This window comes from Mytilus edulis, chromosome 12 (genome assembly GCF_963676685.1).
Source record: "Mytilus edulis chromosome 12, xbMytEdul2.2, whole genome shotgun sequence".
Classification (NCBI taxonomy): domain Eukaryota; kingdom Metazoa; phylum Mollusca; class Bivalvia; order Mytilida; family Mytilidae; genus Mytilus; species Mytilus edulis.
This window is the reverse complement of record NC_092355.1, coordinates 45,825,546-46,060,390: the sequence shown is the minus strand read 5'-3', so window position 1 is coordinate 46,060,390 and position 234,845 is coordinate 45,825,546. Positions and strand designations below refer to the sequence as shown.

The 234,845-nt window shown below is 32.8% G+C and overlaps 6 protein-coding genes across 11 annotated transcripts; 3 read left to right on the top strand and 3 right to left on the bottom strand.

The window, feature by feature from the left end:
- Positions 1 to 4,541: 4,541 nt before the first annotated feature.
- LOC139498620 (prolyl 4-hydroxylase subunit alpha-1-like) lies at positions 4,542 to 59,879 on the bottom strand. The gene is made up of 13 exons (XM_071287097.1): positions 59,628 to 59,879; positions 56,478 to 56,644; positions 47,518 to 47,855; positions 36,580 to 36,631; positions 29,041 to 29,198; positions 26,618 to 26,782; positions 23,706 to 23,776; positions 22,122 to 22,236; positions 19,228 to 19,278; positions 18,851 to 18,937; positions 11,537 to 11,605; positions 6,023 to 6,119; positions 4,542 to 4,712 (listed from the first exon to the last, which is right to left on the bottom strand). The coding sequence occupies exons 1-13, from the start codon at positions 59,876 to 59,878 to the stop codon at positions 4,636 to 4,638; spliced, it is 1,698 nt and encodes a 565-aa protein (XP_071143198.1). The 5' UTR covers position 59,879; the 3' UTR covers positions 4,542 to 4,635.
- Positions 59,880 to 73,479: 13,600 nt separating this feature from the next.
- Positions 73,480 to 116,995, bottom strand: LOC139498619 (prolyl 4-hydroxylase subunit alpha-1-like). 2 transcript variants are annotated; one of them, XR_011657977.1, is made up of 13 exons: positions 115,826 to 116,995; positions 109,965 to 110,131; positions 105,574 to 105,911; positions 103,618 to 103,669; positions 101,326 to 101,474; positions 95,692 to 95,856; positions 94,114 to 94,184; positions 91,706 to 91,820; positions 84,297 to 84,347; positions 82,985 to 83,076; positions 78,118 to 78,186; positions 75,689 to 75,785; positions 73,480 to 73,657 (listed from the first exon to the last, which is right to left on the bottom strand). XR_011657977.1 is itself a non-coding variant. In XM_071287096.1 (13 exons), the coding sequence occupies exons 1-13, from the start codon at positions 116,023 to 116,025 to the stop codon at positions 73,578 to 73,580; spliced, it is 1,641 nt and encodes a 546-aa protein (XP_071143197.1). In that variant the 5' UTR covers positions 116,026 to 116,995; the 3' UTR covers positions 73,480 to 73,577. The 2 variants fall into 2 exon arrangements, 1 of the variants encoding a protein (XP_071143197.1); XM_071287096.1 differs by having other exon boundaries at positions 82,990 to 83,076.
- A 1,929-nt stretch (positions 116,996 to 118,924) lies between these two features.
- Positions 118,925 to 162,532, top strand: LOC139498618 (KICSTOR subunit 2-like). Its single transcript, XM_071287095.1, has 11 exons — positions 118,925 to 119,010; positions 120,742 to 120,847; positions 121,549 to 121,746; positions 132,519 to 132,670; positions 134,020 to 134,157; positions 134,726 to 134,864; positions 137,518 to 137,613; positions 140,583 to 140,677; positions 148,948 to 149,116; positions 154,396 to 154,482; positions 162,233 to 162,532. Exons 2-11 carry the CDS (start codon positions 120,755 to 120,757, stop codon positions 162,407 to 162,409), a joined length of 1,344 nt encoding a protein of 447 aa, XP_071143196.1. The 5' UTR covers positions 118,925 to 119,010; positions 120,742 to 120,754; the 3' UTR covers positions 162,410 to 162,532.
- Positions 162,533 to 181,028: 18,496 nt separating this feature from the next.
- On the bottom strand, positions 181,029 to 207,108 carry LOC139498617 (E3 ubiquitin-protein ligase RNF19A-like). 4 transcript variants are annotated; one of them, XM_071287090.1, is made up of 10 exons: positions 206,963 to 207,108; positions 199,310 to 199,961; positions 198,037 to 198,233; positions 197,389 to 197,533; positions 192,160 to 192,322; positions 190,249 to 190,357; positions 188,688 to 188,840; positions 187,197 to 187,425; positions 186,138 to 186,182; positions 181,029 to 185,408 (listed from the first exon to the last, which is right to left on the bottom strand). In XM_071287090.1, exons 2-10 carry the CDS (start codon positions 199,915 to 199,917, stop codon positions 184,712 to 184,714), a joined length of 2,346 nt encoding a protein of 781 aa, XP_071143191.1. In that variant the 5' UTR covers positions 199,918 to 199,961; positions 206,963 to 207,108; the 3' UTR covers positions 181,029 to 184,711. The 4 variants fall into 4 exon arrangements, with proteins under 4 accessions (XP_071143191.1, XP_071143195.1, XP_071143192.1 ...); XM_071287094.1 differs by having other exon boundaries at positions 197,389 to 197,530; XM_071287091.1 differs by having other exon boundaries at positions 206,975 to 207,081.
- Positions 207,109 to 212,284: 5,176 nt separating this feature from the next.
- Positions 212,285 to 224,365, top strand: LOC139498594 (uncharacterized). 2 transcript variants are annotated; one of them, XM_071287054.1, is made up of 2 exons: positions 212,285 to 212,547; positions 222,457 to 224,365. In XM_071287054.1, exons 1-2 carry the CDS (start codon positions 212,490 to 212,492, stop codon positions 223,065 to 223,067), a joined length of 669 nt encoding a protein of 222 aa, XP_071143155.1. In that variant the 5' UTR covers positions 212,285 to 212,489; the 3' UTR covers positions 223,068 to 224,365. The 2 variants fall into 2 exon arrangements, with proteins under 2 accessions (XP_071143155.1, XP_071143154.1); XM_071287053.1 differs by lacking the exon at positions 212,285 to 212,547 and adding an exon at positions 214,573 to 214,733.
- A 1,852-nt stretch (positions 224,366 to 226,217) lies between these two features.
- LOC139498593 (glutathione S-transferase A-like) lies at positions 226,218 to 234,076 on the top strand. The gene is made up of 6 exons (XM_071287052.1): positions 226,218 to 226,460; positions 227,086 to 227,151; positions 227,746 to 227,826; positions 231,235 to 231,315; positions 232,713 to 232,781; positions 233,643 to 234,076. Exons 1-6 carry the CDS (start codon positions 226,299 to 226,301, stop codon positions 233,868 to 233,870), a joined length of 687 nt encoding a protein of 228 aa, XP_071143153.1. The 5' UTR covers positions 226,218 to 226,298; the 3' UTR covers positions 233,871 to 234,076.
- Positions 234,077 to 234,845: the final 769 nt, after the last annotated feature.

The following is a 234,845-nucleotide window of genomic DNA, read 5'->3' as shown; positions in this document are numbered from 1 at the left end:
GATACTAAAATATAAAACAAATTAATTCGGAAAACTAAAGGCCTAATGTATAACCAAACAGTCTATTAAAAACAAATATGCCAAAAATGAACAAAAGACAAACCCTGAACTACATATGTACAGGCTCTTGATTTGGGACAGGCACATATCTATCGTTTAAGGCTCTTGATTTGGGACAGGCACATAAAGAATGTGGCAGGGCTGTCGGGGGCAAACATGTTTGAAAGCACTCAACCCATCCCTGTACAGTGTCGTAACAGTACAACATAAGAACAAACTATCTCATAGATCGAAAACAAACTGACAACGACATGGCTAAAAATGAAAAAAGATAAACAGACAAATAATAGTACACATGACACAACATAGAAAACAAAAGGCTAAGCAACACGAACCCTACCAAAAACTGGGGGTGATCTCAGGTGCAACGGAAGGGTAAACAAATCCTGCTCCACGTGTGGCACCCGTCGTTTTGTCCATGTTATTACAAACTCGCTAAATAGTATTATTCGATAGGTCACATTCATGAAAAGGGAATGGGATTGTAGTTACGAACATTGTAGTAAAAGAACATACCTGATATCATCTGTGATACGGTTATTCTATACATCGGAAAAGCAAAAAGACACTTATTTCAGATCTGAGAGTACTTACAGCTAGTTCAAAGCCATTTACATCTCATCCCTTATTTTATTGATTTTGTATTAACTTTGTGCCATAGATTCGTTCATTGTATGTTTACTTGTTTGTTCTTTAGAATATGTCTTTTGATTGAGTTTATTTCATTTGATATTTTATACTGTATCTTTCTATGATGTGATGTTACACTATTGTTTCAGTGAAAGGTGAATGTCGGTGCCTATTTATTGGCACCTGGTGTTCAGAGGTTGTCGTTTGTTGATGTGGTTTATAAGTGTTTCTCGTTTTTCCTTTTTTTAAATTTTATATAGATTAAACTGTTGGTATTCCTGTTTACATAGTTTTACGCTGGTCATTTTTGAGACCCTTTATATCTTACTGTTCGGTGTGAGCCAAGGCTCCGTGTTGTAGACCATACCTTGACATATAAAGGTTTACTTTTTAAAAACTGTGACTTGCACGGAGAGTTGTTTCATTGGCACTCATACCACATCTTCTGATATCTATTAACTAGAGGATCTGTAGTGCTTGTGTCGCTCAGCTAGGTCCAAGTCCATCTTCAACAATGCACATTATGCAGGGCAATACGAACATTTGATTTTGGATGCTTACTAATTAATATCTTAGTCTAAGCTACATGGTTTAGTTATATTTTTTATGGGCTTGAACTAGCTTTTAGTAACTATATATGAGTACTATTTAGATCTGTCTTTTGTGTATTTATTGTTTTTGTTATTTTGTTTGTGTTTTGTATCGATTTGACGAGTTAAACACTTTTGGTCTTATTGGCACTCATCATGCTCATACCATATCTTCTTATATCTATGAATATCGTTTTAGATATATACCTTTGTATATTATTGTATAATGTCTATGTTCTTCTCTGTATCTTTGTAAATGTTTCTACAGGGGTTTATCAGAATAAAGTATAAAAACTTGATTCTTGTTGAGACTGCTTTCACGATCAAAATCACGCGTTGCCTGATCATTTATGGAAAATTTTGATTAAAAATCAACAAAACCCTTTTTTCAGAGAAAACGCTACTTACATTTGACTAACTATGCCATCTCACAAAAAGTTTTTATTAGCACGTATTATTGAATGCGGCCTTTGTGTTTCCACAACATTTGTTTTCTTGTTTGGTATAAAGTAATGTATTGCCTTTTGTGTTTTAAGTTTTTGGATCGTATACCAGATCTTTCACTATCCAATCGCACTTCCTGACAACCGTTGTACATTCCCTCATGATATTTTTTCCCCCATAATCCGAACGGCAACAATAACAATATAACACTTTATAGAAGCGCTTTACTTAATATACCATCATCATGTACGCCTAAATTTTAAGTTTCATGCTTAAGCTTTTGTTTACTATCAACATAATTAGTCTGTGTCATTTTGGTCTTTTGTGGATAGTTGTCTCATTGGCAATCATACCACATCTTCTTTTTTATAAGCAAATTAGTTATATTTATCTTATGTTTATTCTGCCCCTGTGGAACCTTAAAACAATAAAATGCAAACTTAAAACGGGAAAAAGCTGACAAAAAATCTTTGGATTCTTTTTTTAATTCAGTAATGAAGATAGTTGATATACGTATTCAACATTTTAAAGAACATTTTACTATAAACAATAACCACAATAAACCTATTTCTCGTATCAAACATAAACTAAAAGAACTAGCCAAGGAATTTGTTTTTGTCCCGGCAGATAAAGCTGCTAATAATATTATTATTGTTTGACGTAAATTTTACATTGAGGTTCTGAAAAAGGAAATCACCAATTCACCAACATTTCAACTGACTCCATTTTCAGAAAACGAAATCAGTAACAAACATAAACTTTTAGCCACCGCTTTACAAGCAGAGCCAAATACAATGAAAGTCCCAACTATGTATTGGCTTCCGAAGCTACACAAAACCCCTTACAAATATAGATTTATTTCGTCTTCAAGCCATTGTTCAACTACTAAATTGTCTATTCTTCTTACCAGCACACTTGGTACAATTAAAAACCTGATAATAAATTGTTCAAATAAGGCCTTCGAAAATAGTGGAATAAATTACTTTTGGAGTGTCAAGAACTCGTTGGAAGTACTTGATAAATTGCATGCTTATATTGGTGATTTTGAATCTGTTCAAAGTTTTGATTTTTCTACCCTGTATACCACATTGCCTCACATTCTCATTAGGAAAAAATTCACACACCTAATTAAATGGTCATTCAAAAAATCAGAATGTGAATATATATGTTCAAACTCTTTTAGGTCATTTTTTAGTAGCAATAAACAAAAAAACTATGTTAATTGGACATGCTTTGATACTATATATGCCCTTGAATTTTTACTAGATAACATTTTTGTTCGCTTTGGAAATTCCGTATATCGTCAGATTATCGGAATTCCAATGGGGACTAACTGTGCACCACTTATTGCGGACCTGTTTTTGTATTGTTATGAGTTACAATTTATGACAAATATAAGCAAAGACCCATCGAAACAACATCTGATAAACAAATTTAATAATACTTTTAGATATTTGGATGATATTTTGGCTGTCAATAATGACGACTTCAGTATGTATATTAAAGAAATTTATCCTGTTGAACTTACTTTAAATAAAGCTAATACTAACAATGACCACTGCCCTTTTCTCGATCTTGATATCTATATCACTAATGGAAAGCTGAATACTAAAATTTATGATAAAAGGGATGATTATTCATTTCCTATCGTTAATTATCCGTTTTTAGATGGTGACGTTCCCTTGTCACCATCTTATGGTGTTTATATATCTCAACTTAACACATTGTGTATGTAACAATGTTTTAGATTTTAACGAGAGAAATTTATGTATTACTGAAAATTATTACACCAGGGTTTTCGATATCACAAACTAGTCAAAACATTTACTAAATTTTATCATCGGTATAAAGACATCATTCGTAAATATAGCTCAACATGCAGACTTCTAATACGTTCAGGTATTTCACATCCAATTTTTTATGGTAATATTCTTTATAAAGCACAGAGGTGTCAGTATTCACCTCAGAAACTTACAAAACCTTTGAATAGACTTATTAAGAAGGGATATAATTACGATACTGTTGTCAAGTCATTAAAGATTGCATATTTTGGCGTTAATATTGAGTCACTGATAAGGTCTTTGCATCGGAACTAAACACATTTATTCTAAAAACAGTTGTTACGGGTTATGTTCTTCTCATATATGTTATGATGGTATGATACTAAACCCCTAACGGGACGGATTGTGCCTGATGTTCATATGATGAAATCATAATCTTTCAGTCAGTTTAATTGAAGTCTGGAGCTGGCATGTCAGTTAACTGCTAGTAGTCTGTTGTTATTTATGTATTATTGTCATTTTGTTTATTTTCTTTGGTTACATCTTCTGACATCAGACTCGGATTTCTCTTGAACTGAATTTTAATGTGCGTATTGTTATGCGTTTACTTTACTACATTGGTTAGAGGTATAGGGGGAGGGTTGAGATCTCACAAACATGTTTAACCCCGCCGCATTTTTGCGCCTGTCCCAAGTCAGGAGCCTCTGGCCTTTGTTAGTCTTGTATTATTTTAATTTTAGTTTCTTGTGTACAATTTGGAAATTAGTATGGCGTTCATTATCACTGGACTAGTATATATTTGTTTAGGGGCCAGCTGAAGGACGCCTCCGGGTGCGGGAATTTCTCGCTACATTGAAGACCTGTTGGTGACCCTCTGCTGTTGTTTTTTATTTGGTCGGGTTGTTGTCTCTTTGACACATTCCCCATTTCCATTCTCAATTTTATATTGAATAAATTTGGCAGTATGCGGGTTTTTTTTATGTCATTCAATACAAAATTCATCCTGAAGGATTAAAAGTATGCTTCAAAACTTATAGTCAAAAGCTAATTTTATTTGTACGTAGAATTAAAAACCAAAAACAGATTCAAATAAAAGTAATAATCATTATAATTATTTAATACTTGAACAGTTATATAGTCGCATTGTATTGTAACCTGCAAGGACGTCTGAACATCTGGCCTTCCTCGCGAATCCATTTATTACTAACTGAAATTTAAAATAAAGTTCTTGAGTTAAAACATTTAAAACAGAAGAGCACAGACAGTGAATTAAATGTATACGGGAGCGAACACAGTGAAGTACTTGTACACGGGAGCGAACATAGTATAGAAAATGTACACGGGAGCGAACATAGTATAGAACATGTACACGGGAGCGAACATAGTATAGAACATGTACACGGGAGCGAACATAGTATAGAACATGTACACGGGAGCGAACATAGTATAGAGCATGTACACGGGAGCGAACATAGTATAGAACATGTACACGGGAGCGAATATAGTATAGTACATTTACACGGGAGCGAATATAGTATAGACCATTACACGGGAGCGAACATAGTATAGAACATGTACACGGGAGCGAACATAGTATAGAACATGTACACGGGAGCGAAAACAGTAAAGTACATATACACGGTAGCAAATACAGTGAGGAACATGTTCAAATGAGCGAATATAGTAAAGTACATGAACATGGGAGCGAATATAGTGATGTACATATATAAAGTAGCAAACACAGTAAAGAACATGGACACGGTAGAAAAACAGTGATTTACATGTACACAGCAGAGAATACAGTTATCATAAGTACATGTACACGGGAGCAAACATAGTGAGGAAAAACATGTACACGGGAGCAAACATAGTGAAGAAAAACATGTACACGGGAGCAAACATAGTGAAGAAAAACATTACACGGGAGCAAAAATAGTGAAGAAACACATGTACACGGTAGCAAACATAGTGAAAAAAACCATGCACACGGGAGCAAACATAGTGAAGAAAAACATGTACACGGGAGCAAACATAGTGAAGAAAAACATGTACACGGGAGCAAACATAGTGAAGAAACACATGTACACGGGAGCAAACATAGTGAAAAAAAACATGCACACGTGAACAAACATAGTGAAGAAAAACATGTACACGAGAGCAAACATAGTGAAGAAAAACATGCACACGGGAGCAAACACAGTATAGTACTTGAACACGAGTGGCGAACACACTTGAAGTTATCATACACGGAAGCGAACAGAGCGTAGTAATTGTGCACTAGAGCGAACACCGCGAAATACACGACACGGGAGCGAACAGAGCGTAGTTATTGGACACTAGAGCGAACACAGCAAAATACACGACACGGGAGTGAACACAATGAATTACTTGTACACGGTAGCGAACAGGGATAAGTATTTGTGCATGGGAACGAAACCGTGCATTAGTTATTAAATGTTACACTATACTAGTCGTGAACTATATTTATAGAATAAAAATGCCTTCTATCATACATACTCCATTTAGATCCAAGTAATACTGGGCATCCTCCGTGCTCTAATCGTGGGTCTATATCTCCATTTGGAAGAAGATTATACCAAAATGCAGCAGCTCCCTTGATGAAAATACATAAGTTTTATATAGTTTTACCTTCTTTTTTTTTTTAAATCTTTGCAGGGTATATAATTTAATAAGAAATTAGAAGTAATAATAAAAAGTAATATGTTGAGCTTAAACGGTCCGGGCCCCCTATTTTTTACGACCAATTTAATTAACTCTTTGTAAAGATTAAAATAACAAAATATACGGTACTTCTGACAAAAACTTCGAATAGGCCCGAGAAGTCTTTTAAGCACCTTTTTTTACACTTATTAAGAAACCCTTTAGTATAAACGACAACAAATAAATGTATTCAGTGATTGTTGATTATAAATCTTTGGCAACTTTATTGTTTTCGTGCCGAAGTTAATAGTCCGGCCGATCGGTGAAAATATTGCTCAAATAATGAGGAAAGCACCAATTTTTGCATGATGGTACATTTTTGTGTACTGAGTAATATTAGCTATGTACCACCCTCAAAATTCAATATGGCAGCTTATTTCAAGATGGCTGCCGTCCGTTCTAAAATATTTTCCAGTATTGCACAAACCACAGTGGATTTGATGCTGGAAGCACAAAAATCAACATATTTCAAATATTTTTGTACTTAGCAAGATTTTGTTTTGATCTATCTATGAAATACAAAATGGTGGCTATTTTCAAAATGGCCGCGTTGGGTCGCAATATTTTGCCATTTGAGATATTAAACTGTGAATTGAGAATCATTTAAACACACATCAGTGAAATGGCAGGAATTGAGGACAACAAGGACAAGAACATTGTAGCAGAAACTGAATCACTTGGGGATATGGAGAAACCAACAGCTGGAGACGCTTTTATAGAGGGCATCTCAGAAATGACTATTAAACAATTGTACTAAGAATTTTTAGCAGATAGAAATCATAATGCTAAAAAAACCAGCTGAGATTTACCGCAATATAAAACAGAGCGAAGCGTGAATTGATAAAATATGTGTTGGTCTCATTACGTTACAAGCTATACAGAAAGAGGCAATGAATATTAATAATGAACAGATGAGAGAAATATCTAAGCAACTTCAGCAGTCTGAAGACAGGATAGACCACAAGGCTAGTACTAATTGCTTGGCAGAATTGGTGGTAAGACCAATAAGATATTCAATGTTGTGGTGAGACGAATGGACAAGCTGACAACAACTGAGGAAGGAGACACAGTTCAATTTAAAATTCATTTGATCAGCAGGGTACCTTCCAACAACTGGCATCTGTTGTGAATGAATTACTGGACATTTGAAATAAAGAAGTTAAAATTCCGGCAAAGGACACATCATTTAAGCCAAAATTTAACCTTAGCCAGTAAAACACAAGTTTACCAAAAGTACACAACACAATCCATGCCTTGGGTCTTTCCCCAATTGTACTTCGCATGAACCATCAACCGCGCAAACTCTGTTGAAGGTGTCTCCACCTGAAAACAAAAGTCCTATGTCAGGGCCTTTGGCCCTGCATGAGACAGTTAAAATTATTCAACAACAATCTCCATTTAAGAACATAATATAAACTTCTAGTACTAATCAAGGATACCAGCAAAAGGCTTATGTGTCTTCCTCGCACACTTACCATCTACTATGAGTCAATAATATTTGGTTCATAGCAGCACACCATTACAGAAACAATTAGCTGCAAGTGGATTCTATCAAGTTTCTCCAAAGCTGAATGCAGTGCCTACTTACGGTATCATCTTCGTCGAGTCAATGTCAAATCCCACATTTATCACTCCAATTATGACATTCTCGTCAGCTACTGAAGCTCTAACAGGCTTCCCATAACAGCAAGCTAACTCCACTGACCTATCCAGGAAAGGTCATAGGAAACCAAAATAGTGTGGCAACACCTCTTCTTCATCAAACTCCTCTGTGGAGAGAGAATATACCCGATGGCAAGAACATCTTGGTGCAAGGGACCGAAGCCGAAGCCCACAGCTCCCAAAAATGCAAAAACTCAATTGAAAAGGATCTTTGACTTGGGTGGCGTTCATTTACCAATTTGAACTAATTGCCGGTAGATGACAATGGGAAAACAGGGAAAATGTGTGTAGGCCCCAGATTGCCAGGCCGATGTTGGCTTTTAGTACGCTCGCAAGGTAAACACAGATGATGATTCCAAGGCTTTACAAAAAACATGCATTTCGAGTAGCGCTTCAGCAAGAAAGACGATAAAACCAGATTGGAACCGAAGCATTCCGTCGAGGATGTACAGACAAAGATTCTTCAAGGCATGTAATAGAGAGGAACTCAGAAACATTCAACAAGGCGTTAAAACAATTGAAACCCTCAATAGAAAACCAGATGGCGATATATGGATCAAAAAGTGTCAATTATGACCATCGACAAGTCTACTTTGCTGATGGCGCAGTATCACTGACCGATAAAGGAAATATGAGAAGTCCTTTGGGCAATGAGGTGCATATTAACCTCACCCAAATTGTCACAAAACTAGCTGATGTTATGCTTTCAACTAATCAGCATAACCGTGGATTGGCCGATCAATATAACCTCGGTTGTTCTTCTAATCAAATAATCATTGAAGATAACCTGATCAATATACGCGTGGAAGATCTCCTGAGCAATACAATCGCGGTAGATCGCCAAATAGAAATACATTCAAGCTTAATGCCTATCGATCAGCAACACCCCCACTAAGCTATATATCATATAGTCCCTAAAGATTAACCCTAAACGGTAAGCATCTCCATGGACAAACTCCAAAAAATCCCGGTTATTTCAGACAACGGTTACCTTCACCAGATACGGAGCAAATCAAAGTGCAACCCCAACAATCGAGTATTTAAACAGCAAAGGGTCGGGCCAGTAGGTCAACGCACGATTCCAAAGTCTATTGGCCATGAAACATCACCTCATTACAAAATCGAACAGAGGTCCACGGCCTCGTCCGATATTGTCATCAGACGAACCATTTGAAAGAGCTTAGCAGTACGAGGTACTATACATGACCAGAATATGAACATGATTGTGGACACTGCTGCAATAATAACATTAGTAAATAAGAAATTGATTCCGGCAGAAAATGGAGATTTGGAGAACGTAACGCTATGTGGTTTGGGTTAACAGCTTGTTACTGGGAAGATTATAAAGAACGACTCTCCACATTAAAAGAGTAAACATACAATGGGACGTGTGCAAAGAGCCGTTAACAGACGACGTTATACTTAGGTTAGATATTTTAGACACACTGAGCGCAGTGATAAACCTGAGTACTCCCACAATTACCATCAACAATAAAGTGATAAATGCGGCATTTGTTAACAGTGGAAACGAGATTTCAGTTCAACAAGTTTGCATAAAACGAACTATCACAGTTCCGCCAAACTCAAAAATGACTGTTACCATTAAAACTAATAAAAGTGCTGACCAGGAGTGCATTTTAGGACCATGCTCGCTGAATAGTTGCGAAATGGTTTCGCACGTAGTTGGAAAAGGAAATAGTTGCCCCTTAACCATTTTAAATGATGGCAATCGTCTAATCCGCCTAAAGAAAGGTACACCTATTAATTGCATAGAATAATTTGACGATGTAGTGGGTACGGCAGATGAAAACGCGATAAAAGAGGGACGAAAGATACCAGAGGTACAGTCAAACTCATAAATCGAAAATAAACTGACAACGCCATGGCTAAAAATGAAAAAGACAAACAGATAAGTGACGTAAGACGTGGCATTGAAGAGACATGAGACAAGGTGCCCTCGGCACTGCCTCAAAGTTCAGATGAGTTACCTTCTTCTCCACCACATTTAACCGACCTATATCAAAGTTCAATCGACTCGTTTCAACCTATTTCATTCTAACCATTAAAACTGAAAGCGTTTAAAGAACAATTACAATAACATGTGACATATTGATTCACATTTTGAATTTCACTATTTGTTTTTGTATATACAGCCATATTTGAAAATGTATGTGTTATAGAAATAACCTTTTTTTTTTTATATTTTAAAATTAAATGATAACAAATTCAAGAACATGAAGTCCATTTTTAAAGAATCATTACTTTAATTTACCCGAAATTATATAGAATACCTTTAGGACAATCTTGATATTTATACCTTTTTTTCGCCATCTTGAAAATGGCAGCCATATTGGATTTTTCAGAGTGGGTCTATAGCTGAAATCAAAGGGTATATAACCAAAAACTACTATGCAAAGTTTCATAGCTGAAATCAAAGGGTATATAACCAAAAACTACTATGCAAATTTTCATTCTTTCCTCATCAAGTGAGCAATTCTGCTCTATATCTGCACCAATCGGCCGGACTATAATCAATGGTTATCTTGATAAGAAAAAATCATCACAATCTCGTTGATGATAAGGCGAAGTCGTGTAAAACTAGTGAGATGATATAGCGGTGGTTTTTTTTATATATATATTTATCCATTTCAAAACATTTTTTACCAAATACATTGAAAAAATTCTCATTATAGGCAAATATTTTCTTTCTTCCACGTTTACTAACTCTCCACTTAATTACGATGTCCCCTTTGCACTGCGATTGCTAGATTTTTATAGAGATTTTTCTTATATGACGCTTTTACCAGAATAGAAGCAAATATTTATCACATTATTTAAAATCATTTCTCAATTGTCATGCAATGACTGATACTCTGTTATGCATTATTTTCGCGTTTTAAAAAAATTCGACAAAACAACTTCGAAATAAACCGTGTCCCTCAATGTTTTCTATTTAGCTGACACATCATTGTTTGGTTTGATTATAAAGAAATCACACTCGAAAATGAGAATACTTATTCATGTGATATGATTAACTTAAAGGTTATTCCTATCCTTTCGATTGTACAATGTACTTAGTGCTAGTATTTTAAACAAACACATAACGTTCTGCTACCGATTAACTCGTAATTCAAAACGATGCGGGATTTTTTTTTTAAATTGAATAGTCAACTATCATGGAAACTATAAACCATATACCAACAATGGTTGCTTACCTAAACTCCCTTTTCAAATCACCCTTCTTAAACGTTAAATCTTGACACACATTAGGCCCTTTATAGCTTACTGTTCGGTGTGAGCCAAAGCTCCGTGTTGAGACCGTACTTTGACCTAAAACGGGTTTTCTTTTACAAATTGTGACCTGGATGGAGAGTTGTCTCATTTGCACTCATACCCCATCTTCTTATATCTATGAAATGCGTTGCCTTTTATATACTTCGTACAAGAGAAAATATCGGAATATTTTACATGCTTATATTTTTTTTCTCAATTATAAAGATCTAGACCGAATGTGGTATGTATTCAGTTTCCGTCAATGTTTCAATTCAAACATATAATTTACTGTGTCTGTTTCAGAAGCATTCTTTGTGTAGTTCTGGCTGTGCGAAATATTTTTCTTGCTACAATATATAAGGTATGAAATGGTACTTTTTCAACAGGGATTCTTGTGTTTAGTTCCGGAAAAATGGTAGCTCCTCCTTCTCTTACGTCATCCATCTGAAAGTTAAAAAACGTTTAGGTAAAGCTGGCAATCATCACAGGTAAAGCTTTTGAAAAAGATACAAGCGACACCAAAATCAGTTGCAAATAGACGTTTAATTGTTTAACGCATTAAGGAGTGTTCCAATTGTTTCAGGGTACAACTTCTTAAAGTGTCAACCAATTTACGTGTATGACTCTTTAAAGAGTCAGCCAATTGTTTTATGGTATATCTTTTCAATGAGTTAGCGAATTGTTCAAGAGTATCCTTAATCGTTTAATGAATATTTTCAACTCCACTCCTCGACGTAGACGCAGTCATGATTACCGTCATTATATTTCACCTACTCTACATGATGTCTCTATTAATGACTTGCTGTCATTTATACAAAAGCCGTTAGGTATTCATCACATTCGCACGAAATTTTATTCATTACCTCTTTCAAAACTTCATTCTCTAATCAATTTAAGTTTGGAAACCATTGTTACAAATCCTCATTCAAACCAATACAAACGTATAGCTATCATTTCGGATATAACAAGTCACAAACCTTTCAAACCAGTTGGCAAAGGAAAGTTTAAGAACAGCTTTTTTCTCTTTTTTCATCTTTTTTTTTCATCAAATTTTGCTACCGGATATGGCTCAAATGAAAGGGTATGACTGGGGGAAGGCCCCACTGAAACGATTGTTTGGGAGTTAGGCCCATTTGGGAATAGCTGTGGTTCATAGTTGCTGTTAAGAAAAAAAATACGTATACAACCTACATTATTTCGGTAAGACTCGCCAGCACCGTACTGCAAAGTTCGCCACCGGACATGTCTCAAAGGAAAGGGTATAATTGGGGGAAGGCCCCACTGAATTGATTTTATGGGATTTAAGCCCATTTGGGTATTGCTGTGGTTCATAGTTGCTGTTAAGAAAAAAAAATACGTATACAACCTACAATATTTCGGTAAGACTCACCAGATCCGTACGGCCACCGTATATGGCTCAAATGAAAGCCATAACTAACGGAAAACCCCACTGAATTGATTATATGGGAGTTACGCCCATTTGGGAGTTGCTGTGGTTCATAGTTGCTGTTAAGAAAAAAACCGTATACTACCTTCATTATTTTGGTAAGACTCGCTAGCTCCTTATGGCAAAGTTTATCACCGGACATGGCTCAAATGAAAGGGTATAACTGGGGGAAGGCTCCATTAAAATGTTTTTTGGGAGTTAAGCCCATTTGGGAATTGCTGTGGTTCATAGTTGCTGTTAATAAAAAAAATACGTATACAACCTTTATTATTTCGGTAAGACTCACCAGCTCCGTACGGCAAAGTTTGCCGCCGGACATGGCTCAAATGAAAAGGTATAACCGGGGAAAGGCCCCACTGAAATGATTTTTTTGGAGTTAGGCCCATTTGGGAATTGCTGTGGTTCATGGTTGCTGTTAAGAAAAAAAATTACGTATACAACCTACAATATTTCGGAAAGACTCGCCATCTCCGTACGGCAAAGTTCGCTACCGGACACGGCTCAAATGAAAGGGTTTAACTGGGGAAAGGCTCCACTAAAATGTTTTTTGGGAGTTAGGCCCATTTGGGAATTGCTGTGGTTCATAGTTGCTGTTAAGAAAAAAAAATACGTATACAACGTACATTATTTCGGTAGGACTCACCAGCACCGTACTGCAAAGTTCGCCGCCGGACATAGCTCAAATGAAAGGGTAGAACTTGGGAACGGTCTCAATGAAATGATTTTTTGGGAGTTATGGCCATTTGGGAATCGCTGTGGTTCATAGTTGCTGTTAAGAAAAAAAAATACGTATACAACCTACAATATTTCGGTAAGACTCGCCATCTCCGTACGGCAAAGTTCGCTACCGGACACGGCTCAAATGAAAGGGTATAACTGGGGAAAGGCTCCACTAAAATGTTTTTTGGAGTTAGGCCCATTTGGGAATTGCTGTGGTTCATAGTTGCTGTTAAGAAAAAAAAAAATACGTATACAACGTACATTATTTCGGTAGGACTCACCAGCACCGTACTGCAAAGTTCGCCGCCGGACATAGCTCAAATGAAAGGGTAGAACTTGGGAACGGTCTCAATGAAATGATTTTTTGGGAGTTATGGCCATTTGGGAATCGCTGTGGTTCATAGTTGCTGTTAAGAAAAAAAAATACGTATACAACCTACAATATTTCGGTAAGACTCGCCACCTCCGTACGGCAAAGTTCGCTACCGGACACGGCTCAAATGAAAGGGTATAACTGGGGAAAGGCCCCACTGAAATGATATTTTGGAAGTTAGGCCCATTTGGGAATTGCTTTGGTTCATAGTTGCTGTTAAGAAAATAAAATACGTATACAACCTACTTTATTTCGGTTAGACTCACCAGCTCCGTACGGCAAAGTTCGCCGCTGGACATGGTTCAAATGAAATGGTATAACTGGGAAAAGGCCCCACTGAAATGATTTTTTGGGAATTTGGCCCATTCGGGAATTGCTGTGGTTCATAGTTGCTGTTAAGAAAAATTAATACGTATACAACCTACATTGTTTCGAAAAGATTCGCCAGCTCCGTACGGCAAAGTTCGCCACCGGACACGGCTCAAATGAAAGAACATAACTGAGAGAAGGCCCCACTGAAATGACTTTTTGGGAGTTATGGCCTATTTTGGAATTGTTGTGGTTCATAGTTGCTGTTAAGAAAAAAAAATACGTATACAACCAACATTATTTCGGTAAGACTCGCCAGCTCCGTACGGCAAAGTTCGCCACCGGACACGGCTCAAATGAAAGGTTATAACTGGGAAAAGGCCCCACTGAAATGATTTTTTGGGAGTTAGGCCCATTTGGGAATTGCTGTGGTTCATAGTTGCTGTTAAGAAAAAAAATACGTATACAAACTAGATTATTTCGATAAGACTCACCAGCACCGTACTGTAAAGTTCGCCACCGTATATGGCTCAAATGAAAGTGCATAACTAGGGGAAGGCCCCACTGAATTGATTTAATGAGAGTTAGGCCCATTTGGGAATTGCTGTGGTTCATAGTTGCAGTTAAGAAAAAAAATACACATACAACCAATATTATTTCGGTAAGACTCGCCAGCTTCTTACGGCAAAGTTCGCCACCGAACATGGCTCAAATGAAAGGCATAACTACGGGAAGGCTTGACTGAAATGATTTTATGGGAGTTAGGCCCATTTGGGAATTGCTGTGGTTCATAGTTGCTGTTAAGAAAAAACATACGTATACAACCTACATTATTTCGGTAAGACTCACCAGCTCCATACGGCAAAGTTCGCCGCCGGACATGGCTCAAATGAAAGGGTATAACTTGAGAATGGTCTCAATGAAATGATTTTTTGGGAGTTAGGGCCATTTGGGAATTGCCGTGGTTCATAGTTGCTGTTAAGAAAAAAAAATACGTATATAACCTTTATTATTTCGGTGAAACTCGCCAGTTCCGTACAGCAAAGTTCGACAACGGACATGGCTCAAATGAAAGGATATAACTGGGGGAAGGCCCAACTGAAATGATTTTTTGGGAGTAAAGCCCATTTGGTAATTGCTGTGGTTCATAGTTGCTGTTAAGAAAAAAAAGGTATACAACCTACATTATTTCGGTAAGACTCGCGAGTTCCGTACGGCAAAGTTCGCCACCGAACATAGCTCAAATGAAAGGATATAACTAGGAAAACTCCCCACTGAAATGATTTTTTTGGGAGTTAGGCCCATTTGGGAATAGCTGTGGTTTATAGTTGAGGTTAAGAAAACAAAATACGTATACAACCTACATTATTTCGATACGACTCGCTAGCTCCGTATGGCAAAGTTCGCCACCGACGATGGCTCAAATGAAAGGGTGTATCTAGGGGAAAGCCACACTGAAATAAGTTTGTGGGAGTTAGGCCCATTTGGGCATTGCTGTGGTTCATAGTTGCTGTTGAGAAAAAAAATAATACGTATATAACCTACATTATTTTGATAAGACTCGGCAGCTCTATACGGCAAAGTTCGCCCCCAGTCATGGCTCAAATGAAAGGGTATAACTAGGGGAAGACCCCACAAAAATGAATTTTTGGGAGTAAGGACCATTTGAGAGTTGCTTTGGTTCATAGTTGCTGTTAAGAAAAAAGAATACGTATACAACCTACATTATTTCGGTAATACTCGTCAGCTCCATACGGCAAAGTTTGCTACCGAACATGGTTCAAATAAAAGGGTATAAACTGGGGGGAAGGCCTAACTGAAATAATTATTTGGGGGTTAGGCGCATTTTGGGAATTGCTGGGGTTCATAGTTGCTGTTAAAATAGGTATATAACCTACATTATTTCGGTAAGACTCGCCAGCTTCGTACGGCAAAGTTCGCCACCGGACATGGCTTAAGTGAAAGGGTATAACTGGGGTAAGGTCCCACTGAAATGATTTTTTTTGGGAGTAAGGCCCATTTGGGAATTGTTGTGTTTTATAGTTGCTGTTGAGAAATAAAAATACGTATATAACCTACATTATTTCGGTAAAACTCGCCAGCTCTGTACGGCAAAGTTCGCCACCGGACATGGCTCAAATGAAAGGGTATAACTGGGGAAGGCCCCACTGGAATGATTTTTGGGAGTTAGGCCCATTTGATAATTGCTGTGGTTCATAGTTGCTGTTAAAGAAAAAAATACGTATACATATAAAAAAGAAGATGTGGTATGATTGCCAATGAGACAACTATCCACAAAAGACCAAAATGACACAGACATTAACAACTATAGGTCACCGTACGGCCTTCAACAATGAGCAAAGCCCATACCGCATAGTCAGCTATAAAAGGTCCCGATAAGACAATGTAAAACAATTCAAACGAGAAAACTAACGGCCTTATTTACGTAAAAAAATGAACGAAAAACAAATATGTAATACATAAACAAACGACAACCACTGAATATACAGACTCCTGACTTGGGACAGGCACATACATAAATAGTGTGGCGGGGTTACACAACCTACATTATTTCGGAAACACTCGCCAGCTCCTTACGGCAAAGTTCGTCCTGCGAAATGTGTTATCCAAAGGTCCAAAATCCATCAATTGGAAATATAACTTCAAAATACTGGTGGATTCAATCGAAGATTATGCCAGGCAATGGGCTAAACGTGAGAAAGAAGACGTAGATACTCTTTCCAAATGGATTAAGGATATGAATCAGAATTAAGAAACTAAATGGGTCTATCAATACGTCAATCTTTAAAGACCCAAATGTTGCAAAACACTTGTCCTACCTCCATGACAAATATTTTGTTGTTCCCGCAGATAAAGCGCAAAACAACATAGTTTTTGTGTGTAAATCTCATTACATAAACTGCTTGATAAATGAATTACGTATCGACAATTCACTTGGAAACCCTAACGACACTTACCAAAGAGTAATCCTGGATTATCCTGGATAATCATAGATCTGTTCAATGTTCCTTTGGAATTTCAACCACAGATGAAGAACTGGATCTTCCATCTCTGTATTGGATAACTAAACTACATAAAAGTCCTTACACACAACGGTATATTGCCGGGCCTTCCAAGTTGGGAGGAATAAATCCTACCTTGTTAAGAATCACTCTGATTCAAACAAAACATTTTCTGAAACTGACATTATCAAAATGCTTGATTCTTGATTGACAACATATTGGTATGTTTGGAGGACTTGTTTTTCAACAGACTGTTGGTATTCCAATGGGAACAAATTATACCCCTCTTCTTGCCGACTTGTTTCTTTATCATTATGAGGCTGAATACATACTTCTTAGGAAGGAAGATAAGAAGTTAGCAATATCCTTTAACTTTACTTTTCGCTATACAGATGATGTTCTCTCACTAAATAATTAAAATTTGGTAAATATGTTGAATGTATCTATCCCATCGAACTAGATATAAAGGACGTAACTGATACAGTTGTCTGCTTCATATCTTGAACTACATCTAAAAATTGTCAATGAGGGTCGGTTGAAAACAAAGCTTTACGACGAAAGAGATGATTTCAGCTTCACAATTGTAAACTTTCCATCTCTATGTAGCAACATTCCAGTAGTACCTGCATACGGAGTATATATCTCCCAATTAATACGATATTCCCGGGCTAATTCCTATCATGATTTCCTCAAAAGAGCTACTTACAAGGAAACTATTAAACCAAGAGTTCCAAATGGTGAAGTTGAAATCATCTCATCGTAAATTTTAAGGACGCAATCACGAGTTGGTTAACCGTTATGGAATAACCGTTTCACAGATGATATCGTATATTTCCTTGTTTGTGACATTGATAATGTACTTCCGTATATTAGTTTTTATTCCTGACGCTTTCTAGAATAAAGATACGCGGAATTTTTACGCTGTACGTCTGATTTTTATTTAAAAACCCAAACTATTTCATTTGAAACAATTGTATGAACCATTTATATAGATACAGTCTCAAAATATAAATTGTATTTGTACAGAGATTGAAACAGGATGATTTGCAAAGTCCAGCGCTCTAATAGTTCATTAGCCTTGTTCAAATGATCTTATAATATGAAACTGTGTATCTAATAGTATAGAACAAAAATTAACGGGACGATTGCATAATAACTCATATTCCTGACTTGGTTTAGGCATTTTCCGACAAATATCAAACATCTTCCTTGTATAAAAGTTTGTTATAGTTTTATTTCAGTGCACTCAGTCAATACAAAAAACTTGATACAATCAACACAAATGTACAAAGTTGAACATGTGGTTTACTCCTCCGTTTCCAAAAAAAAACCCGGTTGTTATCTATTCGTTTGATGTGTTTGGGCTTTTGATTTTGCCATTTGATTACGGATTTCCGTTTTGGATTCTCCTAGGGGTTCGGTATATTTGTAATTTTACCTTTTATAACTTATAACTTAAAAACTTAAAAAAGTAAAACTGTACAACCCATCAATCTACTAAATGATTGATTTGTTCGATTTTACTGTGCAGCGGCAAATATGCTCACCACTTATTGTTTTCTTAATTTTGTAGTCTATGTCGCTCTGTTTTAATTGCATGTATTCGTTAACATTGTGGATGAGATAATCGAACAATGTTCTCTAAGACTAAACATTATTAAGTACACCTCTAACGAATTTAGTTTAAAGACGCCAAAGCCAATCTGAGAAAAGCTCATGTTTGGGCAATGCCAAATGATTGTTGAAAGTGTATTCACAATTTTATTCTGTGAAATCCTGAATTAACAGAGAGTTGATAAATGCTATGTGCTACTTACATAAAATATCCATGTTGCAATTCTATCTCCGGATCCTCTAACAATTTCAAGATCTTCGTCCTGCGGTGGACCCCATATGGGATTGTACTGAAACGTTTACGAGTTTCCATACTTAAATTATACATTAATCGCTTTACACGTTGACATTCAATTCTCAGTTATTCTTTTAATTGTGTATTCATAAATCCAGATATGGCTGAGCTCCATAGTTAATTAATGCACCAGACCTAAGAAAATAGTTTATGTTGTCTCAAGGAGTAAATATCATTGTCATAAAAAAATTAATTGTTCTACAAATACTAGAAAGACGCGTACGACACTCTCAGTCGTAAAAGTTACATTGGAACAGTAATTTCATGTTCTTTTGAATAACTCACCAAATTGTCTCTGTGCACATTGAAGAATCCACCTATTCCATAGTTGACAACCTGAGATAAATAATAGTTTTATGTGGACCGTAATTAACAGTACATATCGAGATGACTACCAAACTGTATTATATATTTAAAAGTATATGACAGTACAGAGGGAGGACCGATTTTCCCTGAACTTAAAGGCTATTTCCAAGTCTTTCGATCTTAACTTACATTTACAGTATAAAAGTCAAATGTACAAGCTTGTATCAAGAAGCCGGCTTAATCTACTTATCTAGAAACGACATTTAAACCTAAAATCCTAGATTTTGATAACCCCAAAAAGATAGATTTTGTTCACCAAAACAAAAATTCCGTTTGATGTAGATCATTTAACATTCATCATTAAGTTTTGGTTCGTGACATCTGTAAACTCATTTTTATTCGTGATATAACAACCTTTGAGGGTTGGTCACAGCAATATCTGAATATCTAAAGTAGGCCACACCAATTTAATTTCTTGTTCTACGGATTTTTGGACTCCAAAATTTGGGGCGAGCGAGCGATTTGAAAATTTTAATAAAAAATATTTAATTTGCAAATTTTTGAGGCGAAGCTTGAAAAGTAAAGGCGAGCGATTATATATTTTTTTTTTGTAAACATAAAATAGTAGGTTTTGACAATATTAAAGCTTGATTTATCACTTGTACTTTGACATTTCTTTAATTTCTGAAGTATTTTTTCCCTGTTCACCAAGAAATAATTAAATCTGGGTTATGTATGTGTGACCGACAATGAGACAATACTCCTTCCAAGTCATAATCAGTTTGGGGACAACCCCTTAATGTTATAAATATCCCTTTTACATGTTTTATGAGGGATCAATATAAGTTATAATATATTTGTTTGTACAAAAGGCTCATATTTTCTCAAAGAACTATATATCTATCTGGTATTAAATGGTCAAAACATGTCTAAGAATTTTGTAATATTCCTGGACTTTAAAACCATGTTAACACATTTACTTTAACAGTTTAATATTATTCAAAATAAGTGGACCTCTTTTAGAAAAGTTGTTTAAAATATGATGTAAGTCTCCTCTTTTTGAGTACAACATTCTAAGTTTAAAAGGTTTTGTATAGAAGAACTATACAAATCCTTGGTATTTCTATTTTCTTTTCTACATCAGTAAAATGACCCTTTGTCTGAGGGAGGGTTGTTCTCAACCTGACAATGATAAACACAGGTCAAAGTACGGCCTTTTACACAGGGCTTTGATACAGACCAAACAGCAGGCTATAAAGGACCCCAAAATTATTAGCGTACACAATTCGAAGAGGAAAACCAACGATCTAATTTATATATCATGTATATCCAAACGGGAAAATACCAATGAACAACATCAACAAACGATAACTGCTAAACGACAGGCCCCTGAATCAATCAGGACAGGTGCATAAACTTGCAGCGGCTAAGGATAGTTTTGTTTCGCCAGCATACAATATAATTGCAGTTGAAGGCAAATCCTTCAGAAGTTCTTTGTACTTTATTCTAAAAACGAACATTTTTTAATAGAGAATATAAGTAAGGGGGAAAGTAACCAATTTTTTGCTCTTTTTATAATATTTACACAAAAAAAAAACGGTGCGGGAAATGGACATGATTACATTTCCGGATGCGGGAAGCGGAAATATAAAAAAAATAATAAAATTCTGTTTTGAAAAAAATAGGTGCGGGCGGGTCCGTCGAACAAGGAATCAAATTGGTGTGGCCTTATGTATTAATATAATTGTAGTCTTATTCATATTTCTATGAAAATTTTAACAGTTAAAAATGCGTTTTGTTGCATTAACATCATGGTACATACTATCAACACTTACTTTTATGTTACTTTTGTGAATAAATATGATTCTCTTAATCCACACTATATTATCATCTTGATTTACGGACTAATTATTGTTTGTCTTGAAACTTATGTTTAACTACATGTATTCTAGTAACTCTTTTTTCAAAAAAGTATGCATCACGTTCGGAAGTGAGGAAATAAATAAATTGCTGTCCTAGAAACGAAAATAAATGTAGAAAGTTATATTTACAAGACTTTTAAAAGACAAACGATTAATCACCATTATGAGACATTCATGATATCAAAGATTTTTCACTCATGAGATGTTGCACATCAAAGTTTACATACGTATAAAATGTTACAAGAAAACGGATTTAAAAACAAATGAATTAAAACAAATAGAAATTGAAGACTCTAAATCATTGAGACTTGTAGTGTCTAAGTTATGTTCCTTTATTTTGGGGATCTTCTGAAGTATTTATTTCGGTAAAGGTTTTCCGTCAAAATATGGAAAATTTGCCGAATTATGTAAAAAAAGATTCCATTTACTTTTCTGTATCATTTACAATTGCTATAAAACGTTCTAACGTTCTAATCTGAAACGTTATCTCAATATGGGGAATTTAGACTTTGTTGATATACATGTACATATTTAAGTTGTCGTTTTAGTGATCAACAATTACATGAGTCATTAAAGCAATATTTGATGTCTGGTAGACTGATAGAGAGATTCTTCAATTCAATTTGAAATGTCCGGAATCTTCTTGGAGAATTATATGTCTTATGAGGTCGTAACTTTCTGTTATTATTTTAAGGTTGCAACTGTTGTCCATTATTTACTATTACAATTTCCGAGATTATTTCGTCAAAAGTGCCAAAATCAAGGGGACCGTGAACCTCAAATTTGTGAATGGATGTCAGGGGTAACAATTATGACGACTTCAATTCCCTACGACCTACGTATTTCTAGTGCTGATGACTACGTATTTCTAGTGCTGATGTTTCGTATCAATATATGTTGATGATTTCTAAAATACAACCTTATTATCTGTCTTATTTGATTAAAACTCACCTGATATGGTTCGGAACTGCTTAATAAAGATCTCTCTGTTGTGTCTAACCCTGTTAGAAGTTGAATGCGGTGATCAACTCTTCTTGTAGTTGAATCTGTCGACCAAACCCATCCACTAATAATTCGTAATCAAGTGCGCAGTGTTAAATTAAATATATTTGGTTAGTAGAAGAACTTGAGTATAACTGTAATCTTTTACATTTTCCTCATGCATTAAATTATATTTATTTAATATGATGCACCTGTCTGAAGCCAAAATATTAGTTGTATTAAGCAAATTAAAAGCACGAACAACGTAACAAAAAGCTGTTAATCTAGATAAAAGTATATTCTATTGTTTCTTTGTTTTTATAATGCTCCATTATGTGAACTTTACAGACAGATAATATTATGCTTTGTACATGTCTTATAAGTCCGTATTTTTGTTTTTAATTAGGATACAGATAGACGGTTCATAATACACTACACTTTTTGTCTTGCTTGTAAATGAAGGACACATTTTCTCTTATTCTTTATAATCATTATTAAGTAAATTTTGGCCATTCTTAAAATCATAGAGTCCCATAGTGTGCAAAGAATTATACCTTATAGAATACATTTCCACAAGTTTCAAAACGTCACCAATTCGTTGTCGCGCCGCCAATCTATCATTTTATATTTGTTTTAATCAAGATTTTGGTCAAACCTTTATGGACTCTTATGTAAATTGTAAGATAACTTATCAATCAAATTTTAGAAAATGTATTGTTCACTTCTATGTTTTACAAATATATTGACTTTTGTTTTAGTTATATTAAAATAGCAGTTAAATGTTCCCTGCAATATCCACATAACATTGAATCAGTATACAGTCGATTGAAAATAATAATAAATCAGAGGGTTCCTTATGCTTTTTATAACTGATCACATTTTCCCTGTTTGGCACCAATTCACAACACGATGTAGTTTTAATGCAACCCAGATCTGTTTTGAATTTTAAAAAATTTGATTTGTTGACAAAAGGTAATTGTTCACAAATTAAAAGAGGGGCGAAAGATACCAGAGGGACAGTCAAACTCATAAATAGGAAATAAACTGGCTAACAAATAAAAAGACAAACAGACAAATAATAGTACACAAAACACAACGTAGAAAATTAAAGACTAAGCAATACGAACTCCACCAAAAACTGGTTGTGATCTCAGATGCTCCGGAATGGTTAGCAGACCCTGCTCCACATGTGGCACACGTCGTGTTCATGTTATCACATGCCCGGTAAGCAGTATAATTTGGTAAGTCACATTCTTGAAAAGGGGAAGGGGATTGTAGTTTCGTCACAAGGAACATATTTGATATCATCTGTGAAACGGTTACTCCATAACGGCCAACTTACTTGTGATGGCGTCTTTTAAATTTACAAAGGGATGATTTCAACTTCACCATTTGGGGTTACACATGATAATTAGAAACGTTGATAAATGTTACATTTGGGTTGATTTGTTCTCGCTCTTGCTAGTGTATCATATACCTTTAATTGCAAAACTATAATAAACAGTTGTTAAGTTATTAAACTTGCAGACATGTATACCACTTAGGAATACTTACTTGTAGCTCAGACGAATGTCGTCTGAATTATCTAGTCTTTTCCCATATTGTTGCAATCCAGAACGTTCAAACTAAAATTACATTTGTATAGAATAGTGAACTTGTTTTATCAAACCGAGTTCTCTGTACTTGTTAAAAAGGACAATTTTTTTTATTATAAACAAGCAATTATTTCTTGAGACTTTATTGATGGAAATCAGAGGAAAGACAATGTCATACGCAAGTTTTAAGAAAAAAGAAAAAAAATAATAAAGTTCTTAATTTACAAAGGGAAATTGATTCATTAGAAGCAAATTTTAAGGAAGAACTAATAAATCAATTTAAAGATAAAAAACAAGAACTGGGAGATATAAGGAAAGAAAAGACGAAGGGTAAATTAATACGTCCAAGGATAAAATGGATTGAAGAAGGAGAAAAGCCAACTAAATATTTTTGTGGTCGTGAGTTAAAAAAATTTACTAGTAAAATAATACCAAAAGTCAAAACAGAGTATGGAAGAATCATAACAAAGCAATATGATATTTTAAAAGAAACAAAAGTATTTTATGAAACACTATATAAAAATAGGGATTGTAGTTTAAATGGCTGTAAAATTGAGCAGTAAGAAAATGATTTAAAAAAATTTCATTTTGAAAAATTGACAGAGGATGAAAAAAAATATTTAGAAGGGGAGATAACTATAGCTATGGCAGGTTTAACATTACATAAAATGAAAAATAATAAATCTTCTGGATCTGACGTTTTTTCGTCTTAGTTTTTCAAATTTTTTTGGAAAGATTGAAAATATTTTATTGTAGAATCTCTAAATTATGGATTTCACATTGGATCATTATCAGTCACTCAAAAACAAGGCATTATCACATGTTTGCCAAAGGATAACAAGCCACGGCATTTTCTGAAGAACTGGCGCCCCATTTCATTATTAAATACATTTTATGAAATTGGGTCAGGGATGATCGCAAATAGATTTAAAAAAAGTTTTAGATAAACTTATCAATTTAGATCAAACTGGCTTTATAAGTGGGCGTTATATGGGAGATAATATCCGACTCATATATGATATTTTGCAGTATACTGAATAAAAAGATATACCTGGTTTATTACTTTGATAGACTTTGAGAAATCTTTTGATACAGTAACCTGCGATTTTCTTTTAGCAGTTCTGACTTTTTCAGTTTAAGGAATTCAATAATCAATTGGATAAAAGTACTATAAAATAATATTAGCTCTGCAGTCATTCAGGGTGGAAATTTATCAGAGTTCTTTGGTATTGGAAGAAGCTGTAGTCAGGGGGATTCACTATCACCGTACCTTTTCATATTATGTGCAGAGATTTCGGCAATAAAAGTTAGAGGTTATACGAAAATACAGGGTAAAGAAATTTCTCAAGTTGAACATAAGCTATTTCAGTTTGCAGATGACACCTTACTGATTTATTTGAGCTAGATTGGTATGCGAAACTATCTGGACTAAGGATAAACTTTACAAAAACTCAAGTAGTATGGATTGGAAGTAAAAAATACAGTAGAGAAATGTTATGCCAGAACAGAAATTTATCACGGGGGTCAACTTCTTTTAGGCTGTTAGGGATAAACTTTGATATTGATCTTGGTAAAATTTTAAACTTAAATTATACTGATAGATATCTTCAGATAAAAACTTTGATTAATACATGGTCTAAAAGAAACTTAACAGTTATTGGTAAAATATCTGTGGTTAAAACTCTTATTATTCCTATACTAAATCATCTCTTTTAACATTACCAAAACCCAAATGCTGAGATGATTAATGATGCTATTTATTATTTTTTGTGGATTTCACCAGTTCATTGAGTTAAAAAAGAAGTGTTACACATGGATTATACGAATGGTGGTTTAAAGATGATAAATATTCATCCATTTGTAATAGCTTTAAAATGTACATGGATAAGAAAATTGTTTGGTTCTAACTTTAAATGGCTAAATATTTTATTTACAAATATAGATAAAGAAAAATTGTTCATACTAGGAAATAGTTACACAACAAAACTATTTCAATTTTCATTTTTTTGTAAAATGAACTAACAAATACTAACACATATATATTTACATGATCTATTGTTAACATTAACGAGGCCGAGATAAGGTACCGGTATTCGATTTTTTTCATTACTAACAAATGTACAGATTTCAATAAAAAATAAAAATAAAAAAAAAGGACAATTTGTATTGAATAGAATAGTATATTTTAATTTTCTAAATTACAGGTATACGGATTTGAGAGAAAAAAAAATGTATGTCGTAATAACGACATTGTTTTATATAAAAAAAGAAGATGTTATATGATTGCCAATGAGACAGCTCTTCACAGGAGGCCTTATGACACAGAAGTTAACATAGGTCACCATACGGCCTATATTTTTGCTGTATATTAACATAATTTAAAGGAAACAATCGATGATTTTAAATAGGGGTTGTCAAAATAATTTTTTTTTTAAATTTAGTTGAAATGCATCCTTCCCAATATATTACAGTTTCACGTTTGGGAAAAAACATGCTCAGTAATTGTATCATATGTTTATAACATGCAGATGGCGTTGCTATACTGTTTTTGCATAATGCATCAGATTTAAGTTCCCATTCATTATTTATATATGCCTACAATTTATTAATCCCGCATAGCAAAAAAAAAGAGGTCTACTTTGGAAAAGTCATACTGCCGTTCGAAAGGAGAATACGTTGATCATATTTCTATAACTTAGTGACCCTTATGCTGATCATTTATAAGAATTACAGCCCTTGAATGATGATATTCAACTTGTTTTCCCTTTATGTCTGACACTATCGGAATAAGAAATTGTATTGTATCAATCTAAGCCAGTTGAAGCGATACAAGCACCTCGAACTCTCTAGTTATATTTAGCTAGCTCTTACCGTTTTAGAGGCTTCTCTCTTTAACAAAATAATTTCGTGTTCATAAATAACGTCATGGAAAACAAATATTTTAGGATCTTTATTCATTTCTTCTGCTTTGGCTTTGAAATAAGGTATCCTTGTGTTGCTATAATAACAATGCAAATGCGATGATTCTTGAGTAGACTGCAAAGAAAATAAATGCATTAAACTTCCCATAGCTATTATTTCTTTTTTGTTATGCACTAGACTCGGAATAACAATACAATAGTTGGAGAGTTGTCGCCGTCAATTGGATTTGCTGGAATATCCGTAAATATCTGTTACAGTATTGTTATTCCTTAAATCCATCGGAGTAGAACGGACTATTTTTCTGCATTGTTAAACCGTGAAATAACAGTTTGTTGTTCGATCACTCATTGCATATTTTTTCTGTATTTCAAATCTTGAATATCAAATATTATGTGGTCATTTTTTTTTTATAAATTTCCTGTTTACAAAACTTTGAATTTTTCGAAAAACTAAGGATTTTCTTATTCCAGGAAAAGATTATCTTAGCCGTCTTTGGCACAACTTTTTGGAATTTTGGATCATCAATGCTCTTCAACTTCGTACTTGTTTGGCTTGATAAATATTTTGATATGAGCGTCACTGATGAGTCCTATGAAGACGAAACGCGCGTCTGGCGTACTTAATTATAATCCTGGTACCTTTGATAACTATTTACACCACTGGGTCGATGCCACTGCTGGTAGACGTTTCGTCCCCGAGGGTATCACCAGCCCAGTAGTCAGCACTTCGGTGTTGACAAGAATATCAATTATGTGGTCATTTTTATAAATTTCCTATTTACAAAACTTTGAATTTTTCGAAAAACTAAGGATTTTCTTATTCCAGGAATAGATAACCTTAGCCGTATTTGGCACAACGTTTTGGAATTATGGATCCTTAATGCTCTTCAACTTCGTATTTGTTTGACTTGATAAATATTTTGATATGAGCGTCACCGATGAGTCTTATTTAGACGAAACGCGCGTCTGGCTTACTAAATTATAATCCTGGTACCTTTGATAACTATTGGATCAGTCATTGTTTTTATTACATTGACCATGAACTTTTAAATGGAAATAATGAAAAAAAAATATAATGGAATTATATCCTTTTCTGCGCATTCCCAATTCTCTTAACACAACGTCATCGTCAGAGTCTTGACATTATCCATCGTTGAAATCGTCCGTCAATTCGTTATTAGTAATGGTCCTTTCATGACGAATTTTTACAAAATGTTTGCGTATTTCGGATTAATAACGGGACTGTTTCGGAACGGTTTCGTCAAAGACGGTTCGCATTCGGGATGCAATCTCGACTCAATTGGCAAAACAACAGCAATGACAAATCTCTCCAGATCATGCCCATTCCACAGTACACCGTCCAGAAAACACAGAAGATTGTTACGATTTTGATCCGATATAGCAGTATCTGTCACGACATAATCACGATTGTAATCAGATTAGACAAAATCGAACGAATTTCCCGAATGTAACGGGACACACCTAACTGTTGGGAGTACTTTTCTGACATCTTTGATCTGATAGAAACTGTTACGAATGTATACTACAGCGTTCAGGCAATAAAAGAACATTCCAGACCATTGAGAATAGTAATCTTACATTTTTACTTTCCGTGTCTTAGCGCTGTCTGATCTCAAACGGGATTAATAATTGGCACTGTATGAACCCCCCCCCCCCCCCCCCCCCCATTATTAAACACGATTTTCATAACCACAGTATACACTGGTGTGCGACATAGCCTCTTGAGAGCCTCTAGTTTTAGTTTTATTATTACAAATTACAATGCAAATTTGGATGACATCTCCTTTTGCAGAATTTGCATTTAATTTTGCTAATGTTCTACCCTTCATTTTTTTTCTCACGACAACATACATTAAAAAAAAATCCATATCTCGTTATTTTTTTTTTTTCAGAAAAGATAAATATACAGCAAACAAGGACGTGTTTTTTTGTTGTTTTTTTTTTTTTACAAAATCATGAAAATTCAATAAAACTGGAATAGTTTTAAAAAATTGCCCAAAAAAATTGGACCATTTTTATGTAAAGAAGATACTTCAAATGTTTAACAAAAATAAGCTTCTGTTCATCTTTATACAAAACTTGTGTGTATGCCTGTCCACAGGACAGAGTTTTCGAAGACTCCGAATTCGTTTATAAAATGTTTAAAATGTCAAACCCAATTATTTGTTAATGTAGTGTACGTATGTGTCTGTCTTATATGATAGTATTAACAAACCAAAGCTTTCAAAATTATAAAGGATTAGAAAAAATTGCATACTAGTTGCATTTGTTTTTTATCGACGTCGCTTTCAATGTCAATAATTATATTAGTCTTTTAGACATGATAGCCCTTGTAAAAATTACTTTTCTAACCTTCTTCTGTTTCCCTCTACATAACTGTTTTTCATGATTATCTATTTCGCGTTTGTGGAGCGGCCAATCTCTGACAGATACAACCTCATCTGAATTTTCTACGTTATCTGTTGACTCCTTTACGTACAGTTGGTAATCCTCCTTAACAGATAACGGTCCTACAACAAACATACAAATGAAGGCAACAGTAGTATACCGGTGTTCAAACTTCATAAATCGGTAGAGAGAAAACAAATCCGGATACAAGATAAAACCTAGGAAGACAGATCAACCATACTAGGAAAACAAAGGAACAACAGGAACACTGAACTGTAACAAAAAGAAAAACCAACATACACAGGAACGAACTATCTGATTACAACTGACATATTCCTAACTTGGAACAGAACATCTTAAGTACACAATGGTGGGTTGAATCTGGTTTAATGGCTAGCCAAACCTTCCACTTTATGACAATGTAAAAAAATATATCGCTAAAATGACAACACGTAATATAATACTAATAGTCGACCCAACATGCAAATCCCAGAACAACGAAAAAATTTCCATCAACGAAAAACACCACATGATATAAAAAAAACAGTGACGCGCTTACGTAACTAGCATGCAATCTAGAACTTTATACAATTATTTTCACAAAACTCGTCTGAATAATTTTATGGCAATGATGTATTGAAAGGCAATTTTAAAATTATTTGGATTAAACGAATAGACATAACAGACTATTCAACCAAAACCATTATAGAAACATAACAAAAAAATATACATGAATGTCGGATGTACTCGGTTTTAACAGTCATATTCGAGAATATGTCACGTTCTGTACTTAGCAGACAGACGACATACAATTTAAGACGTGATAAAAGGTCATTAGTTAGTTTAGACACCGACTCATCGTATAGATCAGCCACTTCGTCGTGATGTCCATAAAATTTACGGTGTGTCATTTCTAATCTTTCCTCATCAGAACTCTGTTGGAGCAAACTCCTGTATAGGAAGTCAGTAAAGTGTGAACATACACGAGCAAAACGTATAAATTGAGATATGTTAAAACCATACGAAGCATCAGAGGAGAGGGTATGTTACCACAGAGAAATGGGGAATTGATAATTGGGAAGTTGAAATCATCCCGTTTGTCATAGATTTCAGTGTGAAGTCGTCCATCTGTGTCAATATTGAGGAAAAGATCAAGGTATGAAGCACTCCTTCTTGTATCAGTAGTATCCTTAATTTCAAGTTCACTGGGTTAAATGAGAAGCAAGTACAGACTGAAATACGGGTTATTCAGTGATATGACATCATCAATATATCTGAAAGTGAGATAAACGAATGTTGCAAGGTGCTTTTGCTTTTGGTCTTTTAGAACTTTTGAATACGAGTACAAAATCAAGTCGACCGGAAGGGTGCAAAATTAGTACCCATTGGTACAAATATATTGTCTATTAAAAAATTGAACATTTTGATAATGTCATCTTCACTGTATTTTCTGATAGCATCAGTGTGGTTCTTCACAAAATAAGAATTATTTTAATCCATAAACAAGAAATTGATATCTATGATTCCCATTTTTATGGTAAAAGCTCTTTGTTGATGTTGAAGTGGATTTTCTCAACTAATCAGAGAGAGTCATTAAACACAGTGTAGATACTATTCTGTACGCTATCCGGAAGTCGCGATTTTCGAAGCGAGGATTTCAAACTGGCTAACAGAACGGTTTTGTTTTGGTGCTTTTTCTCATCATTTGTTTACTCCTATATCTATAAAGTGCTTTGCACATCTTAAATGTATGTATAGCATCATAAATATGAGTAACTGTAACAAAAACATGCAGTAGAATATAAAATATACGTGTGCATCACACCAACTTCATAGAAAAAAGTGAAATCGATTGACAATTTTGCTCTCGTAGTACAAAGCAAATTATCTTTTATTGCAAATATTTACACCAGTTTACAGTTAAATATATACTGTTTCAATATTCCTATCGTATTAAAGTAGAATGTTCGTATTTCAAATAAAAAATATGCTTTCCTTGAGGATCCCAAAATAAATTACTGTACGATCAGTCTAAAACTGACTGTATTCTAGTAGCGATTTCAGATTTTTTGTCTGTATGACCAGTCGTGATTTTGAAGAAAAAAACAACAACAAATGGAAGTTTTTAACGACATTGACTGACAAACAACGGCAATTTGAAGGTGTATACGTGTCTATGTGAAATTATGATTGTGTCCCTTGAACTATAACGTGTAATTTCTTTCATCAGACAATACAAATATATTTCTGATGATTTTTGTAGACGGCAAAATAATCATATTTTTGTTCCATCAGTCTTACTTATAATCAAATGCCTAAAAAGCAATACATGATTTGCTTGTGGACTTTGTACTAGTGTGTCGTTGCAGTTATCTGTTTAACTATTACATTTTTAAAGACTATTTACACCGTCTGCCGTTGACCAATTGGTGATAACATACATCAAGCCTGTCTCTTTTAAAATGACAAAAAATAGATAGAGAAAACTTTGTTTAAAAACTTTAGGTATTGAGGAAAGAATTCACGAAATTATACCCCGCCACTTCTATAGTCCATGTTTTGGAATAAAATAAACCACCAGAAAAACTAAATTATAGGTGCACAGGGGCATCATTTAATAACGAATACGAGGAAGTTTTATTAATACTAGTATATGGTAAGTTTTTGAAAGTTGCGTATAGTAAACGGGTACCACCCAATAAGGTAGTGGAAAAGTCCTTATCATGGAAATAAAAAACTGATGATTTTTCGAAAAACCAAATAAGAGGTACACAATTGAATTAAATGATAAGGAATCTGAAAAAGATTCATTAAGTTATGACACTTGTCTGAAGGAAGTTGTGAATATAAAATAGGTACGCCCAATATAAGGTTATGACAAAGTCCGTATTTAAGATATAGAAACATCAAAAATTCGAAATAGAAGCTCCATAATACATTAATTGATTAAAAATGGAGCAATTTTAGAAAAGTTTAACAATTGGTTTTGAGGGTCACGGTTGGAAATACCTGATGGGTGCCCCCATATAATGCAATGTTCAAGTCCGTATCTTATATAAAGAAACCCCATAAAAGATTTTTAATAAAATTCGAAAAACATTCCTTTTTTTTAATAAATAAGGCCGTTAATTTTCTCGTTTGAATTGTTTTACATTGTCATTTCGGGGGCTTTTATAGCTGACTTTGTGGTATTGGCTTTGCTTATTGTTGAAGGCCATGCGGTGAACTATATTTGTTAATGTCTGTGTCATTTTGATTTCTTGTGGACGGTTGTCTTATTGGCAATCATACCGCTTCTTCTTTTTTATATTATAATTTATGATACGGAATCCGAGAAAAAAATAAATTAACAGTTGTACCAGTGAAGGATTCAAGAAAATTGGGATCCGGCGGTTTGAAACTCTTTTTTAACTTTCAATGCATTTGTATGGGAACATATATTTAGAATCCTCTTTTCTCCTGGATTGGACCCCCTCTCCATTTAAAAATGTCTGGAAACCCCAATGTATATTAAGTGGTTTATGAGGAGATGCGCTTGCAAAACCGGCGAAACATGTTGTACCGGTCCAACGGACGAACGGAAAGACGGACTTCATTATCACTATAAACCATCGCTTTACAAAGTGGTGTACAATTGAGTGTGAAAGAGACAGATCTACATCCAAAACAAAGTGAAGGAACTGTGATCAATTATAGGCTACAGTACGGCCTCGAATGTTTGTAAATACATGCATTTTTATATAACAATTAAATCTGTGTGTTTGTACAATTTTAAGTATAACGGAGGACATTTCTGAAACTTATATAAACAAACAAACCTTCTTCTTATTTTAGCAACATTCAAACATCCTTATACTTAATGTAGTAAGTCGAGTACACCCTATCAAGCTAAAACATGTTTGAAAAGTTTACAGGATGTGAATTTATTAAAATACATTTGTGTTATTTAGAAAAATGCCATCTTCTAATGTATCGTAAATAACTTTGAAATCACTACTAGAATACAGTGAAATAAAGACTGATCATACAGTTTCAAAATATACAAGCGAGACTGATCGTACAGTGCGAAATTCGAACAAGTGTAATTTTCTTATTTCTGGCTTCAAAGATCTGGCTGAAACTTTTACCACCACTTTAAATATACTTTATTTAGTAAATTAAGTCTGGATTTTACGTTAATTTGTACAGTAAGGGTGTAAAAAGATTGTTTTTAGGTTCACCGACTGATTTTCCTTAGTGATGCACTTGAAAATCTCTTGATTAAGGCAAAGATACGAATAATGAATGTGCTAAATTTAATTATAAACCATTTGTGAATATCGATGTCAGCTGAATTAATCATTAAGCAATGTACAGATGAACATCTTACCGTTTAATATAGTATATCTGATAAATTTAAAATGTGATCCAAAAGGTTCTCGCTTCGAAAATCGCGACTTCCGGAAAGCGTACAGAATAGTATCTACACTGTGATTAAAAGTTTCAGTCCCTTCAATGATTTGTGAATGGTACTGATGGGAAATGCATATTCCTATCGAATGAAAGCTAAACTAGTGTAAAATAAATAATGAAATTTTGTTATAATGAAAATCAAGCGAATTGAAATGAAAAAAAAGTAAGGGAAGCTTTCTCACATTTGTCTTGGCACATAAAAAATAACCAAACGTTTCTCGTCATATTTCTATTCTTATTCTTAATTCTATTTACAAAACAATATCCCGAACATAAAATGCAAGAACCTGTACAAAGAGCAATAACTCTTATAAGAACTTACTGACCATGGCATTCTTTATTCTAACAAAAGTGCATTATTTTTCAAAATTTTAAAGAGGGTTCTTGTTGTTATCTGTTGTTTTTTCTTCGATGACTTTTGTGACACATCTATGAATATTCTGGATTTTGGATGAGAAAAGCATTGTCCTACAATGTACTTGTATTTGTAATCTTCTTTATTTACATTTTATGTGTGTTCGAGTACACTTTTATAAGTGATTATGATCAGGGCACCTAAAGAAAAGAATGCGTCAATGAATTTAAGAAAGATTTTGTGTAGTAGGTCGTTGTATAATATTAAAAGAATGAAAAAATCCGTGTTGGCTTTGAAAATTCTAATAATTTATTTTAAAATTCTAATAATTTATTTCAAAATTCTAATAATTTATTTCAAAATTCTAATTCTATTGAAGATTTGAATTTAGAAAAAAATTAGTAAAATAGTAAATAGTAAAAAGTAAAATAGTAAAAATAGTAGAATAGTAAAAAGTAGTTGGAGCCTGCTCGACAGTCAACCAAATGACAATAATTTAAAAAAAAAACCGTATAGTTATGTTCCCACACTGTGAAATTAAGTTCTCATTGAAAATTCTCATATCAATATTCTAGCCAACATTATGCCTCAAGTGCCAATACAAAATTGCTCAAAGCGATCAAAATTTCGTAAATGCGTACTAAATTATAATCCTGGTATTTTTGATAACTATTGTTTGCCGACAAGCGACCGTAACGTAAAAAAAGAAACATTTAGTATTATGTGTTTGTAAAGAATGAGCACAATTTGTAATAATAATGATACAAACATTGAAGTGAAAGTTAAGTCTAAGAACTATATATTGATTATTACTTAAAAGGTTAACATCATAATAAAAGTTGAATAAATATAACCATTTGCAATATTTGGGTCAAAACTCTTTATCTTATTTCAATTTATCCCTGTTTGATAACTTGGTGCATTGTTTTTGAATTCCTGGTCGTTAAAATATAAATTTCCGGTATAATGGTTTACTCGTATGCATTACAAATCTGTCCCATAACCAATAGTAAAAACAAGGAGTCTTTCTCCGCTTCTGTATTTTGTATTAAATGTTGGAGACTGTCATCCGAATGACAGAAAAAAATAAAAATCGTATAGTTACGTTGCCAAACTGTGAACTTAAGTTCTCATTGAAAATGTTTAAATGATTTTGTGCGTGGAAGTCACGGTAAACCTTGCGATCACAGTTAACGCCGTCAGTTTAAATACATTTTACGCCAGAGAGTGCAAGAAATGTCTATACAAGTTAAATATATGTTTTTCTTATCTATAATTTCTAAACAGAAAATATCAGACATATAGATGGAAGATCTCTATGAAATGATACATGTATCGTGGATATTTTGAGATCTTTTATTCTACTGCAAACTAGTGTCAAATAATCTTAACAGTTTTTTGTCAGCATTTGTCATCTTAAGTTAAACCATTGTGGTGACGTCAGCCTATTCATTAACCGTGGATTCTTTTTCTAGAATCAACGCTTCCTAAATCTTTCACTGAAATGGGCTCAACATATGAGATTCTTTTGTTTCCTTTGTGTGCCTAATTTCATTAAGTTTGAATTGACTAATTAACTGATTTCTGTTCACTAATGGAATTGTTTTAAAAACTTACCTTCCATTTTTGTGATTTCTATAGGCTTTCCCTGAGATTCGAACCCGTTCATAAATTCTGATACGTGTTACTGACATCAACATATCGACTAAACCTCTGGGCTAACAATCGGTTACGATTTAAAAGTCTATTTTATTTATATAAATGAATGTACGAAATACATCAATACAAAAGACACACAGGGCTTCTACCTTTATATATACATAATAGGCAAACGAATAGTATGAATTGGTAGCCACGAGGTTTCATGGTTAAGAAAAATGAGTTTAAGGTATGGAATTGTATTTTTAGGTTCGAATCCCTGTATTATCTTTGTTGTCCCTATTCTCTACTTTTCAAGTTTTTGTTCATTTTTGTATGTTATTGTGAATAATTTGTGTAAATAAAGCGAGTTTGGTCGTTTATTTTTGGATCATTGTTCATGTTGTTGGCTATTCCACATGTTTAAAACAAAACTAATTACATTCTTATGATTTGTCAACTTTTGTTTTATAAATTTATATAATATGATTTCATCTGTTTTACTACACAATTTTATTCCTATGCTAGAAAATCGTGATGTTCCTAAAATTAGAATGTTCGTTGTCGGGTTGTATTCCCTTTGACACATTCTCCATTTCCATTTTCAATTTTAATAGAAATAAGTTCGAATATCTCTTATTTTGTAAAGAACAGACAATATTCAGATGCCTGATAGTATGAAGATCTTTAAGGACAGACGTGTTGTGTTATAATATATTTTTATTTTTGTTTTAACCATTTAATTGTGATATTCAATTTATTGTAATGAATTGTTTGACACGATAACATGGTTATTTAAACTCACTTACAATACCTTCTCATTAAGAATAGGCGTTAATTTTTAAAAGACATTAACACAATAGTTTAAGTTATAGATGCAATGGATAAGCGTTGATTCATGAAAAACAAACCATTCGCCCTCCGGGCTCATGGTTTCTTTTTCAAGAATCAACGATTATCCATTGTATCTATATCACTGAACTTTGATGTGTTAACACAGCAATCACTTAAACAATTTTCAATACTTCTGTTTAATCATAAAATAGTCTGAATATTACCTTCTTCCTTGAATTCCTCAAGTAACTTGGCAGCATTTCTGGTAAAAGATGCCTGAAATGATATATTCAAAAGGTTTAAATTTTCACCACGAATTACTTAATTGTCATTTCAACAGAAATGCATGAAATCCCAGCACTCATGTGAATATGAGGTTAACAGATGTAAATGAATATTATTCCATATTGGAGTAATTATTAAAATTGTTTATGTGATATTAACTTTTGAAATACTTTTTTTCTTTTTTACCCCTGCGCACAACAAGGCGACGCGGATAATGTTTCACTAGCCTTCTAAATATGTCTGTACGTAATTTTAAAGACACTTTCGGTAACCACAAGTTGCAAGATATTGAAACCTAACATTACAAAGAAGTTTTCAGGAGTTTGATATTTGTTCTTAGATCGGATTTTGATAGAAATGAAGTGGAATGCTACATTAGGCTATAGACCATTATCCCTTCTATTCATTTTTGTTTGATCTTAATCAAGGCAGCTTTAACGTTCATGTCATATTAACGTGTTTCCGTCCTGCTATGCATGCAAAATCTTCTACCGGATGTCAACAACAACTAATCCACTATCGTCCTCATCATTTTAATAATTCCACAGTCAAATTGAAACATCAAGCCTGAAGAAATAGGGATATTTTCCTTAAAATTATTTTATAAAATGAAATCAGTAAAACAAGTAATGCAACTGAATTTTAATGTGCGTATTGTTATGCGTTTACTTTTCTACATTGGTTAGAGGTATAGGGGGAGGGTTGAGATCTCACAAACATGTTTAACCCCGCCGCATTTTTGCGCCTGTCCCAAGTCAGGAGCCTCTGGCCTTTGTTAGTCTTGTATTATTTTAATTTTAGTTTCTTGTGTACAATTTGGAAATTATTATGGCGTTCATTATCACTGGTCTAGTATATATTTGTTTAGGAGCCAGCTGAAGGACGCCTCCGGGTGCTGGAATTTCTCGCTACATTGAAGACCTGTTGGTGACCCTCTGCTGTTGTTTTTTATTTGGTTGGGTTGTTGTCTCTTGTACACATTCCCCATTTCCATTCTCAATTTTAATCAATTAATATATCAGGAATATTTAAATAAATATATGTAAACTGGTCCGAGTACACAGTTATCGTCCCTTGATTTTTGTTGTCCAGAAATATAGTCCCTAGTGTGGATAGTGTATTACTTGCCAATCTTTTTTATACCCCTTCCAAATTTATTTCTTCATGTTTTTTGCCTCAAATAGCAAGCAGGGGGATAAAATTACATTGGGAAACAAATTGATTCATGAATTTTAAAGTAAAGTAGTGATTTGGTCCAGCTGAAAAAGGTTAAAAATAAGTATTTCGGAAGCTGTCAAAAGATTTCAAGACCCCCTGAACATAAAATTGTCCAAAAAGTAGTACATACCACTGTAAAAATATTATTGAGAAAGCGTAGATGGGATTTTTTTTATTTCCATTCATATTCTAAAAGAAATGAACTACGAAATAACTGTGTACTCGGACCAACTAATGTAAGTGAACTTCAAATAACAGCATTATTTTTATATACAAATATATTATCGTTATTTATAAAAGGAATGTTTCAGTAATGGTATTCATAGAATTGTATATAAGTGACACTCTGAACAAACATTAACAAACTTGAAAATCTACGGCATCTAAAATTATATATTGATAACTGTTTCCCAAGTACGTGTGGTATTAAAATCAAATAAACTACGGATATTCTCATGACATAAACGCCCTTAATCTGAGCTCACAATGGTGACCTAATTCAGTAGAGTGCCAATCGGTCTCACTTGGAGAAAAATACTGCTTGGTCAGTGCTGTACAGTAATTGTAACAAAGATTGCACATGTACGTTTTGTTACTTCAGGATAGAAATCCAAATTTGGAAGAAGTGAATATAATAAAAGAAGAACATGTTTAGTGGATATGATAAATTGACTATTACGAATCACACTTAAACATTCCGGAAATAAGATGCAGAGGTGATGTGAAGTTATTCTGGTACTGTAGTCATTTGAAGAATACAATGTATTTGTAATAAAAAGCATTGCTTCAAATCTCTTTGTATTCAATTAAAATGTGTCAATAGTTAAAATAAATGTAGCGTCGTGATTTTGTCAGGCTACAAAAATCGAAATTTTCACGATTAACATAATAGGTTACACAGTTTCACTGTTGACAAGCGGATGATGGTAACTGAAGTTACCACGATCCCAATATGGCGGAGGGAAATCCCCGTAAGATCTTTCCCTCTTAATTTCTTTGTTTTTACATAAATGTGGCTAACATTACTCAGCCGTCGTTTGGTTATTAATATTTTCAATGAGTCTGTATATTAACCTTAAACAGTTGTACGTTACTTAGAAAATAGAAAGTGAAAAAAGTACGTTGATGATGGTAACTGTTCATGTTATTTTTGAAAGATCGCGGTAACTGATTTCTGGAATGGTGATAACTTGCCAAAAGGTTGTATAAAACGACAAACTAAGTACAATTTAGCCGTGATATATGGCCCCCTCACCCTTAAATTAAATTACGTTACGTATTTCATCCTATATTATATAGATAGATCAATTCATTAACCAATCATTTGGAATAAGCTTTCATCCCTTTGTAAAAAAGTTCCTTTTTGCTATTTGGAAGCTCCCAGATTCAGAAAGAGGGACGAAAGATACCAGAGGGACAGTCAAACTCATAAATCGAAAATAAACTGACAACACCATGGCTAAAAATGAAAAGGACAAACAATAGTAAACATAACACAACATATATAGAAAACTAAAGAATAAACAACACGAACCCCACCAAAAACTAAGGATGATCTCAAGTGCTCCGGAAGGGTAAGCAGATCCTGCTTCACATGTGGCACCCGTCGTGTTGCTTATGAGATAACAAATCCGGTAAATAGTCTAATTTGGTAGGTCACATTTATGAAAGGGAAGGGGATTGAGGTTACAACGTAAGGAACATATCCGATATCATTTGTGAAACGGTTATTTCATAACGGTCAACCAACTCGTGATTGCGTCGGTAAAATTTACGAAGAGATGATTTAAACTTCACCATTTGGAAATCTTGATTTAATAGCTTCCTTGTAAGCAACAACCCTGTATCAAGAAAATCATTATAGGGAATGCAAGCACGGGAATATTGTATCAATTAAGATATATGTGATATAGATACAATGGATAAGCGTTGATTCTTGAAAAAGAAACCATGAGCCCGCAGGGCGAATGGTTTGTTTTTCATTAATCAATGCTTATCCATTGTATCTATTACTTAAACTATTGTGATAATGTCTTTTCAAAATTAAAGCCTATTCTTAATTAGAAGGTATTGTAAGTGAGTTTAAATAACCATGTTATCGTGACAAACGATCAGTCAGGAGTCTACTTCGTCACAATTATCTCCCCATTACGCCAGTTCATTTTCACAATCGTAGAAATGGAAGCCATTGTAGGGATGACGCGCTACCAATATTGCTCTTGGAAACCGATAAATTTATCCACATTGCACCATTACGATCCTTATATGTTAGTTGTATTTTAAAAGACGAATGTATCAACTAGCTAATGAGCATCAGTTAATAATCTTGTCTGCATTGATTCAACTTAAAACTATTGTCTGATCGGTTGTCAGGTGGAATTTTCGAACATTCATAAACATTTAAAAAAATTCTAATTAAATATTTCGTGGAACACTAGATTTTTTTAGTCAAAAAATTAGAATTTTTCGAAGATATGCATTTTCATCATCCAACTTGAAAGACTGTCGTCAAGTACTTTCAGTAAAAAAAAATAGCTATTCGAACACACCTTCTCTGATTTTGTGACTCATTAGATAGGTATTTCACTTGACCCATATATTTTATCTTTAAATCACCACAATTATTTGTACACTTTAATTTAAACTATAATTGTACTGCTCCTCTGGGCGTCTTGATTGACAAATAAAAATTGTTGTTGTTGTTGTTGTTCTTTTAGTACTGAGATTCTTTTGTGTTATAAAGTCAACCTGTAGCTTTAATATATAAAAATGATAGAATCTGAAGCGAGACGATGTATGAAATAGTCTTACTTTGTACGATATCAAGACAAAATACTCAACTCAAACACGCCCTAACATAAAAAGGTGTATTCGATTTTCTTTTTTTGTTACCCATTTTTTGGAATTTTTTCTTCAGTCACATAATGAAAGGGCAGACACGAAAATTACTGAACTAATAGATTGATATGTTTTCCGTCCGTGGTTTTTTTTTCATAAAAATCGGAGGTTATGCATTTTCTTCATCCAACTTGAAAGATACCCATGTCGTCGACTTGATATCTAATTGTTCTGCTTAACTATGTACTAGATAAATTGAAAACTTATGCAAATGGTGTTTTTAAAATAAAAAAACCTCGTAATTGAGAAGAAAACTGCAATTTTGTTTGTTTCTATTAACTTTTAAAAATTTGGTCACTATAGTAAACAATACAGTAAACATTTATCGCCTTCTCTAACAAAGAGCTTCGATTCTTTTGTTCTATTTCAACCTGGTTTCCGACTGCGATGCATTACAATAAATTATATATTACAATTAAATGGTTAAAACAATACAAATACATGTTTTACACAATACGTCTGCCCTTTAAGATTTTCATTTATCAGGCATCTGAACATTATATGTTTTGACAAAATGAGACATATTTGATCTTATTTCTAATAAAATTGAGAATGAAAATGGGGAATGTGTCAAAGCCGGGGACAACAACTTGACAAAAAACATATATATAGCATATATATATAAAGCATGTGTCCGTAATTTCTAACAAGAAGTCTTATTTAAGGCACATCACGATTTTCTAGCATAAGGATTTGCGAATAAACAGATAAAATCATACTTTATTGGTTTATAAAACAAAAATGGACACCTATAATGTAAACATTTTCGTTTCAAACATGTGGAATAGCTAACAATGATCCGATAATAAACGACCAAACTCGCTTTTATTAAACAAAATATCCGGATTCGACTCCCAGTGCAGGCATATATAAAATACCAAAATTAATGGTAAGTTTTTAAAATAATTCCATTACTGAACAAATATCAGTAACCTTAATGTAATTAGGCACACAAAGGAAACAAAAGAATATAAAATGGTGAGTCCATTTCAGCGACGGATTAAGGAAGCGTTGATTCTAGAAAAAGAATCCACGGTAAATAAATAGGCTGACGTCACCACAATGGTTTAAATACACCGTATGCATGTGCTGCTGGAATATTTCTACTTAGAAATGGAAAGTTCACAATTGGAAAGCTGAAATCATCTCTTTTGTCGTACAGTTTTGTTTTCAATCGACCCTCATTGTCAATTTCTAGATGTAAGTCAAGATATGAGGCCGACTTAACTGTATCTGTTGTATCCTTTATCTCTAGTTCAATGGGATAACCTTAATGTAATTAGGCACACAAAGGAAACAAAAGAATATAAAATGGTGAGTCCATTTCAGCGACGGATTAAGGAAGCGTTGATTCTAGAAAAAGAATCCACGGTAAATAAATAGGCTGACGTCACCACAATGGTTTAAATACACCGTATGCATGTGCTGCTGGAATATTTCTACTTAGAAATGGAAAGTTCACAATTGGAAAGCTGAAATCATCTCTTTTGTCGTACAGTTTTGTTTTCAATCGACCCTCATTGTCAATTTCTAGATGTAAGTCAAGATATGAGGCCGACTTAACTGTATCTGTTGTATCCTTTATCTCTAGTTCAATGGGATAACCTTAATGTAATTAGGCACACAAAGGAAACAAAAGAATATAAAATGGTGAGTCCATTTCAGCGACGGATTAAGGAAGCGTTGATTCTAGAAAAAGAATCCACGGTAAATAAATAGGCTGACGTCACCACAATGGTTTAAATACACCGTATGCATGTGCTGCTGGAATATTTCTACTTAGAAATGGAAAGTTCGACATAGTCACCAAATTTTGGCAAAAAGAAAGTGCACAATTCGTTCTCATTGGAATGCCGATAGTCTGTTGAAAAGACGTCCTCCGAACGTAACAAATATGTTGTCAATCAAGAAATCAAGCATCTTGATAATGTCAGATTCAGAAAATATTTTGTTAGAATCAGAGTGATCCTTTACAAAGTAGGATTTATCCCTTCCTAAGACAAGATACTTGTATCTTCGTTGGTCATTCATTTTTATGAAACAAAGCAATACCAACTCGTTCAATTTGTCTTTTAGTTTGGAATGTGGAATACTTGTATAAAGTGTAGAAAAGTCAAATGTTTGTACTCTAAAAGATCTTTGGAATTTTTAAATATCTACATTTGATTCACGCCACCTCTAAAATAGGCAGTTTCACAATAACTGAACAGTTTATTCCTAAGTATGTGTAGTTCTGTTCACTTTCTAAAGTCTGGTTTCCTAAGGATATTTTAATATTTTTATAAAGTCGTAAAACTTTGTTCCAACACCTATACATTTAAGTTTATAAAAAAGGTTGAGATTAAAATCTACAAAGCAATGCTTCGAATTATTTTTCACAAATTTTTGAATGATGGTATTAAACACCAACATATGGTCTGTTGTGTGACATCCTTTAGTAAAACCAATTTGCTCACTACTAATTAGAACTAGATTTTAAAATTTTTGTTAACATGTTAAAATTAAATTAAATAACTTGCCTATGTTATCTGCAATGGTTATGTCCCTGTAGTTTGCTGGATCATGTTTAGAGCCAGACTTGTGTAGGGTGATAAAGGCCTGGCCCTTGTCCCATAATGTTGGGTAAATACTACTTGAAAAGAGTGTTTGTATTAGAGGGATTCAATCGGTTTGGCTATATTTTATCATTTCATTCGAAATCATGCTTAATCCACTTGATTTATAATTCTTAAGACCTTTTATTATAACCCACACTATCGGTATAAGGGGCGGATCCATGTTTTTAAAATAAAAACTAAAATACACAATTTGAACAACAACAAAAAGTAGGTGCAAAATGACATATCATCAAGAATCTGGGAAAGTTTTATGAAACTATAATAAGTGGTTTAGGAGGAGTTGCGGATACAATATGGGTATCCCCTATTTTAAGGCAATGGCAAAGTCCATATTTTTCTAATAGAAACCCAAAAAATGATTTTGAACAAAAACAAAATAAGAGGTGCAAAATGTCATCATATGTTTAATAATCTGAGAGAGTTTCATTTTGTTCTGATAAGTGGTAAAGGAGGATATGCGGATACAAAGTTACAACACTGTTTGTGAAATTGTTGCATTAAAGAAAGTTTCATTTTAATAAACATTTTAATTTGGTTGCCAGACACAGTATTGTCTCTTACGCTAGTATTGATCTATACTCCAATATATAGTGGTTTCAATTCAGACGTGTTATTGTGTTTCATTTCATGTTTAGTCATGTTAAACACTGTATGATTGAAAAAAAACACCTTGTGTATTATAAAGTTACCATCATCTCCAAACTATTTTGATTGACAGTTACCACCATCCCATCTTGGAGTTACCATCATCAACGCATTTTTAATGTGTTCGATTTTCTCAGTAACGGAAAACTGTTTAAGGTTAATATTTTACAGACTCGTTGCAAATGTTAATAACCAAATACGGGGATTCCCCTCCGCCATATTGGGATCGTGGTAACTTCAGTTACCATCATCCACTTGTCAACAGTGAGTTTGGTAGTGACCTTAACGATAGATATATATGGGACTGTCACTTTCATATAGGGTCGAGTTTCATATGCAAATTACTGACCCCAAATAAAACACAGTATAACGAATTTACTTAACATGAGGAATTAAGAAGTAGAAAATCTTGATATTCTAATTTTTAACAATAACTTTCTTTTATTGCAAGTAAGAAAGTCGGCAACTGTAATTTATGTTTACGTCTAAAAACACTTACACATTTCAATTATGCATGTTTACAATGTATATTACTCGAAAACAACACCGTTTGTTACGGAACGTAACTGCATGGATATTGAAAATAAACCACGCCCACTGGCCGTGTTTTTATTACAAAACACGCCTTTTGAAAAAATACTAGATATAAGATAATGTATCATATATTTCTCAAACATAACTTTTAACGTTAGAGACCAATACCTCTTTATACTTCATTTAAAGGAATAGCCACAACCATAACTTAGTTTTTTCTAAACTCTTTATGTTATTTTAATGCAGTTGGGATAGGTTCTAACTTGTCAGAACTGCAATATTAATTTGTTGCATAATTTTTACACCCTTTAACTATGAAAAAATACGACTGCCAACGGAAGAATGCTCAAAAACTATTCCAAAGCAAAACACCATGACCAGTTCAATGATAGCACTGTCAGAATCTGTTGTAAAGTAGAACCGTTGTAATTTGATAATACCAGCATTCTGATCGTCATTTGAAACAAGGGTCGTAAGCTGAATTTTCCCCCTGAAATTCATATTTTTCAGAACAATTATCAAATGAAAAAACACGGTCTTTCATATATGTTTTAACTCTGTTCTTCCTGTATGCTTACAGTTTATATTTAACAAACATATTTATATAAATAACGCTTTCAGGTAGAAGTGATATACTTTTTTATTAAAGGAGCTAGTTATATATCCTTCTTAGAAAGACAATTATACAGGTCGAAAAGCTCTTTGTAGTGTGAATTACTAGGTGAATATTTGACTTACACATTGACCCAATCAATTTCTGGATTGTTTTATAACCTAACATTATCGTTCGTATGATATGATAAATAACCATAGTATTTGGTTTGCTAATTATTTCAATTTTTACACACTCGTATATCTACAATAATTCATAGAGTTATATGAAAGAAAAAAACAATATATTAATTGGTAATAACATTAAAAAAAAAGAAACAATACTCAATAAATACACATTAACAGTAAAATGTGCATCACAGAATATTTTCTTTGATATGATTTAAAAAATAATAATAAAAAGAGAAACGATAGATAAATAACCTGTTTTTTTATGTCCTCAATGTTCTTCGGTTTCGTACTTAATTTGGGCTTTTTAGCTTTTTTGATTCGAAAGTTACTTGTAATTCTTTTTCAGACACAATACGCGTCTGGTGTACAAACTTTTAATAGTGATATCTATGATGAGTTTATTCAGGACTAACATAGAGAAGTTGTCATAGGATAAATATCTATATAAAGAAGGAAAGCAAGAAAATAATAACAAACACATAATTAAAATAAACGAAGACAAAAAAGAAGACAAATACATAACATCAGTTACAGTAGTAAAAATGAAAAAGATATTTCAATGAATAAACAAATTGAATTTAAGAATTAAAAAAAAAAATTAAATCAATACATTGAAATAATACATAAAAATCATATTCTTTGCGACAGATAAAAACAACAACAACTGTGACCTTCAAGGTATACCATATACAATGTACTTGCCAATATACATCACGTATTATGTGAGAACCTTGGATAATACCTACGAGGAATGGCATTATTCGACTAACGAAAGCTATATTGTCTTCAGCAAAATATACTGACAGTCTTTTTTTTCGATTTCATAGCACATCTAAACATTTGTATTATAAGGAATGTATCATGGTGTATGCCTTTTTGTGCTTCTTCGTTACATTTGTTGTTTTTACAGTGATTAAGATGATAACACAATGTTGACTGCAGTACCCCTATTTTGGACATTTTTAACTATTGTGTCTGTTTGTTTTGTTCACGCATCGGTGACAATATAATGGAATGTGATACGACTGTCATACAAGTGAGAGGTTTAGCTAGCTATAAAACAAGGTTCAATCCACCATGTTTTACATTTGAAAATGCCTGTACCAAGTCAGGAATATGACAGTTCTTGTCCATTCGTTTTTGATGCGTTTTGTTATTTGATTTTGCCGTGTGATAATGGACTTTCCGAATTGATTTTCCTCTGAGTTCAGTATTTTGGTGATTTTACTTTTTCATTAATTCAAATAGTATCCAACAAGTTTACATCAACTGTTTACCTTTATGGAACATTTCATTTTCTATTTTGGATGATATTTATTTTGCTCAAATTTTAGTTTTCCGTGAAATGATTATGTTCTTTTCATATTTTATGATGGTATGATATTTAGCCCCTTAAGTGAGGGATTGGGCTGGATATTTATACAATGAAGACATAATCTTCTAATCTGTTTAATTGAGGTCTGTAGATGGCATGTCATGAACTGCTAGTTGTCCTTTGTTAATGTATGTGTCATTTTGTTTAGGTTTTTTTGTTACCTTTTCTGACATCGGACCCAGACTTCTTTTAAACTGAGTTGTACTGTGATTATTGCTGTGGTTTTTTTTACATTGGCTAGTTGAGAGTTGATATATCACAAAACATGTTTAACCGCGCCGCATTTTTGCGCCTGTCCTTAGTCACGAGCCTCTAGTCTTGTATGGTTTTTAATTTCAGTTCATTAATATATTTCGGATATTAGTATGACGTCAATTATCTTTATTAAATTAGGCCGTTAGTTTTCTCGTTTGAATTGTTTTACATTGTCTATTCGGGGCTTTTTATAGCTTACTATGCGATATGGGATTTGCTCATTGTTGAAGGCCGTACGGTGATCTATAGTTGTTTATTTCTCTGTCATTTGGTCTCTTTTGGAGTGCTGTCTCATTGGCAATCATGCCACATCTTCTTTTTTATAGTACACATTGTGTTCTGCTCTTTGGTCGGGTTGTTGTCTCTTTGCCACTTTCCCCATTTCCATTCTAAATTTTATAAGACGTGTATGTCTTTTTTCGTCTGCTGGCGTTCGGTCATGGTGTTGTGTGAACTACTACGATTCTCAATTTAAGTTGACCACACCATATTATATATGCATGTATTTATCCAATGCTTTATGAAAGTTTTTTTTATATAATGGTGTTTACCTTATGGTATATTCTTGCTTTGATTTGGATGATGGATATTCGAAATATGTTGCTATCTTCCGTCAAAGTATTTTGAAAAGAATTCAATATTGAGTCGCACCATTGTATTGTCTCATCCAACATTTCTAATGCTTCAGTCTCGATAAGAATTAATTCTAGCAAATCCCAGGGCAACGCTTCTGATTTTTCCTCGTGTATTTCGCCAGTGATAAGTTTATCAATATCCAATACGTAAGTCGTTCGGAGACGCAACAAAGATCGAACAGCTCCCTGTAAATCATATTCTATTGGCCAATCGTCACAGTCTTCTTTAAACTTGTTATAAGCAGAAGCGAAATCTGAAAAAATACATTTGACTTCAATTTCTTACTGCTTACACGAAAATTGATAAGAAGGGATATATGATATGAAGTATGAGTTCCTGACACAAACCTAAAGCAAGGAAACAGCGGTGTTATTATTGTTCTATCTTTCTGAACCTTTTTTCTGCTAAAGCACACTATGTTCGACATTTGAACATTCTTCACTTTAATTATATATATATTTCAAAATATAAAATAACTACTATACAAGAGAAACATGAATCAAAAATTATATTTTCCGGATGACAGGTTTGAATATTGTTCAATTCAATATCGTTGTAATGCACGGAACCTTTATACAATTTTTGCTATTAGTATTACACAATAGTATAAGCCTTCATAAACTAAACATATAGATACCCAATACATTCGAGGATTTCCAATTTTCATTTCTATTAAACAAACGCCAACTTATGGTTTTAGTTTTGTAATAACATTATTGTGCTATAAATAAATTTTTGAACATTGAACGAACTATAATTTAGACGAAGTGTGATATAGAAAATCGACATTAAAAGTACTTCTTTGAAAGTAAGAAACAGAAACAAAAATATTACTAGTATTAGATTCAAACAATATTTAGCTCGAGAAAACAATTACGATAGAAAAAAACTTTCATGTCAGGTATCAGGTTCTAACTGTTAATGCTACCAACGAGTAAAAGATCACGGCTATGAGCAGATTGATTTAAACAATTAAACAGTAAACCTAGTTAAACATCCAAACTTAAAGCATTACTTATCCTTCGCGTGCAAATAGTTAATTTTGGTTGTATTAAAGTAATATAGTTGCCTTAATCTTGGTTATATGAAATGTTTAACAGCTAGGATTAAAGTTTACTCTCTGAACAAATGCATAATCAACCTGCAACAGATGTTTAAAATATTACGTCATATATAACTTTTGTTAATTTGTTGAATGCCTAAATATAGACGTGAACCGTGAATATTTGTATTTTCCCGCGGTTGGTATAGTAAAGCGGGAAAATATTGTATTGTCGTTACGTTTTCATAAATATTCATAAGGCATGACAAAATTGTCCAATCAGAAGTTGAATTTTGTCTTACGATATATTGGTGTTTTTCAAGCGCTTCACTTTCTAGCCGTCGTTCAACATAGTAAGCTGCATAGACGCCGATATTCAACAAACTATACGTGCCGAAGTGCATAATGCTGTACAAAACACCCAAGAAAAGTTATTGGACAATATGACAACCTTACTAGAGTCTCGTTTAGACGGTTTCCAAAGAAGAATTCAGGAAAACCAGAAATCCTTGTCAGACACACAGAGAGCCAAGATAGATGAAAATATGTCCGACACATATAAGTTCCGCAAAAGAGGTAATGAAGAGCAGTACAAACACAACCACAAAGTATTCGTGAAGATGAGGGAGGCCACAACCGAGATGGAAGCAGACAATTGTTAACAACGCGAAACGGAAGATAACTGAAGGTATGGACATTATCAAGAACAGACAAAAGCTAATAAAATTAGCTGATTCGTCAGACGCAGGGTGGCGGGTAGTAGCTGAGTATATTGCTAATCCTTTGGCTGAGAATTCCGAGGACGAAAGAAAAATGTACAAAGCACAGTCACGGGCAGATACCAAGATGAAAAAAGAAAAACTGAAAAAACGTACAGACCAAAGGACAACTCCATACAACAAAACAACGACATCAAATTCTACGGAAAGTCAGTCGATACCTGTTAATGTCAGCAGTGGATTTGGAAGACCTGGGAGATGCTTTTATTGTCACGAGAATGGGCATTGGATAAGGCAGTGTCCAAAAGCCACAACAGAACAAAAGAATAAGATAAGTATAAATAGTACTTACAATTTTAGTCGCATAGAATCGAGCGCACCTCTGTCACGGTTGGTAATCTACACACGCAGAACATTTGGTTCTGCAATAAAAACCGTGAGAGGATTTTCCGGTTGTGCTTGAGTGGAGTAATTGTCACCGCTTCAAAAGGTATGTACATTTCTAAATCTCAATTTTCTTATTCAACTGATCAAAATATTGAAAATCGGAGAATGTCATGCTGTGGTGAATACTTTAACGAAGAGATACATGTATCATTTACTGTTGTACGTAGAGTTGAACTCCTACAAAATCAGTTGTCCCACAAGAAATTGCCTAAAAAAGTGACATTTCAATTTTGAAATGGTTCTATTTACAGACCTACAAGTTCAAATTTAGGTTTTTTTCGGGCAATGGGTATGAATGTTGTTTTTGGCGGCGTGTGTGCTGTCCTGTGTTGATAGACGTCTTAATAATTCCAAAAACAACATTTTTCCGTGAGGCCATGCGTGAGGGGATCGGTTCTGATTGAGGACATCGTGAATGCGTGAGGGGAAGTACAAACATTTTTTTTTTAATCTTTGGCTTTGTGACTTTTATTGACTCAATAAATGTGATCAATGCTGATTAAAAGCACAGATTTATCCTTATACTTTAATAGATGTAAACTGATCACTGATTCAATGAAATCAAACTATTAATTGTTTGTTCAATTTCAGAAAATGCCATTGTTCAAAGGAAAAAGGAAAAGAGGACTGAAATTGACTCTCTACAAAAAGCCATGGAGATACAAGTTATCCCCGCCCTCGAAGCGAACTAAACCCTCTGGGAGTAGTCCTGTCGTCAAATATACGTCACAGAGATCACCACATATATCTAAGAAAATGATATCGCCTATGAAAACTTATTATTTGTTTAAATAAGTCTGGACATTGAGTCTCAAGCACGAGAAAACCGATCCCCGCGAAAATGTGACCGGACGAACAAGTTATATATAATACATAAAAATAGTAAAACGCGAATTTACGATGACCCATAACGTTACAGTACAACATAAGAACGAACTATAAAAATCAGTTGAAAAAAGCTTAATTAAGATTCATGTTATACACATTTACGAAAGGAGTTATCTCCCCTAAAATAGTTTATTCAAAAAAAAAGATGATTCTAAAAACACAAAATTTGATATGTGAATAAATTCTAACTATTGAATTGCAAATATGTCTCCAAATTTGCAGATGTGGGCAAATAATCGGTTTAGTTTTTACTTGTAGCAAGAAAAAAAAATCGTTGACAACATTTTTTGTCTTCATTCTTCGTGAAACATATTATTAAACCTAGGTTCCTACAATTATTTCAAAATCCAATCTCGTAAACTTTTTTAAGCACACTCACATATGTGTTTTGTCATGAACAATGTATCCAAATTTAGGTAAGTTTCAACGACTGATAGCTTGAATATAAAGATAAGATTTGTACCTCCCCTCACGCATTCACGATGTCCTCAATCAGAACCGATTACCTCACGCATGACTTCATGAAAAAATTTAGTTTTTGGAATTATTAAGATGTTTATCAACGGCGGACAGCGCACACGCCGCCAAAAACAACATGCATACCCATTGCCCGAAAAAAAAACTAAATTTGAACTTGTAGGTCTGTAAATAGAACCATTTCAAAATTGAAATGTCACTTTTTTTAGGCAATTTCTTGTGGGACAACTGATTTTGTAGGAGTTCAACTCTACGTACAACAGTAAATGATACATGTATCTCTTCGTTAAAGTATTCACCACAGCATGACACTCTCCGATTTTCAATATTTTGATCAGTTGAATAAGAAAATTGAGATTTAGAAATGTACATACCTTTTGAAGCGGTGACAATTACTCCACTCAAGCACAACCGGAAAATCCTCTCACGGTTTTTATTGCAGAACCAAATGTTCTGCGTGTGTAGATTACCAGCCGTGCTAATGTATGTCAAGGTAACGGTACAGGTGTAGGGTATTTAAAAGAAAAGGTAGACTCGTGGAAAGAGATAGGTGCTACAATTTTCGTTGTTGATATAATAGAAAACGGATATAAAATACCATTTAGCACAGTACCTCGAGAAACAGAATTAGAAAACAATAAAACTGCACTAGACAACTCTTATTTTGTCGCCAATGAGATAGAGAAACTTTTTGAAAAAGGTTGCATACGTCGAGTGAAAAGTAAAAGAGGAACGAAAGATACCAAAGGGGCAGTCAAACTCATAAATCTTAAACAAACTGACAATGCCATGGCTAAAAATGAAAAAAGACAAACAGAAAAACAATAGTACACATGACACAACATAGAAAACTAAAGAATAAACAACACGAACCCCACCAAAAACTAGGGGTGATCTCAGGTGCTCCGGAATGGTAAGTAGATCCTGCTTCACATGTGGCACCCGTCGTGTTGCTTATGTGATTACAAATCCGGTAAATATTCTAATTCGGTAGGTCACATTCATGAAAGGGAAGGGGATTGTAGTTACGACGTAAAGAACATATCCGATATCATTTGTGAAACGGTTATTCCATAACGGTCAACCAACTCGTGATGGCGTCCGTAAAATTTACGAAGGGATGATTTCAACTTCACCATTTGGAACTCTTGATTTAATAGCTTCCTTGTGAGCAGTAAACCTCACGTTGTCAATCCATTAACTGTAGCAAATAATAAAGGCTCAAAATTAAGATTGGTTTTAGATGCGAGGCATTTAAACCCACATATTGTAAAATTCAAACACAAGTATGAAGACGCAACAACTGCCAGACAGTTGTTCGAGAAGGGAAGCTATGTATTTTCCTACGATTTAAAAAGTGCATATCACCACATAAACTTTTTTAGGTTTCAAATGGGCAAATGAATACTATGAGTATAATGTTTTGCCATTCGGGTTATCCTCTACTGGGTATATATTTAGCAAAGTAATGAGAGAGATCGTTAAACATTGGAGAGGTAGAGGCATAAAAATCGTTATGTATTTGGACGATGGCCTAGGTGGAGGTAACAGTTTTGATAGTGCTTTAGAATCAAGTAAAGCAATCAAATCCGATTTAGAAAGGTTTGGATTTGTTTTGGCACATGAGAAATGCAACTGGTTGCCAGTTCAAACGTTAGAATGGTTAGGTTTTTTATGGGACATGTCGGAAGGGGTTTTAAGACTCACAGAGAAACGCATAACTAAATTGAAAGGCATTTGGTTATTTTCATTTACCAGTTTAGAGGTGGTATTAGGCTATTCAGAGTAAAATTTGTGGCCAGTATTGTAGGCCAAATCATATCTATGCAGGCAGTATTAGGTGATCAGGCATGATTAAGAACTAGATATTTATATGAATCTATATTGAATAGAGCAAGTTGGAATGCTAAAGTACTAGTTAGTACCGAAGCACTTAAAGAGTGCACATTTTGGCTACAAAATATATGTAGTTTAAACGAGACAGGATCTCAATTGTGTCAGTTGACATTTAATGAAGATCAAGATTATCACTTGTTCTGTGATGTATCTGGCAAGGGTTTTGGTGGTCATTTGAACGCAGGTTCAAAGGACGAACCGTTGGAAATGTTTGGAAGTTGGTCAGTAAATGAACAAAACAAAAGCTCAACTTGGCGAGAGCTAGTAGCTGTAAAGAGAGTATTACACAATTTTACAAATGTGATAAAGGATAAAATCATTCGGGTATACACAGACAACAAAAACGTAACGCACATACTCAGAGTCGGAAGCCGAAAAGCATCACTACATGAAAATGTGATGCAAATACATGAAATTTGTAAGAATCAATAAATTAAATTAAGTTCTGTTTGGATTCCACGTGAACAAAACACACACGCTGACATGTTAAGTAGACGGTCCGATTGTGATGATTGGGAGGTGCAAGACGAAATATTTACATATCTAGATCACTTGTGGGGTCCGCATAACGCCGATAGGTTTGCACATGACTACAACACCAAGTGTAAGCATTTCAATTCAAAATATTGGTGTCCAGGAACATCAGGTATTGACGCTTTCACAGTTGATTGGAAAGGTAAAAATAATTGGCTTGTACCACCACCAAATTTGATTCATAAAGTGTTAAACAAATTAAAACAAGAAAAATGCAATGCTACTTTAGTTATACCAGAGTGGACCTCTGCACCGTACTGGCCTATGTTAATAGATGAGAAAGGGAACATGAAAGTTTTCATAGTTGCACACATTTTTTTTCAGGGAGAAAACTTGACCAAGGAAGGCCGCGGTCAAAGCGGAATATTTGGACAACAATTTCTGAAATTTAGATTGATTGGTTTACGACTACAATTTTAGATCAAAATATTTATGATTATTCTTTTTTTAACAGGGACAAAATTAGATCGTACAGTAAAGGAGGCCATTAGAAATAGCGGCATCGATGGTGACAGTTATCTTTATGGGCTTTATCCAAAAATGTGCGAACTTTTAATAAACAGCAGAAGTGACAACACAGTCAAATCTTATTTTAATGCTTTTAAAAGATGAGAACGTTTCATATCTCTCCATGGACATGTTGTTTTACCAGCTCAACCAGTGCACGTCACACTTTACCTTACAGACACAACGGTTCCACTTATCATCCGGTGTATAATGCAATATTTGGTATAAAATGGGCACACGAAATCAACAGTTTAAAAGATCCTACCACAAACACTTTTGTTACTTCAATACTTGAATCGTCTGAAAGAGTTGCGCCAAAGAAGACTAACAAGAAAGATCCAGTAACTACAGACGTTTTGATAGAACTTTGTGATAATTTCAAAGATTGTTCTGACCTACTTGTGTTAAGAGATTTGACTATGATGCTACTGTGTTTTGCAGGTTTCCTTAGATACGATGAACTTAGTTCTTTGCGTTTCCTTGACATTGATAAACAAGATTCTTTTCTGATTTTACATATAACTAAGAGCAAAACTGACCAATACAGGCAAAGCAATGAGGTTATAATAGCAAAAGGTTCTACAATCGCATGTCTCTATAATATGTTAGTTAAATACACACGTTTAGCTGGTTTTAGTAGTCATGAGAATACATTTTTATTTCGTCCTATCTACAGGTCAGGAGAGTTGTGTAAATTGATAAATAAGGATAAGAAACTCAGTTACACGGCGGCTAGGGAGTGTCTTCTTAAGAGAATTTGAATTATTCGTCCTGGTTGTAACATAGGTCTTCACTCGTTCAGATCAGGTGGTGCCACAGTGGCTGCTAACGCAGACGTTAGCGACAGGTGTTTGAAAAAACACGGCAGATGGAAATCTGACTCGAGAAAAGATGGTTATATCGTAGACTCCATAGAAAAACGTTTGAAAATTTCTCAAGTTTTAGGTTTATAGTTTCATATTTTGGATCGTGTACCCTTTCTTTGTATATTTCTATCACGTTCGACGGGCTGTCGGCAAATTAATATTTGTGTTTTAGTTATATTTAGTCATGGAGTAGAGGTAATACATAATAAATTCCAACTGATTAAGAATGAAAAAGATAAATATGAGATCATCGCATTGAAATTCCGTAGACCCATTGTCAAAACGTAAAACATACAGCTGTTTTACCAGGAATGAGTTCAGCTAGAGGGTTAAAAACAAATAGTGGAATCTCAAACGATAATCAACTGGAAACTAACGTCGCTCGTGGTTTGTCGATTTCGAATCCTCTACCTCTTATAAATTATTTTGAATTAAAGCAAATCCTTCATAAGATGAAAGTTTACTCGTAAAGATGTCTGATTGTATGGTAAGTGAACGTTTACTCGTAAAGATGTCTGATTGTATGGTAAGTGAACGTTTACTCGTAAAGATGTCTGATTGTATGGTAAGTGAACGTTTACTCGTAAAGATGTCTGATTGTATGGTAAGTCATCAGTCATAGGAAACACTCTCAGATGTACGCATTAAATCCCAAAGTCAGTGGCTGGTCCAGGTCCCGTTGTCATTAACAACACCCCAAATGTTGCTTTTGATATGAGCGTCACTGATGAGTCTTATATAGACGAAACGCGCGTCTGGCGTACTAAATTATAATCCTGGTACCTTTGATAACTATTATGGAATAGCTTACCAGACCACTTCAGGACTGCTAACAGCTTCTCACATTTTAAGAGTCTTGTTCAGTCCTGGAGTGGAACAGAATGTTTTTGCTCTGCCTGTAGATAACTAATGTGTTGCAATATTGATGCTTTTTATGCTGCATTAACAGCTTGCTTTGCAACTGAAATTTTTGTTTTTTAATATTTAAAATTTGAAAGATTTGAAATTTTTACTTTATAAATCATAAATTATTTGAAAAATAATTTTTAACAGAAATTTTTAAAAAAACTAGTGCTTCATATATATGTTTTGGTATTTTGCAAGATACATGTATATGCTATTTGCTTAGAGTTAATTTTTGGTGCTGCTTTTTATTATTTATTGCATACTGCATGCCTTGTTTTATTTGTTATTGCATATGTTTTTATATTCGGTGAATAGCTCATTAGAGCTTATGTTTGTATTGTTTGTCAATATGCCGAATCCAAATAAAGTTTTACTTACTTACTTACTTTGGATGCCTATGTTGATTATTTAAACCTGTCAGTGTTGATTACCATTCCATTCCCTTCTCTAACAATTTTCAAATTCCTTAAAGGAGTTTAGTGGTACAGTTGGAGTAAGATCAGGAGAACGACTTCGTTAAACTACCGCAATTCTAAACCAAATATATATAGAAAATATGGTAAAAAAATGTCCAAATGCAAGCAAAAACATACCTCGTTCCGGTTCAGATATCAAACAACAGTCACAAAATACATTTTCTAACACTAGAGGCCACTTATGAAGATATCTGTGTAAAAGATGCAGGATATTTAAAGGATTTTCTTGATAAGATTCATCTCGGCTGCTGACGTTCACAGTATGCTCAAGTTGTTTGTATAATCTGAAAGAAAAGCGAATGTCCATCGTACTAATTTGTTCGTTGTACATGGTTAAAAAGAAATAAAATCTTGATTTTCTGTCATATTTCGTAGAGACCTTAGCTGTAAATAACATGTTTGACAGTTGTGGTCACTGTGCCGTCATTAACTTACCGCATGGACAATTGATAATTACAAATTGATACCAATCTAATTTTACCTGTATCTCTAGAACCAAAAGTGCCGCAGTTAGCATAAATATGTTAGTGTAAGCTATAATGCACTTGCATTCAATGATTATAAATTGCTCGATGGGATTTCGATATTGTACGTTAGAGGACACAGATATATGGATAGTCAAATTAATGCTGGCTTTTGCAATGTTACTTCTATATTAATTCTGACATTAAACCAAGTACATTTAACCTTAGACTATATATATTTTGGGGCCCTTTATAGCTTGTTGTTCGGTGTGAGCTAAGGCTCCGTGTTGAAGGCCGTACATTGACCTATAATGGTTTACTTTTTTTAAAATTGTTATTTGGATGGAGAGTTGTCTCATTGGCACTCACACCACATCTTACTATATCTATAGCTATTTCATAATAAACCCATCTAATATTATGTAATTTTGAGTTATAAAAATGTGGGAAACGGTTTTAGGATTGTGATTATTACGTGTGTATAGCCATGAAAATAAACAAAATCGAGTCGTATAGAATGAAAGCTTTTTTAGAAATGCACAAGGCAAAATATGTCTTTTAGATCTGATTAACGCTCATTTGTATGCATATTATACACAGTGCACGACGACATCGAATGCCATACGTTTTATCATGAATATTTCTGCTGTACTAAGCAACACACACAACAAAACGCACTACTTCTTTCCATATAGAGTATGTTTACCATTTCTAAATATATATAAATCTAACATTTGTATATTTTCAATTTTGAAAGAAATCTACGGTTTCTCTCGGCAGAGACATGTTGTTTTACATATGTGATTAGTAGTTACACTGGTTTTTTTTTTTTTTTTTTTTTAGGTCAAAACCAATAGTTTGAGATTAGTCTTAATCAAATTGTTCATTAGAAAAACCCCATTAAAAACTGAACTTAAAGTGATTTTTTTTTGTAGTTAAATGTACTTGATTAAAACATACACACGCTTAATGTATAGTTTTGAGAATTTAATCAATAGTTTTCTTTTTTTTCAGTTAAAAATGTTTGTTTTTTTTTCAAAAATAAGACAATAAGGAAAATTTTCATTTTCACAAAAGTAAACTTTTATGACTCCTGATATTTTGAGTCACAATATTAAGTCATTTCAATAACTTTTTAAATGTATAGATACAGAAATGTTTACTACATAGGCATTATTATATATTGTTCGTTCAGTATTTTCATACACCTTCCCAATGAAAACTGGATACTCATATACGCGGATATATATGATGTTATGACTTCTTCTTTAAGCTAAAAAAAAAAAACTGTGTTGTCCATTGATTTTGCAGTTCATTCGTTTTGATTATTTTTTTTATTTTTTTTTTTTATTTAGAATCTTAAAAACAATCAAAACAACTGAAACTCGTCTGGCTTTTAACTTTTGAAATATTAAGAAAATATTTATTACAAATACTGAAAACAGCTAAATATGAAAACTTGTGAGTAGGAAATTTTAGAAAGCATTTCAAACTTTTAGGAGACAATCGTCATTTAAGAGCAATAACTCTTATAAGGACTTGATTGACGATTTCGGCATATTTGTCTTATTTCTTGTCTTGCCGATAATTTTTGCCTCAAAGTTCCTATCTATATTAGATAGTTTTCAAGATAAAATTCAAACACGAGAAAAAAATTAGTAAACTTCATTAAAAGCCAATAACTCCATTATAGAGTCCATTCACGAGTTTTGTAATGCTGACTTACTCGTCAGTTTTGCTATTCAAGTTTGTGTCTGATCATTATGGTTTTCAGGTTAATACTCTAAAATGCTTTTTAGGCTAGTACTCAAAAATGCTTTTCAATTCGCTATTTAAAATGACTATATATGATAAACGGATAACGACGACAACGTACAACTGGGAATAGCTCACACTGTGGATTAAGTATTGGTATTTTCAAATGATAAATTCATTTTGATTATAAGAGGCGTTGTTTTCTTTGCTTTCAAAATCTTTCTGTTTGAACCCGTCGCCCTAAAACTTGTTAATTATTTGTAGTATTAATTATTGGAAAAACAAAAGGACCGGGAGTGGTGTAATTTGTAATCAACATCATTGTCCTATATTTATATAGTTATATTGTAACGTGTATCCGGGCTGTACGTTTTAATATGTGTATCCTCTGATTCGTAACAGTTTTGAAAAACAATGCAAAATTTCCAAAACAGATTGCCGCGCATGATGCCGGATCGTATCCGTAGCTAATCTGGCGTCAAATCCATGAGTGTATGACCTAGGCGTAGACTTTTTTTGTATAGATTAGAACTTGGTTTTCCCGTTTGAATGGTTTTACGCTAGTATATTTTTGGGCTCCATTATAGCTTGCTGTTCGGTTTGAGCTAAGGATCTGTGTTGAAGGTCGTACCTTGGGGTATAATGATTTACTTTTGTAAATTGTTACTTGGATGGAGAGTTGTCTCATTGGCACTCATACCACATCTTCCCATATCTATAGGCGTCCGTAAAAAGTCCGTAGTTACCTTCCTGTGTAAATGATCTGTTACAGTTGCCATACAACTTTGGCTCGTTAATTCAGCCTTTTCCCGACATTTTTTTAAACATCTTGTATCTCGAAAAGTAGCTCCATTACCTGTCAATATTTTTTAGCTTATTTTGTTCCTTAACTAATACTATTTAGAATAATTTTAATCAATTAAAAATTCTCGATTTGTAAACTTTCACCTGAATACATCCTTCAGTTTCAAATGTCTTTTGTCTGTAATTCGTAAACTGAGTCCAAAGGAAATAGGCCTTACTAATTGTTGTTCCACATTACACTTACCTATTTAGGGGTGCTGACATTATGTTATTTCCTGAACAGATACTTTCTTTGTATTCTTTGAAAATTTCAAGTAAACGACCTTCTTTTGTTGCTAATAGTTTGAGTTTATAGACTGATGAAAATACATCACTGTTAACATCCTGTAAACTAAGAATTTGGAAGAAAAGTACCAGTAATCCATTTAATGGAATCATGTTTGATGAACGGGTAAAACAATCACAACTCGTCACACACTGTTGTATGTACAACATCTGCTGAAAAATTTACATTTTCATTGATCTTAATAACATAAAGTACTAAAATGTATTAAAATTACCTTAATAATATGTTTAAGATTATACATTAAAGCAAAATTACTTTCATGAATATGACATTAGCTACGATTACTCTAAGCTTTGAAGCAAAATAAAAATGCTTGCATTCTTTTGTAATAAATAACAAAAACATTGGCTCGTCTGCGGATAAAAACTATGTCTGTTTGAAGTTTGTGGTGTACCAACTGTGTGTTCATGGTGTGTCAATTTTACAATATTACAATTTTTTTTGAATCGTATCTACATATTGTAGATTCGTTTGTTAACAAAAATTTGAATTTTTGAAATACTAAGGCTTTTCTACCTCAGGAATTGATTACCTTATCTGTTTTTGGCATTAGGAATTTTTGGTCCTCAATGCTCTTCAACTTCATACTTTATTTGGCCTTTTAAACATTTTTTTATTCGAGCGTCACTGATGAGTATTTATTAGACGAAATGCGCTTCTGGCGTAAATATAAAATTTTAATCCTGGAATCTAAGATGAGTTTATTTACAACATCGGTACACATGTATCAGTGGGTAATCGGATTTATTAAATCAAAATAGTAAAATACGATAATTTAACTATGGAAATTGGATTAATCCGACTATTCACGAGTAACTATTGGTGCAGTTCTTTCTAACCAACATTTTGTAAACGTTGTGTGGCGTTTGTCATTGTTTTCTAAACGCTACAAAAGTAGAAACAAATACATCGTTTAATCAGTGTTGACTGACCCTGTTTGAACTTTCAATAATGCATGCACATAGTTTGGTAAACAGACTTATTACGAAAGTAAAAACAAATACATTGTTTAATCTGGTTGATGTTGTACTAACAAACGATGAACGGCAAACTATAGACGCATTTTTAGCGAGTGCATAGTTTGTCAAAGTTTATGTAAACTTTGCAAGCGTATGTTAGAAACGAATGATCAAAACATGTGCGCGCTTAGCCGTTTGCATCGTATGTGTTAGAAAGAAATGCACTCTATTTAAGAACCTGTTTCTCTTTTGATGAACGATAATCCACTGCCAGTCCTCCCCGTCCCTTTTACATTTCTACGTCATTAACGTAGTTACTAAACTGATGCAAAATACTTAATTCATTTATGCATCTTTGGATCAAATGTAATAAAAGACTACTTTTTAATAAATTTAATTAAAAAAAAAAAACATTATACATTTAATGAAAAAAAAATACATATTTATGTATATGTTAGCGGCAATAAGTGAAATTAGGCATTAAGCTTAAATCCTAGGCAATAAGCTTACGCCTAGGCATTAAGTTATTGCCTAAAATTTTCAGTCATTAAGCTTATTTCCTGAAATTTGATGATGATTATTCATCCTATTGCCGAACATAATTTTAGGCAATAAATAAACTCTTGAATTTATGCTTAATTGGTGATTTATTCTTGATATAAATTCGTTTCCTAATTATCTTTCTAATATAACATGTATGAATATACATTCATTTGACAGATCTTCAAATTTAGTATACTAAGTTTATTTAAAAGTAATTTTAGCAGTTAAAACAGAATTAACTCAAACCTTTTTCATGTGTTGTGGTATTACAAAATATTTAAAAGATTTTAAAAAAGTGATTGTATGCAATTAAAAAAGGGGAAAGATTCTATAAAGTAATTATAATATTAATACGAAAATTTGTACACATCACTAGTCGAGCTGGTTTGAACAAGGACTTGTATAGTATACAAATCCTTGGTTTGAACTGGTCAAAAGTAAACAAAATTAAGATAGTATTTTTTGCTCACACCAATTTCTGTATTGGATAAGTAAATTTTCTTTGTTAACAATTCGACAACTTGTGATAACAAAATGATTTTAACACAAATTTCGATCTATTTTTCATAGTTAAAAATTATTATTTCATGCGTTTTAATATAGATAACATATTTTATTAGTGATTTTATTTCCGGTCTCTTTGGGAGAGTTATCGCATTGGCAATCATACCACATCTTCTTTTTTATATTTAGGATGAAACTGTGCCCTGTAGTTTTGCATTGGAAAAATTCGATTTTTTCTTTTGCTCATACATGTATTCAAACGTATGTTAATTGCAGTACTAAAATTAATAGTTGAAGTACTCAGTATTTATATGAAAGTTGCACGAGATTTGAATTTGAACTTTTAAGTATGAAACCGTGACAATTCAAATTCAGCGCCCTCAAAGCATATAATAATGATTTTACCGATTATATATTTAATTTGAACTATTTACAATTAGTTTGATCAGTTCTAATGTAAAACATACTAGTTATATTTTTGACTTGTGTTTTGTTTCAAACATTTTAAATGTACAATTTAATTCGACCTGTTGATACTGTTTATAATGCTTTTTTGTTATTTTTTTATTTATATGGATCTTGTCTGTACACCAGCTTTCATTATTTGTAATATCTTCAATTTTCACTTATTCTTACAACATTTGTATAAACTTCAAGATTATAAAAAAAACCCGGTTTTTTTCTAAAGTGAACATTGATTGGTTAAATATTTCTCAGTCATGTCCTGTGTTTGAATTTGTTTGTTAGCTTTTTGGTCATGAATGTGTGTCTCTAATATTTAATTAACTGTGCATTTGTATTCAGATATGGCAGATCAAATTTATTCGTTCATTGTTTAATCATACGTTTTTTGATTGAGTTAAGTCTGCCAATTGATATTTTATCGTATTTTTTTCTTTGTTGTGATGTTATGCTATTGTTTCAGAAAAAGGGAGAAGGTTTGGATCCATTAAAACGTTTAATCCCGCTGCAAATGTTTGCACCTGTCCTAAGTCAGGAATCTGATGTACAGTAGTTGTCGTTTGTTTATGTAATATATACGTGTTTCTCGTTTCTCGTTTTGTTTATATAGATTAGACCGTTGGTTTTCCCGTTTGAATGGTTTTACACTAGTAGTTTTGGGGCCCTTTATAGCTTGTTGTTCGGTGTGAGCCAAGGCTCCGTGTTGAAGGCCGTACTTTAACCTATAATGGTTTACTTTTTAAATTGTTATTTGTATGGAGAGTTGTCTCATTGGCACTCACACCACATCTTCCTATATCTAATTAAAATATCAAACTTGTTTTATTACCTTTAATTCAAAACTAATAGTAATTTTCTAATATTAAATCGGGTTTGATAAAATATTTCAATTTTTTCATTTGTTATTTTCTTTTACGCCAATACTTGGGACAGCGGTTAGGACATCCTAGCTAAGATCATCCACAAATAGCTACGATGTGCATGCTGAGACATGTCGTAAGTCAGTCCTAATTTTATCATAATTTCTGTCCTAAGAACATCTTATAGGACCGATATTAATAGGACAGTTTCGATAAACATGCCCCAGTTCTCATAATGTTATTATGTAGCAAATATATTTTTATTTAAATTAATAAATTTCCTTTATTTACTTGCATTTATATTTTAGGCATTAAGCTTAATGCCTTCCCCCAATTTTTAGAATTTAAGCTTAAATCCTAGGATTTAAGAATAATGCCTAACTTCATTTAGGCAATAGACTAACTGCCTAGGCGTTAGCTTATTGCCTAGGATTTAAGCTTAATGCCTAATTTCACTTATTGCCGCTAACATATATATTAGTAAAAAAAAATTAAAAAATTCTAAAGGTCTTGAACTATTTACGCGAAGTAAAGTTTTTTTTTAATAACGTTGTCAATTTCTCTAACACCTGCTAGTACATGTCCATTCTACCGAGACCTGATCTTAAGATGAAGGTCACACTGGTATTGTGTACATCCACATGTGGTTTTATTTTAAACAAAAAAAGGGAAAAAAGGCTAAAGAATTGAAAAAAAATATAGATGTTTATGTTGGTTACGGTGGATTAGTGGATTTACCTAATCGAGATTGTTAAATTATCGAATTTTCAATTCCGAGCTTCGGCGTGGACTTTCAAATTGATAATGTAACGACCAAGTTACTATGTTAGAATCTGCTTCTCTAATGATTATCAAATAAATTATCAAATATAATAAAAGAAAATATCATTCGAGTGCTTTCCCTTTTTTCTCAAAGTTGTTAATTTCATTAAAGCATGTTAGCACATTTGGATTCATCCAGTGAGCTGATGAAATTGTGACCATTAAACTCGTCCTATCATCGTCTACATGAGATCGACGAACCAACAACTACAGTATTGCTGATTTTGACATTTTCCTCAGTATGACTCTTTTATTTACAGCCATGATTGAAGCTTTCATCCTCTCAACATGTTAGGCTTGTCCAGGCTGCCAATTTTTAGACTACAAGACGTATGGAAGTTACTCAAGCAAGAAATTAAATTAAATATTCATTAAAGGTTTATATTTCAGAAGGAAACTGCATACCTTGTCGTTTTAAACTTTTCGTCAGTTATTTGTTCATTGTTCTAGACCTGATTTTCATGGAACTATTATAGTATGATTATTTTAAAACATGTGAATTCCTGATGATGAGCATTATAATAACAGTTACTGTATATGGGGTTCTTTCAATGTCTATCTGATGAGTATTATGATAACAGTTACTGTATATGGGGTTCTTGTAATGTCTATCTGATGAGTATTATGATAACAGTTACTATATATGGGGTTCTTGCAATGTCTATCTGATGAGTATTATGATAACAGTTACTGTATATGGGGTTCTTGCAATGTCTGTTTGATGAGTATTTTGATAACAGTTACTATATATTGGGTTCTTGCAATGTCTATCTGATGAGTTTTATAATAACAGTTACTGTATATGGGGTTCTTGTAATGTCTACCTGATGAGTATTATGATAACAGTTACTGTATATGGGGTTCTTGCAATGTCTATCTGATGAGTATTATGATAACAGTTACTGTATACGGGGTTCTTGCAATGTCTATCTGACGAGTATTATAATAACAGTTACTGTATATGGGGTTCTTGCAATGTCTACCTGATGAGTATTATAATAACAGTTACTATATATTGGGTTCTTGCAATGTCTATCTGATGAGTATTATGATAACAGTTACTATATATGGGGTTCTTGCAATGTCTATCTGACGAGTATTATAATAACAGTTACTGTATATGGGGTTCTTGCAATGTCTACCTGATGAGTATTATGATAACAGTTACGTACTATATATGGGGTTCTTGCAATGTCTATCTGATGAGTATTATGATAACAGTTATTGTATATGGGGTTCTTGCAATGTCTATCTGATAAGTATTATGATAACAGTTACTGTATATGGGGTTCTTGCAATATCTGTCTGATGAGTATTATGATAACAGTTACTGTATATGGGGTTCTTGCAATGTCTTTCTGATGAGTATTATGATAAATAGAGAATATCATATGGCTTTTTCAATATCACACCCGTCCCCGAGGGTATCACCAGCCCAGTAGTCAACACTTCGGTGTTGACATGAATATCAATAATGTGGTCATTTGTATAAATTTCCAGTTTACAAAAGTTTGAATTTTTCGAAAAACTAAGGATTTTCTTATCCCAGGCATAGATTACCTTAGCCGTATTTGGCACAACTTTTTGGAATTTTGGATCCTCAATGCTCTTCAACTTTGTACTTGTTTGGCTTTATAAATATTTTGATATGAGCGTCACTGAATGAGTCTTATGTAGACGAAACGCGCGTCTGGCGTACTAAATTATAATCCTGGTACCTTTGATAACTATTTACACCACTGGGTCGATGCCACTGCTGGTGGACGTTTCGTCCCCGAGGGTATCACCAGCCCAGTAGTCAACACTTCGGTGTTGACATGAATATCAATAATGTGGTCATTTGTATAAATTTCCTGTTTACAAAAGTTTGAATTTTTCGAAAAACTAAGGATTTTCTTATCCCAGGCATAGATTACCTTAGCCGTATTTGGCACAACTTTTTGGAATTTTGGATCCTCAATGCTCTTCAACTTTGTACTTGTTTGGCTTTATAAATATTTTGATATGAGCGTCACTGATGAGTCTTATGTAGACGAAACGCGCGTCTGGCGTACTAAATTATAATCCTGGTACCTTTGATAACTATTTACACCACTGGGTCGATGCCACTGCTGGTGGACGTTTCGTCCCCGAGGGTATCACCAGCCCAGTAGTCAACACTTCGGTGTTGACATGAATATCAATAATGTGGTCATTTGTATAAATTTCCTGTTTACAAAAGTTTGAATTTTTCGAAAAACTAAGGATTTTCTTATCCCAGGCATAGATTACCTTAGCCGTATTTGGCACAACTTTTTGGAATTTTGGATCCTCAATGCTCTTCAACTTTGTACTTGTTTGGCTTTATAAATATTTTGATATGAGCGTCACTGATGAGTCTTATGTAGACGAAACGCGCGTCTGGCGTACTAAATTATAATCCTGGTACCTTTGATAACTATCAACCCGAGATACCAAAATAATACCAAGAGCTCTGCTCGAGGGATTATATAGGTTGAGGGTTGATACGGTGTGTGATATTGAAAAAGCCATATTAATACACTTTATTATATACATATATCTCAAGTAGATGTTTTTTATGTGATATGACGTCATACAGATAAGGAGGATTGAAATGACGTCATACAGATTATAGGTTTCACATGACGGTATACAGATTAGGGTTTTGATAAAGCCTTTGCAACAGTGACTGCAATCGATGACGTGACGTCATACAGATTAAAGATGTGATAAAGCTTTTGCAACCGTGCTGATATCGATATCATCACTGGTGGCTGATACAACACGCTTGCCATTGATTGTATTACACATACAATTTATCTGTATTTACTGCTAAGTATAAAATAACAGTTACTATATATGGGGTTCTTGCAATGTCTATCTGATGAGTATTATGATAACAGTTACTGTATATGGGGTTCTTGCAATGTCTGTCTGATGAGTATTATGAAAACAGTTACTGTATATGGGGTTCTTGCAATATCTGTCTGATGAGTATTATGATAACAGTTACTGTATATGGGGTTCTTGCAATGTCTATGTTATGAGTATTATGATAATAGTTACTGTATACGGGGTTCTTGCAATGTCTATCTGACGAGTTCTATGATAACAGTTACTATATATGGGGTTCTTGCAATGTCTACCTGATGAGTATTATGATAACAGTTACTGTATATGGGGTTCTTGCAATGTCTATCTGATGAGTATTATGATAAATAGAGAATATCATAGGCTTTTTCAATATCGCACCCGTTTCAACCCGAGACACCAAAATAATACCAAGAGCTCTGCTCGAGCGATTATATTGGTTGAGGGTTGATACGGTGTGTGATATTGAAAAAGCCATATCATATACACTTTATTATATACATATATCTCAAGTAGATGTTTTTTATGTGATATGACGTCATACAGATAAGGAGGATTGAAATGACGTCACACAGATTATAGGTTTCACATGACGTCATACAGATTAGGGTTTTGATAAAGCCTTTGCAACAGTGACTGCAATCGATGACGTGACGTCATACAGATTAAAGATGTGATAAAGCTTTTGCAACCCTGCTGATATCGATATCATCACTGGTGGCTGATACAACACGCTTGCCATTGATTGTATTACACATACAATTTATCTGTATTTACTACTAAGTATTTAATAACAGTTACTATATATGGGGTTCTGGTAATGTCTATCTGATGAGTATTATGATAACAGTTACTGTACATGGGGTTCTTGCAATGTCTGTCTGATGAGTATTGTGATAACAGTTACTGTATATGGGGTTCTTGTAATGTCTATCTGATGAGTATTATGATAACAGTTACTATATATGGGGTTCTTGCAATGTCTATCTGATGAGTATTATGATGACAATTACTGCATATGGGGTTCTTGCAATGTCTGTCTGATGAGTATTTTGATAACAGTTACTGTATATGGGGTTCTTGCAATGTCTATCTTATGAGTATTATGATAACAGTTACTGCATATGGGGTTCTTGCAATGTCTATCTGATGAGTATTATGATAACAGTTACTGCATATGGGGTTCTTGCAATATCTGTCTGATAAGTATTATGATAACAGTTACTGTATATGGGGTTCTTGCAATGTCTATCTTATGAGTATTTTGATAACAGTTACTGCATATGGGGTTCTTGCAATGTCTATCTTATGAGTATTAGGATAACAGTTACTGTATATGGGTTCTTGCAATGTCTATCTGATGAGTTCTATGATAACAGTTACTATATATGGGGTTCTTGCAATGTCTATCTGATGAGTATTATGATAACAGTTACTATATATGGGGTTCTTGCAATGGCTATCTGATGAGTATTATGATGACAATTACTGCATATGGGGTTCTTGCAATGTCTGTCTGATGAGTTTTATAATAACAGTTACTGTATATGGGGTTCTTGTAATGTCTATCTGATGAGTTTCATAATAACAGTTACTGTATATGGGGTTCTTGTAATGTCTATCTGATGAGTTTTATAATAACAGTTACTGTATATGGGGTTCTTGTAATGTCTATCTGATGAGTATTATTATAATAGTTACTGTATACGGGGTTCTTGCAATGTCTATCTGATGAGTATCATGATAATAGGTACTGTATACGGGGTTCTTGCAATGTCTATCTGACGAGTATTATGATAACAGTTACTATATATGGGGTTCTTGTAATGTCTATCTGATGAGTATTATGATAATAGTTACTGTATACGGGGTTCTTGCAATGTCTATCTGATGAGTATTTTGATAACAGTTACTATATATGGGGTTATTGCAATGTCTATCTGATGAGTATTATGATAACTGTTACTGTATATGGGTTCTTGCAATGTCTATCTGATGAGTTCTATAATAACAGTTACTATATAAGGGGTTCTTGCAATGTCTATCTGATGAGTATTATGATAACAGTTACTATATATGGGGTTCTTGCAATGGCTATCTGATGAGTATTATGATGACAATTACTGCATATTGGGTTCTTGCAATGTCTGTCTGATGAGTTTTATAATAACAGTTACTGTATATGGGGTTCTTGTAATGTCTATCTGATGAGTTTCATAATAACAGTTACTGTATATGGGGTTCTTGTAATGTCTATCTGATGAGTTTTATAATAACAGTTACTGTATATGGGGTTCTTGTAATGTCTATCTGATGAGTACTATGATAATAGTTACTGTATACGGGGTTCTTGCAATGTCTATCTGATGAGTATCATGATAATAGTTACTGTATACGGGGTTCTTGCAATGTCTATCTGACGAGTATTATGATAACAGTTACTATATATGGGGTTCTTGTAATGTCTATCTGATGAGTATTATGATAATAGTTACTGTATACGGTGTTCTTGCAATGTCTATCTGATGAGTATTATGATAACAGTTACTATATATGGGGTTATTGCAATGTCTATCTGATGAGTATTATGATAACTGTTACTGTATACGGGGTTCTTGCAATATCTATCTGGTGAGTATTATGATATTAGTTACTGTATATGGGGTTCTTGCAATGTCTATCTGATGAGTTCTATGATAACAGTTACTGTATATGGGGTTCTTGCAATGTCTATCTGATGAGTAGTATGATAACAGTTACTGTATATGAGGTTCTTGCAATATCTGTCTGATGAGTATTATGATAACAGTTACTGATACTAGAAGGACTGCTTCATACCTTGATCTTTTCCTCAATATTGACGTAGATGGACGACTTCACACGAAAATCTATGATAAACGGGACGATTTCAACTTCCCAATTATCAATTTCCCATTTCTCATCAGTAACATACCCTCTGCCCCTTCGTATGGTGTTTACATATCACAATTGATACGTTATTCACTTGCTTGTTCACACTATACGGACTTCATATACAGGAGTGTGCTCCTTACGCAGAAACTGCTCCAACAAAGTTATGAGGAGGACAGATTAAAATTGACACTCCGTAAATTTTATGGACACCATCACGAATTGGTGGATCCATATGATGTCTCTTTAACCAAACTAGCTAAGGACATTTTTACCACATGGTAGATTGTGGTTTGTCATTATGTCGTCTAATCTTTTAATTACCAAACGTGACTTATTCCCGATTGTGAATGTTTTGCTGAATGTGAATTCGCATTACTATAAGACGTGTTTCTGTACTTGTTCATCCCAAATTCATGTATTTAGTTTACATGTTTAATGTTATATATTTGTAATTCTCATCGGATTTTGTCAATTGTGTTGACGTCTTTTTATTATATTTAGGTGTTACGGATAGAAAAATTAATCACCGCCTTTATTAATTATATTAAATTTTGTACGATTATTTACGTTTGAAGTTGGATTCACTGCTGTACAACTTTGTACCTTTTTCACTTTCGATCTTTTATATCTGGGCGTTATGTATTCGGGTTTAGTTTTCTGTAATTAGTTAATACTTCAGTTTCTTTATGTATATCTCTTTCATATTCATTTGATAAAACTTACTGTTTGCAATAGCATGAATTGTTCTATATAATAAGAATGTTCTTATCCCGGGCATAAAAACAATGCCGTATTTGGCGAAACCTTTTCAATTTTTTATCTCCAGTGCTGTAAAACTTTGTACTTTTTTCACTTTCGATCTTTTATATATGGGCGTCACTTGTAATTCCTGTGTGGACAAGGCGCGTTTTTGGCGTATTGAATTTTAAACCTGATGCTTTATGTTATTTATTAATCATGTTTTTCTTTGTCTAATATGTTCTCCTATTTATTTGTATTGTAGTCCTGTAATATTATGTTGTCATTTCAATGTTATATTTAACTTTGCCATTAAAGTGCGAGGTTTGGCATGCCACAAAACCAGGTTCAACCCACCACTTTTATTCCCCTTTAAAAGTGTCCTGTACCAAGTCAGGAAGATGGCCATTGTTATATTATTGTTCGTTTCTGTGTGTGTTGCATTTTAACGTTGAGTCGTTTGTGTTTTCTCTTATTTTTGAGATATTGAGATCAGACGTGGCACGGTACTGAATTTTGGTTTTCTTGTTATATTTGTTATTCTCGTGGTGTTTTGTCCGTTTCTGTGTGTGTTACGTCGTTGTTCTCCTCTTATATTTAATGCGTTTCCCTCGTTTTTAGTTTGTTACCCCGATTTTGTTTTTTGTCCCTGGATTTATGAGTTTTGAACAGCGGTATACTACTGTTGCCTTTATTTACTGTATATGGGGTTCTTGTAATGTCTATCTGATGAGTATTATGATAATAATTACTGTATACGGGGTTCTTGCAATGTCTATCTGATGAGTATTATGATAACAGTTACTATATATGGGGTTCTTGCAATGTCTATCTGACGAGTATTATAATAACAGTTACTGTATATGGGGTTCTTGCAATGTCTGTCTGATGAGTATTATGATAACAGTTACTGTATATGGGGTTCTTGCAATGTCTACCTGATGAGTATTATGATAACAGTTTCTGTATATGGGGTTCTTGCAATGTCTGTCTGATGAGTATTATGATAACAGTTACTGTATACGGGGTTCTTGCAATGTCTACCTGATGAGTATTATGATATTAGTTACTGTATATGGGGTTCTTGCAATGTCTGTCTGATGAGTATTATGATAACAGTTACTGTATATGGGGTTCTTGCAATGTCTATCTGATGAGTATTATGATAAATAGAGAATATCATATGGCTTTTTCAATATCGCACCCGTTTCAAACCGAGACACCAAAATAATACCAAGAGCTCTGCTCGAGGGATTATATTGGTTGAGGGTTGATACGGTGTGTGGTATATGGGGTTCTTGCAGTATATATCTGATTAGTATTATGATAACAGTTACTGTATATGGGGTTCTTACAATGTCTATCTGATGAGTATTATGATAACAGTTACTATATATGGTGTCATTACAATGTTTATCTGTCCTTTTGACAGAGAACATGCAACTTGAACTTATTGCATGGATCAGTGATAAAACAATTCGTGGTTAAATCCATTCCTTAGAATCTATATAAAGCAGCAACCAACTTTATATGTATATATGGCCGTAAGGCAAGATTTATTTGATCTTGACCTTATTTTCGTGGTTCATTAGTTGTTGACTAAAGATATAAATATTTTTTGTATAATATAAGTAGTTTGTCAACTATAATTTACTGGTGGAATGCTTGTTAGTTATACACTGTACATTGTTATCTGCCAGGGACCTTATTTTCATGATTGATTGGTTAAAATGAAATAACAAAAGGGTTGTTCAGTGCTTTTTCTGAGATAATATTTGCAAGATGTCGACTAATTTGCGTAGGGAACGATTGTTAGAAATACATGAACTTATTTTCATGTTTCTTGTTAATGTATGGGATATATGTAGTTTGTTAACTAAAGAAGGAACAACTATTTCAACTTTTCTTTTAGTATGGAATTGGAATTACTTCATGAATGAACGAGTGTTAGAATGTTTACTAGTATTAACGCCACCTATAGAATAGGTAGTTTCAAAATAACTTTAAAGCCCGGCTGTGATTGCTGATAAAATAAATGTTAATAATTAAGAAAGTTGTTTCATGTAGCAACTGTAACGATGTTTGTTGGCAAACTTATATAGTTTAGGTATACAATACAGTAAATGAAGAATCAAGTTTTTCTTCTTAGGAAAATAGAGAAGATCTATGATTATCAAGGATTGCCTCTTTAATAAGTGTCGTTGAAGTATATGCTGAGAGTTCAAGATAATTGTCGATTGTTTATCGCAATTCACACATTCTCTAAACATAACAAAAAGCTCAAACAACGTTATATTGCTAGGTTTTCAGCTGCTACATGAAAGAGTTATTCCAGTGTTGTTTCACTAAAAAGAATGGCAAATGTTGATACAAGTACAAGAAAATGCCTGTTGGTACCAAGTCAGGAATATGACATTTATCAATTTGTTTGGTGTGTTTGAGCTTTTTGTTAAGGGACTTTCCATTTTGAGTTCGGTATTTTTGTGATTTTGATTTTTTAGAATATTTCTCTGGTTCAGATTAATTGATTGACAAACATATTTGTTATGTTTAGAGAATATGTGAATTGCGATAAACAATCGGCATTCCAATGGGAACCAACTGTGATTCCTATCTTCCAATCTTGTTAAAGTATTTTTCTGGAGCTGACTTCACATACGAACTTTAAGTTGAAGCGACAAAAAAAAGGAATTTAATAGTATTCTTTAACTTCACTTTATTCCGCTATATAAACGATATTCTCTCACTAAATAATTCCAACATTTGGTGACTATATTGAATGCGTCTATCCCATTGAACTTGAGATAAAGAGTACAACATCTACAGTTAATTCTGTCTCATATCTTGACTTACATCTAAAACACGACGAGTTCCTTGTATGGAGCAGGATCTGCTTACCCTTCCATAATTCAACACGGTTTTTGATGGGTTTCACGTTGCAGTCTTTATCGTTCAATCTTATGCTGTTTGTCTTTCTGGTTGTTTTCTGGGTGGTTTTTTTTTGTCATTGCATTTTTAGTCAATTTTGGCCTGATATTTCTCTTTTATTATATAAATAGATCTCAAAGTTTATAGAACATGATTTGTATTTCTTTATTCTATATTTTTTAATAACCGTAGATTGTAAAACTAATTAGGATAAAAAGTCGTTAAATGAAAGTTTAAAAAATAGTCTTCTAATGTACTGTTGCATTGAAATGAAGTTTGCATGGACGTCTAAACATTTGCCCTTCTTCGCGAATCCACTTGGTACAAACTGAAAATAGAATTGCATTTGAAAAATTAAACTGATTATTACAAGAAATTTTAATTTTGATAAGACACGCAACACTAATTGTAGGTCCAACATCTTTATATGTTTATTGTGTTTTATTTCTGACATTTATGGGGCGGTGCCTAATTGCCGTTGTTTACTAGTTATCGGAATTTTGATTAAACCGAGTGCTTCAAATGCAATATATACCAACATTTTTATACTTCACTTTTCATTAAATTGTTTCATTATCTAAATTTATTATTAAAAAAGGATTCTTCAAGGGTCACCAGTCATTCACCTTTTAATTGATACCTAGATTAACCCTGTATATTCTCTATAGTTTTGTTTTGAGCAAGTACTACTTTTTAAGATGTATTTTTTTTTTTGACCGGGTGGTGTTACATCTAAGTAGATCTACTTGAGTATTATCCCTTAATAAACTTTATTTACTGCCAAGTCTAATATATATCACGATGTGCTCCGTCGTTTGTATTGCATTTCTACGCGTAAATGTATATTGATTTTTTAATGTAATTTCATGGCTATGTTCGAAATTTACGAAACAGCCGTTTAATCGTATATTTCACAAATGATATCGGATATGTTCCTTACGTCGTAACTACAATCCCCTTCCCTTTCGACAATGAGGGTCGGTTGAAAACAAAACTATACGACAAAAGAGATGATTTCAGCTTTCCAATTGTGAACTTTCCATTTCTAAGTAGAAACATTCCAGCAGCACCTACATACGGGGTATATATCTCCCAAACTGATACGATATTCCCGTGCTTGCATTTCCTATCATGATTTTCTTGATAGAGGGTTGCTGCTCACAGGGAAGCTATTAAACCAAGAGTTCCTAATGGTGAAGTTGAAATCATCCCTTCGTAAATTTTACGGACGCCATCACGAGTTGGTTGACCGTTATAGAATAACCGTTTCACAAATGATATCGGATATGTTCCTTACGTCGTAACTACAATCCCCTTCCCTTTCATGAATGTGACCTACCGAATTAGACTATTTACCGGATTTGTTATCACATAAGCAACACGACGGGTGCCACATGTAGAGCAGGATCTGCTTACCCTTCCGGAGCACCTGAGATCACCCCTAGTTTTTTGGTGGGGTTCGTGTTGTTTATTCTTTAGTTTTCTATGTTGTGTCGTGTGTGCTGTTGTTTGTTTGTCCTTTTCATTTTTAGCCATGGCGTTGTCAGGTTGTTTTAGATTTATGAGTTTGACTGTCCCTTTGGTATCTTTCGTCCCTCTGTTACAAATGTTCGTAATATAGAAAAACTATATTACAGATATTCGTAATATTAATTATTACGCCTTTTTTGTAATATAGGCCTTATATTACACAAAGCTGTAATGTTACTATTTGTTGTAATATTACAAGTTTGAGGAATGATATTACGAATAACAATAATCGCCTGGACTGTTGTTATAAAATTCACAGTTATGGCGTGAGCGTCAGTATGCACAAATCGGTGAGATGAGTGTTTACTCCATATTTAAGACCTCTTTGTGACCTTTTGATGAAGAACAGCAGAAAAGCGCTGCCTTTTTTTGTGTTTCATTTGCTGTGCATTCACTGATTGTTTTTTGTAACAGTAGTCTTTTTAAAACATCAAACACATGAGTCAGAACTTGGTCGTTCAGATGATAATTTTGATACGGACGTATTTCATATTTTTGTTTTATTTTTCATTTATCATTATCTTTTCTCTTACTAGTATGTTTGTTAAGTTTGATAAACTTTTATTTATATATATTAGATAGTTTTTAATTGCTGTATTAGAAGGAATAAAATCAGCAATATTTCAAATAATGAAAGATATAAATGCATTTTGTTCATCCACTTCCAATTATAGTTCAACGAGACAATTTGTATGCAAAATTTTAGCCAAAATCTATGATATAGCCCCTTTACTGTTCCTTGACCGTAAGTGTAATACATGTAACTTCACGTTGACCTTAAGTTGTTAACATCAGACGTTTCATTAAATATACGCATACATAAGCTTACTCCATTTTGATCCTAACAACACAGGACAGCCTCCATGAAGAACACGTTCATCTACCTCTCCATTTGGAAGAATATTATACCAAAAAGCAGCAGATCCCTAAAGAAATGAATTTTTAAAAATGCTGGTATTGATCTGATCTTTTACTTTTCTGAAGCAAAACTATTTTGATTCTTTGGTCTTTCGATCATGTCTGGACGGAGATGCCATTAACCTTGATTTGTAACTTGATACACTACAAGGTGTCTCTTCGTTACCATGTTGGATCTTTAAACATATGCTATCTCACTTGTCAACATATTTTCAATATATAATTTGTCTTACGAACAAAAGTAGACTAATGACATTCTACGACTATTATTTTTAATATTTCCCAGAAACACTCTATCAACAAACCCATTCGTGCTTCTTTTGGTATTCGTATGGATCACCTGGTGTTTTTATGCAATGATTTGTCTCGTCCTTATCGATTTTCAAGATTTAGACATCAGTATTCTACCGTCACCTTAAGTTTTCTTAAAAATTTTCCTTCATCATTAGGCATCACAAAATCAAAGTATGTTTCATATAAACCATTTATGTGTCACCCTTGTACATATTACCTTGCTAAATAACGCTTCGTCGGTGAAATGTCACTCAAACTAACGGAAGTGAAATTAGAGTCAAGCTGGTTATTTTCCAATATTTTTCTATTAGTGGTAGTTGACGTCAAAATACTATGTTTTCCAAACTTTATTTTACATGACCTTTATGGAATAGTTATGCTGCAGATAACCACGGACATTTTTCATATTTTACAACCTGTACTCATTCCTCGATTGTGATATCACCAAATTAGACTTAAAAGTGATATTGTGATAGGCATGAGGGACACAAATGTACAGGTTGTACAGTAGGAACTGACTTTCAAATGATATTGTGATAGCCATGAGGGACACAAAAGTATAGGTAGTACAGTAGGAACTGACTTTCAAGTGATATTGTGATAGCCATGAGGGACACAAAGGTACAGGTAGTACAGTAGGAACTGACTTTCAAGTGATATTGTGATAGCCATGAGGGACACAAAGGTACAGGTAATACAGTAGGAACTGACTTTCAAGTGATATTGCGATAGCCATGAGGGAAACAAAGGTACAGGTAGTACAGTAGGAACTGACTTTCAAGTGATATTGTGATAGCCATGAGGGACACAAATGTACAGGTAGTACAATAGGAACTGAATTTCAAGTGATATTGTGATAGCCATGAGGGACACAAAGGTACAGGTAGTACAATAGGAAATACCTTTCAAGTGATATTGCGATAGCCATGAGGGACACAAAGGTACATGTAGTACAGTAGGAACTGACTTTCAAGTGATATTGCGCTAGCAATGAGTGAAACAAAGGTATAGGTAGTACAATAGGAACTGACTTTCAAGAGATATTGCGCTAGCTATAAGCGACACGAATATACAGATAGTACAGTAGGAACTGATTTTCAAGTGATATTGTCTAGCATAAGGAACTGTCTGTGATTTGAATGCATCGGAGTAAAAACGTAAAATAACAAAAATACAGAACTCCCAAGAAAAATTAAAAACGGAGAGTACCTTACTAAATGGCAAAATCAAAGTTCAAACATATCAAACGAATGGAAATAAATGTGATATTCCTGAATTGGTAAAGGCATTTCAATATATAGAAAATGGTAAATTAAACCTTGTTTTGCAGCTAGCTTAACCTTTGACTTGCATGACAGTCGCATAAAATTCAATTATATTGTTAAAACATTATTGTTTTCGAGTTGTTGCTCATCGATCCAGTGGTTTAAATAGTTATCAAAGGTACCAGGATTATAATTTAGTAGGCCAGACGCGCGTTTCGTCTACATAAGACTCATCAGTGACGCTCATATCAAATATTTATAAGGCCAAACAAGTACAAAGTTGTAGAGCATTGAGGATCCAAAATTCCAAAAAAAGTTGTGCCAAATACGGCTAAGGTATCTCTGTCTGGGATAAGAACATCCTTAGTTTTTCGAAAAATTCAAAGTTTTGTAAACAGGAAATTGATAAATATTACCACATTATTGATATTCATGTCAACACCCATGTGTTGACTACTGGGTTGGTGATACCCTGAGGGAAAAAACGTCCACCAGTACTGGCATCGACCTAGTGGTTTAAATAGTTATCAAAGGTACCAGGATTATAATTTAATACGCCAGAAGCGCGTTTCGTCTACATAAGACTTATCAGTGACGCTCATATAAACTATATATTGACGTCTTTATTGTGTAAGTATACAAGAGGTCATTGATCATTATTGTGTTCGTAGACAAGAGCGCAAAACATCTGTATAATAATCTGAACACAGAACATGTTGATTTAAAAACTGCAAACCGTTGTGAATAAAATAATTATATATAAAAAAAAGTTCAGACGTACCTTTGTTACCGGTATTCTTGTATTGATTCTAGGGAAAACCGTAGCGCCTCCTGCCCTAACGTCATTCAACTAGAAAGACATTAATCAAATAAAGTTAGAGTAACTATAAAGTATAACTATGTATTTTATAGTGGAAGATATTAGCAAGCAAAATCGAGGGAATTGTGCAAATGATGATACAAGCATGAAAATTCCCACAAAGCATCATTATTATATACTTTGTAAGAAATAACTGCTGGCCATTAAAAAAAATATTTTTTTCAAGATGGCCAGGGCCATTTTCTAAAATGGCTGTTGTCTTTAGTTTGAAAATACTGATTTTTCTGGAAAACTTTTCTTTGAACTTCTTTTAGTAAAAACCAATTACCAGGTTTGGTGGCTGCCTTCCTTACATCACATATTTATTAAAAATAAATATTTGACATATCTAGTATTTGCGCATGCGCGAAAATGTAACAAAATGCTTTCATAAACATTTGAACTATTTACTACATATTTATTGTTTTTGGATTTCTAATGATATTATGAATTGGTTTAATAACATTTTTCAAGGTTATGATACACATGTGTTTCACACTTTTGCGCATGTGCAAACTATTTATAGACATCAAGAGCGATTTGTATGCCCTACCAGTCAATTCTCAGGTATTCGATGGTTAAGGCGAAAATGTAGTTAATCTGGAGAAACATCAAGTGTAACTGCAGATCAGCAACTTTTGAAAATGCCTAAGCAAATTCAGTGGAAATGGCCTGATTTGTAAGGAAAATATAAGTGTATCGTCATGTTTGGTAGATTGCACATTGAAATGACTTGTTATAAAACTCTGGGTGATATATTGCGTGATAGGGGATAGACATGTTGTCTTACTGAAGCCAATATTGTAACACCAAGAACGGCAGATTTTTTTTATGTATGTTCAAATGTACCTAGGACTAGACAGGCGCATCAGACAACTGCATGTATTTTGCTGAAAAATTGTTAATTTCAGATTATGAAAGCTAAACTCAGAATATATAATTATGTCATGACTCTGTGATGTTCATTGATTTAAAAGACTGGTGTAAGGAAATAGAGTCATCTCGACCACAGTTTAATTCCTGGCGTTCAATTATAAATTAAGAACTTCTTCTGATTTTGGTATTATGCTCATTTCATGAGTTAGACAGTCCATATAAAGCATGATAGCGTATTGTTTTATGTCTTGATCGTGTAAATTATGCTCGATCGTTACCGACTCATCTCCGAGATATGACTTCCCTTCCCGAACATCACCCACAGGTGGCAATGGAATTTGAATATGATAATTTCACTGTACGTAAGACCAGTAAATTTCTTCCGTGTAACACAATTGATCAGGCACAAAAACAGAATAATGCAAATGTGAAGGGCGATATTGGTGCCATAGGATTAACCGAAGATCCCATTTAGACAAATGGATGGTAGCTGGACCAGGAGTCAGTATACTAGAAGATTGATTTGAAAGATCTAGTGGTTTGGGTCATTCTAAAACAGACGAAATACATAATAAAGACTCTACGAAAACACAAAAAGATTTCTTTAAACAGCTTTAAAGGCTTTGCAAGTATGAACGAGTCTGGAAATTTATTTCTAAAAGAGTCGTCAGATTTGTAAAAAAATACTTAATTTTGAAAATTGTTGATTTGAAAACAGGTAAGATATGTAAATAAACTCCAAGATATTGGTCCAAACAATACGAAGATCTTTTGAAGCAAATGCAAAACGAAGGAAAACCTGCTTTTTATAACCAAATAAAAAAGAACAACTTCCTATTTTGGCCGCAAAATGAAACTGAAACGTCTTTGTCAAAAACAAAGCTAGAGAACATTAAAAGTGATTGCGATATCTTTTCTAGACGTTTCATTTCTTGTCACAGTAGACAGTTTTACTTGGAATATTTCTTTATCCATAGAAACCAAACTGATCCTCCGTCTTTGTCTCAGGATGTCACTTGCAATAGTGGTATTAAATCGCTGCAAATAGGTTTACTTGAAACATTCTGCGATTTGCTGATCCAAATTTGGACGCATTTATCGTTGGTGGGGCAGCAATGGTTAATTCCAGGTCACAAAGTTGGGCAAACATATTTGATGATTACGCAAATGATGTCATACTGCCTTATGTAAAATCTTGCATCGATAAGTATTCAAAATTAGACATTGTATTTGATGTTTACTAAATGAATAATTTAAAGGCTGCGACAAAACAAAGGCAAGGTTCTTGTGCCAGATGGAAAGGTGTTGGTTCTGGTAGAACACCAAGGGTATGGAGTAGTTTTCTCTGTGAAGATGACAACAAAACGAAGTTGTTCAAGTTTTTGCTGACAAAATTGCTTCTTAAGAGACTAATACAAATGTGTATGTTACTCATGGAGAAAATATTCTTTGCAATTTCAATAAAGATACTTGCTATCTATCCCCTTGTAATCATAAAGAAGCAGATACACGAATGTTTGTCCATGTTCGGCATAATTATGAAAAGTGTTGTAAAATGTAATTTTAGGTAGTACTGACACAGATGTAATAGTATCAAGAATTGCAGCAATCGCAAAATTAGGTAGAACAAATTGCGGATAGGTTATGGAAGGAATAACGACTTTTGATGGCTTCCTGCACGCGACATATCAAATGCGTTTGGTCCTTGTGTTGCTTCTTTTCCTTTCGTCCATGCATTTAGTGGATGTGGAACTTTGTCGAATTGTCATAAGAAAGGCAAATCGTCAGCTTGGCTAACAATGGAAGGTTTTCCAGATGTAAAGGATGTTTTTTAGGCTTAAGTGTAGAGCGAGGCACGATGTGAATTGTTTGCCAGGAATCAGCGGCGTTGTGATGCAATTCCGCCTACAAGAGGTTCTTTTCCAGAGCACATCAAAAGAGAAGTATATCAAGGAGGAGTTGCTTGGGCTCATCCTGATTTATGTATTCCACAGGTACGTGTTCCAAGTCATGAACACTGGTTGGATGAAAGAAAGAATCTATGACAGTTGGAAACCAAAATGGACTTCTTTGATTGCCGTTGCATCCTCGTGTCAGAAAATTTTGAAATGCGGAGCCGAAAACCGAGCTGTGTTGGTAAGTGTAGATTCTACCGTTCTGGCCTTCCTTGTACGGGTTGTTGTATAGGCAACTATCAGATAATTATAAAATAAGCAACCTGTCTTTCTAACCAAACTAGGCATTTAAACTTAACAAAGAGTGTTAACACTTGTTAAGTTGATGGAAATTATAAAAATATTTTCTACGTATTTGCCGCCAATTTGGAACCGGAAGTCACTATTTTTCTTCATTTATGTGTTGTTTCGTCGTACTTAGGAACTTTTTTTAACGTTTTATCACAACTTACATTGGATTATACATCCCTTGTGAAGTTGCTTGAAAGTATAAAAATTGAAATTTTTTGACTTTTTTGCCGGAATTTTGAAACCGGAAGTCACCTTTAGTTTCATTAATGTATTGTCTAGTCGTAATTTAGAAACTGTCATTTACTTTTTATTAAATCTAACATTGGATTTTACATATAACACACCTTTTAAAGGATTAACGAATTATTGTCAATTTGTAATGACGCCATTTCCGAAATGTGTGGTGGCCATCTTGAAAAAATGATTTTTTTTCTGGCCAGCAGCGGATTTTTTTTTAGTATCATTTAGTCAACCTTTATACCAAATTTCATGCTTGTATCACGATTTGCACAATTATGTTCATAATATCTCCCACTATTTAAAGACAATTTTATATTTAATCTTTTTTTACTGACCTATCTGTGTAGGTGACACATGACTAGACTTGACGAAGAATAAATTTTCACTGGTGTAAATACTAACTACCAAGCAAAGACCGAAGCTCATAAACTCGGCAATCAATCAAACTTGATCGTTTATGCGGACTATTTTGTACTGTGACGTCACGATATAGACAGTGTTAGTTCCTATTGTAATCGACAGCGTTCAAAGGGACAACAATTTATGGGGTTTACACACAAAGACCCAAAACAGGATAAAGAAATGGATAGACGCTAAAAAATATACGATTCGATTTATTTTATAATTTCAATTACCTTTTCTTTTACTTTTCTTTTCTTCAAGTTTGCATTTTATTAAATTTAGTGTTAAATGTATTATTAATAAGAAAAGAAAAAAAAAAGTCGAAAGTGGAAACGAAAAAATCTACTACAAGACTTATTCAAACTTTAATTGCATTTCCCCCAGGTTAATATTTCGGAAATTTATTATCAATATCTACCAGAAAAGAAATTCAGAGAACTGCTAATTATTTCAAAGGCAAATTCAATTTAAACGTTTTATCAGTTTTATTTTAAAGATATATTAACAGTCTTCAAGTGCTTAAAATTGTTGCTGTTTATTCTGAACTTATCCTCCGGATATAAATGCAGGCTAAAATCGTTAATACTTTTACCTATTTACTTACTATAGCCACTGTTACAATACCATAACTAATGTTAAACGCAGGACTTCAGGAATATCCGGAGAGCCGACAACCTTGCTTCGGAATTTGGTGTAAATACATCTTATCGCTATTTGTCCGCCATTACTGGACGACATCACACAGGTTCCAGTAAATTTTACGGGAACCTGTGTGACGTTATTTAGTGATAATGAAATAAATTCCTATATAAAATTCCTTATTTCCAAGTGCCTAGTAAATGCCTTTTCCCTTCAATCTACTGCAGTTTGTATGTTCTGTTTTGTTTGGGTATTTTTGTTCTATTTAAGCAGATTGTTAATATTATAGCCAATGAAATTCACAATACATTTATACTGAGCCAGCAGATGGAATCAACAACTTTAGCTAAGCAGTTGTTTTGCAAATGGATTGTGAATATATATACTTTACATAGAACATCCATGTAGCGATTCTATCTCCAGATCCTTTAACGAATTTAGCATCAGACTGTACTGGCTGCCGCCATATAGGATTATGCTGAAATCAATAATGATGGAAATGACAATTTGTTTTTTTATTTAAGGAATGACTGTAATATTTTTCTGCCTATGAAGAAATAACATCAAAAATGTAGTGCACACTGAATAACCCGCGTAGTGTGTGTTTTTTTTTTTTGTGTGCACCATATTGTTATTTCGAATAGTCAGAAACAATATTACAGTCATTCCTTATAATTCTAAATTCCATTTTGAACCGGCGTAAATAAAATAAAAACGTTAATGACGCCACGGTCACATGACAAAATTATGTCAATGATATGAAAAATAAACCACTGTCAGCCAATCAGAAGACACGTTACATCTAAAAATAAATTACTTATTAAAGTATAACAATTAAACCTTTGCGTCACAATAGTATCCAACATTGTTAAAATAAATTTAGTCAAAGGCATAAAGGACTAGATTGCAATATTTGGGACTTTTCAATGTAGAATGAAATTAAGAATGGAAGTTGGGAATGTGCCATTCAACAACCCGACCAAACAGCAGAAAACAACCAAAAGCCACCAATGGGATTCAACACAGCAAGAAAATCCCACACCCAGAGACACAAAATGAGACATAAGAAAGAGATGTGTGATAGTTCGGGCAGTTGAACTGTGGATACATTTCCTTGTAGTTGTCTCGAAAAGCAAAAGAACAATGGCGATATATCTTCAAATGAAAAACTTTGGAACAATAGATAATGTGATAGAACGGCGTATTCATGTATTTGTAAGTTACATAGTATACTTAAACGCGCGTCAAAATATTCATGTGAAAAAGTGTCAATGTACACACTAGTGAAGATAAGCGAATTATTTCACTCGATTAGTTACTGAAATATATTTCACTTGATGGCACGATAAAGATGAATTAAACACAATATGAAATAAAAATCAGTTCGTTGTACGTTCATGAATATTCATGGCATGTGACATTTGTTTGCACTTAAAACCCATGCGGTCATCTTTCTGATCATCGACTTTCGCTATAGCCTAGAGAAGAGACACGTGTATTCACGGATGATTTAATGTGAATTTGTAATTGTAATTATGATATTAGTGTTATGTTTGTATTTGATGCATACATGTAATATATAGAATTAAAGGTTATAGCGAGGAGCACACCTACACTATGTCGTTTGTTCTTTGTTAAGGCCATAGAATATAATTGCTTTATATTCGGACGAACGTAGTAAGGGAGAATTTAACTTACTAAATTGTCGAGATGAGGTTTAAAGTATCCACCGATTCCATAGTTTGCAACCTGAAATATAAGTTTAGCGAAAGCTACTTATACAGATAGATACCGGCAATTTACACCTACCTAATTCAGAGAAAAAGAAAACACAAAATGTGTTCAAAACAACTGGAGATCATTCAAATATTAAACTACATATATTTAGGTTCAACTGAATCTGAATTTTACTTTTACAACCATTAAAGAACTCGTTTTACGATATTGCGTACTAAATAAATAATGTTAAGTGTGTCATGCTCACTGAAAGTATTTTGGACTCCTTATGATTTCTCCTCTTGTTATGCAAAACCACAAAACAATTTTACCAACAAGAAAGTTTTGCCTTTGATAAATCTGGATGTAATTTTATCGAATGTAGTCGTTACGATCATTTTTTTCATAAATGCTTTAATGCGAAATGCCAAAAGCAATATTAACGACATACGCTTTTTGCTTGGCAACATTTTTTTCTTTTTTGGAGACTAAAAAGTTGTTTCGTGAAGTGAATGTGTCATTTTCTCACATATCTTAGGTAGACGTATAAGTGACGGTTCCTCCTGACTAAATTATGTTTAATATTCTGAGGAAATGTACTTGCTACTGTTACAGTTATCTCTCCTTGAATTGAGATAAAACATACCAAAAGACCAAACATGTAAAGGTATATTTGCGATTTGCCAAATAAAAGGATCACAAATGTCACAAGTTGGATCTTAATTATTAATAAAATACCAAACACAAGAGTGCACACGCTGAAATGTCTCGCCTTCTTCAATAATCATTGATATTATGTTAATAGTCCTAAATATAAAGCTTTATTACAACTGTCACATTAACTAAACATTAACCAAGAAAACTATACGTTGACCAATGAACCATGAAAACGAGATCAAGGTCAGATGAACCAAGCCAGACAGGCATGTACAGCTAACAATTCTTCCATACAACACATAAAGTTGAACTATTGCTTATAGTTTAAGAAAAACAGACCAAAACACAAACACTTAACACTGAGCAACGAACCGTGAAAATGAGGTCAAGGTCAGATAAAACCTGCGCGACTGACATATAGATCATAAAATATTTCCATACACCAAATATAGTTGACATATTGCATATAGTATTAGAAAAAAAGACCAAAACTCAAAAACTTAACTTTGACCACTGAACCATGAAAATGAGGTCAAGGTCAGATGACACCTGCCAGCTTGGCATGTACACCTTACAATCATTCCATACACCAAATATAGTAGACTTATTGCATACAGTATAACAAAAGCAGACAATAACACAAAAACTTAACTATAACCACTGAACCATGTAAATGAGTTCAAGGTGAGATGACACCTGCCAGTTGGACATGTACACCTTAGAATCGTTCCATACACCAAATATACTAGACCTATTGCTTATAGTATCTGAGATATGGACTTGACCACCAAAACTTAACCTTGTTCACTGATCCATGAAATCAGGTAGAGGTCAAGTGAAAACTGTCTGACGGGCATGAGGACCTTGCAAGGTGCGCACATACCAAATATAGTTATCCTATTACTTATAATAAGAGAGAATTTAACATTACAAACAATCTTAACTTTTTTCAAGTAGTCACTGAACTATGAAGATGAGGTCAAGGACATTGGACATGTGACTGATGGAAACTTCGTAACATGAAGCATCCATATACAAAGTATGAAGCATCCAGGTCTTCTACCTTCTAAAATATAAAGCTTTTAAGAAGTGAGCTAACGCCGCCGCCACCGGATCACTATCCCTATGTCGAGCTTTCTGCAACTAAAGTTGCAGGCTCGACAAAAAAACAATGAACTTGCGAAAAAAGTGATTTACCGCAGACAAGAGGTGCACAGATTTTTGAACACCATATCCGGATTTCGTCAATTAATGTCTCTTCATTGATGTCAGGAATCAAAACGGTATTTTAAAGGTCAAGTCATTTACCTCAATTTAGGATAGACTCTTGAGCATTGAGGAGTCGAAATAGGATGAACGGAACATATAAACCCTAATGCAAATATAATGCAAGCCCAAACGAAAAAATATTAACAGGTCTAATTTGAAAACAACGTTCAAACCTTGTGTTGGATAAAAACAGCAATTTTATACGCGCGCTTGCAAACAAATTTCTTGACAGAGGACTCTTAAGTTCATCGGAAGGTACCTTGTTGATAAATATTCCGTATCAACTTCTCAAATAATACACGATGGTCTTGATGTATAGATTCTGCGTACTGATGTTGTTTATCATCTTAACAACGTGTTTTATAGTTCTTTCATTTGTCTTTGTTCTATTATTAATATTACTTTTACTGTTGAATGGTTTCGTGTGATATCCGTTTCACGTGGCTCGGTACTTATACATCTCGTCAATGTGTTTGTATTGGCTTTCATTTTTTTGTGGTTTGTTTTGTATTTGCGACTTTTTGTATTTCTTTTGTTCTTATAACGTGACTCTGTACTTTAAAAGATCCTGTCAATATGATATTGTTCTATTATATGTCATTATGATATATTTCTATTATGAATTACAATAACGTTGAACCACAAACGTCAAAACCATTCAATCGCGTAGTGGTATTAACTATTTTTGGATTCTTATAAATTCTATATATAACTTTTGGACTAGTTTAAATCTCGGTCTATTTCTTAAATTTATTCTGACATACTTTTGATTTTTTAACCCTGTATGCTAACATTCCCATTAAAATTTTAAAATTGTTTGTACGCATATTGAACGACAAATTTATGTGACGTATAAAATTTTCTGACGTCAGACACTCAAATCAATAAATGTGTTCGTAGATAGTAGATGTTTTTGTGTTCTGTTAAATTTTTCCTTTTAAAATTGTTATACGATGATGACTGATGTACCCATATTTTGACTATTTTATTTATTGTGTCTGTTTATTCAACGCATCAATGTAAAAATATCGGAAATTGAAGAGACTGTCATTAAAGTGAGAGGGTTAGCGCTATAGAACCAGGTTTAATCCACCATTTTCTACATTTGAAAATGCCTGTACCAAGTCAGGAATATGACAGTTCTTGTCCATTCGTTTTTGATGCGTTTTGTTATTTGATTTTGCCATGTGATTATGGACTTTCCCAATTGATCTTCCTCTAAGTTCAGTATTTTTGTGATTTTACTTTTTAATACAGCACAAACAACATTTTTCAAAATACGAAAAAAGTTAAAAAGTATATTTTAACAATACGCATTTGACTAACTGGTCGAACAACAAATGTTCTTAAACCCTGCGATTGCCAAATAAACTGATCACAGATGTTACAAGATGGATCTTAATTATTAATTTAATACCAAACAGAAAACTATAAACTTGCAGAAAAGATGGTATACACATACACAGGTTGCAAAATATTTTATGTATAATTCGTCTTTATATCAATATACTAGTAGCTAGATCAGAGAAAAAACAGGGGACATTCAAAAGAAATCGAATATTAAGTTACAAAGGCAATTAAAACGGACCTTATCTCGAGGTAAACATTGGCTGTAAATATATATCTAGAAGATCGCAAATACATGTATCGAGACGATATTTTCTTAAAATTGTGTAAAACATTTTTGTATCAAAAAAACTTTTATAAAAGTAGTCATCTTTAATTTCTTAATCAGCACAGATAGGCTTTAAATTTATCATATCCACGAAGAGATAATGTTCAGATTAACTGTAAACAGCAGAAATATTCAGCAAAGTCAGATCTACAATTAGGTTTATATGACCAAAATTCACCCCTAAGAAAATAATGCTCTTTATGGACTTTTTACACAATCTGCTTATCATGTTTTATGACTTTAAAAAAGAACATAGGGTAAAATGCAGTTTTTCATTTATTTCTCAATAACTAAAGCATTCACAGTAAATAAGAAAAGAGGTTAAATTATTTATTAGGCCAGAGTCTACATGCTCTGAAATTATCAGCCAAATCGGGTATCTTATTTTCAGGTTTTTATCCCTGAATTGATGTTTTAAAAACTATAGACAGCAAAAAATGTGTACAAAGTAAAATATACAAACGAGTTTAATATATTAATTTAATATAAACCAAAATTGTAAATTGATCCCCGAAGGGCAATTTTTCATAATGTTTCATCTAGTTTGCTTACTCACCGTGTAGAACGCCACTTGCGGGGTGTCGGCTATGTTTGACATGGGGTGGCAATTTTGAAGCGACGAAAAAGTAAGAAGGTAAGTTCAAGCATCAAAATTTCTTATTTCTAGAACTCTCAGTACCATATAATGTATTGCACGGAAGGAACCGCAACATAATCTATTTCCTGAAAGCAGAAGCAGTCGTTTTCAGTGCTCACTTTTCTCAAACACCTCGCCCTAGTTTTCCGTGTTGCAGATTTTGAGGCTTTATATGCAAATTTCGGTATAAAAAACTATTTTACACAGCTACCCTCCGTATCATTTATATAGAATTGTATTCCTCTCATTGACTTATACCAAATACCAGTTTCTTAGTTAAAATTAATTGGTTTTAAAACTGTTATTCATCAAAATATAAAGTGTCGCCCGGGGTGTCAGATTTTGCGTCGCAAGGGGTTTGTCATAAAAAAAGAATACATTTTCTTATAAATCGATCTCTATCTGATACTTCTTAATTCAAACACTCCTACACAAATAGGAACATAAATGTAACAGAAATTCAACCTAGAAAAACACAGGTTAAATCAAATTCTTCAAATTTTATTCAATTCAGGTTCGTTTAGAGATATGTATATAGTCAGAGTAGACCTTCAAAGTATATATGATATGATAGATGTGTAACAGAAAACGGATAGTTCTAGCTGGGCGATTACGAACGAAATAACTGTCTTGAATCATTTTTTTTTTGTAAACCTGTTCCGTTGTATATTGTGTACAAGTCGTTGATTTCTCATTGACAATTGTAGTATCATCGTCTTCAGGATTACTTGAAGTTGTGTTGTCATTCGCTGAAAAAGATGCCGGTGAGTGTTTCATTGGATAGAGTGTTCTAATTCTTTTAGGAGTAATGGATTTTTGCGGCGTGCACGAGTGCTTTTTAGATGAACCTGGTGATGAACTATGATGCATTTTGGCTGGTGGAGGCTTCAGGCATATCTTATATTGAGGACTATTTTGTGATGTTTTGGTTTATTGAGCCATAGCCTTGACTTTTTTTTACCATGATAGTGACTGAAAAGGAAAAGAAATCGTTTACCAGCTTGAAAACTAAATATTTTAAGCCATTTTGTTTTACTATGAATGAAATCAAAAGCACATGTTTTATAAGACCAAAAACAGGCAAAATGAAAAACCCTTATTTTGTCATTGTAAAGTAGATGTGAATGAAATCAAAAACATATATTTTATAAGACCAAAAACAGGCAAAATGAAAAATCCTTGTTTTGTCATGGTAAGGTAGATGTGTTTGAAATAAAATGTATCATATGAAGACTAATTTACTAGCAAATATGTATTTTTTTATGACAAGCCTCTACCCCTTGCGACGCAAAATCTGACACCCCGAGCGACACTTTATATTTTAATGAATAACAGTTTTATAACCAATTAATTTTAACTAAGAAACTGGTATTTGGTAAAAGTCAATGAGAGGAATACAATTCTATATAAATGATACGGGGGGGGGGGGGGGGGGGGGTGGCTGTGTAAAGTAGTTTTTTATACCGAAATTTGCATATAAAGCCTCAAAATCTGCAACACGGAAAACTAGGGCGAGGTGTTTGAGAAAACTGAGCACTGAAAACGACTGCTTCTGCTTTCAGGAAATAGATTATGTTGCGGTTCCTTCCGTGCAATACATTATATGGTACTGAGAGTTCTAGAAATAAGAAATTTTGGTGCTTGAACTTACCTTCTTACTTTTTCGTCGCTTCAAAATTGCCACCCCATGTCAAACATAGCCGACACCCCGCATGTGGCGTTCTACACGGTGTTACTTAAAAAAAACTTTTCTTTAGACACTTCTGAATTTATTTTAGCCAAACTTTAAATCGAATGAGTTTCGGAGTTTAGAAAATCAATAATTAAACAGTCCCGGAGGTATCTTTACTGATCAAACGTATTTCTAAACAACATTAATCATAGATTTTAAAGAAATTATTTGTTATAATGTGTTATTAGAAATATACATGCACAAACCCGATGTTTTCTGTTCAGATATGGAAAAAATAATGTACATAAAAAAATCAATTTTCAGAGAGTATTTCTAGAGTATTCCGCAATGTCACGTTATAATACCCATTCTTCACATCTAAGTTTTCGAGTACAGCAATTTGCTCTTGTCATGTAAACATTCAATACAGAATATTGTCTTTTTATGAATATAACCATTCAAAAGTATGTCTGTGCAGGTTTGAAAATTAATGATCAATATTTATATCAAGATTATCCGTTAAAAGGTTTCCTAATCTTTTATACAATTTTAAGAAAAGGTCGTCTCCATTTTCTGTATATGTGTCTGCGGTTTTCTCGATCTTATTCACATTTAATGTTTACATTGGGATAAGTTCCGTTTGGATATAAAAAGTAACTTGATTTTTAAAGTGTTAATAATTGCTGCAAATCAGTCGATTTCTTTAAAATTATTATTTATTGGTTCGAATACCTATAGATCCTCCATCATCAAAGCCAAAACATGAAAACTAAACAAAAATGCAGGATAAAATAAAAGAATCAGCAACAAGATTTATATAATCAAATAATTCAAAAAGTAGTTCCTGTACAAAACAGAGAAAGCCTTTATCAATATCACTTTAACTGGTTTTTTTTCACTTTTACTTGTCTTAATTTTCTAGTTTATGAAATGTCAAGTGTATAACACGTGACCTTCTAAAAGAGCTAAACTAGTATTTAAGGATATCACTTTTAAATGTTTTATGATCCACTACGAGCCCATTTAATTTGCTCTGCTGTCAATGTTGCAACTCCTGCTTCTTCGAAGTGATGTAAAATCTACGAGAATACTAGAAAACAAATCACTCTTATGTTAAGTAGATAGTCTCAGAAAATAAATATACAGGACAGTTGATAAAGAACAATTATATGTTAAACCAAAGATTGATCTATAATATTTTTCAATCCGATTAAACATTTAATTAATTAAACAATTTCAGGAAAAGTTCAAACGTAGCATGCATTGAAGAGTGGTCTTGATTTATCTTCTCGTAATATAATTTTCTAATGACCATTAATTGACGTGTAGTCTTATGTCGTTAGTTTCCTGTCGTGTTGTCACTTACCCTACACCTTCTTCTTCATAATTAGAATTAAAACTATGATAATCGTAATTATATTATTTAAAAGTTTAAAAAAAAAATAAGCATTCACATTTTGAGAAAATACAAAAATGCAAACCTGGTAGGATTCAGAACTACTCAAAACATTTCTTTCCGTAGTATCCAACTTAGTGATCATCCCAATCCTTTTAGAAATTCTTCTTGAAATTGCATCTTTTTCGAAAACCCAACCTCTGAAATTTAACATATAAATGAGTCAGATTTAGTGTAACATTATTAGGTAAACATTTGTGTATGTGTGGAAATAAAGGCAACAAAGACACGATGAAAGGAATAAAAAGAAAAATATGAAAACATAGAAAGTTCTATTTTTTAAGATCTTATTACTCAAGTCAATCTTTAAAATCTAAATCTGATTTTTAAGACAAAGAAAATTGTAAAGAAATATGTTTAAGTTCTGACTCAATTAAAATATAAAAATGTTTATCCTAGTATACAATAATTCAAAATGATATTTTCAGAGTTAAGACTGCATAGTTTTACGATGAACATGGCCTGGCACTGAGTACTGTAAAACATTTTCCCAAAAGCTATTTTATTTCATTCATTCATACAAAAATTATTATATTCATTTGACTTGACAATATTGTAATGTAGAAGTCTATGATTCGACTGTTCCAACTAATTTTTTTTAAATAGTTATGTGTTGCTTTTGATTATCTGATACGATATTACCCCAATGGAAAAGGGTATACAAATAAAGCAACCATTATCCTTAATTCGAAAACAAAATATTAATTAAACAACGAGCAGTTACCGCTATCTTTGTACTATAAAAAATGGACTCGTTGATCTTTTCTGTTGCCCTTGCCAGTATGACGTCTTATGTCATGTCAAAATTAAAAAATAACACTGTTTGTCATAATGTGATAACAATTAACAAGAATACGACGTTCAGATGAGAAAATTTATTGTTAAATACATCATCAAATGCTAAAGATACTGTGTCATGCAAATAAACAAATGTGCGGAATAACAAGGGATTAACAAGGGATTTATTCAAGACCAGTTTTAACGCTCTATACTAGAACGTTTTTAGTAATTTGCATCTTATAACATCAAATAATATTATCCAGTGGAGTTTAGCATTATCTCAGTGGGTTTCGAGAATATCCTATGAATTTATAAATATAAAGTAACATATTGTTATATGTATGTAAAAATTCTGTTTGGTAATTAACTGAAATTGATTATATGATGGATGACGTATTTTAAAAAAAACCTTAAACACATCAAATGAATGGAAAACAACTGTCACATTCCTGACTAGGTACATGCCTTACTTTATATACATGTAGAAAATGGTAAATGAATCCGGGTTTTATAGCTAGGTAAATTTATCAGTTGTATAATAGATGCATTTAACTCCATTATATTGAAAACAATGTGTGAGCAAAACAACCAAATGTAATAGGTAAAACAGTCAGCATTGTGTTGTTATCTTAATCATTATAAAACTAAACATCTTTATCACACAAATAAAAACAAAATGGAATATACGCTATATAGACAAAGCACATAGCAAAAATGAAAGACAAGAATACAAAAAATGACCATAGCACAATAACAATGGCGGGCTGTGCAATTACCGAGCCAAATCAAAGGGATAATACCAAAATTACACAGTAAAGATTGAAAACATACAAAAAAAAATAAAAAGAGCACAATAACACGTTATTAGGATAATAAACAACGACCTAGAATCTATTCTTCAAGACCATCATATAGTATTTGTGAAGTTGACACTGATTATTTATCAACAAAATCTTGGTATCTTCCGATAAACTTTCAAGAAAATCACGAGACGTTCTTGACATAACCCTGGTGCGTCAACGTTCTGTGAGACACTGGTGTCATTTTTTTAAAAGTCTAAGTAGTAGTGGAAGCTGTTGAATACAGAATACTTTTGGAAATGTATATCCCACATACAGGCAACTTTGTTACATTGCTGCCAATTGTAAGGTTGGAGACTGATATAACAGATTATGTCAAATTCGAGGGAAATATACAATTCAACATTTAACAAAACATTCGATTGTTTTAAATTTAAGGGTTTAAAACACATGTTATTCATCTATGAACGATTACCCTCTACACACTTCATTCGATATTATCGAATTCAGATAGGAGACGCTGTTGGGCAAATCTTTCAAATTAGTATGTAAAATAATTTAAGATATTCGAATCTAATTAGCTCTCTCTCTCTTTGACGTGTAAGGTATACGTTTTTTTCTTTCTAAGTATAGTAGTATTTTGTTGTTAATTAGATAAAGGTCACAAGTTGTCAAGTATAATTCAACATTTATTTAATCATTTGTTGCTCAGCTTACTGTTTTATTCATTTTTTTTTGTATACATTTTTGTTTTTTCGTCGTCCAGGTTTTTTTTTATGCTTATAATGTCTATGATGTTTTATATAATGTTAGAATATATATCCGGATTTTGCAGTTAGATTATTTTACGTACGTGTAGCTCAGGCGGATTTCTTCGTTAACGTCTTCTTTTCTGCCATAATTTTGCAGTCCAGACCGAATAAACTTGAAAAAAAGCAATTGCATTATATTTTTAAAAAACAACACTATCAATTTCATTCGTCTGAAGAATTTTCTTGATATTCCTCAAATCTGATTATTTGAAATCCAAGGATGTATGAGGATCGAAAACGTCGTAAAGCAATCAACGAAAAAATAACTCAAAATAGGCAAATCAATGCCTGAGGGAGTTGAAAACTTTGAGACTTATAATCGATAGCAAATAAACTCAACATTAAAAATGTGTAAACCATGCAAGAAAAACATATCAGTAACGCCCGAATAAAAATGCTAAAATGGTCAAACTTTGTGCCATAAATGTCAGTAATTGTACACAGGAAGTGTCAAGTAAACACCAATTTAGTACATTAAAATGTAGAACAATATAAATGAACAGACTGAATAAGTTTGCCATGGCATTTATTTACAATTTTACCTTACTCAATTATCACTGATTTCAATACGGTTTCGGCTCATGATGAGGATGTCTATCATTACAAGTAATTATAAAAGCAAAGTCACACGAGTAAGAGTTAAAAGTTACGCTTTAGCAATTGTGCAAAGTATTTCCCACATATGTTAAACATTGCGCTCCCAAAATTATTGGTTTTTCAACCTCAAATGATAACTATGTTTTCGAAATACTAAGGATTTTCTAATACCAGGTCTACATTATCTTAGCCGTATTTTGCACCACTTTTTGGATTTTGAGGTATTCGATGTTCTTCAACTTTATACTTGTTTGGATTTCTAACTATTTTGAACTGAGCACCATTGATGAGTTCTATGTAGATTGAACGCGCTAAAATGCAAAAAAAAAATATACTTATTGGGTTATTGAGTTGATGTACTACCTAAATTATATAAAGATATTGACTTGATATTAATATGCAATTTAGAAAAATGATTATGATGACTTTTACAATTAACTGATTTTTTTCTGCTGAGATAACTAGGACACAAATGTCGAACGAAAGTTTTCAACATCGAAGGATGTAACTGCTTGTCATGCAATTGGATAACTACTTCTTTTCTTTTTCCGTTATTTTTTTTTGTAAATCTTAAGTTAGACTTAGGCTGCAATCAACATACAACTACAACTTTCAATTAATCGATATCCTAAAGATTTATAAAAAAAAAATAGAATAGGATACCTTAGCTGTTTTTGGCAAATCTTTTCGGAACTTTGGGTTCTCAATGCTCTTTGAACTAAATTCGAGCGTCTCTGACAGTCTTTATAGACGTAACGCACTGTTTGCATACCTAACACTACCAACAGAACACCTTTCAGTAATTAACACTTGTATATCTTGAGATTTGCAGCACAAAAGAAAGAAAAATGTGTAATCTCTCTCCCTCTATCTATCTATCTCTCTCTTCTTCTGGAGACATGGAAAACGTGTCTTGAAAACTACCATTTCATTTTGTTGTTTATTGTTTGTTTAAATTTGTATTGCCACAAACATTGTGAACGTTTAATGACAATTGATAAAATTATTATTTTAATTCTTACCACTTTATAACTTTCTTCTTTAAAATACGCTATTTCATTTTCAGTAATAACTTCATGAAATATTAGAATTTTTGGATCCTTATTCACCTCCTCTGCCTTTGATTTGAAGTATGGTATATAAGTCTCAACCATATAACAACTTAGACTTGACAATTCTTTGTTTGACTAAAAATAAAACATATCAATTAATCATTTTTTGTTTGTTAGAGTGAACCATTGATTATTGACTTCTTTCAATGATAATCTTCGCGAGGAAAATCGTGACTAAAACAAGACACTATAATTTTTTTGAGGCCGAAACACTTTAAAATAAATATTTAGTGATATTGAATTGGTTGCATGTTTTGTATAAAACATGTTAACTCTCTAAAAAACACAGAAAATCGTATTAGTCCTATAAAGGTTAAGTTCAATGTCATGCGTAGGTTATAAAAGAGGGACGAAAGAAACCAGAAGGACAGTCAAACTCGTAGATTGATAACAAACTGACAACTCCATGGCTAAAAATAAACAGACAAACAGACAAATAATTGTAAAGAAGACACAACATAGAAAACTAAAAACTAAGCAACACGGGCCCAACCAAAACCTGGAGGTGATTTAGAATGAACAAATATATATATACATTTATGTGAGATCTTAACACCTCCAACCAAGCGTTTCTCTTTTCCAGAATTCCAAAAAAGGATTTAATTATTCTTGAAATCACATCTCTATGCTTAATATAAGGTCTATACTTTTGTGTCAAAACGCCGTTGATTTTTCTTGTTATGTAGCTTTCGCTGTGAAACGACTGATTGAATCTGAAAATAACTTATTTGGATTAACTTTAGTACATGATATTCATATGCCTTGGAGGAAATGTTAGAGTTGAATGCCACATGTACATTCTTATGCAGAAATGTGAATTGATGAACATTAAAAGCATATTTTTTCAACATTTGTGAAGGCTGCTTCTATTGAAAATTGTCTCTTATGCATTTAATCCGTATTAAAATATATTTAATTGCATGATAAATCACAACACATTAAATAAGAATCAAAAGATACAATCGTCAGGATTTCAACTAATGTTAGGCATAGGAGCGTTGACAAATTAAATATTCAAGTCAGATATGAAAATTGTTATCACAAACATTACGCATGCGCTTCATATTTCTTATGAAAATAAAATCAATGGAATTTTACTTGTTTTTATTGAATTTTCGTGAAAATTCAAACTGAGTTAAAAACTTTACTACTGAATCTAAAATAATTAAGTCCATCTAAGAAGTCTCAGACACACATTCAATAAATTTTGTCTATTTTTCAGCAGCTTAACTAGACGTTATTATACCTTTCGTATTTTGTTTAAGTCCTATTTCGTTAATCGAAATATTTATCGAGTCTACATGTAATGATGGTAACCCCCAAAGGTGACTGGGGAATAGAAATATGGTCACTTGGTCTTCTCCCGACCGGCAGTAAAACGCTTGCCGAAGTGGGGCGTCCGTTTGGCTGTGCGGGATGTATCAAGTTCGCAGTCACGTCCGGTCAGAAGGGGGACGTTAAATCCGATGCCTCGTGTAAAGAGAGTGCCTCGCTCTTTGCACGTTAAGAACCCTTGCGACAACTCTTTGAGGGGTCCGTAGGTGGCCTGTTGCAAGGCAAAATTTCTGTCCCTATCCAATATACCCTCATTTTCCAGTGGCAGTCCCCAAATTTCCCCGACCATCATCCTAGATGGCCTCTATTACAACTACCTTCCTATTGTATTAATTGTTAACTTGTTCTCGTCCTGAATATGCATGAAATATTTGCCACTGGACGTTAAGCAACCAACAATCAAATCAATGTAATGATGGTGTTGTTTTTTTAACAGATTACACCAACATGTCGTCTGTAAAAATATTGTTCAATAATAATTGTCATACTGTTTCTGCTGCTGTTTTAAAGACATAATGAATCGTTTTGAACATCTATTTATTCTTTGTACTTTGAACTTTTTGTGCTAAATAAAACAAAAGTAGAAAAGACGCTGACCTGAGTTTCAATAATGTATTTAGCATGTTAAATAAGTCGAAAAAACTTTCCGTTCAATAACTCGACTCCTGGTGTTTTTGAATTGCTGTTTTCTTGGTGAACGGTTTTTCTTGAGTTTTTATCGTAGTTGACAAAATAATTGATATATTGTCTTCCACACCACCATCTGTTAAACAGAGGTAGATGAAGTACTTCGAATTGAATGATGCCTTGTTACACAGCACAAGGGATGACCTCAGAAATTATATAAGGCTAGAATTGTATGCGTGTCTTGTTCCGTAATCAGTGCACTAGACCTTTTTGTAGTCCCATTATTCAGTTTGGATCGAAACAATATGCTTTTATGAAACTTTATTAGTTAACAAGGACAAAAAATTGAAAACAACACGTTTAATAATTTCTTGCGTCCGAAGCGCTTTTCCTGATTTGGCTTCATCAGGAACGCTCAAATCCGAAGATGTATAAGTCCCGAGACAAACTATGTTAATGTGCATATCGACAGTAAATGTTGCTATGGCTCAGAGACTAAAGATAACACGAACACAGAAGTTTGTTTACCTCACTTTCATTAAAATCGATTAGATTATCAGCAGAATAGTTTGGAAAATTCCATTTTTTTGTAACAGTAATGTCCCCTATGAACTTAGCATCTAGGTCTAAATATACTGCTGCAATAGTATCATCACAACTCCTTTGAAACCACCAAAAGAATTTCATAAAACTTTGAAGATAATGCAGACATACTATGTAGTTGTGCAGATTGTGATTCTATCTTTTTTTCTAGCAGTTATTCCCCATTCTAAATTAGGATTTTGTTCAATATATACTTCTGCAACAATTTATAATCGCACTTCATCTGAAACATCAAACAGAATTTCATGAAACTTTAAAGTTCATGAAGACTATGTAGATGTGCATCTACAAGGCATGTTTGTCAATTTATTTTTTAAGGAGTGATGAGTCTTTGAACTAAGGAAAAAGTAAAATCACAAAAATACTGAACTCCGAGGAAAATAAAATCGGAAAGTCACTAATCACATGGCAAAATCAAATTACAAAACACATCAAAAACGAATGGACAACAACTGTCGTATTCCTGATTTGGTACAGGCATTTTCAAATGTAGAAAATGGTGGATTGAACCTGGTTATATAGCGAGAAACCTCTCACTTTGTACGACAGTCTCATCAAATTCCGTTATATTTACAACGATGCGTGAACTAAACAGACATAATAAATAAAATAGTCAAAATATGGGTACATCAGTGATCACCGTGTTACAATTTTACAAAAAGACACAAAAACATCTATCAAATAAAAACACATTCAGTGTGATTTTGTTGGCCCAGTGATAATGTGGAGGCGTCGGGTTTGTGAGTGTGTTTTACTGTGCGTATTACTGTGAAATTCTGTATTCTACATTGGCTATATGGTTGCGATCTCACAAAACATTTTAATCCTTTCGTTTTTATCGCCCGTTTCAAGTCAGGAGCGTTTTGTCTTTTTTAGTTTTGTTGATTTTTAAATTTTAGTTCGTTTATATGTTTTTGGAGTTAAGTATGACGTCCGTTTTTACTAAACTAGTACACATTTTTATTTAGGGGCTGCTTTGGGGACCCATTGGTGGCCTTCGGCAGTTATCTTCTCTTTGGTCGAGTTGTTTTCTCTTTGGCATATTCCCCATTCCCATTCCCAATTTTAATTAAATTAGTCTTGAAACAGAATAACAGTTTTTACAAGTTTTACAGTCACTATGACGATTCCATTGACTGATACGACATAGCTATGTCTCACCTCAAATCACTAGCGACTTGATTAATCAATCTTTAATCTTAAGATACTATAAATGTAGGGTAATGTGTATTAATTACCCGGGTGATGTATGCATAGCAATCTTTAATCTTAAGATACTAGAAATGTAGAGTAATCTGTATTATTTACTCGGGTGATGTATGCATAACAATCTTTAATCTTAAGATACTAGAAATGTAGAGTAATCTGTATTAATTACTCGGGTGAAGTATGCATAGCAATATTTAATCTTAAGATACTAGAAATGTAGAGTATCTGTATTAATTACTCGGGTGATGTATGCATAAGAATCTTTAATCTTAAGATACTAGAAATGAAGAGTAATCTGTATTAATTACTCGGGTGATGTATGCATAACAATTTTTAATCTTAAGATACTAGAAATGTAAATAATCTGTATTAATGACTCGGGTGAAGTATGCATAACAGGAGACCCTTAGCTACTTCACCTTAAACGTTATCAAAAAATGAAACATACATATTATATAAATAAAGGCAACAGTAGTATACCGCTGTTCAAACTCATAAATCCATGGACAAAAAACAAAATCGGGGTAACAAACTAAAACTGAGGGAAATGCATTAAATATAAGATTAGAACAACGAAACAACACTACAATGTAACACACACAGAAACGGACCAAGCAACAGACAAAATCCCACGAGAATAACAAATATAACATCAAAACTAAATACATGAATTTGGGATAGACAAGTACCGTGACACGTCTTATCGCAATGTGAATTTACACTCAAAAATAAGAGAAAACAAACGACGCCACGTAAGAATGTAACACACACGGAAACGAACTATAATATAACAATGGCCATATTCCTGACTTGGTACAGGACATTTTTAAAGAAAAAAATGGCGGGTTGAACCTTGTTTTGTGGCATGCCAAGCCTCCCCTTATATAGCCATGTGAAATATAATATTAAGATGACAACTCAACACCACAGGACTACAATATAAATAAATTGGAGAATACAATTGACAAAGAACACACGAACAACAGTCAACAAGAGGCAACAAGTTGGAAATTTTAATACGCCAGAAGTGCATTTTATCCACACAAGATCTACTAGTGATGCCCAGATACAAAAGTTTGAAAGCCGAAACAGCATCGAGGACCAAAAGATCAAAAAGGTTGTGCCAAAAACGACCAGGGTTTTCTGTTAGTTGCCTGAACATCCTTCTCATTTAGAACAATTTATACTTTTGCAAACAGTAAATTTATAAAATTAATAAACAAAAGCTGTACATGATAGAACTGAAATATTAACTAATTACAGGAAACAACTGAAATACATTAATAACCAGACATTTGCAACACAAAATGTAGACACATCCGAATATGTTTAAACCTCAACGCCAAGTGACGTCATATTTGAAATTGTAAAAAATGACAAAAAAATGATGACGTCATTTGAATTTGTAAAACAGATCGATAATAATAATATCCTAAATAAGTTAAACATAACCGAAATGGTCGATCAACACTTATTTTTTTTTTTTGCAATGAAATGTTAGTATAAAACCTGACTTGGCTATAATTGTGAACACTTAAATAGATAAAAACAAATTATAATACAAAGAATATCTGCAAAAATGTCACGCTTTTCTGTAACATTCCCATATTAGTTATTTTCCTGAAGTAACGATTTATATCCGTTTTTATTTTAGCAAGTATAATAGAAAATTGACACGTATATTTAGAATCAATTGTGTCGTATATTCATGCATCATATCATTTTTTTAATGAAAATAACAAAACAAAAACAGAAGATTTGATGACCTACCTTTCTGATTACTCCTCTACAGAGTTGTTTTTGTATACTATCAAGCTCTTGTTCATTAAATGGCCACATTTTTGGAACATCCTTTTTTGGGTATTCTTTTAATTCTTTCTTGTACTTTGTGTAATCCTCTTGTATTGACAAAACTCCTACTACAAGATTGTAAGACAGACATTCAATATTTGCTGTGTGTATTATATCGTGCGTACAACACCATATGTACACAATTTTTCATTGAGGAATTGAATTCTTCATTTTTTTTTTATTCTATTAAAGCGCTGACCGAAGTATATTTTGTACGTCTTAAAATGTGTTAACAAAATCTTATCATCGTTTCTTTATGTTTTTCTTATTTGACTATGTCAAGTTTTGTAAGAAGTCAATACTTCAAAACAAAAAGAAGCGTTACATTCATATACTTACATTGTTATGCTACCAAGAACATACGAGTTATAACAAACGTTTCGTTAATTTTCCTAAATATTGTTGTAAATCACGTGTTCTTATGAATGTTGCATTCCATTGAATAATACAATTTGATATTGGAATGCCTCAGTTTTCATCCAATGAAAAGTATGGATTATTATGAAATATACATAATATTATAATGTTATTATTAAAAATTAAAACAAATAGATGCAACCCAATTCGTAACAATGAATATAGTCGAAGAGAAAAGCTCACTATTTCGTAACCTGTTTATTGTGATAGCATATCGACTTAATGAACACAATGTCATATTTACTATGACTCTAAAAGGAAAGTAAGACATGCATGTAGCTTTAGTCAAACTCTCAGTTTGTTATTGTAAATCGTGTAAGTATGTCACTTAATTGGGTTTCTCCGTCTAATACGTCAATATTGATAATGTGTTGCTTACGGGAACGGCAAATTTATCTTACCTCCTATACATTTCTAGGAATATGATTGGTTAAAAGCGTCCTCGTGGAAACCGTGTATATTTAATATTAGGTTAGTTGGGAGGCGGGGTTTATTTCATACACGGTTAGTAGTGGAGTTGCGTCCCTTTATATTCCATATGAGGTAATAAGGAGGCGGGGCTTATTTCATACACGTTTAGTAGTGGTGTTACGTCCCTTTAGAAAAACAAAACAGTACTGAGAAAAAATCTGAAAGGTTTCAACAGACGAAGAAAGTGATGATAAAGTGAAATAAATTCATAAAACACATTCAAATCTAACAGGTTGTCATTGTTGGCATCTGTTTTTGTAGGATCAAAGGAAGTCCCTGTTAATGCTAACTGTATTAAAAACTTGATAATTTTGATAGGTCACTAGTCTAAATTTTACACGTTAAGATAGTCGGTAAGATAAATTCGTTACATAGTGTGCTAGTGACGTAATACGGTATATATGGGGTCAGTAAATTCCATATGGGGATTCGCTCGAATCCCCATATGGAATTTACTGACCCCATATATACCGTATTACGTCACTAGCACACTATGTAACTAATAATATCATGATCAAACTGATGAAGGATATCTGTTATTCGAAATATTTCTAGATACTTATATTTAGTTTTTTGTTGGTATTGTCTGGTACAGTTTTTGGGCCTTTATTCAAGGTGTTCTGTATTATTGCTTCCTGTACATATAAGGTTTTATTTTTCGTAGATGGCTGTTGTTGACAATGTTTAAGACACCAATTATGCCTCAATGCTTATCAACGTTATTCTTTATTTGACCTTTTTGTTCGTTATCTTTTGTGGAAAAAATTAAAAGCCTGGCTTCGTCGATAATGAAAATCTAAAACACATAATTAAGTAGTAAAACATGTTTTAGAAGTTTGATATGAGTTAGATATATGATTGGGACTGTTTTAATCTTGAATATAAGAAGGCATTTCAGATTTTACTCATTATCGATGGTGAATATAAATTAAAAGCTTCAAGCATTTTTTTTATTCATTTTTTTTTTATGAAGCTTTATAAATTAGTATTAACAAAAGTACTTAACTTCAAAGCAGTATCAAAAACGGGAAGTCTATAAAAAAAACTTATTAAAACAAGCGATATAAACCACGGAACCAATGAAAATCAACGGCCAAATTACTGACTTCGTACAGTCTTTTTCCGAAGAAAATTGTGGGTTTAACAGAGTTTTTTTAGCTAGTTACAACTTCCACGTTTATGACAGTTGTTTATGGTTCCGTTATATTGACAAAATAGGATAAACAGCCCAAACAGTCAGACATGATAGTTAAAGATTTAGTTTTGTTACATGAGTTTCGAAGGACAATTTGTAAAAAGCCATAATGTAATGGGAATACATACCTTTTTTTAAATGTATTTTTAATAAATCGGCTGCATCTGCTGTAAACGATGCCTGCAAGATAAAGGTTTTAAATATGTGAATTAACAATTGATTCATGTTATTCATTGAGAATTAATATTTAAGTATTACAAACCTTATTTGTTATCTGTGAAGAAAGAAGTGTACAAAAAAAGTGATTGCTCTTGCGAATGACAGTCTTTTTAAAATGCAGTTTTACTGGCGACGCGTAGTGAAGACAGTAAAACGGAAATTATGCTATTCAACTCCGTACTTTATTGGGGCTTTTTGGATTCCAGCGTCACTGATTAGTCTTTTGAAGACGAAACGCGCGTCTGGCGTAAATACAAAGTATCTTTGATGAGAAAATGTGCAACCGTCAAATCAATTTCTTCGACGAAGTGGGTAATAGTTTCGAATTGTCCGCCATTGATCTAATGATGCTAAACTATTGTAACGGCGTTGGTGTCTTTTTTTTATGTTTTCATCTACATTTGTTATTAATATTTTGAGATGTACAACAGATGATAGTTTAAAAAAAAAAGATTTTTTATCCATAGTACAATTAAAGTCACATGAAACGACAACCTTGAAATTTTTAGGTTTTTTATAATTATTGAAATAAAGCAGCTACTAGTATTCTAAACTTATTCGTTCTTCTTTCGCTTTCGAAACAAAGCCATTTTTGTTCTAATAAAATATGCGTTGGACAGCACGTTATTTACGTCACAATTGAAATTGAAACGTCATTCGTTTTTTCAACATCACCGAATATCACAATGGACATTAATTCCTCCGGTCTATCACACATCGAGAGTTCATGTGATCCCCGGATTTGTATACCATGCTTTGTATCTTCTAATTGTATTTATTAGATTTTAACATCGGACACTGCCTCAAAATTAATTCATAAACCTAAAATTTGAAAAATTAAATGTACGGAATATTCATCTTTTGTCGAGCTTTAAACAGAACTACTGTTAATATAAGTACAGAGTCCCAATGTCCTCCGCGTTTGAACATATCTTATCTAGCCAAGGTACTGGAGCAAAAACTAAATAAGCCAATTTTTTTCTGTAAAACACTATTTATTAATATCTTAGTAAAATGAAGGCTTCAGAGGAAATTCAACGTGTTTTCCATAATACTTATATTTTCAAGGGGCATATATAACTCGTTAACAATATTAGAAAAACTTGAATTGTTCGAAAAACTAAGGATTTTCTTATTCCAGGAATAGATTACCTTGGCCGTATTTGGTACAACTTTTTGGAATTTTGGGTCCTCAATGCTCTTCAACTTTGTACTTGTTTGGGTTTACATCTATTTTGATTTGAGCGTCACTGATTAGTCTTATGTAGACGAAACGCGCGTCTGGCGTACTAAATTATAATCCTGGTACCTTTGATAACTATTAGGTCATCACTGAGGGGTCACTCTTTAATCAATTATTGATGGTTAATGGATTTCGGACTAGTCAAAGTCATTACTAACTTAAACTAGGGTATATAAGTTTCATAAAAATTTGACAGGAATGGAACACATTGACAGTGCTAAATATGCAATTTTCCATAAAAATAATGTTTCCAAGGCGCATAAAGATTCGGCATCGATGTCCAAACTCGCCCAAGACTCTGCTTAAATTAACATAAGATATAAGTTTATAAAAATCTGGCCAAAAAAAAATCAGGTGAGAGCGCTAACAAAATCGGCAGGATGGACAGACGGATGATCGGTGTTTTTATGTCCCCCCAGACCGAATTGCATAGGGGACAAAACAGCTATGAATTAAATATATTTTATGCAAATGGTTTGTCTTTTTGTATGTAGTTTCTTCTCATGGGATCAAAAAGAGAAAGCGTGGGTTTTTTTTTCGTGTATCTGAAACAACAAAAATATTTGACAAATATCGTAATCAAAACTGAGGTATACAAAATAGTGTTTCAGGTAATACTTACTTTATGAAGAATCCTTGCCTTGATTTGATCGATGAACATTGCAGTGGTAGAAATATTTGTAGATGTGAGTTCTGGTAATAGGTCCAAAAGAGCATCACTCCACAGTAAAGCTTCGTCCCACATTTTTATATATTCAGCTTCTTTTATTATTAACTGAATGAGTGACAAGCTCAAAGGCTCTGTTTTTTCCTCATTTATGTTGCCCTGAATGACTTTGCTTATATCCAAATAATATGTAGTACGCAATCGTAAAAACGATCGCACTGCTGCTTGTAGTTCGTGCTGTTTTGGCCAGTCAGTAATTTCTTTTTTTAAATTGTGATACGATTGGTTGAAATCTGAAACATTTTTTCAGAACTTATTAAAGCCTGTAGCTAAGTATGTATGTCTACTTTTAAACTTTTAATAACTTGGATGACTTACAGATTTATTCATTTTTATCACTATTTTGTGACTTTTAATCAATGTCTTTTGGACACTATACCTAGCTATTGACGTCAACCATGATGTACTCTAGTGTTGTCGTGTGCTTTCACTTGTACTACTTGTTGTATATTTGTTTTTAAATCTTACATACAATGATATGATTTGTTACAACCCTTTTGATAATAGATATTCAACCACTTCAATAATTGAATTAATATTTTGATAACGATTAAAAAAAGACGAATAATTGTATTTTGAATCGGCGAATTATTGTTGCTTGTGGTGTGTTAGGGCTACTACACTGCTGCCATATATGTATATCGAGAAAAATGATTATGAAAGAATAAAACGTGGTAAAGTTGGAAAGAATCATGAAGGAAATCTTACCGGTAGACATGCAACGTCAATAATCGATTAATCTAAGGAACTATAATGACAAATATTGAAAACAATTAAACTGTATGTCAAAATGGCTCAACTAATGTTGAGTATCAGTAAATGAATAGTATCTGTGAATAAATATTTATCAAAAGTACATTTTTGTTTACAAAACTTCAAAAACCATATCGCTCATAAAAAAAATAAAATGTGAAAGAAACATGATTATTTTCATATTTTGAATGTATCAGCATTTCTCTAAAATATTGTTCAATTTTACTGTGTCTTAGGGTTTAAAGGTTGTTTGTTTTAGTTTAATCAGAAACATTTGAAAAATTGCAATAAATTGTAAAATTTTAATACAGTATCTTTTTATTACTTTTTACTGGCTTTCCATTTTCTGTAAGTAACTGTGAATAAACTCATCATAGATACCAGGACTAAATTTTGTATATACGCCAGACGCGCGTTTCGTCTTCAAAAGACTCATCAGTGACGCTCGAATCCAAAATTATTAAAAGGCCAAATAAAGTATGAAGTTGAAGAGCATTGAGGACCAAAATTCCTTAAAGCTTTGCCAAATTCAGCTAAGGTAATATATGCCTGAGGTATAAAAGCCTTAGTATTTCAAAAGTTCAATATTTTGTAATATTTTGTAATATTTTGAATACTCTCTTACCTTACTTTGTCTTTTGTGTTATTTGGGATGAATAAATATCCTGCCACTACACGCCAGTTTTTTTGAGTCTTTTTTGTGTTGTTGGGTTTTTGTTTTTGTTTGAGGTTTTCTGAATTTTATCGATCAGATGGGGATATCTCTTTTCAACTGATTTTATAAGTTTGTTCTTGTGTTGTACTTTTACACATTATTGATATTCATGTCAACACAATCATACCATATATCCTAATCTTACAATGATAGTTTAATGCTATTGGTTCCGATTATTTAATAATACCACACCGACTAATTTCTAATATAATATGCGTCTGTCTGTCAGTCCTTCATACTTTTTTTTAGGTAAAAACATTGTTTAAAAGAAATAAAGGAAAACATGTTTTTCTATAAATCTTAGTACTTTCAAAGAACTTTTATAAAAACAGGAACGAGACTTTGTTGTTTCACAAAACCCTAGACTTTTTTGGGTTTTTTTGTTGCTCTGACACTAATGACGTTTTAAAAATTCTGAGTAGCAGCTACAAGCTCCACAATATCGTATGAGTTGAAATATGTTTATAAAAAAAAGTGAAATCACAAAAATACCGAACTCCGAGGAAAATTCAAAACGGAAAGTTTCTATTTAATTGGCAAAATCAAAAGCTCAAACACATCAAATGAATGGATAACAATTGTCATATTCCTGACTGGTACAGACATCTTCTTATGTAGTAAATGGTGGATTGAACCTGGTTTTATAACTGGCTAATCCTCCCACTTGTAATACAGTCGTCACCAAATTCCATTATATTGACAACGGTGTGTGAACAAAGCAAACAGACATGATCGGTTAACAAATCAAAAATAGGGGTTCAGCAGTCAACATGTGTTAAAATCTTAATCACTATAAAAACTTACAAATATGAAACAAAAAAGCACATAAAGGCGGCATATAGACAAAGCTCATTATCAAAGATGAAAGACAAGAATACAAAAGTTTATAATAACACAACAACATATGACGAGATGTAAAAGTACAGAACCACGTCATATGTATCAAAGAATCACAAAAAGGCACAAAGATAAAGCACATTAGCAATACATTGCTTCGCTAAACTCAGCCTGATTCGACCGTATTGTGGTACCATTTCAGAGCGATAGAAATAATTATACACAAAAAATTATCCTGAAAGTAGAAAATGCTTGAAATTGGGCCCCTATTTCCTAAACGGTTGGAACCATCTTCCACATAATCAACCCCAACCTTCCGTTTGTGGTATAAAACTTTCTCATTAAATTTCATAGAGATCCATTTACTAAAGTTTTTGTCCGGAAACCAAATGTGTCTTCGGACGACGACGCAGACGACGATGCAGACGACATCATACCATTATAAGATCCCCAAAACATTTTTTGCAGTCGTATAAAAGTTAAATACAAGAATACCAAAAAAAATTATATAACAATAACATATTGACGGGATGTATATGTACAGAGCCACGTCATATGTATCAAAGAATATATTAGACAAAGTATATTAGCAAAAAATGAAAGACAAAAATACAAAATACTATAAGAACAATAACACAATGAGAAATAAATGAGTCAAAGTGACGTCTAATGGATATCACCAACAACAATAAGAGTAATATTCATTAAGACAACTAAAACAAAATATAACACGTTCTTAAAAGACGATAAACAACGTCAGTACCTAGAATCTATACTTCAAGACCCTCGGGTATTATTTGTGAAGTTGATACAGAATATTTATCAACAAGGTCTTGGAACCTTCTTTAACACACCCCTTGTTCATTAACTTTCTGCTCAGATATTGATGATGTTTTACAAAGTCTGAGTAAGAGCTGCTAGCTCTTGAATATCGAATAAGTTGGGAAATGCATAGCCTACATGCAGGTCAATTTGGCATATTGCTACTTAAAATCTAGTGTTTAAGATAAAACGTGCAGCATCTCCTTTGCATTTACTTGAAAGAAACCCCTAACCACCAAAGAAATCCCTAACCACCAGTTTTAAAAGCTTTTTAACTGGCTTACGTGAGAAAAGTTGGAACTCATAAATCGATTCTAAACACATCTTGTCAAAAATCCTATAGCTGTTCCAAAATTCATGAAAGGCTATTACAAATTAAGAGAAATGTGTTTGAATATAGTTTTAATGGTTATTACTTGGAATTTGTTGTTTTTGCTATCTATAAATAGAGCGTAAATTACCATAGATAAATCCAATTTCTTCACATTTATTTAAAGGTATGATTCTTCATCCTTTTAGGTGTACTTATGTAATGGTATTTACAAAGTCACGCTTTTCCCAGACTCCTTAAATTAAACACTAATTAAGGCTTGAAACTTTAAACTGGGTGAACATAATTTATGAAGTAATTGTTATTACATCCTTTGACTAATTTTCAGTAGATCTTAGATCGGTGTCTTTTTTTTAAATAGTTGTTTTTGTGCTTCGAACACATTGAAATAGGATTCTTCTGGCTTTGCTACAGGATTGTCTTAGCATTATACTATTTGTACACTTCAAACATATAGTACAAATAAGTTTCATTTAATCCAATTCGCCAATAGTAGACATAATAATACTTTTATAAATCGAATTATGTATGAACGGGGAAGGAAGGAACCTAGTTTACCCTCTACTTGTATGGCCACAGCCAACCAGCTTTGCCAAGCCCTCTTATCATCTTCTTGTATGAAGGTGTTATAGTAATTGTTGGTATTAAATAAGGACGACTCATCACAATACACAAATACAGTATTTAAAGTGTACATGAATAACCAGCTCCTTATCTCCTATATTTATATTTGTCTATATTGCAACAATCACAAACGTTATAACGCATGGTGCTGTCACTATAATATTTACTAAAACCTCTATAACTAAATAAATTTTATACATGTACCTCTTTCCCGCTCAGAAATTGCACAACTGTCACATAAAACAATATCAGGTATTGATGGCCACATGTTAATATATCTATTCAATAAGTGCAGTACATTTAAAGGATTTTCAGGATAAGACTCATCTCTACAGCTGATATTGACACTTGACTCTAAATGAGCAAATAACCTGAAACAGAGTAAGAAAATAGTTATTATAAAATTTCAATATACAACCTTACCTTTTTGCTCATCGTCTATGTTTATCGTACGAAATGTGTCCATTGGCATTTAATCCAAACTAACCATTTTACAATCTGAATATCATGTCCAAGCTTTAAAATCTAAATTACTGATAACTCAAGGTTCAAATTAATAATATTTTGTTAAATAATCCTCGATTTGAAGAATGAATTAAATATTTGAAAAATTAAGAATATTAAGAAAAAGAGGTATGCTAATTGTTTGTAGTTTCGTTATATTGACATAGTACCAAACTCATATAATATCCAAAAAAAAGAAGATGTGGTATGATTGCCAATGAGACAACTCTCCACTAGAGACCAAAATGACACCGAAATTAACAACTATAGGTCACCGTACGGCCTTCCAGCAATGAGCAAAGTCCATGCCGCATTTTTAAGCTATAAAAGGCCTTGAAATAACAATGTAAAACAATTCAAACGAGAAAACTAATTTATGTAAGCCTTTTATAGTTACATATAAGCAGTGCTGCATCACCTACATTCAAATACTGGAATATGTGTCTTTGGGGCTGTAGACTGAAGTTTGCTCTAAAATGTTAGAGCCAAACGAGAAGGTATTAAATTAATTACTTCATTTGAGATCGTCATCTTGTTTTGTGTAACCAATACCTATAGGTACATGCCAGTTTACAAACACGACTTCCAGAGGAGGTTCGATTAGATTTTACAGGTGGCGACTTTGACGGACTCCAGGATATTTTAATGGTATATGGACCGACATGGCAACATAAAAGACCGTTATAAAGACTCAAGAGGGACCAGGTGGTAATGCAGGTATTACAAAAGTCTGTACCAGCTATTTCCCTAAGTTGTTTTATGGTAAAAGAGACTGGTATTGCTGCAAACAGTACGTGCTAATTCACTCAAGGAAACAATATCAACAGCAATGAAAAGAGATGTAAAACATGTTTTGGTCATTGTAAACCTTCTGAATCAAACCATGACTGATCCTTTTAGTGTCGAATCCCACCCTCCATGTCTCATCAATAGCATAACAAGACTGCATGCTACAGGAGATATCTAAGATTTGTTGCACACACTGTCGAAGAAAGCATGCACATAAGATAAGATAAGATAAGATAATTTTATTGACCAATCATGGTGCCCAAAATTTGAGCTATACAATCAAATGAATTACAAAATAAAGCACAGAAAATGATTAGAATGATTAAAGTACAATTAAACAAAAAACCACATGAATACACATTTACACTAATTAACCTGATATAAACCAAGTTATTGACAAAACATAGTTGTTATGGGTGCCACTGTGACCTGGAGAAATTACATAAATCTTTAGGATAGTTCTAGGTCTATGGGAGACAACTCCTGATCAATTTTAATTTATATATATGTCGTGTACAAGTTGCGATTTTGTACAGGTTATAACATGTACAAAAATATTGTACATGTTATAACTTGTATAATGCAAAAATACAAGTTATAACATGTACAAAAGTACCTCATACATGTTATAACCTGTACAAAATATTGATTAAAAATGGTTTTAACTTGTACAAAATCGAAAAATTAGGATATTTTTCTATTATCGCAACAGATGATATTGACCTCAATAACATTTTCATAACTTTTGTATTATTCCTTCATGTTAGTGTGTTTTGTCCTTTTTTGATACAGTTAATGTCTAGGGCTATTACGAAGCATTCCTAAGACCTGTCATAAGATATATCTTAGGACATGTCTTATGATACTCTTATGACTATCTATGGACATATCTTTATTTGATGAATTATAATTGTGAGTGTCCACTTTGAAGGCAATAGTAAAATACTTTCTTTCTAGTTGACACTAAAAGACATAAGAGGATAGCCAGGATAGATGTGTCTACAAATAAAATTGGGAATTGAAATGGGGTGTGTGTCTAAAAGACAACAACCAGCCCATGGAGCAGACAACATCCAAAGGCCACAAATACATGCTTTCAAAGTAGAGGATATATATTTAAAACATCAAAATGACATTCGCCTCATGCATTGATCTTAATAGTTTATAAACAAAAATTGAGTTATAAATTTACATAAGTCGTGTTGAAGGCCAAAAATGTTGAAGAGTAGATCCAAAGATATTGATAATGAAGCGTGGTCCAATGAAAACTGTTTCAGCTCTCTCTTGTTTTTACAGAGTAAGCATATAAGATATTGTTTTAGTCTTTGCATGCTATAAAAACGAGAGGGAGGAGTATTACCCAAAATTATTAGGAATCGTTCTTAAATTTTTTGGAAGAATTTAGCTACTAGTATCTAATGTAATTGTCATTGAGGAATGCAAGCTTTTAGTTAATAGTTTCACACTTAGTTAAGCCATGATGGACTGCATAAAACATACAATTACATGAAAACACATTTTGCCAACATAAGTCATGAAACATATATTTCTGAAACTTTGTGATCATTGTCCTCTACAGAAAAGACACGTTCTGGCCTATTTATTGTTGTTCTTGATGCATTGGTGAATTTAAATGTATATTTTACTTCATTAAGATTTATTTTAAATTTTGTACAAGTTAAAACCATTTTTAAGCAATATTTTGTACAGGTTATAACATGTATGAGGTACTTTTGTACATGTTATAACTTGTATTTTTGCATTATACAAGTTATAACATGTACAATACTTTTGTACATGTTATAACCTGTACAAAATCGCAACTTGTACACGACATATATATATCTAATATATATTTTTCTTCTATTTTTTTTTTTTTTTTAAACAACAATATTTTCTATAATTTTCTTTCGTTCTTCAAAAAGGGAGTGCAATAAATTAGATAAGTTTGAAGTAACAAACAAATCTTCAGATGAAAGAATCCAAACAAATTTCATTTCATCAGATAATCTTGAAAATTTTTTGAACTTAGAATTTAAATTAGATAGATGTTGAGATCTAGTATCTTTTAGAACAGGACATTTTAAAAGAAAATTTAGTTCGTCTTCAACTGCATTCTTACAAAGCTTACACTTTCTGTCTTCAGCTTTAATTCCAATATACCTCCCTCTTTCTATTTCAAGATCATGACAGCTAGTTCTAAATCTTGTGATTATTTGCCTGTCTTTTTTTGAATTCATTTTTAAATATGGTTCAAACATAAAAATATTTTTAAATTTTCTGTAAGTTCTTAATTTATTGCCAGATTGTAAATTAGTACACTTCCCAGAATTGCTTTCTAAACTCGCTAACCAGCTTTCTTTAAATTTAATAGTTAAAGATGTTTTTACTTTTTTTAGAATATGGTTTTGTTTAAAGTTTGACTGGTTAACAAAGAGATATTCTAAGTCTAGAAATTTAAATATATGTTTAATGCTTCCTATCCAAGATTCCTGGTTATGTTTGTCCATAGAATGAGATAGATTTATGGCTTCCCCTAGAATAATATTTGAAGGTTCAATATCTTTCATAAGATGGATCCAATATTTTACCATATTCATTATTACATAATACAGTGTAGGGAGTGAACCTAGTTCTCCTCTACATGCCATATTTGATTTTGCACATGTATTAATGCTAAAAAATAAAACTTTTGGAGCCTTGCAGCTGGCTATTATAAACATATGCCTCATTGTTTTTCTCTAGCCCACACAGCAAACAATTTTTACTTCTACGACATAAACTCTATAAAAACTCCTGAAAGGGAAAGTAAAATCATAAAAATACTGAACTCCGAGTAAAATTCAAAACTGATAGTCCCTAATCAAATGGCAAAATCAAAAGCTCAAACACATCAAACGAATTAAAGAGGAGCGAAAAATACCAGAGGAACAGTCAAACTCATAAATCAAAAATGAACTGACAACGCCATGGCTTAAATTAAATTAGTATTACACAAGAAACAACACAAACCGCACTAAAAACTGGGGATGATCTCAGGTGCTCCGGAAGGATGGGCAGATTCTGATGCACATGTGGCACCCGTCGTGTTGCTTATTTTATTAAAAACCCGGTAAACAGTCTAATTCTGTGTGTCAAAATCGTGAAAAAGAAAGGGGCTGTAACTATGACATAAGAAACATTTCCGATATCATCTGTGAAATGGGTTATTCGTAATACTAAGGCATAGATTACCTTAGCCTTGATAGGCACAATGTTATGAAATGTTTGGTCCTCAATGCTCTTTAACTTTGTACTTGTTTGGCTTAATAACTATTTTGATCTGAGCGTCATTGATGAGTCTTATGTAGACGAAACGCGTGTCTGGCGTATTAAATTAAAATTCTGGTACATTGGATAACTAATTATTCCATAACGGTCAACCAACTCGTGATGGCGTCCGTAAAAAAAATACGAATGGATGATTTCAACTTTACCATTTGAAACTCTTGGTTTAATAGCTTCCTTGTGAGCAGCAACCCTCTATCAAGGAAATCATAATAGGAAATACAAGTTACGGAATATCGTATCAATTGAGAGATATATACTCCGTATGCAGGCGCTGCTGGAATGTTGCTACATAGAAATGGAAAGTTAACAATTGGGAAGCGGAAATCGTCTCTTTTGTCGTAAAGTTTTGTTTTCAACCGACCCTAAGACAAGATACTTGAATCTACTTTGGTCATTCTTGCTTATGTAAATTAAATAAATGTCTTATTCCGATGCCCAAAAACAGCTTCCGCCAAAGTGTACCAGGAGCAGAATCTGCTTACCATTCCGGAGCACCTGATATCAGCCCCAGTTTTCAGTTAGGTCCGTGTTGCTAAGTATTTAGTATTCTATGTTGTGGCTTGTGTACTATTTTTTGTTTGTTTGTCCTTTTTCTTTTTTAGCTATCATCATGGCGTTGTCAGTTTATTTTCGATCTATGAGTGTGACTGTCCCTCTGGTATTTTTCGCCCTCTTTTATATAAAGAAGTATTCTCGACTAGAAGAAATGTATGTCTGTTAAAGAAAACAAACTCATTTGTCAGTTTCTTTGTTAGTTTTATTTTTCAAAACTTTAACTGTGTATTTATATTTTACAACTTAAAACAAAGAATAAAAAAGTTAACAGATTTGTTTATAGTTTTAGGCTGCTTTTGGTTATAAAGCTCTTAAAACTGATTCATTCGGTTCTTATACATCCTTGTCTTTTTAATATTTACACTTTAAAGTTCATAGTGGAAATAAATCAAGAAAATCTATTCGGATGAATGCAATATATAAAGTGCATCTTTCATAATGATATATATGGACAATAACTTCTTAAATCATTAGATAATTGTTTAAGTCATATTGGGTTTTTGTATGTCTTATGATTTACTCATTGTAACCATGTACATGCTGTTCCTAAAAAAGTTTAAAACACGAATTGCGTAAGACTTGAAATTGGTAGAAAATCGTAATTTTAGGCTATGAATTACTTTTAAGTTGTCTGTTCGTATTGGTGGAAAGTGAAAATGTAGCTGTTGCAGGGACAATAAAATACAACCTTTACACCCTAAGGATACATCAGGCCAAGCAAGTTTAAGTGAATTTGGTTAAGTAGTTGTAAACGTTTAAAAAATCTTATACTTTTATGACAAACAACTGATGGAGACGACGGACGGAAGTAATGACAAAAGCTTATACGTGACATATGGAACCAGCTATAACTAAGCTTAAATTGATTATCTTAATATGCTACTTACCGCATATCCGATACTGGTGTATTATTTGTTGTCCCTCTTACCAAAGAATCGTTATATTGTTTTAATATTCTAAGAAGATTTTCTTCTTTCTTTGCTAATAATTTTAACTTGTATATAGATGAAAACACTTCTCCGTGCAATACGGGAGTTAAAATACATCCAAGAAAAAAGTAGACTAATGCGCTTGATAAATTCATCATTGATATAGCAAATAACTAACTAAATAAGACGTTATATATTTTAATAAATCCAATATTATTAGATGTAACAGTTGTATTTCCTTAAACTCTATTGATTGCACAAATACGTCGTCTTCAAAACGTGTTAAGATCGAAGTTACATGACAATTTTTATTATTTTACCAATCTTGCCAGTTTTATCCAGATTTTGAAATAGCACAGCCAAAGTATTAGGAAGGCCATATAATTTACCTCAATTTAGGAGAGACCCTTGAATTTGAAAGAGTCCAAATAAGATGAACGGATTATATAAACCGGAGGTTGCGCAAACGAAATAAATATAAATAAGTCTAAATTGAAAACAACGTTCAAACCTATGATTGCGTTGGATAAAAATGTAAAAAACAAATTTCGTTGTAGAGGGGTTTAAATACAGCACAAACAACATTTTCCAAAAGACCAAAAAAAGTGAAAAAAAGCATATCTATATAATTCGTCTAAACATCAACCTAACAATGTAAGATCTGTAAATATCTTTTGCAAATTTCTTGTTCTTCCCTCGCAGGGATTCGAACTGCTACTGAGATATCGTGGTACCAGATCGCCTTGCACTATACCCGACGCGCTACACCACTGGACCACCTAGACTCTACAAAAATATTTCTTTTTGGTGACCGGGTGTTACCTTTCCTCGTCAGTTTTAATCTAGCGTCTTAATACAACTCACATGATATATAAGACATGAAGATGGAATTGGTACAGATCAGCTGAATTATCTATTGTCAATGATCCTACAAATTAATGCAAGATGCAGTCACAGAAATAATTATATTATAGTACGTCTGAACAAGACGTGATGACTCTTCAACAGATTTTATCCATTCACCAGCAGTGATGGTGATACAAGGGTGACAATACATTCTGTAACATATAATTTGTTTAAACATCAGTCCAACAATGTTAGATCTGTAAACTTGCTTTCGCAAATTTTTAAAACGTAATCATAGGTTTGGACGTTGTTTTCAATTTAGACTTGTTAATATTTTTTCGTTTGGGCTTGTATTATATTTGCCTTCGGGTTTATATGATCCGTTCGTCTTGTTTCAATTCTTCAAAATTCAAGAGTCTATCCTTCATTGTGGTAACTGATTTTATGGCCTTCCAAATACCTAACATCACTGAAAAGACATGAATTGTCGAAATCTGGATAGGTGTACTAATTTTTGCAGCTTTTGTTTGCTGAATACCATCTTTGCCACAAGTTTATTGTTTTCTGAGTGGTATTAAATAAAGATCCATCATTAGTTACATCTGATGATCCGTTTAGTTGGCAATTAATCGACAACGGCAGTCAGCAGGGTTTAAGAAGATCCGTTGTTCGACATGTTTGTCAAATGCGTCAAAACATTTACTAAATTTTATCACTGGCCGGTACTAGGGTATCACTTATCATTCGTAGATATAAATCAACCTTTTTTTTAACCTATTCCCGTATTTGTCACCTCTGTCAGATGAACCACTGGCACTGTTGTCTTTTGTTGGTGTAGATTAAACTTGTTGAATCATATGAACTGTCACTATATAAATATCCACGGTAACACCGTGATAACAACGATACACCAATAAAATGAATTAGATAAAAAATATTGAACCACTACTCTGTACACTGTACATATATCCCACCAACAATATATCTACAAAGTTACAGTTCTCATTTCTGATGAGACAGTACCTTAAATGTCAATCCACATATATTTCTTGTCCATATCATATTATTTCACTTCAGTACCATAATGATTGATCATCGGCACGGTTTTGGTGCAAGCTAAAGCATAGTCCAGCATTAACTTTCTCGATGTGCACATGTTGTTGAGTTGACAAAGATGAAACTTGGAGCAGTCAATAATCAGCATGCAGACATCTTATAGTTCATGCATTTCACATTCAGTCACAAATGGGATTGTTGAAAGATCTTGAAATCATAAACTTTATAGTTTTTGCCTGAATATAATAAAGAAGATGTGGTATTCAATTTAATTCCACAAGAGACCAGAATGACACAGAAATTAACAACTATAGGTCACCTTTCGGCCTTCAACATTGAGCAAAGCCCATACCGCATAGTCAGCTATAAAAGGCCCCGAAATGACAATGTAAAACAATTCAAACGTCGAGAAAACTAACGGCCCAGTTATTTATGATTGAAGTTATCTTTTTTTATCTGATTCTTTTGAAGACTAAAACCATAAACGTAACGGTACCCAAATTGCAACGAGTACCCAAATTGCACCTTTTTAGCGAAAATAGCAGCGGAATCTTACAAGATTTCCTAGAGACTAAACAATTTGTATTTTTATAATTTGATACTATGCACATCTTTCAACATAGGTAAACTGGCTTTTTAAAATGAGCAAATACAATATGTTACAAGTATCCTTTTCTTAAAAAACGAAGAGTAAGCATGGAATAATATCAAATTGTTCAAAATATTTGAAAAAATTAAACAAAAGCTCTGTTATTATACTTTTGACGATGCGAATTTAAGCATGGATGCAATTTGGGTACTCCTCATTTCAGAATCATTGATGGTTTGGAGGTCAGTTTAGACCAATTTTTCTATGATTCCATATGGATTCAAAATTAAATTGGTGAAACCATATAGTGAATAATACATCTACAAAATAAACATATAATGAAAACTTTTGTATGAATTATAAATAAACGTAGGTTAAAAAACTGTCAAAATAGGTGCAATTTGGGTACCCTGACGTTACTCTTTCAAAAATAACACACGGGAGTGTGTCCATTAATCATGTTAGGAAATATCTTCATTTTAATTATATGATACTTTCAAAAAAAAATCAGATCTTCTCAGTCATCCGAGTTAACAGTACGTCAGTGTTTTGATTCATTATTGTTTGCAGTAAGAACGATAACTCTGGTGTAAAGATCATCAACATTTGCTGATAACCCAGAATGGTCATTCGATCTCACTAGACCTTCTTGGTAGGAAATATCACATATTAACATTAAATTGCATTGAATACTACAGAGAAACTATTCATATTACATATTTACTGTGAAACATAGGCGAAAAATACCAAACTAAAAAGGTATGAAGGCGAAGACAAAACTGACGGGTACAAGACATCTCGGCCCGAAGACAACTCGGACCGGAATACAAAAAAAAAGACTGAATTGCACCTTCAACTCGGAATGTCGACTGAAACATACTGAAGGGAAGCATCAAAATAACCCCAGATTTAATTCATACAATAATTTTCAGCTAAAGTAATATACAACTCCTTGATTTATAACAATATAATTCTTAATTCAACTCGAGGTCTTCATTTGTTTTCACAAAGGATCATTGATCAATGGAATAGTCTTTCAACAGAAACAGTTTGTGCAGAATTTGTAAATATTTTAAAAAATCGTATTAATGATGAACATTGGAATGGGAAGAAGTTTAATATTACATGACATTAGATGACATAATATAAATGCAGCAGTATTTAAAATATTGTGGAAACCATCGTACAACAGTGATGTATACCACTACAAGAAAATTAAAATATTCGTTCTATGTATGCGCACAGCTCATAGTTAAATCATAAGTATTTTAATATAAAGTAAATTACGAGGCGGCAAAAGAAGATATCAACTTAATGAACACCCCAATAATCAAGGTAAAATCAGGTAAAATTAAGAGTATTGTATTTGAAGCTTTAAGGACGTCCATCGGTAGTTTTACTGTGTGTTTGCAACACTAAAACTACAGATGGACGTCCGCAAAGCTTTTCTCATCACTTGGCATCCGTCGTCATAATAATAATAATAATATCTTATTCAATAAAATATCAAGCATATTTATAATTACAATACACAATATACATGATATATTGGTTTTATCTCAATTGTTTAACAAGATTTTCAATATTAACATAACCAATACTATGCTATACATTATGGTCAACTTTTGATCTCTATCCAGTGTTTTTTATAAATCTAACACATTTGTTTTGTAAATTACTTGTAACTTATCGTTACATTTTTTGCTGACACCATCATACCATGCAGAACAGGCAGAGTCAAAATGACATTGAATTAAAGCTGTAACTAAAGTCTTTCTAGATTGTTCTGATAAACATTTTGCCTGTCTGTATACATGGTATAGGAACTTCAATCTTGAATTTATCTTTTGAATAATATTATTTTAAAAAAATTCTCCAAATAAAGAATTATCTATGATCATCTATATTCAGGCCTAAATATTTCACACAATTGTGCAAGGAAATTGTGTGATTATTACAAGTAACATCAAAGTTAGAAATTTTAGATAATTTACGTTTTGACCCAAACAGAATAGTTTCTATTTTCCCCAAATGAAGTGATACATGTAATTTATTATCAATCAGCCATTTGCTGCAAAATTCAAGTTCCTCACCCAATATCTCAGATATAACTTCTGGGTTCTTATGAGAGATAGTATGGTACTAATAAAATTTTACAGTCTTTACTAATACTTAGGAATAAAAGTGGTCCTAAAATACTCCCTTGTGGTACTCCACGTGTAATATAGGGCCTGTAATATATCTTAAATCAGATTCAGTACCATTAAAGTCATTAACTTTTAGAAATAAATTCCCTGAAACTACTGGGCCAAATTTAACCAAACTTGGCCACAAGCATCATTTGGTATATCTTGTTATGATATCTATTCCTTTTATTTTACAGAGTTATATTAGTTATGGCAGCATCTGGTAGCCGTGAAGAAAAGTTCTTGGAAACCTTTTTTCCATTGATAAGTCAGTTTGCTTTTGATAAAGCCAAAGACTTGACAGTAAGTTTTTTAGCTCACCTGGACAAAAGGACAAATGAGCTTTTCTCATCACTGGGTGTCCTTTGTCTATTGTTTTTATAACTTTTACAAGTAGGATCTTCAAATAAATCAACGTATCCAAAATCTTCAGTTGACTCCATATTAAAGTAATTGCCCTTTAAATCCAATTTTCTCTGATTTTTTTTGGTAATTTTAAAAACTGTTTAGGTAGACAGAAACTTTATATAGCACAGATGATCAGAAAGACATGTGCTTAAATGGCCCTAATCTTTAGTTGACTTGTAATTTGAGTTTTTGCCCTTAACATTTCTATGCATTTTTGTTGAGTCTGTGACTTTTGTCACAAAAGCAAGACATTGCAACCCTACACTTTGTCGGCGTTTGCTGTTAAAGTTTTTTTTAATTTTAATAACTTTCTTAAACTATCCTGGATTTCTTCCAAAATTGAACAGAATTACCAAAAATCGTAAGGTAAATACCTGTGTATATATTGATATCATGCATAAGTTGCTGCTGGAGAATATTGTGAATATTTTTTGGCAAATGAGGGCAGTAATTGCCCTAAAAAATCACATTATGAGTCATGGGTGAAATTTTTTTTAAATAATTAGCAGAAAACCTGATAATATAGCATTCATAATTTCATGCCATTTGACTGACAAATGTGAGCCCTTGTCTTTTAAATCCTTATGATATTGCAGGAAAAGGAAAAAGAGATAGTTAAACCTGCTGGTGCAGTATTTGGATCATCATCTAGTGTTTTTGGATCATCGTCCAGTTTGTTTGGATCAACATGGGGACTTTTGGTCCACTGTCTTGCACAGTTTGTAACAGCAGAGAAGGCATATATGTCACTTAGTTTTCTGGAACAGAAAGGATTTTTTCACAGGTCTAAAGATGTAGGTATATATTTATATATAAAAGATGTATGGGAAAGTCACCATATGGTATTCATTTCAGGGTATTATGGCTAGCATCTAGTCTATAAAGAATCTCAGGGTATTATGGCTACCATCTAGTCTATAAAGAATATCAGGGTATTATGGCTACCATCTAGTCTATAAAGAATCTCGGGGTATTATGGCTACCATCTAGTCTATAAAGAATCTCGGGGTATTATGGCTACCATCTAGTCTATAAAGAATCTCAGGGTATTATGGCTACCATCTAGTCTATTAAGAATCTCAGGGTATTATGGCTACCATCTAGTCTATAAAGAATCTCGGGGTATTATGGCTACCATCTAGTCTATAAAGAATATCAGGGTATTATGGCTACCATCTAGTCTATAAAGAATCTCGGGGTATTATGGCTACCATCTAGTCTATTAAGAATCTCAGGGTATTATGGCTACCATCTAGTCTATAAAGAATCTCGGGGTATTATGGCTACCATCTAGTCTATAAAGAATATTAGGGTATTATGGCTACCATCTAGTCCATAAAGAATCTCAGGGTATTATGGCCAGGGTTCTCGTTAAGGATTTTTGAAGGCGAGTCCAGGGACTCGTCATTTTTGGCCATGGTGAGTCCAACAGCAAGGAGAAGATATTTTATTGCAATATAATGTAATATTTAAGTCTCCATGGCCTAACAGATCAATGAAATTAAATTAAATTCAGATTACTTTTAAACTTTTGCTAAAAAATGATGATATTGTGTTTAACTGTGTTTAGTTTAGTTTATACAAAATATCTTGATCATGTTGATGCATCTGTGGACTCACTAGTTTTGAAAATGATGAGTCCAGACAGATTTTGATGAGTCCAGGACTCATGGACTCGTCTTAGTGAGAACCCTGTTATGGCTACCATCTAGTCCATAAAGAATCTCAGGGTATTATGGCTACCATCTAGTCCATAAAGAATCTCAGGGTATTATGGCTACCATCTAGTCCATAAAGAATCTCCGGGTATTATGGCTACCATCTAGTCTATAAAGAATCTCCGGGTATTATGGCTACCATCTAGTCTATAAAGAATCTCCGGGTATTATGGCTACCATCTAGTCCATAAAGAATCTCAGGGTATTATGGCTACCATCTAGTCCATAAAGAATCTCAGGGTATTATGGCTACCATCTAGTCCATAAAGAATCTCCGGGTATTATGGCTACCATCTAGTCTATAAAGAATCTCCGGGTATTATGGCTACCATCTAGTCTATAAAGAATCTCCGGGTATTATGGCTATCATCTAGTCTATAAAGAATCTCAGGGTATTATGGCTACCATCTAGTCTATAAAGAATCTCAGGGTATTATGGCTACCATCTAGTCTATAAAGAATCTCAGGGTATTATGGCTACCATCTAGTCTATAAAGAATCTCAGGGTATTATGGCTACCATCTAGTCTATAAAGAATCTCAAAATAGAAAAGTAGGATCATATGATCAGTTATATGATATTGACTGTGTCCTCATATGTCACAGTCAATAGCATTAACAAAAAATAACTGATTTTTGTTCTACTATATAAAAGTATGAAGATGTGGTATGACTAATTTGTGACAAGTTTCCATCCAAGAAAAAAAATATGTAGATGTAAGCAGCTATAATACATCCTTCAACTATAAGCTAAACCCAGACTGTATAGTAATTTATATGAAAAGTTACTAAATAACATGACAAATTGATGTTACCATCTTACTGTTGAAGCACGGTATTGTAGAGAATTGCGATCACCGTGCAAGTACGGGAGATTTAGGCTCTTGACTTGGGACAGACACATGTGATGGGAATAAACATGCTTACAAGAGCTCACCCTACACACAAGTCAAGTCTATAACTCTATATGTAGATAGGAACACAGGGAAAGTGATCAGTTTGGATTATATCTTCAGAGTAGGTTTTTATGCCCCACCTACGATAGTAGAGGGGCATTATGTTTTCTGGTCTGTGCGTCTGTTCGTCCGTCTGTCCCGCTTCAGGTTAAAGTTTTTGGTCAAGGTAGTTTTTGATGAAGTTGAAGTCCAATCAACTTGAAACTTAGTACACATGTTCCTTATGATATGATCTTTCTAATTTTAAAGCCAAATTAAACTTTTGACCCCAATTTCATGGTCCACTGAACATAGAAAGTGACAGTGCATGTTTCAGGTTAAAGTTTTTGGTCAAGGTAGTTTTTGATGAAGTTGAAGTCCAATCAACTTGAAACTTAGTACACATGTTCTCTATGATATAATCTTTCTAATTTTAATGCCTAATTATATTTTTTATCCAATTTCATGGTCCATTGAACATGGAAAATAATAGTGCAAGTGGGGCATCCGTGTACTTTGGACACATTCTTGTTGAAGTTTGTCATTGATTTTGACAATTTTCTTTAATACTCATTTGGTCATTTTCATTTTAAATAAGAGTACTTAAACAATACCAGCATGATTGACAGCTGGCATAATGTTAGAGCTACAACAGCATGATTGACCTATCGTGCTTGTGAGTGTCCTATCAAAACTTTTTACAAGTATACTTACTGACCGGTTACTATCTTGGTGTGAGGGAGAGGAGAAACTAATAGACACTCAGTTTGGGTTTAGGCCAGGCAAATCTACCATAGATGCAATATTTGTTCTCCACGGTATTATATCGCATGTTATTCAGCAAAAAAATTAATTATATTGGGCATTTGTGGACTTTCGTAAGGCGTTTGATAAACTCAGTAGAAGAATCCTCATATACAAATTATTACGAAATGGAGTAAGCACTAAATTTGTAGCTATGGTAAAATCTATATATTCGTCTATGCAACTTTGTGTTAAATCTGGAGGTTTGCTGTCTGATTCATTTGAAAATCTGCTTGGTGTGAAACAAGGAGAACCATTATCTCCTCTGTTATTTTTATTTTTCATAAACGATATAGTCAATGATTTGTCTATTGATGATGTCGTAACTCTGAACAAATATTTGATATACCTGATTTTATTCTCAGACGATACTGTTTTGTTTGGGAAATCACCTGATATTTTACAACAGTTACTTAATAAATTGTCAACATATTGTATAAAATGGAATATTGAAGTAAACACTGACAAAACCAAAGTGATTGCATTTAGAAATGGCTGGCAGGGGGTTAAGAATAATTTTTTCTATGACAACAACGAACTCCAAATAGTTGATTTATACGTTCACCTCGGAATATTACTGCATTCTAATGGCAAATTTCTACTAACAGAGAATGTCTGGCTCAGCAAGGATCCAAGGCCTTATCAACACTAATGAATACTCTCAAAAGCGTTTACATTTCAACTGATCAATGTTGTATTTTATTTTACAACATGTTCCGTTCTTAGTTACACATCAGAAATATGGGGCTTTCATCGTGCTCGTGATATTGAATTAATTTTTAACCGTTTTTGTAGATTTCTTGTAAAGGTTGGTAAAAATGTACCTATTATTTTTCTATGTGGTGAACTTGGGCATTTGCCTATGTATGTTTCAAGGCGTATTAGAATTTTAAAATATTGGTTTCATATTTTATTGAAAAAACCAAGTGCTGTTTACGATGTTTACATGCTTCTGTATAAAGATGTTATTAATGGTAAAACAAATTGGGTTTCTTATGTACGAGATTTATTGTCTAATCTTGGCCTGAACTTTTTGTGGATTTCACAGGATGTAACTAATGTAGTTTTTGATATTGTTAAAAAACATATTACTAATCAATATTTACAAGAGTGGTCCACATCTTTATGTGATTGTGAAAACTTTGCATGTATAGAAGAATCAAGACAGATTTTTGTCTTGAAAATTACTTAAATTTCTTTTGTGATTTTCGATTACTTACAAAACTACGTAGTGGGACACTTCAATTAAATATCGTAGTTGGTAGATATACCAATACTCCAAGAGAATTACGATTGTGTCTTTGTTGTAATATGAACGTTGTTGAAGACGAATATCATTTTGTTTTAGTTTGTCCTGGATACAGACCTGTAAGGTCACATTGTTTACCAAAATATTTTTGTTCTTGACCAAATATTTATAAACTGGATCAATTGTTAAAAGCTGAGCTGTCAATAAAACTGTAACTATAAAATTATATTAATAGTGCGGTGACTGAAGGCAGATTTTTTTGGAATTTAATCTCCCCACCGAACACACACCTACATAATATATCATTGGAAAGAGGAAATCGTGTACTATAATAATATGCCTGTCGTCAGGACTTGATATGGTCACATTTTTTTTAAATTGAGGTCAAAGGTCATATGTAAAAATTTGTGAAAATTTGGGTGGGTTTCAATTTTGACATTTTTTTCTATTTCTAAACTCTACCTAAATACAAATGATACTGTTTTGGCTTTAGTAATGTTTGTTATTATACATAAACCTTAATCATTGAGATTTTTTTATCAAAAAAAATCCTAAAACGACGTTATGTAAACAAAACTTCAAAAAATCAAGTTTTCAACCTATAAAATGTTAAGAGCACCTAAACCTTATGAAAAATATCAATTTCAGGTAAAAATCAAGTGTCATGCAGGACAATACTTTAAAATTATTTTTTAAACTATCATATTGGGTGAGGTATCAAACCAAAGCCATAGAACACTACAGTCAAATATGCCCTCAAATTGAATTTGCGGATACTTCAGGTTTTTTATAGACTACTCGTTGCTTTTTGTTGTTTTTTTTCACAATTATTACTGCTACCATAGTATTATCTTTTGTTGTGTATTTAACTCTGGTTAATATCTATTACATTATAGGCTTTGTAACTATATCCCCCCTTTTTTCCCTTGCAACGTACGACAGACTTCAAAAGTATTCCATATAAAAAAAGAAGATGTGATATGATTGCAAATGAGACAACTCTCCAAATGAGACCAAATGAAACATAAAACAATTATAGGTCCCGTAAGGGTTTCAACAATGAGTCATACTGCAAAGTCTTCAATTCCCGTAACGAATAATGTAAAACAAACAAAAAATCTAACGGCCTGATTAATGTACAAAATAAATAATAAAGAAACCAATACAGTATATAGAAACAAACGACAAACACTGCATTACCGTCTCGTAACTTAAAACTGATACATACAGATAGTGGCGGGGTTTAACTTTTTTAAGGGCACGCCAACAATCCCCTAACCTCGGGACTGGATTCGTGTGTACCAGTGCAACAAGCTTTATACCAAATCAACCCTTATCTCCATCATGTTCATTTTCATCAACTGTCACAATAACAATAAGGGTACCATTTTTTCTGCACCAGATGCGCATTTCGACAATACATGTCTCTTCAGTGATGCTCGTGGCCAAAATATGTGAAATCCAAAGCTTATATTAAAGATGAAGAGCTATAATCCAAAAGTTCCAAAAAGTATAGCCAAATCCGTGAAATGAATCAGAGCTTTGCATGAGGGAGATACATTCCTTAATTTATAATAATTTCTAATATTTTGACATGTTTTAATATTTCTACACATTTCACTCATGGCCACAGGTCTGCACATGAAAGGTTCTGCTCAAAGCAAACACGTTATTTTGAGTTTTCTTTACAAGTACAGACAAGGTATTGTAGGAAGTCCGAAAACATTTGTTCCTAAAAATTACCAGCTTCAAACCATCCCTATCAATTCATCCAAGATTTAACAGAGATCTATAAGGGGGTTTAGGAAGGTGTGATGACATCCATATGCTTGTCTGCAAAGATGCTGGGGAAACATCATACGAGAAGTACACACTATCTTGAATTCGCTCAATTTCATGGTTGGCAACACATTAGATAGCGTCGCACTTTATTTTAAGAAGCATAAAATCCATTGGCATTCAATGTTTCAACAAGGTGTTTTGAACCAAACTCACGGTACATTTGTAAAGCCAATCCTAAATGAAAAGGAGTAAAATAAAAAAGATTGCCTCAACAATTGCTTAGCATTGCCACAATTTCTCTGGTGCCATTTCCTGAGAATAGTCTTGGCTGTATGCAGTTTCATTGAGTAACCATAGAATGAATTGCAATGAATACGAAGGCATTGACTGAATTAAGAAGGAAGAAACAATTCATTCAAAGTTGGGTAGTCTTCTTTAGAGTTTCTATGTCTTTTCTAAGTAAACTTGCAGCGGAATTAAATATCTGTCCGTTATTTGTGTCTATTACAGTTGACATTGAGATTTTGAGGTCAGTTTTCAATTGACTAGAAACTTATATGGCATCTAAAATAGTTAATTTGCTACTAAATAATATGTTATATTTGCCTTGAACTTGTTGAAGTTGTTTGACAACTGAATTTCTATAGAAATAAATGAGTTTAGACTGCATTTTACATTTAGAATATTTTAAATTAGAATCGGCCTGAAGAAATGATCTATATTTATCAAGTAACGGTGCCATGAGGAATGACCCTTAAATCGTTGTCAATAGCCTAAATGGAATTAGTAAAAGCAGTATCGTGTTCTGAAATATCTGCTTCCACGGGTTTGGATTTTTTTTTTTTCGTTTTCAGCAAATATTTTGTAATGCAACCAAAATGACAGAGTGCTTGAAGTTTAAAAGATGGACGGGAAATTATTTCCACTTTAACTTTATCTGACACGGATAAAACATTTTTAATGCGCTCATCTGATTCAAACTTGAGTAATTTTTTATCTTTCTAAAATGTTTTGTTGCAACAAAATATACAAGCGCTCCACATGAACGACTGCATTCTACAACGTGTACACTGAATACCCGAAACTGAGGGACAACAGTCAGATAATTGTATGTCGTCAAACTTCCTGCACGGAGTTCTTCAAATTAACAGCTATCGCATGAAACATCTTGATGTTCCCCTCATCCAATCTGTTATGCAATGCAGATACAAAAGTCGACTTCCCTAAACTGGTAAATTGACTTAAAAGGTTTTTTTAGCATATTTTCTATTCACTGCATAAAATTTAACGACTTTTGTCTGTTCTTTGGACTTAATCGAGCAAGTTGCAAAGGTCTTGACATATCACGGAATATTTACTGAAACTATCCGTCAATTATTTTGATTTTACAATAAGACTTTTCTGACAGTATATTTGATGTTTTATAACGAAAAAACTTAAAATATAAACATATACAAACAAAGTATCTGGCATATATCAGTGCACTTTAATTAAAAATATGTGTATATAATAGCGAAAAAGGTAGTAATTTCATATATCATTTGAGAGCAAATTATTGACTAATACACAAAATGGGACGGAAGGCAAGTGATTGAGTTCCGTGTTGAAATTGAAGATTTTTACTTCATTCTTTTTCCATTGATTTCTTAAGGTTTTTTTCATATTTTGGTTCCGAAATTTTATCACTTATTAGTTTTATTAAATACTATATGCTTAAAATATTATGGGATAATTTTTATTACTACTATGAAGAAGAAACTAAAGTTTGAGTCTGAATTTGCAATTAAAATTACCTCAATTTTAAATAGTCTGAACTTCACAAATTTTATAGATTAGAAGAAAAGAAAATACTGAATAGTATATTTTGACATGTAAAAATAGCTTTAGGAAAAACTATTTCAATTAAATGTAAGCAAACATACCCATTTTTTCATTTTGAAAAAGGGGGGTTGAAACTCTCCAATATACTACCAGTCATTAAAACAACTTTTTAGAAAAAAGTGACCGTACGAAATTCTGAGGACAGGGCAAAAACTAAAGAAGACATATTTGTCTTTAAGTTAAGACCATTTTTAGCCGTGTGTTATTTGGGGAGATTAAACTCGCGATCTAGACGACTTTTTACACTTCTGTCACCGCACTATAAGGCAGCATGGAAAATGAGATGTCAAATTCATACTTAACTTTGTATGATGTGTTGTTTTCTGCTGTGTATTTATTGTGTCATATATGTAATATATGTTTTGATTGTCATAGCATGAAAACGCTTTTTGCAAAAAAATTCATTCATTCCACTGGTATAATCATGTTAGAGCTACAACAGCATGATTGACAGCTGGCATAATCATGTTAGAGCTACAACAACATGATTGACAACTGGCATAATCATGTTAGAGCTACACCAGCATGATTGACAACTGGTATAATCATGTTAGAGCTACAACAACATGATTGACAACTGGCATAATCATGTTAGAGCTACAACATGATTGACAACTGGCATAATCATGTTAGAGCTACAACAGCATGATTGACAGCTGACATAATCATGTTAGAGCTACAACAGCATGATTGACAACTGGCATACTCATGTTAGAGCTACAACAGCATGATTGACAACTGGCATAATCATGTTAGAGCTACAACAGCATGATTTACAACTGGTATAATCAAGTTAGAGCTACAAGAACCTGATTGACAACTGGTATAATCATGTTAGAGCTATAACAACATGATTGACAACTGGCATAATCATGTTAGAGCTACAACAGCATGATTGACAACTGGCATAATCATGTTAGAGCTACAACATGAGTGACAACTGGCATAATCATGTTAGAGCTACAACAGCATGATTGACAGCTGGTATAATCATGTTAGAGCTACAACATGATTGACAACTGGCATAATCATGTTAGAGCTACAACAGCATGATTGACAGCTGGCATAATCATGTAAGAGCTACATTTGTACAACAACATGATTGACAACTGGCATAATCATGTTAGAGCTACAACAACATGATTGACAACTGGCATAATCATGTTAGAGCTACAACAGCATGATTGACAACTGGCATAATCATGTTAGAGCTACAACAGCATGATTTACAACTGGTATAATCATGTTAGAGCTACAACAACATGATTGACAACTGGTATAATCATGTTAGAGCTACAATAACATGATTGACAACTAGCATGATTCATGTTACAGCTACAAAAGCATGATTGACAACTGGCATACTCATGTTACAGCTACAACAGCATGATTGACAGCTGGCATAATCACGTTAGAGCTACAACAGCATGATTGACAACTGGCATAATCATGTTACAGCCACAACAGCATGATTGACAACTGGTATAATCATGTTACAGCTTTAACAGCATGATTGACAACTGGTATAATCATGTTAGAGCTACAACAGCATGATTGACAACTGGTATAATCATGTTAGAGCTACAATATCTTGATTGACAACTGGTATAATCATGTTAGAGCTACAATAGCATGATTGACAACTGCTATAATCATGTTAGGTTACAACAGCATGATTGACAACTGGTATAATCATGTTAGAGCTACAACAGCATGATTGACAGCTGGCATAATCATGTTAGAGCTACAACAGCATGATTGACTACTGGCATAATCATGTTAGAGCTACAACAACATGATTGACAACTGGCATAATCATGTCAGAGCTACAACAGCATGATTGACAACTGGCATAATCACGTTAGAGCTACAATAACATGATTGACAACTGGTATAATCATGTTAAAGCTACAACAGCATGATTGACAACTGGTATAATCATGTTAGAGCTACAACAACTTGATTGGCAACTGGTATTATCATGTTAGAGCTACAACAGCATGATTGACAACTGGTATAATCATGTTAAAGCTACAACAACACAATTGACAACTGGTATAATCATGTTAGAGTTACAACAACATGATTGACAACTGATATAATCATGTTAGAGCTACAACAGCATGATTGACAACTGGCATAATCATGTCAGAGCTACAACAGCATGATTGACAACTGGCATAATCACGTTAGAGCTACAATAACATGATTGACAACTGGTATAATCATGTTAAAGCTACAACAGCATGATTGACAACTGGTATAATCATGTTAAAGCTACAACAACACAATTGACAACTGGTATAATCATGTTAGAGTTACAACAACATGATTGACAACTGATATAATCATGTTAGAGCTACAACAGCATGATTGACAACTGGTATAATCATGTTAGAGCTACAACAGCATGATTGACAACTGGCATAATCATGTTAGAGCTACAACTCAAAATCTACAAAAATATCAATACAACAGATATTGCCCTTGAATCAAAGGATGACAGTTTATAAAGGTTTCTACTCATTAATCTGAAAAATCTGAAATGGGGTAGAGTGAGTGACCCATATTCGCAGCATAATTCATTTGTTTCCACTTACACCTGACCTACATTCTAATATTTGGAACTTTTTATGAAGGTTTCAGAAATTTAACTATTTGAAAAAAATGTTTGATAAAGGAAATATCTTCAAAACATTGGTTAAGTATTCTAAAAATGAACGCAAACTCAAGAGGAAATCAAGTTGTTCGTGTACCATGGGGGACACATTTCTGCCCCAATGTATGATACAACCATCGTCATTATCCTGGTATATTATAAAAACGAATGTTTGTAATAACATGAATAAGCTTGAGAGATCATTCCTATATGATTTTTCTCACAAACATTTACTTTAAGACTGCGCACGATTGCCATATAAATCTTACATAATAGCCAACAACTGTAAAAACACCTGCATATTTCTTTACATGTGAGAATAACCTGGGAAATGGGGTAAAGAGGAATATCAACCGCTCAAACATTATAAACAGCCTTTACCATCTATTTAGGCAAGTACTGGGTAAAGGCACACAAATTTTACAGAAAAAAAGAAAAATGGCGAAAATGTGTCCATGGCTAATTATGGGCCACCAACTTTAAGGACATTTAAAAAATATGCTCATTCATTTCATTGATTTTAACATTATTTTTTTCAGCTGAAATCATTATACCAAAATCTTATTACTGAAATAAAGAAAGTTGAAGACAGTTCTGACCAGTCACGACAAGGAGAATTTGAAGAGTTACTGGCTCATTTGTCAGGACATCTTTGTCATTATCTCACAGCTAAACTCAAAACAATGGAGTTGTATCCTTTGTCATTATCTCACAGCTAAACTCAAAACAATGGAGTTGTATCCTTTAATTGTATATGGGTTTAAAATGGTTTTAGAAAGTTAATCAACATTTGTGTATTATTAACTAAACAAATATATATCTGTAAGTGTTCAACATGTTTGATACCAAGATCATGTTTCATGAAGTTTTAGGAGTTAAGGGAACTATCAATAGTTTTGTAACACATTAAATGCTCTAGCATATCATTTTGCGTAAAAGTCTAGAAGGACTGGTAGTATATGAGGGTCAAGTCTTGATTATTTCTGACATAAAGAACTATGTTGCAATGACAAATTTGTCATCTGGGCTAAATTTTAATTGACAAGTACTATGACTACTTGCTAAGCAGTTTTCTAATTTTGGGTTATCTTGTTTGTAAATTGTCATCAAAGTTGTTTCTTGCTTACATAATTATTTTAGTTTTATTCTTTTTTTATTTCGATTAGTCTACAAACGATGGCGATAAATAAAAATAGAACATAAAAGTACAATACCTGTTAAAACAATATTAGAAAATCAGTCAAAATTGCTCTGAATATTGTACCAAAATTATCAGGTATTAATTTAAATGAGTAATTGCCGTTAAAATTTAAACATGTTAAATGAAGATTTTTGACTAATTTTCATCTTTTTGCCTATTATCTCATTCTATATTGCATTCATCTGTCTATTTATCCAGGGAATATTTTCGTAACAATCTTCTTAAATATTATTGAACATTCTTTGATCAACAGGGTTTGTCAGATACTTTAAGTACTGTAAGTTCAGATAAATAGAAGGAACTTAATTAGGTTGTAGTTTTCTTGTTTGAATTGTTTAACATTTGTGATTTCAGAGCCTTTCATAGCTGTCTATGATTATACTTATTGTTATTTTCTGTTTCATTTAGTCTCTTGTGAAAAGTTGTCTCAACTCAACACAAAGGAGTTGTGACTGGTGTGTGCCTTTTGGACACCCACTTCCTGTTTTCAAGGATTTTAAAGGTTTACAAGTGTGGTTATGCTTTGCACAACAACACATGCATGCTTGTTTTCTAATAGGAAGACAAATTTGCTGTGTCTTTAGGTCTAACAGCACTTGATATTATTTTCTAATTTCAAGAATAAAAGGAGATGAGAATACCTGTGCCTAATATTTTAAGACAAATTAGCTGTAGCTGGTAAAAAGACATACACTTTGTATCTAATCTCCTTAAAAAATAATTGAAAACTATTAGTCAAGAAAATTATAAAATCAATTGTTTCATATTCATGATGTATGAGATGTATAACTTTAGGTTTTGAAGGAAATGTAGTTGTTAAAATCCTTAACTGTTCTCAGCTATGAACAAATCAGTGCAATGGGCACCATGAAAGTAATCAATTATTCTGACTTGGTCATTGTAATAACAGATATAGTACAAAGTTGTAGTAAAAGTTTTCATCATCCTTTGCTGAGCCCCCTGAAGGCAACCTTTGGGTAAGTTATTAAAGTTATAGAACTTGTATATATATTGGTGTGAGCCAAGGCTCCGTGCTGAAGGCTGTAATTAGACTTATAATGGTTTACTTTTACAAATTGTGACTTATGGATTGTGTCATTGGCACTCACACCACATCTTCTTGTATCTATATTGTATGATTGTTGCCTTTTAACCTCATACTTAAATGTAAGAGAGTTATAAGTGATGTACATTTATTATTGAAATTATTGCATGGTTTTTGCATGATTTTTTTCTTGTTTTTTGATGGATTGTCTCTGTATTAACACTTTATTACTTACATTAACTTTGATGTCCAAATAAACAACTAAGTCTTGTAAACCTTTATTTTGTATGGATGCATCTTTGGGAGAACACCTAATTTCCATAAATTTCAATGCATCTTTTTACTAAGTCAATTCAAATTATCTCCCTTATATGATTGAATTAATAAATTTTTTAGCTGCTTCCCTTTGTTTTGTTACTGACATGTAATATAGATTTGTGATATAAGACATTTTAATGTTTCAATAACTATTTTTAACTTATTACAATTTGTATCTACAGATTGGAATGTGATGCTATACTCCATTTGCTACAAGCACAAATATTGATGTCTGATTGGAAATTTTTAGCATCTTTGATGCAACTCTATGAGGCACATACAAAACTGACTACATGGGGAGCCACAGCACAACTTAAGGAGGTATTTATATTAGTAAAATACTTAATGATTTTCTTATGATGTGAAGCTATTTGTTTCATACAAAATACATGTCATCTTGAAATTATTATGTATCAAAAGTTAGTGCTGATTGATTTTCTGATGCTGGTGTTTAGATACTATTAACTTATGGAAAGGAGAAGAAATTATACACAAAAATGTTACATGGGTATTTGAGATTCAATTGATCAATAAATATATTGCTGAAGAATTGCAGTAGATACATTTTGGTGGATTGGACCACAAGGGGTCCTTGAAATATAAACAAAAAGTTAAGTGCATTACTTTATCAGTTTTAAATATAAACAGAAATGATAACACTTTAACTGTTGTAGTTGTGTTCTAAAAAAACTCAATATTTACATAATTGAATCAGATTTTTGCAAATAATTTTCAGAATGAAAGCTTTAATTTGTTAACAGCTCTATACATTTTGGGAAAGATGTTTATTCCTCAAATACCAAATGGACCAATCCTAACGATAAAGACTTGAGGAACAAGATGACCACAAACAATTTGGAATTTCTTGTTTCATAACTTGTACGAAAAAGTATATAGATATAAGAAGATATGGTATGAGTGCAAATGAGACAAATCTCCATCCAAGTCATAATTTATAAAAGTAAACCATTATAGGTTAAAGTATGGTCTTTAACACAGAGCCTTGTCTCAAACCGAACAGCAAGCTATAAAGGGCCCCAAAAAATTACTAGTGTAAAACCATTCAAATGAGAAAACTGAGATAAATAAAGAGAAACACTTATGCACAACATCATCAAACCACTGAACATCAGATTAATGACTTAGCAAAAAGCATGGTTACCTGACAAAAAGATTAAAGACATAAGACATAAGACATAAAGCCTTATTTAGAGTCGGTATAAGCAAGCAATTACAAACATAAGCTCTGAAGAGCTTTTAAAACCAATAATTTGCGTGAAAATGAGACTTAAGGGCATACGATATAATTACAGGGGATGTAATGACGTTGCTAACGTAAAATGTTATTTTCGCGACGTCAAACTATGACATATTGGGGAAAGATGCATTTTCGACTGATTTTTATCAATCAAACTGATTTAATTTGAAAACAAGTGCATGGACCCCAATTTTTTAAAACAGTAATTTGTTTCATTTTGCAAGGAGATTTTGTGACCCAAATTTTATAAAACTGTAAATAGCGCATTTTTTTTGATTTTGATAAACATGCAGCAAAAAATGATGTTTTTTCCTCTATTCATGAACATTTGATAAATATGAGTTATTTCTGAATAAAAATTGCATTATTTTTAATGATACTTATAAAATCCAGAAATTACCGATTAATTTACAAAAAAAAATTTGTGTTTATCTTTTAAAACAAAAAAGTTATGTCTTTCTTTCGAAAAAGAAAATACGGATACAAATCTGAATTTTGAGCAAATATACAAAATTTCTACCTAATTTTACTCAAAAAGTAGCACATGAAGGTATATTTTTTTATTACATATTTGATTTAATCAGGTAAATAATAGCCTATATGCAAATTTTCATCAACTTGTAAATACAGGTTCAAAACTGTATTGTATGCCCTTAACACATGGGAAGTAGACCACTCCAATTTTTTTAAAGCTCATCATTTGCTATGTTTCATTTAATATGATACAAAGCAATGTGAAGGTATTTTTTTATTCGTCCTGAATAGATAATTTTATTTCCATTTTGTTAATTAAAAACCCCTCCTTAAAGGAACAGACGAGCAAAGATTTTGGCAATAAAATTTAATGTTAATAGAAAAGTAGACCACAAACATTATAATAGAAATGAAAAACACAGAAATTCTACACATATTTTGAAGTGGTTGCATTCAGGTTTATTCTCAACTTTTATATATATATACACGTAATATGTATTCTCATTAAATATAGCATATATTAAATTATTCAGACTGAACACAGGTAAGGCCTTTTAAAATTTTCTGACAAAGAAATCTACGTTTGGAAGTAGCAGTAAACATTCTTGATGGCCAGCAATATATCTATACTTTAACTTTCAGACAAAGAAATCTACATTTGGAAGTAGCAGTAAACATTCTTGATGGCCAGCAATATTTCTATACTTTAACTTTCAGACAAAGAAATCTACGTTTGGAAGTAGCAGTAAACATTCTTGATAGCCAGCAATATTTCTATACTTTAACTTTCAGACAAAGAAATCTACGTTTGGAAGTAGCAGTAAACATTCTTGATGGCCAGCAATATGTCTATACTTTAACTTTCAGACAAAGAAATCTACGTTTGGAAGTAGCAGTAAACATTCTTGATAGCCAGCAATATTTCTATACTTTAACTTTCAGACAAAGAAATCTACATTTGGAAGTAGCAGTAAACATTCTTGATAGCCAGCAATATTTCTATACTTTAACTTTCAGACAAAGAAATCTACATTTGGAAGTAGCAGTAAACATTCTTGATGGCCAGCAATATATCTATACTTTAACTTTCAAACAAAGAAATCTACGTTTGGAAGTAGCATTAAACATTCTTGATGGCCAGCAATATATCTATACTTTAACTTTCAGACAAAGAAATCTATGTTTGGAAGTAGTAGTTAACATTCTTGATGGCCAGCAATATGTCTATACTTTAACTTTCAGACAAAGAAATCTACATTTGGAAGTAGCAGTAAGCATTCTGGATGGCCTGCATTGTATTTATGGTTAACAAAGTACAAAGGTTTTCTCTTGTCTAAGGTAAGTCATACTGGCAAATCTGTATAAGATAAGTCATACTGGCAACTCTATATACATGATATAAGATAAGTCATACTGGCAACTCTATATAAGATAAGTCATACTGGCAACTCTATATACATGATATAAGATAAGTCATACTGGCAACTCTATATACATGATATATAATAATAATAATAATAAATTCTTTATTTAAAGAGGGTAAACTCAGTTAGTTACAATCAACTAATCTTCCCTGAGGCCCTCACATACAAATTACAATACAATCAAAACAGATATTTACACATAGTTAATTTACAGTCATGTAGTTCAATGTATTGTTATTAACATAAGATATAATGCTGTTTAAGAAGTATACATGTAGTCAAAAAAATCAAATGAAAATTTAAAAAAATATACATTACAAATGCATTGTCATGATTGTAGCAAATATTTCTTATCAGGATTGTGTTAGGTACTTCTTGATACTCTGCTTAAAAGTAAAAGTGTTTTGAGCCTTACGCATTTTGTGTGGTAGTCCATTCCATAATACTGATCCAGAATAAGCAAAGGATTTCTTAAATAGTTCAGCTTTTGGCTTAGGAACTATCAGATTACCTTGAGTGACACCTCTTAAGGAGTAAGGATTATTATCTGATTTCAGTTTAAACTTTTGAACTAGGTACATTGGTGCTTCCATACGCATACATTTATATAGAAGTAAATATTTGTGGTAATTTATTCTATTGTCAACTGTCATCCACCCAAGTTTTTTAAATAAGGGGGCTGAGGGGGATAAAGGATCTGCATCTAGAATTAATCTTGCTGCTCTTTTTTGGAGTTTTAAAATTCTTGTTTTCCCTTCATTTTTACATTCACCCCAAATAATACAGCAGTAGTCAATTAAGGGAAGAATATACCCATTGTAATATGTTTTCCTTGCATTTATATCTAAAAACTTCTTTATTTTAGAAAGAAGGTATATTCTGGATGATATATTAGCACAAACTTGGTCAATTTGATTTTTCCAGTTAAGTGTGCTGTCAATTTTAACACCTAATAATTTTTCACATGAAGAATTTTGTAAGACTTTTGAATTTATTATCAAGTTTGGTTGATAAGTCTGAATTGATAGTTTCTGTTTTGTTCCAGTAACCAAACATTTTGTTTTATTTGCATTAATGAACATGTTGTTCATTTTACACCACTCTTCAACCCTGTATAAATCTTCTTGAACATCATCATGTATGTTTTCTATGTTTTTCCCAGATTTATGAAGAGTGGTGTCATCAGCATATAGGTCTGTTTCACAATTTTCAATACATAAGGGAAGGTCGTTTATAAATAGTACAAACAATAGGGGACCAAGTATAGAACCTTGGGGGACACCAAATTTTATATGTTGTTGTTCAGAATAAACATTACAAATGTTTACCTGCTGTTTTCTGTTATTGAGGTATGACTTAAAAAAACTAACAGTAGCCTCACTAAATCCATAAATTTCAAGCTTTAAACAAAGAATATCATGATCTACCAAATCAAAAGCTTTTTTAAAATCTAATAAAATTGCTAGATTTAAATTACCATCATTCATTTCTTGCAACCATTTGTCAATGATATTGATAAGTGCAGTTTGACAAGAATGCTGCGGCCTGAAACCAGATTGTGTAGGGTGTAAAAGTTTAAGTTTAGATAAATATTTGTACATTTTATTAGAAACATGTTTTTCCATTAATTTTGATAAAGTTGGAAGAACAGATATAGGTCTGTAATTTGTTGCTAAAAGCTTGTCACCATCCTTGAAAACTGGTGTTACCTTAGCATTCTTCAGTAATGAAGGATATATACCAGTATCTATCATTCTGTTAAATATATATGTGAGAGGTGATGCAATAAAAGGGGCACTTAATCTTAGGATTTTTGGACCAATATTATCCATACCAGATGCTTTATTTATATCAAGTTTTGCTAATTCATTAAATAGATAAATTCATATAAGATAAGTCATACTGGCAACTCTATATAAGATAAGTCATACTGGCAACTCTATATAAGATAAGTCATACTGGCAAATCTATTAAGATAAGTCATACTGGCAACTCTATAATGGTTTATTAATAGGAGGCATGCTAAGAGCTACTGTTTTATATGTACCTTAATGGTTTATTGAAAATTATTTTTGTTACAGTGTTTTCATAGATAATTAGCATATGAATGAAAGGCTCATGCTGAGAAAAATTAATAAAGATGGAGACTCAACCTTTGAATAAAGAGATAGATGAACTTATTCATCTATAACAATTTGTTTTGATAGCTTCCTAAATAATATTCATTGTAAACATCAAATCAGATGGTGAAAGTTACTTCTGTCTCCTGTTTATAATCTTATCTTAAAATAACTATTTTTAGATATTTCATGTAATATCTATGCAGAAAATTTGGAAACATGTCTTTGGCTTTCACAAGATTGGCAATAAAAGGGGCTATTTTGAAATTATAGAAAACATATTGATAGTGGTAATCAGATTGCAACCTTTAACTTCATTTATCAAGGTTCGACTGTACATGTATATAACCAAAAATTAGTATTTTGAAAATGGCTTTTTAAACAACATTGATAACCCCAGGCCTTACCTAAAAGATTTTTTACACATGCACATTTAAAACATCTTTGTAATTACATTTTTTATGTAGCAAAACACCTTTGTCCTAAAATTGCATGAAACTGATGTCTCAAGACAATCAAGCTACCAAACATAGAAGCTAAAAATGTTTGATGTGTACAGCAATGTCATGATTCATGTACAATAATAGTAAACATTCTTATTTTACTCAGGATTAAAAACTTCTTGCAACCTTTATTACATAAAAAAATGTTGTTTACTTTATAGAATTTTTCGGCATGTTTATCATAAACCTTGTTCAATGTTAGTATAGACTAAAGTTAAAAAAATCATCAATAACAATCAAATTGGTTTTTTATTTTACAGTTCAGCTTGTATTTCTATGATGTGCTACAGAAACATACAACTAATAATGAAATGAAAGGATTAATAACTAAGGCAACAGAAGACTTTGTGGCTAGGTTTGTGTTACATTTTTATCAGAAGTAACTGTTTATTAATGCTATGGAGAAAAACATGATTAGAAATGGGGTTGCATATGCCTGTTCTTAGTCAGGAGTCTGTACTGCAGTGGTTTTCACTGATTGCTGTCTGTCATATTTTTCGTTTGATTTTTCTTTGGTAAGTTATGTTTGTTTCTTCTTGATTGAACATTGTTTTACATTTTTCCATGTTTGGGCCTGAAGGAAGAGTTTTAGGGGGGATTATAACATTGCTAACATAAAATGAGCAGTGTCAGATAGAAATTAATATTATGCATGTTAACATGAGTTATAAGACGCTGATTGATTTAGGAACATTCAAATACAAAGATAAATACGGCTCTGTTTTGTACGATTCTTATATCAACTCATTTTTCAAGCAGTTACAGACTTTGCATTGAGTTTAAATCAATTTGCCTCAAAATGACTGGTGTAAAATGATTCAAACAGGAAAACCAACGGTATAATCTATTTACAAAACAAGAAACACCTACAATGTATGAACCACACAAACCAACAACAATTCTAATGCAATTATTTTGTAACAATTGTTCTGATTGGATGACAGCAAGCGTAAAATTCTCTATCTCCTTGTCTGTAACTAAGGAAGCCGACATTTTGAATTTCGGAATGTACTGACATGTTATTTCTACAATAATAAACAATAAACTCACTTCTTGCGTCTAAAAATCTTCTTTTTATCAAATTTTATTACATTCTGAAGCGGCACAGAAGCCAGAAAACGCCCGTTGTTTATGTTTGATGCCGGAAGCATACCTATGACGTCACGTAGTGTAGGGACCAAAGAAGATAACATTTTTTCGCGGAATTTTTTTTAATGAAGATTTTACACTGAAATTATGATTGAAATTTAATTATGAACTTGTTTTGCATTAGAATAGAGATAACTGTATTGTATTTGAAGCTTTGCGGACGTCTATCGGTAGTTTTACTGTCGCAAATACACGTTTACCTGTCTCCGCTCCGCGTCGCCAGGTAAACTAAATTTGCGACAGTAAAACTACCGATGGACGTCCTTAAAGCTTCAAATACAATACAGTTATCTCTTAACTACTGATCAAGGGGGTCTTAATTTAGGACAGATGCATGCATGCATGCAGCGGGTACGAATAGTTTTGTTCCGCCAAAAACAATATTGCAGTTGAAGGCAACACTATTCCTCCTTCTGCATTCTTAATTCTAAAAAGGAAAATCAGCAACAGTCCTTGGCTTTTGATAAGAAATTATTACAGACTATTGGAATAGCTCTGGTAGCAATGATGGACATGATTATATTCGTACAGATAAAAACATATCTGCTTCCATTTCTACATTTTAATCAGACAAAGATGACGTCACAAACAAAAATACAAGATACTGGCAAAAGGGGAACAACTCTCTCTTTCAGACAGAAACATACTCCGACCATACATACTGATATATAACAAAATCTGTCTAAATGCTTAAAACGGTTTAAAAGTCTCTCGATCTGAGGTTGACTAAAATAAAATTGAGAAAGGAAATGGTGAATATGTCAAAGCGACAACCACCCGACCATAGAGCAAACAACAGCCGAAGGCAACCAATGGGTCTTCAATGTAGCGAGAATTCCCGCACCCGTAGGTGTCCTTCAGCTGGCCCCTAAAATATGCATAATAGTACAGTGATAATGGACGTCATACTAAACTCCGAATTATACACAAGAAACTAAAATTTAAAATCATACAAGACTAACAAAGGCCAGAGGCTCCTGACTTGGGACAGGCGCAAAATTGCGGCGGGGTTAAACATGTTTATGAGATCTCAACCCTCCCCCTATACCTCTAGCCAATGTAGAAAAGTAAAAGAATAACAATACGCACATTAAAATTCAGTTCAAGAGAAGTCCGAGTCTGATGTCAAAAGATGTAACAAAAGAAAATAAATAAAATGACAATAATACATAAATAACAACAGACTACTAGCAGTTAACTGACATGCCAGCTCCAGACCTCAATCAAACTGATTGAAAGATTATGTCTTCATCATATGAATATCAGGTACAATCCCTCCCGTTAGGGGTTTAGTATCATACTATCATAAAATATATGAGAAGAACATAACCCGTGTCATGCCAACAACTGTTTTTTTAGAAATAAATGTGTTTAGTTCCGATGCAAAGACCCTATCAGTGAATCAATGTTAAAGCCAAAATATGCAATCTTTAGTGACCTGACAACAGTATCGTAACTATATCCCCTTTTAATAAGTCTATTTAAAGGTTTTGTTAGTTTCTGAGGAGAATACTGACATTTTTGTGCTTTATAAAGAATATTTCCATAAAATTTTGGATGTGAAATACCTGAACGTATAAGATGTCTGCATGTTGAGTTATATTTACGAATTATTTCCTTATACCGGTGATAAAATTTAGTAAATGTTTTGACCAGTTTGTGATATCGAAAACCCTGGTGTAATAATTTTTCAGTAATACATAAATTTCTCTCGCTAAAATCTGATACATTGTTACATACACGAGCGAATCGTACAAGTTGAGATATATAAACACCATAAGATGGTGACAAGGGAACGTCACCATCTAAAAATGGATAATTAACAATAGGAAATGAAAAATCATCATAAATTTTTGTATTAAGCTTCCCGTTTATGATATAGATATCAAGATCGAGGAAAGGGCAGTGGTCATTGTTATCATTAGCTTTATTTAAAGTAAGTTCTACAGGATAAATTTCTTTAGTATACATACTGAAGTCGTCATTATTTAGAGCCAATATATCATCCAAATATCTAAAAGTATTGTTAAATTTTTGTATCAAATGTTGTTTTGATGGGTCTTTGCTAATTTTAGTCATAAATTGTAACTCATAACAATACAAAAACAGGTCCGCAATAAGTGGTGCACAGTTAGTCCCCATTGGAATTCCAATAACTTGACGATATACGGAATCTCCAAAGCGAACAAAAATGTTATCAAGTAAAAATTCAAGTGCATAAATAGTATCAAAGCATGTCCAATTGACATAGTTCTTTTGTTTATTGCTACTAAAAAATGATCTAAAAGAGTTTGAACATATGTACTCGCATTCCGACTTTTTAAATGCCCAGTTAATTAGGGATGTGAATTTTTTCTTAATAAGAATATGAGGCAAAGTGGTATATAGGGTAGAAAAATCAAAACTTTGAACAGATTAAAAGGCTTTGTTGATTGAGTTTTATTTTTTTAAATGTTTACAAAAAAATGGTGCAGAAAATAGATTTATTTGTTTTTAAGGATGCGAGAAGTAAGAAATATTTAAATATATTTGTTTTTCTGTCTTGAAAAAAATATGTGCAGACAGGGCCATCAAACGAGCTTTAAGTAATTCAATTTGTGTGGCCTATAATGACACTTTTTACCATTTTTTTTTTTTAACTTTATCTCAAAAACTATAGTAGATAGATAGAAACTTTCAAAGCCAAAATGATCAACATAGCAAAAAAAAATCATCATATAAAAAGAAGATGTGGTATTACTGCCAATGAGACAAGTCTCCACAAGAGACCAAATGACACAGAAATAAACAACTATAGGTCACTGTACGGCCTTCAATAATGAGCAAAGCCCATACTGCATAGTCATCTTTAAAAGACCTTGAAACGACAATGTAAAACAATTCAAAGAAAACTTTTGGTCTAATTCATGTACAAAAAAATAAACGAAAAACAAGTATGTAACACATAAACAAATGTAAACCACTGAATCACAGGTTCCTGACTTGGGACAGGCACATACATACAGAATGTGGCGGTTAAACATGTTAGCAGGATCCCAACCCTCTCCCTGACCTGGGACAGAGGTGCATTTGCTACACGATCTGTTTTAAAATAACAAGCTTTTTTAAAGACATATAAATTGATAGTATATAGATAATGGAACTTAAAAGGCAGAACACAATGAATGGTTTGTGTGCTTGTTTTTGAGATATAAGACATCAAAAAGTTGGCAGAACATACTTCTCTCTTGACTTTTCATACATTTAAGATTGATAGTATATAAATAATAGAACTTAAAAGGCAGAAAAAATTAAGGTTCTTTGTAGGGTTATAGCTTTTCTCATGATGATTTTTACCCAAAAAAAGTGGGTATTGTTAAAGATGCAGATGAGTGACACAGGCTCTTCAGAGCCTTTCATTATATATGCCTATATACTATGGTTGATCAATGTACCAAGAATGTGTTTTTATTTAGGTTGATGACTTTTCAAAGAAGAAGTGACGCTCATTATGTTTCATTAGTGCTTGGTACTGACATTTTTGTGCTTTATAAAGAATATTTCCATAAAATTTTGGATGTGAAATACCTGAACGTATAAGATGTCTGCATGTTGAGTTATATTTACGAATTATTTCCTTATACCGGTGATAAAATTTAGTAAATGTTTTGACCAGTTTGTGATATCGAAAACCCTGGTGTAATAATTTTTCAGTAATACATAAATTTCTCTCGCTAAAATCTGATACATTGTTACATACACGAGCGAATCGTACAAGTTGAGATATATAAACACCATAAGATGGTGACAAGGGAACGTCACCATCTAAAAATGGATAATTAACAATAGGAAATGAAAAATCATCTCTTTTATCATAAATTTTTGTATTAAGCTTCCCGTTTATGATATAGATATCAAGATCGAGGAAAGGGCAGTGGTCATTGTTATCATTAGCTTTATTTAAAGTAAGTTCTACAGGATAAATTTCTTTAGTATACATACTGAAGTCGTCATTATTTAGAGCCAATATATCATCCAAATATCTAAAAGTATTGTTAAATTTTTGTATCAAATGTTGTTTTGATGGGTCTTTGCTAATTTTAGTCATAAATTGTAACTCATAACAATACAAAAACAGGTCCGCAATAAGTGGTGCACAGTTAGTCCCCATTGGAATTCCAATAACTTGACGATATACGGAATCTCCAAAGCGAACAAAAATGTTATCAAGTAAAAATTCAAGTGCATAAATAGTATCAAAGCATGTCCAATTGACATAGTTCTTTTGTTTATTGCTACTAAAAAATGATCTAAAAGAGTTTGAACATATGTACTCGCATTCCGACTTTTTAAATGCCCAGTTAATTAGGGATGTGAATTTTTTCTTAATAAGAATATGAGGCAAAGTGGTATATAGGGTAGAAAAATCAAAACTTTGAACAGATTAAAAGGCTTTGTTGATTGAGTTTTATTTTTTTAAATGTTTACAAAAAAATGGTGCAGAAAATAGATTTATTTGTTTTTAAGGATGCGAGAAGTAAGAAATATTTAAATATATTTGTTTTTCTGTCTTGAAAAAAATATGTGCAGACAGGGCCATCAAACGAGCTTTAAGTAATTCAATTTGTGTGGCCTATAATGACACTTTTTACCATTTTTTTTTTTTAACTTTATCTCAAAAACTATAGTAGATAGATAGAAACTTTCAAAGCCAAAATGATCAACATAGCAAAAAAAAATCATCATATAAAAAGAAGATGTGGTATTACTGCCAATGAGACAAGTCTCCACAAGAGACCAAATGACACAGAAATAAACAACTATAGGTCACTGTACGGCCTTCAATAATGAGCAAAGCCCATACTGCATAGTCATCTTTAAAAGACCTTGAAACGACAATGTAAAACAATTCAAAGAAAACTTTTGGTCTAATTCATGTACAAAAAAATAAACGAAAAACAAGTACGGTATGTAACACATAAACAAATGTAAACCACTGAATCACAGGTTCCTGACTTGGGACAGGCACATACATACAGAATGTGGCGGTTAAACATGTTAGCAGGATCCCAACCCTCTCCCTGACCTGGGACAGAGGTGCATTTGCTACACGATCTGTTTTAAAATAACAAGCTTTTTTAAAGACATATAAATTGATAGTATATAGATAATGGAACTTAAAAGGCAGAACACAATGAATGGTTTGTGTGCTTGTTTTTGAGATATAAGACATCAAAAAGTTGGCAGAACATACTTCTCTCTTGACTTTTCATACATTTAAGATTGATAGTATATAAATAATAGAACTTAAAAGGCAGAAAAAATTAAGGTTCTTTGTAGGGTTATAGCTTTTCTCATGATGATTTTTACCCAAAAAAAGTGGGTATTGTTAAAGATGCAGATGAGTGACACAGGCTCTTCAGAGCCTTTCATTATATATGCCTATATACTATGGTTGATCAATGTACCAAGAATGTGTTTTTATTTAGGTTGATGACTTTTCAAAGAAGAAGTGACGCTCATTATGTTTCATTAGTGCTTGGTACTGACATTTTTGTGCTTTATAAAGAATATTTCCATAAAATTTTGGATGTGAAATACCTGAACGTATAAGATGTCTGCATGTTGAGTTATATTTACGAATTATTTCCTTATACCGGTGATAAAATTTAGTAAATGTTTTGACCAGTTTGTGATATCGAAAACCCTGGTGTAATAATTTTTCAGTAATACATAAATTTCTCTCGCTAAAATCTGATACATTGTTACATACACGAGCGAATCGTACAAGTTGAGATATATAAACACCATAAGATGGTGACAAGGGAACGTCACCATCTAAAAATGGATAATTAACAATAGGAAATGAAAAATCATCTCTTTTATCATAAATTTTTGTATTAAGCTTCCCGTTTATGATATAGATATCAAGATCGAGGAAAGGGCAGTGGTCATTGTTATCATTAGCTTTATTTAAAGTAAGTTCTACAGGATAAATTTCTTTAGTATACATACTGAAGTCGTCATTATTTAGAGCCAATATATCATCCAAATATCTAAAAGTATTGTTAAATTTTTGTATCAAATGTTGTTTTGATGGGTCTTTGCTAATTTTAGTCATAAATTGTAACTCATAACAATACAAAAACAGGTCCGCAATAAGTGGTGCACAGTTAGTCCCCATTGGAATTCCAATAACTTGACGATATACGGAATCTCCAAAGCGAACAAAAATGTTATCAAGTAAAAATTCAAGTGCATAAATAGTATCAAAGCATGTCCAATTGACATAGTTCTTTTGTTTATTGCTACTAAAAAATGATCTAAAAGAGTTTGAACATATGTACTCGCATTCCGACTTTTTAAATGCCCAGTTAATTAGGGATGTGAATTTTTTCTTAATAAGAATATGAGGCAAAGTGGTATATAGGGTAGAAAAATCAAAACTTTGAACAGATTAAAAGGCTTTGTTGATTGAGTTTTATTTTTTTAAATGTTTACAAAAAAATGGTGCAGAAAATAGATTTATTTGTTTTTAAGGATGCGAGAAGTAAGAAATATTTAAATATATTTGTTTTTCTGTCTTGAAAAAAATATGTGCAGACAGGGCCATCAAACGAGCTTTAAGTAATTCAATTTGTGTGGCCTATAATGACACTTTTTACCATTTTTTTTTTTTAACTTTATCTCAAAAACTATAGTAGATAGATAGAAACTTTCAAAGCCAAAATGATCAACATAGCAAAAAAAAATCATCATATAAAAAGAAGATGTGGTATTACTGCCAATGAGACAAGTCTCCACAAGAGACCAAATGACACAGAAATAAACAACTATAGGTCACTGTACGGCCTTCAATAATGAGCAAAGCCCATACTGCATAGTCATCTTTAAAAGACCTTGAAACGACAATGTAAAACAATTCAAAGAAAACTTTTGGTCTAATTCATGTACAAAAAAATAAACGAAAAACAAGTATGTAACACATAAACAAATGTAAACCACTGAATCACAGGTTCCTGACTTGGGACAGGCACATACATACAGAATGTGGCGGTTAAACATGTTAGCAGGATCCCAACCCTCTCCCTGACCTGGGACAGAGGTGCATTTGCTACACGATCTGTTTTAAAATAACAAGCTTTTTTAAAGACATATAAATTGATAGTATATAGATAATGGAACTTAAAAGGCAGAACACAATGAATGGTTTGTGTGCTTGTTTTTGAGATATAAGACATCAAAAAGTTGGCAGAACATACTTCTCTCTTGACTTTTCATACATTTAAGATTGATAGTATATAAATAATAGAACTTAAAAGGCAGAAAAAATTAAGGTTCTTTGTAGGGTTATAGCTTTTCTCATGATGATTTTTACCCAAAAAAAGTGGGTATTGTTAAAGATGCAGATGAGTGACACAGGCTCTTCAGAGCCTTTCATTATATATGCCTATATACTATGGTTGATCAATGTACCAAGAATGTGTTTTTATTTAGGTTGATGACTTTTCAAAGAAGAAGTGACGCTCATTATGTTTCATTAGTGCTTGATGTTCAAAGTCTTGGAAGTTCTTACATTGGTCCAGGTTATAATCACCCTGAAAAACACCACACAACACCTCAGGGATTAGACAGCTTTCCATCTATATTCTCATATCCTCATTCTGTAAGTATACTTTTCATATCCTCATTCTGTAAGCATACTTCTCATATCCTCATTCTGTAAGTATACTACTCATATACTGTGGATTCATATCCTCTTCTGTAAGTATACTACTCATATACTGTGGATTCATATCCTCATGCTGTAAGAATACTACTCATATCCTCATTCTGTAAGTATACTCATATCCTCATTCTGTAAGTATATACTACTCATATCCTCATTCTGTAAGTATACTACTCATATCCTCATTCTGTAAGTATATACTACTCATATCCTCATTCTGTAAGTATACTTTTCATATCCTCATTCTGTAAGCATACTTCTCATATCCTCATTCTGTAAGTATACTACTCATATACTGTGGATTCATATCCTCTTCTGTAAGTATACTACTCATATACTGTGGATTCGTATCCTCATTCTGTATGTATACTACTCATATCCTCATTCTGTAAGTATACTCATATCCTCATTCTGTAAGTATATACTACTCATATCCTCATTCTGTAAGTATACTACTCATATCCTCATTCTGTAAGTATATACTACTCATATCCTCATTCTGTAAGTATATACTACTCATATCCTCATTCTGTAAGTATATACTACTCATATCCTCATTCTGTAAGTATACTACTCATATCCTCATTCTGTAAATATACTACTCATATCCTCATTCTGTAAGTATATACTACTCATATCCTCATTCTGTAAATATACTACTCATATCCTCATTCTGTAAGTATACTACTCATATACTGTGGATTAATATCCTCATTCTGTATGTATACTACTCATATACTGTGGATTCATATCCTCATGCTGTAAGTATACTACTTGTATACTGTGGATTCATATCCTCATTCTGTAAGTATACTACTCATATACTGTGGATTCATATCCTCATTCTGTAAGTATACTACTCATATACTGTGGATTCATATCCTCATTCTGTAAGTATACTTCTCATATACTGTGGATTCATATCCTCATGCTGTAAGTATACTACTCATATACCGTGGATTCATATCCTCATACTGTAAGTATACTACTCATATACCGTGGATTCATATCCTCATACTGTAAGTTTACTACTCATATCCTTATTCTGTAAGTATACTACTCATATCCTCATACTGTAAGTATACTACTCATATACTGTGGATTCATATCCTCATGCTGCAAGTATACTACTCATCTCCTCATTCTGTAAGTATACTACTCATATACTGTGGATTCATATCCTCATGCTGTAAGTATACTACTCATATTCTCATTCTGTAAGTATACTACTCATATCCTCATTCTGTAAGTATATACTACTCATATTCTCATTCTGTAAGTAAACTACTTATATCCTCATTCTGTATGTATACTACTCATATACTGTGGATTCATATCCTCATTCTGTAAGTATACTACTCATATACTGTGGATTCATATCCTCATGCTGTAAGTATACTACTCATATACCGTGGATTCATATCCTCATACTGTAAGTATACTACTCATATACTGTGGATTCATATCCTCATACTGTAAGTATACTACTCATATCCTTATTCTGTAAGTATACTACTCATATCCTCATACTGTAAGTATACTACTCATATACTGTGGATTCATATCCTCATGCTGCAAGTATACTACTCATCTCCACATTCTGTAAGTATACTACTCATATACTGTGGATTCATATCCTCATGCTGTAAGTATACTACTCATATTCTCATTCTGTAAGTATACTACTCATATCCTCATTCTGTAAGTATATACTACTCATATTCTCATTCTGTAAGTATACTACTTATATCCTCATTCTGTATGTATACTACTCATATACTGTGGATTCATATCCTCATTCTGTAAGTATACTACTCATATACTGTGGATTCATATCCTCATTCTGTAAGTATACTACTCATTTACTTAGGATTCATATCCTCATGCTGTAAGTATACTACTCATATCCTCATTCTGTAAGTATACTACTCATATCCTCATTCTGTAAGTATACTACTCATATACTGTGGATTCATATCCTCATGCTATAAGTATACTTCTCATATCCTCATTCTGTAAGTATACTACTCATATCCTCATTCTGTAAGTATACTACTCATATACTTGGGATTCATATCCTCATTCTGTAAGTATATACTACTCATATCCTCATTCTGTAAGTATACTACTCATATCCTTATTCTGTAAGTATACTACTCATATCCTCATTCTGTAAATATACTACTCATATCCTTATTCTGTAAGTATACTACTCATATACTGTGGATTCATATCCTCATGCTGTAAGTATACTACTCATATCCTTATTCTGTAAGTATACTACTCATATCCTCATTCTGTAAATATACTACTCATATCCTTATTCTGTAAATATACTACTCATATACTGTGAATTCATATCCTCATACTGTAAGTATACTACTCATATCCTTATTCTGTAAGTATACTACTCATATCCTCATTCTGTAAATATACTACTCATATCCTTATTATGTAAGTATACTACTCATATACTGTGGATTCATATCCTCATTCTGTAAGTATACTACTCATATACTGTGGATTCATATCCTCATGCTGTAAGTATACTTCACATATACTGTGGATTCATATCCTCATGCTGTAAGTATACTACTCTTATACTGTGGATTCATATCCTCATGCTGTAAGTATACTACTCATATACTATGGATTCATATCCTCATTCTGTAAGTATACTACTCATATCCTCATTCTGTAAGTATACTACTCATATAATGTGGATTCATATCCTCATGCTGTAAGTATACTACTCATATCCTCATTCTGTAAGTATACTTCTCATATACTGTGGATTCATATCCTCATGCTGTAAGTATACTACTCATATACTGTGGATTCATATCCTCATGCTGTAAGTATACTACTCTTATACTGTGGATTCATATCCTCATGCTGTAAGTATACTACTCATATACTATGGATTCATATCCTCATTCTGTAAGTATACTACTCATATCCTCATTCTGTTAGTATACTACTCATATACTGTGGATTCATATCCTCATTCTGTAAGTATGCTACTCATATCCCTTTAAATATATGCTTTTATTTTCTGCAGACATTAGCCCGTTGGCTATAAGGATTTGTAATTATACCCCTGCTTTCAAAAAAAGGGGGGTATACTGTTTTACCTCTGTCTGTCCTTCGGTCAGTCCGTCCGTCCCATGAATATTTTTCGTCACATTTTTCTCAGGAACTACACTACCAGGATTTCTGAAATTTGGTTTCAGGCTTGATATAAGTCAGCTATACTGTGTGATGCGTTTTCAGATTCATCACTCAACAAATTCCTGTTTACCGAACACTTGTATCATTTTTACACCTGATAGCCAAGTTGAAAATTTTTTGTCATATTTTTCTCAGAAACTGCGCTACCAGGATTTCTGATATTTGGTTTCAGACTTGATATAAGTCAGCTATACCGTGTGATGCGTTTTCAGATTCATCACTTGACAACTTCCTGTTTACTGAACACTTGTATTATTTTACATATGATAACCAAGTTGAAAATTTTTGTCACATTTTTCTCAGGAACTACAATACAAGGATTTCTGAAATTTGGTTTCAGGGTTTATATAAGTCTGCAATACTGTGTGATGTGTTTTCAGATTCATCACTCGGCAACTTCCTGTTTACAGAACACTTGTATGCTTTTACATATGATAGCCAAGTTGAAAATTTTCGTCACATTTTTCTCAGGAATTACTATACAAGGATTTCTGAAATTTGGTTTCAGGATTTATACAAGTCAGCTATACCGTGTAATGCGTTTTCAGATTCATCACTCAACAACTTCCTGTTTACCGAACACTTGCATATTTTTACACTATTAAAATTATCCACTTGCGGCGGGGTATCATCAGTGAGCAGTAGCTCGCAGTTTCACTTGTTTTTAATTGTGTTGTTCATATCTAATTTAGGGTTCCCAAACTTACTTAAATGCAACACTGCTAACAAATTTTTATTTTGAGAACTTGTATTTAATATTTAGATACTGGCCTTACTCATGAAGATATTTTGAAGATGACTTATACAAATATGTTAAGGCCTAACCAATTTAATTTCTTTTTCTCTGGATTTTTGGACTCCAAAAATTGGGACGAGCGAGCGCTTTGTAATTTTTATAAAAAAATATTTTATTTGCAAATTTTGGAGGCGAAGCTTGAAAAGTAAAGGCGAGCGATTATAAGTTTTTTTTGTAAACATAAAATAGTAGGTTTTGACAATATTAAAACTTGATCAATCACTTGTACTTTAATATTTTTTTAATTTATGAAGTGTTTTTTCCCTGTTCACCAAGAAATAATTGAATAATGAGATGTGGTATGTGTATGAGACAATTCTCCATCCAAGTTATTATCAGGTTGGGAACAACCCCTCATTGTTATAAATATCCCTTTAATGGGGATCAATATAATTTGTAAAAACACTTTTTGGTACAAAAGGACTCATATTTTCCCAAATTATATCTATCTGGTATTAAATGGTCAAAATATGTCCAAGAATTTTGTAATATTCCTGGACTTGAACCATGTTAACACATTTACTTTTATATTATTCAAAATAAGTGGACCCCTCTTTTAGAAAAGTTTTTTTAAAATATGATGTATTTCTCCTCTTTTTAAGTAAAAAATTCTAAGTCTGCGCACTATAAAAATCCTTGGTACATGTATTTCTATTTTCTTTTCTACAACAGTAAAACGACCCCTTGTCTGAGGGAGGGTTGATCCCAACCTGATAATAACAAATACAGGTCATAGTATGGCCTTTTACACAGGGCTTTGACCAAGACTAAACAGCAAGCTATAAGGAACCCCAAAATTATTAGTGTACACAATTCAAACAGGAAAACCAACGATCTAATTCATATACAATACAAAGGGAAAAATACCATTGAACCAAAGAGTGCTTTTATTGTTCTTAATGCAGTGATTGTTTCTAATTGATTAGAAAATGTTGAACTGCGTCATTGTGATCATATGGAAGCTAAGTTTAAGGTTAAGCTTCTTTTTAAAAACAATTATTAAATTGTTTCTAATTTCATTAATTTGAATAAGTTTTATCGAAAAAGTGACTATATAAAGCTATAGCACTTTCTTTATCAATCAAAGAAACAATTTACAAGTTGTACACATTAGATACCAGTATTATTGTAATTTGTATTAAATCAATTTCTAAATAATTTGTTCATTTTTTTATTGTGTTTACTGTAGGAACGACCAGCTCAACATTGGCCAAATGTGGTTTCACTGATTACTAATCGTCCTCAAGATAGTAAAATGATTTGTGTACATGACAAGGTAAGTTTAAAATGATTTGTGTACATGACAAGGTAAGATAGTAAAATGATTTGTATACATGACAAGGTAAGATAGTAAAATGATTTGTGTACATGACAAGATAAGTTTAAAATAAAATGATTTGTGTACAAGACAAGGTAAGTTTAAAATAATTTGTGTACATGACAAGGTAAGATAGTAAAATGATTTGTGTACAAGACAAGGTAAGTTTAAAATGATTTGTGTACATGACAAGGTAAAATAGTAAAATGATTTGTATACATGACAAAGTAAGATAGTCAAATAATTTGTATACACGACAAGGTAAGATAGTAAAAAGATTTGTGTACATGACAAGGTAAAATAGTAAAATGATTTGTGTACATGACAAGATAAGTTTAAAATGATCTGTGTACAAGACAAGGTAAGTTTAAAATGATTTTTGTACATGACAAGGTAAGATAATAAAATGATTTGTGTACACAACAAGGTAAGATAGTAAAATGATTTGTGTACATGACAAGGTAAGTTAGTAAAATGATTTGTGTACATGACAAGGTAAGTTTAAAATGATTTGTGTACATGACAAAGTAAGATAGTAAAATGATTTGTGTACAAAGGTAAGATAGTAAAATTATGTATGTACATGCCAAGGTAAGTTAAAAATGATTTGTATACATGACTAGGTAAGATAGTAAAATGATTTATGTACATGACAAGGTAAGATAGTAAAATGATTTGTGTACATGACAAGTTAAGATAGTAAAATGATTTTTGTACATGACAAGGTAGGTTTAAAATGATTTGTGTACATGACAAGGTAAGATGGTAAAATAATTTGTGTACATGACAATGTAAGTTTAAAATGATTTGTGTACAAAGGTAAGATAGTAAAATGATTTGTCTACATGACAATGTAAGTTTAAAATGATTTGTATACACGACAAGGTAAGATAGTAAAATGATTTGTGTACATGACAAGGTAAGATAGTAAAATGATTTCTGTACATGACAAGGTAAGATAGTAATATGATTTGTGTACATGAAAAGGTAAGATAGTAAACTGATTTGTGTACATGACAAGGTAAGATAGTAAAGTGATTTGTGTACATGACAAGGTAAGATAGTTAAAATGATTTGTGTACATGACAAGGTAAGTTTAAAATCATTTGTGTACATGACAAGATAAGATAGTAAAATGATTTGTGTACACGACAAGGTAAGATAGTAAAATGATTTGTGTACATGACAAGGTAAGGTAGTAAAATGATTTGTGAACATGACAAGGTAAGATAGTAAAATGATTTGTGTACATGACAAGGTAAGTTAGTAAAATGATTTGTGTACATGACAAGGTAAGTTAGTAAAATTATTTGTGTACATGACAAGGTAAGTTTAAAATGATTTGTTTACATGACAAGGTAAGATAGTAAAATGATTTGTGTAAATGACAAGTTAAGCTGCTAACTAATTTTTACCCTTTTGAAAAAAAAGAATGAAAATCAGTAGGTAAGGAAATAACACCTAAAACAGGTATCCCAAATATAACAAAAGATGTTGAGAAATTTGATTCATAAAAAGCATCTATGTGATCCCTCAATCCTCTTTGAAGTATCTCTCTCTCTTGTTGTGTCTTCCTTGCTCCTTGTTCGGCTACAAGAGAGAAGTCACTTTATCTTTAAATTCTGAAGTATAGTGACCACTGCAGAATACCTTTTGGAAATTTTTTAAAATGTTTACAAAAAATGCACATGACATAATGACCAAATTAAAAAAAAATCACTATACAGGGTAACTCCAACCCTATTCAACAACTGTGTATATTTGATTTTGTGTCAACTGGTATGCTTATTATTCCATTAGCTACTCATTACAGTCAAATCTACAATTTCATGTCATTGGTTCATGTCTGTTGTATTTTTTTTTACTCAACCCCAAAAAAAATTTGCTGTCGTATATTGGTATATCATTGTCGTCCTTGTCATCGTTGTTTGAAGAAAGTTGGTTTCCAGATAATCAATTAAGTATGAGTAAATAGAAATCTATGAAATTTAAACACAAGGTTAACAACTACAAAAGGAAGGTTGTGATTGATTTTGGGAGTTCAAAGCCCAAAAAGGCATTTTTTTAGTTTCCAGACAATAAATTGTGTTTAATTAAGTGTATGGATCCCTTTGAAATTATATACCACAAGTTTCCATACAACAAAGGGATGGTTAGGATTGTTTTTTTTTTGTTTTTTTGTTTGTTTTTTTTTTTTGGGGGGGGGGGGGGGTATGGCTCAAACCATGTATGAATTAGGGGCAAAAAAGGGAGAAAACAATTGTTTCTTGGTTAATGGACCAGGGGTTCAAATTAACATTTGAGACTGGAAGGTCCAGGACCTTTGACACTCCAAACAGAAAGTTCCACAACCTAAATTCAAGGTCCTACTTTTTCTAGAATATTTCCTCACTCAGTAAGATACAAATTAAATGTGCTTTTGATGTTAGGTTAACTGTTGTATAACATGTTTAATAAAAAGAATGTAATTGTCTTGTAAATTATAAATTGAAATAATCTTCTTTTTTTGTTATTGGGGAGGGCGTCACTGTGGGTGGGTGTGTTGTCTTAACTTTTGGTAATTAATTACTAATTATACCATTATATTAAACAGTTCAAATTCAAAGCTACTAAGTGTATCATATCTAGTTGCACTATTATAATATATTAGTTCCTCTGTGAAAATAAAGTAAGAAACTTCAAAATTTGTACTGACCCTTAAAAATTGAGAAGAAATTACCTCTTGGAACTGTAGTAAAATATTAACACTATAAAAAAATCTATATGATGAAATTAAACATTTATTAATGATAAAGAAAATAAATTTACTGTCACATTTATTGATTTTGGCATGAAAAATTGTTAACTAAAAGTAATTTTGAATTTCAGTTTAAAACATTTCCTGCATTTTCTTTCTTTTTATACGCCCGTCAAAATTTTAACGGGGCGTATTATGGTATACAAATGTCCAGTGTCTGTCTGTCTGTCCAGCATCCACATGTCACACCATAACTTGAGAACCTCTTATCCATATTTCATGAAACTTTACATAGTTGTTTCTTATGATTGTCAAACGATCTGTATACTTTTGGTGAAAAAAGGATAGTTGTTTCTTATGATTGTCAAACGATCTGTATACTTTTGGTGAAAAAAGGATTTAAACGTTTTGAGTTATGGGACTTTATAACTAAAACAGGTTAGGGGGGGGTATTTGTCACATGTTGCGCTGTGTCTCAAAAACGATTTCTGATTATTGCTTTAAACTTCACACACTTCTTAATTATATTAATCCAAAGACCTGTATACTTTTTGGTGATGATTCAAACTTTTATTTTAGAGTTGTTGAGTTTTTTGTAAAAAAAGGGAGGTGGGTTTTCACATGTCACGCCATATCTCATAAACGATTTATTATATTAAACTTTACACAAGTCTTAGTAAAATTAATCTGTATACTTTTTGGTGATGATTCAAAATTTTATTTTGGAGTTATTGAGTTTTTTGTAAAAAAGAGGGTTTTTTTCACATGTTACATCGTATCTTAAAAACCATTAATGACTATTGCTTAAAACTTTACACACTTCTTAGTTTTATTAATCTAAAGATCTGTATATTGTTTGGTGATGATTAAAAAAATTATTTTGGAGTTAATGAGATTTTTTGCCAAAAAAGAGTTTTTTTTCACATGTTGCGCCGTATCTCAGAAACTAATGATGATTATTGCATAAAACTTCTCACACAAGACGAAGGGCGTACAATGCGCTCATTGCGCAGCTGTTTATTAATATATCTTTTGGTTTTCAATTCTAGTGTTTATGTTTCATCATCAAAGATGTATTTTGTCACCTGTCTGGAATTATTATTATACGACCGCATCGTATATTGGTATGACGTTGGCGTCGTCGTCGTTGTCTTCCGAAGACACATTGGTTTTCGCACTATAACTTTAGTTTAAGTAAATAGAAATCTATGAAATTTAAACACCAGGTTTATGACCACAAAAGGAAGGTTGGGATTGATTTTGGGAGGTTTTTTTTGTCCAAACAGTTTAGGAATTAGGGGCCAAAAAAGGGCCCAAATAAGCATTTTTCTTGGTTTTCGCACAATAACTTCAGTATAAGTAAATAAAAATCTATGAAATTTAAACACAAGGATTATGAACACAACAGGAAGGTTGGGATTGATTTTGGGAGTTTTGGTCCCGACAGTTTAGGAATTAGGGACCAAAAAGGGGCCCAAATAAGCATTTTTCTTGGTTTTCGCACCATAACTTTAGTATAAGTAAATAGAAATCTATGAAATTTAAACACAAGGTTTATGACCACAAAAGGAAGGTTGGGATTGATTTTGGGAGTTTTGGTCTCAATAGTTTAGGAATTAGGGGCCCAAAGGGTCCAAATTAAACTTTGTTTGATTTTATCAAAAATTAAATAATTAGGGTTCTTTGATATGCCGAATCTAACTGTGTATGCAGATTCTTAATTGTTGGTCCCGTTTTCAAATTGGTCTACATTAAGGTCCAAAGGGTCCAAAATTAAACTTAGTTTGATTTTAACAAAAAATTTAATTCTTGGGGTTCTTTGATATGCTGAATCTAACCATGTACTTAGATTTTTGATTATGGGCCCAGTTTTCAAGTTGGTCCAAATTAGGGTCCAAAATTAAACTTTGTTTGATTTCAACAAAAATTGAATTCTTGGGGTTCTTTGATATGCTGAATCTAAACATGTATTAAGATTTTTGCTTATGGGGCCAGTTTTCAAGTTGGTCCAAATCGTGGTCTAAAATTAAACTGTTTGATATCAACAAAAATTGAATCCTTGGGGTTCTTTGATATGCTGAATCTAAACATGTATTTAGATTTTTTATTAATTATAGGCCCAGTTTTCAAGTTGTTCCAAATCGGGGTCCAAAATTAAACTTTGTTTGATTTCAACAAAAATTGAATATATGGAGTTCTTTGATATATGCTGAATCTAACCATGTATTTAGATTTTTTATATTTGGGCACGGTTATCAAATTGGTTTACATTGAGGTCTAAAGGGTCCAAAATTGAACTTTGTTTGATTTCATCACAAATTGAATTCTTGGGTTCTTTGATATGCTGAATCTTACCATATATTTAGATTTTGGATACTGGACCATAATAGGTAAATGTCCAATTTAAAAATTTTAAGTTTTTAAGTTAAAGTTCCTAGACCACATTCATTCTGTGTCAGAAACCTATGTTGTGTCAACTATTTAATCACAATCCAAATTCAGAGCTGTATCAAGCTTGAATGTTGTGTTCATACTTGCCCCAACTGTTCAGGGTTCGAACTCTGCGGTCGTATAAAGCTGCGCCCTGTGGAGCATTTGTTTTTTATGCCCCACCTACGATAGTAGGGGGGCATTATGTTTTCTGGTCTGTGCGTCTGTCCGTTCGTTCGTCCGTCCGTCTGTCCGTTCGTTCGTCCGTCCGTCTGTCCCGCTTCAGGTTAAAGTTTTTGGTCAAGGTAGTTTTGGATGAAGTTGAAATCCAATCAACTTGAAACTAAGTACACATGTTCCTTATGATATGATCTTTCTAATTTTAAAGCCAAATTAAACTTTTGACCCCAATTTTACGGTCCACTGAACATAGAAAATGAAAGTGCATGTTTCAGGTTAAAGTTTTTGGTCAAGGTAGTTTTTGATGAAGTTGAAGTCCAATCAACTTGAAACTTAGTACACATGTTCCTTACGATATGATCTTTCTAATTTTAAAGCCAAATTAAACTTTTGACCCCAATTTCACGGTCCACTGAACATAGAAAATGAAAGTGCATGTTTCAGGTTAAAGTTTTTGGTCAAGGTAGTTTTTGATGAAGTTGAAGTCCAATCAACTTGAAACTTAGTACACATGTTCCCTATGATTTTATCTTTCTAATTTAGATGCCTAATTATATTTTTTATCCAATTTCGCGGTCCATTGAACATGGAAATAGATATTGCGAGTGGGGCATCCGTGTACTTTGGACACATTCTTGTTTCATTGTATTTTGATTGGCAAACATGTGATTACCCTTCTCCGCACCAATATCTGATCCTTCAGGCTTTATTGTAATTGTTGTGTCCTGTACTTTTGTTGTTAGTCTTTTGTCCCTTTATTTTTAGCTTATCTGGGTCAAGAGAGGCCCAGTAAGCTTTTCATCACTTGGCATCTTTTGTCTGATGTCATTTGTTAACTTTTATAAAAATCTTTCTCTGTGTAACTGCTGGGCCATATTAAATACAATCATCATTGTGGTGTCTAGTTTTAAAAATGTGTCTGATGATTGCACCAGTCATCCAATAAAGATATTTGTAAAGACAAAAACATGTTCTATTTTTACCAATGTCAGCTGACTTTGGTAAACTGTATGAAAAAAACCAAAAAGGGTCAGCAAGACTAGACCTTCAAGTAAATCAACACGACCCTAATCATTTCCTTATTGAAGTAAGGGAGCTACCATTTGATTTTTATGGGGGGGGGGGGGGGGGGGGGCTAGGATGAAATTTGAAAAAAATAGGCAGGACAGGAGTTCTGAGTAATAAAAAAAAGGCAGGATGAGCCACTTTGCAAAAAAAAAGGCAGGATGACAATTTTTGAAAAAAAGTCAGGACAAACTAATAAAAAAAATGCAGGACCGAATAGAGTGTCAAAATTAAAAGGCAGGACAGAGATTACAACTAAAAAAAAGGCACGACAAAATTTGTCATTCTAGCCCCCACATAAAAATCAAATGGTAGCTCCCTTATTGTTGTTTAATAACAGATTTTCAAATGTTTGCCTGCTATCTTCAAAACTGTAATAGATAGATAGAAACTTGAGAAGCACAACACCTTACTTCCTCTATCACATCCTATAAAGAGTTGGACAATGTCACCCAAATCACCAACACCTTACTTCTTCCATCACATCCTAAAGAGTTGGACAGTACAACCCCAATCACCAACACCTTACTTCTTCCATCACATCCTTAAGAGTTGGACAGTACAACCCCAATCACAAAAACCTTACTTCTTCCATCACATCCTAAAGAGTAGGACAATGCAACCCCATTCACCAAAACCTCCTCATCCTAAAGAGTTGGACAGTGCAACCCCAAAAACCATCGCCTTACTTCCTCCACCACATCCTAAAGAGTTGGACAGTACAATCCCAATCACCAACACCTTACTTCCTCCACCACATCCTAAGTTGTTGGATAGTACAACCCCAATCACCAACACCTTTATACTTCCACCACCACATCCTAAGGAGTTGGACAGTGCAATCCCAATTACCAACACCTTACTTCCTCCACCACATCCTAAAGAGTTGGACAGTGCAACCATAATCACCAACACTTTACTTCCTCCATCACATTCTAAACAGTTGGACAGTACAACCCCATTCACCAACACCTTACTTCCTCCATCACATCCTAAAAAGTTGGACAGTGCAACCCCAATTACCAACACGTTACATTCTCCACAACATCCTAAGAAGTTTGACAGTGCAACCCCAATTACCAACACCTTACTATCTCCACAACATCCTAAAGAGTTGAACAGTGCAACCCCAAAAGCTAACACCTTACTTCCTCCATCCGTCCTAAACAGTTAAACTGTACAAACCCAATCACCAACACCTTACTTCTTCCTCCACATGTCTGTTGTCAATTCGTTAGTCCATATTAAACATAGTATAAGAATAAATGTATGCTAATCTTTGAAATTTATTTTCAGAAAGCACAAAGTACTTATTTTCTGTCACAAGTAGACACAAAAGTGACTCTGGTAGTAATTTTTGAAAGCAAAAAGTCAGAAAAGGATTCGTATGTGAACAATTTTATGGTGGAGTTCAGTTCAAGTCTGAAAGGAACAAAATTGTTTAATCATTTCAAACCAGGAATCAAAGGATAGGAACATGAAGTCAAAAGGATATAAATATGTACACGAATCGACACCAGTGTGAACACGATTCAACATGAATGTTTACACGATTGGGTTGTCTTTTTTGTTATTAAAGATTATATTTCTCCCATATTAATTTGTGCTGTACTCATATGCATTGGAAATTGTTATCAAGATTATAAGATTTAATACTACTCCGAGGAAAATTCAAGAAGGAAAGTCCCTAGTCGAATGGCAAAATAAAAAGCTCAAACACATCAAATGAATGGATAACAATAAACTGTCATATTCCTCACACTTGTATGGCTGTTGACAGATTGTATGTGTGTAAGGTATTATTGGCATATACTGGTTGAATATAACATTGGAATGAATTAGTTAAGTGATTGAGTACTTGCAGGAGTCAAAAAGATATGAATGTGTACAAGAATCAACATGAATGTGATTACGATTGTTTTATCTCTTTATATTTCTCCCAAATTTGCACTTTACTCGTATGCATTGAAAATTCTTATCAAAATTTTAAAATTTTAATATTACTCCGAGGAAAATTCAAAACGAAAAGTTCCTAATCTAATGGCAAAATCAAAAGCTCAAACACATCAAATGGATGGATAACAATAAACTGTCATATTCCTGACTTGGTACAGCCATTTTCTTACGTAGAATTTGGGGAATGAACCTGGTTTTATAGCTTGCTAAACCTCTCACTTATATGACAGTCACATCTAATTTGAGTGGGTTTTGTTTGTTTTGATAACTGCTGATAGATTGTATGTGTGTAAGGTATTATTGGCATACACTGGTTGAAAATAACATTGTAATTGATAAGTGAAGTGATTGAGTGCTTGCAATTTTAAGACTGCAACAAACTTTCGATGACGTAAATAAAGGCAACAGTAGTATACCGCTGTTCAAAATTCATAAATCGATAGAGAAAAAACAAATCCGGGTTACAAACTAAAACTGAGGGAAACGTATCAAATATAAGAGAACTACGACACAACAGAGACACAAAACCGAAATGTAACACACACAGAAACGAACTATAATGTAACAATGGCCATTTTCCTGACTTGGTACAGGGTATTTTATGAAAAAATGGTGGGTTGAACCTGGTTTTGTGGCATGCCAAACCTCCCGCTTTAATGGCAGTGTTAATTATAACATTAAAATGGCAACATTACACGACAGGGTTACAATTAATAAACAGATAAATGGCAGTGTTAATTATAACATTAAAATGACAACATCAAACAACAGGGTTACAATAAATAAACAGATAAATTGGAGAAAATATAGGACAGCGAAACGTAAAGGATTAAAATAAGACCCTTTTATATTTTAAATTCCATTTGATTTGATCCGCTCCAACATTTTCTTGATAGTCAAATATTTTGATTTCGAGAATCACAGAAGAAACATTAATTGTGCACCTGTTGCATTAAAGTGTGTACCAATCCATTGTATGTTATTATAGAGAGTTAGATTATGTACCAATCTATTGTATGTTATTATAGAGAGTTAGATTATGTACCAATCCATTGTATGTTATTATAGAGAGTTAGATTATGTACCAATCTATTGTATGTTATTATAGAGAGTTAGATTATGTACCAATCCATTGTATGTTATTATAGAGAGTTAGATTATGTACCAATCCATTGTATGTTATTATAGAGAGTTAGATTATGTACCAATCCATTGTATGTTATTATAGAGAGTTAGATTATGTACCAATCTATTGTATGTTATTATAGAGAGTTAGATTATGTACCAATCCATTGTATGTTATTATAGAGAGTTAGATTATGTACCAATCCATTGTATGTTATTATAGAGAGTTAGATTATGTACCAATCCATTGTATGTTATTATAGAGAGTTAGATTATGTACCAATCCATTGTATGTTATTATAGAGAGTTAGATTATGTACCAATCTATTGTATGTTATTATAGAGAGTTAGATTATGTACCAATCCATTGTATGTTATTATAGAGAGTTAGATTATGTACCAATCTATTGTATGTTATTATAGAGAGTTAGATTATGTACCAATCCATTGTATGTTATTATAGAGAGTTAGATTATGTACCAATCCATTGTATGTTATTATAGAGAGTTAGATTATGTACCAATCCATTGTATGTTATTATAGAGAGTTAGATTATGTACCAATCCATTGTATGTTATTATAGAGAGTTATGTATTTTGTTCTTTTTAAACTGGATATCAGCTAGATTTATAAACACTTAAAATATTCGAACTTGTAAGTCCATTAATCTACATTCTGATATAATTGCATGTAGTAACTGTTTTATGGCGAAATACAGTACTGTAATTGGTCAGAACAGCAATCTTCATACTCATGACAGTCTTTATCACACTGGCAGTTGAAGTCATCACTATAAATGCACTGACGTGGTGGTGAACATGAATTTGAAACTAAAAAGGAAAAGAAAAGTAAACGAGAGGCAAACAAAAGATATATACAGTAGCTGTTGAAATGGTGTATAGTATCAGTTTAAAAGGCATATCATGTTTATCAGGTTAAGTAAAGGCAACAGTAGTATACCGCTGTTTGAAACTCGTAAATCGATAGAAAAAAAACAAATACGTGTTACAAACTAAAACTGAGGGAAACGCATATAAGAGGAGAACAACGACACAACAGAAACACATCATTAAAATGTAACACACACAGAAACGAAAACAGATGTTTTTGTTTTACAGTATTCAGGTCTTCTGGTATTTTGGAATCATCAATGCTTTTCTACTCGTATTTAATTATTTATTCGAGTGTAACCAGAAACAAATACACTAAAACAATAGATATTGGTGTAACTGTTGATTCTTTTGTAGACGCGTCTGGTTACCACAATTTGATTGCATATGATACTAATGATGAGTTTATTTAAAATGTTTGATAATATGAATTTACCTATTTCTTGAGGTTTTGAATTAAGTGATTTGTTAATTTTTATATGATAGAACATGTTCATATGAAATTGTGTACACATGCATGCCCAGCAAACACAAAAACATTTTTAAAATATATGAATATAAATAAAAACAATTTATGCATGTTTCTTGATAACAAATTGATTTTGAAAAATATTGAATTAGTCTCGGTGTCGCTTCTATTTATTATCAGACACATTATTAGTATATTTATCGGTCGTCAAACTGTTTATATCTCTCTGCTCAGCTCTTAATAAAATTCTATTTCACGGCTTTAGTTTGTGATGACAAATACGTTGACACAGCCATAAAAACTTTGAACATATCAGCGACATCATAATGTTTGAACCAACGTTGGTAAATTTGACTATCTTTTTACAATTCATTGACAAAAAAAGATTAAATTCCTCACATGGTAAACCTGAACATTTTTTTTTATTGTTAGGCACAATAGGATCAGTATAATTGAACGTAAAAAGAGTAAAATCAGCTGAACTGAAACGGTTTTGTCTTTTGTCTTACGCATTTATAAAATATACTTAGAACGAAATTCATAACAGTGTGGTCGACAGTAAAACGTTTATTAGTAATTGTACTGAAAAGTTTACCTTTAACTTGTTTGTCGTGGGCGATGATTTTATGCTCACTCAGTCTATCGGAGGTCTTCAAGTGGGGATTTAAATAATCATTTGTTACACATTTTGATACATAAAATGAAACTTTCTTTTCACATATCATTTAAGGAATTTATTTTAAATAATTGTTATACCATCACTTACAACAGTTTCACTTTTAAGAATATTAATGTCCAGAGCTGATATCAATAAATAATAATTAAAAAAAAAAGTTTATTCATGGTAAAAAAAACACAAAAAAACTTTTAAGTTAATAGGGACCCGCGTTATTTCAGAAAATATCTTATTGATTAAGAGAACAAAAACTTCTACGTTGTGATCATTTAAGAGTGACCTTCTATTTATTCAATGCTAACCATGCGGGCTTTGTTTTTTTTTTATATACCATAAATTGATTCGTTCATTCAGATATTTGTCAGTTTGCCTTGGCTCTTCAAGTCCAACACACAACTTCTCACGAAATTGGTATTTTTCTTACAAAAATTACATCCATGTGATGTATTCTTTTCATGGAGAATGAATGTTGCACCTTATTTTATTTGTTATCGTTTTTTTTTTGTGTGTGTATCATTGACGTATAAGACAACCTGAATCTTCTTTATTCAAATTTTAAACTTACGAGATGTCAATTATGACACAAAATAACTAAATTAAACTTACAGCAGGAGAAAGATAATGAACATCGCTTTTATAGTCTTCTAAATATCGAAGACGCGTGGTCTTTTTAAAAATGATGTAAATTTATAAAGGAAATAACAAACAAAATAGTTCGAATATTTATATTGGAAAAAGTAACGGTGTGTAAATCATAACAATTATTTTATTTCAATGAAAATCAAACTGTTGAATTTTTTCCGCTGCGAGCAAATTTTTAATTTTGGTCGCATTTTGAAAATCAATAAATCTTGTATTCTTGTTGGAAGCTGCACTGTGTAGTTTATACCCGTTTTTTTTCAATGCCACACAAATCCTACACAGACCAAAAAAATGGTAGGTTCAAGAAATAACAATCTAATTAAAAACCTAGGACACTTTTTATAATAGTTTTTCGATATCGCTCGGGCAAAACTAATCACGAATATAATGCCTACCCATGTTAAAACTACAATAAAGTATAGTTTGCATCAATTATTTCTTCAATCTAATTAAAAACCGATCTCTCATCGCTCCTGTTTCTGATATGTCGCGTGGGAGATCTAACGAAACCGGCTTTGATGTTTTCTGAAAGAACATGGCTTTGCAATATCTTATTATGAAAATTGATTGTCGAAACATAACAAAAACACAAGTAAAGGACCTTTAATTAATCAATATAAATCAAAACACAAATTCCTGATTAGTATTTCGAATTATTTTATATAGGCGTTGAGAACCTTTGGTGACCCCACGGTTTAAATGTTTATATTAAGGACGTCGTGAGCAATGGGCGTTATAGACGAACGTTCACCTAATCTTTATACTGCAATCAGCTATTTTACTATACAGATAAAGCTATACGTATAAACGTTAGCTTTATACGTCAATGACCTCAACTCACCTATAACGCCCCGCCTACTTACAACGTCACGTCACAACCATGACAACGTGTAGTAACAATGGTCAAACTTTTATGAATTTAAACCTGTTATATCTTCAAATTGGTAATTTATATACCATGTTTATCAAATGGTATTAATTAAATTCATTTTCCCTTTCTAATTCCTTAAATTGGCAATGCTTACCGCCTAGACTACGCTCATAGGGAAATACCCCAAAATGGTACCCCAAGGGGGAAATTCCTAACACTTTTTTTTAATGATATTTGTTTCATATTTTTATTTTTTTTTTTTTTTTTTATCGATTTCAGTATAAAAACAATATACGTATAGTGTCTTGAAATATGAAATTTATTTGTATTCGGCACGAAACGGGAAAATGCTCGGTAGAACCTCGCATTTTCCCATTTCTAAGCCTCATACAAATAAATTTCATATTTCAAGACACTATACGTATATTGTCTAAGTCCCAGTCAATGGGATATTAAAGTGCGCCAATCAATGTCCATAGCCACACTGTTATGAATTCGATACTATAACTATTCTTTGAACATTTTAAACCGACAAACAGAATAACTTTACTTACATTCACAATCTTTGCCATAAAAGCCTTGATGACATCTACAAATGTAATCTTCAACAAATGGTTCACATGTAGAATTATTCTTACACGGACTGGACATGCATGGAGTGTCTGCAAATTGAAAAATTAAATATTGTAAGTCTCATTTAAATACTTTAAGAATATTAGATGTCTATTTTATCTGATTTTTTTTTTTTTAAATCATAATATACTGTAGAATCGGGTAGTCTATATATCGGTACCGGAATGACCAAATGTACCAATTCGCGGAAAATTTACCGAAATGGTAGAATAAGGGACCGATATAATAATTATATTTTATTTATAGCATATGATTACCATATACATCATGACAAATGAAAAGATAAGTATATTATCATTATAAACCGACGAGGCCTTCTGATATGTCAACATAAACAATGTAATGTCTCAGATTGTTCTCTGCGGATGTCCTATTGCTCACATAAGTACTTGGCCACTAACACAAATGTATTGCATCTAACGAAAAAATTACTGTATCTCTTGCTTGACCGACAACTTCATAACAGACAAGTTTGCATTGCTCCGTTTTTGGATTTCTTCAGGCAATTTCTCAGAGACACGAAATTCCAAACCCATCTAAGACTATGTGGGTTTTTTTTCTTTAAAAGATGCCTATAAAATTTCGGTCCTGGTATCCATGATGAGTTAATATACTTTAAAATGTGGAAATTTTTACTATGATTGAATGGCTTTGCTTGCACCTTTTTGACTTATTGATGAGCATCAGTAATTAGCACTTTCGTAGCCACGGATTTTTTTCATATTAATTTTACAACAACTGTTAAGAATTTCATCCTCTGTTTCATTTATGTTATAGAAGTAGTTAGTTATCAAAAGTACCAGGATTATAATTTTATACGCCAGACGCGCGTTTCGACTACATAAGACTCATCAGTGACGCTCAGATCAAAATAGTTAAAAAGCCAAACAACTATGGAATGTTTTGGATTCGAGCGTCACTGATAAGTCTTTTGTAGACGAAACGCGCTGTCTGGCGTAAATATAAAATTTAATCCTGGTATCTATCATGATGAGTTTTTTGGCATCGAGATCACTTGAATATCAATTAATGCATTCTTAAGTTTGTATTTTTTTTTTTTTCTTTACGGAATCAATATGCTTATAAAGTTTTACAATGATCGGAAGGCACGTTTGCTAAAAAATGGGATAAGTAAGTGTTTACATTTTATTTTGCATTTTAAAGTTCGGCTAATGTTTTGCATTTATATTGTCAGTCCTATTAAACCCAGTTCAACCAAAAACTCATATTTTTATTGAGCTGACCAGTCTATGCATTCGTTTTTATGATAATCTATTATTTAAAAAAAAAAAAAAATTCGTACCAACATCGTGCGCAACGTATGCAAAAAAAAGTTCCACCGGAAGATTTTTTAAATGTTAACTGGTTCTGAAAGACCAATTCAGTATATCAAATCGTTGGCATAGATTATTCAACAAATGGAAACACATGGAAATCAACTCATTTATGTTTTACGTACTCCATGACTTTATTGTTAATCAATATAATGATCTGGTAAAGTTTGACAACAAGCTTGGAGATAAATTACAACGAAGAAGTTTTTGTCGATTGTACATTGTGGGTTCGTAATAAATGTAAAAATAGTGCCAAGAGGATTTAATTTAGCTGATTATATATGCATTCATTGGTTTAATGATTTCCTTAACATGAAAATTACAAAAAACTCGTTTGCGCTTTTGATTTTGCCATTTGATTAAAGACTTTCAGTTTTGAATTTTCCTTGGAGTTCAGTATTTTTGTGATTTACTCTATTCAATGGCAAAATGAAATTTTCCACAAATAACATGAATTATGTTCTATACTTACTTTGACAATATTTCCCTAAAAATCCCAGGGAACAAGTGCAGGAGTAACTTTTCACACCAGTCACGTGACATGTTCCTTCATTTAAACATGGATTGTATGAACAAGGCGCATCTGGAAGGCAGATTACAAATCAATTTTATTAAAAGTTTTTGTTTTGTTCGCTTTTTGTTGTTTATCAAACGGAACATTTGATGTAGAGAAATGTCGACTTCCGTAGAAGCAGAAGTACCCTTTAAAACTATAAATGTCATTTCTTATAATAATATTAGCGAGCCTTCGTGTTTGTTAGTTCAAGTCGTTTTGTTTCTTCTTTACTTTGTTTGCCACCTATCAATGGTTGTTAAAGGGTGGCGAAGTATACCAGAGGAACATTCAAACTCATAAGTCGAAAATAAATTGACAACATCATGGTTAAAATAGAAAAAGACAAACAGATAAACAATTGTACATAAAACACAACATAGAAAACTTAAGTCTGAGCAACACGAAACCCACCTTAAACTGGGGGTGATCCCAAAGGGTATGCAGATCCTTCTCCACACGTGTTACACGTTGTTTGCTTATTTAATTACAAACCCGGTAATAAGTCTGAGTCGGTAGGTGACATTCGTGAAATAGGAACAAGATTGTAGTTTCAACATTAGGAACATATCCGCTATTATACGTATCAGTTGGGAGATATATACTCTGAATGCAAGCGCTGCTAGAATGTTGCTTCATAGAAATGAAAAGTTTACAATTAGGTAGCTGATATCATCTCTTTTGTCGTGAAGTTGTGTTTTCCACCGACCCTGATTGTCAATTTCTAGATGTAAATCAGGATATGAGACAGATTTAACTAATTTTCTTTTCTTTGCATAATTAAAATAAAACTTTGCACAGCATGATTATGCGTTTTAGAAATAGGTTTGATATTTCTTATTTTGATGTGTGGGGCGAATATCAACATAAAAAGAAGATTTTAGTATGGCTCCACCTAAGAATCAGGCAATATGAAGAAAAAGTGATTTACCTTATGTAACCAATGTGCTTAATTTTTTGTTTTGTTATGTGACTTAATTTAAGTTAAAATAACATATGCTCAATCAAATTTGTTGAGGTCTAATATTAATGTCATTATACCTTAATAAATATTCAGATTGGCATGTTTTCCTCACTATATAAGTATTGAAAGTATGATGGATGTTATCTACTGAGAGCAGGCGATTTGTAATAAACCATTTATCATAATAGAAAATATGGAATCTTCTGGAAAACATATATTTTTTTTTTTAATTTGACTTTGAGTAAAATAAATGATTAAATTGTGTTTTAAAAATATTAGAGAAAGTAAATGGTGGTCCTAATAACCAGTATTTACCGTTCAAATCTTATAAAATAAAGAATGTGCGTTTTTACCTAAAAAATAAATATATCATGAAATTGATGGAGAGAAAAAAACATCAGTCTATAATTAAGGGATAATATGACAGTTAAAGGTTTTCTTTATGTTATTTTGATTGCCCATGAAAGTCCCGTAAAAATACTTACCAACCAAAAGACATAAATGAGACTGATCATGAAGACTAATGCATTGCTGTTTGTCATGACAAGGATTCGGCCAACAATTGTCCTTTTTCTGGAAATAAATAAGTGAATACATTTGTTATGCTTAAACGATAATTCTTATATGACGTGCTTCTTTCACTATCTAAACAGTGAACGCTCGAGATAAAATTCCAATAAAACGGCACATGCCATGCTAATTTTTTCATTATAATATATATATGCATATATTTTGGAGGTCATAACGGACTTCCTTATAAATCTTAGTGCTTGATTTTAAGTCATATGAAACCTCAAGTTAAAAAAAAGTATATATATGGCTATGGCTAAAAATAGTTCATAGGGTAAAATGCAGTTTTTGGCTCATATCTCTGAAACCAATGCATTTAGAGCAAATCTGCTGCGGATAAAATTTTTCATTAGGTCAGGATCTATCTGCCCTGAAATTTTCAGACCGATATAGGACAACTTGTTGTTGGGTTGCTGCCCCTGAATTGGTAATTATTTTGAATGTTAAAGGTAGAGATAAACTGTAAACAGCAATAATGTACAGCAAAGTAAGAGCTACAAATAAGTCAACATGACCAAAGTGGTCAATTGAACCCTTATTGTCCTTTATAGCCATATTTTCACAATTTTCATAAATTTTATAAATTTTTGTAACTTTTTCCAAAATATTTTCCTCTGTCACTTCTGGGCCAAGTTCATTATAGGTAGAGATAATTGTAAGCAGCAAGATTGTTCAGTAAAGTAAGATCTACAAACACAACACCAACACCAAAACAAAATTTGTCATGAATCCATCTGTGAGCGACACAGGCTCTTTATAGCCTCTAATTTGTTTTGTGTTATTAATGAGGAAAAAGAGAGGCGTATTATGCCAAAAAAATATTTAGTAGATGTATAGTTATTCTATATTTCTTATAAAAATTTACAAATAAAATGAAATGATCAGAATGCATTCCTTCTAAAGAATGATTAATAAAATAGTTAACTTACCAATAAGCTTGGTTTTGACAATGGCGAAAAAGATATAAATCCAGATTTGTCTTTCGATTTATCCGGATTTGATTTTGTATGTAACTCGCACTGTAAATTTTGTTTGTGGTAGTTTGTTTCTTTGCAGTTTTTATGGTGTAAACACTTTTTCAAACACTGCAACGGTCCTATTTTATCAAAAACTTTGATAACAAATGAACCTATGTTTTCTTCTTGAACAAATGGCTGTGCACTTTGTGAAAAAACAAGCACACAACACACGTAAATCATTGAAAATACCATTCTTATGTATCTTAACATAACGCAGATAAGCTTTCAAATTATTGTCTTTATGATGAACGTATATAAGTTTCTTATGTTATCCAATTATAATTGCTTAGCATTGTGACGTCATTGTTTCCCAATTGACCATTTGTTGATAAAAAAACAGAATTTTACCAAAAATTATAGACGAACGACAGTAAAAGCCCAACAGGTTTATTCTGAAGCAATTAATAGTTGATTCTGCTTCATTCAGTAAATAAGTGCAATTTTATAAATATTTCATACAAAAGGTGGAATCCCGTTGAACTCTTTTTATCCTCAAAGGTCATGTAGTTTTAATAATGTTGGGTTAATTCTGCGTTGCGTGTTTGTTTAAAACCTTAGTTAACCGAGTGGGGAAATGTTTGATGGTTATTTATTATGACAAAGATGGATAGCTGCAGTATTACTGTTTAAATATTGAAAAACTTCTCTACCCGAAGGCATGCCTAGTTGAGTACCATTGATCTCAGTCAATAAGTCAAATTCTTAGTGTTTACCTTCTGGTATCCAGAGATATATAAAGTATATAATTAAAATATAAGTATTCAGAAATGATGCACACGGAGATAATTCATAATGATTATAATAATATCAATAACTAAAAATCAATTGTTCCCCAACAATCATGATGTTTTTCCACCTGACGATACCTGTTTTAGGCTTAAGTGGAGTTTAATAACAGAATACCATTTAACTTCAAAGGGTGGTCATAGTTTTCTGTCGGAGTCCAAAAAAAATCCTGCGTAAAGCGCGAACGCTTTTTTTTAATGTATTTTTAGAATAGTTTTTCGATGCTATCAATCAAATTATTTTTCAAAATTTAACACTTTAAAAGGTATTGGGGGAAATCTGGATTCAGAATATTTTTTTATTGTCACCTGCTTGGCCAAAATATTTGTTTTCATCAAACTGGGGATATTACAATATCTATTAAGAAAACCCATACCTCCCTTTTGAAGTCAAATGGTCACTCCCTAAAGTAATCTCTCGGGAAATCTTCTGGTTCAATATCAACTTTTTTTTGTTAAGGGCAAGTGACCATGATATATTACTTGTCCGAAAGAGAATACCACTTGTACAACTTCTGGGCTCGCTTAAGACATTTTAAACTACCATCTATGGTAATAATGCAATGCAGATGGAATGAAATGTAACGGATTGTTGAAAGTGTTGCAACAAGCCACTTAAACCACGCCTGTTAACTAAGATCAAACTCAAAGAAGAATAATGCTTGTTATGCAGGAAAAAGGAAGCATAGATAGCTGCTCTGTCGAGTTATCTAAACAATGCGAGATGAGTCCAGGAATAATATTTTCTCTCGGACGGTTATCTGGGTAAAACTAGCTCACACATTCTGCATGGTCTAAGTACATCTCTATACTAGTATAGAAAGTCCCTACGAGACCTTACGAATTTACCATCATAATATATAAATTTCTGTCTAATAAGTGAATAAAAATTAAACTATTCTCCCACTTGTCTATCATATAAAGTTATAAAGGGACATAACTGAAAACGGTAAAAGTGACGCTTCCACAATTTGTACTTTATCTGAGTTTTGTGATATAACACTTGTTTCGTAACATTTGGTTAAAGAGAACGGAAACGAAAAAGCAGAACTTTTTCCATTATAAAAGGTGACACCCCCAAAATTAAAATTTTATCTGTATTTTTTAGTGATAAGCATTGTGATTAAGTTTCATAACATTTGGTTGAAGCTTACTTAAGCTAAAGAACAGATCCCAATATTTAGAAATTTGTATACGACCGCAAAAATTTTTGGTCTCGTTTTCAAATTGGTCCACAATAAGGTCCAGAGGTTCCAAAATTTAACTTTGTTTGATTTCAACAAAAATTGAATTCTAGGAGTTCTTTGATATGCCGAATCTTAACATGTATTTATATTTTTGATTATGGGCCCAGTTTTCAAGTTTGTCCAAATCAAGGTCCAAAATTAAACTTTGTTTGATTTCAACAAAAAGTGAATGTATGGAGTTATTTAATATGCTGAATCTAACCAAGTATTTAGATTTTTGATTTTTGGGCCCATTATCAAATTGGTCCACATTGAGGTCAAAAGGGTCCAAAATTAAACATTTTGTTTGATTTCATCTAAAATTGAATTCTGGAGGTTCTTTGATATGCTGAATCTAACCATGTATTTAGATTTTGGATATTGGACCATAATAGGTAAATGTCCAATTTTTTTTTAAAGTTCTTAGCTCACATTCATTCTGTGTTAGAAACCTATGCTGTGTCAAATATTTAATCACAATCCAAATTCAGAGCTGTATCAAGCATGAATGTTGTGTCCATACTTGCCCTAACTGTTCAGGATTTGACCTCTACAGTTGTATAAAGCTGCATCCTGCAGAGCATTTTATTTTATTTGTAAAGAGGCAAAACTCTATAAACGGTAAAAGTAACACCAACATTCAAACTTGATCTGTGTTCTGTGGTTATTAGCATTGGCTATTAGTTTCATAACATTTGGTTGAGGCAAACAGAAACTAATAATGGGACATACAAACAGATGAAAAAGGGTAAAACTTAATGCTCCATCTGCTCCGGTAGGGCAATAACTCCTTCAGGTGTCAGTAAACAATATTGGTCATATTGAAACTTATTTGTAGATCTTACTTTGACGAACATTTTTGCTGTTCACATTTTATCTTTATCTATCATAAATTGCTTCGCCAAGCACAGCTGGATACGACTGCAGAGATCCAACCCTGAAGTTGGGCAAAAATTTACACAATAATTGCATTTGATACAGATCTGAATTGGGATTGTAACTTAATATTTGACACTTAATAGGTTTCTGACACAGAATGACTGTTGTTAAAGAACTTGACACCCACCCCCCAAAAAAGTGCACATGCTGAAATGTCTTGCCTTCTTTTCTTATCATTGATATTATGTTGATAGTCCTAAATATATACCTCTATTACAGCTGTCACATAAACTTAACATTAACCAAGAAAACAAAACATTGACCAATAAACAATGAAAATGAGGTCAAGGTCAGATGAACCATAATGCAGGCATGTAGCACTAACAATTCTTCCATACAACAAATATAGTTGACCTATTGCTTATAGTTCAAGAAAAACAGATCAAAACACAAAAACTGAACACTGACCAATCAACCGTGAAAATGAGGTCAAGGTGAAATAAAACCTGTGCAACTCTCATATAGATCATAAAATAATTCCATACACCAAATATAGTTGACCTATGGCATATAGTATGAGAAAAAAAAGACCAAAACTCAAAAACTTAACTTAGACCACTGAACCATGAAAATGAGGTCAAGGTCAGATGACATCTACCAGCTAGACATGTACACCTTACAATCATTCCATACACCAAATAAAGTAGACCTATTGCATACAGTACAAGAAAAACAGACCAAAACACAAAAACTTAACAATAACCACTGAACCATGAAAATGAGGTCAAGGTTAGACGAAACCTGCCAGTTGGACATGTACATTACAGTCCTTCCATACACCTAATATACTAGACCTATTGCTTACAGTATCTGAGATATGGACTTGACCACCAAAACTAAACCTTGTTCACTGATCCATGAAATGAGGTCGAGGTCAAGTGAAAACTGTCCGACAGGCATGAGGTACCCACATACCAAATAAAGTTATCCTTTTACTTATAATAAGAGAGAATTTCACATTTCAAAAAATCTTTTTTTTGAAGTAGTCCCTAAACAATGAAAATGAGGTCAAGGATATTTGACATGTGACTGATGGAAACTTTGTAATATGAGGCATCCATAAACAAAGTATGAAGCATCCAGGTCATGCTACTTCTAAAGAATAAAGCTTTTAAGAAGTAAGCTAACGATGCCGCCGCCACCAGATCACTATCCCTATGTCAAACTTTCTGCGACAAAAATCACAAGCTATACAAAAAATTGGCCCCTAATTCCTAAACTGTTGGGACCATAACCCTCAAAATCAATCCCACCTTCCTTTTGTGGTCATAAACCTTGTTTCAAATTTCATAATTTCTATTTACTTATACTAAAGTAATTGTACAAAAACCAAATGTCTTTGGACGATGATGACGTGATACCAATATATGACCGCAAAATTTTTTGTAGTGGTATAATACTATTCAAGATAATAACAAATAAAATGATTCGCTGAGCACAATCTGATAGGACTGCAGAGGTTGAACCCGTGATAGTTGGGGCATATTTGGACACAATATTCAAGCTTGATACTATTGTGAACAAATTTTTGACATAATGTAGGTTTCTGACACAAAATAAATGTGGTCAAAGAACTTAAAAATCTATTGCACAATACAGTGCAATTGAAGATTTCTTCTAGGAACTTTACAAAATATTGAAAAAATTTGAAAGAAAAAATATGAACCCCTTAAAAATATTGGAACCCCCCCCCCCCCCCCCAAACTCTTTTTGAAACAAATGCCCCCTCCCCCTTTTTGGAGCCATTATCCCGAACTCAATCCTAGCCTTCCCATTGTAGTGTGGAACCTTGTACAATTTTAATGAGATCCATATACTTAAAGACAAGTTATTGTTTGGAAACTAGAACCAGGTGCTCCGCAGGGCGCAGCTTTATACGACCGCAGAGGTCGAACCCTGAACAGTTGGGGCAAGTATGGACAAAACATTCAAGCATGATACAGCTCTGAATTTGGATTGTGATCAAATTTTTGACATTACATGGTTTTTTTTACACAAAACAAATGCCAAGATTTTACAAATCAATTAAAGATTTCTTCTTCAAACTTTTTAAATCTAAAATTAAATAGTTGACACAGCATAGGTTTCTGACACAGAATGAATGTGGTCTAATGAACTTAAAAGGTTTTTTTTGCCTTTGAGCAAATCACTATGCTGTTGAATATTAATCCTCTCAAAAAAATGTTTGAAGAAATTTTCTTTTTATTTATGAAATCTGAAATGAGAAAAATTTACCCCCCCCCCTTTTTTTTCACATCCCCGTTTCCCTTTTTCAAAACTGATATCAATTCAAATTTCTAATGGAGTTTGCAACAATAACTACTCATTTAAATACATCATAAAATATTAAGATGTAAAAAAACTGCTTGTTATCACTGAATGGTAAAGATTATTTAAATTTATCAGTTGGTAGTAAAAAGTGTATATACATTGTATATTGTATATAACAAAACTTTAAGTTGATTCTGGACAAAGAAAGATAACTCCAATTAAAAAAAATTCTTGTTGCAATAGGATATTTCTTGCTTACTATTCTGGACAAAGAAAGATAACTCTAATTAAAAAAAAAATTGCTATTTCACAATATTGTGCAATTAGATATTTCTTGCCATTGCACAATACTGTGCAATTGAAAAGACTTGCTATTGCACAATACTTAATATAATAATTTTAGATCCTGATTTGGACCAACTTGAAAACTGGGCCCATAATCAAAAATCTAAGTACATGTTTAGATTCAGCATATCAAAGAGGCCCAAGAATTCAATTTTTGTTAAAATCAAACTTAGTTTAATTGTGGACCCTTTGGACTTTAATGTAGAATTTGAAATTTGAAAACAGGACCAAAAATGAAGAATCTACATACACAGTTAGATTTGGCATATCAAAGAACCCCAAGGATTCAATTTTTGATGAAATCAAACAAAGTTTAATTTTGGACCCTTTGGAGCTTAATGTAGACCAATTTAAAAACTGGACCAAAAAACTTCAATAATCAAGAATCTAAGTACATTTTTAGATTCAACATATCAAAGAACCCAACCGATTCATTTTTTGTCAAAATCAAACTAAGTTTAATTTTGGACCCTTTGGACCTTGATGTAGACCAATTTGAAAACGGGACCAAAAGTTGAGAATCTACATATACAGTTAGATTCGGCATATCAAAGAACCCCAATTATTCAATTTTGATGAAATCAAACAAAGTTTAATTTTGGACCCTTTGGGCCCCTTTTTCCTAAACTGTTGGGACCAAAACTCCCAAAATCAATACCAACCTTCCTTTTATGGTCATAAGCCTTGTGTTTAAATTTCATAGATTTGTATTTACTTATACTATCATTATAGTGCGAAAACCAAGAAAAATGCTTATTTGGGTCCCTTTTTGGCCCCTAATTCCTAAACTGTTGGGTCCTAAACTCCCAAAATCAATACCAACCTTCCTTTTGTGGTCATAAACATTGTGTTTAAATTTCATAGATTTCTATTTACTTAACCTAAGGTTATTGTGCAAAAACCAAGAAAAATGCTTATTTGGGCCCTTTATTGGCCCCTTATTCCTAAACTATTGAAACCAAAACTCCCAAAATCAATCCCAATCTTTCTTTTGTGGTCATAAACCTTGTGTCAAAATTTCATAGATTTCTATTTACTTAAACTAAAGTTATGGTGCGAAAACCAAGAAAATGCTTATTTGGGCCCTTTTTGGCCCCTTATTCCTAAAATGTTGGGACCAAAACTCCCAAAATCAATACCAACCTTCCTTTTATGGTCATAAACCTTGTGTTAAAATTTCATAGATTTCTATTCACTTTTACTAAAGTTAGAGTGCGAAAACTAAAAGTATTCGGACGCCGGACGACGACGACGACGACGACGACGACGCCGACGCCGACGCCAACGTGATAGCAATATACGACGAAAATTTTTTCAAAATTTGCAGTCGTATAAAAATGGTTGTTTCTAGACCCTTTTTCCTGCATGTTTGAGGCAAACTCCCCCAAACTCAATCCCAGCCTTCACTTTGTGATATGGAACCTTGTGGTACAAAATCAGAAAGATTCATACATTAACACACAAGTTATTGTCAGGAAACTACAAACATGCTTGTTTTTGGCCCTAATTCCAAAACTGTTAGTAATTTAACCCAACATTACCCTCAAAATCAATCCCTACCTTCCTTTTGAGAATTGAACCTTCTTGTAAAGTTTCATAGAGATCCATTCACTTAAACTAAAGTTAATGTCCTGAAAATGAGATATATACAATTAAATGAATAAGGAACATTTCATACAATACCTTTTTGTCGAGCCTTCGACTTTAGTCGAAAAAGCGAGACTAAGCGATCCTACATTCCATCGTCGTCGGTGTCGTTGTTGTCGACATCGTCCACAAATATTCATTCTGTGGTTAAAGTTTTTGAAAGTTTAATAACTTTCTTAAACTATACTGGATTTCTACCAAACTTGAACAGAAGCTTGTTTATGATCATAAGATAGTTTCCAGAAGTAAATTTTGTAAAAATAAAAATTCCATTTTTTCTGTATTTTACTTATAAATTGACTGAGTTTTTCTGCAGGGAAACATTACAGTCACTCTGTGGTTAAAGTTTTTGTCATTTTAATAACTTTCTTAAACTACCCTGGGTTTGTACCCAACTTGGACAGAAGCTTTTTTATGATCATAAGATAGTATCCAGAAGTAAATTTTGTAAAAAGCTAAATCCATTTTTTCCGTATTCTACTTTTAAATGGACTTTCTGCCAGGAAACAACATATTCACTCTGGTTATTTTTTTTTTTAAATTAATAACTTTCTTATACTATTTTAAATTTGTACCAAACCTGGACAGAAGCTTGTTTAGGGAGCTACCATTTGATTTTTATGGGGGGGCTAGGATGAAAAATTTTGTCCTCCATTTTTTTTAGCTGTAATCTCTGTCCTGCCTTTTTATTTTTCACTCTGTTCTGTCCTGCCTTTTATTTTTAGTTTATCCGGACTTTTTTTTACATAAATTGTCGTCCTGACTTCTTTTTTTAGCAAGTGTCTCATCCTGCCTTTTTTTTTAACTCAAAACTCCTGTCCTGCCTATTTTTTTCAAATTTCATAAACTATCTTGGATTTTTACCAAACAGAAGCATTTTACAATCAAACGATAGTATCAAGAGGAATATTTTCATTGATTTTTTTCCTCATTTTTGTTAAATCTGCGATATACAGCAAAAGTAGGCGAGACACTGGGTTCTGCGGAACCCCTAAGAATTTTTTTATATGCTTTTTGATTTTCCAGTTTTGAAGATAATGTAAAATGTGATTTCCCGTCCACTTCATGACAACATTTGTAGTACCTCCTGTTATGCATGTTAAACAATAAGCCAGATTTACTTATTCTTGTTACAGAACAATGCAGCATTCTTAACCTTCAAACAAATACAAAACACTTTGGTTCACTTTTAATACAAAAACATTTATACAGAATGCTTTTGAAGCAACAGAAATTAAATATATAAACATTATGAAAATCTCTAAATAAAATCAAACATAACATATTTCACAATGAACAATAACAAAAACTAAAGAGAATAAACAAATGAAAAATTAATTACGTTAAAATTATCACACATTTTTAATCAGAACCGAACTGTGAAAAATAATCACAAAAAAACAAGATCATATTCACAGATGTAAAATCTTTATTGATCTGAAACTGAAATATAATGTCTCTTTTTTCTACAATTCACTTTTCAGTTTTTTTCAATCTGTATCCTTCTGAAGGATGGTTTTCATAAGTGGAGGGGCATTACTTATGATTTCTGGTTTGTATGTATGTTTATTTGTTTCACTGTTTTTCCATCTCTTGTAGTTCACTGTTAAGTTGTGGTAAAATCAACATGTAACTCACACATGTTCATTATAATGTAAAAAATTTAAATCAAACGCTAAATAATGGTTCTGGTTCTGATTTCCACGTTCACTAAAGATAAAAATATAGTGTGAGCAGTGTTTATCTATCTTTTTAATATCATCTGACTCTGATTTCAAATCTGCTTCCTCTTAAAAAACTATCACAGATCTGATAAACTTGACAAATTACAATTGAAAAAAGGACATAAAGCAAAAGTTTTGATTTTATAACCAGTAACTGTTTTACTATTCTATTTATAAACCAGGTGCTCCCCAGGGCCCAGCTTGATACGACCTTAGAGGGTGAACCCTGAAAGGTTGGAGCAAGTATGGACACAACATTCAAGCTTGATACAGCTCTGAATTTGGATTGTGATTAAATAGTTGACACAGAATAGGTTTCTGACACAGAACTTACAAAAAATAAATAGGACATTTACAGGATTTACCTATTATGGTCCAATATCCAAATTCTAAATACATGGTTCGATTCAGCATATCAAAGAACCCCAAGACTTCAAACTTTAATGAAATCTAATAAAGTTCAATTTTGGAACCTTTAGAACTCAATGTGGACCAATTTGATAAAGGGGCCCATAATCAAAAATCTAAATACATGGTTAGATTCAGCATATCAAGGAACCCCAACAATTGGACCCTTTGGACCCTATGTAGATAGATTTGAAAACGGGACTATAACTTAAGAATCTAAATACACAATTAGATTCGGCATATCAAAGAACCCCAATAATTCAATTTTTTATGAAATCAAACAAAATTTAATTTTGGACCCATTTTTTTTTCCAACCTTCCTTTAGAGGTTATAAAACTTGTGTTAAACTTTTATTGATTTCTTATTACTAATACTTAAGTTATTATTCGTAAATAATCGATCTTCGAACGACCCTGACGACAACGTGATACCAATATATGACCCAAAAAACATTTTTTTTTAAATTTTTGCGGTCGTATAAAAATTTAGTCCAGTCATTGTTTCTGCTTCTTAAATGTCAACATAAACAAAACTTGGTAACAGCAGTACACAATAAAAGACTTTAAACCTTAATTGTCATCATGAAAGTTATATCATCTTAATGAGTGAATAATATTTTGTTGTTTGCCTTGGACAAAGTATCGTTTTCCTGTAAGACACATTAACATATCGTGGCCAGCATGTTTTAGATTGCAGAAATATGTAATTCAAGTTCAGATACATCTATCATTGATTAAAATAACCATGACACATACAATGTTTATATATATTCTAACAATAAAAACACTCTGGCTTGGAAACAGTTCAAGTACAAATACATTGTGCGCAAAAATATGAAAAACTAAAATTTGATAAACAGTTTAGCAAATGTCAACTACCTGTTAATATATAATTCATTAAAATCAAAATTCTGAAAATATGCACATCATAAAAAAATAATGTGGCCATAAAATCTGAAGAATCCAAATATTTTGGTCTGAAGTGAATAAAAGAGGAGTGATTAAACAATGAATAAAGAATTACCCACTGTGCAGTACAATATATAGAAAGGTTTAAGGTCGTTTTTTTTTATTGCTGTCATGATAGTTGGTGATTGAAACATGTTTATCCTTAAGAAAACATGTCTTAACTTAGTAAGAAAATATACAGATCTATCAATAATAATACATTTATGAAAAGTTATCACATTACCAGACATGCTAGAAACTCCTTGACAAAAATATATATCACTTTGATATATTCATTGAATTTTTCTACATTGGATTTTGTATTTCCAAAAACAAGTCATTTTTAAAATATATAGGTTTTTATTGTGTTCCAGTAAGATCTACATGTAGGTATTTCTTCACTGCCAGCAACTCCTTTTTAATTATGTAACTCCAAATCAAATAATGGATAATCTCTAATAAAATTACAGTGACAAGAAACTATATCAATAAAATTAAGATGATAATGAATTTACTTTACCATTTTAAAACTTTGCAGAAAAGGCTTTCATCAATTGAGATTTAAAACTTTTAATTCAATGGTGCAGAAAGAATTTTAAACAAGTCCAAACTTTCCTTTTATCTATTAAATTCTTCACCTTTAGATGTTGACATTTTTAGCTTTTTTTTTTAATGAAAACACATGCTGAATACATGCACGACGTTCCAGTGACGGATCCAGGGGAAGGATTCTGGGGGTTGGAACCCCCTTTTTTTTGGACGATCAATGCATTTTAATGGGGACATATAGTTGGAACCCCCTTTATTCTGGGTTGGGAACATCCCCCCTCTTTCAAAATGGCTGCATTCTCCACTAGTCAAATCAAGGTTGCATAAATACATTTTCCAATGACTTGAATCTTTGACTTGCAAGACAATACAATATGATCAGGGTATGTTTTTTTTAGCTCAACAAAATTGGACCAAAGAGACTGCTAATAAAAAAAAATCATTTCTATATTCCGTTTTTATGAATTTTTGAAACTAAATGATATTTTCATTTTCTGTCTAAATGTGTGTACTGTGCAGTAAACATCTCCCATAAAGAGTTAACTGAGAGTTTTATTCAAGGGATATATTTGTATAGCTTACCTTTATTGCATATTCTAACATTATTTATTTTTTAGCTAATTGGAAGAACACTTCAATTTGAGTCAAAAATTGTAAGGAGTCCTTTGATTGCTTGTGACATTTGTAGGTCTTTCAAGCTGATATTCTAAGTTAAGGGGAAATTATATAAAAAGTAAGTTGATTTTAAACTGGCACCACTTTTATCCTTCCAATTTTTTTAAAGATATATTCCATATATTAGACAATAACTTGCACTTTTTTTGTAGGTTAAATTTTCAGAAATAAAAAAATACATAACCACTAAACATGTTACGAAAAACAAATAACAATATAATATACAGATGATTTGTGGCAATGAGAATATAGATGGAAAACCAGCATCATTGTAGTACATGTAGTAAACCAAAAATCTTTATAAAATCTGAAACAATGAGAATTTAGGAATACTATCATTACAGCCTTGATGGTATCAAAAGCCTTACAGAGTTTAATCTTATAAAATGGTCTGGAATGAAAGACTTATTTTATAACTTACACTTCATGTTATTAAAAGATCATCTGTCTGTTGCTATAACAAAAAATTTGCTGCCAACTGCCTTTTAAAAATTAGTACAAATTTAAGCAAATGAAAACGATATCATGAAATTGTATATACTACAATATCACATCATTATAATTGATTATCATTTTCCTCTGTTGGAGAAATCCGTCCTGTCTCCATGGCAAGCTCACAACTACGATGTCTTACACGTCCCACTTTAGATTTGTCTGACAAGGCACAATCTTCCTGACTTTTACTTTTACATAGACTTTTGTGACTTAATTTGAATTGCGAAAGTGGTAAAGCTGATGTAGAGACAGCCTTTCTTGCATTCTCAGACTCTTTTAATGAAGGTCTGTCTACTTCAACCTCAGGTAATGATGACGCATTGGAATCTTGAAAACGAGACTGACAAGGGGGAATTCCAGATTTCAGCTCTGAACAACGGGATGTGAAACATTTACCATGAGCAGATTCTGAAGTCAAGTAACCCAAAAATTTGTCTGACTCTTCACTTATACTGTGAGTTGTAACATCATCACATAAACTGACCTGATCTGCAAAATGTACACTAGACTGTTCACATGATTTGTCACTATTACTGTTATTATGTCGTTTACATTTTCTACATTTAGTATTCTGTGATTCTGGTCCTGATAAATATGCACTACAACCAGAAATTGGTGAACTTTGACCAGACACATTTCTTTGCTTTGCACTTACAAATGTACTGCTTTCCACACTACTATGTCTTCCCCTTGAAGGCATGTCAACCTGGACTTCATATGCCGATGTTGCTGTTACAACAGAAGAAGTGTCTTTATCCCTGAATGTAGAAGAGATTCAAGATAAGTATTAGTAAATAAAGAGTTGTATAATTTACCTTATTTTCAAAATGGCCACCAAAATACACTTAAATCTTCAAAGTTGACTAATTGATATTTATGTGGAACATATCCCAAATACATTCCTAGTGTCAAAATTTATCAAACTTGTTACCTCATGAACAAGATTTGCTTTGTTTGCATCTGTATTGATTAATTTTGATGTACATTTTTGTACCTCACACACAAAAAATCCAGGTACACTTTAGTTAAATAATTTTGATCAACAATTATATTTCAAAATGAGCTAATGATATGTTATCACACAACACAATTATAGTTCAAATAAAGAAACAATTACAAGAATTATCAAGGTCAATCTGACCAAATATTAACAAATTAATATTGTTCTTTTGAGTTTGCACATTTAGAGAAATTTGTATGCCATCCATTAAATTTATATCTATGTTATTCATTCATTATTTTCTGTCAAACTATCTTAACGTATCTTGATGTGCTCTGAAGTTGTATGAATATTTGTCTTGTGTCAAAAGGTTTCAAAACAAACATCTTAAAGAAATTATGATATAGTTGTGATTTAAAAACATGCAGTGGAGTTCTTAGACAAATTAGAGATATTTCAGCCTTTTCTTGAATTTTGAATAAGGTAAATATTCCCACCCCTTCTTTAGGACTGATATCAAATTATACATTAATTAAAAATACTGCACCTTATATCAGGCACATTTGATGACACATCAGCTTGAATCTCTAGCCTGAAAGACATGAACATTAAATTTATAATTATCAAGCATTATACATATTTGCATAAAATACTTCTTTAAAAATTACTTTTTCTGAATCAGGTAAATTATGTTTATTGATAATATATTGGCTTCTCTGTCTACCTTACTACTAGTATATATTTGGCACAAGTTTTAACAAAGTTGTTTTTCAATGCTCTTTAACTTCATATTTGATTTGGCTTTTATCTTTGTTTTGATTCAAGAACAACTGAGGTATATATGTAGACAAATCTAGGCTGTTTTGCATAGCCAGACTAGTACCCCACATACATGCATTTCATTTACTGCTGTGAAATTCAACAGTTAGACATTTTAAGATTTTTGCTTTCGATAATTCATTTTATATAATCTTTTCCTAGGCTAGGTCAATGATAAAGGCTCATCATGATCATGTCATACAATCTTGTTCTCTCGAATGACAAAAAATACACTATAGAGACTGTAGTCAGTAGATACTAGCAATAGATTTTTATCTCAAGTGATTCCGGTTGTAAGGTCCGAAACCATAAATGGATGGTCACAGACCTGGTACCTCTGCTAATTTGAACCCCTGATTATGTTAAAATGGCAAACCTAAGTTAAATGCCCATTTCAAGTCTAGAACAAAGTCAAAAAAATAATTTATTGGACAATCAAGTACTTTACAACCATTTTTAAAGCCCTGCCCTAATGATAATTGCTGCCAAGTTTGATTTAATTAAGTCTAGTAGTTTCAGAGGAGAAGATTTTTGTAAAAGTTAATATTGATGGACCACAAGGACAGACTACAGACACATTCTGCTTTTTGAACAGGTGAGCTAAAAAGTGTTCTTGGCAATAATTCACATCACAGATTAGGTACTTACAACTTTTTGGCTCACCTGTGCATCTTTGGATATTGCCTTATTAAAAAAAACATGTCAGATCTATTTGTTCTTGTATATATTTACTTAAACTTCAAAAAAAAAATCAGAAATAAGAAAAATTATATATACATGTACTTACTTTTGGGTATAGTAATTTCCCCCACAGAGGCTACCATTCAAACTGTATCCCCCTATAGCTCTATTACTGGCTGAGTCCCTATCACTTATCTCATCCCTAATGATGCCAACCCTATCCATGTGACTACCACTGGCACTCAGACTGTTTGTCATACCAAGTGAAGCATCACCAATACTTGGAGCAATGCTTGGGTTAGCCACATTGTGTCCAGTGCCAACACTCTGTGTATCTACCAAAACAAGAAGAGTTTCTGCATATCAATAAAAGAAAAAGCTATCATCAAGTCAAATGTTTTTGATATTCAACATTACCTAACAAATATGTGTCCATAGTACATGGATGCCCCACTCATACTTTTTTTATGTTCAGTTGACCATGAAATTAGGCTTGAAACTTTAATTTGGCATTAAAATTAGAAAGATTGTATATAGAGAACATGGGTACCAAGTACCAAGTTGATTGGTCTTCAACTTCATCAAAAACTACCTTGAGCAAAAACTTTAACCTAAAGCTAGAAAGGCAGACTGAAAAAAATAATGCCCCTTGTTAAGAGTACAAAAATTATATGTGACAGTTTTCTGCCTCCCAAATCCCAACAGACTCTTTGATTCATTGTCAACCCTGTAAATTTTAGTCGTTCCTATGTCCCAAACTTTGAAACATATCTTATCCATGCATAAGGTTACAAGGGCAATAACAACATTTATTTCTTTAAAACAATTTATAAATATCTTAGAGAAATAAAGATTTCAAAGAAAATGCAATGTGCTTTATCCTGCAATCAGCCAACTATTGTACAAATAACCAGTAGCATAAAATTAGCTTCATTTTAAATTTATGAGTAAAATACAAAGAAACCCCCTTATTTTTGCTGATCAATGCATTTGAATGGGGACATATAGTTGGAACACCCCCTTTTTAAAATGGCTGGATCCACCCCTGATATTCCATAAAGGTTTGTCAAAATTTATGTCTAAAAACACCTTAACCACAGACTAAACCTAAATGTTATCTGTGCTTTCAACAGAATATAGAATAACTATGTCTTGCTTTTGTGACATAAATGTTGCAGGCTTGACAAAAATCTTTATTTATACCAATATGTTCTATTTTTAGCCATATCCAAGTTAGTTGGCAGGCTAGCCAATTAAACTAAATACCACAAAATGATGATTGTTGCCAAGTTTAGTTTAACTAACCCTGTAGTTTCAAAGGATAAGTTTTTTTCTAAAAGTTAACAGACAATGACAGACGCCAAGCGATGAGAAAATTCTACCTGACCCTGAGCTAAAATTAGCACAAGAAAGTTATATGTGGGAACATTTTTCTGATCTTTTATACACATTTTTTATGTTACCGTAAGTAATATTTTATGGTGAGTGCTATCAAATTTTCAGTTATACCAAAACAGGAACAGACAGAATGACATTTATAGATAAATCATACCCTAAGGCTTCATTACTTTACAGTTTGAAGTCAAATAAATATTACCTGGTCCAGCTGGTCCAACAGTTTCATTTTCTTCATCAAATTCAAAGCGAACCCCTCCTTTGTTTGTTGCTGTGACTCCACATCCACCACTACGACACAGTGAGATAGGAACCACTCCATACACATAGGCAAGTAATATAGGAACACCAATACCTGTCAAACATCGTTATACATTAAATTAACATTGTTGGGCTTAGGAACATGATAACTGTTTTAGTTTGTCTTAAAAGTTGCTTGAGCAACATAACAGGTGTCACATGTGGAACATGAGATACTTATCCTTTTACAGGACCTGATTTCACCTTAGCTTTTGGTGGTGTTAACCCTTTAGCTGACAAATTCCTTTATACAGAGATTCACGCTTCAAACAGCTAATGACGAGTCCCAGTACTTGTGACCTTGTTATAATTTTCAAACTTTTGTCATTTTGGTTTAGAAAATTACGATTCTAGGTCAACAAGTCGTATTTCATGAATTTCATGTTTCAATGCCGAAAATATGCAAAAGAGAAGGTCTGGTAAGGGTTCATTTTGGCCAAAAATTTGAAGTTCATATGATGAAGATTTTTTACATTTTAAAACCCTTAGCTAATTTGTAAATATGCTATATTTTGGAGCCAAAATGGGGTTTTACCGGGCCTACTTCTTTGATTTTTTACTGACAAGTTTTTTTCAAAGCATGAACAAACTGTGTTTATAGTGTATGTGAACAAATCAAAGACATAAATAACTACAGACAACTTTTTATTGATATTTAATATGAAGATCTCTCACTTGTGTCACAAAAGCCAGGCAAGCCATTGTCTCAGAGTAGCTTTTGTTGTGGCAGCTATCAATGAAAGGGTTGAGTTTTTGTTTTTTGACCTTGCATTGTATTTAATTTTGGGCATAGTATTGTCAGTTGTTATTACAGCTCTATAACTCCTATCTTTACAAGTATAATTTCAATGAAGTCGTTGATACACAAATGCAAGGAATCATCTGAAAATCCTTTGTTTTTAAGACACAAACAGGTGGACAAGGTGATTGGAAAGTACAGGGATCAACCAAACTTAAGAATTTTAGGTAGAAGAGACTTCAGAAGGAAATTATTTGATTTGATTTTTGACTTTTGGTGTTTTGACGCCACTTTTAAGTATTGGTTTTGAGCTATTTTGTCTACTGGTTGAGGAAGCCAGAGTGCCCAGGGGAACATAAAGGATGGTACAAAATGCTTTTGATAAGTGTGTTGAACACCCTTGGACTGTTTTCTGCACTTTGCTCAGGTTGTTTTCTTTTTAACACATTCCCAATTTCCATTCTCAATTAATTTGTTTGTAACATTGTCATCTATTAGAATATTTTGAAATACAGTTTACACCCCCATAATTAAACCAAAGAGAAAAGCTATCATCCTACTTACAAAAGTAATATTTTTATAAAACCTTACTACACACTGTACATAGTGCAGGCAGTTTTGCAAATGAATGATGCCTCAACAGCACAACCTTGGATCTGAAGAAGTATTTTCTAAGTACACATATTCTTAACCTTTATAAACATGCAGATAAAGATATACAAACCGACTGCAAGTCCTGCAACTACTGGTGAAACCAGGATAGATGTTGCTACACCACCGGTTATGGCCAAGTTTCTCCTATGTTTAGGACTCAGTTTATACTTGGAGTGAATCTGTAAATGATTCCAAATAAACATGTAAACAATTAGCTGTTAACCATTAACTGACAGAAAAGAAATATGTAGCTTGAGAAACAAGCACAAGACTGACTATTTAAATATACATGCTGTTAGTGTTGCTCTACCAATAACTAAACTTTGTAAAATATTCTTCGTTTCTTTTAATTCTTTACATATATATATGGATTCCTTGTGTATTGAAAATGGTCTACAAAAATAATTTGTTTTCCTCCTTTCTTCAACCTGTATCCTGGTTCAAATTTACAGTATAAAATTTTAAGGCAGTCTAGAGTTGAACAGTGATTTAATTTAAATGGCATTTTCAACAGAAAACAGGTCTATTTTTTTTTATGAAAAACATGTCAAAAATAAATATCCTGTAAGCCAGCATATTACTGTAAAACATGTCAATTGAGTTTGACCTAGACAAGTCATTAACAACTTGTCGGTAATTTCCATTGTATAACATTGAGTAAATGAAATGTATGGACAGCAATATATTAATGGAATCACTTTCACTATTGATACCTAGATAAAACTTTAATATCGACACTCTTTAGTGGGGGTTTTTCTCATGCAAATATACATTTAAGTAGAGGTCAATGTTGTTTATAACACTTTGTATTTTACAATACTTAAGATTTTCTACCCCAGGTAAAGATTACCTAGCTGTGCCTGATTCTCAATGCTCTTTAGTTTTTGTACTTTATTTGGTCTTTTTAACTTTTTTGAAAGAAGAAATAAGTTTTGTTTACAAAAGACTCCTCATGCAGAAATGATGAGTCTTTAGTAAATTGATGATAAACTTATTGTAATGTACCAGCAAATGATTTGTTAAAGTCATAAGAAACTCAAATTAAAAAAAAATATGCACATGTTTTTTTATAACTAAATGAATAGCTTTCATTACACAACTTATTTACATGTACTTTTTTCTGAGGAAAATTCTTTAATTTGTCCACATTTAGAAGAAGTTTACTTATTTTTAATTGCTCCCTTCCAGGAAGCAATTCGCCGACATATTTTCCATATGCATAGTGACCTGAGTGTAACCCTCCTCGTAAAAATCCGTTGATCACAATACGCATGGATCTGTCATTAAAATAAACAAGTATCTGATTGTACATGTTAAAAACGTGCTCAATACCCATGCTTTTTGTTATTTGTTTACTATTAAGTGACAATCGGTAAACTTTGGCTTCAAAACACGGCATTTAATGAGCAGCCATATTTGTTAAATCATAATAGACAGAGAGGAAAAAAATTGACGATTATACGATATATTTGCTTGAAAAATGAGAAAATCTTGCACAGAGGACTAAGTTTATGATATATACATGCATTGGTTCAAGAATTGGATAAACATTGTTTTTCACCACTCACTCATTTCATATGACTTTAAAGACATCAGATGTTACTTGTAATTTGCAATCTTACCCTTCTTCCAACCCATACAGGTATACCAATAATCATAGCTGCTATTCCAGCAATAAGTGTAATTTGTAATTTGCAATCTCACCTTTCGTCCCACCCATACAGGTATACCAATAATCATAGCTGGAACTGCTATTCCAGCAATAAGTGTAATTTGTAATTTGCAATCTTACCTTTCATCCCACCCATACAGGTATACCAATAATCATAGCTGGAACTGCAATCTTACCTTTCATCCCACCCATACAGGTATAACAATAATCATAGCTGGTACTGCAATCTTACCTTTCGTCCCACCCATACAGGTCATAGCTGGTACTGCTATTCCAGCAATAAGTGTAATTTGTAATTTGCAATCTTACCTTTCGTCCAACCCATACAGGTATACCAATAATCATAGCTGGAACTGCTATTCCAGCAATAAGTGTTATTCCAACAGGTGCTCCTACTAAAGTTCCAAGTTGCCATAATATCTTCTTTTTTCTACTCCATGGTTTCTTCCCCCAAAATGTACAACCTGAGGGACTGCAAAGACAAATTAGAAACATGATATGTTGTTGAATTAAAACCAAGTTTAACAATATAATTAATAAACAGCTGCGCCATGAGCACATGATACGCCCGACGTCTTGTGTGGAAGTTTTATGTATTAATCATAAATAGTTTCTGAGGAAGTTTTAAGCAATAACCATTTATTGTTTTCAAGACACGGCTGGACATGTGAAACCCCCCCACCCTGTTTTTTTTTTACAAATATCACTAAAATAAAATTTTGAATCAAACCAAAAAGTATACAGATCTTTAAATTAGTATAACAAAGAAGTTTGTACAGTTTCAAGCAATAATCATAAATTGTTTTTGAGATACGGCGCGACATGTAAAAAAAACCCTCCCCTTTTTTACAAAATACTCAATAACTCAAAAATAAAATTTTGAGTCATCACCAAAAAGTATACAGATCTTTAGATTAATATAAAAAAGAAGTGTGTAACGTTTTAAGCAATAATCATAAATCGTTTTTGAGATACGGCACGATATGTAAAAAACCCCTCCCCCTTTTTTACAAAATGCTCAATAACTCAAAAATGAAATTTTGAATCATCACCAAAAAGTATACAGATCTTTAGATTAATATAACAAAGAAGTGTGTAAAGTTTTAAGCAATAATCATAAATCCTTTTTGAGATACGGCGCGACATGTAAAAAACCCCTCCCCCTTTTTTACAAAATGCTCAATAACTCAAAAATGAAATTTTGAATCATCACCAAAAAGTATACAGATATTAAGATTAATATAACAAAGAAGTGTGTAACGTTTTAAGCAATAATCATAAATCGTTTTTGAGAAACGGCACGACATGTAAAAATCCCCTCCCCCTTTTTTACAAAATGCTCAATAACTCAAAAATGAAATTTTGAATCATCACCAAAAAGTATACAGATCTTTAGATTAATATAAGAAAGAAGTGTGTAAAGTTTTAAGCAATAATCATAAATCGTTTTTGAGATACGGCGCGACATGTAAAAAACCCCTCCCCCTTTTTTACAAAATGCTCAATAACTCAAAAATGAAATTTTGAATCATCACCAAAAAGTATACAGGTATTAAGATTAATATAACTAAGAAGTGTGTAAAGTTTTAAGCAATAATTAAGAAACGTTTTTGAAATACGGTGCGACATGTGAAAAAAAACACACCCCTGTTTTAGTTACAAAGTGCCGCAACTCAAAAAGTTTAAATCTTATTTTCACCAAAAAGTATACAGATCATTTGACCATCATAAGAAACAACTATATTAAGTTTCATGAATTTGGATAAGTCGTTCTCAAGTTACGGTGCGACATGTTTACGCTGGACAGACGGACAGACGGACAGACAGACGGACGGACACCGGACATTTGTATACCATAATACGTCCCGTCAAAATTTGGACGGGCGTATAAAAACCTTTCACAAGACTTGAAGAAAAACATATCACATTACAAATTTAGTGCGAACAAATATTCAAAAGGGATGCTCAAGATCAATAGTATGAATGAAACATACTAATTTCTGTGCATTAGCCTACTCTTTTTCGAAATCTACAAGGGTGTCTTTAACGTGCAAGAGATATGGCTCTCTCTTAACACAGGTCAGCACTCGCACCCGCAAAGTGGAAATGGATTAATGTAAGTTGCAAAACGTGTTTCCCAATCCACTATAAATAAATATGTTTAAACTAATTTCTGTGCAGACAACACATAATTCTAGAATAAGATTCATCAGATCCAAGTATGTTTGGTGTCAAAGGTTCTGAAAGCTATAGCTAAAATAAACTAAAAATACCCTGACAAAACAACAAAATCAGTCCATGTACTGACTTGTCCGTAGATATTTCAAGCAATAATCATAAATTGTTTTTGAGATACGGCGCGACATGTAAAAAAAACCCTCCCCTTTTTTACAAAATACTCAATAACTCAAAAATAAAATTTTGAGTCATCACCAAAAAGTATACAGATCTTTAGATTAATATAAAAAAGAAGTGTGTAACGTTTTAAGCAATAATCATAAATCGTTTTTGAGATACGGCACGATATGTAAAAAACCCCTCCCCCTTTTTTACAAAATGCTCAATAACTCAAAAATGAAATTTTGAATCATCACCAAAAAGTATACAGATATTAAGATTAATATAACAAAGAAGTCTTGTGAAAGGTTTTTATACGCCCGTCCAAATTTTGACGGGACGTATTATGGTATACAAATGTCCGGTGTCCGTCCGTCTGTCTGTCCGTCTGTCCATTGTGTTTCCATTTATTATTTAGGTTGTTTCTTTCCTCCTCATTTGCCCTTATTTACATGCTCACCTTGATGATTCAGCATCATTTATTGACATATCTACCAGATTCTAGCATAGTGTAAGTTTATAGCATATTATCAATTTGAAGAACTATTTATTGTGTACATACATAACATGTATTGTGTTTTGATGACGTATAAAACGTAGGGTAAATGGCAATGATGACAAAAATATGCCATGTCACCAGATTATTTGTTTATTGTTTCACAGTGGTTTGTTATTACTTATAAACACACAGAGACAACACTACACTATAAAAATGTTCTATAAACATTCAAATACCCTTTTTGATCATTTTTGTTTGATTCATAACACGCCCCTCATTTAGATATTTTTAAAGTATGGAAAGCAGTTTGTGTCTGATTTCCATACATAATACTTGCTGAGTTTTCAACACACTAAAAGCTGCACATACCATTTTTGACTCGCAGTTATGTAACCAAACTTGATATATGTTATATATATATATATATATTGCTTTTATATATTTTATGTAAAATTGAGAATGGAAATGGGGAATGTGTCAGAAACTACAACCCGACCATAGAGTAGACAACAGCCGAAGGCCACCAATGGATCTTGTGAATGTATGGAACACAATAAGTGTCATAAGTCAACTTTGTATTTTTGTATGTTTTGGCAAATGTCTTGACAGGTTTTACCGTAGAAAGGCTTGTATAGTCCGCGGTTTTATTCTCCAAAATTGGACCTTCCAGACAGGGTGCGGAGTATAGAGTACAATAAGCAAGAAATAACAGAAAAATTTCATTTTTCGCTGGCGTTAGTTTACGTTCCGCTATCTTTGTTATTGATATTGTAGAGGGCGCTCTTATCATTTTTCAAACTAATAACTTTAACTCATTCATATTTAAAGTCATTTCTATTCAATATCAAATTAATACTGATAAATATAAAAACTAAACCTTTCATTACAAATTTCTCGTTTCTTTTCAATATTTTGGTTGAAATAAACTGGTATCTGCTTGATTGAAACGATACAAACATAGTGAAAAAGACAACTGTAAACCAGCTTAGAATTTGTAAACTACAAAACGTATTCGGTTATTGTTCGTTCTGTTTTGGTGTTTCATACTGACTAATATGGTTTGTATTAGCCTAAGACCCTTCAACCATTAATGTGATATAGATACATTAAAGACTGTTTTACAAAAGGATGGAACTGTTTTACTTTCAAAGTTGTATTATAGTGATATCTGCTATGTATGGATTTCGACTCTCACCGGTTAGTTTTTTCTTTTACACATGCTTTTTAAACTTCCTGTTTAAACATAAACAAGTTTCTAAATTGTTTTTTTTAAGTGAATTAAACTGATTTTAACAATCATGAAGCGTTCTAGAATCATTAACAAGCAGTTTCCGCTTCTGTTTGATGATGGAAAACAGGTTTTTCCCAAAAAAATACTGCAAACGACCGCACAGGATTTGAAATTACCGGAGTTTCATTAGAGCTTTCTAACATTTACAAAGTTTTTTTACCTAAAATTTTCTGGGGAGAAGGGGTGCGGACTATGAACCAGTGCGAACTATACAAGCCTTTCTATAGTACATGTTTTTATTTGTTCTTTCAGCTTTTTGTCATTCACTTTGGAATTAAACTCACCTGTCATCATTTGTAATCATTCATTGAACACCAGCATACCTTTGTTATTCATGATACGTTGTGTTAATAGAGTGGATTTTATGACAATAAATTAAACGGTCATCTTTAATGAAGTCTATTATTTAATACCCAGCAAAAAATAGATGGGTGCATAACTGCACAGAATAGAGAAAACTGATAAAACAAAATAAAGAAATGATAAAACTCCCTGCTTACTAATCAGTCAGGGGACTTAATGAAATAAGTGATTTCCAAATCACTTATTAAAGTAGCAAATTCGAGATTTTGTCATAAATTGTGATTTTGTAGTTTTACTAAACTTTTAAACACATAGGTTTAGATAATATCTTTTCATTAGTAAAATTGAAAAAAAATAACTTTTTGCTTCTTTAAGTAGCAAGGTTTGTGCCTTTGATGCTATCATATAGCTGTAAATTCATTTTTATTGGAAAAAAATGCTATAATAATGGCTTAACTTAATGAACTGATACTTTCTTCACAGATTTTTCCCAGCAGTGGGAGTATTTTTCCTGTAAAGTTCAAAGTTTCAACTTTCAGATTATGTAATAAAATTCTACTGTTCAAGATAAAAATTTCACTGTTCGGGGGTGTTGAAATTAGTGGGGGTTATTAGAATAATGATACTTAAAGAAGTGATTTTTTTGGAAGGAAATTGAGGTTTGATACTTAAACAAATGATTTTTATGTCATTATCCTAGATTCAGTACAAGGTCATCACCTGACATGACCTGGTCATCCTAGACAACATGTTGGCCCTGATAAATTTTAGCAACATAATTAGTCCCTGGATCATTAGTATTCTATATTTAAAACTACAATAAAATTAAATCACTTCATGCACTTAGTACTACTTAAATAGGTGATTATTAAAGAAAGACAACTCTAACTTTCAACTTTTATGAACATTATGTTACTTGAATCAGTGATTTAGTAATTTAGAAAATCACTTATTTAAGTAAGTCCCCTGACTGCTAATGATGCTAAGACCCTCTTTAAAATTTACAGCATTACTCAAAAGACCTTATAGGCCTAAAAGTCCTAAATCTTAACTCCATCTTATACCGGTTTTAAATAAAGATAATGTATTTGTTCTTAAGACTACAAACCTTAAATAATGCAAATCTGATATCTCTTTCATACATAACCAGCAGAATTCTGCTCCACAAACAGGACAGGCCATGTGGTTACAAGAGCCATCATTCATCTTCATGATAAAAGCACCACATCTTGGACAGGGTTTTATATCATCTTCTGAAACACAGTTTACATTCTATTTATAGAACACAATTGACAAAATAAATATAGAATAGAACAACATGACCTAAAAAAACAAAGAATGCAAAATAAGGACCCCTCCAAAGATCTTCTGACTAATGCACTATACATGTAATTCAAGAGAACTTATAAACACCTAAATAAACACAAATATTGAGTTGGTCAAAAAACGAATTTTTCACGCAAATATGCAGACCGAAAATATGAAGTCAAACTATTCAGTACTGTCTGAATAATCCTCATTTGCCTTAATCAAAGTGAGGAACTTTACCGAAATATGTGAACAAAAAGTCTGTGCAAAAAGATATTTAACAAGTTTTTTTTTATGATCGACTCATGAGCTCACCGTTAACCAAGAAGTGCAGAGGAAAATAATAATTTCAAATTTTTTTTTCAATGTTGGCAAGGAACTGATTTTCCCGTGAATTTCTAATTAGGCTCAGTTTGTTATAATTTTGGGTACATGAAGTTGATCTTACTTTGAGAATCATTGTCATGGCTGTAACTAACAGATGGAGACCTCAAGTTTGATGATGCTCTCTCAGCACGAGCAGCATCACACGTCTTGTTTGGATGCCAGTATTGTTTACAATGATAACAGAAGTCTGTATCACAGCCAGGTCTTTCACATCTGATTCTTGGACACCCAGCACATTCTTTAGCAATCACTGCATATCTGTAAAAAAAATATGAATGAAGCATGATAAACATGAAAAAATAGTAGCAATTTATTAGGAGATTGGAGACTGTTTACATGTTACATGTACATCAAGCAAAAAGTACTTACATTAATTAGTAACATTTTGTTCAGGAAGATAATATTGACAAAACTATGACTGTCATGACTGTGCATGTTTTTCACCTTCAAATGCAACAAATGCCATCAATGGTTAATTTAGTTATCTCATATACTGGTATATGATTATTTTCCCAACAATTTATAATATGTAATTCAATGTCTTGCATCAGTACTATTAGTTATAAATATTTGTTTGTAGTAATCCCTTTTTTCATAACTAAAAAGACATTGCCAAATAATCATGTCAGAGGTAAGTTTGCAAACATTAAACACCTTATTTTAAGTTGTATTCTGGTTTTAAATGCAAAAGGAAAAGCATAAAGTCTGCAACTATAGCTATAAACATACAATTGTACATTGTCATTTCAGATTCCCTCACAATGATTCTTGCAAAAATCAGTTGGAAAGTACTTGAATCATCAGATTGGAACACAAAGTTATACATTGTACATGTTAACCAACAACTATATGCATGCGCCAGGCCTATTTAATGACATAAATATACAATTTATGTGTGATAGAGGTAACGAGGGTAGAAAAATATATTCCCTTTCTCCAATTTAAAGAATTATAAGGATTAAACGCCTTTTTAACGGAATTTATTGGTGTAAAAACTGGACCAAGTCACTCACAAACATATCATATAAGTCCTTCAGACTTTAATTTGTTTGTGAGTGAATTGGTCGAATTTATACACCAATAAATTCCTTTAAAAAGTCGTTTAATCCTATAATAAACTAATGTTTTTGCATGAATACAATTGTATCAATAAATAATTAATATTAATTAATTATAACATCCAACAGAATGTCAAATTCATTGCTATAATGTTGTGGTCAAAATTTACAAACGTACCTCAGTTAATATTATTATCATTATTTTCAAATTTCTTGGGAACTATTGAAATTTTATACATTTTTAAATTACAAAATATGTAAATATAAGCCTCTTACCCACAGTCAGGAGCTGGACACCATCTAGCATCAGGATCTGTAACTAGAACACGACGTACCATAAAATCTTCATACTTCTTCACCAATATATCATTTTGTAGTATCATCTGAATATCGTTTGGGTGATATTTTTCTGTACATTCAGGACATGAAATATTAATTCTACTCTCCGTTATTTCTATCTGTAGGTATGTTTGTAAGCATGTTATACATGATCGGTGGTGGCATGTCATGATATCGGGAAACTCTTCTGAAGGGTGTGTATTTAGACAAAGTGGACATTCTCTGCTTATTGAACTTCCTTTTTTATGTGAAAGTGAGTGTGTATCAACACTTGAGGATTGTCTTGGTAGAATTTCTCGATCAGGTGGAGCTAAAACACTTGCATCTGATCTACCAGAGTCAGAATCAAGACTAACATGGGATCTTGTTCTTCTGTTGGCTGTAGTCCCTTGAGTTACGTAAAACAATCTCCTGAGGGAAAACCTGTTTTTCCTCCTTTCTGAGCCCCTTGAATTACCAGAGGAGACAGATGTTACTTCTGAGTCCCGCTTCCTCATTACACCAGGAATGTGACTTTGTTGAGATCTTAACATCTGTACATACATTTACATGTGCAGCATATTAACAATCTGATGCATACATTTGTAACCTAAAAAGTAAACCAAACATTAACAATTTTAACATAAATTAATGTACATAAAACCAGATGCTCCGCAAGGCGTAGCTTTATACGACCGCAGAGGTTGAACCCTGAACGGTTGGGGCAAGTATGGACACAACATTCAAGCTGGATTCAGCTCTAAATTTGGATTGTGATTAAATAGTTGACACAGCATAGGTTTCTGACACAGAATGAACGTGTTCTAATGAACTTAAAATTTTTGTTTTCTCTTAGAGCAATTCACTATGTTGTTGAATATTAATCCTCTCAAAAAAATGTTTGAAGAAATTTTCTTTTTTATTTATGAAATTTCAAATGAGAAAAATTGAACCCAATTTTTTTAATCACATCCCCCTTTCCCTTATTCCAAAACTAATCTCAATTAAAATTTCTAATGGAGTTTGCAACAATAACTACTCATTTAAATACATCATAAAATATTAAGATGTAAAAAAACTGCTTGTTATCACTGAATGGTAAAGATTATTTTAATTTATCAGTTGGTAGTAAAAAGTGAATATACATTGTATATTGTATATAACAAAGATTTAAGTTGATTCTGGACAAAGAAAGATAACTCCAATTAAAAAAAAATTTGCTATTTCACAATATTGTGCAATTAGATATTTCTTGCCATTGCGCAATACTGTGCAATTGAAAAGACTTGCTATTGCATGCACAATACTTAATATAATAATTTTAGATCCTGATTTGGACCAACTTGAAAACTGGGCCCATAATCAAAAATCTAAGTACATTTTTGGATTCAGCATCAGGGGTTAAAAAATCCACTAGCCCGACGCCCGGGACTAGATCATTTACGCCTCGGGCAATTAAAATGTGTAATCCGATATGCCCGACGGACTAGTAACAAAAAATTCTTGACATTTCCAAAATGGAAAGTGAAAAATCCCTTTATCACTATTCTATGTTAGCCATTTCGATTCAATTAAGTCATCCGGGATTCCAAGAATTTGAACTGGTTTGTACAGGTCCTGTTGTACATATTTTAAAAATAGAACAAATAACTCTGGCATGTCTGGTCATGTGTTGATTGCAATTCTCGTACTTTAAATATCGATTTCTTATACCATGGCTTGGGGTATTGTACATTGCTTATCGTGCCGAGATTTTCAATTAACGGTATTTGGGGGTATGATGTATTGATTGGTATTGACCTGTCTTGTTGCACAGCTCTTGAGCACGTAACCATGCAATAAAATATTTCTTAATATTTTAGTACGGGAACCCCAGGAACTTCGTCAGTTTCAACGAAAACCGGTAGATGAAGGGAGTAATGAGGCTAAAAATTCATCCCCAAAAAATGCTAAATACCACAGGGAAAGCAGCGGAAAAAAATAATAGTGTCCAGAACAGCAGAGCTGTCAAGTCTTTAGCGCGAGACTCACACATGTTCATGCTTATTTGGCTGCATTTTCCTTTGATCTATTGTTTTTTTTCTTTGATCTTTACAATTTAGCAAAAAAATCAAGCATTCACTTCCTGAAAAGTTGGCAGAACTGGGACACAATGATTCCCCTGGCAAGGTTGGCTTTTGCTGATGAAAAAACAGACAATGCTCTGTGAATATTGCCGTTAGTTGCCCCAAGCACGCCAATAAAAAGTCTGCTTTGAATGTGGGAACAACTAAGTTAGGTTAAGCACCAAAAGAATAAATAACAGATAGAAATTTTTTATCAAATACAGTGTATAATGTCTCCTTAAAAACAAATGACACCCACTTTGTATTATGCAGCAAACTCTTGATTTTTAAGGCATACTAGGGCTAGCAGGTCAGTTTTGATGGACTAGCAGTTCTTCCAACAGGGCTAGTAAAGTCCTGCTGCCAATAAGTCCTGGGCTAGTTAGCTGAAACAATTTTTTTTAACCCCTGAGCATATCAAAGAACTCCAAGATTTCAATTTTTGTTAAAATCAGACTAAGTTTAATTTTGGACCCTTTAGACTTTAGTGTAGACCAATTTGAAAACAGAACCAAAAATGAAGAATCTACATACACAGTTAGATTTGGTATATCAAAGAACCCCATTTATTCAATTTTTGATGAAATCAAACAAAGTTTAATTTTGGACCCCGATTTGGACCAACTTGAAAACTGGGCCAATAATCAAGAATCTAAGTACATTTTTAGATTCAGCATATCAAAGAACCTAACTGATTCATTTTTTGTCAAAATCAAACTAAGTTTAATTTTGGACCCTTTGGACCTTAATGTAGACAAATTTGAAAACGGGACCAAAAGTTAAGAATCTACATACACAGTTAGATTCGGCATATCAAAGGACCCCAATTATTCAATTTTGATGAAATCAAACAAAGTTTAATTTTGGACCCTTTGGGCCCCTTATTCTGTTGGGACCAAAACTCCCAAAATCAATACCAACCTTCCTTTTATGGTCATAAACCTTGTGTTTAAATTTCATAGATTTCTATTTACTTATACTAACGTTATGGTGCGAAAACCAAGAAAAATGCTTATTTGGGTCCCTTTTTGGCCCCTAATTCCTAAACTTCCTTTTGTAGTCATTAACATTGTGTTCAAATTTCATTGATTTCTATTTACTTAAACTAAAGTTATTGTGCGAAAACCAAGAATAATGCTTATTTGGGCCCTTTTTTGGCCCCTAATTCCTAAACTGTTGAAACCAAAACTCCCAAAATCAATCCCAACCGTTCTTTTGTGGTCATAAACCTTGAGTCAAAATTTCATAGATTTCTATTAACTTAAACTAAAGTTATAGTGCGAAAACCAAGAAAATGCTTATTTGGGCCCTTTTTGGCCCCTAATTCCTAAAATGTTGGGACCAAAACTCCCAAAATCAATACCAACCTTCCTTTTGTGGTCATAAACCTTGTGTTAAAATTTCATAGATTTCCATTCACTTTTACTAAAGTTAGAGTGCGAAAACTAAAAGTATTCGGACGACGACTACGACGACGACGACGCCAACGTGATAGCAATATACATCGAAAAAATTTTCAAATTTTGCGGTCGTATAAAAATGTAATGAAAGACTCTGTATACCTATTGGTAATAAAACTACATGTATATAAATGGCTGAAAACATGTATGCTTCAAATACAAAAGTTTTACTCACTGGTATTTACTCCCCATGCCAATTGGTCAATACTGGCAAATAGTGCCAAATACAGGTGGATTGAAATTTGCATGCTTCTTTTGACTTACATGTATCTATCAATTATAGTAAAAAATATTCCTTTGGCATAATTCAGTTTATAAAAATAAATCTAATATAACATCCCTCTTTCGATAAAAGAAACAAAGCCACGTTTTAAATTTCTTATTAAAATATATAACAAGCTTAACTTACAAGTAGGGCTGTAGGTGATTGATGCCATTATTGAAATGGCAACCTCTGTTGCAGTTTGAAAAACACTGTAGGTCTAAATAGACATTTGTTAGCATTAATTGGATATAAGATGATGTGTGATGTGGTATGAGTGCCAATGCAATGAGACAACTCTCCATCCAAGTCACAATTTGTAAAAAGTAAAGCATTACAGTATTTCCCAAACTCTGACAGACAAAGTGTCCTTCGGTCAGACAGAAGTTTTAAGAGTTTTTTAAATTTTTAGTTGAAAATTTAGTAGCAATGAATCTCGAAAGACAGAATAACACTTAAAATTTTCATACACTGTATATATTATTGACTTCTAAACATTGATTATTAAATAGCAGTATATTATAAAGATTTTTCTTTAAATCTTCGTCAATTTATCCCTTTAAATTTTCTGCACCCATTGTATAAAAAAATTTAATCTACGTGTGGTTCGTTTGATCTCAGTTCTTCATTGGTTAAAATCCGATTATGACGTTGAATTTTCTTGCTTTCCTCTGAATTTCCTATTGTGATGGAATGAAAAATTTTTTTGTGGGGAATTTGCCCCAAAGTTGGTCCTCAGGTACAAAAAGCGTCAATTTTGACCTTTTTTCGTTCTTTTTCTCGACCTGTAAGTCCGAGAGATGCTAATAGATGCATCCATCTGTAGTTTACATGTAGCGTGGACACCAGTGAACACTTTTATCACAACAGTTGTTAGGTCGGAGTGAAACTGATCTGGGTTCATCAGTGTAAAGAAGGTCATTTGCCCCAAAATTCACCAAATTTCGGAATTTTTCCAATTTTGAACTTTAACTGGACTTGCAACCGGAAGTAGTCGTTTCCTCGGCGTATTTTGATAATAGACACGACCAGTCGTTATGTGCCTTTAGGTTAACGGTATTTGTCAAGGTTTCAATCCTCTGAACTCCGTGATTCAGACCTTGAAGGTAAATCCACCCCTCCAAAAAAACCAATTTTGTCCGATATCAAATTTTGAAGTTCGTATTTGAGCTCAAAATGAATATTTAAAGTGAGAAACATGACATGTATAGTTTCAGATTGAGGAAACGTTCATACACTACGAAATAAATGGTATTACGATGACCTCTAAATGTATGGAGCGCCATTGATGCCAAAATATTGGTATTCTGGGTACGGCCGTAATATTACGGACCCCGCACGACAAGGGTTAAGTAAGTTTCAACATTATTTTTTTTTTTGGCGATTTTTAGATGACCAGCGTATCCCAAGGCCTTGATAACCTTTAAAGGCCCCAAATAAGACGAAAAAACATCAAAATTGGACAGAAAACTGAAAAAAATGGTTTCTGACATCAGGGTTCTTAACCCTTACCATGCTGAGTTGTTTTCAGAAATTGTCTAAATTTCGAGTATTTGCAAAAATATGCAAATGATATGCAAATGAGCTGTACCCTGATGCTGATGCATACTGATTACAATAAATCTAAAATAGGTGATCACGGGGTGGGGTGGTCGGGGTGAGGAGGCGGAATTTTTTTGTGGGGAATTTGCCCCAAAGTTGGTCCTCAGGTACAAAAAGCGTCAATTTTGACCTTTTTTCGTTCTTTTTCTCGACCTGTAAGTCCGAGAGATGCTAATAGATGCATCCATCTGTAGTTTACATGTAGCGTGGACACCAGTGAACACTTTTATCACAACAGTTGTTAGGTCGGAGTGAAACTGATCTGGGTTCATCAGTGTAAAGAAGGTCATTTGCCCCAAAATTCACCAAATTTCGGAATTTTTCCAATTTTGAACTTTAACTGGACTTGCAACCGGAAGTAGTCGTTTCCTCGGCGTATTTTGATAATAGACACGACCAGTCGTTATGTGCCTTTAGGTTAACGGTATTTGTCAAGGTTTCAATCCTCTGAACTCCGTGATTCAGACCTTGAAGGTAAGCCCACCCCTCCAAAAAACCCAATTTTGTCCGATATCAAATTTTGAAGTTCGTATTTGAGCTCAAAATGAATATTTAAAGTGAGAAACATGACATGAATAGTTTCAGATTGAGGAAACGTTCATACACTACGAAATAAATGGTATTACGATGACCTCTAAATGTATGGAGCGCCATTGATGCCAAAATAACGGTATTCTGGGTACGGCCGTAATATTACGGCCCCCGCACGACAAGGGTTAATATATATTAAAAAGCAGTTAGTTTATAAAGATCGTTATAAATATAGTGTTTTACATCCAACATGGCTGAACATGGCGACCTAGGATAATGCATACATGTATATACATTTTGTACCAAGTGACAAGTTGGCCATGTTGGATATACACACTTATTGACACTATTTTTAAAACGATCTTTATGAACTTACCTGCTTGCTATATATATATCATTTTTAAGTTATCAAATACACTTATAATACAATATTATTTAATAATCAATGTTTAAAAGTCACCAATTTGTGCTAATTATATTAAAACTTCTAGAGGTATTCAGTCATTTCAAGTGTTATTCAGAATTTCCGATAATAACAGTGTTATTTAGTCATTCGTGTGACCGGCAAAACATCAAATTTCATTTTCGGTCAAACAAACCCTTAAACAGTTTGACACAAACTGCCATTGTATAAGTCACAGTAGGGTCTTTAACACAGAGACTTGACTCATCACAAACCCCAACAATGAGTAAAACTATTCAAACCAACAACGATGTCGTTGAACATGTTATCAAATGTATATATATTAGTCAAAATAATTATGACGTCTGGCAAGGCTATTTTAATTTTCTTCTGGGACGCCTTCCTACGACGTCATAAAGCTGAAGCCATTTTTTACATCTGGAGTTTGAGAGCAAATTTTGGGGTGAACTTTGAGACCTAATTTTGAGACATAAAATTTTCCTTGCAGGTTTAAAATTTTTACGTAGTTACAAAGTCTTACCTTTTTTGTGCTTATTGATGTAATATATTTCCAGAAATATCCAGAAGAAATGGTAAAAAAGATACGATTCCATTTGAGTCGGGCAAATATTTATTTTCATTTTTGTTTCAAAATGATTTAGCACAATTATCAATGAAACGTCACTTCCGGTGAAAATAAAATATTAATATCGGTAAGATTCAATGGACCCGAATTTCAGTAACGTTCGATTTACATTAACTGGAAATTCAGGTCTTTCAAAATGTCCCGGTTTTAATATTTTATATTCACTGGAAGTGTCGTTTCATTGATAATTCATAATTTGTGGGAAATTTTATGTCTCAAAGTTCCCCCCAAAATTTGCTCTCAAACTCCAGACGTAAAAAATGGCTTCAGCGTTATGACGTCGTAGGAAAGACAGAAAAAAATTAAAATAGCCTTGCCAGACGTCATCATTATTTGGACTATATATACATATATATATACATGTATGACCAGTTCATAATAATTAGTCCCGGAAAATTAATGAATTAAAATCAGTCAGCCTTAAGCACTTTAAATACAGAGGCATTAACTATATGAACAAAACTGAAAGTCGAGGATTTTCAAAAATCATTACTGAAAGGGTTATTGAGTAAATATTTATTTATTTATTTTTTAGTCTATTTTTAACACTAACAGGTCGTCAACATTATCATCCCACCAAAGGTAAAATGTAATATACTCACAAAACATCTTACAATCTTATAACTTTAAACTGCTACACATTTTGATTATTTTTACCATTTCTTAATCAGAAAACAATGTTAATAAGAAATTTACAGGAAACTGTCAACGGAAAGATGGCAACTCCCGCCGGAAGTGATCTCACTCAACAAAAACAAACAAATAGTTATTATCGTGGTTTCGCCACTATGTTTCGTCCCTTATATCTAAGATTGGATTTTTTTTTACATCGGATGACCGTAAGGGAGCTACCATTTGATTTTTATGGGGGGCTAGGATGAAATTTGAAAAAAATAGGCAGGACAGGAGTTTTGAGTAAAAAAAAAAGGCAGGATGAGACACTTGCAAAAAAAAAAAGTCAGGACGACAATTTAGGTATAAAAAAGTCAGAATAAACTAAAAAAAAAAAGGCAGGACCGAACAGAGTGAAAAATAAAAATGCAGGACAGAGATTACAGCTAAAAAAAAATGCAGGACAAAATTTTCATGCTAGCCCCCCCCCCCCCCCCCATAAAAATCAAATGGTAGCTCCCTAAGGACATTCCGGTGTATTCAACCTGTTGTAACAGACATTTCTACCCATATGACTTTTGTTTTTTGACTGATAACCGAACACAAAATAAGTTAAAGTTGTTGACCACAAGCAAGTCGGTATTTTGGATTTAAACTGCACGACTCGGGTGATCCTAATTCACGGGGGGGGGGGGGGGGGGGGTAACTTCGATATGTGTTTGGTAGGGGTGTGCCATTTTTGCCTAAAAAAAGTACCCATTTTAATATAACATTCACTGAAATTCAGTACCTATAGTTATATAAATATTTAAGAAAGAATGACCTATACTTATATACAATATTTAAAATATGACCCATGCTTATATAAGCACTAACTCATCATCACTCATAATTCATAAATATACCAGCTACCCTTAAGTTTTTATATATGAATTGACATCGTTTATTGAAGATCAAATCAGGAGACAAATTTCCGGGGTTCATTTGGGAACTTATTTGAAAGGTGAACTTTCAAATGAATTGATTTAATTTAATATAATAATTGACCATTATTAATGTAAGATTCTCAATAGCATGTTTATTCATGATTATGGAGATCATACCCCAAATCAATATACAGTTATCAAACGTAAATGCATTTTAATATAGGATGTCATTAAAAAGGAGGGTCATTTTTATATAAAATCTCGCAAAATTATGACCCATATTTTTGGCACATCCCCGTATACCCAATAATAGGAAGTTACTCCCCCCCCCCCCCCCCCCCCCCCGTGTCCTAATTAACCCGGGAACGCCGCGTACGTAGGAGTTCGGGTTAAAGGGTCACACGAGCCGTGCAGATTAAATCCTATATACCGATTTGATTGGCCAAAAACTGTTTTAACACATCAATTTACGTGAACGTTTTAAATATGTTGACGGTATTCCGCGGCAATACACAACTCATAGGCAATTTCTTGTAAAGTAATTAAAGGGGGAAATGAGCCTTTATGTAGTAATTAAGAGGTTGGTAAAGGTTTTAAATTATTACTATTTTTTTTATATTTAGGCTTCTTTCTAAGTTGTTACATTATTTGCGATCTAATTGTTGATATTTTATATCGTTTCTGTTAAATTTGTTCATAAGTTTTTATTTAATTGGTGACGCAGGATTAAGACTTTGACATATTGTGTACTTTCAAATCGGTGTAAGAAAAATCATTACTGAAAGGGTTATTGAGTAAAGATAAATCGCTTTTCTTTCCCTCAATGAGAGAAAGATGACGGAACAGAAGAAGATATTGGTACATAAATTGAGAATGTTAAATAAACAGAAACAATGTTTCTCTTTCCAATCTTTTACTCCCCAAGACCCAAATTTAAAGTCGATCCCCAAATAGTCACTTTATACGAATAAATATGCAACTAAAGTCGTAACTTATTCAAATCAGATTTCTTTTTTGGCCGCTGAGAAACTACAAAAAAGTAAAAGTCATTATAATCTGTTCTGACTTTAAAACACTGATTTAAGATTTACATTGTGCACACAAAATATAATAAAATATTTAATGTCCCCGTTTAGATAACAACAACAAAAAGGAAGGAGAAACCTTTCTTTTATCATAATGGGCCTCGTTCGCCAAGAAGTCTAAGAAGTTCTTCTACTGTAATCACTAGACAGTCAACACTGAGGTTTTGAGGGTGAACTCTGCCCGTGCGGGGGTTCTCGACTCCAATATTAATTGATTAGGATTTTCAGTTTTCCTATCAAAGGTGGGTGGTTTTCATTGGGAACTCCGGCTTCCTACATCAACAAAAACTGGCCGCCACGAAATAGCCGAAATGTTGCATTTAAAAGTGGCGTTTAGTCTCGCTACAATCGTTCATATTTTCTTAATTTTATAGAATAACACCCCTTTCAAAATCCAGGAAACGCCCCTATAGGTAAGAATACAGATTTGAACTGCATATGCAGTATATCTGATATATAGTTAATGCACACCTTAGCTGTGCATTATCCAGATTATAGCATAGTAAAAAAAAACAAAGAGATTTTACCTATGGCATGTGTTAACATTCCTTATCGCTAGAATGCTGAGGATTAACCTTCCTTACATTACCTTACCTCTGTATCTTTAACCCCTTTTGTAGAGGAACGGTCCCATAAGAGAGTATGTAGAACTTGTGATCTGTCTGCAGTTTCTATGTACAATAATGCCTGGACACCAATTATGTTGCAGTGCTCTATATATATATATATATATATGTTCCGGACCATATGAGTATTTGGACCATATGCGTATGGTCATGACCATATGGGTATATACTCATATAGTCCGACCATACGTATACGCGGGGTAAAAAACACGTTTACTTTAAATTCTTTTGAACTCTTCATAAGGTATGAAACTTCTAGTTGTCATGTCTGAAAATGGTAATTTTATCATATCAGGAAACGCCCCTAAAGGTAAAAGTACAGATTTGAACTGCATGTGCAGTATATATCTGATGTAGTTAATGCCCGCCTTAGGTGAAAATGGTAATTTTATTATATTTTCAGGATAAAAAAGATAAACTAAATAAACATTTAAAAAAATAATCATTTTCACACAGTTAATTTTACTCACTATTTGTAAGTACAATAAGAAGATGTCAAAATCAAATGCACATATTGTGAATTAAAGGAAGTTTTGTTACTTTAGGTATACCGGACCAGTGGTTGACAAGGCGTCTTGTAATTTACCTCGTTTATTGCGTCAAGTATATCACGGGCAAGGACCATAGTTTTTTTAAGTTGTCCTGTGAATATAGCGTTCTGCAGTCATCATTGAAACGTTTCTAATGCATATTTGAAAAAAAACCTATATGGTCCAAATACTATATGGTCCGGAACATATACACTAACAGGAGGGAAATCCCAACCACACTCACTTGTATTAAAAAATCTTTGTTGTATAGTTAAATTGTATCTGTGCTTATCATACGATGATTAATAGTGAAGTCACTATAAAATTCCTTTCTTTCTTTGTATATCAAATTGAGATTGGAAATGGGGAATGTGTCAAAGAGATATCAACCCGACCATAGAACAGACAACAGCAGAAGGTCACCAATATGTCTTCAATGCAGCGAGAAACTCCCGAGATTTGTGACAAAGCTATTGTTTCTTCTTTTATGGAAGTGGTTAGTTTTTTCAGTTAAAAGTCATTATCCTAATTATTATCATCCGCAAACTATCCTACAGCGGGCTATACGCGTTTAGTTAGGCGTTCTAATTTTGCTACATTAGTTGGAGAGAATTTCCCTGATGTTGCTACCGGTTTGATGTCCAGAATTATTTGCAACTTTTTATTGCCCAATAGTTTATTAAATTGAATTCCAAGACTGTTTAGTACAACAACTGTTTCTACAAGTATCTTGTTCCTTACATTTCGGAGTTGGACGAGGTTTAATATGACTCGAAGTGGGTCACAGTTTCATCATCCTTTGAGCATAGTAGACATTTCGGATTGGTTTCGTCCGCAAACAATTTTTTGGGATCGTATAATGGTATCATGTCGTCTGCGTCGTCGTCGTCCGAAGACACATTTGGATTCCGGACAATAACTATAGTTTACGTACATAGATCTCTTTGAAATGTAATAGGAAGGTTCAATACCACAAAAGGAAGGTTGGGATTGATTTTGGGGATGCTGGTCCTAGCCGTTTAGAAATTAGGGGCCCAAAACAAGCTTTTTTTCTGCTAACAGGTTTATTACTTGTGTATAAGTATTTCAATTGCTCTGAAATTGTACCACAATGTTAAATACCACAAGCAGAAGGGTTTGATTCATTTAGGGTGTCAACAGTTTAGGGATTAGGGGCCAAAAAGTGGCCAAATACAAGCATTTCTGTAGTTTCTGGACAATTACATTGTACCACAAAGTTCCATTTCACATAAGGAAGGCTGGAATTGAGTTTGGTGGTTAATGCCCCATTCATGCTAGAATTAGTGGTCAAAAAGGGCCAATAAAAGCATTTTTCTAGTTTCATGAAATATAAATTGAGTTAATTATACATGTAGTCATATGACAAGGTATATATTTTTGATAGACAAAATATATGAAAAGGGTGGGGTACTTGATGCCCTACCAAAATAAGTTTGAAGTGGTCCCCCGAGACATTTACAGTAGAAAGAATAGGGGGAAGTTAACATGTTAACAACAAATGCAAAAATGCAGATAACAGTTTAGAAAGTGGTTTGAAAACAGGTAACAGTTTTAATTTATCTCAGATAACAGTTATAAACAACACCGGCCTTGAAAAAAGGCCAAAACAGTGGTTAACATAAAAAGGTATTGCCCCCTTCAGAATAGAATGGTAAGCACTTTCAATTAATATAAGATGCTGCATGCATTATTCAATGTTATACATTATATGCATTGATAGTGCAGCATATTGTATATATATAGAAGCCAACAAGTTCGCTCGCACATGAAAAAAAAAGATAATGACCAAAAAAAAATCACTCAAATTATTTTTCTTTTTGTTAATTACAGGGGGGTCAGTTATTTTTCCCATCTGAATAAAATCCTTTGCGATAGACATAATAAAGTATGTATTAAGTGTTATTTGCATGTGAAATTACTCGATAACTATACTACAGTAAATATGTATGCTTCTGATATCTTTATCTTTTGTATATCAGATCCTCAGATCAGATCATATGATCAATAATCACCATTGTAGAGAAAATGTCAATTTTAGACAAAAATCTGGAAAGAAGATAAGTTATTGTTAAAAAAAAAACGTATGTGTGTATAATGAAAATCGAAAACGAGGTCCGTAAAATCTGTAAATAATGAAAACAAAATCACGTGGAAGGGTAAAATTTAATATTGTCATCGTCTAATTCGTCGTAGCTAGTGTGTAATCAATGATTAATCAGAACTGCCATTTGACAGAAGTCAAAACAATCGTTGCACGAAAATGATCGTCGTTCAGCTTTAATTGCTGCAGTTGTTCGACATCGAACTGGAAATTATAGTATCATCAAAAATGATGGGGAAATTGTTTTCTTGTTTTCATCGACAGAAAGACCGCCAGGAGGCTTACAGTACGTACACATTTTAGTATAATTTTTCAACTTCATTCATGATCATTGAGTTATCTGCATAGCGAAATGTGAGTCCCAGTGTTTGAATACACACTGATTATATTTGTCAGTATATTTCCCGCATTACGCTTTTTCGTGTGTAGAAATCTTGCAAATTAAGTCATCGATGGAATCATTTGAGTTGGTACAGATTTTTGTCTCGCGCTGAGTCATTGGTTATAAGCTCATATGTCTTCCACTGGGTTAGCGGGTACTTGATTTCTTACGTTAAATGGTCTTACATCAGGATATAATAAAATTTGACATTCAGGTGCTTTAAAATTCAAGCAGGTTACAAGTAAAGTAATGTGTAACGCTTCCAACCTATGGTGCACACATTTTCCATATCTATAATAGTATGTGGAAGGTTGAATAAAATTGCATTGTCAATGAAAGGAAAGGTCGATTAACTTAGTTACAATCAGATAATACCCCCGTGTATTGAAGTGTATTGAAGTGAATCGTTACAACCAGAGACATACATTATGTCTGCATTAGCATACAGCTGGGTTTTCTTTAAAAATAAATATGAACTTTTAGACCATATTTACTTCATTTTAGTTTTATTTACAGTAAACCCAATTAATGTCTTAATTCATTTTAATGATTTTCTCTCGCTGCTTTATATTGTTTGTTAAGCCGTGCATTTCAGAATATTATGAACATTATTTGTATAATATCGTATCTACATAATAAGTAGATGTACGAAGTTTGTTTTTGACTTAATTGTTGTTATCATGGTTATGTATACATTATTGTGTTGTTATATTAAACCACTGTCCAAGCTAGGTTATATTAGTGGGAGGGTTTGAGCACGGTTACTTGTATATAATCAACCCCATTCTGTATGTGCCTGTCCCATACAAGTCAGGAGCCTGTAATTCAGTGGTAGTCGTGTTCTTCTTCTTCTTCTTCTTCTTCTTCTTCTTCTTCTTCTTAGAGCCTGTAATTCAGTGGTAGTCGTGTTCTTCTTCTTCTTCTTCTTCTTCTTCTTCTTCTTCTTCTTCTTCTTCTTAGAGCCTGTAATTCAGTGGTAGTCGTGTTCTTCTTCTTCTTCTTCTTCTTCTTCTTCTTCTTCTTCTTCTTCTTTTTCTTTTTCTTCTTCTTCTATTCAAATTCAAATTTAATTTGGTATACTATGCATATCTTTAATGATTTCGTCACGAAAAAAAACATTAATATAAAAGGCAGAGCCCTACAAACTAAATATATATGTCTCTGATAAAGGCTCTCTCAGAGTTGGACATGTTCTTATCTTTCTCTTTGTTAGTGAAGATAATGGTTATAACTACGTGGAATTCTTGTGGAAGAAGTTAACAAAAATTTACGAGACATTTTTTATAGTGTTGTTATTTAATTATTTCATTTGCATTTTAGGATCAATTCGCTAGTTCAAACAAGACCAAAATGTCTGGCGTTTTTGACGTTTAACTTTTGTAAAAAAAACAACAACTTGTGAATCATTATGAATCACAAATAAGAAGCTGAAGGAATACTGCGGATGCGGGAGTTTCTCGCTACATTAAAGAGGACCCATTGAAGACCCATTGCCTGGTGGTCTTCGGCTGTTGTCTGTCTGCTCTATGGTCGTTGTCGCTTTGACACATTCCCCATTTCCTTTCTCAATTTTATTGCAGTCATCAACTTTTTTAATATTATTTATAAACTTGCATTTCACAGTTCTACATACGGGAATTAATATCTATATAATCATTATATAATTTTTGTTTTCGAATATATAATAACATTAAAAATACTGGTGATGAAAATATTGTGTCGATCTCTTTTTATTGGTCAAACGTTTTCGCTATGCCCTATATAATACTTGCCAAACAGTTTTTGGCATTTTTATAAATGTTACAATTTTGTTCGAATTAAAATGGGTTCATTAGTATGTTTTTCGGGCTTATGCACTGGATCATGCGTATTCCTCTGTGCCCTCCATTATGTTTATCTCGTAGTAATGAAAGCGACAGATGACAATATTTATTACATATAAATATGACAAGCGACAAGGTCGTTTTAATCAGTTGTGTTCAAGTCAGCCTGTTACTCAGACTGCTTCAAACGTTTAATGTCGGCTCTAAAGATGAAGCTGTCCTCTATGTTTAGATGTTTACAGGAACAGGATAATGACTTTTCATACAGTAGGTTTTTTAATACCATCGTCAGAATTATAAAGGGGCATTGTGGGTGGGACATGGGGATGACCGTGATTTTCGGGTACTTACACTTAGATTAGCAGTAATTGCATCGATTTATTTGAAAACTTATGAAAAATAATCAAAATAAATTCGCCTTCATTTTACATGGTGAAATTTTTAGAAGATGACTTAACATATTAAGCTACTTTTTTTCCAAAATGGGTCACAGTATTCCGACTTTCTTATCATGTTATCCTTCGCAAAACCTTGAGTGCATGGTTATGGAAACATGTGTGTCATGATAAGTGTAGAGCATTTTTTTCAAGGTTTATAATAGTATATACAGATTTTTTACAGGATATTTGATTTTATTGATCAATCATTGTAGAGAATAACATATTCATAAATTTTCGTGTTTCGTTTGTTGTTTTTTGTTTGTTTTTCTTTTTTACACTATTCATTGTTATTCATGCCACAAAAATTAAAAGGTACTTGCGTACTTGACTAAGTGTGTATGTTAAAGATTTCTTATTTAACTTCAAATTATAATTCAAGTATAGCCCTATCCAGACTTTGATCCAGATGTTGTTATGATAATAATAACTTACAAGTTCAATGTCAACTGATAATGAAATCGGATGAATCACGGTTTTTTCAATGTTTTCATGTTAGAATAAGTTCTTTGAAAACTTGTGTTAGGAAATATGATTTTGCAATGACTCCAACACAAGCATTAACATATAGTTCATATGTAGTAGATATTACACAAGAGCGTTATCCCTAATTGGTGCATAAGATATTGTCCATGCAAAATGATATAGTATTATACAATGTAGGGAGGGGTCTTGAAGTGATTTGGTCATATATTATTGAAAAGCATCATAATTATCGAGTATCCAATTTTGTTTTTAAACAACTATGCATATTAACCGAATTATAATTTAAAAAACAAGTTTGTGCATCCCCAATCACCACTTTCAGTTTAAAATTTGATATTAATTTGAGTGGATCGATGAGATATTGAGATGTTTAACAAATAGTTTGATATACTTCTCTGGTCTACAAACTGGATGTTCTGTTCAGTGTATTCCGGGCTTAAATATCGATTAGACAATCTTGGAATATTTTATGACACATGGAATTATGAACTTGTTGTTTTCATTTTTTTCCCGGTTAGTTGAAAGTTGTATTCGACGGAAGATCTCAACTTTGGTCAACAAAACCGATACCAGACAATAACTTATTTACCTTAATCATGTTAATAAAATCATATTCGTAACAAGGAAAGAAAGATTACAAACGATATTTATTCTCATATAACAGTGATAACAGAGAAAGGCGAAGAGAGACATAGAGTTCTGGAAAAGGCCGGGATCAATTTGCACCAATTACAGTTTAAAAAAATATCAATTGCACCAATTAATCAAAATCAAAATGTAATCATTCTTGTAAAATTTACGGGGATTTCATCCCATACAGAAGGAGGGGGAAAACGAATTATTCTTTATGTATGTTGACAACACGATAGGTTAATTACAGAGCATGTAACATGTATGAGAAAATATTAAACATGTAACATATGACTGTAATTAACCTATCGTATATTAAACATGTATGTAACATGACTGACATATAGGTGTCATACCACCAATTAAAAGTCCCTATCTGTTCAACCAAATTTTGCAATTTTAACAGCTTTCTAAATATTTTACCTTAAGTTTAACTTCATAGAAACCAGATATATTCGGAATCATACATGTATCAGCTTTCTACATGCCAATTTTCAACAGATGTTTAAAATCATATACAAAAGAAAAGGTCTTCCGAATAGAGGTATCACTAAAATAACCCCTGGTTTTCTGGAAATCTTAAATTAGTACTATATGGAGTGCATTAATCCTCATTTTTGAATGCAAACTCATAAACAAGTAAATTTTAGCTCAAATTGGTCTTAATATATTACTCTTTTACCAAAAGTTTCATTTTTGCCAATTTGTTGGTTAGTTTAAGTAAACAATGGCATCAAATGCACTATTTTTTGTCCGAGTATAGGCCTACTTTCACGTTCAAAATTGGAGGGAGTAATTGGTGGTGTGACACCCATAACCTTTCATATTATCAACATCCGTAGAGAACAACGTAACGCGCTATGTGGGATAAAATCCCATCATGGCAAACTGTAGAAGAACAAATATAACGGAGCTGAAGCAATCATTACATCAAACAATTTTATGCTTCTCAGTCGTCAATGTTTGTGTTTTAAATATTCACACAAAGGTTAATGTCATAACAGGTTGTATACATAATTTCTGAAGTGATGGATCAGAAGGTGCGTCAAGTCCACCCGACTCAGAAAAAGAGACTTTGTTCTAAAAATTACCACAAACTAGAGAGTGAACAATAAAAAAATGTGTTTCTGTTCTAATGTTTAAGCATGTTAAGTACTAGCCTGTGGTTTAATGTTGAAGAGAGACATCCTATAGTTTTTACTGTATATATATATATATCTATCATAGGACTTTTTACTTCAGCATATTTTTGATATTTGAAAGATTTTACCAGTTTGTAAAGTGCCGGTCCTGAAACCGGATAATGGAGGAACAAAATCACCTTATTTTAAGTTGCGCAAAAGTAGAAATTATTTTTGGCGCAAATGATTTCATATTAAGCGCAAATAAATATCGGCCATGAAAATTTTATAAAGAGGAATTGGTGTTATGCTTTTGCGCCAATTGGCATTTAATTTGCCCCAAAATAATCTTTCATTTGCGCCAATAATATAAGAAATAGTTTGTTCAAGTTCAAATCAGACTTTATAGTAAGTTAACTGTGAGACCTTTTTATGATTGCATATTCCCCTGAAATCATTATATTATACTGAAGATATAGAAATTTCTGCTTGCATCAATCAATTTATTTTTAATTGCGGAAAATTTCGGAATTACAGTTATTTCGATTTCAATTGATACTATTTATAAACATGTGCAAATGCTGCTATAAAAATTTAGAATTAGAGGAGGGGGCATTACTTTTAACACTTGTCCGTCTGTCGGTCCATCGTACCGTCCAAAATTGGTTTCTGTTCTCTAACTTTAGTTTGCCTCAAACAAATGTCAGAAGACTTATACACAATGCTGATTACCAAAACAAATCACAGATCTAGTTTACATTTTGGTGGCGTCACTTTTAAAGTTTTTTAGTAATATAACTTTATAACATCATATGCAAGCGGGCGCATCATCTGTGTCCCATGGACACATTTCCCCATTTATTTACCATTGTTTGTCTTTTGGACGTTTTTCGTTTTTTTCACATGACATTTGTCAGTATGTTTTCGGCTTATAAGTTTCAATTTCCCGTTGCGCAGTAAAAATGAAAATGCTACTCGAAATGGACAAAATGTATGGCAAAAAAATATGATCATGAAATGGCACAACTTTGGCAGCGTATCGCCGCGTTGCGGTATGTAGAGTTCAGCGTATATTTTCGGGGTGGGGGGGGGGGGGGGGGGGGTACAAATAGACCAAGAGTACCAGCATGTTAGCGTATAGCTATCGGAATCTGTAGTTTTATGTTCAAAAGATGACATGAAGGAATTATTTCGATTCTAATACAACAACAAATGGAAGTTTTTAACGACCTTGACTGGTTATATTAGCGAGGTGTAAAATGTGGTCAAATATAATGCCTACCCATGTTAAAATGAGCATAGAACATGACATGAAGGAATTATTTCGATTCTAATACAACAACAAATGGAAGTTTTTAACGACCTTGACTGGCTATACAGCCCTTGCACGGTCGGTCGATTCTAATAGGACAAATACAGTATTTTTATAGGTCGAAGCGTACGAAAATACCGTAAAAATGTTTGGCTTTTCCCATTTCCTCCCCGAGGAGTCTGTGCATTACATATCATATTTGATAAGTTTGAACATTACAAGCAGGGTAAATATATGTTGTTTTATAAAAAAATATATAATAAAAGTTTATGTTAGCTGCTTAAATGTATATATTTTAAAGGATAACGATGGAAATAACATCGAAAAAAGAAATCCCGGATCCCGAAAGGGTCAATCCCGAAATCCCGAGCTTAAAAACACTTGATCCCGACGTCCCGAAAAAGGTCCTGCCCCCCCCCCCTCATTAATCAGTATTGGCAAAAATAGGTGCATTTACCACAATGGAAGATAAATGTGATAAAAGAATATACATTCAAACAAGAAGAGGTGCACCAACAGAAAATAGAAACCACATTCTTTCTCTTAATTTCATCGGATCTCAAAATTTAAACTCTTACCAGAATTTTTACTCTATCTAACAGTATAACTCAAGAAGTTTCTAAGTGTAACTCGAGCTTAAACTAGAAATCTTACTGGAAAAAATATTCGAAATGAAAATAAAACTTGAACTTTCACTCAAAATTTAACTGGAACTCGAACTTAATTTGTGTCGATTATGGAGCGTTGTGTAATAACAGAAATGTTAGCCAATTTTAAATTTCTTCCGAAAACGGTGTCATTGAGGGTTGGTTTTTTTAAAGTGCCGAGTTTCTGGCTTTTTAAACACGGCATTTCGGGTTTTATCTTCTCGGTGCAATGGACAAGTTAGTGAATTTATTCTGTTTGTAGTCTAAATGGAACGTGTTACTTTTCAGTCCAGATACCCTCAATCTTCCGAAGTAGAAGATTCTAAATCTGCCAGCCGTAAATTAATTCTTTAATACGGCATGAGGCACACATTAGTTTTTCCTATACAACAAATGCAATTAAAAAATTTGGATGACTCCAACTTTGAAAATTACTTTTTAATAAACTGTTACTGTATGTTTAATAATGGATAATCAAAATACTTTAAAAAAATATTATTATATAAAAAAAATAAAATATTTATAATTTTTTAGAAAAAAGGTTTAACCCAATAGTTCCAAGCATTGCAAGAAATGCTGCTATGCTAGCATCGTCGTTCTATAACGTTAAAGAAAAGTTATAATTCCCGCCAAACATTGATAATAAGATTATTTCCACTGTAGCGGATTTAAAACATCGGTGACCCCCCTTTTTTATTTATGCTTTTAAAATCTCCCCTTAAGCTGCAACTAATGCAGAAGTTTGAAGTAAAAAACATTAGTAGATTTTTTTTTATTTCAAGAAAAATCTATAATAAACGGCAATTAAAAATGGCGGGAAATGTAAAAAGGCTTTAAAAAATAAGGAAACTGAGAAAAATAAATGTGTATAAGATAAAAGTTACAATTAACTGTTTAAGTTAAACCAGTTAAACATCGTTTTTCAATAATTTTGCCTTCTTTTAGCATTTTTGAGCGCTATTTCTATATTACGGTATAACGCAATTCTTTACTTTTTGATGACGTCATATCTCGAAAACAACATCGGTGACCCCAATTTTTTTCCGCCTAAAATATTGAAATAAATATGATCTGTCTACATGCAAAATTTTAATGAATTATTATTAGTAGTCTAAATAGTGTGATTTCTAGCCCTGACGTTGCGTAATCCTTTCGGCGACGTCATGATTTTTCTATCTTTTCCCGTCAACAACACCCTGTCAACGGATGATATATATGAAAGAGGTAACCGCCCATGAAAATTATATATCAAAAGAAAGGAAAATAATACCTTAAAAACATTTGATATTTATAGAAAAATCGTAGGATTGGTTTAAACTGCAGGATAAATAAAGCTTGAAATTTCTTATTTTTGGGTTATGTCTATATATGTACTTTATGTTGTTTCATTACCATTTTCAAATGCCTGGAACTCGGAAATTAGATCGGTGACCAACTTAAATTTTTCGATTTTTTATTATCTTTTAATAAGTTCTACGTGCATACAATTTCTTTTAACTTGAAATCGCAGGACAAGCCATTTACGTACCTGTTACCTTAAGCACCCCGTATAACCCCGATACAAATGAATCCAGACGTTGACGCGTTCGAAGCGATAATCAGGACAACATTCGGTATGACAACAATGTGCATGTTAGTTTATTTATTCAATTTAATTTTTACAGTTAATGTAAGTTTTAGATATTGCATAGAACGTTTGATAAAACTGCTAGATGCAAAACGCACAGTTAAAGGTAAAGTGTCTAAGTGATCATGAAACTTATAAGTAAGCACTATTAATATGTATCTCATAACCAAACTCAATGATTGCTTTATGTATATTATTGTATAATGTACAATCAACATGCGACACTTTATGGAAATTAATTTTATTTAATTATTATTTATTAGTAATATATTATAATTAATAATTATATAATTGAACAAATAAATTTGCACATATATAATTTAACTACTTTATGGGGAAATGCATTTGGGTTGATAGTATAATAAGTAGGGTTAGTGCAGCAAATGATAAATAAAATACTGACACTTCCTGGTTAGGAAATTAATGATTATTGTAACACACGTAATATACCTTATGATTAATAAAATTTATTAACCAACTAAGTACATTAAAGCCAAAAATGACTGTTTATTGAAAATTGCATATTTTCTGTAATGGCCCTGTTTTTCTGTAATGGCCCGGTATTAAGCCCAGTTAGGGTTTTTAATAAAGTTAATAAAATTAAGTTGTAAAGAGTATAATACCTGTTCGTATTTTATTTTATTTAGTAACCAACAACCAACATTAAAGAACCATATAAAGGGATCACTGTTCATCCTGTTTTTCAACACATAACTTTTTTCAACTTAATATCTTGGATATTTGGTATATTTAATTTTCAAACTAAACTGTCATCAAAAGAGCAACACATACACTTTTGTTCAGTTGGTTAATAAATGTATTAAGAAATGCGTGTTTTTATAATGGCCCTGTTATACGTCCAAGGTGGTCGAGAAAGTCTGTAATGGCCCGAGGCAACGCCGAGGGCCATTACAAACATCCTAGGCCATTATTACTGACCGAGGACAGTATAACAGGGCCATTATAAAAACACCCATTCATTAATACTATAGTAAACGATTTCTTTTGACCTATATTATCCTTAATGTTTTTCTTTGCTGTTTGGTAGTTTGTCAAATTATAGCTGTCAAAACAACTTTTATTATGCAAATTAACTCGTCAACCACGTCTCTAATTAAACAATATTTTCTTTTATGCAAACATTTTTTTAAAAACGGTCTCAATTCAAGTTTAGTTTTAACGTGATAAAAAAATTAACGAAACGAGTGTGCCTCAATATATAGAAATAAAAAAACTCCCCTATTAACACTTTCAAAGACAGTTTATTATCAGGTATCTATCAGCAATGTCTATCACGAGTTAGAAAAAATCAATGCCGATCAATTATTTTTTAAAGAGTTATGTCCCTTGGAAATAAATTGATTATATTGAACAGTGCACCATTAGCGCTCTCATGTTTTTAATTCTTGTCAGAATTTTATGGAACTTATACCAAAAGGATTATATCTGTAGATATTTTGAAAATAAGTGCTGATCAAATATTATTAACGAGTTATGCCCCTTGAGAATTATGAATTATATCGGAAATTACATTGACTTTGTTTTAGTTGTTTAGTAAACCATTCATTTCCTTACACATTAATGACAATTTTAATGATTGTTTTGTTATTGCCCTTCCGTCTTGTCAGAGTACAAGAAACATTTAAGACGCAAGGGTGGAGGGATAGGAACTCTGCTGTTTCTTTTTATTTCTTTGTCCACCGCTAATATTTTATCATTTCCTGTTTTAGAACGCCGTCGTAGACGATCGAGTTTAGGACTGTTGCTACGAGGGGACCGTAATCGGTGTCTACAAGATATGCTACCTATGGCAACTCAACTTCCAGACGGTCGACAAGCGTACATCGACTATATGACACATGACCAAATGACAGAAACATACAATCTTATACAGACATGCGCACAAGAAGGACAAGGGTTCGCAGTTGATGAATATCCTACAGAAGATGAGTTCAGAGAAGACATAAAAGGAGGGGATAGTTTTGCTATAATATGTGACACAACCGGTGAAATGATAGCAGGTTTTATCTTAGCCATTAGCAAATTTTATCGTGGATCGGCAGGAGCTGTAGACCCATTTCTTGTGGTCCGCAGTTCTGAACGGAAAAGGGGAATTGGTGAATTTATCATGAACAGAGTTATTGAGTTTTCCAAGTATTTAAACTATCAAGGAATTTATGTGGACACGTTTAGTAACAATGCTGCCTTAATTCGTATTTTGGACAAAGTTGGAGGATTCACCAAAGTTGGATATCTTCCATTAGGAGGATTAATGAAAAATGGTTATGCTGTGTCTTCCATAGTTTACTACAAAGAAATCTCTAATAGTAAAGTTAGCTGATAACAAAACAACACACAGTATTGACAGTGGCAACGATATATTGAAAGAAAAAATCTAAGAAGAACTTGACTTTAGAAATTATTATAGTGCCTTACAGTTTATTCTTTGATCGTAAAGTTTCCTGTCACCACAAATCATTTTTATCCCCACCCCCATAAGATTATCGTTTCAATATGTACTACCATAAATCACTTCACGGTGCAGAAAATTGATTAGATATTTTGATATCATTTGACAAATGGTTGATCAGGGTTATAATGTTTGTAATTGGTTATAACGTTGTCTTGAGTAAATGTTTTGAACCCTTTTCTTCTGAAGACTGTTCAAAGCAAATGGGACCAAATTTCAAAATATAAAAGTTATGCCGCCTGGAAATGGAGAATATGTCAAAGAGACAACAACCCGACCAAGTAGCAGATAACAGCCGAAGGCCAGCAATGTGTCTTCAACGCAGCGAGAAAATTCTGCACACAGAGGTTAGCATCAGCTGCTCCCTTAATAAAGATGTGTACTATTATAGTTCAGTGAAAATTGACGTCATGTATAGAAGAAGAAGAAAAAAACACACAGCATGTACGCACAGTAAATATCATAACAAGTAACAAAAGAAACTATACAAAATGACAATGGTACATACATTAACAATGGACTATACTTATATGTATAGCTAACAGTTACTGACATGCCAGCTCCGGACCTTGATTAAACTAATTGAAAGCCTTTATGTCTTCTCCGTGTGAAGATCAAGCACAATCCCTCTCGTTAGGGGTTTATTACCATACCATCATACCATCATAAAATATATGAAAAGAACATAAACTGTATCGAAGTTTTCCTAGGATTTTATGTCATTCTGGTATGCTGTCTGATCACAGATATTAATAGCTGCATCGGCCAAAAATAAACCTTTTAACATAATGTTGAATCACTTAGAACCAACCAGCCAACATATCATGACTAATAAAAAAATAGAATGCAAACGACACAAAAAAATAACAACACATGTACCAAATCAACAGAGCCTATATACCAAAGAACTATGCGACTCGTTTGAGTTGTGATGAACTTGATGGCTTATAGTCAATGTCCGTTTAAAGATGATACTTACCTTTTCATATCAGCATATGAAAACGTCTTTCTAACACTATTGTCTTGAGTATAAGAAAGTGTAAAAAAAACATTGTCACATTGAGGAAATTTTGAAAATATGAAACTGTAGTATAATTTTGTTGACGACATCTGTTGCAAAATATGCAAGTCGGTATTCTATAATAAGTCAATAAACGTTTTTCTATTTACTTTTGAAGTATCTTTTTATAGAAAAGGGAGGGAGTATATTTTGCAAATGGTACTTCAACCTTGATGATTCCAAAGCACGAAGAACTTTTTTTGAAATAAACCAATTTCATATCAAATGCAAGAAAACATAGCTTGTACTAAGTACATTTTTAAAATATATTAGTTCAAGTATTATATTTATCTCGCATGGTTCAAAGGTTTTAAAGAAAATAAAGCAACATCTGAAACTTTTGAAAACTTAAGCTAGATGAAAATAAGAAGATGTGATATGATTACCAATGAAACAACTCGCCATCAGATACGATACCACACAGTAAGCTATAAACGGCATCGAAAGGAAAAATGAAAAACAATTCAAACAAAAAAACTAAACAGCCTGATTTATGTACAAAAAAGGGAAAACAAAACAATACACAGAAACAAACAACAACCACTGCATTAGATACTCATGACTTGAGACAGGAGTAAACCCTGCTTCAAGTGCCTGTCTCAAGTCATGAGTATCGGTTTACTCCTGGTTTGCCCACTTTTAATTCTAGGGGCTTTCCCTTGAAATTAAAGTAGAAGGCTCAATTAAAATTATAGGCAGCTGTAACATGCGTTCGGCGAAGCCGGACGCCCACCAAGCTGTAATCTTGGTGCCTTCCGGCAGGGGGTCTGGGGCCACTCAAAGCCCCCAGACGCTCTGGCATAAATAGAGCAAAATCCTGCATATGTTATATTTTTTTTTATTTTTATTACCTTATGCTTAAAATTCATTTACTTTTAAAGGAGTTTTATTTATATAATAATCCGGTTTGTTAGAAATCTTGATCGATTTATTTTGCATAACTGATCATAACTACGTGCATAATTTTATCGATTAGCATTTGTTGTTCAGTTAGTTGATAGTGTAAACATTGGTAACTACCGCGTTATCGGTTCTTCAAAAATAAACCAAGGAAAGTAATATACAAGCATACTTTAATATAGGGGGTGTTTATACTCATGAGTTACCTTTTTCATCTGTTTTTCTCTTTAAAGAACCCGTCTTCAACCAGTTTTGTAACGACAATAAGATTGGTTTCAGTGGCGGATGCAGGAATTTTCGAAAGGGGGGGTGCTAGCCCAGGGCAAAGGGGGGGGGGGGTGCAAACATATGTCCCGATTCAAATGCATTGATCGGCCAAAATAAAGGGGGGTGCGGACCCCCGGAACCCCCCCTCTGGATCCGCCACTGGGTTTCATTTTTTTAATTTTGATTTGAATTGGGAACACTTATTTTTTTACTGTAACCGCTATGGTAAAATCTGCAATCGCTGCTGCAGATTGGACACACTGTATGAGGTGTGCCGGTAGATAATTTGAAACTCGAAACTCGCATATTGATAATGTAAAATTCATATTTAAAAAAAAAATGACACTTCTAAAGTTTGGTTGTCGTTTCAAAAGTGAGGCATTTGCCTCATTTGCCTCCATTTACCGGCTACGGCCATGTTTACAGTAACCTGTGTCCAGAAGATTCTGCAGGATTGGAAACATGATAGAGGGGGGATAGGACCTTTATCGGGACTCCGGGATCGGGTGTTTATAAGCTCGGGATTTCGGGATTGACCCTTTCGGGATCCGGGAATCGTTTTTTTCGGATTTCGGGACATCGGGATTTACTTTATTTAAATTCGGGACCTCGGGAATTCGTTTTTTTAAGTCCGGGATTTCGGGATCAGGACCCCTCCTATCCCCCCTCATGATACCGAAGTTAAAACAAAAAGTATTTTCTGCAATATTTAAATTAACTTTTTAATATCCAGTCAGAACCTTTCAAAATAATTCGAGTCACGACGACGAAAATGGGACGAGTAGTTACCGCGGGTCGAAACTACTCGCAAGGGGCATTTTTCAGGACATCATTGCTTGACTGTTACACCTGTGTCGTTACCTGTACACTATACAATGTCTGGAAGGTTGTTATTCTGGGGCTCTGGTAGTATTCCTTGTTGGAAACCAATGCTTGTACTGGCAGAAAAAGGCATCGACTATGAATCAAAACAAATCAGTTTCAGTGAGAAAGGACACAAAGGACCAGAAGTAATGGCCATCAACCCCCGTGGACAGGTATACACTGTAGTATATACATGTGAAGAAATTTGTTAGGCAGGTAACAACCTCGAGGTAACAACCCCCTGAATGAAGGATATCCCTTAAACGAAGGGTTTATTTTCCTGTTGTAGAAAAGAAAAACAAAAACAACATTTTTAATTTAAAAGGGGAAACAATATATACTTTTCCAAAAGAGGACTGGAGTATTCTTATTTTCAAACACGCTTTACACTTCCTGGTGTCATGATTTCCTACAGTAGGCACACTATTTTGAACAAAATGTTACTATGATACTGTGACTATTTTACTAACTAGATAGTAGTCTGATATATTTCTCTGATGTCAAACTGCTGTATTGCCAGACAAGGTGGGGCCCTAAGTGGCAAAACAGCCTTTGGACATTAGAGTAATAGTCCTAATTTGGTATCATATAAAAAGAAGTATAATTGACAATGAGACAACTCTTCACAAGAGACCAAATATGAGTATTCACATTGACTTTACATGCACATAGCATCTCTTTATAAACAAAAGTATCTAGTAGCCAAAAGTGTACAAAATGAAAATGTTTTTTATGATAACAGCCATAAGGAGCTAAAGTGGCATAAACCAGCCAATAATTAATTATGTTTTTTTCTAGGTGCCAACATTTAAGGATGGAGAAACAGTTATCTGTGAATCTAATGCTATCTGCTTTTGGCTTGAGGTAATTATAAACTGTAAATGTTTTAATTCATGTGCTAATTGTTCATACTTTATGTGATGGACATTACAGCTCCTCTTTTGTTCCTTTGGAGAATAACATTTTAATGTGTTCTCATTATATTTTACCTTATCTTTGATTAAAATTTTACATTGTCATGACTGTGTAACACTGAATGTAAATGTTTGGACTGGAGAATACAGATCTAGACTCCTTATGGAGTTTGAAACAAATATTTCTAGTCAGATGTTCCTGAGTAATACAACTTTTAACAGTCATATTTTACACAATATTTATATGCCTAAGATATCCACATGCTACTTTTTCTAAATTCTCATTTTACTGAATTTTGCCTAAACGATCATTTTTGTTCTTCCAACTATTTCTATATGGAAAAGGGTATATACACGAAATTTAGTATGGCATTCTGATGTCTCATCTGATTTGTATGTTGAAAGAAAAAAAAAAAAGGAAATAATAATATGCCTAAAAGAATACTATGTCTAAAATTATAAATAACAGAATGTAAAAAAATAACTAAGAAATCCCTTCTTATGTTACCAGAAAATGAATTGAAATATGTGTTTTTATTTGCAGTCTATGTATTCAAAGCAGGGAACTGAACTGATACCATCTGATCCTAAAGAGAAAGCTAAAGTTCTGCAAAAGGCTTTTGAAGTAGGTTTATGTTGTTAACTTGAAGTAGGTTTATTTTGTTAACTTGAAGCAGGTTTATGTTGTTAACTTGAAGCAGGTTTATGTTGTTAACTTGAAGTAGGTTTATGTTGTTAACTTGAAGTAGGTTTATTTTGTTAACTTGAAGCAGGTTTATGTTGTTAACTTGAAGTAGGTTTATTTTGTTAACCTGAAGTAGGTTTATTTTGTTAACTTGAAGCAGGTTTATTTTGTTAACTTGAAGCAGGTTTATTTTGTTAACTTAAAGCAGGTTTATGTTGTTAACTTGAAGCAGGTTTATGTTGTTAACTTAAAGCAGGTTTATGTTGTTAATTTGTAGCAGGTTTATGTTGTTAACTTGAAGCAGGTTTATGTTGTTAACCTGAAGTAGGTTTATTTTGTTAACTTGAAGCAGGTTTATGTTGTTAACTTGAAGTAGGTTTATTTTGTTAACTTGAAGTAGGTTTATGTTGTTAACTTGAAGCAGGTTTATGTTGTTAACTTGAAGCAGGTTTATGTTGTTAACCTGAAGTAGGTTTATTTTGTTAACTTGAAGTAGGTTTATTTTGTTAACTTGAAGTAGGTTTATGTTGTTAACTTGAAGCAGGTTTATTTTGTTAACTTGAAGCAGGTTTATGTTGTTAACTTGAAGCAGGTTTATGTTGTTAACCTGAAGTAGGTTTATGTTGTTAACTTGAAGCAGGTTTATGTTGTTAACTTGAAGTAGATTTATGTTGTTAACTTGAAGTAGGTTTATGTTGTTAACTTGAAGCAGGTTTATTTTGTTAACTTGAAGCAGGTTTATGTTGTTAACTTGAAGCAGGTTTATGTTGTTAACCTGAAGCAGGTTTATGTTGTTAACTTGAAGCAGGTTTATGTTGTTAACTTGAAGCAGGTTTATGTTGTTAACTTGAAGTAGGTTTATTTTGTTAACTTGAAGCAGGTTTATGTTGTTAACTTGAAGCAGGTTTATTTTGTTAACTTGAAGCAGGTTTATTTTGTTAACTTGAAGCAGGTTTATTTTGTTAACTTGAAGCAGGTTTATGTTGTTAACTTGAAGTAGGTTTATTTTGTTAACTTGAAGCAGGTTTATGTTGTTAACTTGTAGCAGGTTTATGTTGTTAACTTGAAGTAGGTTTATGTTGTTAACTTGTAGCAGGTTTATGTTGTTAACTTAAAGCAGGTTTATGTTGTTAACTTGAAGCAGGTTTATGTTGTTAACTTGAAGTAGGTTTATTTTGTTAACTTGTAGCAGGTTTATGTTGTTAACTTAAAGCAGGTTTATGTTGTTAACTTGAAGCAGGTTTATGTTGTTAACTTGAAGCAGGTTTATGTTGTTAACTTGAAGAAGGTTTATGTTGTTAACTTCTATTTCATTGTTTCTCTGGTTTTTTTCTCTGTTAGATTGTAGAGATTTATCTCATTGGCAATCACACCACATCATCTTCTTTTTATATCATATATACAACACTCAAGATAGAGATGAGAATCGAACAGATTTATAGGTTTTTGTCTCGCTTGACGGAGTCAAAAAGCGAGACATAGGCATGCTGTTTCCAGCGTCAGCGACAACGAGGAAGACGGCTGCGTCTACAATGTATTATTTTGTGATGAGGTCTAGTTTATGGTGAACCACTAGTGGTAGGTCAAAGATATTAATATGCAGTTGTATTAGTATTGTCACATCTCATTACCATGGGGATTATTTGGCCCTGCCTCCTCAGTTATGGTCTATTGACTTTGAAAATTTGCTTATTTTTCATGTATTAGTTTGTGATTTGGTCTAGTTTATGGTGAACCACTAGTGGTAGGTCAAAGAAATTTGGTATGCAGTTGTATTAGTATTGCATATCGCATTACCATGGGGATTATTTGGCCCCGCCCCCTCAGTTATGGTCTATTGACTTTGAAATTTTTCTTAGTTTTCATGTATTAGTTTGTGATTAGGTCAGTTTATGGGAAACCACTAGTGGTAAGTTAATGATAATTGGTATGCAGTTGTATAAGCATTGGCGTATCTCATGTCCAGGGGATTATTTGGGCCGTGCCCCCTCAGTCATGGTCAATTGAATTTGAAACTTTTGCTTTGTTTTTATGTATTTTAGTTTGTGAATAGGTCAGTTTATGGGATACCACTAGTGGTAGGTCAATGATATTTGGTATGCAGTTGTATTAGCATTGGCACATCTCATTACCGTGGAGATAATTTGACTCCGACCCTTTAGTTATGGTTAATTGACTGAAATTTTGTTTAGTTTACACATATTAGTTTGTGTAAAGGTTTGTTTAAAAGGAACTACTTGTGATAAGTCAATGGTGTTTGTATGTGTTGTATTAGCATCAGCACATCTCAATTCCATGGTTCATTGACTTTGAATATTTGCAAATCTTACATGTTTAAAAAGTGTTGCTATTTTAATTTTCAACATTTGAATTATCCCAGATATTTTGCAATGCATTAAGGAAAGATGTCCTGGATAAAACATGGTAGATCATTATGTATATATTTAAAAATAAAATTGTGCATTGCATATAAAGAACATTGCTATAGACAGGGGTGGCCGTGGAAAAAGATATAGAAAAAACTTATGAAATTTAAAATCTGATATTTATGGAGTGGTGTTTTTTGACAAATCCCTGAAGTGATGAATTAAGAAACTGTAATTACATTTAAAAAATCAAGACAGTCTATTTATGATGTAAAAAGTACATTACATTTTGTCTAAGAAAAGATAATCAATGGCAATCACTACACATTTCTGTGAAACAAAGTATCAGAATTAATAAAGGAAATGCATATAAAACTGATGAAGTCTGGAACTCTTTGCTACCAATTCTCTTTTTCATTGTTTGACAATAAAATAACAAAAGACAATGAACACATGACATTGAGACTTTAGAATCTCAAGGAATTAAAGTGGTAGATAAATATGGTCAGCTGGATGTCTCAAAGTCAGCTAAAAGTGCTTAACCAGATTGCAAGTGTTTGTAAGCTAAGGAACGAATTATTTGAGTGTCTAGGGGATCTGTTGCCAGGCAAACATAGCAAACATATTGTTCCACAACAACAAAACCCGCTTTTTTGTGATAGAGTCCAAATTGTCTGCCTTCCATCCAAGTCAAACCACCTAACAATCTTCAAAACTTATTTCATTTTGCTCCTGTCCTGAATATGCATGAAACATTTGCAAATAGACAGTACCAACAAAAATCAATTGGTGATGATTTTGATAAAAATGGTTGACAAAAAAATGTAAAAATAGATAAATACCATGTGCTATTATTAAGCAGAAAATATTCCTAAAATAACGTATGGTGAGGTTGCATGTATATAATATATATGTCACATTTAGGTTAGTCTATATGGTACACATGTTTTACATAACTTTAAAAAATTATTGTCATTTTTAGTCGGCAGAGAATATGCAAACGAAAGCAATGCAAGGAGTTTTGTATTACTATATGAAAACAAAAGAAGAAGACAGGAAAGAGGTGAGGCTAACTTTTTAAAATAAAACAATTACAAATAAACACTTTATATTCTGCAATTTTTCTCATGAATACAGAATCTTGCATTAATTCATGTAAACTGTCTGCAAAAAAATCATAATAGATCATAATAGGATATTGTAACAATGATAGATTTCACTTATTTTTAAGTTTATCATTATTTGACCCAGTTTTGATACACTGGAAATTATCTGTCCTTCAGTTCTTACAAAATTTAAATAGAATTAATTGAAAACCAATTGAAGGTCATTCCACTTACAAAAATTCCTATTTGATAAGAGAAGTTGGTGAACAATAATAGATTCGCTTAAGTTTCATTGTTTGCAGATTTCACACTAATTCTGAAAATAAATAGATTTAGGTGCTTTGTTCTTGATATTAAATGGAGATAATTTGAAATTAATTCCAAAATTATGAGGTTTGTCTACACTTTTGCTTGAAATAAGGAGATAATTTGCTAGTTCTGGGTTACAACAAACAAATGGAAGTTATTAACGACCTTGACTGGCTATACAGCACTTGCATGGTCGGCCCTGGCTTGGGCCTTTTTGGGCATTTAATCGTAAATATTACTATATGGTAACTTTTGGTTTAAAATGATAGATAACTATTTATAGATTCCAAAAATATATGATTTCTAGGTATTTGTTAGTGCAAACAAATAGCTACTTATATATTTTCACTACCTTTTAAAAGACCAAGTACCTCAGGTAAAAGAAATCAAGGTTCCTAACATTGACCTTTTGTAAGAAAACAGTGGTTAATCAGTTATAATAAATTTAATGTCCCACCTACGATAGTAGAGGGGCATTATGTTTTCTGGTCTGTGTGTCCGTCCATCTGTTCGCCCATCTGTCTGTGCGTCCGTTCGTCCCACTTTAGGTTCAAGTTTTTGGTCAAGGTAGTTTTTGATGAAGATGCAGTCCAATCAACTTGAAACTTAGTACACTTTTTGTTTAAGATATGATCTTTCTAATTTTAAAGCCAAATTAGACTTTTGACCCCAATTTCATGGTCCACTGAACATAGAAAATGAAAGTGGGAGTTTCAGGTTAAAGTTTTTGGTCAAGGTACATTGTAGTTTTTGATGAAGTTGAAGTCCAATCAACTTGAAACTTAGTACACATGTTCCCTATGGTATAATCTTTCTAATTTTAATGCCAAATTAGATTTTTAACCCAATTTCACAGTCCATTGAACATGGAAAATGATAGTGCAAGTGGGGCATCCGTGTACTTTGGACACATTCTTGTTTATTTATTTTTTTTTACGCAAGAAGTTGTTCGGCGAAGATTTTTTTATGAAACGTAAATGCAAATTATTATTATATAAATTTCTGGTAGAAATGAATAGTTATTGAACATCTTGTTCACTTCTAGGAAACCATAAAAGAAAATTTAGACAATTGTAGAAATGAACTAACAGTTTGGGACAAATATCTAGGAGAGGTAAGTTTATAGCTAAATTAAATTGTATTGTTTTCAGTCAAGCTGGTCATTTCATGATGTCATCATATAATGAAAATTTCAGTGTTTCCAGCTCCAAATGCACCCTCATTGTTTCCAATGAGATAAATTGGCCCATCCCCTTCGTGACTTTAAAAGTTTTGTTCTCCTTCAGTCATGATTTGTTGACTTTAAATGTTTGCATAGTTAACATGTAAAAGAATTGACATTTTTAATTTATCATTTGCATTTTACTATCAAAAGCCAAGACCTCTATAGGTCAAGGTTTATAAAAGTTTAACTACAAAAATTACCTTATTACCTAAGTATTTCTCTTACCACTACTACATCTTATTACATGAACACTGGCGGATCCAGAAATTTTCATATGTGGGGGCCCACTGACTGCCTAAGAGGGGGCCCGCTCCGTTCATGCTTCAGTGATTTCCTATATAGTCAACCAAATTTTTCACAGAAAAGGGGGGGGGGGGGGTCGGCCCCTGGGCCTCCCCCTAAATCTGCCTCTGATGAACCTATGCAAGGTCACATTTTGAAATAATTATTGAAGAACTTATAGAAACCAAAAACAGGTCACTGCTTCCCACTGTTATTTCCTTAACTTTATTTATATAATTTTGTTATTTGTTTCATGATGATGAAAATTAATTTTAGAGTTTTTGAAATTATATATTTTTGAGTTTTATAATCACATAGAAATCAAGTCTTTCCACTTTTTGTCTGACTGCTTATAAATGTGTTCAAATGTATATAAAATAAATATTGGTTAACTAACTGATAAAGGTTTCTTTATGGATTGAAAAAGATTTCATTAGCAATAATACAATATATTTGTTTTTTTTTTAGTGTGGACATGACTTTGTTGCTGGTAAACAATTTACCTTAGCTGATATCTTCTTCTTTCCTTTCTTGGCTTGGGCTTGGAGAATGTCTCTTGATTTCAACAAATTTCCCAACATAAAGAAATATTTTGAAAGTGTGAAGGAGAGACCAAGTGTAAAGGCTACATGGCCACCTCATTGGAATGAAGGAGAGGCACAACCAGAGAAAATGGCATACTTGAAGTCTTTATAGACATATTATTGGCTTTACAGTAGTCTGGGACTATCAAAGTTATGATGCATAATTATAAATATAAGATTTGACAATCAAAAGTTCATAATAACTTGATATAATATGATATATATATATAGTAAAATAGAAACTATGTATTGAAGTGTTTGTATATTTATAATAATTTTTTTTGTATGATAATTATAAAAGGATTTTGCTTCATCAAACTCATTTATTACATATTGAAAAAATGCACCTTTTCCCTTGTTTTACTCCATGTTAGATAGTTTGCAATCATACTTCATCTTCTTAAGATATAGTTTGATTGTGTAGATTTTTTATACAACCCCAAAAAAAATTGAGTTTGTCAATGCCATGATGTCGTTGTCTGCGTCTTCAGAAGACACATTTCGTTTTGATACTAGTAGAAGAATGCAAATGTTGAAAATTAGAATAACAATACTCTAACATGTAAGATATGCAATATATTCAAAGTCAAGGAACCATGACTCCAAACCTCCTGCTTTAATGGCAGTTTTAATTATAACATTAACATGACAACATTACACGACAGGGGTACAATAAATAAACAGATAAATGAGAGAAAATATAGGACAGAGAAACAAACGAATAATAGCCATCAAAAGTAACGAATTATAGTTATCCCGTACCATTATAAACTAGTACCAACATCAACTCGTACCACTAAAAAAAAACTCGTACCAATGCAAACTCGTACCACTGCTAACTCGAAACCAACTTATTTAAATGGTGTTAAATGATGAATATACTTTACTTTCACTCAATACCTCTTAAGTCTGTAAAATATACATAATTTGAAAGTACAATGACCAATTTGTAGCTAATGTTCCTTGTCTATTGGTCCTGGACAGAAAATACTTCAGACTGTTTTACTTATATTCATAATATTATTAAAGTATTATAAGTTTCACCCCAAGAAAATATTTATTTTTCATGAATAAATCTTAGCAGTTA

Excerpts from the sequence above, each read along its gene's own strand:
- LOC139498620 (XM_071287097.1), bottom strand. The coding sequence starts at position 59,878 with ATGTTGTACATACAACAGTGTGTGACGAGTTGTGATTGTTTTACCCGT. Across the intron at positions 23,777-26,617 it reads AGAGAGAAGCCTCTAAAACG|TTTGAACGTTCTGGATTGCA; the intron begins GTAAGAGCTAGC and ends ATGTAATTTTAG. Across the intron at positions 11,606-18,850 it reads TTGCAACATGGATATTTTAT|ATGGATGACGTAAGAGAAGG; the intron begins GTAAGTAGCACA and ends TTTAACTTTCAG.
- LOC139498619 (XM_071287096.1), bottom strand. The coding sequence starts at position 116,025 with ATGATGAATTTATCAAGCGCATTAGTCTACTTTTTTCTTGGATGTATT. Across the intron at positions 103,670-105,573 it reads AGGCAAGGATTCTTCATAAA|GCATCGTTTACAGCAGATGC; the intron begins GTAAGTATTACC and ends TTTATCTTGCAG. Across the intron at positions 91,821-94,113 it reads GAAATCCGCCTGAGCTACAC|AGGTTGGGTTTTCGAAAAAG; the intron begins GTACGTAAAATA and ends GTTAAATTTCAG.
- LOC139498618 (XM_071287095.1), top strand. The coding sequence starts at position 120,755 with ATGGCAGCATCTGGTAGCCGTGAAGAAAAGTTCTTGGAAACCTTTTTT. Across the intron at positions 134,158-134,725 it reads CCCCTGAAGGCAACCTTTGG|ATTGGAATGTGATGCTATAC; the intron begins GTAAGTTATTAA and ends TTGTATCTACAG. Across the intron at positions 134,865-137,517 it reads CCACAGCACAACTTAAGGAG|ACAAAGAAATCTACATTTGG; the intron begins GTATTTATATTA and ends TTTAACTTTCAG.
- LOC139498617 (XM_071287090.1), bottom strand. The coding sequence starts at position 199,917 with ATGTATGTACAGATGTTAAGATCTCAACAAAGTCACATTCCTGGTGTA. Across the intron at positions 197,534-198,036 it reads CCATGACAATGATTCTCAAA|AAGATGATATAAAACCCTGT; the intron begins GTAAGATCAACT and ends ACTGTGTTTCAG. Across the intron at positions 187,426-188,687 it reads TGTTGGACCAGCTGGACCAG|ATACACAGAGTGTTGGCACT; the intron begins GTAATATTTATT and ends TTGTTTTGGTAG.
- LOC139498594 (XM_071287053.1), top strand. The coding sequence starts at position 214,661 with ATGTCGGCTCTAAAGATGAAGCTGTCCTCTATGTTTAGATGTTTACAG. Across the intron at positions 214,734-222,456 it reads GGATAATGACTTTTCATACA|AACGCCGTCGTAGACGATCG; the intron begins GTAGGTTTTTTA and ends TTCCTGTTTTAG.
- LOC139498593 (XM_071287052.1), top strand. The coding sequence starts at position 226,299 with ATGTCTGGAAGGTTGTTATTCTGGGGCTCTGGTAGTATTCCTTGTTGG. Across the intron at positions 226,461-227,085 it reads CCATCAACCCCCGTGGACAG|GTGCCAACATTTAAGGATGG; the intron begins GTATACACTGTA and ends GTTTTTTTCTAG. Across the intron at positions 227,152-227,745 it reads CTATCTGCTTTTGGCTTGAG|TCTATGTATTCAAAGCAGGG; the intron begins GTAATTATAAAC and ends TTTTATTTGCAG.